The 232,500-nt window shown below is 41.2% G+C and overlaps 1 protein-coding gene across 6 annotated transcripts; it reads left to right on the top strand.

Annotated features, from left to right (window-relative positions):
- Positions 1-61,620: 61,620 nt before the first annotated feature.
- Positions 61,621-183,795, top strand: LOC113572372 (metabotropic glutamate receptor 7). Of its 6 annotated transcripts, none has more exons than XM_027001868.2 (11): positions 61,621-63,003; positions 104,866-105,082; positions 128,517-128,652; positions 129,006-129,160; positions 136,484-136,621; positions 147,331-147,531; positions 154,006-154,145; positions 163,387-164,322; positions 178,041-178,287; positions 179,946-179,967; positions 183,493-183,795. In XM_027001868.2, exons 1-10 carry the CDS (start codon positions 62,494-62,496, stop codon positions 179,948-179,950), a joined length of 2,685 nt encoding a protein of 894 aa, XP_026857669.2. In that variant the 5' UTR covers positions 61,621-62,493; the 3' UTR covers positions 179,951-179,967; positions 183,493-183,795. The 6 variants fall into 6 exon arrangements, with proteins under 6 accessions (XP_026857669.2, XP_026857667.2, XP_026857668.2 ...); XM_027001871.2 differs by lacking the exons at positions 61,621-63,003; positions 104,866-105,082; positions 179,946-179,967 and adding exons at positions 117,363-117,642; positions 118,100-118,206; positions 118,814-118,933; XM_027001869.2 differs by lacking the exons at positions 61,621-63,003; positions 104,866-105,082; positions 179,946-179,967 and adding exons at positions 117,363-117,694; positions 118,100-118,206; positions 118,814-118,933.
- Positions 183,796-232,500: the final 48,705 nt, after the last annotated feature.

The following is a 232,500-nucleotide window of genomic DNA, read 5'->3' as shown; positions in this document are numbered from 1 at the left end:
AGGGGTCAGGTGTGTCTTAAGGTCGACTCGGTTTAGGGTGGACTCAATGTTAACGGACACTAATGTATGAAAGGTGAAACTTTTGGCTATTTTTCATGTTAAAATAGTCGACAACAAAGTTATGCTATTTCAGCATGCCTTGTTCGGAGAATGCACTCCTGATCCCTGTTCCTGACAGAGTGACACAGGTAGTTGTCCTTCACAGCCCTTAAGGTGCTAAAGGGATTGAAATGTTCATCATGCTAACCGCTGTCTTTGGTGTCCTGCTGGCATTTCTTCACTGTAAGCCAGAAAGTGAGGGCTCACATGGTTTTTGGGCCAAACCTGCAAAGAAGTACCGGAATTCCTTAATTAGGGTGTGGTTGGTAGTGAAAAATGTGGAACTTTGTGGGGTCGAAGCAAAAAACACACTACTGCAAGCCTCTGTAACACCAGTGTCTGAACTATTCCTATAAGAGCTCTCAAAACAGCTGGGGTGTTTTTATCTCGGGAGGCACTAGCGACATTTATCACCACGGCAGTTTTTCTCGCCCTCTGGGGTTCTAGAAACAATCATCCAGTTTGTGATTATAATGCTTTATGGTAGTGACAGTTTTAATGTCTTCAACTGTGATCTCTGAAAGCATGATTGACCTCAAACTCATTTTATTCATGAGGGAGAAAGAATGTTGCTAATCTCTATCTAACCTTAGAAAAACTTGTTTTCTTCAACAGATATATAATAAAATTGTTATTGCCAAATTGCTTTTTGATTAGTCTAATTGATGTCTGCTGTATGGTTATGGACCAAAACTGGACTATAAACCTCCTTGTGACTAAATTGTATACTGTCGGTGAATACAAGCCATTAACATGACAAATTCAAATTGCCTCCTATTCAACCCCATCGTTCTCTTTCTCTCTCTTTTTACTGCCACCAGACTACTTCTTCTTGACTAAACCTGCAATTAGCTCTCAAATCACAATACAATTCACCCCCCTTTTCTTACATAGTACCTTTTAAATGGACTCTCATCTAGTTTCTCTTTAGGAATGAAAAACACCTCTCGAAACTCAGGAAATGGGAGTCGCGGTCTCTCCTCGGAAGCTGCCGTTTTAATGAACGCACTCCACCTTCCACTCCTACCACTTTAATTGAATTTTCATTCTGTTAGGACATGAAGAGCACAGAAGGGTCTCTCGGCCATGTGATGAACTAGCAACAGCGATGAGACCTGCGAGTTAATGTGACATATTCTGCTTTAATCTCTTTATGTTTTCATGTTATTGCCGTTGCTGCTTTAGCTGTTTTGGCTGGATGTTTGCTCGTTGTCCTTTCTTTCCGACACCATTTTGTTGACAGGGCAATAGCAGCAACTCTCAGCCACGCTACACCACTGATGTACAGTGGAAACTTAAACCTCGTCTGCACTGCAAAAGGACTAAAGAAAGAAGCAAGTGGTGGAAAAACTGTTTGGATTTAAGGTGGGAGCTGCAACAAGATTTCTTGTTTTGGATCTTTTTTAAGGCATGGGGATGTTAACAAGGCTGAAACCTGAAATGACACACATTTGTAACTAATAATGATTAATAACCCTCATAAAAGCCTAAGATGAAGTCATTAATATAAATATATACACAGAAGAGCCTAAAGACAGCTATAATTCTATTCAGCAATGTCTGTCCAGATTAAACAAGTGTGTATGGGTCCCATTAACTTTATTCAAAATGTAATATATATATTTTTTATCTTTGTGTGTTAAACATGGCATGTGGCTACAATCTCCTTTAGGCTGAAGCAAGCTGTTGCCATAGATACACATATAAAAGGGAGAGGTAAACCTTATCACTGTTCTGGTAGCCTAATCTGTTTTGAGGGTGGACAGTTCAAGCTCATGCACTTCACTGGCAACACCCATCGCATGAGAATGCATCCTTCTGCCGTCCGGACTCAGAGATATGTATCATATGGAGTGAGACAGCGTGGATATAGACAGGCGGAACAGCCAGAACAGTAGCTGAACACGAGCCGGGGATAACGCACGGGCTCAGGGGCGTGCTGTGTGCAAAAACATTCAAACGTGCTAACGTTTTATTTATGGGGAAATGAAAAGTTGTAAGAGGAGCATGGGGTGGACAAATGCTACACTTTTTTTCCATGATAAAGGTGTCTGCATTATTGGTTTTGAGACATATTTTGTAGTTAGTATCATCTAGCCGTAGGGTCTAAATTTGTCCCTCTCCTGTTGAAGTGTTTCTATTTTGAGTGTGTTTGTCTTCCCGTTTTATTTAGCCATTCACACTTTTCTATTCACCCAGGTGCAAAACACGCATTGAACAAAAGCTCCGACCACAAATTGTGTCCCTGAAGTGCCTGACTTCCAAGTGTTCCTCTCCCCCCTGTTGCGCTCTTCCCTGAGTCCCCTCCACCGGAGGGGGCATCGCCGGACCCCAAGGACCCCGTCACTAATGCGAAAATCTGGCGCTGAGTGTGTTTTCTTTTGCTGCGTGCCTCAGCTGAAAACTCTGTGTTTACGTTGCCTCCCACACGGGCCGGGGGTGAGTCACTCCGTGTCTGGGCTGGGAGTCACGAAATCTGTCTCTCTTCTTGTTTCCTTTCTACCTCCTCCTTTCCAAGGTTGATTCTTGAATGGAAGGAGGGTGGGAGTGTGAGTAGGCTGTTGGAACTTAATAAATGATCATAGACATGAAAGCAATGGTCTTAAGCAAGAAAACATTTTCTTTCTCTCTCTTATGTTTATATATATATATATATATATATATATATATATATATATATATATATATATATATATATATATATATATATATATATATATACATACACATACACTGTAATACTGTATATGTATGTAGAAGTAGGTAGAAATACTGCTTGAAAGGCAATATTTAAAATTCACTTGAAACTCTATTTACTACACTAGAGCTCCTCACGTATGGACACATACTGTGGCTTTCAACAGTGTCCATGTCTCATAAGTCTGCCATGTCCTCCAGTTCAGCTCTGTCCTCTTAGGTGCATGTCTGTCATTAAATGATGCGCCCAATGGCAATTGGTCCTGCTTCAAATAGCCAAGAGGCTGGACATTCTGATCATGCCCCCCCGCCCCCAAAATCCCTCCACTGCCCCTCCCCCCCGCTTGTGCGACTCCCCCATCCTCCTGTGTTTGATGGGTTGAGTGCGAAATGTAATGGCAGATTGATAAGCCATGTGCTCTGGCCCTCATCTTTTATTTAGCTGCTAGCTCATGCTAAAGGGAGATGGTGGATTTATGGACTGCTCTAAGGGCCGTAGACCTCCCCTAAAGCTGTCAGCCTGGTTCCGCCTCTTTCACTCTCTCTTGTTCTCTGCAGCTGGGCTGGAGCTGAACACCTATTTTCATAATCTTTCTTTCTTTCTCAGGGTTAAAGGGTGAGACGGGAAGCCTGAGAGTCATTATACGAATTGTGGGTATTTTCAGCAGCTGATGATGCATAGAACAGCTGAGGTCCCTGTCCAGATATAGTCTATTAGACAAGGATGCAGTCTTTTATATCTGGATTAGTGTCAGGAGTCCCCTCGGCAGACAACAGACTTCAGCGGTCCATACTTTTTTTCTCCTGAGTTTCCCTGTGGTGTGGTAAGCACACTGCCCTGTTCTGCCCAGCTCAGCTCAATGGCAGATTTGGAGGAATTCACAAGAAATGAGAAGAAAATGTGAAAAGAGGTGTAAAAATGCAAGATTAGATTATGTCACATAGATAATGGCTTATATTATGACACCATATTAAACTATCATGTACTGATTCTCTATTTTTCTCTTTACTTAATATTGCCTACTTAAAATTGCCTGTTATGTGGTATTATTTTATGAATTGGGCCCTTGATGTATTAAAAAGACATCAATTTATCTTCTTTTAACTTCTTTTTCTTTTTCCTTATCAAGTTCAATACACTATAGTCAAATGTTCCAAAAAAGGGCTGTGTGATCATATTTGTTTACTCCTGCTGTGGAGAGTAATGTCTATGTTTGAGTACACCTGCTGCGGCTAGTTATGTCTGTGTTTGTGTAGTCCTGCTGCGGCTAGTTATGTCTGTGTTTGTGTAGTCCTGCTGAGGCTGATGGCAGGTGCCGAGGGCAAGAGAGCAGAGGTTAAAATACCCCCCCCAAAACCACCTTCATCTCATTCAGTGCTATATACTCAGTCAGTATGAAAGGAAGGATCAGAGCAAATCTACCTACAGTAAGGTGCTAGAAAGGCTTTGATTCTAAAATAGTGAAACACAGATGCCCAAATAAATGTCCAGTTTGTTGATAAACATAGTGGATAAGGTGTGTTAATTCCCCAGTAAAATCATAAATCTTCTCCCGAAATCAAGTGTCCAGCTGATCTTGAGAGTGCAGTCTGACAACGGCAAACACTTGGCTCCTCAGCCAACTGCATTCCTATATTCCTTTTAGACATGGTGGACCATCCTGAAGTCTTGCTGCTGCTAAAACATCTGCCCACAAACAGACAAGCATTTCTCCTCTACATCCACTTCAGCTGCCACACTGTTTCCGCTGGTCTAAACTGGGCACAGAGGATAAAATCAGCATCTAACTGCCATGAAATGCCTTTTTATTCCCACTAGAGACTTCCAAAAATAGCCCCACTGGCAAGAAGATTAGAGTCCTGGAGTATCTGTGGCTTAGCCTGAGAAGAATCCTCTCATAAACCTTCTCGGGGTAATTGCATCTTGGATCCATTGCTTAATTAGCTGTGAGCTACGTGGATGATAATGGCAGGAAGTGGTACACGTGCCTCCACGTGACTCATATAGTATCCAAGGCCAGCTGCTCATGAGTGCTGTGTCCTCCGGCTCTTGTCAAAAACACGTTTAGCATCCAGACAGGGTCACGTTTAGGGCATCAGATGCAGGTAAACACAGTCCTTCTTCCTGTGACAAGCCTTGTTGACAGAATTAAAAAGGTTTGTTTAAACCCGTCACTCCGTGGCTTGCCCTCTGCATTGCAAGGTGGCCATAACTGGATGTATCTGAGCTCTTCTCCCAAGAGAGTGGTCGCTCCCACCCCTGCCACAAATGGGCAGGTGGAAACATGATTCATTCCCATTCAAGCCAAGGTGTGCGGTAAACCCAGAACACCACTTAAGACCAATATCACCAATATCAACAGCACTCCTGTCTCCTTTCTGCCGTTAGGAAGTAACCAAGCTTCCAGTAGGTACTGGTATCTATTTTAGACCAAAATACTGCAACAAGTAACTGAATGAATTATGTTTGTCATATGGTCAAATTCTTGTATAGGTGAGAACTTATTAGAGGTGTTTGTAAGCAAAGAAATTTTTTTAAATAAAAAACTCTATACTCTGCGTTTAAAATTAGAGTTCTAGAGCATTAGTAACCATTAGATTTTTAATGAACTGTCTCTTTAAGTCATAACACTGTTAGTCTGTATTCTCCATCAGATAATAGACTCAGCACCTAAGGTTATGCTACTGCAGACCCCTGGCAGTTACCAACATTTTCTCTGATATTGTTTAAAAAGCAACACAGAAATATCTTCTTTTGATCCTCTTCCTTGCCTTTGATGTCGAAGAGTGGAGTTAGCGTAACTAAGTCAAACGCTATACTGTTAAAGGAGAGTCTTAATAAAGCCTGTCACTGTCTAAATGAGCTTTGATCGTCTATAGAATGGCTCTGTAATTGCTTCTGTCTCATTTCTTCCTTGTTAGTTTTCATTTAAAGGCAAGTGTTTCACGACTGAATTGGGGGCATTTCTCCTCCATTAAATTGTCTTTTCATATCATTGGTAAGCTTGAGAATGTGATGAGATACTATAGTAAACAGGAAATCAAATAATTCTGTATAAATTATCATTTACAGTTGTGGGACTATTTTTTTTTCCTTTACATTATATTATCCCATGGTATTCCAAAAACACATTTCCATTCCAAGTGAGTAAAGTTGTCTTCCCTCTTCAGAAGTCCTTGGTTTATTCACTCAAGATGTTCTCGAATTCTGTTCTCAGAATTTGGAATCACTTTGACTTTGATCAGCAATGTGTACTGATGCAATGTCTATTAATGGTGCATGCAGTACCATTGTGGTACAGATATGTCCTCTATTACACTTAAAACCTTCTGGACAAATTCCCCTTTGGAATCCAGACTGATCTATGATCAGGTCTCCTGCAGAAGCTTAAGATCTCTGTCAGTACTGGAAGACCTTGGCCCATATTTCATAAAATGAAAACCATGAACTGATTTTTGAATGTTGCATACCAATGAATATTTAACATGGGTAGAATCTGGTCCTAGACCAGAGCCCTTACCCTGAGGATGTTACAGAATCTGGTATCACACATATTCCTGCCCCTCGTCTGCGGAATATAGAACACGCCTATATGTTATTTAGCTTAATTATAGATGAACTACATACATATATTCCATATTTTGCAGTTGGTCTTTGTGGAATCTTGCTTTGTCAGGCAGTGCACAGCCTCTCACTCTGTTCCCAGAATTTTTGCTGTGTTTGTTATTCATGGTTTGGGTTAACGTGGCGTCTCATGCAGTTGCATCTAACTCAGCATGCTGTGTCATCATTTTCACCATATTCACAAACCCTATTTTCTCCATACTGAGGAATCATATTTTCTCCATATTTAGGAACAGCACAGGATTTCTGGGAAATATTTTATGAATTCCATTCCTCGATTGGGACCTCCTAAATTCCCTTGGCACACTGAAGAATACAATTGCTAGTACATTATATACATTTTATATGTGTTGGCAGATTCCTTCCTGTCTAACCACCTAAAAACAAGGAAAAACAGAGACTGGGTAAAAATAAGAAACCTTGTTATTAACCATTGGTGAGAAGACTGTATATTTGAAGTAGCTATTTACTGAATAAAGCTGTGTTAACCATTATCACTATCCCTACATGTGTTGTCTATGCCTTCTTCATCACTGACAAGACATTTTCAGACAGTAAACCTTCAGACACATGAAAGCAATCTAAAGAGCTCATATCAGGTTCAGGAGAAAAATCCAAGAGAAATGGCTTTTAAGAGTTCCCAAGGCCTCTGTCTCCAGCCTCATGCCAATGGGATTACTGTCCCTGATGAGGTGTGTGTTTGTGTGCATGTGTATGTATATGTTTGTGTGCACATGTGCACGCACTTATGCGTTCTTGCACTTGATAGTGAAGATGTTCTCAGAAGCTCAATCCAGCAGGCCCAGTCCATGTGTTTTGCACATGGCAGTCAGAAGCAGCTCTTGGCATGGTTACCCCCTGCCCCCCTCCTCAACTCCTGAAAACTCTGAGCATTTTGTGAGAAATGCTGTTCTGATAGTGCTCAGACTTGCATTGAGATTTCCCCAGTGAATAGTTAGGGGCTTGGCAGATGGGTAGACTGGTGAGATGGACACCCGGGTATGCCTCAGAAGGGCAGCACTCGAAGCTCAGAATTTGCATTTTGGTAGGAAAATGATTTATACAGTGTTTCCTTTTAGTGAGGCCTTTTTGGTAAAGAGAAAAACAGATTTCTGATTAACCAATTCAGTGGATGTGCACACTCACACTTGGGTAGCTTTTGCCCTCTGGACCTTTTATACTTCAGAGTTGGTGACATGGCATGACTTCATGTCTGGGGGGGGGGGGGGGGGGATTATCCACAGTGCATTCAAATAAAGAAAACATTAAGAAAAATTGCATCATTAAAGCATTAATCCATCATGTTAGCATTTTGCTGCCTCCAGCAGGAGGTCCAGATTTCACCTATAATTGCTTTTTGTTTGGTCTAGGCATCATCTCCTTTGACAGTAATACTCGTTTCATATAGATGTACAGTCTCTATTAAATGGCACATGGATTTTCTTGGTATTTTGTGACCCTTAGCTATATTTGAGGAATATACAGAATGAACCTCTTAGCTTTTAAAGTGAAATGACACACTCAGCAGAATGACAGTCTCTCCCTGCAAATAAAGTAGCACAGCTAATTTGGTAAAAGTTATTTTTAAATATTTTATAGTACTGCAAAAATTATGTCTAGCATAGGAAACATTTCCCAATACCCATCATTTCTACTCTGCTTCATTTTGTTATTATATTATCTGTAACAAAAACAGTGTTCAGTTGCTTAATTTTTAAAATGATAAATGATGGCCACAATCATTTTATCTTAACAACAAAAATAACATTTATATTATCATATGCCATCATTATAAAACTGGAATATAGACCCCAGAGCCTTTATTCTTCTGACCTAACCAGAAAAACAGAACAAAACTGGCAGCAGACGAATTGTTTTGGAAGCCCTCATTAACATAATTACACATGAATAAATGAGTGTGCTGGACAAACATTGCTGTTTGATGCCAGCTCATCTTAGAGAACATGTGACATGGTAAGATTATGCAAAAAGCCCTTGATATAAGACACAAGCAGCTAAACATGGCTTTTTTATAAACAAGCAGATGAGCTCTAGTCTCTCTGAAGGGTTCTCTTTCATATTAGCTTTCCTCCGGAGTAACATAACTTTGAGATGATTTCTTATTTTGAGCCAATTCATGGAAAGTGAGCCAAGTATAGGGTTTCTTGGTTTTCCACCCATGTATGTAGTTTGACGATTTTCAAAGTCAGCAGCTTCTTGCAGGGACATTCTGCATATGGATGACTGCAAGACCATCAGCTTCTTGTGAGTTACACATATATCTGGAAACAGTGAGCACTGGACACACATATGTCTGTCAAGATTGAACACTGGACACATATACATATGTAAACACCCAACACTGGACACACACATCTATAGAAACCCAGTCTCAAACTCTATTAGTGAAATGTCGCATATTTGAACATTTTTCTGTATACTGAGAAAAACAAAACAAATGTTTGGCCTGTTTGCTTGTTATATATTAGTTAGGGCATCAGGACAGGGATGTGGTTTTTGCAATCTACTAAGGAGAGGGAACTAAATGTAGAGGGCCCATTTCTGGAGTTCTGGAATTAGTCTGCAAACCACTTCTGAAATGACACGTCTCTTTTTATTCTACAGCTCTGCTTGTTTGGGTAGGTGATTCATTAGATAATGGATTCTATTTCAAATGTCTGTGTACGATGTTGGCAAGCAGTTGGCTGACAGCCTTGGTAAGCTGAAGACTTTCTGAACACATCAGGCAGCTTGTAAAAGTTTCATTCCTTTGACTTCTAAAGTGAAGGGTTTACTGATAAAGGTAAAGGAAATTCTGGCAACCATGGCAGGCAAATGAGCGGAATGACTCAATCCCACTCATTAGAATGGCAAATTTTCTTTGTGAGGTCAGGTTGGATAGTGTCTTTTTAAGACTTTGAGCTTTTTTAAGTATGCAGTGGAGAGCTTGTGACTAATAATTAACCAGATATGAATTAGGGGAAGGTGGAGTGTGAGGTAGGGTGGAGTGGAGGAGCAGACTGGCTCATTTATTATACTGCATTTATTCTCCTTTGTTTTCTACAGTAGGTGCTGGAAAGTGGAAACCAGAGCAATCTCAAAGAATCAAGGCGGCTTGGGAGCAACACAACTTCAGCAGTGTCTTATCTACCCCTTGAACTTACCTTGCTAACCAGTGCTGATCAGTATCACCCATTCTAGTTGAAATGATTAAACTTCAAACAGCCCAGTTTTCAACACGTTGTTACTCGCACTAGACAAGAAAGTGTCACATAATTACATCACCCTTACTTGGAATTTAGAGGATTCAGAGCCATGATTGATGACTTCTATTCATTTGAGATTCCTCAGCTATTACTCTTCGTGTCAACCACCCCAGTATGAATCCTCTTGCTATCGATCTGTAATTGCTATGCTGTCATTCAAGTGAAGCAAGCCGTGAAAGGATCTTACTGCGACTCATCTCTGCGTGAGAGTCGAAGCTTCTAATTAGCAGTTTGTTTTCAAAACATTAGACTCCGGCACTTTCTCCAAATACTGCATCAAGCATTTCGAGTACTTAATAAAATTGCAAAGTACTTCATGTTTCTTAAATGTCTCAAGACTGTGAGAGCAATCAGCATGATACCAACAATTTGCTGCAAAATTAAGTTATTCGGTACCCAGTCTATAATAGCTTGGCACTGGTTTCCACTTCTTGTGTTATGCTTAGGGCTGATTTTTGTTCAAATGCATTTATGAAAGTACAACTGAATTATTTATTCATAAGAGATAACGGTTAAACATATAAGAAGCACTGGACATTTACTCAGACTACATTAAAACATTTATGCTTCTTGTAAACAATCGTTTTAATGTTGCAGGTCATTTCTATAGGTTTAACTACGCTATGCATCTGCGGTGTATCAAATGCCACGTGAAATTTAGAAGGCGCTAAAGTGCATTCCTTTCTTTTATCATTCCTTCTTCAGCAGTTTATTTCCCGGCACAGCTAGAAATCGTCCAGACGGATGTGCCAGCTGTTAAATGTGGTTTATTGATGCGTCTCCGAGATGGAAACACCTTGCTCCTGTCTCCCATCAGCCACTTTCCAGTGGGAGAAGCACCTTCACGGCTGCTCCAAAGGGCTGACGGCATGCCATGAGGAACTGTGCCTGAGGGGGGTATTGCTCCTGGACCTGAATGCTCGGAGGGAGCCTGCCTTCTGATCAGAGATCAGTTTCCGCGCCGTCTGCTTGGCTCTTGGCCTCAGCATGCGATAGCATGCCACTGTTACAGGGACAGCACTCCCGTCACCAGGTGGCTGGAGACAGAGCCCTCAGGGACTTTTAAGTTTTTTTTCTCTGAGTTGTTTCTCCCAAACCTTTCTCTGCATAAGATGCATGGGCCCCCATGTCCTGTTGAATGATGTTTTTAGATTTATATGAATATATTTTGTTTTTTTGTTTAGTGAGCCTGGGGAATCGAGGGTGGAAATGTAGAGAGAATGTGTAGGTGTAGACAAAAATGTCTGCAGTACAATTTTATGCTTATGCTTTTATCACACTGATCATTTTAAAATGATCAAAGTGATTGGACATTTTTTGTTAGGCATTCATATTAATATTCATACTTAAGTAAAAACAGCTGAATCTCAGCTGCAAAAAATACAGTTATGCTTAGTTCCATTAAAATAAGGTCTATGTCAAGTTAAATATTTATGAGCAAATAAGAAGACAAAAATCCAAGCAAATTACAGAATATTAACATTTAATTTTTACTGGGTGGACTCTTGCCATTTAGAAAGGTGATTCATGGTTTTAATAAAAGGTTACTTTGATGAGAATGAAATATAATAAGGATTTTCACTTGTATTTTGCAGCTGACATCTGAGAATTGGTATTTGCTGAGCGACTTTCTATCTCTAGGTTATAAATCAAATTAGTGACAGCAGAGACTATGTAGTCAGAAGCAAAGTGGAAATGTCACTACTACTACTACTACCACCACCACCATGAGTGCTATAAATTGTACTGCTAATAAAAAATAAGGCAAAAAATGAAAAGTGTAACTTTTAAAACGCAGATACTGATAGAACTTTAGCAAGAAGTACATAATGAGAGACGTATGCAAGCAGAAGCAAGCAGATCTCCTCAAGGAAATTTCATATTTCAATTCTGTCTCAGACTTTATCATCCATTAGAATACCAACATGTCTCTTCTGTATATGAAGGTTTGTATTTGCCTGTAGTATCAGGGTTTCTAGCGATGTCACTTTCACTGGTTTTCATAAGTGTCACATGTTTCCACAGATTACGCAACACCCATATGACTTGTCAGAAATTTGTTATGGTCAATTATGTTAGTGCCGGCAGGCCTGGTGAATTATAAATGCTGCATACTCTTTTGTAAAAGTAATGTTCATGGAGAGACACATCTTCAGGGTAAAAAACTCCAACAAAACAAACAAACAAACAGACAAACAAACAACAACAAACGCCACTGGCAGGCTGCATGTATTGCCCAGTGTTTCAGCCACAGCAATCTGCATTTAATAATGTTTTTAATCAAACGCATTTGCACTCCTGACAGAGCCCCATTTACTTTGATACTGAGCCTTTATGCTTGGGGGGGGGGGGGGGGGGGAATCTGAGACTTATGGCATCCATATGAGTGTTTATTTCAAAGCAGCTGGCAAGAAGGATGCGAAGAGGATCATAGCAATATGTGGGTGTTAAGGTGGTGACTCTTCTCTTTGTGAATTAATAGGAAGATGTTTTATTTTTTCCCCAGTACGAGGAACTAAGGAATTAATGAAGTGACTTAGGCCACAGTTTCAAAGCATGTGGTCTAGAGCTACTTTGCTGTGGGGTATGACATGCTGTCAGGAGCCGGTTTCACAGACTGGGAGGGAGCATTTTCTCAGACTGGTTATGCTGTCCAAACTGACAGTGTAGCTGCATGTTTTAATTAATGCCTTCACAGGTCCAAGCTACCATTGGCTAACCACATTCACAGGTCTAAATTACCATTGGCTAACCACATTCACAGGTCCAAGCGTCCATTGTCTAGCCACATTCACAGGTCCAAGCTACCATTGGCTATCCACATTCACAGGTCCAAGCTACCATTGGCTAGCCATATTACTGCACCGTGGTACTGAGGAAACTTGGGTTAAAAAAGTAAATAAGATGAAAACATGAAGGAATTTAGCTTTCAGCTTTTCACTTTAGGAAATATAAAACCTTCACACTTGTCTTATCACCTCTGTTGTCTTAGTGAAAGCAGCCCTATGATGTCAAGGAGGAAGAGAATGATGTTAGCAGAGCCCTGCTCATCTCATCATGCTCCCCCACATTTGTGAAGGACACGTCGGCCATGAAAATAAAGCTTGTGTGTTTGTGCATGTGAGCGCGTGTGCGATGTGTGTGCATGTGTGTGAGAGAGCTAGACAGAAAAAGATAGAGAGAGAGACCTGCTCATCGCCAGGCAGGCGCTAATCAATCGTGATGTGTACAGCTTGCCTGGGTTTTCAGTCAAGATGACTGTGGATATTGGATCTGGTCCACATTGCCTGGAAATTGATGGTGGCAGTCAGGTCCATGGCAGACACCCTCTCCCAGGTCACAGGTGCTTTGGAGGTGGAGCGGAGTAGTCTCAGCCCACCCACCTGACGGCTCTTTAGTGGAGTTACATTATCAGAAAGTGTGAGTGTGGTTATTGATGTGCACACCTGTATTGATATTTGTTTTTTTGGAGTGGAATGGGCTGAGCTGTGAGCAGTTTAGGGCACAAACTGATCTGTGAACATGCCACAATGATATGAAATAAAGACTCCTGGGCCCTTGTTCCCAAAAACATCACAGTGTTATTTATCCATCTTGGAACAGTCTTATTATACTCACCTTTTATATACATTTGCATTAGATTGTTAAGTAAGTAAACATTGAACATTTTCAGTCTGCTGTTGAAAAGCATAGAACTGCACTGACACAAACATTATGTTCCACTCATGAAACACAGTAGCAGTTAAGCAGGCTGTTTATTTGCAAGTTCGTCAAGCATGGACCTTGATTTATGAAGAAATATTATATGACCTTATGCTATACATTATCAGCCGTACCACTCTTATGGCGCTGTCTGTTGATGTTATCCAGAGGAGCTCTTCATTTAGGGACATTAAGAAAGAAGTGGCATTCATGTGATTTTGGGATCTTGCACTAAGTAGTGTTTCTTATTCAGCAGCAGCTGTGGTTTGTTTGCGGAATTTAACATCGGCTTGGTTTCTTCCCCTTGCTTTAACATGTAATTGAAAAAGAAAGTAAACACTGCAACTGAATAATTTAAATGTAATTCTATTTGTTTCACTGGAGCATGCAATCAATCTGAGCATCTGTAGACCTACAGGGGACTGTCCAAAAAAAGTGGGACCAAATACAGGATCTTTATGCGCTTCTTATATAATATTATTTTTATGTATGGGTAGTTTTGGATTTAACCAGTGGTTTCCCATGGTAGCGATTTGGAAAAAAAGAAAGAAAGAGCAAATATCCCAGTTAACTTCAGAAGATGAACTAGCATTATTTGGTAGAATCATACTCAGTACAAACTAGTCCATTGCATCTTGTAACCAATGATGATATATGGTCTTCAGGAGAAAGCGATATGTATGTCATGCGTCTGGCTTCCAATATCACAAGTCTGTGACAAGGGGTCACAGTTTTGTGGAACATACAGTTCTGAAAATGCAATAATGCCTTATTTTGCATCAGTTAACAAATGTTAATCACTAAATGTAATGCCACTGCATGTATTTTTGACTGACACATGGCTCACTGCACATCTGCTTCTTTTAGGGCCTTTTGTCCGTACCTTTAGATTAGGTCTAGCCTTCTTGGATTTTTCCACCACAGATAGACATGGGAGCCAAGCTAAAGCACGGAATGACTCTAAAAGGGTCTGAAGCTTGAACCGAAGCTTGCGAGAAAGCCCACATCTGAAACATCTCTGTTCTAGCTACTTCACTACTCACCAATACTCTTTTCATACCCCATGACCTCCTGACCTCTCCCCTGTTGTCCATGACTGTTACACTCATATGCTTGGTTCTGTAGTGAGGTCTGATCCAGCCTTCAGCCATGAAACAGGAGCCACTGAGAACTCCAGTACAAGCTCGAAAATCTTTTTCCCCCTTCTGGAGTTTTGCATTCACTCCTCCAACCACAATCAGTTCAATAAAGGTGTCATCAGCCTTCACATTCTCAGCCTTAATTTTTTGCCCTGCAGTGACATGTTGTTCTTTGCAAGTACCCATACAAAAAATATACATAAGGCTATGCATATATATTATATAACGCAATCACAGGAATATTTTTCCAGAGTAATATATGTCAGCATCCTACCTTACAGCTAGCTGCAAGCTTTGAGTTTTCAATAGTCAGTCGTAGAAACTTCAGGAAAATAATATAATATAATTTCCTTGCAGGTCCTGGGTGCAACACTGCCACAGACATGGCTATCAAGCTGTATGATTCCCAAAGCAGCCCGATCCATCATTTAGGCTTCGGCCCCACGGCATCCTGGGCTTGCTGAGGAATGGCAAAACAGAGTGGCTCTCCCTGCAAAAACAGAGAGAAGATAAGCAGGATTAAGTGGACAATGGTGAGCTGGCCTTTGTGATTTAATTGTGGTTGCTCTTTATCCCTCAAGCATACCTGCTTCCCATGCTTTCAAAGAGTGCCTCCAAGAGAGAAAAACTTATACGTCTCAAACATTGCGCAACACCCCCATCTCAAACATCCTCCTCTTACACATGTGCATGCACATCTACTCACTCAAATGTGTTTTTATAAAGAGCAGACCTCCTCTAGTAATGGGATTCATTGGAGTGGACTGTATAAAAATGTGTCTATCTTGACCTTGGTGCTGCTCAGAATCCTTAATTGAAATGGAACTAATCTTGGGACCTCAGCATTAACATAATACACAGCCTATCTAGTTGCTGAACTTTCTGTTTAGCGTTTATGATGTGAATATAGCCAGTGCTCCAAGACGAAGAAGCATTTTGCATGCAGATTGCCAGGACTAATATTTTACTACAGATGCCTGCAGTGTAAATGTTCTTTGCACAGTACAAGATGTAGAATGAACTGGCCCAAGAACTCTTGTCATATTTATGAAAGATGTTTGTGAATGTTTTGTGTGTGTGTGTGTGTGTTTGTTGTGATAGATGTATGGCAGGTGTGCTGAGAGATTGCATGCTGGCAGTTGCTTGATGAAAAAATCATCACAAAAAATAGGGTTATGGAAAGATAACATATCATGGCCTAGAGGCTCATGGGAAATAAATAGCCTAAGAAGGGGAGCAACATGTGTTTACAGCTTCCAGAAGGTTCCATTTGGAGAATGTGCAACGCAGGTGAAACAAATCAGCAAGTGAATGACCAGAGAACGCTGTCGAAGTGGAAAACATGAGGGGACCACACTCATCTGCCCAGGAGTCCCATACCCAAACATGCCCATGCGTGATGACGCCCTACTCTGCAGTGTGATGGAGACCTTAATAAGGCCTTGCCCACTACCACAAACTCTCAAGCACTAGACAGCCTGCAATGCAATGTTAAAAAAAGGTTTTGTATTGTCATCTGTATAAATCTTATTTTGATTTTTATTTCAGTCCTTATATGAAGTGATGATATGTTAATAAGAAAGCATAATAAGAAAGCGTAGTATCATTGATCACCCTAAGGCTATTTAACTATTATTACATATTCCATATGCTCCTTAAGCTGCACTTTCCTGTGCACAATTTCAAACTCTTACTTCAGTTTGAATAAGTTTATGCAATGTTTTGACTTGTTCATCAATAGCGGTGGAACATATTATTTGCAGAACTGACTTCATAACCATAAATATACTTTGTTTGTTTGTTTTTTTCCTTTTTTTTAAAGAGAATTCATAGCTTCAACCTCGAGTTGATTGATTGGTTTTTTTTTAAATAGGCATCTTTAAAAAAAACAAAAAAACCCTCATTGCTTTGCCCGAGTAGAACGAGTGACTAACCGTGTAATTATCAGGAGAGACAGCTGGGCCTCTGTTATGTCGATTCCCTGTGGCAGACTCATCTTTGATCTTCCCTTTCTGCTCATCAGCTGCCGACTGCTTGAGCTGCCGACCTCTGCAGCTCGAGTAACCCGTCTCTCCTGGGCAGAATGCTAGCAACCCGGTCCATACATCACCCGCCTCAGCACACAAAGTTGCCTCCATACCCCTGCAGAGACATCACACGATTTCCACACCATTAATCCACTATGCGATGCTGGAGTTTGGCATTTAAAAAAAGTCATAAAGTCACATGAATTATTTTGGCAGCACCACTCTATGATCCAAAGCCTTTACTAATGTTGGGCATTATATATGTTACAATGCTGCTGTCAAAAGCTGACAGGGGCAGCTTAGGCCACAGTGGGTAAATCAAGCATTAATTAATCACAATCAGACTCATATCAGGAACCGGGCTCATGGAGATGGCAGAGTCTCTTGGGCGTTAGAAAAGGACAAACGAGAGAGACCGGGAGCTTCTGCTCATTTAGACCACAAGCGCCGGACCTCCAGCTCCAGAGTCCACTGGACGACACTTCAAGCAGAACCGTACAAAGAAAAACTTGGATGAAACCAGGAAACAAAACATCAGCCTGTAGGACGAAAATGAACTGATGCTCTCTTTCTGTGCTGACTCAGTCTACTGTGCGCTGAGTTTGGGAAAGCTGGAGGGGTTTGTCTTTCATTTGGCAGCTGTCTGGGGACACAATCCTGCCTCTGCTGCATCCAAGGAATTAATATATATTTTATTACATGTATTTTTTGTTTGAGTATTTAAAGTAGTCTATCTGAGCACTACAGATGTATTACTGCTCAAGGGCAAGAAAGATAAATATACCCTAAAAACCAAAGACAAAAAATTACATTTTAAATATTCAAAATTTTAAATTCCTCTGCTCTCTACCCAGAAACATTGTAATAAAATAAAGTATTTTCCATATTCTTTACTGGCCTCCATATATAGAACATTAGTGGCTAATGATGAGTCTCAATCAAGTGTGAGAATGAAACCCCTTTTCTTGAACAAGACATGAGTGAGATACTAAAAAAAGAGATTGGGAAAAAAAAGGTCAAGCAAGCCACATTTTCAGAGCAGAGAGTATAAAGGATTACATACTTTGAAATATTGCCTTAAGTGCTTCAGTTCAAGTTTTCACTTAGCTGTCTTCTGTTTAGCTGTGGATGCTTTTGGCTGAAATGATGGCTTTTAAACTCACTGTTAATGCTCAGTGCAATCCTCATTCTCTTTGGATAGACATGTTGGTGTGACAGCCGTATTCAAAAGTTTTAGGGGCGATATTTCACAATGAAATTTGCATTCATGACCGTTAAATACCAAGCCCATTAGTTACATTGAAAGAGAGAGTGGGTGTGATTTCAGTTGGGAGGGGGAGAGGAAAGAGACAAATAGTTCAAATGTGTGTGTCTACGTGAACAATGTGTGCACCAATGTCTCTATTGTTTCTATTCACTGTTCTGCAGAAGTAAAATACATAACACTAAAGTGTCATCCCCAATATCAACCCAGGGAATCTTGTGTGCTCTACCTAATTGGTGTTTATATCGTGTCAAGTGCCGTTGCCAAGGACCCAAGTGTGCACTCTCTGACACGGTATGCTCAATCCAGAAAAAACATCCTGAGTTTCACCGATATTGCAGACTTCAAGCTATGTGCATCTGCAAAACATTCTCCCAAGTATTTGAACAGCATGTTTATGTCCTAACAAAGGGGGTGAACACACTGGATCATGTTTAGATGAACGCAAGACTTAAGCACGTAAGGCCCGCCTCTGACTCCCTGATGACTCCGCAGCTATGCTGATGCCCACATTGCCATCTCTCTGCTGAGAAGGAAAAGTCAGAGCAGGGGGCTGAGTCTTTTCATGGACTCCTTCACCACAAAGCACGGCACTGACATAAAGTTATGTGGATGACAGCTACCGTCATGGGATAGTTGAGAGTAAATGCAGGGAGGAGGTGAGGCATTTGGAGTCCTGGTGCAAGGATAACACTCTCCGAATGTCAGCTAAAAGAGATGATTGCGGACTTCAGAAGGGTGCAAGCAACTCAGACACACCCCTGTACAAACGCACACACCAACAGTACCACCAACAGTACCGCAGTACACAGTTCTAGAGAGTGCCCATCATGAGCAACCTGTCCTGTTCTCTAAACACTTCCTCTCTATTGAGGAAAGCTCGATAGTGTCTTGATTCTCCTACTTCTGAAGAAGGCTGGCATGTGAACATCCATTTTCAACAGCTTCCACAGACACATCTCAGAGGCCTTTTTGACTTCAAGCATCACTGCATGCTACAGGAAACAGCTCCACCTCAAACAGGAAAAGCACTATGTGATGTAGACTGCCTAGTGTGATACTGGGTCAAGTTCTCCAGGCATCAAGGACATTTACATCAAGCAGTGTATAAGGAACACCTGCAGTATCAAATGGACTGTTTACAAGCCTCTTGCATGGATGTGGGTTATGGGCCAAGTCCTTTAGACTTTTGAAGAGTTTCTACCCGCAGGCACTCAGACTGCTGAACAGATCTGCCAAATGGACACACATTTGTACTGAACTACTACCTCAGTCTTGTTCTCACACCTCCTGCACTACCTACTGCACCCAAACACTTTACACTTGAAATTACACTTTGCTCACTTTAATCTGTACACATTGTCTGCTTCTCTGTCAATGTTAAAGCTGTAAAGGTATATTACCAGCTGTCAATGTGCACTGAATAATACATGTACAATAGTAATCCACCCCCTATTACTCACTGCCTACGATTTAGCCTGCTGTCCTGTGCGTTATCTTTCATATATTGTATTGAATTGTTTAGTTTTGTGCACTGTTTATTGAGTGTATTTATTGCATTTATTGTCCAGTTGCAATTTTGTTTTTTGTGGTCTGATGTCAAATGTAATGGCATGTGGTGGAGAAACTATTTTTTGCTCAACAGTCAACACATCAGCGGTGAGAAGGAAAGAAAAAGTTGCAAAGAACATAGTAACCATGTAAGTGAAACATTGTGTCATCTTTCAGAACCATTTTCTTCTCAAGGCAACATTGAACTGTCAAAAGATATGCATGGCTTTCTGTAATGATGGCTTCTCAAGTCGCCCTGAATGTGACTAACTACAGTTTTATGAGAAGCGTGCAATTCGAGGAGGTAAGATAGAAGAAATTGACAACTCCAAGATCTGAAGAATTAAACCCTCAATTACCCAAATTACACATCTACATTACTGTAATAACCCAAATTAATGCAATCTCTGTCATCCTCTTCACACACACAGAAACACTCCATCCTTGCCTTAGTGTCTTTATAGTAACTATCTACTCTAGTGCAGCACAGACAGCAAAAAGCCTTTTGGCTCCGAGTTAATCAGCTAATTACGAATTGGTATTTATCTGTTCCTCTTCAGCCTCACCCATACGGGCCCTTGCTCCCACACCCCAGAAGTGCTGAACTCCGGCCAATCTGTCTGCCGCTCTGCTCATGAGAAGGTGGGAGTTCACTAATGTCTGGAACGACTTTGAGCTCTGGATCTGACAGAGCCCCCATCTGGCATAAGCCAACAGAGATGCCGTTCTGACGACAAATGCACGGTTGATTTTAATGACGGAACGAAGCATCAGCTTTATCATGTAGAGACACGCTGAAAATGAAGGGACTGTCTTGGCTGCTCTTCATCTGCATCTTTATGGAACTCAAGGGAGGGGTGCCTGAGGTCCTCTATCTCATGAGGCTCATTGGATAGGCCAGATGGTCTCACACACACACACACACACACACACACACACACACACACACACACATGGTTGTCTCGGTGTTTGCTGTAAGGCCCTTTGCTGGAGGTCTGGGGTTGCTTAGATATTGGCCTGTGACCATTCACAACTAAAATCTTTTCTAATCCATTGGTTTCTTAGTCCAGTGATTCTTCTCTACAGTACTGGGGTCCAACAGCCCTACAAAGTATCATTTTTTATCTGCTTCTAGTACCCTTGATAGTACTTATTAGTTTATTACTAAGCCTATATGAATTGTATCAGTGTTTTTTACCCCATTTGTTTGCCTGGAACAACAAATGTGTTTTCCAAAGAGAACTGAAGATTTGAAATATGGCCAACTCCAAACTGTCTGACACACTGGGTAAATTAGTCAGAAAATTAACTGAATAAACATACCATCCTCTGAATTTACATAGTTAGGCTACAAAAGACAGACTTGAAGCTATTGCTCTGGATAGGATTTAAATCTAGCTCCCCAGAAAATTCATAAAACCTTTTTTTTTTCTACAGAGCCATAATGTAGTTCCTTTACATTCACATTAATAATGTAATCTGTGGTATGTAAAGCTAAGCTATCAGAAATTCTTCAGGGACTGAGCAATATGAATTGGAGGCAATAGCCAGAGTAAATCTAAAAACTCACTGAGCTATAAATTCAGAAAATGCGTGTGTAATGATGCTTTATAGAAAGATACACTAATTCTAACAAACACACATTTTATACTTTAGATCCAGACTTTCTGTGACACATGATGTAATTACCCTATAATCATGATTCACTTTATCTCTGTAAATGTTTACCACCCACACGGTTGAAAGCCATAATGCAATACATGCCCCTTTGTTATGTATGGTAGATGGCAAAGCACATTGCAAGCACTGTGCAGTTCAAGTGTTTTAACAGTATGTCCACCGTGTATGCAATGAGCCAACATTGAGAGCAACACTAACAGACTGACTGCTACAAAATGTATGGTGGTAACCAGTCCTCATTTGTTTAGGCTGCAGTAAAGCAGACTTGCATTGCTGCTTGGTCATCATTTCCTCCAGGGTCATCATTTCTTATCGGGCTGCACATCAAACAGCTCGAGAGGCATAAGTTTGTGGATCAGAGGAGTCCACGTACTTCTAAGGATAAAGGATGACTGCAAAAATTCAAATGAATTGTGAACAAGAGACACATGTGCATACAAAAGAGTCCTTGTAAGGAGCCTTGCTTTGTTAGAAGCATTCACACTTTGCCCATTGGCAAACAAAGCAAAAGAAAATTGTCAGCAAGAACAGCAGCAGTTACGAGCTTCAGGTGACCAGGAGTCCTATGCATGCAGCTGGGCTGGCTTGCCAGTAAGCCCCTAACTGCCCCTAACTTTTTCCTTTTCATGGTTTTCACAAGATTATCATATCTCCTAACATATGGCCAGTAGTGCTGGACAGCTGGAGAGATGGTCTCCTCTGCTCTCTTTCTGCTGTGATTCATTATAATCCAACTTTACACAATGCATTCGAATGATACACAATTGCAGTCTGTTGGCCTGAGGGAATAAACACTGCTCACTCAGTCATGAGCACAGACATGCACGGTGCTCTAAAGATAACAAAAAAATCTGTAGAGTCTGATTTATCCACACTGGTCATTTTAATGTACTTAGAGTCACGAAAAAGATATTTCCATTACCTATTGCGTTTCCTTTTAACCATTAAAATAACTGACATTTGCTCTGGGGGCCTCTGCTGCTGCTCACTGTGCATAGCAAGCTATTATAAGTTATTCTTGACAGTCATACTGAAAGTTTTTCGGTAGGAATTAGTGCAACTGTGTTAAAAGCAAACAGCCTATTCCTACCTCCTTTAATCATATGTAAAACTGATAAAGCAAGCTTAATGGTTATCTGACCACTGCTATTACATGCTTTCCATCAATGCTTCTTTTTTGTTTACCACTCATTTGAAAAGAACGTGTGCCCACCAGCCACCAAGGTGGTTTAAGACAAAGAGGTTTGTAAGAATTCACAATTAAAGGGAACATTGATAAGAAAGCCCACTTCTTTAAAATGTAATAAATAAATAAATAAACTGGTTTGCTAATCTCTTGCAGGGGACGAAAAAGTTAATTAACGGGTAATTAAGGCAGGCTCTAATTCCTTTCATTTGCTTTGTCAGTTCTTACATCTTGGAGATTTTCCCCTAAAGACTCATTGATCGTAAAACAGTCTTGGCTCCGCTGGCACTGAACTGGTCCAAATGCTATTTTCATGCTGGCATGCTAAGTTTTAGAGGGCAAATTCTAATGAAATGCTAAGTCTGTGGACGGGGGACATAGACCTAGATTTTCTCTCGGCTATCCCACTGAAATGAAGCTTGATCTCTGGACCAGCGTGGTGTCAGGGCAAGGCTTCTGAGGGTGACCTGAGATTTTCTAAGATTACCCATGTGTTCCCATCACATGTTTGCTTTCGGACCTTCCAGTGAAGGTGAAAGAGGGGAGGTGTTGGGCGAGCCCCATGTGCACCTACAACACATGAGCCACTAGAGAAGAAAAACAGTTTGGCAAAAGTGATGTCTGCCTTCAAAGCGAAGAATGGACCAGCCCCTCCCTACATGATGGCAAAGGTCAAACCATGATCTATGCCTGGAGCATGTCAAACTGCAGATATACAGCTCAGCAAGAGAAGCATCAAGACCCTTCTCTGTGCTGGTTTCTAGATGTTAGCATGAACTTCCACTGGCTGTCTGAACAGCAGAGGCCCCCACAATCTTCAAACGCAGACTAAACACTCATCTACAGTATTTGTGCAGTATTTAGATGACCACTAATTCTGCACATATTGAAATATCTTATTGGCTCATAACACTGAATTACTATGTGTCTTCTTCCCAGCTATCAGTGCTTATTGTTGTTGGGTATTATATAATAATAAGATCATTTTGTAATTCTTTCTAGATATCAGCATTGATGTCTATATTTAGCAGTATCTTACTTCAGTGGTATATTAGACTCTAACCTAGTATACTAGCTAGGATGCCTTCTATGAGTAGACAAACAAGCACTTTTATAAGATGCTATGGATAAGAGCATTTGCTAAATGCCTTAAATGTAAATGTTCCATGTTTTTCCACTGTTTATTTTGGATCTATGTTGGGAAGCTTTGAGACTTAAACCTGGTTCCTGCTTCTCTTCATTCTCCAGAATCCTTTGCTACTGCCCACACTTGCAGCCTTGGTGATCGATTAACTGAAAGTTGGCTCAGATGCTGTGCATTTCTAACTTTAGTGTTTGGATCACGTAGCTCATTCTTCAGACTTGTCTTAGTAATCATGTAACAAATTGGAACAATGATGATATAAAGGCCAAAGACTACTTGATTACTTGAAATAAATGGTTAAGTTATGCAGATAAATTTGGGATATCATGTTATGAGACAATAAGTGACAAAGAACTTTATTATCACCTTTAGACTGTACCTACAGGTAGACACCTCCTGGTAGAATTGCAGATGTCTTCAGTCAGGTATAGTAAGGTGGCTAATGATTCAAAAGGAAATAATGATTATTGACCTAACGCTAAGATTTGTTTATCCACATCTGATGTAGTAAGAATCTATGTATATGTGCGAAAATGGTAGTGCTACAGCACTATATCAAATGCTGCTGTTTCTGGAGGACGCATGGTCACAGAGCAGGTTTACACCAGGCTACCTATAGAAAGTCACTCAGATGTGTATATTGCCTTCAATTTTCTCACTTAAATAATCATTTGTTACTATATTTGGACATCGGCCCTGGTGGGGCATCTTCTTTTCATATCAGAATAGCCTCCACCACAGCATCACGAGAGGAAGCATTTCCTTACAAAGAAGAGTGGAGCCAATGCAAGACGTAGCACCGTTATTTGCCACTGCACTAAAGTGTGCGGAAGTCTCACTGAGCCGTACCTCATCTGCACCTTAACAATCATATGTTGTACCGTAGTGTCGCTAGGGTGATTCGGCTCGGAAAACTCATGCCTTGCCCACCCTTTGCCTTAAGAGCCCTTCCACATTTCAGCCATTTTTATTTCTCCTGTCTCCTGGCTAAATATGCATGTCACTGTCCTGTGCTACTTCATCCTCCAGCTAAATCCCCTCTCCATTAAGGCTGTGCCGAGATCCCTTGTCGCGGAGAGCTCGTGTGGGTAGGTAGTAAGGTGTCTCTGGCAGATGCCTCGTTAAATACATATTGCGTTGCTGTACGACTAAGGAGACACTGATGCTGTTTAGAAAGTCATTGCTTTTCATTGAGGCCTGAAATTAAATTCAGGAACAAAAAGGAGGGAAGTCATTGGCGTGGAGAGAAGTACACTGAAAAACTAGAGCACAGAAGCAGTTGAGCTAAGTCTCTGGAGACCGATAGCCCATTGGGCAGTGGAGACTAGGGGTGTTACCTAGGGCACTTTTCTTGCATTCGTTTTAAACAGCCATGTGCTTTTTGTATGTGCAAGTTTACAATTCAATAGGTAACATGTGCTGCTACACACACACACACACACACACACACACACACACACACACACATATATATATATATATATATATATATATATATATATATATATATATATATATATATATGATTTACAGGTATATATAGGCATTATTGCAGTCATTATTACATACTAGCTGCTGGCCCGAGTGCCAATGGGCATGGAGCAGGACGCACAGACTCCCTTGACAGTGACGTTCATTTATTAACATAGAACACATACTATAACAATGGCACTCACACACAGCATTAATGACGGACATGGCTATACATTGAACTGGACACAGGCTACACAACATTTAACAGTGGTTACACAAACGTTTTAACAGACTTCATCAAACAATGAACAACACGATGCACACACTAGTAGAGATTTAAATAAACACACGACGGTAAACCCGTGCGGGTGCATGCAATCACGGAGGGCATGGCTACACATGACGGTGAACTCCCCTGCACACGGCAGGCCATACCACGTGACTCGTGGTGGGCAGGGGGGGGGGGGAGCGTCCCATGACACTAACAATGTAATAATATGGAATTAACACTATTAAACATATGCGTTTGTTTTGCTCAGATTCTTCTATATATTATTTTCTTATTGTTAATGATTGCACTTGTTTATTTCTTACGTTTTTGTTTAAAGGCAGTATTTTTTGTGAGCTTTAATTATGTAGACTGGCACTGAGGGATGTAACTTGACTGGCAACCTCACTTTCTCTCCCGTCTCCATTTCTCAGCCGAGCAGTATATGTGTACTCTTCCAGGACTGCTGAGGTAGAAACACTGTCCAGGGTCTTCCCAGAAATAAGGAGCACGTGCAGATCATCCTGACCTCCTGGATAAATAGCGGGTAATGTTTCCGCTGAATTCGTAGAAGGATGCCATCAGTTCCAAGCTTCAATTATAGCTGCTGTAATACAGAGAGGTTCAGTTTTTAATCTGTCATGGCATTCATGGGACACCACAGCAAATTACAGTGTGAATCTTGCACTTGTTGTCTGGGAATTAAATATGGGCTCAGTTCCACATCCTTAGGTCTCTGGGAAAGCTACTCAGAGCTAAGCTCCGTTTGATCCTTTTAAAAATCCTACTTTGATATTTTTCAAATGTATTTACTATGACTTACTCACCTTCTTACTTTTAATTTAACCGCCTACTTCACAACGATTTTTGTAACATATGGGAAAACCATTCTCCCACAGAGAATGCACACTCCTTTAATGCATGGCCAGAATGCTTATTTCCACTGGACTCCACACCTCATAAATTACATGCACACCCTTGGAAACTCAGAACAAAATGCCTTGTCAGAGATGTGTACATAATTCATTTGTGTCCATGGCAACCTTCTTACAGAAAATAAGCACTCATCGATTTAACAATGCACAGGAAGTGTTTTTATAGACAGGGAAAGAAGCGGAAACTTGGCATACTGTGTTCTGGTATTGTAGGCTGTTCCTCAAACTGATCTTTACTGACAAAAGTGCAGAGAAGTCAGTCAAATTCTTAGGAAATGGTCTCTATTTTTAAAAAAGAATTTCAAAGACTCTAGCAGCATAAGGATACTGTTTAGACTATGCCATCTTGCCCTATTAAATGTCTCTCATTACCATATTTATCTCCTGAATGCTTGCCAATGGTACAACCAAAGTTAATGTCCACCATAGTTAGAAACACCATCATAAAATTAATAATTCATAGGATTTCTCACAAGAGGATGAATTTTGCTGGATTTATTTTTCAGTGAGGCTATAAAAGAAACAAAGAAGTAAACAATCACAAAACACCATTCCTAACCATGACCTTATCCATGCAACATTTTTAAATGAGTTCTTTGTGTGGCTTCTGGAAGCGTCATTGACTGTTTCCTTTCATCCAGTATTAAACCAGTTACTTTAAAAACCCTTGAAACCCTTGAATGTACAAGAAAGCAGTGCTATGATTCCAGTATCAGATGGAGAGTATCAGTGCCTTCCCTTGCACTCTACAACATGGACGTTATGGACAGCTAATCCAAATCCACTTTAGAATAGAGGATGAAGATTTTGTTCAACCACTGCACATACTATTTCTCTCCCACCAAAACAATTCTACAGCCAAGAACACTCATGAAATGATTTGTGTTCAAAAAACACATCCCCTCTCTTCAGGCTGTCCCTAATCCAGCACGCGTGGTAAAAAAGCCCAGCCGTTCGGCCACACCGAGAGAGAGGGAAAACAAAGAACGAGGGGATGGCGCGTAGGATGCCGAAACAGCAGGCCCTTCAGAGAGTCGAGCGGGCGGCCCTGATCTGATGTGAAGCAGGAGGATCCTCTTTCATCAGGGGCCAGTGATGAAGCCCAACAACATTGTCCCTGATTACACACATCAAAGATCCTCCTTGGACAGAAGAGAGAGAGAGACCGCCACAGTGGAATCTAAAAAGATTGTCTGATGCCCCCCCCCCCAAATTTCAGCAAAGAACGCTGTATTTCTACTCTCCCTCTCAATTTGATTCCTCTTATAAACCATCCATCTACTCACCATTGCTGTATTTCTTTTAGTGATGTTTTTACATTTTTATATTTTTATATCTGAGTTTTAATTCATCTTTAACTAAAATATGCATTTCCTTGTACATTATGCAGATAATTTTTTTTTCTTTCACTATTTTTAAAAATTGACAGCAGAACTGTGAGATTTTGGACTGGATATATTTGAAACTGCCGGAATTTCTCTGAAGGGACCACTTTGGCCAACCAGCACAGCCCAAGGCAGAAGTGGGAACCGAAGTCTGAAAGTACCTTTGGATTCCTGTAACTTCCCCAAACAAGCAGACGGAACAGCCAACTTGTAACCGAGTGGGCTGTGACTTTGTTTGCTGATGCCCACTCAGGCGTGAGATGATGTGATCTAACTCACGCATCATTAATTCCCTTCACCTTCTACCTTTAGGCTCACAAATCCCCCCACACTGCTTTACGCCCTATTTGCTTTTCCATCATCTTTGCATTAATGATCTGAGCTTTTGTGCTGACTCCTTCAGCTGTTTCACCAAGGCTTCCTCTAGCTCTTAATTAAGAATGTGCATCTGAGAAAAAATAAAGGTGTATTGTGAAGTACAGAGAGACCCTTGGTAGTGGCAAAAAACCCCCCACAAGGTGGGGAGTCAGGGGAACTGTAATAGAGTCATTGTAATGAGCCCCATTTATGTACCCATGTGTCACAAAACTGGAGCACAGCTGAACAGATTATGTTCATTAAGATGACTGACAATCATAAGACCAAAGCTGTTGGAATGTTACTATAGAAACCCAGGATGAAAAAAGCTGACACAAATAAAAGTTCTGAGCAATGGTATTTAGTTTTTGGAAAAAGACTTTGTAATATAGTTAAAGTAATATAGTACTTGCCCTGTGAACCCTACTGAATAAGTTTTCAGCAGTAAGCAATACAATGGAAATCCATGTTTTTAGTGATAGTAAATCACTTGCGCATGATATTGTGGAAAATAATATATGTCTTTTATGTAATAATAATATATACCTTTTGAACAGCATGATCCTATGTGAATCCCCATCCAGACAAAGAACTGTGAAAACTATTGTCCATCAGACATCATTGCTGAATTATATGGTAAAAAGAAAACTGGTACACAAGCTGCTCTGACAGCATATGTAGAGTTGGACTGTGCTAATACAACTTAATGCGCAACCTTTCTGGTGCCGTAGCATTCTGTACGACTCCCAAAATGAGCACAATTCACTTTAAAATCATCTGCAGAAGCTTTGGCAGGGACACAGTGCAGTCTCAATTGCGCTGCCGGATTGCCGTGGCTGGCACATGTAATTATGTGTTTGCTGCAGGTCTTTGTCATTCTAATGAGCTCGTAAAAGGAAAACCAGCAGGGACGCAAAGCGTCGCCCGTGTCCATATCTCTGTCAGGGCTGCCTGTGAAGAGATATGCTTCCACGTTACAGTTACATGTGCTCGATTCAGAAGCAGAGAAAACCGGCGTTGTATGGAAGGGGGTCTTTTGAGATGTCTGGGCACAGAGCCAGCACGCTGTTAAAGACTCGGGTGACCACTGAGAATATGCTTAAGTCTCAAGTCAGCATAAGAAGGCCCAGAAAAAGAAGTTCTGGCTATTTTTCACACTCTGCAAATTCATGTAATTACTCCCAGAAATGACAGTGGACAATTGTGCTGCATCTGTTGTGGGGAATTGTGCTCTTGTGATATGCTGTGTTAAGCCTCGCCAAGCATTAGATCCTATGCAACCGTTTTGTGCTATGTGGGAATCACTATCCACTCTCAGTGAACCTCCCTGCATATTTGTACTGCTTTTATTGCATGAGGCAATACAGATCAATTTATTTTTGTGTCTTCCACAGGTGAAGCTCATAGTATTGAAATCGTGCTGCATTATTCACTTCAAGCCATTCCTAACTTTTGCCAAGCATCCCCTTATTTTTAGATCTGTATCCACAGCACCCCTCTGAAGTAGTCACGACCGCGTGCCTCTCAAGACAAGGTGAGCGTAACATGCCACGCTGACTGCCTACCATGGCAGTCTGCTCTGGAGGAATTCCTCCCACTGTGGTGTGGGATTCTCGCTTGCGTCAGCCCCAACGCACATTCCACCTCCTCTGTATGTCACCTCCACTGCAGCTCGACTCCCTTGCTGCACGACTCACGCTTCTCCTTCCCTTGCTCCTACGCTTCGGGCAAGCTCTCCTTCACTCTCCTTTAAGTAGGGGGAAGGAGGAGTCAGCTGACTAGCAGCCAATCAGCTTAAAGATCACTGTCACTCATTCCTGAGGGGGCTGCCAACCTGAACCACTATGCCCAAACTGGATTTCTTTTATTTGTCCTTCGTGGGGGATCTTCTCCGCAACCACTTTTCCTTGGGAGTAGGACAATGAGAGGCTGGTCAAAAACATGCACTTGCTCCTGATCAGGACAAAAACACAGCTGTGGGTGTTTTTTGTCTCACAAAGAGCAGGTGATGTTCATGGTGAGAGCAGAGAAGCAGGGTTGGGAGGTGACTAGGGAGAATGATTTCTTTTTGCTTTCTTTTTAAATCCTTTGCATTTCCATCACAGGTGATTCAACCCCTAATTTAGAATTTATCTGGTAGGTGGTAAACACCGGGGCAGAATTGGGCATGAGTCATAGCTATGGGGTCTTCCTCTTTCGTGTGAGGTCTGATAAGGCATACTATCACACAGGAAAAGGTCCTCTTGGCTACAAAGTCCCCTCGACTGCGGTAGCCACTCGTGACTCAGGCAGTCAGAGGAGGTTTCCATCTACAAAGTTGCAGCCAGCCAGGCAGATAAACTGACAGACAGTATAGACGCCAACAGTGATGGCAGTTGATTTGCCCGTTAATTGGAATTTAAGTCTCAGTGTGCATAATTACATTGAACACCTCTGTGATGAGCTATACTATGATGAGTATACATATATGTTTGGGTTATTTATTACAAAGGTTCTAGCTATGATCATTTCTTAAAACTATTAATATTTTTAAGCTTATTCAACACTATGAGAATAATTGTCTGGGGCAACGTTTACAGCATGTAAACACTTACAGTCAAGCTCTGAGACCACTAAATATTGTGTTGGATGTCATTGTCATTGGCAAATCTGACGTGTCAGTAGCACAACAATAGGCCTTTTTTGTTGTTTGCCATGTCCTGAATTACATTTGATGCAGAGCAATTATGGTTGCAAAAAGAGTCTTGTTGTATTTGCAACCACTAGCTTAATCTCCATCCTGCTTTTGATTCATTTAGCTCCTACAGCTCTTCTTCTTCTGTTCAGCCACTTGTCCTATTGCTCAGTGCAGTCTTTTCACTTCAGTCAAAGACTTTCAGCTCACTCCTCAGACTCTTCAAGTCAATGGAAATCTTCGTCTTCATTTTATGATAAAATGTCTTCTTTTGCAAAAGTGTCTTCATTTTGCGCAGGCACACACAATCTCTAATTTTGAGTGGACACATTTTGTAAATGGACGGATTCTCAGATTCACGCTTTTGTGGTTCCTGGGCCCACCATATGCCTTTGCACAACACCCCTCCTTTCAAGCTCTTCACATGGAAGGCCAGATCACACCTCTGCATTCTACCCTGGTCATCATGCTAACTAAACTTACTGTATTAAGAAGCAGTTCCACTGTGTTCATTAAACATTCTTGGAGGTGTTGGGGATCCTTCAGGGAGCACAACAAAACAAAGAATTAGCACTAACGAGACACCCCCACACCCAAACAAAAAGCATCCTATTTGCAGGGCACGCTTGTATATGGTTTGAAAATCGAATCCGATTAAAATGTTTTGCTTAGTTGAACTGCACTTTGTTTTATGCCATGCAGAACCTGGCACAGACTACAGATGAACATAATATTAGGATGTCCTTCAAAAGAAATGCAATCTTGATTTTAGCTGCACACCTGCACAGTAGAATGATCTGCAAAGAATATTTTTTGACAGTATCCTCTTAACGCTACTCATCCCTTTCCTCTCATCCCATTGAATGGCATAACAACCACCAAAAGTTTTTTTCAATTAATTCATTTTTTTATTGTTGTCCACAGCCAAGTAGCTATGTCGAGTAGCTTGATGTATCCAGAATGATAACTACATGACTCTCCCTCTCTGTCTTTTACCGGTACATCGCTCACAATGCCAGAGTAACCCCGAGAGAGAAGTTCTACCTAATAAGATCACCTTTGTGGGGTGAGCTCAAACTCGGGCGCTTGAGCTAGATAAATTACTGGAACCATAATGGCCATTAGAGGTACCATGAAATTGCATGAATTGCCACTATAATTATATGATTACGAAATTATGGTGATTCATAATCAGAATGTTATGTGAAACTGCACAGAAATGATCCCAAAGCAAAGAAACCTGTGAAGGCCTACACTACAGACGAGTCCAAGTAGTGGGCAAAAACAAGAACGCACCTTCGTTAGAAGGTGTTAATCACAGTTTTCTGGGAGAATGATCTCCATGACGGGATGAATATTTTATTTATCATATCTAATTAAATTGGCCATGTTTGAATGTGGCCCACTGAATGATTTAATTATGTGCTGTATTATCTTTGAGAAGAGATATTGTCTTTTTCGGTGCCCCTGTCTGTATTCTCTTTAATTTGTTGGGGGTTAGGTTCTGCAGTCCCATGTGATTATGCATATTTGCCACATTCACATTCAGAATATGAGTTGTTTTCAGCTCTAATCTTCAGCTGCAAAGAAATGAAGACCTGAGATGATCTCACAGCTCTAAAAGCATGACTCATCGCATTATTAGTTCAACAATAAATATTGGAAACACACACACACACACACACAGATTGATTCTGAACTCGCTTTGATATAAAACAGCAAGTGACGTCAAGCCATCAAAACCAGCACGTTGTAGGAAACCGTGTCCAATTTATACACTGCACCAGTTTAATTGGGCTGTCCATGATTTCAGAGCCTTCACAGCACTGCACAGTTTAGTGTTTTTTTTGCCCTGACACACATGATGACTGTCACAGAGGGCCCGATAATTAGCTGATGAACTGACTGAAGCATACAGACAGAGAAGCCTATTACTTTCTCAGTGCTAACGTGTGCTATGAAACGGGAAAAAATGGTCCCAACCTAAGATTTAATCTTACATAACAACATATAATAGGAACGCTGGAGGAAGTCCATTAGGTGCACACTATCCATTCGATGTCATTCTCTGACACATTCCCTCTGCCCACAGTCGTGTCAGCCGTCTAACAGCCAGCAAGGCAGATGATGTCTCGTTACTCCTTCTTCTGCCTGTTCTCTGGAATGTTCAGTGCAAGTATGTGGTGAAGACACCCACCCATGCACACCCCCAACCCACCCATGCACACCCCCAACCCACACACGCACACACACACACACACACACACACACACACACACACACACACACACACACACACACACACACACACACACACACACACACACACATCTTGCTGAGGTGAAGAGCATGCTTTTGTGTTTTTTATGTTCCAGGCCACAGAAGCTCTCATCCGTTGAGACCTCCTGGGCTATGCGCCGTCGCCATGGCAACTGCTGCTCTAACAGGGGCGGAGTTTGCGGGCCCCCCCCCCCACACCAGAGCTGTCCACATCCATGTGCCACAGAAACACTTCAGCTGAGCAAACACTACATATGAGACTCACAAACTCACACACACAGGCACATGTATGCAGTGCTTAAAATAAATCTTCCACGTACCATTGCAAGATTTTGTGTGTGATCACAACTTGAAGATTAGCAAAAAATGATTTCGCAAGTATTGTAAAGAGCGTTTTCTTGAAAAAGAGACAGAGAAGCAGTCCTTTCTGCCATGTATGATTCCTCCTCTCCAAACCACAATAAGCAGCCACAGGTCAATTTCTTCCACACAGCGTTGACAGTATGGCTAAGAGAAAAGCCGTGAGCGTTAACTGGGTGACCTGGAAAACTTTGAGATGAAACAAGATGAAACAAGTAATTCTGACCAATCACAGCCCTTCTGCAAAGATTATGAAGGATGCTTAAATCATCACTCAACGAAATTAACACAGACGAAATTATCAGACTGAAACCTGTGAGAGCTGAAACAGGCTGAAACTTCATTGTATGTGAAATTTTTGCGTATTAAATGATTAGTGTGTGTTTTAAGTGGCATGCTTTTTTATGCGGGTAACGGCAGCAGTTTTCATTGCGTAGAGAAAGGGGCGTAAAGTCTTTTCACAGGCAGAGTTACTGTTTGTCAACCAAGGCTTTCTCTCCATCCATCATCTTCATAAATAGTATTATTACTATCTGTTCACACATCGCTGGACAAAATCTGTCAAAATATTGTTTTGACAGGCTTTCATTTCAACACCATTTCATTTCACTGCCATGCTACCAAGCCTGTGGTTTGGGACAGTTTTCCTTCAAGTCTTTTCCACAATTTCACATCATTTCAGAAATCATTGATACTTAATTCTGATACACATAAATCTGGTCACTATGAAGGCTTTCCAGTCAATGACAATTTCTAAAACTGTTGACAGATTTAGTCAGACAGGTTTAAATAAATAAATAAATAAATTTAATCAATTATAAAAAGACTATGCTGTGAAATATACTGATCCAGAAGGGAATACCCTAAATCAGATGGTGAGATCTCAATGAACTACTTGCTATGTGTCAACAAACTGTTTCAGCTATCAGTCAAGCACTGTTCTGAATGCTCTTTCATTCTTGACTATTCATCACTCTTTCATTCACTTAATCTCCGATTCATTTATCAGTTCATTCACTTCATCACCAATTCATTCATAAGGTTCATTCCAGCTTCATATGTTGTGAAGTCACCAGGTATGGCAAAACAGAAACACACAAGCTATGTCCATTCAACAAATTTTCAAACAAATCAATCAGCAAAAAGATAAAAATGTATAAGATAACTTATATGTTGTAAATAGATTCATTGAGTACATTAAGACCATGGCGGTGTGGGGCTTTCTTCATCTCCTGGTGTCGACAGCGGCTTTCCTGCTTAGTCTCCTGCATCGTGGTCGGAGCCGGCCCATTTGTGTGTCCGCAGATGGATATTCGGACATGGGAAAAAAAATCCATGCTTGCCCCTGACACTGAAAGCTGGGAGGCAGCAGCAATCTAATTATACCAGCACTACGCTCGGCAGTAATCGAATCCACGGCATCATTACCACGATCACCACCTCGCTGTTATTGACCATTACCATCAGTCCGCGTTTAGCAATGCCCTGCTATTGTGCTCGGACTAGTTGCTAATAGCTCCCGGGCTGTTTGGTGTTGGCTGTCACATCATGGATGTAAGCAGAAAGCCTGTTCTGAATCACAAAAGCACAGTCTGACTGTCAAGACCAGATGAAGGCTGGGAGTTATGACGGCCCTAAAACTGCCGCTGGTTTTATCCTAACACTAATGACTGAAAAAACTAACAAACAAACAAACAAATCACTGACAAAAACAAGCACTGACATTGTCAGCCATACATGGCCTATTCTCAACTGTGGAAGGATGGCCAGAGGAGACATCATGCTGGATTATTATAAATCTCTGACGGAGTCTACAAGCTAACAAGCTAAATGATTGTATTCACAACTGGGCATGATGGCCTAATTTACAAAAACAACCAACCAGCCAATGAAATAAACAAATAAACATAATATTTTGAGGAAAAAGTAATCGTCCGTCATCTTTGACTCAATAATCATAGTACAAAATAAGATTCCCAGCCATTGCCTTATGCAAACAGAACTTCAGAAGAAGATGCTTTATGCAGATAAAAGAAAGATTCCATATCTGATGTGGAGGCATTGTGACGAGGGCGACACAGAAGAAACGAGAGGCGAACTTGAACTGATGTGCTCTTTATTTTCCGTGATGATGCAACCAAGTTATCAGTGGGAATACTCCTGAAAGCCGAGTCGTAATATTCCGAAGACTTCCAGTGGTTTCCAGGACCGCTAATGCGCAGCGCTCTTCCTCTGGATCTATGGATATATTTATAGGGAGACATAGTGATGAGAAGCAGGTGTCTCCACTCCGTAAACCGGTGATTTGGATTGGGGTAAACGAACAGTACGGCCCTTGTCTGATGTGGGTGTTTCCCTCTCGGTGTTGGTCCGGCCAACCGTGACAGGTATCAGTGGCAGTAGTGGTAGTATAAACATAATGATCATGTGGCCATGACAACGGTTAAAGACTTTTCTTGTCTAATCAGAACTCCCATCACTTCTCATTGATTGCACGGTCAGCCCAGATAGCCATCAGAGTCGTTTTACTGTTATGCACTTAGGGTGGTCTGCTGTATCTGGTGTGATTCTGATCGATATGATAAGGCTCTGATGGAGAGCCTGATAGCGCAAACAAACTCAGCAGGGGTTGTTATAAAGCAATTGCAGCTATAATTGACTCTAGCACTGTACGGAGAAAATGCATAATACCAAGAATTTAATTTAACATTATTTCAGTTTTAAACAACATAGCTATTTCAGTATGAGCAATGGAGAACAGTGGGTGATTTGGAATTGAGATGCAAGGCATAAAGATAATGTCATTGGCTATTGCCTAACAATCACTCTGCAATAATAACCTGCCATTGTTTGTTTCCTGCAACATTGTGTTCCTTTATTTTTGGCATTGTCCCCTGATGCCTCATAAGTGCTGGATCAGGTCATCAAGACATCAGCACAGGCAGTTGCAAAGGTCCATGTGGGATATCTGTTCTCAGTCATTTACATGATAATCAGGGCCTGAGAGGTAAGGGAGGTCAAGGCTATTTGTTATAGTGTTAGAAATTGGGTTCCTCTTGGGTGATTTACAGTCTGGCCATCTCTCAGCAGAGGTTGCTGGGTAGCAGTGTTTGTCCCTGCGCTTAGTGGTAACAGAGCTTTGCACAGTCCTTGGCATTTTCTGTTGGTGGCGAATAATAAAAAAAAATAAAGATGATATCGACACTCACGAGGGTCAGTGGCAGTGGAGAACTATATAACAAAGGCCTTCAGTCAATGGGGCTGAATTTTTAAACAATCCCATTTTGAGAGATAAAAAGGGAAAGGAGAACCTCACCCTTCAGTTTTAGCTTTCAACCACGTGGTAAACACATATGCCTTTTTTAAAGAAACCAAGAAAAGTTAATTGAGTTCATTTTTGTTCCCCAAGCACTCTTACTTTCTGTTTGAACTATTCATATAGTCAGAGGTCTGAGAAGATAACAAGAAGTCAATTTTTTTATTTTAAAACTGTTGGATTTTGATTTGTGAATGATCGTTGCACATTGGTCATGGTACATTGGTACATTGGTCATGAAAATAATGCATCAGTTTTGTTAAGATGCTGTGAATGTTAAACTGCACTGACAGGGCTGTTGTGATATATCTGTAAGTATGGCTGAATGTATGGGGCACCTCTGCTCAGCCCTTTCCAAAGTATTTAGTGGCAAGTCTATACTTCTATTTGTACTGCATCACCTACAAAAGGTGACCATATTTGGAAATTTTAATTTATTTTTAGGAAAAATATAATTCAAAATCGCTAATATATTTCACTGAAACATTTTTAAATTAGTCATAACAAATTATTATTAAGTAGCTTTCTGCCATGTTGTACTGTAACTCTGGCCAACGTGTCTATGTAAAAATGGGAAAGGATGAAAAAGCAACACATGCGCTCACAGGAAGTTGAACTTGTGCTCTGACATCAGGGGTCAACCCTATAAGCAAGACGACAATTGTTCGATTAATACTATGTGTGTCACCTTTACAGAATGGCACATTAATCCTTGTCTCATGCGATTTGCATCCTGATTGCTCCAGCAGAGAATGGACAGAGCAGGAGATGGAGAGCTGACTTTTGCATACTCTCCTTCTCACTTGTATTTCGCAGTACCTCTGCTCTCAAAGTAAAGGCCATCAAGTGAAGGTTAGAAAGTAAATCACATCCAGGCCTCTGAGAATTTGTCATATGTAACCTTTACATTGACATCAGAAGCCTGAGTCAGGGTGTCTGCTGTGAAGTATTGCTTCTCTTGTAGTTTGTTTGGGCATTTCATTCACACAACTGGTTTGGGACACTTCCTTTGACGTCTGTCTAGTGAGTTGTGTGTGGGCTAGACTCTACTACTGCTTTATTACTGTAAAATTATTTATTGGCTGTTTTTTGTTTTTTTTCTTTGTTTCCTTCATGGGTTGTGTTTATACTTATATCATTCTGTATAAGAAAACAAAAAATAAACTAAAAAAATATTACATTTAATAGAATTTTCCATCCTAAGGAAAACAATTTGGTGTTACTTTTACTATATTCAGATTTTGCTGATATTTCTTAATTAGTCATAAATAACTAATTACACTTCATTTACAAGCCACGAGGCCATCAGCACTGAACTTTGTCATTTCCTTGCAACCTTGGCTGCATCCTTGGCGCCTTAGCAACCTGCCCACATCCAGGAGTGCTTAGCAACCAATGACTCATAATGATGTTTGCTGTTGCGTTGACGTGACAAACTGGCTGAGTGAGTGCTGAGGCACAGTGTTAGCTAATGACATGCTGGAATGCCAGGAGGTAATTTGTAATCAATCTTCTATCACATCAAATCTTGCAGTCCACTCTGAACATCCATGGCACAAAGGCTTTTATGAAGCTCCACTTCTTAAGCCATAGCACTGATAGATCAGTGCAGTTCGCAAAAGGATGCCTTCTGCAGACAAACAACATGTATGCATCCCTACCTATATATATGCTTACCTTACTTGCAGTAATGGATAGGTCAGGTTTAAGGAAGTGATTTCAGATCACTAATAAGTTTCAGATTGTGCTGCAGAATTGTTTTCTGAGATGTACGTTGTGAACCCATGTGGTTCAAAATTTGTGTCAGTTGTTATTGTGAATTCCTTTCTTCTATTTCATATATAGATTTCTTGGGTTGTAAATATTCCATGGTCATTTTGACAGGAGCAGGAAGTAGTCGTCAGAACTTCAAGACACTGAAAAAAGCAGTTTTTCCGTAGGTACTGAAGACAAATGCATCTTCTTATAACTTCTTACAAATTCTACATTTTTTCCAAAATCCACGACTTGGCATTGGCCGAATCTGGGCAGTGATGTGGAAGAGAGACATAAAAGCTCCTCTGCTGAGGTGACAATCCCAGCATTCCTCAGTTAATTGCTGTTTGTTCACCTTGGGCTAACCAGACTGTGCCGTGTCGTCTTTCCACTCACTTTTATTATCTTGCTTTGAGATGCTTGCATCATAAAAATTCCAACAAAGTGCTGGGAAATTCAATTTCAGTCCGTTTGATGTAATAATCAATGTGCATCATAAAAGTCCTCAAACAGATGTTTACCACAGAAGTAGTGTCTGACAGGCAATGCAAGATTCATGCTTCTTGTATAATTACCATAAGACAAGAAATTGTATGTTTGATTTAAAAACCATTAATCATTTTCAGAATGCTACAAAATGTCTGATGGAGTGCGGGTCTCAACAAAACTGGGCTAATGTTGCCAGGCTAGAGGCCAGAAGTGTGCAACAATAGCATTTTATGTTTCTATCTTGTGCTCCTCAGAATCTTCATTTGCCTAATTTCAAGAGATCATGAAGGATGTCTGTGCTTCCGTTTATCCTGGAAGTAATAAGAAGGTACTGAACCTTTAAATTAGGGCCACCACTGTAGATCTGCACCATTTCTTCTTAGAACATACATAGTCATTATTTTTTAGATTCTTGCATTGTTTGTAAATATAAGAGGAGATAAACAGTCTCATTCATATTTTGGAACTATTTTCAAATAGTTGTCACGTTGTCAAGGAGAAAGCAGCCGTGACATCAATTACACGCAGTGTTCTTCCGTTCCTCCACAGTGTCACTCGGTTGCGCAGTGCAGTTGCTTTGATCTTATTTCTAGTATGACTGAGATGTAGCTTCACTACACCTAACTAATAAGCTTACCCTTTTACCAGTGCTTAGAATTCTCGATTGTTTTGGTCATCAAATACCTTATCCCATAAAAAATAAATAAATCTCTAACCAGTCAACCAGTGTTCATATTCTAGGCACATATTTCAGTCAGGAATGGGGTTTCCATTACTATAGAGAAGAGTCCCCAGACTGTAAGCATTCGGCTTATAGCCCATGTTGCCAGGATACAAATTCACACCATTTACTTTAGATTTCAGTGAGACAGTCTGGTGCGTGGGCCTGATATTTTACTTGTGTGCAAACGTAACGAAGCAGCTTAACATTATATGACATTAGAACAGTTTTTTTGTTGTTGTTTTTATGGTTGTCACGGTATTTGTTTCTGTGCCTGTCTTTGGGGATTTTATGAGTCAAATACAGCTGCGTTGAACTGATCAGCATAGATTTTATTTAGATTTTCCCTGATAATGAAAAAAACATACAAATTCACTTTTTCTACCCCTCCATTTCGGCAAGGACTAAATGTTGAGACATCATTTTCAGCAAACAATTTTGGATCTTATCAAAACACCAGATCTGCTCAGAATAAAAGGAAGGCAAAATGCATACCTTTGAATAGTACTGCTTGAATAGACATAAGACCTATGTCAATCCACTTTCCACTTTATGTCCTTTAAATATTGAATGCTACGTCATGTTAAATATTGAACTGCCAGCTCTTGGGGGAGTTGGCCTCCATAAAACAAAAAAATGAAAGAAATAGAGATTGTGGTTCTGAAGCAATATCTGGCCCATGTGGACAGGCGCATTACGGAACGCTGAACGAAGCCTCCGAATCCTCCAAAAAGGCATGTCATTTGGGTCAGCAACGGGAAGCGTTACGCAGGAGATCTTTGGAACTCTCTGCTCCACCATCACTCTTCTCAAAAGCCCCACCTCCCATAAATGCTCCTGAGATGCAGAGCATGGGGACACGTTCTTTCCACATGCTGCATCTTGCTTGTGGCTGTTTCTGGTTCCCTTATCTCGAAGCTAAGGTGGCAAATGTGGGCTGCAGGGAGCACTAGTTTACTGGGCAGAAGACTACAGCAGGGTTTTTTTTTTTTGGGGGGTGGTGGTGGTGGTGGTAATTAAGTTTGTGGATCTCCTCAGGCTGAGGCAGCTGCAGGTGGCATGATTTGCCATTTTATTTCACCCCTTGTTGCAAAAAACCCCATTATGCTCGATTTTATTGGTCTGACTGTTTGTATTATCTGGCTATCGACAGTGATTAGCAATATTACAATTCTTAAACAGTATCTAACAAACTAAAAGTAGCATTGTTAATGCCACATTCGGTGCAAAGCACCGTTTAATGTGGATCAACACCCCACACACCACAACACATACATCACCAGGGTGGACTGTGCATATTAGAGTGCACTTTCCTCTTTGTGTTCTGTTTTTTATTGGGTGCTGACTGAAATATCAGGACACTTCAGTTCCAGCAAACCTACAGAGCCCTCCCTTATGTTCTCAGCTAAATCATTTCATACACCTGGCAGGATATGGTTATGTTCAACTTATACATCTTTTTACACCATCTTCTTATCAAAATAGTTTTGTGTTTGAAGTTGAGGACAATAAAACAAAGCTGTTTGATCCCTCTGGAATATTTGACATTGCTAGTATTACATAGACAGTGTCAATAAAATCTGGCTAACTTCCTAAGCACTACATGCTACAAGCAGAAGGGCTGCGGTGGTGGTAAGAAAATGCAATTATAATTCAGGTTGTTTCAAGAATTAAGACCAGGAACTGGCTCTGTATAACCATATTCATGATAATGGGATAATGGGACAGTGCTTGGGGAATGACTTTTCCATCCATGTTGAGGTAGTGACAAGCCCTGTGTGCTCTAGAAACTTTATCCCTTTAACATCATTAACCTAAGAAATTCACATATCTTTCCTACTAATAACAGTATGACCAAGTATTACATTACTGTACATGATATTACCATACAAGCAAGAGAATAATGACTTTTTTATCCGTTACTGTCAGGACATTGTAGTAGTGTAGAATATAGAGAAGTGTCATGCTTTCTCTGTTGAAATGTTAGGAGAAACAATGAAACAACAGACTGATAGCTTATTACACAACCTTCCATATAAATGACTCAACCTTGGTTGTCTTTACACAGTTTTTCCTCACCATTCACCTCAGCCGTTGCCGCATTGGTCATCTGTTCGCCTGTTCCTTCCCTGGCATCTTATTGGGATATGCTGTAGATAACCTCGGCAGTTTGAAGGATGGCACCTCTCAGACTGCTGCAGGGCTGCTCCTAATGGAACGCTACGTTTTTGTTGTCGCCCTGAGTGGCCGGACAGCCACTGCTCCGGCCCCGCAATCTCCCCGGCCTGAATAAAGGGAGCCGGAGGAAGGCAACAATGCACCTGTGAACAACGGAACTGCAGGAAGGGGCCTCATTCGGGGACTCATTCACGGGGCTCTCAATCATCACGTTCCTGCCCATCCGCCCTGTGTACGGCATGTCCCCTCCGAATTACACTTTAATATCTCCAGCTGGCCTTGAAAGCGCTGTAAACCGCCTGCGGCTGCCTCTCCTTCTCTCCTCTCTCCCTCGTTGGTTGCTAGCAGAGTGAAACTTTAATGGGGACATTTTTCATTCTCATTAGCTGACAAAGGTATTGTCTGATGCAAAGGCATGCATGTAATATCAGTGTCCTTGAAGCCAGTTGTTAGAAATACCTTGCAACCACAGTTGCAATTGCAGGCTGTAGTCCATCTGTTGCTATGGGTAAGCTATCTGCTAGAATAGCCTACCTTGTTTATCACTGGTCAGATTCTGACCACAGGAAACAATGCTAACCAGATATTTTTACTTTTGATGGTAGGCCAATCTCAAGCAGTGACATTGACATAGTGGGATAGCAGTGGGTGTTGTGCTGATATGAATGTATCAGGCACAGTGGGGTTGCGAGAGTTTTTTGGTGTTATTGTCACAGTTGAGAATGATCTGCCACCCAACACCAGCCGTGCGGCTCTGTGGTCAAAAACAGATCACTGATGAAGAGCTGTAGGATGAATAATACAAACATTACCTCTCAGGTTAACAGTTGCATTATATAAAAATCTAATTTTGAAATAGTGGATATGGGTATATTCTTGTATTACCCAGAAATGTTCATACCTCGTACCTTTTAAAGCTTCATTGGTGCAAAGCTTCTGATTTCTTCAGCGGGTCTTGAGGCTACATTTGAAGTTTCCTTATTTACTTAATTATGCGTTGGTTTGGAGACATTCACAGTAAAAAAAAAAAAAAACACAAAAAAACACAAACGTTCTGTAAAAACAAGCACAGGATTGAGTCTTAGAAAGTTCCCTTTAGGAAATAAGTTGCATCTCAGGGTATTAATACAAGATAAAGTGTGAAATCCAACTTTTTTTATTGCTCTGGAGCCCACCTTTTATTATTGGCACTCAACTGTGCACCTGCTTCTCATTTAAATTTGAAAAGTACTGCTGTTTTCAGTGTTCTCATTATGACAGCTTGCTACCAAGCTCTTGGCTACTGCTAAGTACCCCTCTGGCTTCTCACTTCATCTGCGAGTTTTCAAGCCATTGCTTGGTAACAGCTTTTCGCACCCCAGATCGGATTCTTTATACAGTGTATTGACAGAGGCATTAACCATTGATCTGCTTTGTAAGTATGTACAATGTTTATTATAAGTATTTACAGTTGTGATGGCAGAGTACTATAACACACTGACTGTGAGGTGAGGTAGTCAATTTTGAAGTCAGTCAAAGAAGAACCATTTGGGGATGTGAGGGGTGCATTCACATCCAACACATGCTTTTAGTGGCCATTGGCGTTAGCCGTAATGGAAAAGAAGGCCTCTAAATATTCAGTTAATGGTCATTAAATGGCCACTTCAGGACGAGTGGCTTCTTAGAATACGTTATACATGGTAATTTGGTTTAGGAAGCAACTCATAATGCCCTCTTAGAGGCTATTAGGGCCACACAGGCTTCAGAGGGTGACTATTAGAGCCACATAAGTCATTTTGGTTTGACACCTTAATCTACAGTTATTCAACAGGAAAGAAAAACATCTGAATTAGACAGTACCAAATACTGACTGAGGACTGATCAGGAAGGTGCCAAGCCAAGCCAATTCCCTTTGTGCTCACCTCCTCGTGAGAGCTGTGTCCCTGATAGATATGATTCTTCATGGAGAGGATCAGTTAATAGCTCAGGTATCCGAATAGCCTGGTGTATTGATAGCTATTGTTTTCTTGTTGACTACAAGAGCTTTGTCTTTTGACCAGAATAGCTTTTTTTACCTATTTGATTTTACCTATATACCTGTTTGATTGAATTGCTGGAGAGTTCAGGACCCTTTTCCACATTGAACAGCAAGAAAATTAGACAAGTCCTGTGACCTACTGAAGATGTAGGCCCAAGACTGTGAACCAGATTCCCAACAGTTTTGTGACCCAATTGATTGTGGACTGTAAAACTGCTGAAAAGTAATTCCATTATAATTGTTCAATGATAACAGAATGAATAGATGTAAGACTAATTAAACTGAATACAAATTATTAATCTAGGGTTATTCATCTTCATTTCACCAACTATGCTCCAGAAAACTGAAATTCAAATCCTTTTGGTGTCTCAGAGGTGTCACGGTTGGCTGGTCCACCACTGAGAGGGACACGCCCACGTCAGATGGGGGCCATACCGTTTGTCTACCCCATTCTCAATCACCTGATTACCTGACTGGAGACACCTATGCCTCATCATTGTGTCTCCCTATATATTAGTGGTCAAGGATACTACGAAGTTCTCTCGGTGCATTGCAACTCGGTGTTCGTAGCATCCCTGCGGATTGCTTTACCATTTACATAGTTTTTTATGGATAATAAAGAGAACCCTAGCTCAACTTCGCTTCTCAATGGAAGCGAACCAAGCAGCCCTGACTGGGCTCACCTGCTAGCAGTTCAGATGGTGGCTCTGGACCAGCAGAAGCAGGAGATGGAGAAGATTTGCTCGATGGTGCAGGTTCTCGGGCAGTACGTGCACCGCCTGGCCGCAAGTCCAGTGCAATGGGCGACCCCCCCTGTCAGTCCACCGGTGCCTGAAAGGGTAAAAGGACTGATCGCTACCCCTGAGGCATATGGAGGAGACCTGGAAACTTGTGAGGGGTTCATTGTCCAGTGTGAACTCTTCTTTGGGTACCAGCCTCGGTTAATGGATCACACGAAAGTGTCCTTCATGATCTCCAGGCTCACGGGTAAAGCTCGCACTTGGGGTGTGGCGCTAGTCACTAATGCGTCACCCCTGATGAGCGACTACTCCGAGTTCCTTTGGGAACTAAGGGCTGTGCTCAACCACCCCCGTCAGGGGAGGCTCTGCGGTCAAGCCCTGTTGCGCCTGAGGCAGGGTCTCAGACTAGCTGCTGACTATGCCATGGAATGTCAGGCCCTGGCTGCAGGAACAAGATGGAACGAACCTGCGCTGATTGATGCATTCCTTGGAGGGCTAAGGGCAGAGTTGCAGGCAGAGCTGGCCTGCAAGCAGGAAGCTGCCTCGTTGAATGAGGAACTGTTGGTTCAGTACCCTTATCCTCTCCCGCTGGTTCCAGCAGCACTTGAACAGCTGAGGGGGGCTAAATATTTCACCAAATATTTGCACTTAGGTAGTGCATATAACTTGATATGGATCAAGGAGGGGGACAAGTGGAAAACCCCTTTCAGCCTGTCCACTGGCCACTACGAATACATGGTCTTGCTGTATGGCCTGGCCATGGCTCCATCCATCTTTTAGGCCTACATCAATGAAGTTCTGAGGGAGTCCTTGGGAAGATCTGTCATTGCTTACATCGACGACATCCTGATCTATTCCTCCTCCTGGAACCAACATGTACTCAACGTGTGGGCTGTGCTCCAGACCCTATTAAGGAAGTGTGAGTTCCACCACAGGGAGGTAGACCTCCTGGGGTACATCATCCAGAAGGTCATTGTACGCATGCAACCTGGCAAAGTGGAGGCGGTGAGGGCTTGCCCTAGACCGCACACACGCAAGGTGCTACAATGGTTTCTGGGCTTTGCAAACTTCTATAGGAGGTTCATCAGGAACTTTAGTTCCATCACAAAACTCCCCACAGACCAACGCCGGGGACCGGCTAAGCGGGTTAGGTAGACCTTTGAGGTGGAGAGGTCTTTTGAGGGTCTCAAAGTCACTTTCACCACCGCACTGGTACTACAGCAACCTCACTTGGAGAGGCCCTTCATGGTGGAGGTAGATGCTTCAGACACAGGAGTGGGCACCATGTTGACCCCACACATGGGTGAGAGAGGGGTATTTAAACCCATTACCTACTTTTCCCAGAAGCTAAATTCTGTGGAATGGAACTATGGCATAGGGAACCGCAAGTTGTTAGCCATGAAACTGGCCTTTGAGGAGTGGAGGCACTGGCTTGAGGGCGCGCGACACCCCTTTAAGGTATACACCGACCACAAAAACCCAGAGTACTTACACACTACAAAAAGACTGAACTCTTGGCAAGTCCGGTTGTCTATTTTCTTCTCCAGGATCAAGTTCCGCATAACCTACAGGCCTGTGGAGAAAAACACCAGGGCGTACGTGCTGTCCCGGCAACACCACGCAGAAGTCCTACCGACGAGTGCGGAGCGTGTTCTTCCCTCCTCGTGCTTCTTGGCGTTCCTGGAGTGGGACCTTGACCAACAAATAAGGGCTGCAAATCCACATCCACAGTGCCCATCCGACCACCTCTATGTACCGCTGAAACATCGGGGTGCTTTGCTCACATGAGCACATACCTCCGTGGGAACGGGACATCCTGGTACCACACGTACGGCACACTTAATAGGCACGTGCTACTGGTGGCCAGCTATGCACAAGGATGAGGTGAAATATGTCTTCTTGCATGGACTGTGCACGCAGCAAGATCCCACGTGGTCCCCCCATCAGTAAGTTGCTCCCCCTGCCTACTCCTCTGAGACCCTAGTCACACTTCACTGTAGACTTTGTCACTAACCTACCTGCCTCTGAGGGCAATATGGTAGTTTTAACAGTCATTGACAGGTTCTCGAAGATGGTCCGGTTTATCCCTTTGGTGGCCACCGGCGACCTGCTGACCTGCTGTTCGGTCATGTATTCTGTCAGTTTGGTCTGCCGGAGGACATTGTGTCCGACCAAGGCCCTCAGTTCACGTCTCGAGTGTGGAGAGAACTGCTGGGCAAGCTCAACATCATGGTCAGCCTGACGTCCAGCTATCACCCACAATCAAACAGACAAGCAGAGAGGGCTAACCAAGAACTGGGTAAATTCTTCCATCTATATTGTCATCACCATCCCGAGATGTGGAGCACGTGCCTCCCCTGGGTGGAGTACATGCAGAACTCTCTCCGTCACGCGGGTACTGGCCTTACTCCCTTCAAATGCGCTCTAGGGTATCAACCACCGCTCTACCCCTGGAACACCCCCGCTTTGGGCCAGCCAGCAGTTGAAACCTGGTGCAAAGAGAGCGAATGGATTTGGGAGGAGACACATCAGCGACTGCCCAAAGCAATCGCTGCATTCATGAGGAAGGTGGACAGGCGAATGGGGGAGACCCCACAATACACACTGGGACAGAAGGTGTGGGTCTCAACCAGAGATGAGCAAACTGCCTGGAAAATACGAGGGCCCATTTACAGTCAAGGAGAGGATCAATGAGGTAACTTACCGGGTTGGTCGGGCAGGGTATAGTTCCCGGGCCTTCCACATTTCGGCACTGAAGCCTGTGACACAGGGTCCCCTCACCGTCGAGGACAGTCCCTCAACCAACCTGCCTCCACCACTGGAGACGGAAGGGGGGCCCGGCATACAAGGTGAAGGCCCTGCTCGATTCCCGGAGGAGAGCCAAGGGGTTGCAATACCTTGTAGACTGGGAGGGGAATGGCCCTGAGGAACGTAGTTGGGTCCCGGCCTCCCAGGTTTTAGACCCCGGCCTCATTGCCTCCTTCCACAGGCTGCACCTGCAGAGGCCTGCCCCCACCAGCAGGGCAGTCCACGCTCCAGGCTTCTCATGCTCTTTGGTGTCTAAGAGGTGTCACGGTTGGCCGGTCCACCACCGAGAAGGACACGCCCACATCAGACCCCCCGTACTGTTTGTCTGCCCCATTCTCAATCACCTGATTACTGTTTGGAGACACCTACTCCTCATCATTCTGTCTCCCTATTTATGCACCCGCAGGTCCCGAAGAACAACATTGCACATTAGTGGTCAAGGATACTACGGAGTTCCCTCGGTGCACTGTAACTCAGCGTTCGTAGCATCCCTGCAGATTAATTTACTGTTTACATTGTTTTTCATGGATAATAAAGAGCACGTTAGCTCATCTTCAACTCGTGCTTCTTCTGTGCCGCCAGCGTCTCAAGCGGTCAATCAGATTTTAGAGTAAACTTTTCTATTGGCATAACAGTAAGATCAAGCTATCATGGAGTTCCACATTAGGGCATACATAATAATGTGATGGCCTGTGGCGATATATACAAAGATCTCCATGCTATTGTTAAGCACCTTGGTACGCACAGAAAAAAATGTGTCATGTTCACTGTCACCACCTGACCACACAAATGCCTGACTGCTACATTGCATAAAGGAGCACGAGGGAGTGGGAATATGCCATGTTCTTGGGGACAGCACATGGCACTCCGGGACAGCATGTGACACACCTGCCCAGCTTGTGGCATGGCTTAAACCTGAAGCCCTTTTGTAGGTCACACCTAGGCTTAGTGCTCTGAATGGATGCGCCCTTGGGGGAAATACATCAGACCTATCGATATGTTCAGTGATGTGAGAATCCTTCACATCAGCCTATTAAGACCAATCTATATGTGTTAGCACTAACTGAGTGCTGTCACTTTAGCACAGATAAACAGAAGCTAGACGCATCGAATAATACATACTCTGTTAGATAAATCAATGCTTATTCTCCTTAGAGCACCAACCACTGCACCAGCCATTGTGGCAGCTGTACTTTGGTATCTCTTGGGTCCATAGCCATTACATCAGTTTGCTCCCAGAAATTACTTAAAACATTAAATCAGACTCAAGCCATTCCAGTTGAACACAGTGACAATTCAATAGGAACTAATACCACAGAAGTGGGGCTATTTTTTTCCCCTTTACGGTGTTGCATTTCAAGTCCATTCTGTTCCCTAGCCTAAGCAACCATGCAACATGAATCATTTCCTTTCCCATTTACATTTGCTCAGATGAAAATGATTATCTGTTCCGCCCTTTTGTCTGATGTGAGGGGTATTCCATTGACGGGCTTTGACTACCACGAAGGATGAGACTTCATTATGAGAGGGTAGATGTGGAGCCAGTGCTTAGTATGTCAGAAAAGCTATTGCAGTGGCTGGAGTTGGCAAATGTGCTTCCCTGCTAAGAAAGGCAGAGTAGGATGATCGCTGTCAGTGTGGTTCATTAGATTCACAGGGGAATACAGGCAAACCCAGCACCAAGACAATCAGAAGATAAAATAATATTGAATGGCACTAAAACCTGCTTTTTATTTTGTGAATGATTTAATGTATTAAATGAATATGATTGTGCAGTGAGTTTCAAGGTAGCTTAGCAACACTTTAGTTCTTTCTGCAGATTCCTGGCAAATTCCTTATAAAGGGGTGAACAGAATTTTTATACTGGACTTTCCAGCCTATTTGCTCACTTTTCATTGTAAGTATAAAGTTAAAGACAAGCTTTAAAATGGAGAAAAAAGATTCTACGTTCAGTATAAATCTAGAAAACAGTACATTCTGTAAAATAAGCCAGATAAGTCCCAACCTGTGAAAAACTGCATAAAATGCAATGAGTAATGTTGCCTTCTGTTCCATACTAATATTTACATGTGACAGCTGTACATACATTCAATTTTTTTTCTTTCAGTCATTCATTCATCTGCTACATTGTTTAAACCATTACATATTTGTTAGAATAAAACGTTCAGTCACAATTCTATCATAAAACCCTACAATTGGTTTTCTGATTAACAGTAGATATAGACTGTAATGAAAAGTAGCAATTTACACACATTTCAAAAAATGTGCATGAAATTATGCTAGAATATATGTCTCTCTGCTATGTGTAAACAAAATTTGGCCTGAATTTCAAAGGTGTTTCCACAAAAAAAAAACCCAACAACCCAACAACAACAAAAAATCACTGGAGCAAAATAATGTCGGTCCAACTGTCATGTGAGACTCACAGGTTCACAGATAAGAAAAAAATCAGGCACAAACATCCCTGTCATAACACAGTCTGGAAATTTAGTGACATTATGATTTTGAAGCCAAATATGGCCAGTGCAGGTCAAACCATTTGTGGAGCTCTTTGAAGTAAGACCACCATGACCTCTGGCTTAGTGCAGGGAGCATGGCAAGGTTTAAAAGGGGCTGTATGACTGATGGCCAGACAGCTCAGACTAATTCCAAGAGAGTCAGACAGCATGTGTGAGGACTGCATATAGCTGCAGGCCCTACTAGAACACTGGGCCACTCTTGAGGTTTCGATGTTTTGTTTTGTTTTACATCATTTGTATTTGGTGTTTTGGTTTATTAGGCTTTCGTGGTACAATTAGGCATGGTCTGTTTGGCAGGTTGGATTTCAGTGTTAGATCCAAAGTACCAGACACAAGATATCAGATTGCCATGGGACCACCACTGACAAATGGGCAACATGTTAAGGGTATTTGGTCTGTAACGTTGGAGGTTTAAGCAGGATGCGGGGACGAGTCGTGTCGAAAATAAGCATATGTTAATTTTACATATAACATTCACATTCAAACATGCACACTAATGGAGACCACACAAACGCATAAATGACACACTTTTATGCATACATGATAACGACACAATAAGGAGCAAGCGTGAGACACAGGGAGGGCGTGGCCACATTGACGAACACACACACACAGAGACGTTCGGGGGGAGGGGCTGTATCATGACATGGTCTAGACACAGAAAACTATACTATGGCAGCAATGGAGGAGTAGAATTTCTGAGCACAAAGTAAAAGAGGTTGTATGAGGATAATGTGAAAACCCACCAGTGTGGGATGATAAGTATTCTGATTCTTGGAAACTTCAATATATACAAAACTTTGAAAAAATGCTGGAAAATGCCTGCTGGAAAATGCCCATTAAACAGATTGTGTTTTTTGAACAAGAAACCTAAATACCTTAGCTGGTAGAAGCAAGCTCACAGCCCTATGATGCATCATTTTTATCAAGACTTTTACATGACATTCACAGCTCACTTTATAAGAAACACTCATTAGAAACACCTTGTAGATGTGCAACTACAGATTATAATCCCTCTGTTACTGTCATATAAACATTCCAACAGAATCAATTGAGATTTTATTGCTTTACAAATTTTTATGCCGAAGAGAAGAGTATTCAACCTCTTTTGCACAACTCCCACAAAACACTCATCTTATAACTAAGGGGGCAATCATAGCTGGGCTAAAGAATCATTAAAGTTCACTCTTACTCCATAGAGAGAAAGTTGGTAGGCTTGGAAAGGGTGAAGTTGCTTTTGTAATTTTTCGTAAAACCCTCCACCTTACACACTGAAGCTCAAATGCCGCAACATCTGTTAAACTGAGCTGTGAGGTGAATCCTGGGCTCCTGGCATTCTAATCACCTCCATTGTTCGGGAATGGAGGCCTGCAGTATACACTCAAACAGAGCTGCGGCCTTGTCCTATTGAAACCTACCAGTGATGAATACATGCTTTATGGTGATTAGTCCACACGTACTTTGCACAAGGTTCCATTACTTCACCTGCTCCCTAAAGTTTTCGTGTTTAATTTGTTTCTAAACATTATGAAGCGGTGCCTACGAGACTAGCGCAGGATCTTAAAGGAAAAAAAAAGAAAGAATGACAGTGGCAGGAAAGCGAGTCCCTCAGCAAAACAAAAGCTAAGCTTTTTGCACTCTATCAGTGTTCCTCTCAGCAACAATAGCAGAAACAACTGAGGAGAACGCTTTTCCTGTCCCTTTATTTTTTTCCCCCAACACTTCTTTAAAGTCTGGCTTTGTTTTTGTTTCTTTTTTCACCCTTGAATTAATTTTGCTTCTTCACATTGATATAATGCTGAGAGAGATAGGGGGAGATAGACAGAAAGACAGCTTTGTATCTTAATCAATAGAGATAAAGAGCTTAAAATGGAAGCCTTTTATAGGCTGCCCCGTGCACCCCACATGAAACCTTCCTCCAAATCCCTTGGCCATGTTCAGTAAAGCCTTCAGTGCTTTTTAGTTTCAACTGACCAATCAGCACTTCCCTTTGACTGAATACAGTGTGTTGGCATGAAGGGGAGATCCTGTGCCCCCAGTTCACTGCAATGTAGAAACTGCTAGCCCAGAAACAAAATTCTTCAGTTGTCTCCCCTTCTGTAAAAAGGAAGGAAATTGACTGTGAAATGTATTTGTAGTTTACTAGTCACACTGTCAGCTGAGGAAGTAATGACAGCCTGAACAGTAAAGGCGAAGTGCCATACGTCGGATTTATGTAAGGTGAACTCAGCAGTTGGGCTTTAGAGTCAGACACCATTTATGAATTAGACATGTTTCATAGAAAATGTGTTGTCTGCTTTAGATTTGAATTTGTGCATTTTTCCTATATTTGCAAACCAACCAAATTCTATGGTTTACTTGAATATCTTAATTCCTACAACAGTAACTTGCATTTTGATACTCAAAATTTTTTTTTTTAATTCAAAAACAAAATTCACTGGTAAATTTCTCAGTTTGAACTATTCTCATTACCAGTTGAACATTCATGATAGCACAAGATGATATTAATTTTTTTTAAGTGCAAAGAGACCCAAATAGCAAATTTGTTATTGGACAAGTACTTTTCTGTCCTGTAAGCAAAACCCAAACCTTTATACTTCAAAAGAATGATGAATGCATGATTCATGACAAACTGAAGCCAGGAGAAGGCAGCCATTAATTCTTCAGAAGAACAGGAATAAGTGGGGAAGTAAGAATAGTGAATAGGGATGCTGGGTAGTTTTTGCCAGCTGCTATCTCCAAGGCTGCTGTAGCCAGTACACCAACCAATGCTGTAATGAAATACCGTAGTAAATTAGTTAAATGCCCCATTTACACAGGTATTACTGTCTGTGGTGGCTTTAAAATTGAAGATATATAAACACTAGGACACTTCTTGGGATCTGCAGGTGTTTTTACTACTTCCTCTCAGAATAGCAATAGTATATGTACACATGCCTTCCCCCAGTTAGTGTTGGCTTTTATTAATTATGGTAATTACAAAAGGAAAGTAGCCACAGACTATCATGGTATGTGTAAAACTTTAATTTCCTCCAAGAGGCAATTTGTGTTACAGCATAGAGCATATGAACACATTAAAAGCACACCAAATAGAGACAGCAATAATCCAATTAATCTATAACATCCATCATAACTATCATGTTTATTATACTGTATCATGCTTGCGGTGATATTGCCTGAGCTGAATAGGCTGTATTTGAGGTTCAAGATGTTTATCTGCACTAGAGTAAAATATCAGACTTTAATCAGCTAAAATTAATTTTAAAGTCAAAATCCTTTCACCTTGTCTTTAATTATATTGTAACGTTGGCCCGAGTGCCTCAGGGAGCAGGACGCACAGACTCCCTTGACGCTGTGGAACATTTATTGACATGAAGCAGAAATGACAACGGGGGCACTCAGACAAAAGAACAACAATGAACGTGAACATTAACACAGACTACATAAACATCGACGACGACTAACGCTAACATACACCTGAACTAACAATGAGGCACGCGAATGAGGTGAACCCCCCCCCCCCGCCCTGCACGTGGCAGGCCGTACCACGTGACTTGTGGGGGCGGGTAGTGTCCCGTGACGTATGTTCCTTAGATGCAGCTGAACTAACAGTTCTTGAATATTTTCGGGGATGTTTTTTGTCTGTGTGTATGTGTGTGTTTCTCTAACGTAATCTTGTTGAAGCCTGTATCCGGAACATTCTCTTACAGCTTCATCAGCGACACAAGTGGACGAGGTGAAAATGGTTCTTCAGTGTCATTTCCAATCAAAGTGACACAACGGGATGCATTTCGCCGCTCCAGAGACACCTTTGTCAACTGGTTCAATTTGCCGGGTTCTGATTATTCTTTTGTTGCAAGTGTAAGGGAGAAATTGCAGTTCACCCAAATAAGCAACACCTTTAATAGGGATGTAATTAAAGTGCAATGTGATAGGTTGTGCTTGGCTGTCAGCACACATTTGCCTACAAAAAGCTAAAAAGATGTGAACTCAGATTCATTATTCCTCTTGCACAATATCTTATGAATAGCACAGCAGAAAATACACAAATGAAGTAAATCTTTTTTTAATAAACATTTATTTGGATACCATGTCATTTTTTAAACATCTTTATTGCTTTTTGTCTCAGTTATTCCTGCCCTGCCAAGTTCAAAGTTCAAAGATTTTCATAACAATTTTGCACCAAGCTGGTATCTGCTGTGTCTAAGAGGGATGCTTGCCTTGTGCTGATGTTATGATGTAACTCTTATTAATTAAGTCTGCTTAACAGATATTTAATGAGTTCTTTAAAACCTTTTAATTATTTTATATGTTAAGACATACAGCAGAGGCATAAAAAACTGTCATTAAAAGTGCTCATTCAAGTTATCCAGGACTTGGGGTAAGTTGTCCAAGACTGGGGATAAGCTAACAAGGTCCCAGTAAACAACAGAAATCCCCTGTTTTTGTCTACCATTTATTATTCAGTGTATTTAGGGACTAGAGCAAACAATCAATTAGTCTAACTGGAGGCAGTAATTAATTAACTCATATATCACTGTACTAAGGGTGAGGCATCTGTCTTCTGTGTGTGTGTGGGTGGGGTGGGGGGCTCTAAAAGACAGCTCTGAACAGTGTGAACAGATCACCCAGAAATGCTTGCACCTCAGACAGCGTCTGTATGTTTAAGAGTATTTATCCCAGAATTAGCCTCTCCTCAGCTCAAGGAGCTCTGCAGTAGAGAACTTTATATTACATAAATGGAATTCCTCAGATAACCCAGGTTCATACGTGGGACACCAGGGTCACCAGCAGGTGTGCTCTGCTATAGGGGGCAGTATTGTGCTATCATTGACTCTCCTGGGCTCATACACTCAGCAGGCCTCTGCTTTATGGCACTGTAGCTAATTCATGCTCTGGGGTGCCCCTTTCATAATAACAGCTGATATTGCAGTACACTCTGCAATGCCTGTGTATTGTTTTGTGGACTTCCCCTTGTCCCAGAAGCCCTAAGACTACTGTCCTTTCAATCTCTGCACTATGCCTATTTCTTTGTACATATAAATTACAAATGCACCTTGATCTCCCTTGCCCTCATTTTTTTGCCCAATATAAACATGATTAAATTGTGATCTCTGTGGAATAAGGCAATAACATCCAGGCAAATGTCATATTTAGCGAGTGGCTTAGCAAACTGCACACAAAATTCTCTGGAATTCTCTAGTAAGGAGCCACTAGCATAGATCCCACTATGGGGGAGGGCGTGTAAACCTTTGGCACATGAAATCATAATTAGGGTCACTGCCTCTATTGTAGGGGAAAGGCGGAGCCAGCCACCGGCAGAGGCAAATTTACAGGTTGATGGATGGTGTTTGGGTGTGTGTGTGGGTGTGTTGGGTGTCCCTCCTTTTAGAAGTGTATAGCATGGACAGGGTGATCTACAGGGAGATGCAGCCATCCCTTATGTGTGGATGGAAGTCAAGCACTTATTGCAACCCAGGAAGGCTGCATTAAAAGTGCTGGAGGTTTCTCTCTGGGTGAAAAATGTCTCTGGCCCTAACAGTGCTTAGTGCATGTAATGGCATATGACTGTGTGTGTGTATGTGTGTTTCTTTATGTGTGCATTTGTAGATGCAAATAAAGAAGCCCTTTTTTTTCCCGAAGATGCTGAGCAGTATATTTTGTGTTATTATGAATGCGATGTTCCAAAGAACATCACAGACATATTCTGCGGATGTGACTTTTCACGCTGCCAATGAAACGATGAGATCCTGACATGTTTGCAGTCCCAGGTTAGCGATTTAGGATACTCTGTGTTGAAACGAATGGCCTCATTTTATAAAAGTGCAACTGGTAAAGGGCCCATAGAGCTGCACTGTACTCTGTAATGAATGCGAGTGTTCCAGTGAGGACAGTCCTGCACTTCTGTGCTAAATCACCCTCAACAAGTGGCTATAGAGGCATTTTGAAGAACTGCTCATCATTCCCTATTATTATTGGCAGAAATATAGCAATAGTACAAGCCTGTTTGGTTATCTAAATATGAAGGGCATGGATACCATGAAAAAAAAGTCTTTATTTTTACTAATGTGATGTATTTGGTGGCTGTAAGCAGAAACTACACTATCATTAGAAGAAATATTATGGCAGAATTGCATTACTTGGACAACTGGGTAGTCTGTATTGGCCTGAATGTTGTATTTTGCAAAGTTTAATGGCACATACACAGCAAAAACTCTGTTTCATCAATGCATGTCTCTTTTTGTCCTGTGAGGAACCACTTTATTTCTGGCGTGACTAAAGTTGCATCACCGAGCCAGTACTGTAGTTCATTTAGAATCATCGAACTTACATATTGCTTTGTGATAATGGCTGTTGTACAAAGCGCTATATAAATCAACAAATAATTCTGACATTATCGAATTTGTCTTCGGTTTATGCGCAATAATGGAATCCCCTGGGCTAATCCAGTTGGTGGCAACCAACCAGCTTCAGAACCTTACATTTGGGTCACCATAGAAATTGGCTTATTCAGTATCACTAAAGGGTGGGTTTTCGAGCTAACGTCGTATGCCTCAATTTTGTTTGCAGATAAATAAATAAATGCAAGGACGCTTTATCTGGAAAAAAATGGAACAGATTGCAGAACAGCTGGTGCCAATGAGCAGAATCTTAAAAGCATGTAACTGCTTTGTAGCAGGAAAAAAAACAGGCAAATATTCATCTTTTGCTCACCCCCCTCCATTTTACAAATGCAAATAAACACAGTTTAAACAACAATCTGACAAAGCCACTCGCTTCATCCAGCGTGCGTTAGCGTGAACGAGTGTGTAGCCCGTTTTGGAATGCAGCCCTAGGTAAAATAAAAAACCGCCCACGACTTCGCCATCTTATTCCAGCACAGAACCTGCAGGACTCTCCAGTGAAAACACGATTTAGAGCAGTTAAATGCGAGGTGCTTCGCAATAGCGTGCTGCACTACGAGCGGAGGATATTTCGACCTGGCCTTAATTGTGCGAATACGGTGCATGCACTGCGAGAGCGCGCTGGAAATGAGTGAAGGATAAGATATCGGCGGCGGTCACCTCCTCCTCGACGTCACCGTCTAACTTCAGGGGTTGTGCCCCACGAGGAACTGTAGATCGGAAGCGCTTAGTTTAATCAAATTAATAACGCGATCTTGCCGAAACCGCCTACATAAACAACACCCCTGGTCCCTTAGGAGAAGTTCCGGAGTGATGAAAAGGATTTATCATTCAGGAAGGCGAGGTTCAATAATCGCACTATAATTATGTATCATATAAAAAATAAAAAAAAACCGCAAACAGGAACAGACAATAATTGGCACCTGTTCTTTTTTTGCGCCGTAATTGTTGTGGCTGCAGAAATGAAGTGGTTCGTCAAGAATGTTTAATTAGCGTAATTCCCTGAGAAGCTACAGATAAAAGAAGGTGCGTAGGTATAGCTGCAGAAAACCCTGCACTGACAATGAAGGTTAGATATGACCGTATATAAACAATAATTAAGAGATGACGTCTGAAGATAACTGACAAACTCAACCACTATTTTCCTGCTAGTAGGCTATATTTGCTGGACCTTTTTCAGTGATTTGACTACAGGCTTGGGCCATTCTGCATATATAAGACTAAAAATGTCACTCTATGTGACTCTTATTTGTTGAAACAAGAGCACTATAAAGCTTATATACATTTTCAGATGAGTGAGTGTTATGTTCACATAGACATGTATGACATTTATGATAGGGTCTGTGAGTTTCTTTCTATTTTAAGTATTCAACTACAGCAATGTTGTAGCAATTGTAGCTTTCAGAGAATAAGGGAGATGCAAAAATAACTAAATACTAGGAGCAAAAGTCATATTGTGTAAATCCAGCATTAATATTCATTATTCAGGAAAAATATTTGTACTACTATATGTCTCCCTGTTTACGTTTATTATCCCTGGGTTCTTCAATGTCTTCAGCAGGGGCACATACCTTATATTCAGCAAAATGGCCATATTTGTTCACCTCATAAATTATTTATTGTTTTATAGCAATTTGTTTCTGATATTATGGGCAGCGTTCATCTTAAAATGCCCTTCCATGAGACCTGTTTAACCATTATAGCCTCAAGAGCTTTTGAAGTGGAGGATTAAATAATTTACCAAATTGTCCTTGTGCTCTGAAATATTAATCTATACACCAGTTTCTATTAATATACCATAAAGAAAAAGGAAAATAAATGATTACGAATTTATTGGCACCTGTTGCCACTCATGATGACTTTAGAGTTATAGGAAATATAGCAGTAGTAGAAGACTGCAAATTTGCTTTGTAGGACTTTGAACTCACCTAGTGTTGAACTCAACTGTTTAACCTGTTGATCCATCCACATGTGGATTGAGTTAGCTAGATGAAGCCTAATATTTTTGTAGTTCGTTGTACTTCCCATAAGTCATGACAGGAGACCCAACTTCATTAAAACATTGGTAACAGTAACACTTTATGCTAATCCAACATTTGTGACTTTGTAAATAGCATAATAAGCAATTATGAAGCATAAGTAAAAGGGGGTCCAAACCTTACTTGTAGCTAACAACCAATGATAATGAACGTATTGGGCTATGCTGAGATGAAAGATCAATAAGGATAATGTTCACTGTTGCAATCAATAAAATGCAAAGGTTGGAGCTAGAGTAATTTCCCACATATGTGACAAAAGTGAAGACAGATAATCTGTGGTTGCTACAATGATACTTATTTCCAGACAATGTATTTGAGATGTCCTTGGGGGGTGGGGGGGGGGGGGATTGACGAAAGTCTCTGTATGCTTCAAGGGTATGGGAGCCTTGCTTGAATTTATCCACAAATGTAGAACTAGTTTAGAGTGACATTAAAGATTTAGAAGATCAGTCGGCTGTCATTCTATATGCACTTAAAAATCATAGGTCTTCATATCTAATAGTGACATTATGAAGAGTTTTTTAAATTGTATCTTTATCTACGTCAGAATTCCAAAGAATTCATACTTTTGGTATGGTCAGTGATGCCAGTTGGCCTGTGAAGCCAATGCTGTGCAGATTTACCTTCCTACCTGCATCTAACACCTGTTTCAGCCAGTTAGACTGTTAAGAATGCACCGAGTAACAGGATCAAGTGTGTTAGATGAAGATCGGAGCCAAACTCTGTTAGAAGCGAGAAGCTGACCAGTCACCTAGTACTAACCATAACAGAGGGAATGAAGGTAGCTCGTGGAATAAAAACATTAACAATGATGATAATTATAACTCAAACATCTATAGTCTATAATAAGTTCATTCCAGGATCCTAGATTATAACCACTATCTGGAAATGAAATGGAAATTGGCAAACATCACTCATTAGGGTTAGTGTGTGTTCTGACCGAATCTGGGTCTTTGGTCTGGCGATCAGAGCACATGTTTGCCATCTGGAAGACCCAGGTTTCAGGCCAGGTGTGGTCCCTGCCCTGTGCTCTCGCTCTCTCTCTCTCTCTCTCTCTCTCTCTCTCACTATATATATATATATATATATATATATATATATATATATATATATATATATATATATATATATATATATATATATCTTTAGGAAAGCAGATTCTGGAATATGAACATCCTTCTTAGAGCTTTCATGTGGCCCCATTTTGGTGATGATGAGCATGAAAAATCAACGAGGAACAATAATCAATTTAATCTCTGTTTACCATGGCATTAGTCATTCTAATGAGGGGCAGCAAAATGGGGTGACTGAAACTTGTGGTGAAGTATGCCCTCAGAATTATAACAATCCAGATATTATTGGATGTTTGTTGTTTGTATAAATATTTTGTGAAGAGAATAGTAACTGGTTTTGATGGTTTTAGAAGTTTGTCTTCTTGGACTTCTTGAAATGATGACAAGCTCCAGATTGGTTGGGAACGAAATCTATAGCTGTGAACTGCATTTCACTGCAGGAGTACAGCACATAGTTACCACTACGATCACTTCATGTGAATTGAGCATATGTTATTAGGTTGTTAAAACTTTATTACTTGCTGCAACATTTTTGAAGATTTGATAGTCATTAGATGGCAGAGTTGATAACCACATTAAAAAGCTATTTTAAACTCGGAAAAAGAAAAAAAGAAACTCTGAGTGTTTAAACAGGGATTTGTTTCTGAACAAATTCTATCAGATAGAATTTTATCATTTTATCAATTCTATCAAATTCTATCAAAGAATTCTATCAGGTGTTATGAATGTTTATTAGCAAGTGAAATGACTAGCATATAAGTAAATATAATGCTGGTTGCACAAAGGACATATTGGTGTGCTTGGTTTTGTCTCTACAGACATTCCTTTACTGTTACATTCTTGGACAGCACTGTGATTCATAACAATATACTCTTGGCACTGGTTTATCCTTTTGCTGTGAGGGAAAACAGCATACTGACAAAAAGCTTCCAGCGTCATATTTTAGCTCATAAAAGGGAGGAGAGGCTGCCAAAGCTCTGACACCTACCTTGAAATCTGTAGTTAGGAACAATTACTTCTATATAATTTTGAGGTTAACTTCCAGACCTTGGCTAGGAATAACACCTTGGTGGAGGAAAGAACATAAATATTTATAATATTAATTTAAATTAACAAACCAGAAATGTGTCTTCAAGCTTCCAGCAATTTTCAAAGCTAAGTGTTGAATATATAAACATGCTTTTCTGCCACTTGTTGTGTCGTACCATGTTTGCGAAAGGAAGATATAAGGTCAATGTCAAGGTAGTGATATGGACTGTGCTACAAAATTATGTCATCTTTGCTCTTTCTAAGCATATACTTTAGGGTGTCATTTATCTAGGAGGTAACTTTAATCTCCCAGGTCATGGGTTTGATTTCAATTACTGGAAATGTTACATAAACTAAATTGTGTGATAGGCTAGTTATCTGCCTGATATTTAACAACATCTTGATTACACTTCTAAAGTACAGGGGCAGTGTGTAAAAAAGAGTAGAACACAAGTGAACAAAGCATGAATGGTTTTATGTGCACAGGAACTTTACTGCCACATGATGTGTACATGATGGTTTTTGTAACTACATTTTTGTTGCCTTGCCAACCTGTTGAGCTGCCAGACTCAAGATAACCCTTGCTCCTATGGAAGATTTCAATGTTTCACTACGTTATTTTGTCTTTGAATACCATAAACGAATTGTATTATCTTTAATATAATTTCGGCGACCCCGACTTTGATTAAGCGGTTTATGAATTAATGAATATAATCTGTAACCCTTCCTTTATTACTGCCAAAAGTCCACATAAAGCCTATGGTTAATTTTGCTTCAGACAGCAGCGGCAACACAAATAATTTACCTTTGTATTAACGTCTGAAACCTCAAACGCATAATCGGTATATGGAAAAATCATGAATTCAGTGGGCTATTCATTTCCTCTCTCATTTCCTTTTGACATAGCTGCTGTAGCTATTGATAAAACCATCACAGAATCCTCTAAATCAGTGCACAATGCCTATTTTTGTTTTATTTACATTTTGTTTTGTATACATGACAAGTGTATGCGCCAGTGGTAGGTTGGTAGTGAAATACAGACATGGGAACTGGTAAGGATGCCTTTGCATTGCGCTCGAGCTCTGTGCTGCTTCCGAGGTTTAAACAGATAACTGCCTCCTACGCTCACCGGTTCAAGCAGGCGCCGAAAGCATAAAGTCAGCATAGGAGGAGAATACCTACAGGAGAAAATCTAGTTATATGTTGTTTCAGAGAGATATCGAGTTCTTGCAGGTAGAAATTGTTGCCTAACTCAACGACCAGTTAGTCGGTGGAAGGGAGAGAGTATGTGATAGATAGACAGAGAGAGAGAGAGAGAGAGAGAGAGAGAGAGAGAGAGAAACAAGCAACTTAACGCGGGAGTTTTATTTTCAGACATCTGTTTCAATATCCTGTACCGCTGTGTATAAATCTGGTCAAATGCTGACGTAGGCTATAGGACGCAATATCGCTAGGTTTCCTTCTTGGCGCGGAACCAAGATGAGCATTTAGTCATTTGACTAATGCATATTTGATTCTGGGTGGAGTGAGAGGAGGCGTCATTCCTACAATTCGAGCTTCAGGGGAAGACACTTGTATTGTCTTCGGCTCTGTTCGTTCTTCTTTGGATTCTGCGAGACTATGAGCCACAAATAACACTAATACCTTTCTTCTGCGGTATGCAGCACTTGATTCAACCTGCCGCAACGAAGTTATTTCGCGCAAATGAAAGAATGTTTCTGAGCCCTGTTGGCTTATAACTGCGAGAGTTCCTCTGCTCACATTATACTGCTTTTTCAGTTTTCTGTGCATGCTAAAGTTGCATTTTCCTATTTTATCCATTGCGCAGTTGCATCCTAACTCTAACCAGTTTCTGTTTCAACTGACACTATGACATCAGTGTAGCTTGGAGCGGAGAGATGTGCATTCTCTTCAGTGGAATATCGATGCACTTTTTTACCGTTTTTGGAAAAATGTTCCTGATTCGTGGACTAAACGTCGTCTAAAGGTAGTGTGGGTTGTTTATCTTTTTTATTTAGTAGGAGCACGCTGTAAGAAATGGTTATCTGAGCAACAAGCGACGCAGCGCAGTGTGACGCTGGGTGTTCGTGCGCGCGATTCCGAATGAGTAACACATCCTTCAATTTGCGCGGCGTTTGGGGAGTACGCTCCGATATATTGAAACAATCCCTTTCCCCAGAATGGCAAAATGGTCTTTACTCCGATGAATAGTAACTTTGTTTACACGAAAGTCATCTGAGAAGTGCCTTAGACCGTTTTCCAATTCGAAGTCAACGACGGTGGAGGGGAGATCATGGCTAGGCACAGTCTCGTCAAAGAACTAAAACCCTACTTTCCGTGGAAAGTGTTTTGGATAATGAAAGCGCTCGTGGATCTGACGCTATCGCAAGAGATTTACGCGCCCCATTCGATAAGAATTGAAGGGGACTTGACCCTGGGTGGCCTTTTTCCCGTTCATGCTCGTGGCGTCTCTGGGGAACCGTGTGGAGATATCAAACGGGAGAACGGAATCCACAGGCTGGAGGCAATGTTATACGCTTTGGACCAGATCAACAGTGACGACGAGCTTTTGCCCAATATCACCTTAGGCGCGCGGGTATTAGACACATGCTCACGGGACACATATGCGTTGGAGCAGTCTCTCACTTTCGTGCAGGCACTCATACAGAAAGACACGTCGGATGTACGGTGCACCAACGGAGAGCCGCCGGTGTTTGTGAAGCCAGAAAAAGTTGTGGGAGTCATAGGGGCCTCGGCAAGTTCAGTGTCCATTATGGTGGCGAACATACTGCGCCTATTTCAGGTAAGCCTTCACAGCAATGATCTAGCCCAGCGTGCTTTCTGTGTGAATCCAGTTCCGCCTGTGCAGTAAGCATCCATTAAAACACACGACAACACGATGTCTGTATTAAGTTTACTCCTTCACTGCAACTGCAACGTATCCTACATGATAACTAAACATTTATCATGGTCCAAATGATACTCTCTCGCTGCTGAACATTTAGTGCTGCAGAAATAAGATACGGGTGATGTTATTTTAAGGGTGATACGTTGTATTAATTTCTAGTCACGCTTGTAATTTGTTGTGATCAGTCGATCGTGCTTCTTGAGATCATGCAGGAGGCACAATGTGTGGTACTGGAAGTGCTATTCCCTTTCGCTCACTCCTGTATGCCTCCTCACCAAAAGACCTGAAGTTCAGAACACTAGATGCATAGGGTCGCTCTTGCGTATGTGAAGCTCTTCAAACCTATTTATCTACATCGGCCATATTAATGCGCATGAGGTTTCCGACCGCGGAGCATAATTTAATTTATAAGGCAATCTTTATGGGTTCATGACGTTGTCGGTATATATTAAAAGAAAAACAACATCCATAACAGTGAGCGCAAAAGAGACGTAAACATACGATTCAGTGGATTGAACAACGTCTTCATGAAACACGAAAAGCCTTTTCTTAAAGGCATTGCCAATTGTTTTTAGGGAGGCAACTTGAAAACCTGGGGAAAACCAGCAAATGTAAAAGGCAACCTGGAATTTACACTCTGTAACGACTGCTGTCTGTTTAATGTTTTTGTACAGGCAGGGGTAAATCTGATCCCACAGTTACAATGGTAACTCCCCTGTCTAGTTTATGCAATATCTTCAGTGGATTATCCAGATTTATCTATGTTCCCAGATTCGAGAGAAATATAGCTAATTCTATTTCACTGGTCCAGTGAGATGCTGTGATGCCCAGACATTTCTGAACAATGAATAGACCGACTCTGTCTGTCCCTTCTGTCTGTCTGTCTGTCTGTCTGTCTGTCTCTCTCTCTCTCTCTCTCTCTCTCTCTCTCTCTCTCTCTCTCTCTCTCTCTCTCTCTCTCTCTCTCTCTCTCTCTCTCTCTTTCTCTCCACCACCCCCCACTTAACCGGCCGAGATTTTGAAACATCTTAAATCTTTACTAAAATGATAGGGATGTAGTTCAGGGCTAAAATGGTTAGACATCGGATGCTGGTATATGCCTGTGATTATGTTGTTTTCCTCGAACCTCTGCTTTAGTAAGATAGTTTCCCTATTCATGCGCAAGGCTTTTGTAATCCATTCACACCTTAAATAGTGCAATTAGCATCTCATGTCTCTTTAGCAACACACTGCATTAGGATGGTGTTTGGAAGCTTGCATTTCTCCCTTACTTCTGTAACTGTTTGGAGAACAAGCAATCACAGCAAACTTTTTATTGTTCATGGTCGCATGTACTGGCAGTGATGAATGATAAGTTTTTTTGTTTTGTGACTTAACATGAAACAATAAATTAGGCAATAATGTTACAGAATATCGACACTATATGTACTTTGTAATGAGATGTGGTAAGATATTGATTTAGCCTTGAAACCTATTCCTATGGACTTACATCAGTGTCATATAGTTTCAGAAGCATTTGAAAACATGATGCTCAGTCAAATAAACAACCTTTATAAGAAATATACAAAAAAGCGGACCTCAACCAGTTTCTCCAAGCAATTTGAATTCTATAAACCATGTATATACAGCAATCACAGTGCTCATCAATGTTAATTGTTTTTCCTTCTTGTGGCTTAGACAGCAATTACTAAAGATCGGAAACCAGAGCACTACTCTTTGTGTTACTAGCCTTCATTTAGAAATATTACGACTCCATCAATTCAATTTTCATCAAATCATGTCCCGGAGACTTTTCACTGGTTCTAAAACTAGGTTGCCTATGTTTGCGATGATATTTTTTAGGCCAATCCCTTTTGGATGGGCAACTTTTTGTTGGCTTGTGGTTGTGTTCTGGAGGCCTGTGATATGATGGCAGGGAGAGGAAATCATCTGACACAATTTATACAGCATAACCCACATTGGTTTAGACCCTGGAACTTTCTTATATCGCAAACGCATTTTCCACTTATGGAAACAGAGGCCAGAGGGGTATATGTATTAAACTCAGAGTAAGAGGATTGCTGGGTTCATCTGCTATATCCCATTGAATGTGACTGGGTAGATCTATGTTTCATATTTGTGATCAGCATTCTAAATAACCACCCAGTACACATGTGCACTAGTTATTATATAGGGAAGCAGCTTTAATGAGGAATTTATTTTAATTATGGTGGGGGAGAACAGTATAGGATGATTAAGAAAACAGCTATATCGCCTTTTATTCATGTGAAGACATGTGCGAGACCAGTGGCATTATGTGAATTTCCTGCCATGTTCTGTGCAAACAAATGCTATCTTTCCTATTGATCTCATTCAATAAACAGCACAAACACACAAACCCTATCAATATATCACATGACCACAGTGACCAGTTAGACCTACAATAAAACACAGCCCATGTTATCACGATTCTCCCATAGTCGGTCAGTGTCTAATGGTTTCTTGTGTGATTCACATGTTTGCTTGGTCTGCAATGAGATGATGCCTTAGGATCTGGCAAATACAGTGTATGCTATCTATCACTCACTGTCAGGCCACCAAGATGGAACTGACAAGAGCCTTATTAGTTAAACTCTAAAAATACTGCTCTCTGGTGGGCCATGTGTCTTTACATAGATTCTAACCTACAAATTAAAAAAAGTGCTCCATATTGCAGATAATTCAGTCCTTGCCTGAATAGCTGAAAAGACAAGTGTGATGCTATTGTTTGCAGGGTTTCCCTTCTCACCTCCAGTTATTCCAGGTCCTTTTGGTTATTTTATGAATGATGTATGGAAATGGGGAACAGTAAGCCCTACTGCCCTGCTGCGGCATATGTCACTGGTCACTGGTTCCTGAGAACACATTAGGCAGGATTGTCTTCAGGCAGAGCATGTTTTTGCAGTGCACGTAGTCCATAAGTAATTGAACACTTGACAAATCTTATCATATCACAGTTAGCTATTGTGTTATCAGCTGAAATGGCAAACTGTCACTGTCCAAATCCTGAAAGACTGCAGTGTATGTGTGTCTGTTTGGGTGTGTGGTACTGGACCAGATATTTGTGTATTTAAATGGCAGTGGCAGAGGGGACTGCTATGGCATCTGATGGGCTTAGTGAGACACTTCACAGAAGGTCAACCTTCACCATTGCAGTATCATGTTAATATCGCCCAATGGAAAAGACACCTTTCAAAACAGAAACCATTAAAATTCCATTTTTTGGAACATTTAAGAGATCATTCATACTTCCCACACCTGCAGCTTTAGTATATGATACAAAAGAATGGTATATGATTCTGATTTTCTCCATATGAATCAGATTTCTACATATGTCGTATGGAGTATGATTAGAGGATGTTTAGTGTCTGTCTGTGAGTGGTGGTCTCAGACGTTGATCTCTGTTGAGCCATCCCTTCGACAGTCCCCAGGCAACCTGAGAGGGGCCCAGCGAGGGTCTGGGACCAGTTGCACAGCCGTTAGCCTCCAGATGATGGAGAGGCCAGCTCACCTGGAGGCCAGCTCTGCTCTGATAACCCCCTTGTTATCTACCTCTGACAACCTCTGTGCATTCAGTGGTTCCTCATGCCTGCAGCTCTGGACCACTTTCAGAGCTATGAATCCCAACCTCATTTATCAGTGTTGTGCCACATGCATAGGGCTAGCATGCCAATAAACCTGAGTGCCACATTTGCCAAACTGGGAAATCATGTTATGTAATGGCAAACATAACCATTTCCCCCCTTTACCCCTCTTTTTTACCTAGTTCTGAAACATTCCATCTCATATTTAAAAGAAAATTCCATCTGACAATGTAATTTAGTCTGAGGCCAAGATTGACATAGAAAATCTGCCCTAGAAATGACTTTTGTCCATGCTTTTATCAAGGCCCAACTTGATCCATAGAGAGAATGTAGTGTGTAGCTGCATGCCCATGCTATCAGACAACACAAACTGGAGGTGTAGATGAAGTTTCACAATGGCTTACCTCTCAGCAGTGTGGCTTGACTATGCTACCATGGTCAATATTAGATTTCATTGGAAAAATGTTACATAAATGACCAAATCTAAAAGTACAGGTCTTAATACCTTTCATGGCATTTAGGTGACAATTTCTTTTGCCAAAAAGGGCTTGCAATTATAACTGTATAGCAAATTGACAGTGGTGGATTACTAGTCAAGTGCCTTAACCACCACAGAGCTACCACAAAATTAATCTTTTAAAGTTGAGGATATCCTGTCACCTTAATGGATTGACTATCAATGTCTTCCTTTTCTTCAGGCATCACAGCTTGTTCAATTAGCCTGAACATTCTCTTATTAAGTTGTGAACTGTGAACTTCAGTATCCCTAAGGCTTTTCAGACTGTTTTTAATCATGTCCCAAAAGATTATGGTAATGCCATCAAATATTTTTCTTCCATATAACTGTCCACAAGTCTGAACGTCTTATTGTTAGTGTGCACAATTCAAGCCAATTAATTTTGCCAATCTTGTGGCTTGTTTGGATTGCCCTTTGTAACTTCCACCTCAAACTCCAGCATGAGCATAATTTTCTCACTGCTCCCCTTAGCACCACGTGACTGCTACCCTGTGGTGGGGCTTTTGGAAAATCTTCACACGATGACAAAAGCTTCCATCCTCTGGCCTGTAAAATGAGAACACCCCGCTGAGGCCAGCTGCCATGAATCATTAGACGAACGGCGCATTTGAAAAAGCTCCATCGATATGCATACCGGTAATTAATGAAATAATTACACCTCTCCAATCAATACATGCTTCAGCACCTGCCCGGATCTTCCTTTTTGCCCACTGACATTTATCACATTAAGTGCAGCTGATTAATTTGTACTGCTGTTAAAGTCAACGTGGGTTTTGCTGGAATAGGATCCATAGGACTCAAAATTCTGGCCACCATGACAGCCTTGTGTATTGGAGCCCTGTTTGTTATTTAGTGGGAGCACTCTTCACATGGCTGTAGGGTAGATTTTGGATATGCAGAGCAGTGCCTGGATCAACATAGTTCACTCATCATCAGCTGGGAGCAAATGAAATACATACAGAGATATGAGACTGAACTTGAAATATGAAATCACAATATACACATACATAATAAAAATCTGATGAGCTGTCAGATTTGCTTAATGCAATATGAAGCTGCTGCATATGCTAAATAAGACAGATACTTCATGCCACACTGTTTATGCTATTTAGTGTTGATACAGTTACAGATCTGCTCCACTAGTACAGTTTCAGAAGTTCTATTTATATTACTTGGTTAGGCTCCACGGCTTGTGTCACAACAGAAAACAAAATCAAAAAGGGGGTGGGACGGGAAGTAGGGCACATTGTTTACCAGCTCGAGCAATATTTCATTCATCAAGCCAGGTGTGTGAAAACAATAGTCAGGATTATTTAAATGGGCCGTGCGCTAACGAAGGCCCAGAGGCTAAAAAACTCTCTGCTTTCCTTTTCTGTCACTCAAAATAAATGAGAGAAAGTAGCTGGATGCTAGATTCCGGGGATTCTAAACCTACCTCATCATAAACCAGAGTGCAGAGTTCTGGCTTTCTCCCAGTTACAATACCAGGCCAACATTCCCATTTATCTTTCTATTCTAGTACTGTCTTGATGATAAAAGAACTAGGTAGTTCCATGCGTATTGCATCTTAAGCAAACTAAGTACATTTTATTACTGTCTATTTCCACAGCATGGCTGATTTCATTGTGGGTAATTGATCTGCCTTATGATCTGTCCTCAAAACAAAATCCTTTCCAGCCTTATGCCCATTTTCTGCAGATTTTAATCCCAATTTATAGAATTTCAGAGATGAAGGTGCTGCAGCAAGTGCCACTGCAAATTGGATCAGATATACTATATTGTGAATTAGGTGGAAATGTAACCACTTCATGGGTAGCCCAGAGCCACTTTATGGGTAGCCATGGTTTGTCTCCTGCTGTTAGCAAGCGTTGCTGTTAAGATGTTGTTCCTGTGGTCCATGTGGAAGGTCGTGAGGTCCCTCTGGAAGGTCGTGAAGTCCCTATTGAAGGTTGTGAGGTCCCTATGGAAGGTCATGAGGTCCCTGTGGAAGGTTGTGAGGTCCATGCGGAAGGGTATAAGGTCCACATGGAGGGTTGTGAGGTCCCTGAGGAAGGTTGTGAGGTCCATGCGGAAGGCTATAAGGTCCCCGTGGAAGATTGTGAGCTCCCCGAGGAAGGTCATGAGATCTGTGCGGAAGGTTATGGGGTGTCTGTGGAAGGTCTTTTTGAAAGGTCATGAAGTCCTTGTGGAAGATCATGAGGTCCCTGTGAAAGGTTGTGAGATGTCTGTAATGAATAAGCCACTGTGCTTTGAGTGTGTATGTTAACCTCTTTTTCACATATTTTCACATGTGTTTTGTATCTTATGAAAATATGTATGTCTTTTAAAGGAAATGCGATGGCAATCATTTATTCTCTCACTTGCTTACTGTGTTCACTCACTCATATGCCCGTTTGCTTAAATCCCCTTCACTCATGCCCTCACTGACATACTTAGTCTTCATTAGTTTTGTGTGGTTTCATTTGGTTTGCCTGAGTGCAGCTTGACAGCTCTGCATTTGCACAACAGGGCCCCAAAAAGAAATCAAATGCTCAAAAGGAATGAGTTTGAGGTCTGTTCCCATTGATAAAACTATCCATCTTGTAATTATGTCTGTGTGTTTGTGTGGAATATTACACTAATCTCTTAGTACACAAAGGCCCCCTAATTTATGTGCAGTGTAGTGTATTATTGTTACAGAGCATTTCTATGGTGACATAATATTAACAGTTGTCCATAATTTATAAATTAACATTTCAGTAATAATAGCAATAATGAAATCTAGACATTTTAATCCATCATCAGACTGATACACCTTGAAACACTTTATTCTAAAGTATAATCTATGATCAGCAAAAATAATTGATTTTCTCTTTTCTTTCTTTTGTGTTTAGGCAGTAGCTGAGTACATAAATAATAACTGTTCTATGTGTCTGGAAATTCAGCCTGTTAACCTAAGTGGTGTATTTGGCCAAAATGCGGTCTAAATTGTATGTTAGATCAGTTGCATTATAGGGAAGAAAGAAGTTTTGTTAAAACTCCTGACATAAAGCTTGTTAAACTCAGATCCCACCAAGCCCCAATACCTGGATTAAGAATGTGTATACAAATATTTTAAAAAGTTGCTGAACTCTGCCTTTAACTCAGATGTTTCTTAATCTTTTGTAATACATACTGCATAGTATCCATGTCTCGATAATCTGTCCATTTGTGGTGTGCTTGTGCTTGTCCAAACACCCACTGTGAGTAGAGGCTTAATCCAGTGTTCTTACTGCTCATCTCCAGCAACACTTTCAGATGGAGAGATTATCCTTAATTACAATGCAGGATTGTTCCTTTTTTGGCCATAGTTGCAAAATTAGAGGGTGCAGCCATTTCTGATTACATTGCATATTCAAATTGGAGGCTAATTAATTTAGATTTGTGAGGACGGGAAACATGATTATAAACAACAGAGTAGTTCACTCTGACAGGCCGTTATGGGGTACAGTGTCATATGCTGTATCGTAACCTGCTTTGCATGCTTGCAATTCTGAGACCTGATGAGCCCCGGTGGGTTAAGGCAGCTGGGCTAAACTGGCTTTCAGAGTGTTGGCAATCATGATGAACTGAGATTCATCCAAAGAATGAATACTGGCCGCTACTGGCCTAATTGTAATAACAGTGCCATTTGAACAACATGTAAGTACAAAGGCTCACTGCAGGATGGTTGTGAATTAGGCTGAAGGCTGTAATTAGGTACTGCATGCTCACTGATCGCAGCAGGCTGCAGCAGAACTCAATCAGGAGCTGCGCTAAAGAAAGGAGCTGCTTGTGGCGTCTTCCAGATGATAGCGCATCTTAATGCCGCAGCTCTTATCAAGCACATCGGACCTTGGTAGTTGCCACTTGGCAGTCAATCAAAGAGTGTTGTCAGTGGAGGGCATAAATGCTTCACTCTTGCTTAAGGCACAGACTGCATGCAAAGTGAGCAACAGAGTTCAGGATAATACCACGCGTTAGCAAAGGTATGTATGGAAAAGGGAGTGTGCAAACACTAAATAACTGCTTCTCAGATTTTTGTTTATGCATGCATAGCCTCAGTATACATGTATTAAAATCTTAGATCGGAAGCTCAAGATTTATAAGCATTGTAACCAAGACCAAGATTTATAAGCATGGTAAGAAACCATAAGAATTACAGGCATGGACAGTATGCAAGACATTTGTAACCTGTCCTTGAAATGCATGACGCATCCACCTGTACAAGATGCTTTACTGTGTGGTAAAAATCAACTGCATGAAAAGAATTTGTAATGTTACAGTCATTAATTCTGGTTGCTACTGTCATAAGGATGATAAAATTTGCCAATCAGGATTTACATTATAAGATTTTTTCTTGGAATTTTGTCTTGGGATATTGTTGCTTGAACAGGAAAATTAAATCATCTGAAGTAATGTGAAACAATCAACTGGCTGCCACAATCCTTCCTGCTGTAGTTTCTAAAATTTAGTTTCTAAAATTTTACCAGACCAAAAATGTACCACCTTCAGCCCACCACTCATTACACTCCTAAAAATCTTTGACTATGGAAACAACCCAGTAAGATAATGACTATAAAAACGCCTATATGCTACCTGGCTGCCTTGGAAGTTAATGGAAGTTAAAGTATTACCTAAATTGTCCTGACATCTTTGACTCATACTGTTCAGCATGGGGAACAAGAGAGAGGAGCATAATGTATGTACATGTTACATATTTTCATATCAGTTACTTTTAAGTCTGTGCCCTTTTCGTTCCCTTAAAGGAGCAATCAGTCATTTCTACCACCATAAATATGAGATGAAGAATCAGATTGCTTTGCAGTCTTCAAATAAACCAGTTTATGCTCCATAGAGCAGGTCCCCTACATGGATGTGGCCATGTTTAAAATAGATTTACTACTGAATCTCTGATACATATAAGCCATGAGGTGTCAGTATAATATTCATATTCACTTACCTTAAGAAAGCACAATTTTAATACACAAATTTAATGTAAATCTTTTATTTTGGTAGGTACAGCGTTTTGCATCACATCACGCTGGAGCAGTATATAGGTTGATAGGAACATGTCACTCGTATTACCAGGGACAAGCATACCAAGCAAAAAAATCATACCGTTAAAAAGTCCTTTGTATGAACTCTACTAGATAAATTAAGGTTAAATAAGTAAATGGAACTTAATAGAACCAAAGATTCCACATGAATCATATTCTACTAACCCAGGCGAATATTTCCCAGCAGGGAGGTCTAAATCTTGTGCATGGCTGAAAAGGAACACTCTGAATAACTATTTAATTTCTGTTTGTGACCTGAGAACTTCTTTGCGATTGTAGATCATTCTTAGCCAGTGTTTACTTTGAGACCCCCTCCGGAGCAAGCGCTAATTGCCAATTTAAACAGATAAGATGACATTCAGTGCTTTGCAGCTTTCAATTTTAGATAATAAGTAAAAGTACATACTCTGTTTGCAAGGCTTTAACCCTGGCTTCTTTTGGTTTTTGAATATATACCAATCTTGGCAACTATAATGCGCTTTACTCTGTTCAATTGAGTATATTCACAACCTCACTCATCTTTGATAACCAGAAAACATCACTTGAAACAAATCATCCCCACAGCATGAGAGTCTGAAGACATTCATGGGCTCTATCTACTTTTGGACACCTGACTGACAGTAACAGCAAAATATTGGATACCTTTGCTAAAAGAAGAAGAGTGGGTGTATCGACTGGGTGCTCATATTTGTTAAATAATACATTCCTGGGGTGAATGGGTGTACTGTCTGGGTTCTCATGTGTGTTAAATAATACATTCCTGGGGTGAATGGGTGTATGGAGTGGGTGCTCATATGTGTTAAATAATACATTTCTCGGGTGTGGGACTGCTCGCACATGAGCTGTACAGCAGAATGTGACAAGTGACCAGACCTCTAACTTAAAATACATTCACGGTGTGTGTCTGAGTGTATGCTGCAGAGAATTAACATGGAGCAGTGCCTTTCTCTGCAGGAATACCTTTGCCCTACCTTTGATTTGTCCTGCTTTTGATTACAAAGTGGCTCATTGTCTGTAGCCAATGAATCTACTTTTGATTTGTCCATGAATTGCACTCACTGACTTCTGGGGTGTCTGTGTTTTTTTTTTTTTTAGCTAAAGACAATGAGCCACTCTGTAAACATTTGTTTGAAACTAAGAGTTGGCCTTCCAGTAGCTTTCCACGAGTCATATATTATGGCAAGGGCACGCTGGGTAACTGGCCAGGAAGCTTGAGGTCGCCTTCCACTGTGATGCATTCTCTTTAGTCTATCATTGCACCTTTCCCCTCCAGCCTGTCCGCTTACTGTTCATAAGTAATCGAACAGTGACAGTGTTTTTAACTTTATGTTACAGAACATTAGCTCTGAAGTAAAAAAACAAAACAAAACTGTGGTCAAAGAGCAAAGAACTGTGGTCAAGAGTTGTTGTATATTAAGGGTACTTGCATCAATATTAGGTGGATTGTATAAAGATTTATCACAATACCATATTGGGGGACCAGAATTAATTGGGCAGTTGTAGACTCAGTTGTTTCTCAGCTGAGTGATTTTGGATCATTATTGAATTTACAAAAGAGGTAATAAAAGGTGTCCAGAGTTTATTCTAGATGTAGCATGTGGATTTGGAGCATGTCTTTTAAGATGAGGTCAGAAGAGTTGGTTTCTGTAAAGCAGATCAGGCTCAAAAGGCATAGGTCTTAGGTAACCAAATCATTAGGTGTGTCAAAATCGACTGTTTTATACAGCAAGATCTTCCCAGTGAGTTTAGCTATAGCACAGAAGCTGGCAGGTCAAGGAAGACACCTGTAGTGGAAGAATGCCTAGGACAACATTCTCTATGATGCAGTTATAGTGTCAAAAACTGCCAGAGAAGGAAGACTAAGATCATAATATGCAGACCACTGGTATATCTCAAGAATAAGAACCTGCAGGTTACTGTTTACTAAAAAAGTCCATTAAACATCTGTAGATTTCAAGATTTTTGTCTCATAGTCAAAACAAATGAAGGTTAACCTGTACCAGAGTGATGGAATGAGAAAAATATAGAAAGAGAATTGCTCGTGATCCAAACTATACCACCTCATCTGTGAACCATGGAGACAGAGGCAGGTCTGTCTGATAGTGGACCCTCTCACGTGTGCTTCTTGCTGATGGGACTGCCTGCCAACTACCAGAGACCCAAAGAATTCTGAACTGGTTCTGAGCAATTCTGAATTCTGAAGATGTAGCTGAACTGCTCACATGGCTCAAGTGAAGATGGGTGGAAGCCCTTTTCATGAGTCTTTGATGTATGAAGCAAGGGAAGTCAAGTGGAAGACTTGGTGTGACAAGCCAAGTGTGCAGCGTGTGGTGCAGGGCATCCCTAAGTGGTCGAGGTGCATGGTCACTTTGGGTGTGCTACCACTCGCAATCACACCATGCCTTGCCGTGCAAGGACCATATAGGTTGTCATGAATACCTCCTTTATTCTTCTTTTATTTCACTGCATATGTTAGATATACCATATAGTGACATTATGCACTGGGAAAAACAATATATATATATATATATATAGTCTGTCTATCTATCTATCTATCTATCTATCTATCTATCTATCTATCTATCTATCTATCTATCTATCTATCTATCTATCTATCTATCTATCTATCTATCTATCTATCTATCTATCTATCTATCTATCTATCTATCTATCTATCTATCTATCTAGTTGTTTTCTAAATATAAAGCCTGTTACTTTTTGTCCATATGCTTTTTTATATGTGCTAGTTTCACATGGATTATTTTAGCAGCAGTAAACTTCATGGCTGGAACCATAGCAAATTCTGTGCCAGAGGATGAAAGTTAGTAGTGATATAGAATAAAGAACCCATTAATTTTCAGCCATGACTGTGCTCAGATGCTGCAATTAGCTACACAACTTCTGCTGAAAGTGAAGCAAACTCTTCTCTGATTGAGCTGTAGGAGCTTAACCTTACATCCCTATCCCTGTGTTAATAACTGGTTTTCACTGATCAAGTGGGCCTTGTATGTGAAACGACATTCGGCTGCACCTCTACCAACCAGAGTCGCTCGAGGTGATCGAGGGATTTGGCCCGTGTGCAGCTCTTCTCCCAGAGCGCTTCTTACTTCCAAGGGCTCAACAGCTGACCTGGCTGCCACTTTGTGTTAGCCTGCTCCACCTCCGCTGGGACTGGAAGAGTGAACGCTCCGCAGAAGAGACTGCCATTTCAGCTTCGTTTTAGAACAGCACCTCGGATATGCTCGTCGGAAGAACAGCCCCCGTCACGCTTCTTGACCCGGCCCGGCCGGAACTCTTGACCTTGTCTGATTGGCTGGACTTTTAGGGATGATGGTCACAGCCAGTGCTGAGACCTAACTAACATTTACTGGAGCTGCTGTGGACTGTGACCCATCTTTCTTCATCTCACATGAAGAACTATTTGATCCTGGACCATGGCGGATCAGCTGTTTCACAAAAGCCAGGGTCTGAGGGCATTTGTTCCAACAGCTCATTACAGCACCCAATCTAGCTAATTATGTTCACTTCTTTGTTAAAGAGATGAGCACACTGGTGAATTCAGACAGTTAGGTGGAACACCGGTGCCGATGCATATGGAAATTGGAGCCTGTGATGGACCTGTGGTAATTTTTGGACAGCATGTACACTTGATATAATGACTTAAAATGACATTAACAAGATCTTCCAAACTAAAGGCTCAGATATACAGCTCTAAGGAACTAGTAGCTACTCTTATACTGTGATTGGTTTTTATTTTGCATTTTTATTGAGTTATTTGCCTAATTCAGGTTGCTAGCATAAATAATGTTCCATATGCTTATTCCATGTCTTTGAACCTCTGTCTTTGACTCCTGGTCTGACTCGCTGTCTGATTGCCTGCCTCTCGATATCATCTTAAACTCTGGCCTGGTTGTAGTAGCATTACGATAACTTCCATGGAGACAACAAAGCTATGCTGAAAATCACTATGGACAAGAACATCCATAATCCTGTAAATGTGATTTTACACATGCTTTCAGCTGTGTTTTGTAAATGCAGTGTAACTTGTATGAGGACCTGGCCTCATTGCAGCACAGTATCAAAGCCATCTTCGAATGAAAATATTTAAGGACATCACAGTTTTATTGCTAATGCCTGCAGTGTTGCCATAGACTGTTTTTTATTACTGTGTAAGAATGTGTGTTTCCATGGCAATATAGTACTTGGAGAGAGAGAGGAAGAGATTGCCACACACTGTTTTCTGGGTGTGACAAGATGGCACAATTAATCACAGTCATTCAGATTCTTTATTTCCTCAGAAAACCAGAATGAGATGAATTAAATGCCTGAGCAACATAAAACAATTGTTTCTCTTTAGAACTGCAACCCACAGCCCCTTCGTTAAAGATCACTGCATATAATACAGGACCCCATTACTACTGTGATCTCAGAATTGTAATTTGATGAATGATTAATTTAACTGATTTATTACTATTTGTCTTGCACACTCCTTCACGTCCCTTGTTCAAGTCTGTAATCTAGTGTGGGAGCAGATTATACAGGAGAGAAACAAAATGTGTGAAAAAGGAGGTCCAGCAACACTAATGCATCAAAAAAAAGAAAGAAAAATGATTACTGAAATCTAACAACAGTAGCACATTAAGAGCACAGGGCATTATTTTACCTTCTATGTCAGAACAATCTGAAGAGATACATTTTCATGCACCCATTCCATATTGGCCTGTTCAGTGTAACCTCTTCAATTTTCTTTTGTATACTTCATGAACAAAGTGAGAATCCCATATCCCTCTCATATTTGAATGTAATGAAATGGCCAAAGCTGCTGATTTTATCCGGCACTGAAATTTGTAACCTAAATCATTCACTTATAATGCCAGAAATGCTAGGGCTGGAAGATAACACCTTGTTATATAATTTATCGGCATAAAGACAAATGTTATGTAACAATTAATTAAAAACTTAATGTAAAGCCTTAACAGAATTTATCATCAACCTGTTTATGAGCAGATTGCTTTTATCCTTTAAAATAAACTTTGCTTTTATGTTTCATTTTTGTCCTGAAATAATATACAGTATATAATGGCACAATCATTTAGCAATGTCTTCATGCAGATAAAACAACCACCTATTTGTTTGCATTAGGGGAAACACAGTGTTTTTATTGCATTTGCACATCTGCTGTTTAGTCATGAAGAACCGCAAGTCATTATCTCTCCTCCCGCGCTGTCTTTTTACTTCCACAATGTTTATTCAGACAGCATGCTCGTGAAATCCACGTTGTGTCTGTGTGTGCCACATGTAAATGTAAGAAAAAACATGCTGTTCACGGTTCAGTGTTACGCTGGGGGTCATTGAAAGCTATCTTTAAAAAAAAATCCCCCTCTTGTAAAGGGTTGCAGGATTGACAGGTTAGTCTTGGCCACTGCTTGTTTCGGAGAGGTCCTTCACGCTCGATTGGCCAATAGGAAGCATGCATCATGCCTGTCACTTGGCCATTCTGTCTCATGTGGTCTTTTTACAGAATGCATGTTTTCCTTGGCGAGAGCTGTTAACAGTGCTCCTTCTACTACCACTCATTTATATGGATTTCTCTGTGTGTGTGTGTGTGTGTGTGTGTGTGTGTGTGTGTGCGCGCGCGTGCGCATGTGCGTGTGCGTGTGTGTGTGTGTGTGTGTGTGTGTGTGTGTGTGTACTGTAAGAGTCTTTAAGAAGGCTGAATAGCAAAGTCACATTGCTAATAAAGTGTTTAGCCAGCATGAACTGCATCCTTCCTTTCCATCTGTTCCTAGGCTTTTCCCTTATTTGCTGGTGCCTGTCGAGCACCAGAATCAGCACCTTGCTTATATGGATCCTGACTCCGTTTGGGTCAGGGGGTTTTCGGATGCCTTTTCCACTTTGTAAGAAACGTAGGGAAAATCATACGGTCATGCTAAAATCCCTTCTTTAAAAACCTAATCAGTATGCCAGCAATGAGCTCTAAATATATCGAAGAGCTCATTTTCCAGCACCTACAGATGGAGGCAGGGCTTTTAGAAAGTTTTGTTAGAATCTTTTTAGGTGTCTGTTTTTTTGTCACTTATGGGAGACAGGAATGTGGAGAAACCAATTCTTTAATACAATAGTCCGGAACACTGGTGGGTGGATGCTCTTTTCCCAGGGGACTGATTTACTTACCTTTTCTCATTCGTCCATAGGCCTATTTTTTATACATACATATCACAATAGGGTTTCAGGGTGATTTTAGCTCAAGAAATTATACATTTACATAGTTGTCAGTGCTCTGTCTTTAATATATTCAGCAAGTCTAACAACAGCTTTAGCGGTTTTGGTTGTAGATGTAAAATAGTAGGTGGATATTTTTTCATTATATAAGAATATGTTCATGCATGTTTTTGTGTTAATTCCAGTCATATACCATTATTTCCAAAACAGGGATGTATACTCTATATATTCCTTCACATTCCCATTTCTTGCAGGGTCCATTCACAGTATAAGCTTGGAAATATCCCTACGCATGCACACACATCCATTCACTGTTGTGATTCCTCCATTAATGTCTCAGGTCTTCTCCTGTGTTTTTCCTACTGTGATACCAGTGACTGTGGGAACTCCATATTGAGCTGTAATTTGTTGTCAGTGAAAATGGTCTGGTGTGATTCTGCTATGGAAGTAGGTCATTGAGAGAACTGAGGGGTGCTTTTAAAACCAGATAGAGTATGCGACACTGTGTTTGGATGACTTGAGTTTTTAGGTTGTTCAGTCATAAACAGCAGCTTTTGTGAGAATGAGTGCCAGTGGCCCAATGGGAAGGGCATTTGAATTTGTGATGGGTGAAGTATAGATTTCATAGCTTCTCAGGTCATTCATTTTCATTGCCTACATTTTGCTTCTCACCGATTCACAAAAAATATTGTATTGTCTTCACTAGCATGAACAGGAGGACAAGTCAAATAGTGTGACAGAGACAGCAGCCAGTTGTGTTATATGTGACATTGCAGAGATAAGCAAAATGGAATCCACTTTTTTTTGTCTTTCCCATTACTTTAAAATGGCTGCAGTGATACTATGAGACTAGTGCAGTGATTTGGATAAAGCCTGTGTATAGAAATTGGTTAAGAAAGTGAAATATGAGACGTGAGTTTATCTGACTTCAGATCTAAATATAGGTTTGGTTTGTACAATATCAAAAAGTTGAACTTTGTTTATTAATGCACAGTCCAGTTTCTGTCATCCTGTATCTGAAGCTGGCCTCTTATATGTGCATGCAGCTATGTTGCTCTTTAACCAGCATTGGACATGATTAAGCCACAGGGCATAATGAAGACAGCACACCCAGTCCTAGTGCATGCTCCGAGCCCAGCGGTCAGACGGCCCATGGCCCCAGTGCTTCCTACATCGACCTGCCTTAGAACTTTCCATACTGTATAATTAGCCTTTCAGTGCCTACGCTTTATTATTGCGCCATGAATTTTGAGTTTCAATTAAGCTCATCCTCCATTTATTTATTTATTTGTTTATACATGCTGTGAGTCGTAAAGCAATTTATTGTATGTCCATCCCTCCCCCCCTTTCTATTTCAGTGCAAATGTGCCTCACATTAATTTCAGTCCTTCACTTTTGGGAAGGTTGGTGCTCATTCATACCTGTTGTTGCTATGCACAAGCACATTCATGCATACGTGTGCACACACACACACTAGGTTCGTACATTAGGCTAACACATCAGATTCTCAAGTTGTGGATTAGACAGTCACTTAGCATCTTCTGACACCCCAGCCCATGAATATGATATTGGGAGTAACAATGGATAAAATGCCCAGCAACTTCACTGGTTGGCTATGAAAGATGTGTCTTCATTCATGTTCAAAGAGAATGTACTTATATGACAGTACAAAGAACACAGAGTCAGTATGGAATAAGAATAACTAGCGTTTGTTCTGTGAAGGGAAAAAAAGTTGGAGGGATGATCATGCCTCCTCCTCTGCCCAGAATATCATGAATAACAAGTTCTTGCGTGGTGCAGTTTGTACAACTGAATGATTACATTGTGATAGGCACTTTCAGTACATGCTGTTGACTGCACTGTGTTTTACTCTGCCACTATGATCTCTTTTTACACTCTCTTTCCATATGCGAAATACTCACCTTATTTGCAAACCCTGGGATTCCTGTCAAGCTAAGTTATAGATCATTCTGTCTAATTTCACACTGAGATTTTATCTGCCTAGGAGAGATGTTTTCTGAACTCAGAATGTGAGACCCAGTGGGGCTGAGGATGATGGGGTGGGGGTGGGGTAAAATTACATGCAACAAAACAGCGCTGTTAAGGAAATGAACTGATGTTTTATATTTAGGGCAAGAGGGAGCAGCTAGCTCAAACAGTGTTGCTCCTTTCAGGTTTAGCTAACATGTGGTTCTTTATGACACCGCAAAATTCAACCAATCACAATAATGCAAAATGGCCTCTCATGACAGATTTTTAACCACCTTGAGCACAGTGTGTAGAACTAAGGGCTAAATGTTTTCACAGTGCTTTGAGACTTTCTTAGTGGGTGTACCAATTTCAACCTGTACAAATCCTGTAATATCACTTAATGGTATCATTTCTGAATGTATGTAATTTGCATTCCCATTACAAAATACCTATGGGTGACATGAAAGCCTGTCAGAATGAGCTGTCAACACATAAATTTACTCGTCAGTCTTTTCTTTAGACGTATTGCAATGTCTTTGTTGATCCAAACTCACACTGCTGTGCAATAGGGTTTTAATTTGCAGGGAATTGCTGATGAGGGTTTTGGATTTGTAACTTTGCTTGACAGCTGCAGGGTGGGTCATTAGTTGTCAAAGCGCATTGCCAGTTAGAAAACTCTAGAAAGCATGGCCCGGGCTTGTTGGTGTTTCCTCAGAGCTGATTGAGGTGTCACACCTTGTGTTCTGTTGTGAGTGTGTGTCAGATACAATAGGTGATATTACATGTGTCTGGTGTTATTTACAGACTGAATGCAAAGGCAGGATCAGTGTAGCAGAACAAATTTTTTTTTGGATACTTCATTTCAGACAAAAAATATCCTTGATATTTTTTTTCCCTGTAACTAATTTGGGCTTTCTCATGTTGAAGACAGCCCATATCATTATTAATTGCGTGACAGTGTAACCTCCTGTCAACAGCTTACCTACTGCCTTAAAATAACAACTGTGAAGCACAAGAGAGATAATACACTTAAGCATGCTGTTCAGATTGGCTTTATGTCATCCAGAAGACACTTATTTCTGTTGTAAATATGTCAATTGTATGCACACCTGAGAGCCATCTAGTAAGTGCTTACTTCATCAATTATTCAAAGTTTGATCTTCCACTGTATTTACTATAATCAAAAATGCTATTATATGTGAAAAGAACATGTACTTGGTGAACAACATTTGCTGATAAGAAAATAGATTAGTTTTAGTTTTTTTTCTCTCTCTCTCTCTCTCTCTCTCTCTCTCTCTCTCTCTCTCTCTCTCTCTCTCTCGCTCTCTCCTAATTTGTCCATAGTGTGCCTTTGGAGTTCCTATAAACTCTTCCGGTCACAAAAGAAACACCCTTAAGTGCACTAATAAGTGCAACAACTGCATACAAAGGAGCAACTATTTGAGCTGTGGGCGCAGGGTAAATCTGAAAGACTGAAAACCTGCAGCTTCCTGTCGGTTATGTGAAGGACCTGTTCCAGCCTTAGTTTGGACAGAATGAGACAGAATGGAAACAACTGACAGAGAAGTCTTTGGATGGTGTCTAAAAGTGCCGTAAAGCACCGCTGCTACACCCTCCAAACTTTTTAAAAAAGCTTTCATTTCACATCAAATACTAAGCCAGCAGTTTCATTTTGGACTATGAAAAAGTTATTTTAAAGCAGCTGCACTCAGCCATCTTCTTGACGTCCACATGTAAAAACATTGAGGAGTGAGGAGATTCTCTGATGTCCTGGTTCAAAGGTAGAGACAGAGAGGATCCATTATCCAGGGACTTGTGACTTTGGACTATAGAGACGGCTGTAAAGGAGTAATGAACTGGTGATATAATACAGTATAATTATGTGAAGTCATGTTAGCTTATAGAGATTCTGGAAATCTAGTTAGAAATGTGTGTAGTAAGTCGCTATAAAAGCTGGATATAATGCTTCAGAATATTCAAGGTATCTCAGTGAAAAGAGATACATTGCAGCTGTGCTACAAACAGAGGAAAAGGCAGATAAAAGTGCACTGACACACCAAACAAGTACCCACAATGCAATTATCCAGTAATGTAATGATTCTAGGGTATATGGTCATTTGGTTTAGCCAACATTAGCATTCTTGGTGGTTCATGCTGTTTGTAATGAGGTTTGGGACAAAACCAACAATAATGGTCAGTTATCTCATTCCTATTCAACACCCATTATAAACCTTATTCTTTGATCACTGACCCAATGTGAGCTCTTAACTCTTAACTAAATTATAAGCAAAGTGATATAAGCATTATGATGTGGTTACATAGCAATTACACATCCATTACTTCAGAAGCCAATTAACTCTTGCATATGGTGCTAAATTCAAGGTAATGAGTCCATCTGGTGCCATAATGTGGAGATGACCTGTGGTCTCAACAATGTCCCTATATATTTCCCTATATTACCCAAATAGCTTGGACACCACAACGAATAGCATGAGAGTGAACTTCCACAATTTACCAGACACATGCAAAAACATTTAGCCATTGTGAGAGCTGATCTGGACCTTACATGTCAATTAAGGTAATGTGATATTTCACGCTCAATACAGTTAATTCTTTGTTTTTGAGGAAGAGCCTGCAATATAGATTTCAGAAAAAGAACATGTTTTCAGGGTAGTGAAAACCATCTCATTATTTTCAATAGAAGTTACCATAATTTTATCCTTAAGACTGAGATGATAGCTGTTTTATCTAGTGCTGCACCACAAATTGTAGGGCTATGTAAAAAAAAAAAAGCAAAAATATTCCACTTCTCAGTAGTGAAGAGGCCTATTGTATCAGTAGCTGCTTGATCTCACAATTATGTCTAGCTTTAATTAAATTTTTTATTAATGTCTTAATAGTGCATCACCTTGCATAACCCTTCCAAAAACAACTTTGATCCAGTGGTCTGTTGAACATTTTAAAGAGACGTGTTAGGAGACGCTTCAGGTTTTCTGTCCATAAAACCCTAATGTTACAGCTGACATTTCAAATACTGGATCAGCTTTGGGTTCAGCCACACAGTTGTGCTCTTTGGCATATCACCTCAAATGTACTTAAATAAGGAACTCTGCAACCTTGCTATTCCCAATGGAATATACATCTACAAACATCTATACTACAGCCTTCGATTGGATAATTACTCTAGTGATTAATTTGCTATGTGGAAATAAAATGAAGTCAGCTTCAGCTCCTCAGTATACAGAATGACCAGGTTAGCCCCTCAGAACTTTTTATTCCCCGATGGCAAAGGCATATTCCAGGATGACAATGCAAAGCTGAATCAGGTTCAGACTGTAGGAGAGCAGTTCAGTGAGCATGAGGAATCATTTGCACACAAGAATTGGCCACCACAGCGTCCTGACCTTCACCCAGTTGAAAGTCTTTGGAATGTGCTGGAGATGTGCTGGACTTCATGGAGTGGTTTGACATTTCTGTCATCAATACCCAACCAAAAATGTATGCAATTCTGGATGGAAATACATGGTGTGACATTGTGTAAGGTTGTTGAAAAAAATGTCACAGTGAATGCACACCGTAATCAAGGCTACAGGTTGTACAATGAAATATTATAAATGTGTGTTTCCTAAGGATGTCATAGATAAGGCCTTTGCTCATGTTTTACCTATGCAGAGAGTCAACGCACTGACCTATAAACAATTTCTTAAGACAACAAGAATTCCTTTGGTGCTGACTTATCTTTCCTGCAAATAAAACAGTGGCTAATATTTTACTTAAACACTTCAGAATCCTCCAGGACGATGCAGATACCAAACACCTTTTATCCTCCACTAATCTCCCACAGTTGAGACTAAGACCTGCCTCATCAAGAGTAAATAAATGATTGTTCAGATAATAACTGTAGTACTATAGACTGCAACTACTCTAGTTGTGCTACATGTATATTCATTAACAAAAAAGGATCAATTGTCATCACGTACACCTCATGCATTATTGCTGCCTACTGTTTTAAGTGCAAGATTTTACATTGGAGAAGGCTTGTGAAGGCACATATATATATATATATATATATAGTTATGAGCTCATGACAGTCTGTGAGTCTCTGAGGAACACAGGTGTAAAAGACGAGGACATCTGTATAACCTTGAATTCTTGAAAGGAGTTGAGCAGTGGAAAAAGAAGAGAAGAAGAGAGGAGCTGTCGAGGAGCTGTAGTGAAAGAGTGCACCTCCAGCTTCACTGCATTCTGACAGATTCCTTCTTGACAAACCTGCTGCCGCGGATACCTCTCGATCTGCTGAATCATGCACTCCTCCAACAGATTACAACGACATGGAGTTTCAGTTGTCATTTATCAAGCATGAGGTATGGATTGCATCTGGGTCACTCTTGAAAGATCACATGCTGTTGTGGAAAGGAGGAAAAGGGAGAGAAGGAGAGAACTGAGACTTGTGCAAGCAAGGTGCGGCGGGAAAGCTTTGCATCTCTCTCAGCTGCATGAGTTTTTAATTACTGCGGTACCAGCTCTGAAGGTTCTGTCCCCCACATGGTGAACGATGAGTTCTTGTTTTGTCAGAAAGGTACTCTTGTAAGTGTCAAGGACTTCCACTGATGCGAGTTGTGTCATCAGTGAGTGTACTCACTCTATCAAACCAGAAGGTACTGTTGGACTGGGGAAACAGACCAATGATGAAGGGAGCTGTCTTCAAATATGAAAATATGGCTCTGAAGTCACTCTACGCACAGGTTAAAAATAAAGTCAGCTTTGTAAGCCTAATTAAACCAGATTTCTCAAAGTTGTCTTATGTGATAAGCCCAAGCTATGTGTGTGCTGCACAGCAATCCTTTAAATGATTTTGTTAATATATGTAGACATATATTCTAATTTTAAGAACAAAATTAGTGAAATTACGAGCAACTGTGATTAATATTTTTTGGGCTGCATTGTTACCCAGAATTTTCTAACCTTTTCATTAATAGCGTAACCAAAGTCCATTTGAATGTATCGTTGTGTTAATGACTCAGAAACATCATTGACAATTGGCGTTCCCGAGTTATACAATGTTTCATATTGGCAAAAATACCTTATGGGAAGTGGAACCATGAAAACCTATGATAATAAGATAATAGCACACTTCTCCATAAACAAACACATAACCAGGATGGGGAATGCAACGCATAGTTTCAATTTATGTCTGTAGGTTTTGCTTGATACAAACTGTGTATAGGCTGGGATTAACCAAAAGCAAGGGAGTTCAGTGGAGTGCATGGGGAGGTTTTGTTTTTGATGTATGTTGTTGGTTTTGATTTCCGGGTGTGAGGCTTGGTGCTTGGGGGAGGCCATTAAAATAGTGCTTCCGGGTGCCAAGCTTTGGAAGATAAACCTCTTCTTCTGCGAAGCAGTGAAGGAAGAGGAATAAAACAAAAACGTTGTTCACATGGGCGAGACGCCAAGGCAAAGATACGTGTGACTCAGAATGCACACCATTTCTAGTGCAAAGATGACTGTGTGAGGCAAACGTCTCTTAGATTATTTGTGAGTTACTGGACTGTTTTGTTACTTGCACTCAGTGCTACACAGTTACACAAAGACTTGATTCATAGGACAAAAGACAAAACACAAAAATGATCAGTCTCTCTAGAAGTATCATTGTCACTTTTTTCTAATATACTATAGGTGGCTTGAATTAACCAGAAATTAAAGGGGGTGGGAACTAAATTAGATCACCATTTAAATTAGATTGCTATTTATTAAATTGACAGGTGCAGTGTGGTTTTAGACACTACTAGAAGCAGTAATAATTGTCATATCTAATCAGAATTGGTAATTTCATTATTTAAGTCATGATCTAGCAACAATCTATTTTGCCAAAAAACATTAGTAGGTATAGATAAAATATTTTTAGGGCCTTTATTTATTTTGTTTAATTTATTTGTCAGAACTTAACTGAAGAAGTTGTGGTAACACTTCCTATGCAGCCTGTATTTATAATTCATTATAAATGCATTTCAAATGCATCATTTGTAATATATAATGCTTTATAATACCTACATAATTACTCATAAATAGTGATAGATACATTCAGAAAACTTTATAAAGCAAGAGAATATGATAAAGTCAGGTTTTATAAAACTTTAATTATTGAATACACAAAACACCAATTTGTATGTCCTATTTGTGGATCAAGTTGTGATTACCTCACTTCACTTAAAGCCTGTAAATGGCACTTTTCACTACCCAAAAAACATTATGTATCGATATGAAGTGTCCTTCACATTTAAAAGCCATTTAAAAAGGCACTTCACTGGTACTTTTGTAAATAATTGGCAATTTGAGAAACAAAGCTGTATGCTCTCATAAATTATAACATCAGGACCTGTTATAGTGCATTGCAACTTATTATCATGCTCATGAACAAATGAGTATGTCTAATGTTTTTATGAACTCCTCCTTCATGAGGTGTTGTAACTATATAACTACATTATTTATGAGTAGTTATACAGGCTTTTGGCAAGCATTATAAATCATTATATATGCCATATAATGCATTATAAATGCATTTACAATGCATTATAAATTAAGGATTAACATGGTGTTACTGTCACAGACAAACTAATAATTAATAATTAAATATTAACTCAAGGGAGTTCAGCTTTGAGCTTTGTAGCATGCTGTCTGATCAGACAAGGTGACAGAGTGCTTATCTAGTTTACTGTGGTAGAAAGTTATTTCAGATTTGCACATATCTTTACTTCACAGTGTTTTTTGATCTGTAAATGTGATTAATTCAAATGACTTTGTCCACTGTTCCTCCACTCTGTTCTTGCAAAGTTTGTAAAATCCTTTCCTTGCAGTCCAGTCACTGATGACATTCGCAATTCCCCTTACGCAGGCCATCTGTGGTGGACAGCACACGCACGCACAATTTATCTTAAAGGGAAGGCACTTTATTAGCATATAGATGTAATTTATGTTTTGAATACATTCAAAGTGTTTAATATTATCTGCTCTGAAACATACAAGTAACATAAATAATTTAAGGCTAAGTATGCTAATAACTGAACTGTAATATTGTAGTGTTAGTGAGGTAAAATAGTAGGAAAATATGCTCTCTTTTATGCACTTTATTGCTCTTACAGAACTGAGAAGGTAGGCTGGCACACCATACTGCCTGACTCCAAGCAAAATGGAGTGTCTCTCAGATACACAACACCTGGCAACAGTGGACAGCACAGTTCCTGCAAATCCACACATAGTGACCCCTAAACCATTGAACAACACACACACACACACACACACACAGACACACACATATACACACACACACACGCACAGGGACGTTGTTGGAATGCTGTCTATGTAATAATCTACACTGACATGCCAAAGAAACTAGTATCATGTAGGATGCCCTCTAGCCTGGCAAAGTGCAGAAACTCGACATGGTATTGATTCCACAAATGGACGGAAGACATCTGGACGGATATTGAGCCATTACGTCTGGATAATCATCCACAACTCTGTAGTGTTTGTTTGTGCAGGATGTGAATGGACCTCTCCACCACATCCCATAAATGCTTGTCTGGGCCACACCATTCTTCAGAACTATCCGGAATGTTCCTAGATACAATTCTTGGCCCAGATTCCTGCTGGGATATCCCATCATTGTGGGGATACATGAAGTCAATGAAGGGCTACAAATGATCACCAAGCAGTGAAATGTAGCAGGCTCTGGTCAATGATGTGTTTAAGCGGACCAGTGGACGCAACCCAGTTGAGTTAGGTACCAGTTGGGTCCAGTTAGCAACTTCATGAGCCTAGGTGAGGCACTGTGTCCAGTGTCATGATGTTATCAGAGTAACTCTGGTGGGTCTTCTGCTCCCATATGCATTGGAAGCTAAAGAACACCGCAATGACCTTTGGGATATGTGTGTGGGGCCTCCTCCATTGTATGCAGATGTGATTTCTGGCAGAGTTGCTTGTCTGTTCACATGGATAATTCTAGCTAGACACCGCTGGTCACGATCATTAAGCACCCATGGGCGGCTACTGCGCTGTCCACTGTAGGTGTGTAATGGCTTCTGTGACATATTCCCGGTACACACATAACACTGTGGATCAAGGATAACTTTGGAAATAGAATGTCCGATCTGTCTGGCACCCACTATCATGCCTTGTTTGAACTCTTGACAATTCACTTTGCCTTGCCCTGAACAAGCTGGCCATTATTCAGCCTCACTCACAAGATAACATATCACAATTTATACAGGTATGGGTGTTCCCAAGCCATCTCCCGAGGTAACACCACTTCATAATCAAATCCCATACTGCAATCCCATGACTTTTGGCATGTCAGTTTATATAGAAATGACTGTATTGATTAGTGAATGAGTGAAAACAAGTAGAGCATTTCGGACAGCTAATGCCTTTTAGAGCTACATGGATTACTGGGAGTTCACCAAACCTGTATCCATGCCCCTGCTTCCAAGCCACCTTGCATGGTACCTCCCAAAAGGAGTTTGGGGCAATGTCCCTTTCTCTGCCTTGGAACAACACCCTTGTACCTGGAGCAAATGTCTTCTCTTGACACCTGCTATTAATGCACACTGGCTCTGCATTGATTCTGACAGGTGATCTGATGCACATCCTCCATCGTGTTACATAGTCTAGCAACATAGTCCACCTCTGACCTGGTCTCTCTCTCTCTCCCTGAATCAACATGGCTGTGGTGAATCCAGTGGTCTTCTGGGCTGCTGTCTGACCCACCCACAGCATCAAAGGCAGATGCTAGTCCCAGTCTCATTGATGGTTGTCAGTTACAATGGCCAGCTGGATAGTGAGCTTGCAATTGAATGACCAGCCCGTCACTCTGTGATGAAGTGACATCGTTCATGTTTTCTTGACTTCCAGCTACTTGTACATCTCCGTAATGATCTGGGAATCACATACATCACATGCGTCACAGAGGTAAACATGGTGCTAAAGCGTGGCCAAATGTGTCACTGCCAAAGCCATCGCAAAGTCTCGCAAAGTGTCCCACTCTAGTAGGGCTAAGCAAAGCCTCAAGAACACAGGCTCTGAGGAATCAACTGACAAACACACATTCCTGGAGTGGGCATTTCTGCCAATACAGCAGTCTATCGCATTACTCCAGGCTATCCAAAGTCAAGAGGCAGGCCTAAATGGTTGGCCCGTAAGGTGTGGCTTCTGTCCATCATGGCTTCCATCCTTCTTTCTGTCAGTTGAGCATTTGTCGGGACTCCTCATTTTTAGCTTGAGCTTTCTGGAGCTCCTCAACACTGAAAGGTTGGAATGTCTTCTCATCAGTAGTAGTCATAGCAGTGAAGCATTCATTAGCCTACTCCATTCTCTTCTCACACTAATGGCAGCTCTCTTCCAGATGGGGTGTCAGCTCAGTATGGAATAGTACTCATGCATTGCTGCAATCCATGTTGTGACTCTGCCCTCTGACTTTATGAACTGCAAGAGCCAGATCAGCATGGTGTGGTCTGTACACAGCATAGATGGAGTGATAGGGCCTGAAGTGTCGGAACCCTTATACCATGGTTAAAAGTCTTATACCATGGTCAAGTCACACAGTGCGTGCACTATGGTCTGCTGAGTCTTTGGTTGAAGTACACCGTCACACTCCATCCAGGACATGAGACAGTACTGATCCAGTGCCTTTGTTACTGGTGTCAGAATCCACCACAAACTGTCCCCCACATGTGTGAATGCCAATACTAGGGTCTTAGACAGCTGGCTACAGAGATTACAGAATGCATGGTCACTCTTGTCAGTCCAGCAGAACGTTTTTTTAGTGAGGCAACGTATTAAGGTGGCTATGTCAGTGAGCCCTCTGACAAACCGACGCTAAAACAAGCCAAACCCAAGATGGCTGCAACCATCACTGAGTGCTGCCACCATCGTCATCAAGCATGTCCGTTATTGAGCCTTCGAGCGGTGCCATTTTCAGCCAGCTGCTGGCAGGTTTTGTCAGGCTTAGGCATGGCATAATGCTTGGAACCCTCCCCTCCTTTTTGGCCGACAAGTACTGAGATCTGCCATGGGATTACTTACGAATTCTGTGACCAGATCTCACTTCTGACACCAATATTGCATTGATGAGGCAAAAGAAGAGAAAAATATGCTCTCATTTGTTGCTCTTAAGGCAATTATTAAGGCAAAACGATCTTTAAACAAGGCTTGAGAGCAGCCTCACACACCATACTGCCTGTCTTCGGATGGGGGAGGGGCGGCTATCTCTCAGTGACACCACATCCAATAATGGTGGACAGCACACTTCCTTCAAAACCACACACAATTACCTCAAACCATTCAACACAGTACAGTAATCATCAGGAATATTAAATAATATTAAATAATGAGGAATAGCATATTAAACAGTGTGAATGAACTAAATATTGTCTTTCTGAGGCTGCATGAACTGCTGGGAGCTCAGCCAACATGTAGACACGCCCTTGGTTTCCTCTGTCTCACAGCCATGGTTGTGACAGATGCCACAATATGTTATACTACTTTGTTACAGTGAAAATGAATTAGATTACTGTAACTCATTGCTTTGTACCCTGATACCGCCAACACTGCCTTTAAAAAGCATGTGTATAGCAATGTGTTGCTATACAAATCTCTGTGCGCTTCATAGTCTTTTGGAGCACAGTAGATGGGCAGATAGTACCACAAAGAGGAACCCATTATTATTACTATTCTTAAATAAAACTGTAACCTGAATTATTATGCTCCAAGAATGGTGCAGGGAAAGAGATGGCTGCAAGGTTACCTCTTCAAATGTATTTTTGGCCCAGTTGGGTTTAATTGTTTGGCAGGCGAATGGCTGTTTAGTTTATAGCGCTCTTCATTTTCTCCAGTCACACTCTTCTTGTTGGGTTTTTTTTTTTCTTTTGTTTTTTTTGGTTTTTTTTTCACATTGATGGCAACAGTGGGACTGAGTATGCGCTGACATGTTTAATTCCCAACGGGTCTCCTGCTCCACGAAACGGAACCTGGTCATCGCATTTACATTCAGATGAGGTGCCGCTGAGTCACAGCATCAAAACTCCAATATCCAACCTGATGTAAAATTTATCGGTCACCCTCTCAGTAGATCAACTGCATGTGTAGACATGTGGAGTGCTCTCTCTTTATTGTTTGCCAGACATATCAACAGGAGCTAGATGGCTCTCTGCTTCTTGGCTAGTGGGATCTCGTGCATTGTAAAGACACGATCACGGAAGTGTCCATCTGAGCAAGGTTATTCGGAGTGCAGATGTGGCTAGATCATCTCCCAGATGAACGGTTTATGTCAGCACGACAGTCCTAGCAGGTGCAAATAAATGCTTAAATAAATAAATATGCATGACATGTGCATGCAGGGGAAGAACAAAAGCATTATTAAACAATGCCAAGGCAAAAAAGGTACAAGTATATCCCATTTGCTGCATTAAGTTCCAGGCTTGGAAGTTTAATGAGCACAATGCAGATTGTTTAATGAGTGCAACGGAAATGTCACTCATGGGGTCAGAGGCAGTGATCTGGGTTTACTGACAAAGCAATGAGCAGTCTTCACTGGAGGCACTGTTACGGCCAATGATTTCAATACCCAGCATGCTTTGTTTGAATGAATACCACATTAGTCATAGTCGCTCTTGCCCAAGGGTTAAGCGGCCCCGCATTTTGACAAGAGCAGACGACGATACAATGAGTGTCAAAGGCTCACACTCGTTACTGGAAGGGAGAGAATGCATGTACTGGTAGTGCAGCAGAGCTCTGACATATTAAATGGTACTTTGATGCATGAAGTAATATTTGTTCTAGACAAGGTAAACATCATTGCCACAAGGTAACAGTGCTTTATTGCGTAAGAATGCCATAGTTCCTTTTATCATAAACACCACTTTGAAAAGTGACACCTACTGATTATTGTTTTACTAATATTTGTGTTAATAATTATGGTTTTAACATTACAATTTAAACTCAATGATTTTGTGTTAAGCAGTGTTGAGTGTGTGAACAAGCATTCAAAATGATATTAAATACATACCATCTTCATTTATATCCATGTTTTTTCCATTGCTCTTGAAATAGTACATTTTAGGGGTTTTTTGGGGGGTGCCATGGGAAATATCCTCGAAAATGATGCCATTTAAAAGGCAATTTTAGAGACTGGTGCACTCCACAAGGATAAAACAAAGTTGTTGGAGTGGGCTGTGCACGCAGGCAGACTGTATGTAAATGGGAAATTTGGCAGCGGTTCTCCTTTTGAAAGTTCAGAGGCCAAGACATCAGAGCCCCTCTGTTCACAAGCACCAGTTTCACACATTGTATGGAGACAGATTCCAGGAAGAGGTTACCGTGTCACATTGCAGTTTTGTGTAACTACATCACATAAGCATTCATTAAATCCAACAAATACTGTATCGACATTTAATCAGACTGAAAGGAAAAAAAAAAACACTGGGTCAGAGTTTTTCCTAAATTTGTTCTTGAGAAATGTTCTAAGAAAAAGTCTACATCAGATTCATGACAGGTTCTTAAACTGAATTGTTCACATCTTTGGTCTTATAATAACGAATCCTATTGTCCTCATAAATTGTAAGTGCACACCAGTTGTTCCTAATTAAAATAAGTAAACACCATGCCCCATAAAAGGGCACGAGACTGCAGGGCTGTGTGCAGACACAGAAATCTATGGAAACCTGTCTCAGCCACAATAAAAAAAAAAAAAAAGTTTGCTAAATTGCAACAATATGTCATGAATTTCCGACCTTATTTCTGACAGTTCTGACTTTATTACTCAGAATTCTGCCTTTTTTCCTTAATTACTGCACAATGCAGACTGACTGACCTTTTTTAACCTTTTTTAATTATTTCACTAATTATTGCAAGCCTTGGATCTCAAGTAACATAACTGATGTGAAGTGAAATGTTACTGTAGTGTTTATTTATTTTAAAATACTTTCTAAATGAAAAAAATGGAAAGAATTATTAAAATATATATTACAAATTTAAAATAATATAATTTAAATCCTAAAATTACACAACTAGAACTGAACAAAATGCAATGAACTATTTAAATAACTATTTTTCATTAACTATTTTGACTAATTCAATAACTGAATTATCTGGAACAAACATGTCAGCGTTCAAATGTGCGCAAGTGGGCTTGATTGTGCTTGTGTGTGCATAGTATCTATTCTTACCTCAGAACAAATTCCAGATAAGAAAACATTCGTGAATGTCAGACTCTTCATGAAAACTGTGTAAGTGGGATTTAAGAGGAAATTTACTTTTAAGAATGGTTGGTGAGTGAGGCACAGTAGATTTATTGAACTAAACTATAGATTGAGCTAAACTGAATAAATTGAACTAAACTATACATATTTCAGTGAACTAACCATTTGTGTTGTTTAAACCATTTGTGTTGTTGATCTTAGCAAACTGGACACTCAGTTAGCCTAAAGCTTTTTTCTCTCTACGCAGGGCTGTTAGTGCACACATACAACCCTATATGTCACCTACCACAGAGCATATGCAGGCATACTCACACTATATTCAGACCCGATTTCGCTCTTTAGTGAAGATTGAGGTACCTGAGGTCCTGCAGATGAAGGCAGACAAAAACTAGGCAACAGTAGGGACTCCGGCAGGTAGATGCTTCCAGGGATGAAGACATTCCTGGGTTGATCTAAAAGTGAGGCTTCTCATTGACACTGTGTAAGAGCTTTGGCTCGTAGGACCATGAATGCTGTGCTTTATAATTCACTTTGCTCTGCAAGATGGAGTTCGTTTTGCGGCCATACGTAATATAGTTGGGGTAAACACAGTCCTACTTTCTGAAATGGCAAATTTGCTGTTATGAGGCCTGAATAATAATATAAAAATCAAAAGTGAATGCAGAACCTTTGTTGTTCCTCCTATGTGCTATTTATAAGCCAATGTGCCCCCCCCCCACACACACTAAAGCATATGCTATCATGATTTCCTATCTGAGATGCTGTTGTAAAGAGATTTCATCATGGAGAATGTCTTAGCACTTCAAGCTTCATTGTCATTCAGGCAGTGTGAGCAAAGCCAGTGGCTATATGTACAGGCCTGTATTTAGCTTATGAAGTTTTTGTTTAAACTGCCCATTTTAAGCAAGCAGTGGTTGAGACAGAACAAGCCAATCTCCTTCTAAGGAAACATAAACTGAAAGGAGGTGAGAATTTAATTTAATATGCAAGAAAAAAGAAAATAATAATAAATAAATATTAATTACATATAATAATAATAAGAAGAATAATAATATGTTACATATATATTGTGTAATTCACAAAGAACAAAGTGTAATGAGATGGAGGGGCCAAATATTACAGAGAATAATGAGGAAGGCTCAAGTTGAAGCAAGTCACAAAGAGGTATGGTAGAGAACTCCAGAGTTCAGGAACAGGAGTGAAACCCTGCTGCCCTTTGATAAGAGTCTAGTACAAGGGACCACAAAACATCCAGGATCAGAACTATATGGGAAAGAATGTGTAAGAAATAAGGAAGCAGTGAAGCTGATGTAGTACGGGCTAATGTGAGCAGAGCATTTGTGATGTGTGTGGACTCTGGCTGTTGGGTTTGGAATAAACTGAAGGCAGTTAAGCAATTTTGATGGTAGTCCAATAATCAGTGCAAAGTGTTGGATTGAAATGAGGCAATACAAAGAATTCCTTCTAAATTAAATTCTTACTGACTTTCTAAAACAAAAGATTTATTTGGGTACTGAGATACAAACCTAAAAGCACTCGAACAGCCAAAAGCATGAATATTTGATTGAGGAAACTGATAAACTTGGGCAGGGAGAAAAGACAGTGCCAGCCATCGGCTCTGCTAATCAGTAGACCTAATACCCAAAGACATCATAAAGTCACAGTTAATCATATCATTATCTGGTGGTTGTTCACATTGGTCATTGGTCATTAAATAAGAAAGATCATCTTGGGTAATCATATATGATGCCTTCAGTGTGGCAATCATGCCTTCAGTGTGTCTGTGATGTTTTGAATTAAATTGTAGTCATCGTCACTGTCATGAGTGGATTTATGAGCTATGGAAAAAAGTCTATAATGACTATTGAGAAGAAATTCCATTAATGTCAAGCCTGCTTTATCACTTGGAACTTACTGAGGAATGGTTAGTCAGGGGTAATTACAAACAGCACAGCATGGTCATAAAAGTGTGTCTGTCTGTCTCTACTCTGTTTTACTGTTCTTGGGACTAAATGTCCCCATGATGACAGAAACAAAACAGAAATAAATTCCTTTCTGCTCTTGAAGGAAAAAAATTGCAGAAAACTGTAAAGGCCAAAAAATGGTCAGCAATGCCATCGTTAAGGTTCGGTATTAGGATAGTGGTATGTAGTTCCAGGAATTAATAGCTTTGAGATTAATAGCAAAGCACCATAAATATAGTCATGTGTATATGCTTGTGCGTGTGTGTGTGTGTGTATGTGTGTGTGTGTGTGTGTGTGTGTGGGTGTGTGGGCATGATTGCACACGCGCTGTGTATCCTCTGTAAGGTATGTTTGCCTTTCATCGTGTTTCAATGCTTCTACCAAAGGGGAAAACAGCCTTATGGCCAAAGAGGGGAGTGTTAATCTCTGCACGCTGCTTCCCAAAATGCACTGGGCATAATCCATGGAGTGGTTTGGGGAGTCGACTGCTCATGTCCCCGGGCAGTGTGCCCAGAGTCCTCTCTCTTCCATCCTTCCCTCCAAACGGCTCTCTGCCCTGGCTGTGAGACTCCCCAGGGCGGAGCATCCATGAAGTCTCTGCCCCACTTGGCACACTGCCCTCCATGATGCCCTGGAAGGGCCGAATTGGCTTAAGTAGTGCACGCTCACCTCTGCAGTCAGCGAGGGCAGATTGTGGGGGTGGCTGGCATCCTCTCCCCTGGTAGGCCACTTTAGCCCTGGCTGACGCAAGGGGGCTGTTGGCAGTAGCCACCAGTTCCGGCATCATCTGGCTCAAGGTTATCTCAAGTGCGTTTCAGTGCTTTCCTGAGTATGGGTTCGTTTAGATATACTTCCTTATTAGGTGCCTCTCTACTCAGGTTTAGGTGGATTTTCCATCTAGTATAACCATGCAGGATAGCTATGAATATAAAGGATCACTTGAATACATCTTGCATCACTCTACCCAGTATGAACAACACAAGCACAAGCAATACCCTAATATCCTGTGCTGTGTAATTCCAATATGTATTCACAGCACATAAGCAGGATCTGCAACGACCCTAAAGTGATGTTTATGCACTATATTCGTCACTATCAGACAAATGAGAGCACAACCTTATTTACTTTGAGCAGATCTGCAGGCCACACATGGGCTTTAGCATTTACTACAGTACATGGGGAAGGGACCAGCTGTCACTCCCTCTATTGGCAAGGAAACGTTCCGCACACACACAGAGGAGGGGGAGCAGGCCATCAGTGTTTGGCCTCGGTTCTCTTCATACTCTCCTGTTTACTAGCCTCGTTTATTTGACAAGAAATCACCATAGCTCTCGTAATCAAAGCAGTAAAATGAGATGAGGGAATAATTAAACATTTTAGGGGGGGGTTAATTTCATACAAATTGTTCATTGCACTGTTTTATACAGACTCATAATTGCAAGAACAGTTCATTTATTCTATTATGATATGTACAGATTTCAGATATGTCTTCCATAGAATAATTCTGGGTAATACTGGAGGGACTAGAGAGAAAAGAGAACTCGCCAGCCTTGGAAATGAGGCAAATGTAGTCAGATTTATACAAATTGTTGACTGTTTGGGTGGAAAAAAATCCCTATACACTAACTGTGTATGAAATCCTGCCAAAAAGCAGTTGGCCTAATATGGCCACTTAGCAGAGAATCATATTTTACCCAGATTCCTGACCTGCCTGTGTCCTCCTTCAGAGAAGGACAATTGGAGTTTGATTGCGTTTCAGTCCTTTGCCCTGCAAAGTGACGGTCCGAGCTGTGCTGTGCTATGATCCAATTACACCCAGGTCCTCCAGGGTAAAAGGTTTGGCTGTGTTGTGCCACTCTTCCCAGATGGGGCTCAGGTATCACTGCAGAACGTTGGGGTGGCGCAAGGACATTTTTGTCTGCGCTGTGGGATCTAGAAGTGTGCTGAAACCCATTTTCCTGACCTGCCGCGCGCGCGACACCTTCCCAGAAGGCAGCGCTCTGTTCCAGCTCAGCTTTATGGCCTCGTCCGGCTGCCCAGAACTAATCGCTGCAGAACATGCTATTGTGGATATTACGTGACATTTGCTATCGGCTGGAAACATGGCTGCTGGCGCCCTTGGTTTTTACGACCCACCAAGGGCTTTATGTGGCACACCGTAACACAAATGGGCAACGGTGGAATGCTGCAAAAGTCGAGGGTTTCCTTCCGGTCTTGTGTAGCCCACAGTGTGTGAGAAGAGAGGGGATGTACTATTTAATCAACAAAGGGGAAACCGGAAAATGGGAGGGAACAAGACATGTAGCTTCACTACGTGTTGATTTTCCTGCTTCAGCTAGTTACTTATGTGCCTAAAAAGACTGTGAGACTGAAGTTTTGGTATTTATATCGGTGTCTCCGTAAGACATGGTAATTATAATTCAGTTATACAGCTCAACATTTTTGCAACTGTTGTTTGCTGTGGTTGAAAAAAAAACAAAAGAAATATCTCAAGCAAAATGAATAAACTGGCTGCCAAAGAGTTAAAGCTTGTGGGATCAATTAGCCACATGGTAGCTTTGAAATATTTTCAGCATTTTCTACTTTTTTGGTGGGGTGGTGGTGGTGGTGTTGGTGTTGGGGGATACTTCCTTAAGGGGTACTCATGGCAAAGGCGAGAAGAGGTAGGAGATTATGAGGTCACTCAGCTCGACTCCAGCAGTTTTACTGACCTTGGGGTACCAGGTGAAATAGTACTCTCATCTCAGCCCTTAGCACACATGACTGCATTACCTTAACGCTTACATTATGGCGTTGAAGTCATAATGTATGTGTGGTCGTGGTGTGTGTTTTGGGGTGTGGTATGTGGTTGACAGGCTTATTTCAAAGCACACTACTTTGTTCCTTCATGGACAATGAACAAAGACAGCAAATCAAAGACTGCGGAAGCAACATCATTTTCACAACACTGAAGTTTTAGTTTGACAAAATTTAGCACTTCCATGGTACGAAAGAGGGAGTCTGCCTTTGTCATAACCAAATTAGAAACTATTTAATTGTTTTTTTAATGACAGTACATACTGTTACTGGTAATGAGAATATATACTGCACAATGGACTGTTTGACTCCCTGCTGTTAGAGGGTTATGGAGATCACTTCAAGGGTGTCCCAGAACTTCAGTATGTTAAATCCACTGTTTGTCATAATGTCCCAGCAGTAACCCTTTTTAGGCAATAATAACACCCGAAACAACAATACCACCATAAGGAGGAGATTATGGGCGAGCTGAATTGAAAAAGAAATCAGAATTATCTCCCCACAAACTTTCCTCTTCTCCATCTCAGACTTGCTATAGTGCCAGTGAAAATGGTTTATTAACCCTTCTAACACGTACTAACTGACAAATGAACTTTGTTAACAAAATCCTGAAGTTTGGAGAAAGTTGCTGCAATACTGGCAAAGCACAGTCAGCAACAAGTAACATTTTTAATGGAGAAAGTCAGCAGAATGGCTAAGCGGTGTGACAGACTCCTGCAAAATCTGGTTTTGCTGTCAAAATGGATTATCTAGGAGCGTTTGACTTATTTATGAAAGAGAGGCGAAAGAGCTCACTTTGTGTTTCATGCTCCCCATGTTTGGAGACAACGCGATCATTTGAAGTATTAGGCCATTAAGCAGTAGGCTAGTGTTTGAGGCAGGCTGGAAATGTAGGTACACTTTGCTGACCTACTTGCGTGTCTACCACATACTTGATGTCACTGCCATATACCCAGAGGCTCTGTGGAATCCTTATTGCGTGATGTGGGTCTCCTCCTTTGTCTGACTCTTTCTCTTACTGAACAAAATAGTTAATCCTTGGCAATGCCCCCCCCCCCCCCATACCTTGGCAGGGTTTCTGTTAAAACAATGATAGCCCTCATGGAATTGACTCACATGCCCCTTCTTAGCTCTCCTTCTGCATTCCGCTGCCACTGGAAACATGTCGGACAACTGAATTAGACATGTCAGATTAAGGGGGATTAGAGCAATCCAACAACAATGGAATTATGCAGCTGGAGTTTAGGGGCCCTTACGCAGTGTAAGGATTAAAAAGGGAAGTAGAAATAAAGGAAGTATAAAAAGGGAACAGCTTCACATCCGCTGGGTCTGATTTAAAGCTAGCACCTGTTATTTAGCCAAAGTATTTTCATTTTAGCGATTATTGCCACAATATATCTTTCCCCTTCCTCACCTCATCTCTGTGATTTTATTGAGCAAGCGCATGCTGTGGAAAACGGAGGGACGACTTGCGAACACGCAGCCGTTCTTTGTCTGAGGAACAGCAGAGGCAGAGGGGCAGAATGGGCACTTGTAATGAAATCAGTGATTTGCTGCACCTTCTGCGGTCAGAATGATTAAAATCCTCCACTGTAGAAGGCCAGGCAAATGAACTTCACATCAGCAGTGCCCTCCGCATGGTAATTTGATTTCCTGAGCTCGACTCGCAGGCGCCCGCGCGTCATGATTCAGCGAATTAGTGACTGCGCATCCAGCTAGAAGGGTACATTCCTGATGCTGTGGTCAAAACAGACACTCCCCGACTTTTTAACAGGCAAGATCATACACCCTTGGTGCACTCCTCACCTCATGGTTCACGCAAACTCAGCAAACACTCCACACACATCTCAGCCAACAACTAGTGGCCTGCCGACTCCCGTCACCCACCACCCCCAAAGTCACCTCTCCTACCTTGTGGGCTGGCTTCAGGGGAAGGGAGTGGTCTGCGTGGCTCACTCTTTAATTAAGAGGAAGATGGTGAGTGGAAGGACTGCAGAACTAAAAGACGCTGTTGAAGTTGCATTGTGGGCCCGTGCGTGCTCTTGTATCAGAAGCCCCTAGCTTTTGTATGCCTGTTGTCCTTAATTATGGGTTAAGAAGTGCTGAGTCTGTAGAACAGGAATGTGTGCCACTTATTGCACAGGCATGACCTGATAATCCATTATATCAGACATGTCCACTACTTTTTCTTTTTTAAATCATCACATTTTGTTGGTGATGTATTGCTAAGAGGGATGAACATTGTATGTGTATATGCTTGGAGCATGTTGCAGGGTTTTGTCAGCAGTCTTTTATGTGCTATGTTACATACACCATTATCGTGATTTTACAATGGATGAATACATTAACTGTGATTTTACAATCAGTTGTTTTGGCCCAATGCATATACTGCCAGTATAGAAATCTAGAAGAGCATATTTTATGCATACTAATTTGGGGTCAAATTATGGTCATTTACTGAACAGTTAATGCCATCTCATAAAACAGTTCAGTTCTGACCTGTATACAGCTGAATTTCTGGTTCAAACGTACAGGAGTCGTTTATTGATTTTCCCATTCTGAATCTTCTCTTTAATCGCCCATGTTCTGCAAGTTCTTCCCAATAGTGAAAGTTAATCATCCTGAGCCCCACTCTTGTTTTGAGGGAAATGGAGATGGAGAAAATGTACACTGGACATGTCAGTGATCTTGTCCAATGTCCAATACTATCACTGGGACTCCCTGTTCTGGGAGTCTTCATTCTTCTCAGATAGTGCAGTTCATAGCTTACAGTAGTATAGTAGTTTATGTGACAGTGCAAAGCTATTTATGATGATTTGAGCAAGAAACTACATAGACCAAATGAATGAGATATCTGAACCAACTACTTCTCTTAAAAGCCATATATTAAACTTGACATTGATAACCAGCCAGGAATGAATGGACAAAAGCAACCAGTAATGCTTCTGTCTGAGGACTTCTGTCTGAGGACTTCTGTGGTTTGCGTGGTGGAGTGGAACTTTCACCTGACAGACGACCAGCTAGGTGCCCCATTCTTAGCCCCCATTCGCTCAGCGTGGACGATCTTCAAGACATCGAGGACACAGGTAGCATCCGTCCGCTGATGGGTCACCCTGATGGACAAGATAATGGAGTGCGATAATGCAGCCCCCATCCAGAGACTGTCGGACACACAATGTTCATCACGGTCCACCTTGTCATCAGCACAGACACATAAATACGGAGGTGTCGGGTTGCAGGGGGCCGAAGCCATGACACTGGGCCCTGATATTATTTCTGTCACTCCTCCGTGTGTGTGTGTGTGTGTGTGTAAAGGAGAGAAAGGAGACTGAAAGAAGGGGAGAATAAAAGTGATGCGAGGGTGGGCGTGCTTTTTGGAGCTCATGACCCCACCTCAGGGTGCAGTATTTTATCTTTTAGTCTGTAGGCTAGAGGCTTCTTCCTGGAGGCTTCCTGGGCAGGTACGTCCAACTCCAGACTTCAATCATCAAGTCCAATGCAAATAAGAAATATCTCGTTCAGACTTGCAGGGCTGAAAATAAACTGTGCTGTTGCGTCCGTAAGCGGGTTTTAAGATGGGGCTTATCTTAAAATTGTTGTCATGGATGAATGAATGTTGCGATCAACATCACTGATAATATGTGTTAATATATATTTTATTAGAGCACAACGTAAGAGTTTCAGAAAGAGGCAAGCGTGTTTTCAAAAAATGAGGTTAGACTTTTGACTGCAGTTATCGACTTAATGGTTTTCTAAAAGCATAAGAATTTTAGATACTTACAAATGTGTAAGTTTAATTAATACACAACCCTTGAAGTGACTAACAAAATATTTAAAAATTGTCACCATGAGGATCTGGAGCATTTGGAGGCTTGCCCAAAAGTACTCTGCTTTCCTAAACTCTAAAAGTATAAAAGTATCAACTATAAGTATAAATATCCTAAAAATATATTAAATGCCAAAAATGGTCTAAAAGTATGAATTCTGTAGCATATCCCTTCCCTCTCTAGACAAGCCTTTGCGGGCAAGCTGACTACCATCTAAGAGATGGAATTTTTTTTATGTGTGAAATACAACATGTGTTGTAAGGGGGGGATGAGGGTGAGGGGCACAGGATGACAGGCGAGGAATTAGCATAGCGACTGACAGCTCCTTGGCGGGCCTGCAGAAAAAGCTCTGCTCACAGCTCGGTGGAGGTCTTTCATCGCTGCGCTTTAGAGGCACGGCTCTCGGTGTGACGCAGCCATTACTGTTGTTTACTCTCCGAGCACCGGGGCTGCTATGCCGATGTTTGCCCCGTTGAGTAGTACAAGCTATTCCTGCACCCGCCTTCACACCCGAGCGTGGAAAAAGTGCTCGCCCCATCGTTAGATTGTGGCAGAACGGACCTCTAACTGATATTAATGACGGCTTGTAAAAATTAAACTGGCTTGAAGTTCCCTTATGGGAGGAGGCAGGGACAGTGGGGAATGGACAAATAGGAAGCATAAGATTAGGTTTGCATGGTTAAAGATTAAGTAATCCCAGGCCTGTGTCAAAAAAATGGGAGAAAGGAAGTAGGAACATAATTGCTATGGAAGCTTTGGTCATAGGTCAAATAAAACAGCTTTTTTTTTTTTTTTTTTTTTTTACAGTTCACGGAGGGTTTACATTAGCATTCAGGAACTCCCGGAATGCAGGCCTTTCAGACTGGTCTCTCAGATGGTAAGAAAATGGATCACACAGATAGTAAGACAGGTAGCAGCTGTGCATGTCTGCAGTGTGGGAAAACACTATATTTTAAAATGATGTAGAATTCTGTAGCGCTCATTACGGGGCTTGTCTTTCTCTAAAGTCTTTCCCCAGACTAGTAGGCCCTACAGTGTATGACTAGTAAGTGTTGTCAGTAAGTGTTGCTGGATGAATGAAAAAGACAGCAGTTTGCTATATGGCTGAGCTGGCATTCACAATGCTTCTTACAAATCAGATTCTTTCAGTCATGTGACTGATTTTTCTTACAGAACAGTATCAACATAGGGCAAGCAGAGGCACCTCCTGATGATGCTCTTCTACTGAGATTCCTCATGAATGCAGAACAGTGATGTGGTTTATTGCAATGGTTAAAATAAAAGCTGTGCAGAGGCACATGGCTGTACATCAGCATGAAAAGCCTATTTTGCCCTGAAGAGGATCCTGTAAGGAGCATTCTGCTGCAGGCTAGCCACGTTCACATGCTGCTGCCTTAGCACAGCATCTTAGAAGTGGCATAACCATGGAAATTCAAACATCTTGAGTTTACAATACTTTTTTCCCGTGTTTCGTGTCAGTGAAGGAGCTAACCAAGGTGCTGAAACAGGCTCTCCCTGGAATCCAGGATTCTCTCAACATGAGGCATTTTGTATGTGAGCATAGCCTGGGGCTGTGTGAGCACTCCTTAACCTTTGTCATTTGCCCCTCTCATCTCAGAATTATTACATCTGACAGAAAGCATCCTTGTATCATCCCAGTATTGAATATTTAGCTCAACCGAATTATTGAGCACATTAATAAAAATTGCCCCGAGGTCCTTTGGTCCTTTCACACTGACCCGGGTCCGAGATCCGACGCTTTTGCCATCCTCGTAACTTCATTTGAAGGCTTTAGCAGACGGAGTTCGGGCATCTGAGACCTCGTGTTGTGTGCTGACGCCGAGCTGGGCGTGTGCCAAGCTCTGGTCTGGACCTGTCCTGCTCCAGAGCGGGGTGGGCAGAATTCAAGCGCTGTGCTTTGCAAGTGTTTCAGGGGCTGCACTGATCATACCAAGGCCTCCACCGAGGCGAAGCACTTAAAGGCGCCACTCGCACTTTCATTACATAACTCACAGTACAACGAGGGCATTATGCAGCTTGTCTGAAGATGATAAATGTGTCTTCGGCAGCCGTGCATGAAGCAACAGCGATGGCAATGGCAGGCAAATCTATTGCCTCATGTGCTGTTATTATCCAAAACAAAATATGCTGCTACTGCATTCCGAGTGCGATGTGGTCACAGTGAACTCATTTAGTCCAGCCCTCATAATCAGTGCCCGCTGCATAGGTGAGGTGCGGTCCACCATTTCTGTGGAGATGGCTAAATTTACTGCAGCTTATCTGTTTCAACAATGTGTCATATGTTGTCAGAGTTCACTGCATCCAACATGGTTTGCTTTCCAAACAGGTAGTTATGCCTTTTTCTGTTTTCTGAGGGAAGCACAATGGATTCAAAAGCTGGTATGACTCAGTGCATTCTTTCTGTGCCTCAGAAGAGGATTGTTTGCCCTTGAGATTTCCAGAACAATTCATGACTTGCTTTTATACTTCAGTCTATTGACATTACTGTGATAAGGAGCTCTCCGCTGCCCCCTGTCCTCTGCTTCTCCAGATCCCACAGATCAGTTACGCCTCCACGGCTCCGGAGCTGAGTGATGACCGCCGCTATGACTTCTTCTCACGCGTGGTGCCTCCCGACTCCTTCCAGGCGCAGGCCATGGTGGACATTGTGAAGGCCATGGGCTGGAACTACGTCTCCACTGTGGCCTCGGAGGGAAGCTATGGCGAGAAAGGCGTGGAAGCCTTCATGCATATCTCCCGTGAAGCCGGTGAGCTGGACACAAACCATCAACACAAACCACAACACACACCATCCAGGCTTTCCGCTTGACATTCCACCAATAAAGCATCTTTATCCAGTAAAAACATGTTACAATGCTACAGTATTATTAACAATATTATCTGATTGCCCATCACAGCAATGTCATTTATGGGAAATGATTTCCAGTATTTCTGACAATGGACAACTCTGATAATCCTGTGAAGTGCTTGGTACAAGATACACTATTATGAGAGTATATGTGAGAATCAGTCCTACCAGTGATTAGCAGAGATAAAACTCTCATCAGCAGGCTGTAGATGCAGTGCCTACCGTCATTCACGTCATTTACAGGTCATGCCAAACAAATGTGTGCCAGAGCCTAGGAACAAGTGTTCCCTTCTCTCTTATTAGTGGAGAAAGACAGCTGAGATTTAACTTGTACCTTTTAGGGCATAAATTAGATTCATCCTTACATAATGACACATTCAGCATTTGAAGTGGCAATAAGAGACACTGTAGTTAATCTTTCATAATAGTCCCATACTAATTACAGAATAGTTACATGAACGGATTATGACAACTGCTCCATGGGGATGTAATGTTGTAATACTAAATTTATTTTTTTCTCATGGATTCTTAAATAGATGATGCTTCCTCCAGTGATCTAAGAATCCATATCATCAGTGATATTCTTTGTATGTGGCTGGGCAACTGTGAAAGTTTCCCACAGAATAATTTGCGATCCATCCTCAGAGACTTCCTTTTGGCTCAGAGGTTGCAGCCTGTTGGCGCCACATCAAGGAGTTTGTTGGCCAGCTCCTAGACTGAGAAATTCTGCCACATTTTTTTTTGGTTACACCCAGGTGGGTAAGTGGACAGAGAGCAAATGTTGAATGACAAGTGGCTCATTTTTATTTCATGGGCTGTATTTTATTCTGCTCAGTGTTCTGTCATGGTGAAATAATCAAAACCCTGTAACAAAAAATTTGAGTGATGTGCAGCATGTTGGTACAAGCAATAACTGTGGGCCCAGTAAAATAAATGAAATGATCTGACAATTATAATTATATTTGCAGAACCAAAATGAGACATCATAAGTCTAGACAACCCTGTGACTTAGTTGTAAACACAAATGCTCATAATTAGAAAGAATAATGGTAGTTCATGTTGTGGTTATAAGAATAATTGCTGGCCTGTCTTGTTTAGTATAGTTAAATTATACTTTAGTATAATTTTCCCTTTTGCTCTCTGACCTACTGTGGACACTCTCTATCTCAGTGATTATGGCCATAGGGATCATAATATTACTGTGTTATTCTTGAGCATCTAGCTGTCTTGACCTCAGCAGTTGTCTTGGATCGCAGCAGTTACACCAAAAATAGAGTGTAGGCACAGAAGCACACTGGCATCATGTCATAGAGGAGGAAGAAGTGGATGAGAACTGGCAGAAATCATATCATTGGCTGCAATGGCCTGCAGTATCATAGTCCTCGATGATGGGGAATGTTAGGATGAATGCATAGAACTGTTGTTACAGGGTTCAGGAACATTTAATACACATTTGGAAGTTGAAAGGCAACTGCATGATCAGCCTCCACCAATAGCTAGTAAGACAGCACAATAAGGCTAATTGGCTTGCCTGGAACAGCTAGCCAATTAGAACAAAAGCATAATCATTGTTTTCCTGTGTAGCACATTTTGGCATTTGTAAGTGCAAAGGTGTGGTGAATCAGAACTAATTTTCCCATTAATTAGCGACCTTGGTGGCATGAGCTCCACCCACCGCTACAGTTCCAGTTTAGAATGAACAAAATTCATTCTTACAGAGCTTCATCTTAATCAGTATGAATTCCACCTAAGTCCCATTCTCATGCATATAGAGCTACCAAGGTGTTATGCTGTTTGCGGATTGAGGGTCTCACATTCAGTGTGTTGCATAGCTTTTTAAATTAGGCCCACTCACTTCAGTTTATTGAGGGAGGTGGGATGTATTTCTATTGATTACTGTTACAGTAAAGTGCTTAAACTGGACTGGTCTCTAATCCCAACTATATGCTGCAGAGAAGGCCTTTAGGATCTCCTGCGAAGAACCCTTTCAGATCTTTACCTCTGCACGTCTGGAAGCTTGTGTGGCTTTTGTTGTATTTTACCAGACCTTTGGTAAGGGCTGAACCTTCCACTGGAAATTCAGAGTTGGCAGTCAGCTTTTGAGGAGCAGTACAGATCAGACATTGTGTGCTTTCACAGGGGGCTTATATAGTGGGCGTTGTGGGTGGAGGTTGACCTGCAGTTCTCCATCCGCAGCAGTAGGGAAGGACAGCCTGAAGATATTTGCCTCTCCCTCGACAAGATAAGAGGATGGCCTGGCAGGTGGGAAGGAGAAGGGATGAGGGGATAAAAATGTGATCTTGACTCTTGAAATGCTGAAATACCATTGTCCAATGTAGCAGGGCATTTGTAAGAAGGCTCTAGGCTAAAGCAGATTCAGCCTGAATTTCACACTCTACAGTAATGCAGTGTTCTATGGAGAGTTCATTTTTGGATGTGGAAATGAACACATTCCATTATTATTTCACATGGAACGAGAATATATACCATTATACGTGCCCCGTAAGTTTCATGAGATACCATGTTGGTTACCATGGTCATTAGATCACCATGTCCTGTTGGAATGCAACTTACATTAACTTAAAAAATCACATTACAGTCTCATACCCGCTGGTGTGATAAACAAAGTTGAGATGGTGTCGAGATGATTCTCCCATTGTGGCATTCCTAAGTTTTTCCTCCTCTGTCATATTGTCCACACCTACCACTGTTTACAGGTATGTGTCATCTGGCATTAGTCACCTCAAATCTGTTTGCCCCGGGGTTGGCTTCTCCAGTGAATCTGACATTAGCATGTTTACTTATCAAGTCGTTAAGACCTGCTCAGGAATAAAACAGATGTGCCCATTATGAGGCCCATAATTTATTTAATTATCCTGCATGCAAAATGTTAGTCCTCGGCTAGATATTGCTCATGTTGATTTTTATAAGCAACGACACCTTATTGCAGATAAATTCTGTACACGTGAAAAAAAATACTGCCATGTCTTAATGTCTTGATGGCTTGTTAGGTAGCACTAACTGGTCAGGATTTTTTCAGCAATGGTTGGCAAGTAAACGCAAGGATTAGTTCCAGTGGTGTGGCATGCCAGATAGGCATTTTTCTGAGACACAGGCAATCTCCAGTCATTGCATTTTTTAATGTATAAGTAAATGCTAACTCAAGTCAAGGGCACAGGATCAAAAGGGCTTGCACTTTCACTCCGGTGACGCGATGCAGGGGAGTCTGGCATGGCTTTCATTTTGCTTTTCTTTGATGTTGTTTTTAAAAAAAAAGCCTGAATAGAAATGCAGCCCCTCAATGGATGTGGGACGTGAAGATGTTCCCGAAACACTTTGCATCAAAAGGTTATGAAAACACTGCTTCGAGATCCTTTTCAGTGCATCATATGATGACTCACACAAGACTCACACAAGTCTTTATGGCCCATTCTGTTTAAAAACTTTAAGGGATACTTGTAACTCTGAACGACCCACCCAGTAATAGCAATGGTAAGGGCAGCACAGAAGGTGAACTCTTCCTCAGAGCTTTGAGTTCAAATCCCACCATGTTGTTGACAATCAGACTGTCTGCAGTCTCTCTGTGAGTTATGGATGTTGGTGTAGACATCTAATGCCTCTGTTAGGTCGGTGTCTAAATGATGCATGTCAGCTAAGCACTTAGCATTCCCTCCAAGTAAACTGATTCAATTAGCAAAGCTCTGTGACCAGTTGATTACTAAAATACAGTTGAAGCCTTTATCTACGTCAGTGGATGTATGTGCTAGCGCAGTATACCATCTGCCCCCCCAGAGTGTATGCTTATGATGAAGGGTAGGAGAGAGACCTTCATCATCGCTTATGTTTTGATATTGCCTAGTTTAAATAAACCTGTCAAAGTTAATGACTTCCCAAGAGCTAACCATTTCAAGTGCAACCTTCATTAATATTGCAGGGCCTTGTCTTCGTATGTAGCCTCATAAAAATTGCATGCAGGGGCGATTGTGTTGTCATCTTATATGTGTGTGTGTGGTGTTTTTTCCCCCCTTTGGCCTAATAGCTGGAGCATGTTCTGATGCCAAAGCATGCTCAAAAACTGCATGAGCAGGAAAAAGTGACATGCATATTCTATGAGAGTTTTGCAAATATCTTAGCGCTGATAAAATGTGATCAGGCTGTGTAAGGTCATGTAGATTTAGCAGGTGGGATTATCACGTTATTCACTTGCTTTCTCCCATGGGTGCACATGCAGTGTTCTTTCTGATGCCATGTCCCATAAGCCTTTCTGCTTGTTACGCACCGATGTTGGCCTTGCATAAGTTTTATGGTGTGGCCTTGGACCAGGAGCTTATTATGCCCTTATTGATTCTCTCCAGGAGGATCTATTTTTCTGTCTTGGCAGTACAATCGTAAACATATAGTTTGTATTTTGGTATTATTCACAGATTACATATAACACTTTTCAGGAAATTATCTTGTATTCATAAGGCTCTCGTTAATTTTTGGTCTTTCTGGGTATAGTCATTCTCTACCACAGAACATTCTAGGACAGTGGATGCCTAGTATTGATGCTTCTTTACTTCACAGATTATGCCAAAATCATTTTCGTAATTATTTTACTGACTTTTGTTTTGCTTTGGTTTTTTGTTTTGATATCCCAAATGAACAATGTTGTTAATTTGTTATAATTTCTCAGATTAACTAATTTCTTTATTTGTCTTTTATTTGTATAAATCAGGATTAATTGAATGCGATTCAACTGAAAAAACAATTTTCTAGCCACTGCTGTAACAGAAATTAAGATCCCCACTAAATATTTCTACCACTAGCTTCCATAATTGAGTTTCTCAGATCCTTTTTTTGGTGTGTCCTACTAGCTTGGGGTAGTATCTTTTATTCTTTCTTTCATTCTTTTCATTTTAGACCCATTCAGAGAACAAAGGTTTCTAGACCTAGCTTTGACCATTTAGATGCAGCCCTGTCTTCTGAGTCAGTGAACTCCTTTGAAGTTTCCTGAGAATGGTATCAAAATTTCAGCACCCTCAGTGATTGTTTCTAGCAATCTTGAGCTCTGCAGATTCAGGACCCCTGGCCTCCATGCTGCTCTGTCACCCAGTGATGTTTTAATAATCTTTTAGTGTGATTCCATTGCAGAGTTGGGCACAACAGAGGTGCTGAGGTGATGTGAGAGCCGTTTGCCCATTGCGAATTGGGTCATTTATCAATCAGTGTACAAGCCTGACAATACAGTTATAAAATTGTGAAAGAGGCGATCTATCATCATGGCAGACTTTTCATTGTGTTGGGGAAACTGGTCACATCTGGGATCAGTTCACACTGTATGAGAAAAGAAATGATTCACCATCATCTGTTGGATAATTAAGGGAAATGGGTTCATTTGCAGTCATAGGAACTCATATGGAAAGATCTATATGACACATTGATTGCATTGTAAAAATGAACAATGCATCAGTATTGGACAATTTTTCAAAAGACTCACAGTGTCCGAAAATGACACAAGATCATTATAAGCCTCATGAAGCAGCAATTATCTGGTAGGTTTTAAATAAGGTTATTTTGCTTGATAATGACTTTGGTTAGGTTATTTACCACCCAGCCAGGCACAGATGATATAATAGATGATACTCAAAACCCACCCACCCAAAGTGATAAGAGAACAATGTGTTGGGCATTGAACAATAATTTAATATCTTCTAATGTGTTTTTAACTTATTATCACTTCCAGTTGAGACCCCAAAGCTACACATTTAAAACACTGCAGAACAAATCTCAGCTGCTGAGTCCTGATTTAATAGTAGTGGCTGGATGCTGCCAGAAACCTTTTTTGTCCTCAGGTGTTAAATTGAGTCAGCCACTACCTCCCTCCCTTGAGGCTAAGGTCCGTCATAACATACATTTCACACAACTCGCGTAGACATTTGCTGCTTCTGTATCAACCACCTTTTTGTCCGCTCTGAAAAAGAACCTCCTTAAAATTTCCACCTCCGATATAAATAATTAACAATGGTGCTTCATCACTGCAAGTAACAATAACCTGGGTTAGTTTGTCTTCTCCTGAAGACAGATTAAATGTACCACAATTGAGAAAGTTCACTTCCCTATATGAATCAATTCTACAATTAGTGTCACCCTCTCCTCCTCCCTCCATCAACTCTCTGGAAGGTTGTGGGTTTAATTTCACAGCTCTTCGGCTACAGATTATTGGCAAGTCTCCCCAGGGAAAAGCCAGGCTTGGCTATCTGGGCTCTGTAGTCGACCTGAAGTCTCAGATTCCTGAATTCATGAATCCATAGGTATAGCCACAGACAAGACTTGTGAGTCTCAGAGCCCTGTCTCACGTGCAGGATGCATTTTGATGCGTCTCACGTGCAGGACGCATGAAAGCTCACCCACAAACCCCAACCACTACTTGTAGCTGCACAGTGCTGCGCCACTGACAGTTAATTCCCCCAAAGAGGGGGTGTTTTCATATAGATCCAGCCAAACGCCCCTTAAAGGCAGTGAATCAAAGTAAAGCGAGAGCAGACAGTTATTAGCGAGTCACTTATGTAGCCATGACTCGAACACAGGTAACAATTTAGTGCCCTGTGGAGCACGGTGGCTAATGGAAAAAGCTATTATTAAGTTGTCTCCTCATGCAACCACCCCCAACCAAGTTCTTCACAGGCAGCAAGCGCAGCATCGACATATCGGCCGTGGGCAAAGCTTCCCCTGATTCATTATTCATCCCCCTTTATAACCTTCTCCCCTGGTCGTCAGTGCCAGTGTCGCAGACATCGGACATGCAGGGAATTCTGCTCCGCTTTGCCCTATTAAGAGAGCTCAACCGTCGCCATCTGTGAGTTTTCTGCTGGAAAACACGTGGGAGCAAGAAGAGTGCAGGGCTCTCACTTCCTGGAGACACAGCGGCCCTAATCGCAAAAATGGCACCGGATAATGACAGCCTAATGAGACACAAGCTAACCTTTGCCAAAAATGTTATCTGAGCCCCGCCCAGATCAATAGGTGTTTGTAATACGAGTCCCTTCTGCAACTGTAATTGGAATCAGTGATAAATGAACAAGGAGGTCATGATATCACAAAGCATGGGCACACTTAAGTGGGTTCAGAAAAAAGCCACATTGTAGAAATCCAATTGCCGAGATTACATGGATGAGTTGTCCTGCTGCTAAACACAGTCTACAGAGTTTACCAAAATGAATCCTGATTTTATGGACAGTTTAATATTTGATTATTACTTTTAATTTTATGATGCAAAATTTTATTGTACTTCAATAAGCGTCATGGAGAACAATAAATGCTAACCTCTGCTATGTGAGATTTTAGTTTAAAATTTGGGGGTGTATTTTTTTTGTATTTCAGTTTCCTTATCTAACACACATTGCTATGTTCATGAAATATTGTACTGTGCTTACTAGGCAAGGTGTGTTAGATTCAGCAAAATTTGACTGGCCTTGAGAACCCTTGTATACACCCAGGTGGATTCCTCGCAGACAGAATGCAGCAAACCCGGGAACCTGGGACATGAACTGTGACTCTGTGGCTCCGAGTGTCCAACACACCTGAAACTCAAAGCCTGCAGGACAACATTCTTACTGGCAACTTTGCTTGAAATGCGAGAGTTATTTAAGCATTTGACTTATAGTAGCAAGCAGAGCATGCACAGATGTCTCATATATGACAAACATCCACCATTTCACTGCGTGTTGTACTGTGTATGACTATGTATGTGACAAATAAACCAAACTTGAAACTTGAAACTTGAAACTTGAAACATGCTGTACCTATCTGGCATGCCACACCATTGGAACTGATCCTTGCGTTTACTTGCCAACCATTGCAGAAAAGCATGGAATTGCTGTAACCCGAGGTGCTGCAGCAATGTACTGCTGATGCTTTTTCACATCTCACCATGCTCTAATGATGAATCCTACTTTTTGTGCCTTTAAACTAACACAGTGAGTAGGTGCCACTAGTAGAAATTCTATTACTGCGACTGGCACAAACCACACAGCGCACTCCATGTTCAAATAATTGTCATCCCCGCCTGTGTTTAAATAATCCCCACATTTCATGCCAGCAAGCATGAAAGTTGAAATCAAGGCCAGCCTTTGCTTTTGGTTTTCACAACCAAACCCCCTGAATGCTACACCTTACTCAGGTGGTGCAGCCAACTCCCCCCACCCACCACCCACCTTCCTGTACCCCCCCCCCCCCCAAAAGAAATAAAACTACAGCTGTAGAGGTGGGCAGACAAGCTTGATGCCATCCCTCCTCTGACAGCAATGCTTCTCCTGTTGAAATGCCAGCAGATTTATTGATTTTCTCCTTTCCTGCTCCTCAAGTTGGAGGGTTTTCAGGGGTCCAGATAGCTGGGAGTTGGCTGCAGAGAGATGACAGAGATGCACATGGCACCTGTTGCAGCCTTGTGGCTCTGACGTTGCCTGCCAGCAAAAACCCTCAGCTCCTCTCTGGGGGGTCTGTCCTCAATAATTCAGCATGCCTCACATAATCAGATGACAACAGGCCGACGAGCGACGGTCACAGAGCCGTCACGGCAGGCTTTGGCAGCATTCACCGAGGCTCCGCCCCCTGAGCCACCTACTTGCCGGGGATGATTAGGTGTTTGTTTTTGTGGGCCTTTGTGTGCACCCTTCAAATGTGTCCTGAGGGAACAAGGTTCCATTTTGGTTGCTGTTGACAGATGCAGGCAATGCGTGTGTGCGGTGGTAACGTCTGTGGACTTCATTGAAACGAGGCGTGCTTGTCGTGTCTCGCAGATGCAGATTTCATTGCACCACGTTCCCGTGGCCATTTTGTGTTTCCCGAGCTTCGAGTGGCAGTGTATTCGAAACATGACAAAAGGGCCAATTCCATAGCAATTAGCGTTTGTTTTTTGGCTGATTTGTGGCAATGTGACTAATTCATCCTTGCAGCATGTGGAGGTGCTCAGCAATGCCTCATTGGCCAGGAAGTCAGGAAGCGTGCGATGTCAGACCATACACACTGAAAGATGCACATGTTGACGAGCACACTCAGACTGAAGCCTGCTCTGATTTAATAATAGTATTTGCTGCAAATACTGAACATAGCATATTTTGGTAAATCTTCATGGCAACATCACATGCCTTTGGCAAGGGCTAGCATCACACTCAAATCTCCAAACAGTACACACCTCTTCTGTTTTTCTATCATCCCCCTCCTCCCAGTGACAGCCAGCAGCACAGAGATAGTGGTGGAGGACGTGCTTGCATGTGAAATGTTGTTGCTGTGACCCCAGGGAAGTGCCCCAGACTTCAAACTGCAACATACAGGCACATACGCTCTATTCAGAAGGGAGAGACAAAGTTGGAACAGAGGAGCTTCAAGTCAGACTTTGGTACCATGTGCTCAGGTCCAGAGAAGAACTCCTTGCTGTCTGACTGGCTCAAGCAGAATTCTTAAAAGATGTGTGATAAGCCAATAGGATAGCAGCCAGCCATTTTAGTTTTTACCCACCCTTCAAAACATTAATTTTCCTCCACTGTTCCTGCCCCAATTTTTGGCCCGGTGTTTCTTAACTGTCTCTGTCAGATGGTTCCAATTTTAGAGCTAATGCAGTTAGGACATTTTCTATACCATCCAAATGTCATTTTAAAATCTATTCTCAATTTGCCAAATCCAGCTTTTCCAATCAATTCAGCAGTCATTTAAGAGCATAAAATGGCCATCTGCACTGCACTAATTTTTAAAAATCTTTTTTTTTTTTTTTTTTTTTTTAAACTGCAGCCAACACCAGACCCTGATGTCTGGGTTTATTTCTTTACCACTGGTCAAAATAAATAACTGCTATCATTGACCAGTAACACCTCCCTTTTTCTGTTCAATTTCTGACTAAGTGGCTTAGTTTAAAGAACTCTCCTGAGTATTAATGTACCAGTAAAGGAATGGATCAGTTCTCGATGGATTATCACTGAAATATTAAAATAGAGCAGATATTTGTTTTGTTATGTGAAAACCCAACTATATTAGCACTGTATACAAACAAGTTGTTATCATAATTCTTTATAATGTGAATGGTTTGTGTATTGGACATTTGTGCGCAGTGTCTTGGAAATGCAAACATATTTGTGTTTGTACTGAGTCTTGGGGCCATTAGTAATACATTTTCACAAATGGGCAACAGATAAAATGCACTGCAGGCATGTTCATTAAAAGACTATGTAATATAGATGGATCATTTGCTCTAAAGAATCATGTCGCTAACATACATGAAAATTTGATTACCATTGTATTAAATTCTAATGTTAAAAAGCTAAAATGGAAACACTGTATATTCAGTTGGACAACCAATTTAATCTCTTCAGTAGCAGGTAGATCAGTTAAAGGTCAATGTTTATGATGACACAAAAGAAATGACAAATTTCTCTCTCTGTATGAAATTGTTGCAACATACTTTATCTACAGTAGCTTTTAATTAGTACAAGTTGGCGCAAGTTTAACATTGCTGAGAATTATGTGACATGCAGGTGAACTAAGAATGTCTTTTGATGGCTTCAAAACATTTGGTGTTTATCTCTCATTTTTCCATCATAGCTTTAACAGCTCTGGTCTCTTTCATAAGACCTTGCCTATTATCTCAAATAAGAACAGGGTATGATTCTTATAGGGCACCATGAGCCACCGTGACACCATATTGATTAGTGATTCTCCCGCCGCTTGGTGATCCCACCGATGGCCGCCATCTATAGTCTTTAGGCGAGGTTCGTCCCATGGCAAACAGTCTGTTATGTCTCTGCGAGCACAGAACTGGCACTTTGGATTGTTTCTCCTTCCATCCAGGCCATTATGGGGTAATGGATGGCAGGAAAGCCTCCTAGGTTTGTGATGCTCCTGTCAGTAAACTTTCACTTCATCAAGCGTCTCAGGCTCATTACGTGACCCTCTCCCAGACAGCCCCTATAAAAGATGGGAGCCTGTAAAATTGATTAGCCTGTCAGGCGTTCTTAAGGCTAGCTCCATGAAGCTCTAATGGCGCTAATGCCAAGGCTGGGTGGAGAGAGAAGGAGAGAGGCGGTGAGCCACAGTGCCTTCCGGGTGGAAATTTAATACTGTTGGGCAGTAATTGCAAAGTAATGTCAGCAGTAAAGCCCTCTGGAAAGTGCTGCTCCAAACGCTAGAATAGGGTTTCCTCACCCGCTTAATTTACTGCCCCAGATATCAATACCCATACAATATATGCCTTACTTGTTGCGTGGACATGTTGCATGTACGCCAGCATGATTTCACACTTGATTTGAATGCTTTGATTAATGTAATTTGATGTGATACTACTCAGCCTAAAGATATGTGCGCTGAGCAGGTGATGGAGTTTCTGATGAAGGCCCTACGGTAACTCTGATGTTGGGGATCACATTTGAAAAATGTCCAGTAGTTGCACATCTGTGTTTGCGGTAACATGGTACATGGTACAGTGAGAAAAGTAAACTGTTTGTATTCTTTTTTTGGTTCACAGCTAGAGGATGTGCCTTACTGGAGGGGTGAAGCAGCCCAAGATTCTAATGACATCATACTGTGCAAATGCAGAGATGTGAGAATTTATAAGAGCCTGAGGTTCTTAGTTGTGTAAACTGTTTCTGTTCTGTGAAGCCACATTTGAAAGAATTCAAATTCACATTTGAAAAAATTCAAATGTACTTCATGGTCGGGAATGACTTGTAAGTACATACAACTGTACCGGTAGTTCAGGATGCAAAATAAAAAAAAAAAAAATGATGTTCAAATGATGCATTCACAACTCCAAACGCTAAAATGATCTTTTCAAATAATCTATTTCAATGAAAGTTGAATTTCCAATTAATTCTGCATAGCATGTACACATGTCAGCAATGGAGTACATAATAGTAATTTTTTGAGCTTTGCGATATTTTTTATGTATTTCATTGATTTTCTGTATGAAATAATGAAATTTTCTCTGCTGTGTGTGTTGATTTTGACCTTTCGGTTACATTTCTGGGCCCTAGACTGCGTAGGCGACTGAACCTTTGTACTCTGGCAGAGCAAACTATGATTAACCGAATATTAATCGATGGATCTCAAGGGCAGGTCATGCCCCTGGAACACTTTGCTTGAGGTCATACGAGGACATAATAGCAGATAAGCATACTTTGTTCTCTTATATGTTGCCCCTTATGATTTATTTTGTGAAAATCACAGGGGTCTCATGAATGGAGGTTAAAGGGGTGATTTAAAACAGTTTCATTTTACCCTTCTCACCCCTGTAGAGAATGCAAGAGGTGCTACAGATCTCTGTTTTTCCTGGATTCACATTTGAAATGGGGGGATAAAGAAGGCTGAAAGAGGCCAAGAAAAAAAGGAAAAAAGCACTTTACATCACTTCTGTACTCTGGCCATGCTGTTCACTCGACCTACAGAGACAGAGATGCCATCCTGCGCTTCCAAAAATCACTTATAATGGATGTGAGACTTGGCACATTGTCAGAGCAGAACTTTCACCACTCTGAGGATATGGGTCAGGCCAAAGTCATTATTCAGTTGTTACACTTTTTTGTATTATAATAGATTAATTGATTGGTTTTAGATTCTACTGGAGCATTTATGATGATATTTCATAATATCTACAAAATGCCTGTTGTACATTACTGTGATATCAAATGATCTTAATCATGAAGACCTGTAGCAATCATTTCTCTTGTATCATATAAAAAAAAAAAAACACAGTCCCTGCTAGCTGATTGAGTAAAATATTCATGGTTTGTTTCCTCTCAAAAGTAAAGCCAATTTGGCTACTAATGAATCTCCAAAGCAAGTGGCGATATCTTTGTCGGCTATTCCTACATTAATGTTCCTCTAGAGAATGTGCTTTATGGATCGTGGGGGACAGGAAGTAATATTCCACCCATTTACCCATTTCCAGGAATTGACTGCAATTATAAACAGATATGACATACATGGCAATCTCACTGGATGCCATCTGCTACCTGTTTTCCTGTCAACAAATCAACATCGCTTCGTCACCAGCAGGTATTTTAAAACTGTTCACTCTGCACTATAAGGACTGTTTATTGCTTTCAGCCTTGTGGTTTTGGTACTGATGCAATAAACAGCTCGAGCACTCCTTTCCAACCTACTAGCCATTCACAGCGTGCTTAACTATTTAATGTATCAATTTGTGATTTTCAAGGCCCAACCACTGTGTGACTTGCATTTGCGCTGTGCTTTCCAAAATTCTTTGTTCTTCTGCCTTTGTTTTTCTTCCTCTTAGCCATCGCAAATGCTTAGAGTTGCGACGCTGAGTCACCCGGTTCTGCTCGGCAAAAGTGTTTTGGGAGAGTTTTTACGAATCGGCCTGAACGCTTTCGTTGCACCACTTGTAATGAATAGATTTCGTCACCTAATTAGCAGTTTTGTTGCACTAATGTGCACAAGAAGGACCAGAAAGCTGTTGGGAGACAAGAGGAGGCTGTAGACTAGTCATTAGCCAGTCATGCAGGGGTTACTGTGTTCTCCCTCTCCCTGCTATGCATGCTGGTCCTGAGCGCAGGGATGAGAATGGGGAGGCACAAGGACCTGTTTGCGGACCAGACGACTGATGTAGGTAGTCATTTGTGTTCCTACCCCTCTTTTGCAGCGGGTTCCAAAGATCAGCTAGCATTTACAGGCACCCTTTTCCTGGATTCCTGCGGCCCCGGAGTGCTCGAAACTGCTAATCATTCCATCATCACGTGCCCGGGGCGCTCAGTGGAGTGAGGTAATTGCAGAATTAACCTCATTCCGAGGCTCCATGTCTGTGCCATTTGAATCCGTTCTTTTTTCCCCCCTAGAGTGACACAACCGTGGAAGGCAGTTTTTATTCAGTGTAGGAGAGTCAGTCTGAAGTACACCCGACTGATCCTGCTAGAAAAAACAGCAAAGTTTCAGGAAATTGTAATGTAATAAATATGAAATTTCTGGTTATGAAATCAAATGTGACCTTTAATGATCCCAGCAAGAGATCCCAAATGCCCAGTGGTGCCAGCTGCTATTAGCATGATGACTGATGTGTAAAATTATTAATTATCATCAAAATTGGCAAAAGGAATGAAAAATGCATCTTAGGTTTTTTCTATGTAACTTCTAAACAGTTTCATATCCAGACACTGTCTTATAAATAGTGTCATATCCAGACAATGTCATAAACAATGTCATATCCAGGTTTAGTTAAAAAAGCTCCCCATAGACAAAGGTTTCCCTTACTCATTGTAAAATAAAGGATTTAAGACCATTTAAAAACCACATTTCCACAGAATATTCTGCCCAAATTTACATACTGAGATCTGAAAAAAAAAATAAAATAAATAAATAAATAAATAAATATATATATAAAAAATTAGCCAGTGGTTGGCGGTCATCCACTCCTACCATTTCACCCTGATGTTCTGCTGCTAGAGACTAATACTCTCTTCCCTCACTTTTATCCCTCTTGATCCTCAGGACCTGTGACTCAAAGGTTTACGTTCCAAGGTCGGCCTCCCGCTGCCATTAAAACTGACATTAGCTGTGGAAAGAACTGTAATGTGTAACCTGGCAAGGAGATGATGTGCTGCCTAATCCTAAAACAGGATGGTCTTGCAGTGCTCCCGGAGAATGAATGCTGGAGAGTTTGTTCTATTGCATTTTGTAAGGGTTACCATGTCCACTCATAGTCAGAAGGACCTGTGTGATTCATACACATTTAGATATTCTACAGCTTCTGGATCCTGTCTATCTTCTGTGTTTTCTGTGGGTACAAACACAAAGAAATATCATTACAAAGACATTAAAATGCAATTTAGATTAAACATTTCTGCATTTGATGGGTCATGTGACATGATGAAAGCCTGCAGGGTGAAATGCGGAAATAAACCATCTAAAAGTCAACAAAATAATAATAAATAATTTTCACAAGGAACTGCTTCGTCATGGACCATCATCATTTATGACACTTCAAAAAGAAAACATATGGTTAAGTATATGCATAGAGTACTCAATCCCTACTGTATTAAACCCTATCAGGCCCTACCTAGACTCAAAATCTTCTACTTCTAGCTCGGATTATACTGTATTTCTTATTTTACACTCACATTTTTACAAACTTTACAAAACTTTTTAAATTGATGTTATTGTATGTTATTTTCCATCACTTTAACATTATGCGTACCCATTTTATGTATTATTAGAGAAAGGTGCTGCTAATTTTCTTAAAGTCATATCACAGAAACCTTGGGTAACCTTCTTAGTTAGATCAGTGATAGATACAGAAATCATTTCCCCACCTCACTGATTTATTCTTCATAATTCTCCATCAAGTTGAGAAAGCCCCAATTTTTGTTCCTTTAATATCCCAGTATGACCACCAAGCTTTCTGATCCACACAGAGAATTACCCAGACTGCCTTTCTCCTCTCCAGGCTGATCCGCTTGGTGCCTTTGCCTTTTGTCTTTGTTGCCATTCCAGACACCTCCCAAGGAAATGAGGAAGGGTGACACCAGGCTTCTGAAACTATGGGAAGTTCGTTTCAAACTCGCCCATGCAAGGCTTCCCTCAGGACCCACTCGCACTCCTGTGCTCCATTTGCTCTCTGCGTGCCACCTCTCCATGGCCTTTTTTAATATCAGACACTTTCTTCCTTCTGAATGATGCAATTGTGTGCTCAGTGAGGACTGTAGAATCCGGATGGCTCTTGTTTGCAAATGTTTGTGTTAAAAAAGATGGTGGGGCGGTTGAGGGTGTCGAGACGCTGAGATGCCCCAGGGAGGGGGAACTGCGGGAGTGTGTCAATGCCCTTGTTTGACTTCTCGTGCTCCTTTGTCTTCTTGTCTTTCTGAAGACAGTGTCCTGTTCTTTCTTTCAGGACTTGTTTTTTATGTTTCTCAGTATCAAGCTGTAACTTTCTATTGCAATGCACACATTCACTTTTCATTGAAGAATGTCAGGGTTTTTTTTTCTTTCTTATTGTAGTCTTATTTAGGTTAAGCATTAACTTTCTGCACACTGAACATCATGGTCACTAATTATGAACATGCATTTATTAGAAACACCTTCTAAAGACTGTAGGGCAGGGCTGCCCAAGTCTGGACATGGAGATCTTCCACCTTGCAGAGTTTAGTTCCAGCCGTAGTCTAACATGTCTGGCTCTAATATTAAGATGCCACTGGAGGTCCTGATTAACTGGATCAGGTGGGTTAGATTAAGGTAGGAACTAAACTGCAGGGTGGTAGATCTCTAGGTCCAGACTAGGTCACTTCAGCTTTAGGTCATCTGTTGCCCTGCGCAGTTTGTGCTAGCCCATCATCTAACCATACATCAGTGATCAGTCTCTGATCACAGGGACACTGCTGGCTGGATATCTTTTTGAGTGGCAAACCAGCAGTGACCATGAGATGTGTTAAAATTGGCAACACTGCTGTGTCTGATACACTCATACCAATGTCAAACCTCTCAAGATGCAGAGACTAGACATCTAGTGAAGTTGTAAGCAGACTGCCATCTGGGCTGTGTTCACCACACATGCATTCTTACAAGAAAATGTTTCTCAGAAGATAAAGATTTGTCATCTGTGACAAATGACAAGATACACAGCACCTGAAACAATGATTTGCTTTTTTTCCTTTGGCTTTGTTTTTCCATTTTCTCTCATATTTCACAAATGGGAATCCTCAGTAGCAAGATTCTACAAGCTCGACTTGCAAATACGCTGTCACGTGTCGAGGGTGTTGAACGGAAAACCTCCTTTTTGATTACTTTCCTCCACCCTAAAGCATGGCGCTATGAGAAGGCAATTCTGGATAATGACTTTTCCACAGTGACACGCCTGCATCCTCTCCCCTTCTCTGTAATTTTAATAAGCAAGCTCTGAGTTACAGCACTGCCCATTGAGACCATATAAGGGCACTGGAAGTTCAAGCCACAGTATAATCAATTGTTTATGAGTGCCAAAAGTAACAGCCTTGTGTTTTGTCAAGGGAAGGTCTAATACTCACTGTGTGTGTCTGACATTTCAGAGATTAATTGCTAATTGTTTGTGTGCCATAATTCAGACAGATTATGCAGAGGGTGTCATGCAGTTTTTTGACCTATAGGTCTACTGCAGAGGCTTGGGATTTGGGATTGGAGTTTATGTTTTAGGAATGGTAAATTACATGAGCACCTATTTGCCAGCCCATTTCCGACCCATACAGAAAATTACCCAGGCTGGCTTTCTCCTCTCCAGGCTAATCTTCTTGTTATTATTTGATCTAAATCAAATAATAACAATTTCCTTGGTAAATATCAAAAGAAAGATCAATTTGCATTATTACATATGATTCTTATGTAGTCTGCTCATACTGTAATTCAAGGAGTCCCAGAGTTGTGACAATGTTAGCCATGTACATAGGGCTGTTTTAAAAAAATGTTTAGGTCTCTTTCCACCCACAAATGTAGAAAAATTGAGGTACTACAACTTCAAACTGTAATTACAGTTCCATTAATTACACATTTAAGCACATAGTCGTTGGTGGCCTTCTATATAGTAAGTACAGTAAATAGGTCTCTATTAAAGTAAGACTCAAGTGTAATCGGGTTTCTCAAAGCAAGTAACTTTCTGCCCTCAAATATTCAATGGGGATTATTTGTTGCTCAGTGCAGACAACTTTGCCTACAGGCCAGGAATTGACCAAATGCACTTGATGGGATCATCTGCAAAAAAAAAAATGCCAGTAATCTCAATCAGTTATTTTATCATACCCTTTGACTTCACAGAGGATCAAAGCTATGGCCTGCTGTGGTCTACCCGGATGGTGTTGAAGGTGCTGAACTGTCGGGGCTGACAGGAGACCTGCCCGGGCTGTCCGAACGATGTGAGGAGAGGCCTCAGGGTTCTAATTGTAACCTTGGAGCTGTGACTTAGAAATGGCGACCATTCAGATCGCTCAAGCTTGACGAGCACCGTACTGTGTCTCAAGGCCGACCTTGGAGGCTTCGACTGCAGCATGTGTAATTTTCAGATTTAGAGTTACCAGAATGAAGCCATATTTCAGGCCATTGCGCTGCCCAGGAACGAACATAGATTAACCTAAAAATGATTACCTAGATCAATATTTTGTCACGGATAATGCAGATAAATTTCTCCTGCTCACCCTTGGGCGGCTGTCAGCAGGCAGGGTGCCGAGAGAGGTAATAAGCCAGGTTCTTTTTTTGATGCATGTCCAATTCGCACTGTTGTGAGTAACAGCCGTACCGCGACAGGCTCCTTGAGGTGTGGCCCCTTGCAAATCAGTGGCCAGCTTTGTTCTCAGCCCCAGGCATTGGGTAGGAGCATCGCACAATGCCTGTCCACTGTTTCTGTGCCAAGTGGCTTGGCAGAACAAGCTTCAGAACCTCTGTATTGTCGCTATTGATTTACAGTGGATTATGAATATAAAACTTGGCTCTGATTTTCCTTTGAGACCATATTTTAAAAAATATTTTATTGTGCCTCAAATTCTGGCAAAAAGGTGCCTAAAAGGTATATAAATTAACACAAGATTATTATTATTATTATTATTATTATTATTATTATTATTTGTAATAATAATAATAATAATAATACATTGCCAATAAAGATTTGTTTGAGATTTAGGCTAACTTAAAGCACACAGTCTGGACTGACTGAATAAACTGACCATGAGGCCCTGTTTTCCAGATGAATGCCTTGCTTGGATACACTTGACTGCTGAAATGGAATCAGTCCATCCCTGTGGGGAGGAGACAGATTTATCAAATCACTTTCAAAGAGGCGAACAAATACAAACATGATATCTCAGCAACGACTTTTGCAGTGTTCATCTTACCAGAAAAGTGCAGACTGAATCAGAGGGGGATGGGTAAGTGGGATTTGGGTGGTCAGTGAAGCAGTTTTATACTGCTGCCGGAAAATGCCATACGACACATTTCACGAAACCAGATACGATTCAGATCCAGATGTTGTTGTGGAACTCCAGATAACTGAACTAGATGTTACAAACAGTGTCTACAATGAAAATGATTAGGATTGTTAGCCTATGTGGAGCAGTCAGGCTGCAGTGTAAGCTTGTGAATTAATCTTAGACCTGGCCTTGTTTCTCACAAATTATTTTGAATGAATCTCCCTCAATCTCTCAACATTTAGCTGTTCACTGTCTTGGTCAACTGGCTCTTTTTCACAGTTCAAACCTTTCTAAAATGTTGCCATGGATTTGGTTAATACTTAGAATTTTTATTTTTTATTTTTTATTTTTTTATGAAGCTACACAAAGTGCCAGAGACTGAACCACAGTTTCCTCAAAATTTCTGAAAATTGAGACAAAATGCCTCACAGAAGCTTATCTCAGAAGTCTAGATATAAGAGTTGTAAACATCTTCTTCTGCTGTTCTATTAGCATTATGCTTTTTGTGGGGAATGGCTGAACAAACACCATGTAATTTGTACATGCTCGGAAAAGGCAGAGACCACTTTTGTGCCACTAAACACATGTTCTTCTGAGAGGCTAAGTGCATGTGGATGGTGTCTGGCTGTTCTTGCTTCCTGTGTCATTCGAGGGTGGTGAGCTTTCTGTAGAACCGGAGCATAAATTACTCCCACAACGACAGCAAGTGCCTCAAATTTCAGACATTTATTTCAGTCGGCACTACCATCAGTCTCAAAGCCCGGCGACGAAAAGATGACACATCAACCACCTCTGAGGACCTAATTAGAAGAGACCTTCCATCAAAATAATATTCTATTCAGCCACAGCTCCTCAGTAATTATACTAAGACCCGTTTGGCTCTCTCACAGTCTGAAATGCGCTATCAGATCCAAAAGAAGCAAAAAGGCACCGACTGAGGATTTGACAGACAAGACTCATATTACTGGGCTGTAATGTCAGGGTTCTCTGTAAATTCACAATGGAAGGCCTTCATTAGCATGAGAATACAAATAAGGTGATGTCACGATTCAGAATTATAGTGTGTTCCGTTTTAAATGCATTTAATGGATATATCCATTACTTAGCTAAAAAGGAACTGTGATGTCCTTTGAGCTTGTCTGAATCAGATACCATTTATAAAGCCCTCAATCTTGCTCATTTTCACAAGCTGGAAACTTTGTGCCAATTGCAGTCCTTATGAAAGCACGTTGGGGCATGTGATGTCATCTTATAGGTCTGAAGAGATTACACTGGCCAGCATGTCAAAATTTCACAGTCATTACGGGATGGCACAGGCTTGCAGGCACTACTGATAAATCAGCAAATAGCAGACTTTCAAGGCACTTAGGCCCTCTTTCTAATGATGGTAGCTGACTGTTAAGATCACATTTATCAGGGGCATGTGTGAGTAATGCATGTGCTTTGCATATTCGATCCTGGTGACATGATCGATGCCCGAGTCGCATAGTATGCCTCGTCCAGTGTCGTTGTGTCTCACTTTGTATCTGGCAAAACAGTTAAGTGCTTCACTGAATCAGGCTCCTGGCTCAGGTTCTTCCTGCTGACACGGAGCACAGCGGCTAAGCCTGGCTACCCCCAGTTGACCCCACTGAGACAAATGCACAAAGGGGGCAGAGGAAACAAACAGTTTGTCCTTGCCATTAAGCACAGACACAGCTTTAGTGCTTTCGTCCATACAACTTTTATCCTTATGGTTTTTTTTTTCCCCCCACAGCTGTTTAGTTTCTTCGCATTCTTATCAAAACATGAACTATCCTTTTTTCAATTATTCATTTATTTAAAAACTTTCTGTACAGCAAATGATTATGCTGTTTGTTATTTATGCAGTTTCAGTCCGGAATGCGTAGCACGAGGTGTCAGAAGGTGCTGTCTTAAGCTTTTGATGGTCAGTGTAGCTCTTCTTGCTGTTCAGCCTGTTTGCTACACCTACATATTTTATCAAAAAAGTTTAAGAGAGTTTAGATCAAAGGTTTAAGAGGGTTTAGATCAAAAAGGCAGTCTTCAAACAGGGAGGAAATCATTATTCTTATTCTGGGAGTAAAGCTCTCTAGAGGTCGTGGTGGTCATCTTAAAGAGTCAAAGATTGGCAATTAAATCCCAGTCAAGCCAGAGCAATTGATAAGAATAGCCGTAACACTCGGCTGACATCCTGTATTAAGGAGATGAGTAGGGCTAATGTCCCTGTAAAATATAGTAGAGCTGCTTCCAGAGCTTATTTTTAACTTTCTTCAAGCCATTTTTTCCCACCATAGTGGAAACTGACACCATCTTAAACCATAAAAGTGACTCTCAGCATGCAAGGAGCTTCATATTAATTCAGTGCACAGACATGTGTTCCAAATTATGTCTTCGTTCCAAAAGTTAATAATATTAAGATGGTAATACACTGAGTATTGTTTAATTTAATTATATTCCAGGTGGTTTGGGGCCCTATTTCGAATAACTGCCCCATAAAAAGGCATAAAACCCTATGGTTTTACATAATCAAATCAGGAGTATTAGGCACATAATGGATAAACTTTGCAGTGAAGCTGTCCTTACTTGTCAATATGATTTACAGGAATATTCTTTGTAAGTCTTACTCATCTCTAAACATTTAATATTGCAAACAAAGCCTAGAATTCATTTCATTCTGGTTAGCACACATTTTTATGGATAATATCAGTATTTGCATTTTTGACTTACGATTTCATATATTGTTCAGATGTGCTGTTGTGAGTGGGAGGTGCAGAGGGGATTCACCAGCTTGGAGGGATACATTATAATCGCTGTCTGCAGGGCCTGTCTGTGTCAATTAAGTCAAACTTGACACTCGGTGACATGCTTCAGGAAGAATCTAATTGGTCAGTTAACATTAGCTGACAGGTCAATTTAATCATAACACAGTTTTTAGGGTTTGAATTCCTCAGGTTTGTGTCTGTACGCTAAGTAAAAAGAAAAAAGGCCATAAGATGTGTCGTGTCTGTCAGCCATATTTGCTTGCACATGCTCAAATTTATAAAGTCCTCAAATGTGCATTGCTTTATTTGAGAACAAGTAATACAAAGTTGATAAATGCCTACATTAATGTCTGCGATGTTCATATACATTGTCCTGTGTGGACTTGTGGACTCTCAGAGTGGCTTATTGAATTGAATGGCTCTTCCTGGACTCCCTGTCTCCTACACCTTTATCTGTCTTGTACTGCAGTGTCTTCCTGTCTGTCTCTGCTGTGCTGTCTTTCCAGTAATAACTCTGGCCTTCCGAAGAGCAGTTATTAAATCATTATGCTTCCTTGTGCAGAAGTGCCATCGCTCTATCTTTGTTAGCTGGTACCACTCAAACCCCACGTCTTCGGTAATATCTCCTCTATTGTCCAGTGCCCCCCCGCCCCCCATGCAGCATAAAGTTCCTCCATGAAATTTGGGAGCGATGGGAGCAGATGATGGCTTTAGCAGGGACAAGCTCCAGAGCCCTGCCAGACAAGGCAGCTTTCTAAGCAGCCAGCATGTCACAAAGACTAGGGCCAGACTTTCACGAGTTGACTCAATTTATGCATTTCACTTTATCACTGCAATTTATTACAGCTCCTGCTTTTTAAACCCCGTGCTAAAAAAAAGTGGTACTTCTGTGACAGAGGGTTGAATTCTTCCTGTGCCAACTACTGGTGCTTGATGTTGTATGAATTACACAGGTGATTCAGCCACGTCAAGCCAAGGTGCAGCTGTCATTAAATATTACATCATGTCAGAGAGTTCTAAGGCTGAGAATCTGATATAAACTTCCATAGTGGTTTATAACACCTTGTTACAGAGTTTAAAAAGGAATCTTTCTGTCCATCTGTACAATTTTCTAACAGCTTAATGTACATTCACAGCATAACATTTTAGAGGGTCTTAAAATATACAGTTCAATTCATAACCAACCAAATAGATAATTTTTATTTTGACTTTTCTCTTGTGCATTGCATTGAAACAATGAAACAGTAACTATGAAGTTAGGGTAGCTCAGTGGTTAAAATATTCAACAAGTATTAGGAAGGTTGCCAGTTTATGCCCCACGACTGAAAAGTTGCCACTGTTGGGCCCCTGAGCAAGTCCCTTTATCCTCAATTGCTCAAGTTGTATTCAGTCGTAATTAGAAGTTGCTTTGGATAAAAGTGCTAGCTAAATGCTATAAAAAATGTAGGGTTACTGGGTTTATGCATGCTAGTTGTCTAGCTAAAATAGATAAAGATGTATTCTAGTGTAGATGTGTTATTTGCATCTGAAATCTGTCATATCTGACCAAAGGAGCATGACCCAGTATGGATTTATATTAAATGTAACATGTTTTTGCCTTGTCATTCATTGAATCCACAACGTTCTCCAAGTGGCTTCACTGACTTGTGCCTTCCTCTTTTGCTAGGTGGAATATGCATTGCCCAGTCCCTGAAAATCCCGCATGACCGCAAGCAAGCCGACTTTGACAAGATTATTCGGCTGCTCCTTGATACGCGTCAGGCCCGTGCAGTGATTATGTTTGCTTACGATGAAGACATTCGGTAAGCTTTCCTCCCCTCCTTGATTGTAGCTATCTCACAGTGAAATGTAAGGAAACCACAGGCAATTTTGATCACTGACCGAACTCGTTTTGAGAACTCAATATTAAAGTTGTCAGGTCACTGTATGAAACTTGCTCAAACTGAAAGAAGTGTACAGATCAATAAGATCAATAGATGCTCTAAACTGGATGAAGGCACTAACTGAGCTGAATGCTTGTCATGTTTTTATCACTTATATCACTATATGACTTAAAGATGATGATAATCCGCTTCTTGCAATTACAGTTCTCATGTTTTGCACAGATTTGCTCCTTGCTGACACTAATGTTTCCTACATGTGGGAATGCTTACAGGGAGATTCTCAATGCCAGTAAGAGAGCGGATCAAGTGGGGCACTTCCTGTGGATTGGCTCAGACAGCTGGGGGGCAAAAAACAGCCCCATTCATGGCCTCGAAGATGCCGCCATAGGAGCCATCACCATCCTACCAAAAAGGGCCACTATTGCTGGTGAGATTATTGGCCTGTTTGCATGTTCACACAAGTTCCCAGACTGGGATGCGTCAACGCTGCATTACACAATGAAAAATCGAGTTACTGCAAACCTGTTAAACATTGTTCTTTTAACTTAATTATTTAACAGTTATTAACCTGCTACATTGATCCTTTTAGCATATCTTCACAAGTGTCTGTGATAGTCAACCCAGAGGATCTATGGCAATTGCTGTTCCATATGCTCAGCTGCACAATGTTGGGTGCTGTGGATTAAAAAGCAGCTTTTACGATCCAAACAATAACATCAAAGCCATCGTGGCAGAGGGTCATTTATGTGGCACTTTGGTCTGGATAGAACCTGCAGATTTAAGCTTTAAGAAGGACACTGCACACAGAGCAGTTGGACTGAAGAGCTCCCCAGGGCTCTCTCTCCTCTTACACACAAGAGGTTTGTCGAATCAGTAGAGTTAACCACACAGTGCGGACCTAGCGGCTAAGAATAGCAGTATTTCTCTGGTGCATAAGAAACTGTGTCATTTGCGATAGGGATTGAAGAGTGTGGCTGCAGATTTTAGGGGACAGTCTGAACAGAACACCGCTGTGCTTGAAACAGCCAAGCTGATTGGCTTTGCTGTCTGGAGTGCATGCTGCCAGTGCCAAGACTGAGAGCTGGACTTAAACTGGGCATGTCCAGGCCAAAAAAACCCCCAACAAATCCCAGTCTAACCTTGAGTGAATATAAACAGGCCATGGGCACCCCGAAGTGCCAGGTTAATAAATATCCCCTCACTTTGATGTTTGTTGTAATGCCCCTGTGGTAGGGCAGATAATGACAAATTGTTTATGGAAATGAAGCCATGGGGGGTAGGGGGTGGTCTGCATGTGGTCCAACTGAGAAATTGCTCTCTGTAGAGGGAAAGGACACGTGACTGCTTCTCTGTGACAAAAAAAGCCAACTGCCTTCAGACTCACTGTCTCGAAGCCATGTGAAATGTTAATGACATTTTCTACAGAAATTTCCCACATCTCGTGAGCAGCTGGACAACCCGGTTTGCTTATCAAATGAATATCATTCATAAATCCTACCAAACAAAAGAAAATGACCATTTTCACCATCATAGAATTCAAGGTCTATCCCTAAAATTACCACTGACAGTTTTGCTTCCATGCACTGACATCTTGTTTACAGTCAAGCGATACATAGCATGTAGATCTGAAATGTGCTATTATTGTTATCCGGCCAATCCAGAATAACATGCCTGAATCCGTAACTGTGACTCTACAGCAAGTACTCTTTTAGCTGTTGCATGATGCGTTGTGTTTCTTCTTTTCAAAGGCATTCACATCACTGTGACTTTTCTCTACTTCAGGTTCTCTGCTTGTGCTGATTAGAGCAGCGAACAGTTCCCAGTCTAGCTCAGCTTTTGACCATTCACAATGCTAATGGAGTGCTGGAAAAAAGTATAATATTTAACACTGAATATTGCACAGTGAAATAGACATTAAGAGTAAATAAAGGTTTTATTGATTAAATATGTTGCAGGGAGTGGTAGTGGGAGTGGGCGTGGCCTGAAGACTTCATTTTGGAGACACACCATGACAGTTCAGACCAACAAGCCTGATGTGTAAAGCCAAAATATTATCAAAGATCTGTATGCGCTTTTAATAGACCCAGAACCTGATCTCTTAAGATGATTTTTTTTTTTAAATAAGAAACTGTGGTAAAACCTGGTAATTCCCCCCTGAGCTTCTTCTGTGGCATTTGGAGTACAAGACCCAGATTGCATCTCTTGTAACCAATGACAACCACTGACTCTGGCCATGCCCCAGCCACGTCGACTCCCATTCTGGGCCAGAAGGCATGATTTTCCCACTCACGTTGCGAGTTCTTCCTCGTTTTGCGTCACAGCATCTGGAGGGATGGTTACAAAACGTGTCAGTTTCGCTTTGATATCGTGGCAAAGGGAATATGCACGAGCCAGCGTACTGCCGCAAGGCCATGGCTCTTTCATGGCATGGCAGAAGCTCGGTGCCTCCACCTGCCTCCACCTGCTTCTCTGAGACTGCATCTGGACTGCAGTGTCTCTTTAAGCCTCATTCTCCATGACTTTTCATGGGGAGTTCTGTGTCAAATAGCTAAGAAGCACGGCCCACAGTGTGTAGGCAATGCCACACAGTGGCAGCTCGTTAGCCACTCATGCCACAATGTGGCTGGCATCCTGTCAGGAGGAATAGCTCTGGCCACTCAGGCCCACCCACCAAAGTGACAGACGGTGAGTGAAGGGGGGAGGGATGTCCATTACCCAACCGCATTACTTCACCACCTCTGAGAGGATAGGTTGCCATTGCTCTCCTTGCTACTTGACATTTTTAGTTAATTATGTGCTTCTTTTAAGCATGCTTAAGTGGTTCCTTCCACAGCAGAGTTTTATATGGAGCTTTACAAGCTTTGAGGCATATCAGGTCAAAAGCAATGTGCTTTGTTGAAACAAAGGCAAGAATGTGAAGATAGAAATGTCTCCAACTCCAAAACTTTGGTACTCCTGGCACTTGACCATTTGTTGGAGCTGGTAGGGATTTGCCATTGATGGCTTGACCTGTAATTGCTTCAGAGTGAGCTGAATGTGAGTCTTTTGGGCCTTATTATGTCCCAACCTCTTTAGTTCATTTGACATTAGCCAGAGGAGCCACAGCAGGGATCCAGGCCTGTTCACTGACCTCTAGGTTCCTTTGTTTGTGTGCTCGTTGTGTTTGCCTTGGATGACTTGTTGACAGCAGGGGCACTGGAATTCACTTCATGATTTGTACATATGGCCTATGATTTATAGCGACATGCACAAACACAATATACTACAGTACTGAGACGATTTACAAGCAATTGTAATACATTATAGGTCAATGTAATTGTAAATGATTTCAAAGTCACATCATTCGCTGTCAAACACATTGAATTGTTCAGTCCGCTTTTTTTGTCAACAAAAGCAAAGGAGTTTCACTTAAACTATTGTAGTGTTACTCCACACATCAAACACCTTTGCAAAAATCTAAGGAAGGTGCATAATAGATGGAACATTCTTTGACAGACAGAATAATTCATCTCAACTTTTTTTCTTCATGTCAAATTTCTAATGTTTATTCTTTTTCTTTCAATTTTGCATTTAGTTCCATAATTTAGCAAAGAGTGAAACCTTGAGCTATGAGAATGGGGGAAAGACTTTAGCAAGAGCAATAAATTCACTGGTAACATTACCTTGTGAAGCTTTTTACCTTGAAATCCTTCTTCCCCACTTTAGAATGCCATTAATCAGCATGTTTTACAGTCTTTCACACAGCTAAAATGGCCACTTCCAGCCAAAACACTCCCTCTAAAGACTCAGATTGTTTGTTTCCTTCTTCTTTTACCCGCTTATAAAACACAAGGAATACTTGGAAAATAGCACAAGCGTGGACCTCGCTGCTTTGAGTCATTCCACGTCTCCTAATCAGCGCTGCTCTGAAGACTGCTTCCGATCTGAATGTGTGACGTGTCTGTGTATTTGGAGCCGTGGACAAATTAGGAATGTAAATGGAAAAGCACTTCAGCCTACAGAAGGGACGACACAGTGACTGCTTTGCTGGAGACACACTTCGAAGACAGCGGAGACGGAGATGATGGAGGAGGCGGAGATTACGGAGGAGGCGGAGATGACGGAGGAGACGGAGATGACGGAGGAGACGGAGATGACGGAGGAGACAGAGATGCAGATGTGACCGCCACAAATGCCAGGCCACTAGGTTTGCCTTTTTTACCCTCAAGGCTTTGACCAACGTTTAACCAAGTACCAGCGACACACAGCCCTGATGACGCACGGCCCTGTTGCTACTCTATATAATCCGTTGTGTCAGCAGACTTTAAATGAAGTGAAATTGTGACCACCCACTTTTACTTAGGGTTTTTTATGCTTTGTATGTCTGGAACAGGCGTGATTCTCCATTCTGGGTAGTGAACTGGTTAACATTGATGCTGTTTGCATAACCTTATAAAAATGTCATAAATATAATGATGCCTTTGCATGGGACATGTCTGAAGCCACCTGCCTGTCATGAATATATTTATAATAACCGTTTCAAGTAATCTGACATTTTCAGTGAAAAGTAAATGTTCTGTATAGCGATTTTAACTTTTGTCCTGCCTTATAACAATGACCATTACATTACACAACATGGCTTTAGGCATGTGGAAAGTTTTTTTTTACTGCAATAAATTTGGAAGCTGTTAAATCCAGTTTCGAACAACATTGACAGTCCAGGCCATGACAGATGTCTTAAAAGCCATGTCACTGCAGCAATGAGTATACGTGCCAAAGCGTTTCCTGAAGCAAATATATTGAAAATGAGGGAGACATATGTTTTGTGCTTTTAGACATTATGGTTGGCAAGAGATTGTATGGGTCTGCCTGAAAAAGATGTCTTCTTTATTTAAAATTCAATTTTTAATGAGTTTGCTAACAATTTTTGTCATATCTTAGTCTGGTCCAAATGAGGATATTGTAAATGTTATATTGTGCGTTTTGCATGCTATATCTAATATATGTGTTGTGGGCATGCATTATAGATGGATTCTTAGAGCAGAGTGCTTTTATCCACTATGAATCTTTTTTTATGCACTTCACATCTCAAAATCTAGACTATTGAATCATATGTAGCACTGCTTTCCTCAGTGAAGGAGCAATTTACTTCATTCATGAGAGGTGACCCACGATCTCTGACAGTGCAGCCCATCATTAGTGATCAGCCACTTCACTCAAGGGTCATCTGTGTCGGGGGAGAGCAAAAAAAAGCAAGTCTACCAAAACTCCAAGTCATAGAGGCCATTTAAATACATTAAGATGGTAAATTATGAATGGGAAGATCCATTGTAATGGATCTTCTCAAGTGGTGTGGCCACCAACATTTCGTTTACTGTATTTAGTTGGGTTCACATGACTAACCCTACTCTCATATGGCTTCTAGCTAATGTAAAGTGGGGCTGGAGTCCTTATTTTAGGTCCAGCGTTAATATTTATAAGTGAGCGCCATTGTTGAGTGGCAAGGAGAACTCTTGACTCCCATAACAGAGAGGATACACAGTCTGCCAGTTAATTGCTGGACCTCTCAGTCAAGCGGACTGGGTCAACACCTGCAAACGGCCAAGTGGGTGGGAAGAAATGCAACCCTCACAGCACAAGAAGCTTGGACAAACTGTGGTATCCAGTCAGGTCTAGGGATGGGCACTTCAGCTGCCTCTCTAAGTGTGTAACTGATGTGTATGTTAACTATTAATCCTTCGATCACAATAGATGAGGAGATTATGGATGAGGAGTAAAAATCTACAGCCCCCCCACCCCTCAGGCTTCAGTAGTCCGTATTACCACATGTAGACGCTGGGAAAATCACTCACCTGTCTTCGCCTTAAATTGGCACTGATTCCATCAAGCAGTTCTTTCCTTTGAAAAATGAACCTGTATTTGACTTTCCCCAGCATATCATCACTCAGATTTCATGTAAGTACAGGAAGATTTCTATGCGGCATGGTAAAATGGATAAGTGCACTTTCACGGATTCTGAGGGCCAGGCTGACCACTGAGTCTACAGTCTCCACTAATACACTTAGTAAGTGATATTTTGACCACATGCAATAAGATCACATTCAGCTTCCAGAGATGAAACTGTAGACGAGTTTCATCATTCTTGTACTATAGTTTAGTGGTTGAGGAAGATCTGCACTATTCTTGTTCTCCAAACTGTGTTTTTGCATGCACACAATTTTTGGATATTTTGTCTCAGAGCTCAGTTTGCATACCAGGCACTGTCAGAAAAAAAAAAAAAATTAACCCAGCCATTGGCCTAAAGCCCAGTTATTCTTTTGTTTAACAGGTTCTTTGTATATCTCAAACTTTAGCTAGTAGACACCCTGAGCCTGGGAGGTACTGTTATGTTGTTGGTTTTGTCAGGGCCAAAACTGAATATTTTTCAGCAGATTTGAGAACTGCAGGCATATACATTCATCTCTCACTGTCGTTCCTTATCCCTTCCTCTCCCTCTCCCACGAGATGTCCTCATGCAGCAAATTATATAAATAGATGCCTTATTTTTTATATTGTTGAGACAGATTTGACCAAAGCAAAGCACTCATACATCGAAGGAATAGTGTTATTTAACTTGGAAAAGTGATTTTAAGAATAAACATTTCCTAACACACACACACACACACACACGTATGTGTGTGTGTGTATACAATATATAATAAAGTGTATATATGTGTGTGTGTCCAAATATCATGTGTGGGTGAAGTTCATGCGTCTCAAAGCTGGTCCCACAGTTGCTATGGAAGAGATGTTTGACATCCTAAGCATACTGCAGCCCTCAAGTGGCTGGCTAAGGGTGTGCTGTGTAGGAGTTTCAGATATGGCAGGCACTGGCATTCTGAAGTGCATGGAATCCACAGTGAAGGTTCCAGCTCATGCCTTTCTTCCACCCCCTCTCCCACGCGAGTCCTCTACCTGCGGACCCGCTCGGAGCCCTGCCACTGTGGCGGGCTGGTGATAATCCTTATCATCTTATAATTCCCAGCAGTACTTTACCCCAGGTGGCACAACCTCAGGGTTGAAGCTGCTGCCTAAGCAGTACAGGGATCATGCGCATAGTTTGAACCTGAATAGCTGTGTCAGTGCCACGAGTGACGCAAGCCGAGATGCTGCCTTGTAATAATGTTCAGAAATGCGGTAATCTGTTGGAGCTATTAGGCAAGTATGGTTCACGCGAAACCTGGCAAACCTTGCTGATGACTTTATTTGATGATATGTGAATTAACAAGAAACCGTGGATGTTTAACATACAACAGAAAGCAATCCTCAGAATTTTTGAGCAGACAACCAGGACAAAATGAAGAACCAATGATGCCATCCCAGAAACAGCCCACCCACCCTAAACTCACTGGAGTAACTAAGGCTCCACATCTACCCTGAAGTGGCTACTTGGATTAAAATGGCATAATAAAGCATGGCCTGTCTACTAACTGGGTCACCCAGTGGATAATGGATTCTCTTCAAGGTTTCTTCCTTAAGGAAAGTTTAAGGGAGTTTTTTCTTGCCACTGTCGACTTCAGTTTGCTCATCAGGATCTGGACCCATACATTTGTAAAGATGCTTGGTGACAGTGTGTATTGTAAAAAGCACTATATCAATTTGATTTTACATGACTAAATTGTAGCCTTATTTGAATGGGGATCAGCAATCTGTTTAGGCAATGTAATGTTTTCTTAGGCACTGAAGGGCTATTATAAAAGGTAACCATAGGAATCTTGGGGGTGTGTTTCAGGGTTTGATGCTTATTTCACCTCCCGCACTCTGGAGAACAACAGAAGGAACGTGTGGTTCGCTGAGTACTGGGAGGAAAACTTCAACTGTAAGCTTATGAGCTCCTCTAAGAAAGAAGATACCAGCAGAAAGTGTACAGGTAAATATTACACACTGTTTCTGCAGTATTACATACATCATGCCACCTTGCCACTTTTATTTACAGGACTTGGCAGACGTTCTTATCTAGGGCGGCTTGCATAGATAGAGTATGTGTGCTCCCTCAGAAGTGAACCCATGACCTTGGTGTAGCTAGCATCTTACTTTACCTGCTATGAGAATGTGACTCCTGGAATGTAGTCTATGAGCAACTCCTTCTGTCATAAATTTATGCTCTATAAACAAATCTAGCTATCTAGCTCTTGATTTTTTTTTTTTGCTTTTTGCCTTAACAGTTGGCTCACACAAGGCACACTGCTTTCCCCCTGCTAGAAAAGCATATCAGAATAAAAAGCACTTCTACCCTTCAAATAAAGCCTTGGATTGCATAATGAGCTCCTCTCAAACCATCACTACTATTTCAGGCTGAGTGACTTCCACGAAGCCCAGTGAAGTACAAGATTGGACAAAAATCACAGTGGAAATCTCGAGTGAAACTTACGAGTGTTCATAATGGCTTTCTGAGAGACTCAGGTTCCAGAAGAGCCTAACTCACCATAAGTCTTTAGTTCATCAAGACACAATGCTTACATGGGAAGGATAGGGAAGGATGTGGAAGGATCAGGAAAATCATGTTAGATCATCAGAGGTCAATATTACTCTGCTGAATATACATCAGGCATGGATTAGCAAAACCAAGCATGTAAAAAATTGCTTAGGTAATGGCGTAGTTTAGATATTATTTTACAAAAGCACCATGTTTGGTAAATATGTATGTAGCTGCAAAATGACATAGATTGGGTTAGGTTGTTGATTTTTATATTTGTTTAATACTTTTAGTAGATTGATAAAGAGGGAATGATTAAAATATTTTATAATAATAATAATAATAATAAAATATAATATTTTTTATAATGAGCTACAAAGTGACAGTAAAAACAAAACAAAACATCAAAGCTTGATAAAAGCAAAACTATAAAATTGAGTTTTAAATAACTTTTTACAACAATCAAAAGTAGGAGCAGTTTTAATAGTCAGGTCCTGCATTCTATAATCGAGGTGCACTTCAAGAAAAAGCTCTCTCATCCAAATTTGCAAGGAGGCTGTTGTAGAGAAGGCGACTTAACATCCTAAACTTCTTCAATGTTTTCTGCTAGAGACAGAGAACTAACACCCGAAATGATGTAAGATACAGAAGCATATCTTTGCCTTAGCACACCACTACTGAAACCCATACAGTCTGCTGGTCCTCTTCTTAAGTCACGTTATAGAACATCACATTACATTTTGTGTTGCACCCTGTTGACTAGAAGGCGCTCCAGGGGGTCACCGGAAATCATTTTCTCGGTGACGGCTTGCAACAACAACAGCACCTCCTGCTTTGCAGATGTGCCCTGCAGGCAACATCAGTGTGAGGGCCAATTTGCACACATCAAGGGATCAAGCATGTGGCAAGAAGGGAGCATAGGCTGCCATCGCTAGGATAGTGCCACATGCTAACATGCTAAGGGGGGACAGGAGCAGTCTAGCTTTGGTGAAGCTGACAGAGAAGCAGGAGGGAGAGGCCAATTAAAGCAACAGCTCACCTAAAGCTGCTACGAATGCTAACTGGTAATACTGCATACACACATATATGTGAATATATATCAATATATGAATGCAGTAAAGGGCAGTTAGTATTATGCCAGTGAAACTTAGATAACTGGTCCCCTGTTCATTTTTATTCGGTGTTGCATGCTATGCATGTTAGCCTTTTAGGGATGAGGTGTTTGCTTACCTCTAGTCCAGGACAAGGATTTGAAAGGAGAAGAAACGGTTCAAGGGTTGGAAAATACCTTTGTTTTCCCCTTTTATCTAGTTCCAGTTTGTGGGTCATTACTCATTTGGCTTGGATTTCTGGCATCTTCCCCCAGCCTCTGGCTTCTGGCCAGATACCCTTTTGTCTCCTTTTGGTAATTATTTAATTAAGACTAATTATTTAAAAAATGGACAGTCAGAGTTTGTTTACACCATTAATACACTGTACTGTTCTAATATGTATATATATATATATATATATATATATATATATATATATATATATATAAACCTAAAATATATATAAAGAATTTTTCTTTGGTGTTTGTGTAATGTTCACTGCCAAGTTGCCAAGTTCAACACAGATCAGAGCAATTGTTCGCTCCTCTTTGGGGACTGGGAGCCCCGGAGGTCGTTTTCTTGTTTTATGTTGTAAACAGACACACAGCAACCTGTATGATTAGCAGCAAACCAGTTACACACAACAGGCAAAAATAAAGAAATATATATATTCCTTTATTTTTGCCTCTTGTGTGTGTGTGTGTGTGTGTGTGTGTGTGTGTGTGTGTGTGTGTATATATATATATATATATATATATATATATATATATATATATATATATATATATATATATATATATATATATGAGACTCGGGCTATGGCAAATCAAAAATTTTACATGTGAATTAGGAGATTATTTGTCCTTATTTAGCTTCCTTATGGCACAAACTGAGTGACTATAGAAAAGTGACTGTGTTAAGGATTTCATTACTACTATCGAAAGGACTGTACACATTGTGCTATGAAGAATACTTCTAAAAAGACTTTGCATCAGTCTATTTGCGCTTTACTGTGCCAGTGGAGAGGAGGTATAGAAACGTTCTTAGTGCCTACACATTTTTGAAAAAAAGAAAAAACAAAAAAAGAAAAAAACATTTAAATGTGTCTGAAAGAGCATTCAGATAGGATGGTAATACTAAAAAGCAGTAAATCGTTTCTCAACTATTTTTATCCTATTGAGACATTTTTACATAATTGTGTGGGTTGTTTCTGCATAACATTTCTAAATAACATTGAGGAAATAGCAGACGGCCTTCTCCAGCAAGGACATCTGTCAGCAGTGTGTAACTGACATCATACATCTTTATGAGTTAGCATGGGCAAATTAACCATAATTCCTCAGTAACCATGACCATAATTCTTCATGACTTTTTAGAGAGAGAGAGAGAGAGAGACATTACAAGTAGACAACTCAGTTTTTCCCAAGCTTGTTAAGTTATTCTTATTTTGCATGAATTACATGCACGCTATTTCAAACTCTGAACAAAGAGAGTTTTCCTCACATGAAACTGGTACAGAGAGTCTCACAATTAGAGAAAGCACGGAAACCTGCTTCTCCTTATGGTTGTCAAAGGTGTCGAAATCCTCAAAAAAGAAAAGCTAAAGGTCTGCTGTGCATCCTGCAAAATATATGCTACATGCTGTAAATATATTCAGGTCTACTGTGCAGGCATGACACAAATTAACTTGTGAGGCACTATTTTCACCTGTAAATGATATGTCTGCTTTTAATGAAAGCCTTCAGTTCATTCAACACTATAAATACATATCCAAGCCTGGACTGTATTCACATTACAAAGCTTGCATGTAAATGTAGATGTATTCACCACCACCCTTATTTATTAATTAGAAGCATCTTGTTCATGTAAAGTTAGAGACAATAGCCCGTCTTTTCCTGTAAACACCTTGTGTTAGCTAACGTCTCTTCATCAGGGACTGCTGGACTACTAATAGCTGGATATTTGTGGGCACAGAGACATTCTTAGAAATGACATGGACTCTAACAGAGAAGCGGATGCTGCTGTGTTTGATGTCCGTGCGAAGCCGTGCATTACCCATCACCACACTACTCCCTTGTCCCTGTGTCACTTCTGTGTTGAGAATAGCCTGCCATCCAAATTAATATCTGCTCAGCAGTAGTGCTGTTAAGAACCTCGGTGGAGAGTGGCGGTCCAGTTGTGCAGTACAACAGATTTCAAGTGCACACCTAAAAAATGCACATACGAGAAGAAGTGTGTTTATAAAAAGTTTATAACACTGTGACGACGGCAGGGAGAGAGCAAGGCATGAGAGCAGTTGAGGTGAGTCTTTGTTGTCAAAATCGAAATGAATAAAACCAAAATGCCGGCAGTAAGGCTCATAGACCGCCGAAGGCAGGCTGCTTGGAAGCATCGTCTTCCAAGTCGCTGTCGGTGAGCAATGTGCAGCTCTGGAGGAGAGGACCTGTGGGCTTTTTATAGGAAGAGGACAGAATAAGGCACAGGTGCTCATGATTAATAATCTGGTAATTGGGAGTGGGGCAGGTGTGCTTGTGTGTGTGTGTGTGTGTGTGTCAGTGGATGTGCCTCTCCTGCTGGGTGCCCTGTGCATTATGACAAACATCTTATTTGTCAGATATTTCTAATTAAGTTGGCAGTGAGTATATATGTTGAAGAGAATTAAAGCAAAAGGCTTTTATTCAGTCTGTCACACATGATTATCCTAATGGGTTAGATATATCCATTACTGATTGGTTTAGGTTTGAGTTGTGAAATATATGAGACAGCTCCTACTACTACTACTACTACTACTACTACTACTACTGCTACTGCTACTGCTGTTACTAATAATAATAACAATAAGAAGAATAACCAATACTATTAGTGCTAAGGATAATGATGATCATTGATTGGCTACCACTACCACCACTGTCTAAGTATATTAACTCAGTGAGACTACAGTTCGTAAAACAGAGCATCAAATACAGGCTGTGAGTAAGAACCCGACTTACAACAGAATTCCAGATCCTAAGCAGTGCCACCAAGACAATATGCAAAGGATCCTGCTACTTTATATACCATAACACTAGAGGAAGTGTGTATCAGTCATGAGTTTTAGTAAAGAAGTATGTCCGCTGAGATCTATTTTCTCAAGATGTTAACTGCAGTTTTATGGTGATTTTACTCACATTTCCATAACACCATGCTGGTGAGTCATGTGGTTAATGAGTACTTGTCCTGTAAATGAAAGGACAAAGTCATGACAGTGTTAGAGGCAAGCAGGACCACACACCCCTTGTACGGGAGAGCCCAAACACCCAGGGATATTCAAGGAGACTAGCAAGGACTACTGTAGAACACCCAGGGGTATCCAAAGAGACCAGCCAGAGCAGGACACCCTTGAGCAAAGAAAGCAAAATGAGGCATTTTGTTTGGCTGGATGATTGGTACTGCCACTGTTTTTGCGAGCACTGGGTTGTTTGCAGAGAACACGATGGTAGGGATAAACGCCGGGTTTGGAGTTCTCTTGTGTTTCGGCTGTTTTTGCATATGTTGTCAATTCAAATTCTTCCCGTTCAAAAGCTCAGGTACTGTAAGCCGCAAGTCATTTTCAAAATGCCTGAATGCATTAAGATGATCTGGTGTTTGTTTTCAGAGAAATCTTATTGGCATTTCCTATGTAAAAAAAGACCCACAAAGATACACACAGTCATTGAACAATAACAGGCCGCATTGAATCAGCCACCGTTGTGAGCACTTTGTAGGATTCCGTCGTCAGTCTACTAACAACGGAGCAACTGCATGCATTTACCGTACCTGCGCCCTTGCAGAGAAGCGGTGGTTTAGCTCATTTTGCTAAAGCTTCAATATAAGCCTGTAGAGTTTGTTTTTATACAGATGAGTTGGTACTGACAACAGATATTCACTCAGGTGAAGAAGGTGCAGAAGTTGCAGTTTTGGCTGCTTGGATAGAGTTTATAGGCTTAGCAACACTAGCCATTTCCCATACATCCACACAGAGGTCATGCTTGTTATGTCTTCAAGTGAACGTGTATGAGGGACAGTTATTCATTTTTGCCAAGATCCTTTGACGATACCACAGTTAATATTCAATTGAGTTCCTCCACCAATATACAGTTATCCCAGTAAAAGTGTACATGCATTAATCTCTTAAATTCCAGGATAATTTTTAAGGTCTTAAGCCATCTTATTCAGTGACATCTGTGAATTATTCTGTAACTACACTGAAACTAGGGTATGTAGTTTCAAGAATGAGTAGAGGCTGGAACCACCAACTCCTCGGAGTGTTAGAGTTTTAAAAATGTAGAGTAATGTAGTGTTGGTCTGGTTTGTGACATATTTCTGTCGTATTACACGTGTCCTTTCAAACAGGACAGTGGAAATGTCGGAGACATTCTGTATGTGTGGCATCCTCTCCCAGTTCTGGATGACGCCATGGTCTGCATATTTATTTATTTATTTATTTGTTTGTTTGTTTATTTGTTTATTTATTGGTTGGTTTGTGCTTTCCTTGCTCTTTCCTTGCTGTCATCTGTGTAACCCAGCTTGTGGATAGCTTGAGGATTAGCTGATGAGGGAAAACACAAAGCACAAGCACTGTATCGGGGTCCCCAGGACTAGGCAAACGCTGGCCTACATATTGCTGACAATTTGGCAAATGATTTAAAGTCTTCTTGGGTCTGTCATGCAATAAATGCATGCAGACAACTTTTGGCATAAATTGGGTTTTGCTCTGAGAAATGTACTGAAGCAAATCATATCTCCCACAATTTATAAAGCCAGCCAGTACTTCGGCTCACACCACCTAAAGGTTAAAAGTTAGATTTTATAGAAAATGTCAAGTTTCCTGCACAGTGATACATGCTTTTGGACTGTGGATTCTATTATTCTTTGACACTCTGGGAATAAGTGGTCTTCTACTTTTTGTTGATAGAACATCAGTGCTTCCAGGCCAAGCTTTCTCTGCTATGTGAAAACACAGGCAAAGCTAGAACCAGGCTGAGGTTCTTGGGAATAACATCCAAACGATTCAACAAGACACCTTTGAAGTAAAAGATAAATATTCTAATGTGTGAAAATAAAGGATGCAGAATTCTCAGGACAGCAACATTCATAAACACGAATCAGTTTGCTATCTTTTATAGTTTGTTTTAGTGCACACATTTGTTTCCATTGCCTTATATTACACACTGGCTAGGAAGAAACTCTGCTGCTATGGCTCTCCAATAAATCCTATGCTGTGCCCTGATGTATTTAGAACATGCCAAGCACATGAAACAGGTTTTCATTTGTCACAGTTTGCTGAAATGTCAGTACTGACTTCAAATCTACCACAAATTAAAAAGGTCAGAATGATCACTTCAACTGTTAGATTTCTTCATAAAAAAACAGCTGCATTGCATGCTATAACAAATGGTGGCAAAAAGAATTCTGGGTAGAAAGCAAGGTGAACAGTGCTTTCTTCTGTTTTTGGACCTCATTCAGCTACTTGTTAGGCTGATCAGGTTCATCCATTCATCATAATTACATGCTGTGTTTATCTCCATAACAGACTTGAAGATCACTTCCATTTTTGATGACGACTTGTACTGCTTTATCTCATTATTATGAGTGTGACAAGAATCTCTCTTTATATTTGCAAGAAAGAAATATCCCATCATTCTTTTTTCCATGGGAGCATGAACTTTTTCTCTAGAAGCCAAGATCAAAACAGCTGATAACTGAACTGGAAATTCCTTGACCATCACATGATATAATGTGCATCACATAATGTCATGAATGTAATGTCCATCACATAATGTCATGAATGTAACATGTTTCTTACACAAGCAGTTTGACTAGTCATGGCTCCTTCCTCTGTGGGGACGAGCGCCATATCTCCTGGGCTGTTATTTACTTTTTTCCAGTTTCATCACTTAGTTGAACCACAGTCACTAATTAACTTTGAAAGGGCTACTGGGTATTTGGGAGATCAAAAGCGAGCTTGTGCGCTAAGCACTGGCTACTGAACCTGGCACTCGGAGACGTTCTGTTTCAGAACATGGGACGTGAAGGGCACACAGTCAGCAGCACATCCACACCTGGATTAGAACCTTTCTTCTCTGCAAATAAGACACACCTTAGAAGGTAACACTGGTTAAGACTTTAAATTGGACCTGATTAAAGATACCGTAGGCCATGTTAAACAGATAAAAATTCAAAAATGAGAGTGACTGTTTCTGAACACATAGTTACAAGTCTGTCTGAACAGAGTTCTCTTATCTTTAACATTGAATTATTGTACCATACAATTGAATTATTATTGCAAATGTGTTCCACTATCAATTCCTAGTGCACTCTGTTGGAAAACAACACATGGATATTTTCAGCAGAAAATAATGAATTGCAAAGCAAATAGCATATGGCTGACAACATTTCGGTGAAACCCACGCATGTTGGTAGCAAGAACTCTCATTAGTGTGTACACCTGTGAGAATTTTCCAGGAGGAACAAACTGGTTAAACATATTCTTATTAATTGAGAGGCAGGCCCATTCTAAAACAAGTGAGAAGTAGAAAGGCAGAGAAATATGAGACCAGCCAAGGCTCGTTATAATTCACAAGAGCTATCTGCAGTGACCTTGCTCACACAACAACCAATCAACACCAATGACCTCGCTCACACAACAGCCAATCAACAGCAGCGACCTCGCTCACACAACAGCCAATCAACAGTATTCAGCAATTTAAATAATGCTGTTCAGACATTAGTGGACATTCAGAATCTGTGTTGAATGAACAGTAATACACCAATGACCAATAGTTTTTTTTTTCAGTCTCTGTCCTATTTTCACAGGTTTTTATCTTCAGTGTAATTAGAAATGCCAGTAAAGTTTTGACATGGGTAACCATTTCATGAAACATTTGAGGTCCTTCTTGAACCATTTTCACCACCAGTCATACACATATACCTTTCCTCACTGCCTTTCTACACTGACTGTATTTAGTCACAGTTCTAAGGGGTGTTTTGGCCATAGAGATTAAGATCTTGGGCTCAACAGGCAGCTTTTTTGTATATCTCATATCATAAATGTTTTAAACTAAAATACTTACCAATACTCATTAGTTTTTGGGGGATACAGTGTACGGAATGTTTTTGTTTAATCCAGCGCTTGTACACATCACTTTAAACATTATACTGAAGTATTTGACATTTCTTTTAGAGTATGTCCAAGGCAATCACTCATTATATATTAGCAGAAAGCATCTAACTAAATTATGAGCTCTGCAGCATGGTGTCGACACCATCTGACATACTTATGAAATCAAGCGTTGATGCAGTTTCCCAATTTCACTCAAAAGGTCTTATGGCTCTTTCAGGTGAACTGACATTTTCTGGCCTCGTGCCGCCTCCATTGGCCAGTGCTCCAGTAAAAGGACCCTCTTCCTGCTAGCAACTTGTGCCTCACCTAACGAACCATCTTCCCGCCAGCTTGACCCGAGGTTTGTCTCAAAGCGTGTGTCCTCAGTGAGACACGTTACGGCTGTCCGGTTATGGCTATAGCTTGACCATGGGGCATAGTAACCTTCAGTAGCCTGGCAATGCTGGCTTAGGTACAGCCTCTAATTGGAGGGAGGAAACTTCATGAGTCCTCTTCACCTGAAGAGTGCCAGCATGTGAAGATGAAAGGTGGGGTAAAGTTTTGGCAGGGATGTCCTTTGCGCCTGCAAATTAAGGCATCACTATTTTTGGTCTTAGTTAAAATCAATAAAGCAGAATTTTGTCTGGTTAATATATAGGCTGTACGGGTTTGGGTTTACATTTTAGAATACATGAATACGTATAATCACAACATGCCTTGTGGTAAAAAGTTTAGTTGTTCAATTTGGATACAATAACATTCCATACAGATCTTTTCATTTAGCCCCTTAACACACACAGTAGAGCCAACACACAGTAATAAATTTGCCAAAAAGACTGCTTATTTTTATGTGCTTTAAGCTTTAAAACTTCTTTAAACAGATAGTTGTAACTGTATTGAAGATGATAAGACCGTTGTTCCTCTTTGCCATATGACTGTACAGCTAGATGAAAAAAGTTTACCATGGAATTGTACCTCATGTATTTGGTGCTTAAGAGGTCTTTTAGAACATTCTGGAAGAAAATCAGACCCCACTGGTGGCGTTCCCATTCCAGGCCTCCCAGGAGCACGGGACCAGCCTTGGTCGCAAGGAGGCGATTGGCTGGAATCTCTGTGGAAGAGGAAGAAGGCAAGGTCTGCCACTTCTCTCCACATTCACGAGAGGATAGGTCAGTCAGTCTTGAGCCCGGGCGGTCATTAAGCAGTTGAGGTGGTATGTACTAGCCTTCATCCTCCCAGACTGGGTGGACTGTGGAAATATCATTTTAATAGGGTACCAAAAATCAAACCTAAATAATATCACTTTGTGAAGGGCACAGAGACTGTCAGTATCAATGCTGAAAACTCTAGGTGAAAAGAGACGTGTAACTAGGGAAGATTAAAAGTATTTTATTTAAGACTTAATAATCCTCGGTAATTCTGGTAGTTTTTCTTGTACCTGTTAAAGTAAAAAAAACTGCTATGACTTCTCAACACAAGAAGCAGTTTTGAATCTTATCTTATATAGTACTGTATATAAACAAAAGAGTACTGTGCTACGATCAGTTTTTGCAAGTAATATCCTATTGAATACAATTACATGGTAGGATTAGTGGTGATCCCAGGTTGGCACTCAAGAATTGAACGTTTTATTCCTGACCCTTCTTTTAATACTGAGGATTCTGATTTCCTGTGTTTTCCCTATTTAATAAAATCCTCACACTTTCACACCCCCGGTTTCTGTTCTTAAAAGCATCTTCAGACTAAAGGCAGTGATGTTGTTGTCTTTTCATGTATCGCCATATTCCCATCCAAGTGTTTTGGAGAGCATCTCAGCACCCACAGTGTTGAAACCCGCACCACCACAAATCCCAACCCCCCCACCCCGGAAGCAGCTGCAGAGATTGTTTTGTGTGAGCTGTTTACAGTGTCTTGTGGATTCTCTTTCTCCTCACCCGTACCCCCACCCCCAGGCCAGGAGCGCATAGGGACGGATTCCAAGTACGAGCAGGAGGGGAAGGTGCAGTTCGTGATCGACGCTGTGTACGCCATGGCCCACGCTCTGCACAGCATGCAGAAGGATCTGTGCCCCGAGCAGTCCGGTGTCTGCCCTGAGATGGAGGTGGCCGGCGGCAAAAAGCTCCTCAAGTACATCCGCAACGTCAATTTCAACGGTGAGTGGCTGCACGCAATGGCAGTTGCAGGGGGTGAACGAGGGCGCTGAGACTAATCTCCTGGGCCTCGAATATGAGATGTTTTCAGACCAAATTGGTCACTGGAGTATTAGGCTTAATAGCTACACTCCACCAACTTTTGCATGTACTCTGTAATTACTGTAGCTCATCCTCACTTGGCTGCTTGCTGTGGTGTGCGTGGGTCAGTGCCATGTTAGGGTGGGTGGAACCACAACAATGTGTGTCATAAGATGCATTTGCCAGCATTGAATGACATATGCTTTTGAGTGCTAGGCCACATGTCCCTTATGCTCCTCTCAGTCCCCTCTGTCCCTTACGCTCCTCTCAGTCCCCTCTGTCCCTTACGCTCCTCTCAGTCCCCTCTCAGTCCCCTCTCAGTCCCCTCTGTCCCTTACGCTCCTCTCAGTCCCCTCTGTCCCTTACGCTCCTCTCAGTCCCCTCTGTCCCTTACGCTCCTCTCAGTCCCCTCTGTCCCTTACGCTCCTCTCAGTCCCCTCTCAGTCCCCTCTCAGTCCCCTCTGTCCCTTACGCTCCTCTCAGTCCCTTCTGTCCCTTACGCTCCTCTCAGTCCCCTCTGTCCCTTACGCTCCTCTCAGTCCCCTCTGTCCCTTACGCTCCTCTCAGTCCCCTCTATCCCTTAGGCTCCTCTCAGTCCCCTCTGTCCCTTACGCTCCTCTAGTCCCCTCTGTCCCTTACGCTCCTCTCAGTCCCCTCTCAGTCCCCTCTGTCCCTTAGGCTCCTCTTAGTCCCCTCTGTCCCTTACGCTCCTCTCAGTCCCTTCTGTCCCTTACGCTCCTCTCAGTCCCTTCAGTCCCTTACGCTCCTCTCAGTCCCCTCTGTCCCTTATGCTCCTCTCAGTCCCCTCTCAGTCCCCTCTCAGTCCCCTCTGTCCCTTACGCTCCTCTCAGTCCCTTCTGTCCCTTACGCTCCTCTCAGTCCCCTCTGTCCCTTACGCTCCTCTCAGTCCCCTCTATCCCTTAGGCTCCTCTCAGTTCCCTCTGTCCCTTACGCTCCTCTCAGTCCCCTCTGTCCCTTACGCTCCTCTCAGTCCCCTCTATCCCTTAGGCTCCTCTCAGTCCCCTCTGTCCCTTACGCTCCTCTCAGTCCCCTCTGTCCCTTACGCTCCTCTCAGTCCCCTCTCAGTCCCCTCTCAGTCCCCTCTGTCCCTTAGGCTCCTCTCAGTCCCCTCTGTCCATTAGGCTCCTCTCAGTCCCCTCTATACCTTACGCTCTTCTCAGTCCCCTCAGTCCCCTCAGTCCCCTCTGTCCATTAGGCTCCTCTCAGTCCCCTCTATACCTTACGCTCCTCTCAGTCCCCTCTGTCCCTTACGCTCCTCTCTGTCCTCTCTGCGCCTTATTCTCCTCTCAGGCCCTTTTGTTCCTTACGCTTTCACGACAATTGATCTCTGGTAGCTTCTGGTGCCTCGTGCTTAGGAATTTTGAGCTGTAAAATAAATGAACTTAAAATAAACTTAAAAACGCATTCATTCTTTTTTTAAACTTTGTCATTAAATATAAAAAATGGCAGGGGGAATTAACAGTATTTACATTTTTTATCAGACCACTGGAAAAGGAAGCTTAAGGCACTTTTGAAAATGAGATATTAATGTTTCCTAATTAGGTCAGAAGATTATAGTCACTTTATCCAGGGGTGGCAGTAGATCAATGTGTTTGATGTATGTGCACTGAGCAGGAAGTGTTGCTGGAATAAACATTTGAACAGACATATGGAGAGAGACAGAGCCTGGTAGATTAAAAGCTGCAAGCTAAATAATCTTTTCAAATGGAGTTTGTGCAAAATGAACAGTGTTAACATAATAAGAAACACATCTGCTATGTGATATGCTATGTCCATTACTGTGTGACAGCTATTTAAAATTCTAGTGTGAAGAATTACTACAGTACAGACGAAAAATAAGAATCAGTATATATCAAGTTTATATCAAGTACATATCAAGTGCTTGTGACATACTCGGAGTTACTTAAATATTTAAGCTAAAGAATAAATATTCACGCAGTCACCCAATTCTGTTAAGCAAATCTAGCTCAATATAACCTGTCTTGGGGAAGTTACTTTGAAAGTGTAATACATTACATTTTACTTATTGCTTGCAGTTGAAATAATAAGATATGTTACAGTTGTAGAAAAATCTTACTGGCCTATTATTTCATAATGATTCACCAAGAGAACAGAAGCAATGCCTTAGTGGAGATAAAACCAGTAGCAACACTACCAAGCTTGTAGAAGTAATGCACTGTATACATGTTGAAATATGACTTTGTTACTCGTAAAAGTAATCACTTTGCAACATATTAGTTATAACCAAACAGTTCCTTATGTAAATCTTTTATCCTGACAATGACTCTGGTCTTTTAGTCACCATAACTCTGTTTGAAATGTTGATGTGAGATAATCAATCAAAGCAAATGCAATCACGAGAGACAACAAGAAAATTTCCATCATTTCCTACTGTCTGCAGCTTGACACCCCTACTCAACTTTCCTCCATTCTCTTAAAATGCCCCATAACTCTCAAAGGTATTGGTCTTCCGAGCAGCTTCCTGTGCAGTAGTTCTCCTAGTTAGCGTAGTCTTCTATTAGTCGTAGCAACAACTAAATCAGGCATACGTGTCCACCCAGTTGTAAACTTGTCTGCTGATGCTGAGCTTTACCTGGGCGTTGTTTACAAGTAATGGTCAACTTCAGCCTAGAGAGTATCGCAACTGCCAGTGGCACATGTGCATAAACAAGACATGTAAAAGTTTTGGTTAAATCTTTCATATTTTAATCAAATTTATAACAATACAGTGCTAACCTCAATGGCAAAATCATTTATAAATGCAGTGAATGGTCCGAAGGTGCCTTTATACAGTTGAGTCATGATGTGCATTGCGGTATGTTAAACCCCATGGCCGAACCCAAGATTGGACGCAGTTAAAATATGGCCTGCATTATTTCGAGCAAAACTATTTGTTTCTTGGATCATGTGAATGCCAATAATCTGTTACATCAGGCTCATTTGCATATTGCAACCTTGTTTTTATACAGAGCTTTCCCTCCCCCCACAAGTGCTCAGCATATGTGAGAATTTCAAGACTGATGGAAACATGTCATGTGAAGCATGCAACACTCTCATTACAGTAAAGCCAGTAATGGGTGACTACTTATATATCAATAGTTATGTAACACAGCATAATCACATACATGTTCATTGTTTTGATGCATTCACTATTTCTCTTGACTATAGATAACAGTAAAAATATAGAAAGAGTAAGTGTGTGTGTGTGTGTGTGTGTGTGTGTGTGTGTGTGTGTGTGTGTGTGTGTGTGTGTGTAAATATATTACCTATGTTCATCCAGTGAAACAAGCAGACAGTGATAAAAGAGAAGATTAGCAGTGGTGAAGAAAGGTGTATTTGAAGTTTAAGAAATCCTGGCAGCTGAAAGAGGAAACAAAGACAATGTTTAAGGTTAACACCAAATTGTCCCAGTGGTGATTGAAGCTCTCAGGGTTATGACCCCTAAACTGGAGGAGTGGCTCCATCAGATCCCAGGAATGACATCAATCTCTGTCCAGAAGAGTCTAGTCCCAGCGAAAATAGTGTAAAACAGCTTCAACATACAGGCCTCTGGTATACACACACACAGGCACACACACACACACACACACAAACACACACACACACACACACACACACACACACACACACACACACACACACACACAGGGTCTGTGTTCGCACAATAAATAAAGCAAATTAACTTGATTTTATTTAAAGCTGATGATTTAGGTTAAAGCAATAAATGCTAATTGGAAAACACACTCCAAAAAAAAAATTTCAATCTTGCAAATTCTGCAATCCTGTCAAGTCATTATGACACCTGTTTTATCCGTTACACACAGCAAAGGAGTCATTGCTGAAATGCTGCACCAATATTTATATCAGTAGTCCATTTGGTCATAAGTAGTGGCAATGAAAAAACTCAATATGTAGGCATGGAAAGATGGAGAAAAAAAGACATCTGATGCCCTTTTTATCCAGCTTTCAAAGGGTTCTTAAAAACCCCGTAGCCTCCTCAGAGATGTCGCAATGCCTGGGAATCTCAGTGCATACTAATAAACATTAACAGATTTAAAGAGGCCCTGCTCCTAAATACATATTCAGTGTATGGTGCACAGTTTTCATCCAAAAATGTGGTCATACAAACGTACCATGCGCAGAACTGACCCAAGCCGACATCACGAGTTAGAATGGTAGAAGCGATTGAGCTGCATTTTTCAAATCAGCTTAAACCTTTTGAGCTTTTTTTTTGTTGTTTAGTGAACTTGTGAGAAAGAATTATATATCCACTGCCATTTGGAATAGCCAGGGACGGAGAATATGCCTGAAGTACATATCAGACTATACTACATGAAACATGTTTGTTGTGATCCATCCAAACAAGAACAGAGGTGTCTGAAATCTCTGCCATTCCTGACATGCAAACACTTTCTAACACTTGAAGTCACAGTTCGGTTAAGCAGAGGGAAGGAGGGAAATATAATAGCAGGGACAGGAACACAGGCACAAAATAACTCTCAAAATGCATCTTCCCCCCAATTGTCATCACTGAAATATGATGTCATTGCTTTAATGTAATATTTTTATCTATCTATTTATTTATTTATTTATTTTTGTTTTGATTGTGGCTGATTAATACTACATTTTAAAACTGCGTTCCAGAGGAGATACCAAAGCCTTTTGAAAATCAATGGAAAAATATGATTAATTACACTGGCCCAACGATGATTTCCCTTCCTGGAAAAATTATGTTTATTATGTATTTTTGCACACTGAATCCAAATATGTTTTCAGAATATCTCTACCACCCATTGTTGTTTTATTTCACTATACTTGTATGTCATATGTAGTATTTTAAACTCTTATTGATCCCATCAATGTTGGAACCCTACTACTGAACACTGGAGAGCGGTGTTCCTGAGGCCAAATATAAGCAAAACGCATATTCATTGTACATTTTAGAAGTATGTCTGTACACATTTTAAGTTCAATAAGTCTTATTTATAAATAGGTAATATATAATTAACATAAAATGTAATTGTCCTGTCACTTAAAAATTATATCTAAAATTCTAAAAACAGATTTGAATTCTTAATATAAAAAGTACTATAAGGTCCATCTATTTTGGATCTTAGCTGAGAAGCTGTCTCAGAGAGTTCATTTTTATGTAACGCCAACGCCCCAGCTTCGGTGCACTCATGTAGCTCAGCTGCGCCCTCCAGTGGTGTGCAGCAGTTGGCTGAATACTTACACCCTTTGCCTAAAGAAGGGCAATCACCTCCTCACTGCCTCCGCCTCAGCTTACTCACTGACAGTCTCGCTGCCTCCCGACTCGCTGACTGTCTTTAGGAAGGCCCGAGTTACTTGGCGCGTGCCTTAATCCGCTCCCCTTCCCTGCCAGCTGGAACAGCCGCTGTAGCAGGCGACAGGACCAGTCGCAGGGGTAACAAAGCGTGAAAACTCCAGCAGCAGGTTGCCCTGTGTGCCTGTGCAACTCAACACGCTGCAGCAGCTGCGATGTTCTGTACCGCCTCTGAATCACACCCCAGTCAATCGGGCGCCCCACCTCCGTCGAGAAAGGGAAAGTTCACGTTACAGGTTCTCTGTGCCCAGGGACATTGTCCGTGATGGAGGGATGGGCTGTCATGTTTTGGCTTAACACAGAACCAGCATGGTCTTGCAGAGTTCATGTACATAATCTCTGTGAGATGATTTTTGGCACCGGTGCACGCCTGATATTGACTTTAGCACATGTGTTTGTGGACTGATGCTGTAGCTGCGAACTTCACATGCACAGAACGGCAACCCCTTGCCTTTCTCCCTCAGCTGTTCACGAACATGATTAATGACCTGTGGAAATGAGGAAAGTTGGACTTTGTTTCTCGAACGTGGAGGGACTGACCTTGTTCATGTTCCAAAAATGTTTCTTTCGTACCAGGGCCCCCAGGCAACAACACTTCCCAAGCGCGGACAGTCCAGGGTCCCGGATGAGCTGCCAGCCCCGGGGCTGCACTGCCCTGTTTATTTCTAATGACGACTAAAAGAAACCTTTTGGTTCCCAAAGCCAAGTACAGTCAACAGAACCCATGTTTTTGAATCCAGCGATATACAGTATCTGAGTAATAAACAAGGAGAGATTAGAGAGTGCATGGTTTGACTTCTGCTGGGGAAGGTGTTTGCGTTTCTGTCTCTGGGCTTGTGAAGCACAGTCCACGTGAAAACAGAGCGGCTCTTTCAACTTTCCCTTCTCCTGTGCTCCCCACATCTTACTTGATCCTCATGCAGCATGCAATCATGCCATCTCTGCGGAGAGGGAATGTTCTAGAATATTGCCATGCAATGTGCTGATCACTGGAAGCCAAAATGTAATAGGCTGTACTTTTTTTTTTCTAGGGAGTGCTGGAACATCTGTCACGTTCAATCACAATGGAGATGCTCCAGGCCGCTATGACCTGTTCCAGTACCAGATGAACAATAACAGCTCCCCGGGGTACAGAGTAATCGGCCAGTGGACAGAAACACTCCAGCTCAATGTGAGTACACCTGATCAGGAATGGTACTGGGTCATTTTTGCCTCCCAACTTTTGCTAAGAATGGGCTCACATTTGAGCAGTGCTTTTTTTTTGTATCTGGACAACTGATTAAAGAGGAGGTGGGAAAAAAAAACATCAATCAATATCAGTCATGAATAAACAATGACATCTCTAGCTGTTAATGAGGCCAAACACTAAATAATTCACTTTAATTATCTGTGATATACTCCATATGTGGGGATCTTATATTTGTTACATATTATGGTTTCTGCTGCCTGTTCTTTTGGTTCTACCAGACCCAGAAGGTTTTGGGTTCTGCAGACACAGCAACGGACCGCAATTGAGCATGGCAGTCAAAGAATATAATTATGTCCTAATAATTGTGAGGGGCATATTTTTTTTAAAGAAGGCATACAGTGCTTTAATAGGCAGAGTGCCAGCAGATGGTGACCGCATCCTGAACCTCAGGCTTTACAATAACATATATGTAGGGGCTCAGTCCTTTGGAGCTCATCCTATTATACAGCAAGTGCATCAGTTGAATTACTTAGGCAGACATGCCCCCGGTCTACAGGGCCTTGTGTTCTGTACTGATGCCAAGAAACCTCGTCACTCCGTTGACAGGGAGCATGTGTAGGAAGAAACTGATGTTTGCCTGCCCGTTGAATACAAATAGGGTGTAAATCTCCTGTGCAGCATGGGGAATCATAATATACATCACTCTGAATGAAATCATTTTACCGTTATCGGGCTGGGCTATGACATCAAATCGACATCTGATTGCTCCCCAGTCTAGGACCGGGCAAACGGTAGCATGGCGGACACCGATGAGCTCTTAAATAAGCAGAAATCTGCAGTAACACCCTTCTGCACCATCAAAACTGTCCTGGACATACTGAAATTGTGGAAGCACCCTGAAGGACTGCTGATTCATAATGAGTTTTGATCATATCATTGTGTCTCTTAAGCACTAAGAGCTAATCTGCTTCATAATTAAGGTTGAGAGAAACGAGTTATACTGGGAAAAAAAGATTACATGGGATATGCCCTCCCAGCGGTACTTTTCTGTGGTAACAATAGTCTGTTTCATCATCTGATGGACCACTAGGGATTTACTTCTCCCAGATCACCATAAGATCATTGGACTGGATTTATATTAGATTCAGTTTTGAACGTGGAAACATAATACGGGTGTCACTGAACAAACTTTGTGTGTGATATCTTTCAAATGCAGCCAGTGCAACACAATGCTAAATGTGGCTTTACCAAACCATATTAATTAAGATGCAAAGATCCTACATAACAGTCAACATAAATATGCTTTTTTTGGATGCACATGTTTATTGGTTAGTAATAGATCTATGCATGCAAGGCAAGGAATGTGCAAAATTCAGTTGTCTAGATGGCCAACCATAAACACTGTAAACACCTGCACAGTCTAAGGTCCCCTACAGTACAGAACACTCATGCACATGTTATATTGTTGTTTATATGAAGTGTCATTTCTTTACCAAAACTGGAAGAATGTGTAATGTGTATTCCTAATATGTATTGTCAATGAGCTCTGATTGTTATGTTTATTCAGATATGCCAGACTTATATTATATTTTCCATTCAGCCAATCTCAGGATATCTGCTAGCAGTCCCCCAGCTCTTTTTTTTGTTTGTTTGTGAGAAGACAAAGATTAAGTACATTTAATATTATACCCTGGGATGTTATATACCAAGTGTTGATCTGTCTCTAGGCCCGAGTGCCATCAAAAATGGATTCAGCTTGCTTTGTGGGAACCCTTATTCACACACTATGAGAGAATATCGAGTGAGAGAGAGACCAACATCGTTCTGCCAGGGTGTGATTCACATCTACTGGACGCCACTGAGTCACGAACAGAGTTTAGTACAGTCATCGCTAAGGAACGCCCCCAGCTCCCACGACAAATGTCACTTGCGCATCACACCACAACCCCCCCATCCCCAACCTTGCAAGCAACAAATATGTAGCATCAAAAACAACAAAAGGGTTCAGCTAGCAACAAACCTAGACATTGCAGTTTGCAGAGTTTCTGCGTCTGCGGTTTTAAGACAAAGCAGAAGGAGAACCGGAACGCTCGTTCTCTGTTGAGTGACTTCTGCCTTGCTTTCCGAGCCCAGGCTGCCACAGATGGTCACACTACCAGCACCCCTGGTGGTGAGGAAATAATCCCGCCCCCCCGACTGAGATATCGGACATGCACGGCAACAGGCCTACTGGATTGACACCTTTTCCTTACTGGCTTTGGGATAAAAGCTAGAGCCTAAGGTCACTCCTAGGAAAGAAAAAGGAAAAAAAAAAAATGCAGGGAATGACGGGTAGATGTGCCTTTTACGAAATAAGACCTGATTACTCAGAAGCCGCAGTGGATATGCGAGGGAGCTCTCGCCTGCTTTGCACACGCTGCAAACACATTAATAATTAACCAGGTTATGCAATTGTGATTTGCAGAGATTTGCATTTCCTTAAAAAGCCTTGCAATCTAAAATGGCAGGGAGAAGGCGTCGGGGGAATTTTGGTGGGCAGCTTCGCCGCCGTCTATTCAAGCATCCTGGTAAATCTAAACCAGCTACTTCATCTCCACACAGATTCATCCTGAGCAGAGAGTTTTATGATTCAAATTTTTCTATAACTTTTTGAAAAGCAAGCAGAGCTTTTATGAAATCTTCATCGGTACTGTGATGGGGTTATCTAATGGAATGGGGCGTATGTGCACCATCTCATCCGTGAAACAACTGGCCCCCTCAAATGCCATGCTTGCAAGAAGTCAGATGGAGACCCATGGAGACATGTCCTAGGTGCTCTGACCTCATCATCATCATCATCATCATGCATATCAGAGATCATATATTTTTAGCCTATAAAAAAAAACATGGACAAAGGAGACAGTTCCAGATACCATTAAAAAGATGAAAACACAGAAAGGATTCTGACCTCTAGACCTTGCTGAATGATTCCTTCATGATGTGAGGAACCATGACAGCACATGCAGTAATACAAACCAGCAGATCAGGTTCAGATCCCTAAATATTCAGCTGTGGAAACCTGCTATTCTGGATTTTGCTGAATAAATAAGTAAGCCCCCACTGTGCCCAACAGATCTATGATCATGCACTCACAGTCTAGCTTTCTGCTGTGTATGCGTTTTTGTCAAGGAAGTGTTTTTTGTGTGTGTGTGTTCTTCATGGAACTTCTTTAAAATGGTTCTACCAGATATGTATTTTAAAAAGAATCAAGAAATAGTTCTACCAGGTTTTCTTTTAATAGCTCATACATCCTAATGCATGTAGCCAAGTAAGTTTACCTCTGCCCAGAAGCAAGAAAATGAACAAACAGAAGCTCTGTTAAAGAGCCTTAAACAGCAGTAGAAGGATAATGAGATTTTCATTTTTGGATAGTATTGCCTCCTAGATGCCTTTAAAAACCTTGCAGACACAATTGCTGGGGTAGAACCTCTGTCCATAATTTTTGTTTCAAATTTGGGTTCATAGCACCCATGCTATTAAGCACTATTAGTGTATGTAAGATTAACATGCAGGGAGATATTAAAGGCCCCAGTGAACCTAATTTAATTCCAAGACAATTAATGGAAGGTATTTACACAAATTGAACATCAAGCGTGACACAAAACAGTGCATTGTTTGAAAACAAGCCCAGCCATCCATTGCTTATTTTAATTAGCTTATCATTGGATAGTTTCCCTAATTCAAATAGGGGGAAATTATTCACTTCCCTTGAGACTAAGCCAAAATTTGATTGGACTCCAAGACCAAAATCTTTAGGTTGTGGGCTATTTACAGCCATCTGGGGTTGTAGTTCCATTGACTTCACCATTCTTAGGGATTACTGGAGCATTTCAGGGTTCCTTAGGGCAATCTTGAGCTTTTCTTTTTCCTTGTAATTGGTGAGATGGCAGTGAAAGTTGGTATTAATGGTCAGAGATGCATTGATTGTTTCTGGCTGCAGCTGAGACAAGCTGGGTTGCACTCAGACGTCATGTCGTCTGTGTCATGTCAGACGTCTGTGTGCGGCAGCTTCAGGTCTTGCCTTGTAGTCAAATGAAAGAGATAAATGAATGTCTTCCCTTTGTGCCTAAACAGTTAGAAAGATTCAAAATTAAGGTATAAGCCAATCACAACACCTCAAATGTTGTCTTTTCTGAGGTTTTGGTGATTGCTGTTAGTATTTTTGACCATCCCTGATTTGTTTCCATAGTGTCTAATCTTACTCTTTGGTCACTCTGGTCACTTTTGGCAGTGAGGGAACCCTTCAAAGAGCTATTTTCTTTCTACAGAATACTTAATTACTGTGGCAAACAGTCACATGAGAAAGCAGCCAAGCATCCTCAGAGTGTCAGATTGAATTTGTGACAAGAGCTGACATGACTGAGGACTGAATGCTCACTGTTTGACAAACCAAAGACAATTACCATGTTTGACAGTTCCGAACAACCTCATCATTTTGTGAGCCTATAATAATTGCGTTCACGCCTAATGTGTATGTGTGTGGGTGGCTTAATTGGGGGGGAGGGGGGTATAACAAATAAACAATACCATGGCTTCTATTAGCATAAAGTAGCAAACTCACTTGGCGTAGACGAATCCATTTCAGCCTGTCGCACATGTGCCGATAAGGGAGAAGGGACTCTAGCATGACGCCTGTGTGTGCACCTCGGCAACTAATGGCCCGTACCATGTGAGCTGAGGAGGAGGTAAAGAATTAAAGGAGCCACACTCAAGGCCAAGGACATGGATCTTGCCCTGTATCCATGGCAACACCACTGTTAATCTCATTAGGATTTCCATACTGTGATTAATTATGAGCATTAGAATGAGAGTACTGTAGCCCCCAAAGTCCACATAATGAACTGCACCTTAACGGCTGGTAGAAAAATTGCTCTGGGTTGGGAATAGATATCAAGCTAATTGCCGTGGCAACCCCCCATATCCACCCCAAGAAGGGTCAGACAGAAGACTCCACATCTTGGCATCCTCACCCCATGCCAAGACCATGCCTGCCCCCTACCTGTGATGCTCCTTCTGTTTGGCAGGTCACGCCCCAAAACTAACCCAAGTTCCATCAGCTCAGCAGCCAGCGCTCGGGTCTTGGCTGTGTTAAGCCCTCTGACCGCAACACGCATCGCGATGGAAAAACACACGCAGGGGAGAGACAGGGGACAAGCTTCGGGGCAGGGGGCATTAATGCTTGGTTTCCAAGCAACTACAGAGATTGACTAGAAAACTATGACAGTGCAAGAGTTAATAATACTAACAGAAGAGACAGCTTGCTTTTGTCTTGCAGGCCTTTCGGCCCCCGACGTGGAGCCCAATTATTATGCTGTAGAAATAAATTAGGAATAAGAAGTAATGACTTCTCCAAAGCATCAGGAATAGACCTCAGGAAGGCCATACTGCATGGTCTGCGATAAGACAATAAGGTGCCTTTTTTTTTTTTTTTTTTCTTGTTGGATTATGAGAACTTGTTCCACCTGCAATGAACAACGACTAGGAAGTAGTTCATGAGTTACAACAATCCTCCTGGTTGCGATGTACAACCCTCAGATGTCATTCAGATGTAGTGGAATTTCCTAGATCCTCCAGGGCTTCTCCCATCCCTGTGCATTCAGCTAATACTGAGTTCAAATAGAAGTAGAAAAGCCTCTGTGTCTGGACGAGCCCCTGAGAAGGTCACCAGACTTGTTGAATGTGGCATGTCTCTGCGGGGGAGCATTTAATTTGCTAATCATGCAGGTGTGGAAGTCTCCCTTAGCCCGGCTTTTAATGGTATTTAAATTGCCACCTGACCTGTGACGCCCTCACTGACCGCGCTGCTGATTTATTGGTAACCAGGCTTGACGTCAGACACAAGCAAAGGCTGGCCGGCCCTGATAAGGGCAGGCAGGCTGTGGGCATGACGATGGCGGGTGGGCAGAGCCTCCACTGCAAACCCCCACCCCCCGGTGTTGCAAGAAACACTCTAGAATACTCTAGAACTTTAGAGCACAGGCCAGTGTCTACAAGCCTGTTCATATATAAGTGATGCAGTAGATTAAAACTGAAAGCTTCCTGAGGCAGACACTCTCTTTGCAGGAAGTAATGTTGCAAGATGAGGGGAATCCTGACTATTTCTGAGCCAAACGTTTAGTGAGACATCTTGTCATATTCATTTGGATACATTAATTTGGGTGTTCTGTGCTTTTTTTTACCTAACCTATTACTCAGGTCGTCAGAGACACTCTGGCATTGTGAGGTCATAGTGTATGTATATTAAGTATATATATATATATATATATATATATATATATATATATATATATATATATATATATATATATATATATATATATATACACAGTGAATGTAATAAATACTTTATAACATTATCACTCAGAGCCAATATGAATACTAATTATGACCAGCATTAAGTAATATGACAAAATCTTGTGCCTTACACAGTGGGGCTCTTTCTGTGGCTCTTTCATTCGCATTCCACATCATAATCTGTAGGATCTGTCACTTACTGACCAATAACTGACTCCTGCTCTAGTGGTGTGACCAGGACTGGGCAGGTCCAGGACTCCCTTCATTGTAGTTTTCCTCATGACCCCACCCACCATCCATCCTGGTGTAGTCGGCCCAGCCTGGTCCTCCGGCTCTCAGGGGTCACTGTTCTCGTCAATAGGAGATTGCGTCTCAAATGGAATCAGACGATGGAGTCTGATGGTGTCTTATGCTTGACAGAAAACTCCACCTTTGGCGCCACAGTGCGCTTCCTGTAAGTGGTTTGAAATGAGACGTGAGGTTTTTCACAGTCGAGGAAAACATGCCCTTTGATGGAAAAGAAGTGCTTTTGCTTTACCAGTGGTTTGGTAGAAGCGCACAAATAAGGGGTTCGCCGCATGCAAACAGGTCTGATTTTGGGAGTCGTGGTCAAACGCGGCTCTTGACTGTAACATCATCCGAGAGAAGACATATTAATAATTCAAATCCCAAGCTGTGTGCATTCAGTCAGATAAACAGATATGTGCTGTTGGAGGTAAATAATTGATTCTGCTGTGGATTGCCACTGTTGGTGCTGTGAGCTCACGAGAGCATGGTTGTGTTTTCATCTGTGCATGCACACCACTACGCTCCCGCAATATGGCTCAGGCTGTCAGCCGGCGTCCCAGGCTTATGTAACGGAGACCATTTGAAATGCAAAAACGTGGCTTCATGGCTACCTGTGTTGAGGGGGCAGAGGGGGAGGGTGTGGGTTTAATGGTCTGTTACACTGATGTTTGGGCTATGCGCTTCATTTGAAGCACTCTGGAAGTAGTTTTTCTGTGTGTGTGTGTGTGCGCGCGCGCGCGTATCTGTGCGTGTGCGCATAGGTGTGCGCACACGTGTGTTTAATGAGTTTTCTATGGCTATGAAAATGCTCTGAGTGGGAGTGATGTTATGTGTGATAAAAGCAATACAGCAAGAGAAAAGAGAGAGAAAGACAGAGAGATAGATAGAGAGAGAGAGAGAGAGAGAGAGACATGGCAACACAGAGAAACAAAGGATACTTCACACAAAGAGCACCTCCCCACAAAACCAGATCCAGCAGACTCCCGAAAGAAGACGTGTCCTGTGTCCCGTGTTCTTCCTGCTGCTGAGCGAGCACACACGGGTGTCTGTGAGGCTAGATTAAAGGAAGTGTGCCGGGGTTTGGCTTTTGTTCCAATGCCAGAATGTCTGTCCACGTCCGATCAGGCAGCGCGCTGAGCGTGGCAGCCTGTCACACGCAGCTTTTCTTTCTGCTCTCTCCAGGTGTCACTCTTCAGTGCACACCGTTGCCAAGGAGAAGCAGAAGAACTCGCCAGTACCAATAATAAACACTGGTTGACAATAGTGACGGCTAATAGTGTGTGTCTAGGGACTTAATTACTACTGACTGCTCTAAGGTACCGCTGCGTAGACAGGAGACAGGAGAATTTGGTTGTATGATTAATATTGATTCCAATATTGATTGAAATGCTCTTGGATTTTATTCAACGAACATTATCAAGACATTAATGTTTTAGTTTTAATGATTTTTTTTTTTTTACTACTACTATTATTATTATTATTATTATTAGTAGTAGTAGTAGTAGTAGTAGTAGTTGTAGTATTTAATGAATGTATTTAATTTTATTCACATAATTCTTGTTTGTTAAAAAATGTGTATGTGTATTGTGTGAATGCAAAGTATTTTTTTGCTTATTTTATTTTAAAAATGCAAAGTGGGGTCAAACCTCTGTTATTAATCAAAGGAGTGGTTGGTGTCAGTGTTCCGTTCAGTTAATGAATTAAAAGCATCTGGAAATAGTTCACCTTATGTAATGCAGTTTAATTACTTCTCTTAAAAATCACATTTTATTTCTCACACTACCCCTGTGTATGTTTTCATTATAATCAGTACTGCCTCCATGGAGACTGTTGCTTAAAATGACAGGAATCTTTTTTCTAAATTACTTTTGAAATCATAGCTGGTTAAATAATAAGGCTAGAAGAAATATTTAAAGGGAACAAATGTTACACAATCTTGAACTAATGTCTGGAAAAGTCATTCTATTTAATATAAATGTAATGTGCAAGTCTGGTGCTCAGTTTTCCTTACTAGTAACTGTATTTAATCTCATCTTATGTAATTGGCTTATGCTGATTTTTTGTTAATTCATTTACTTTTCATTTACAGCACAAAATAATGCTTTTTAAAATGGTTTAAAATGCAGTATTTTCTCTAAAGAAATAACACTGAATGAAAACCACTAATTCACATTTGTTGCCGCAACTCATGCTGTTGCTCCTTAAAAAGTAGGCACCTGTCACACTCCTGTGAGATTCCCAGTAACAGATGTAACAGATGCGTTTGTGTATTGTTAAAAATGCCACAAATACACGCTGACCAGACGGCACAGGGTGATGAATTCCTCTTGAGCATTTGCATATGAAAAATTTGCAAAGAAAAAACAAATGGCAGAACCCAAAGGCAAGCCAACAGAACAAGTTGCACACATTCTTTTACAGTGTTGTTCTACGTATTCTTCCCAGGAAGTCCTAATGTGAGATCAGAAATGAGCGGTTTTTCTGTTTGTTCTGTTTTTCTGTTCTAAGGCCTAACATGTCGTCATGCTCCAAAGAGTCTATATGTTATAAAGCTCGTGCAGCTTCATGAGAGTGATGCTTGTCCGTTCCTTTCCTCTCGCAGGTGGAAGACATGCAGTGGCCGACTGGTGAGCTCGATGTCCCCGGCTCCGTCTGCAGCCTGCCCTGCAGGACGGGCCAGAGGAAGAAGACGGTAAAGGGCATGCCCTGCTGCTGGCACTGCGAGCCATGCGATGGCTACCAGTACCAGTACGACGAGACCACATGCAAGCTGTGCGCCTACAACATGCGGCCCAACGGCAACCGCACCGGGTGCCAGCCCATCCCCATCGTGAAGCTGGAGTGGCACTCACCCTGGGCTGTCATCCCCGTCTTCCTGGCCATGCTGGGAATCATTGCCACCATCTTTGTCATGGCAACATTCGTGCGCTACAATGATACGCCCATCGTGCGTGCGTCGGGCCGGGAGCTGAGTTACGTCCTCCTCACGGGGATCTTCCTGTGTTACATCATCACCTTTGTGATGATTGCCAAGCCCGACGTGGCTGTGTGCTCCTTCCGACGCATTTTCCTTGGCCTGGGCATGTGCATCAGCTATGCGGCGTTACTGACTAAGACAAACCGCATCTACCGCATCTTCGAGGAGGGGAAGAAGTCAGTGACCCCACCCAGGCTGATCAGCCCCACTTCTCAGTTAGCCATAACATCTAGCCTCATTTCTGTGCAGCTGCTTGGCGTCTTCATATGGTTCGGCGTGGATCCGCCCAACACCATCATCGACTATGATGAACAGAAGACCATCAACCCTGACAAGGCCCGAGGGGTGCTCAAATGCGACATCACAGACCTGCAAATCATTTGCTCGCTTGGATACAGTATTCTGTTGATGGTCACATGCACGGTTTACGCCATCAAGACGCGAGGAGTTCCCGAGAACTTCAATGAGGCCAAGCCCATCGGCTTCACCATGTACACCACGTGCATCGTGTGGCTGGCTTTCATTCCCATATTCTTTGGCACAGCTCAGTCTGCAGAGAAGGTAAAGCATGCATTGTACTGTTCCATGACAGGGAAGCTTTGATGTGTGTAGAACAAGTTTTGATTTTTTAAAATTCGCAGTCAAGTGCAACAACAGGTGGTGTGACAATATAGTCTTTTAAGTCAGTACGTTATCAAGTCAGCGAGATGACAGCTAGTAAAACCTAGCAGCGTGACAGGTGCCAATGCGCCCCATCTCATCTCTTTTGGAGTAATGTCAGCATGGCCGTTCTTTGTGTAGGCTGAAGGGGATGATCCCACAACAGTGAAGTGAGGGGCCTCTTCTTCCTGGTGAAGCACAACCCTCAGAGAAACCACCCGAGTGAATTTAGTTACAGTTTCAAAAAATCTAAATGCCATCATTCGTTTCTTTTTTTGGTCTTTTACATTTATATGAGTGTGACTATTCCTTGTGCCATTATTCCCTCTAAGGAAAGCAACCACGGTTATGTATCACTTTTAGCTCCATTTCAGATCCATTTGCAGGCAGATGTTACTGTAATGGCTCTGCTTTGTAATACCTGTTAGCAGCAGGCAATCCAGATTCTGGCTTTTTTACCTCTAAAGCAATCATCCATTTTTCATCCTTTCAGACAATATGAAAAAATTAGATATAAATTTTAGGAGATAGGCGGAAGTGTGATGTTCTCATTGGGTGGAAGGGCTGACAGGTATTAATGACTCAGTTAAAAGATCAGAAGCAAATGTCCCTCCACATAGCCTTTTTTATTCCATTACCATAAGGACACATGCTCATTATCTGCACGCTTGAAGAATGGGTCTGTTTGTCCTCATCTGAATAGCTGAACCAAAAAGCAATTACTTCAAGAACAGGGTAGCAAAGGAACCAACTGATTCCAGAGCAGATGGCACATTTAATAGCGATGGACTTGGGAAGTTCAATCAAATGGCTGTCGTCAATACAATGAGCAATTTAAAAGCCAGTTCCTCTCTTGCCATACAGGATTTTCTCATATTTCAGATAAACTCCCTAAGAAGTCCTCCATACACTGTACCGGTACACACAAAAAAACAGAATAGGAACCTGACTAGATACATTTAAAAGGCTTTGCCTCCGATGTGCCATTACTTTGAGCCAGTACGGAGTCTGAGGAGCTAAAGATGAAGCGCGGTCCTAGGAAATGAGAGCCAAGCTCGTTAGTGGGGCCAGGGGCTCGACTGTAGCCGAGACAAGCCACGCGTGGCCTCCTGACGTCAGCTGGAGCCCCAGCAGAGTGGAAAAGTAACGCCCCTGCCTGCGCTGCTTGTCACGCCTTACCTGGCAAGCTCGCTCCTGAATACAAATGACACTAAGCTGCTCTCACACTGGTAAGGCAGCAGGGGTTCTAATGAGTGAGAGTGTGTGGATGTGTGTTTGGGGGTGGGACTGTGTGCATGTTTGAAAGGGTGAGTCAGATACACAAAGCACAAGGGGATTTCTGAATTGCCAAAGCCTAGCCATGTCTCACCAGCACAAAAAATAATGACTTCACCTAGCTATGCAAGCACCGAAGGCACATGTCAGGGAAGATAAACAAGGAATTTACCAGGCGGTGGAGAAATTAATTGCACAGTGAATAGCCTGTAGTACCTGGTGCAGCCCAGAAGACAACTCGATTTTTTATTAAAGGCAATTTTAGATGTTTTCATAGTGAATGTCTGACTAGCATCAGTGCAACTGTCATGAGCTGTAATTGCTGGCACTTTTTCCTCTGTTAAAGGTAAGCAGTCAACTGAGAGACATAAAAAACCCTTGTTTTAGTGCCGATGATGGTGGAAATCATAATTTAGAGTAAATTAAGTGTCAAATGCTTTGGCCCTCTTTACGTAATGTGCTGCCATGTCAAGTTTGTCACACTGTTTACTCTCCCTTTCTAGATGATTGGATACCTTTTGCAGCAGCAGGAATAATTAGAACCATGTAGCGAAGGATACAGCAGAGAGCAGAACGATCTGAACAGCAGAGAGAGCAACTACACATCACAGCAGTATAGCAAAGACTTGACTTAACAAGTAAAGTAGATCTAGTGCCCTAGAAAGTTCTCTCTAGAATAATTGTAGTCTCGGGGCCCACTGAGTGTTGTCACAAAAGATCCTTAAATGTTTTTAAAGCAAAATGGACACTGCAGCAATCAGCTCCTAAATTAGGTTGAATGTGATATGACAATGTGACAAAAATATGCTTGTGCACTGCCCTGTCAAATAGGCATCACCTATCCTGCTTGTTTATAATGAAAATACCCTCCATGGGTTACCACCAAACACGGTAAACAGGAAAATGTGTCACTGGATGAACTAAAATGTGAAGAATATTAAACACTCAGGGAAAAAAGCATTCACTTCAGGTCAGATTTAAGGAACCCTTCTTGATACATCAGTGGCTTTGAGCTAAAAAAAAAAAAACAGTGAATAATGGTGATAAAACAATTGTGAAATAATTCCTGATAAAACAATTGTGAAATAATTCCTGATGATGGCAATTTAATTAGAGACTTAAATATGTATTGGTTTGGTCACTGCAAATGTTGGGGGGGGGGGGGGGGGTTTACCTGCAATTTATACTGTGCTTAGTAGCACATGAAAATGCCCATATAAGCATGAATACATTGTAATTAAATGGAAACAGACAGGAGGGCATGGCAGAGTGCCCAGCAGGGCTCGCTGTTCTGCAACAGGGGTCGTCTCTCCCTTCTGTCTGCAGTGGCACTTTGCTAGTGTTCAGTACCGCACTGACTCTGATTCCATCTTAGTGCCACCCTACTGACTCTGACCCTATTCTAGAGCCCAGTATCACTGACACTGACCCTGTGCAAGAGCACTACCTTACTGACTCTGAGGCAAAATTTAGGTGAGCAAAGATGACATTAATGAACATAGCCGAGACCTTGGCTGAAAGGAAAGCAGGGTTTGCAAGGGCAGAATTTATTAGTCTGTCTACACTTAGAGTTGAACCTACAGCAGGAATTGCCTGTTTCCTGTCTACGTAAAATATTGATTTACTGTTTTTTTGTGTGAAAACAGGTATTTTGTCATTTAATAAGTAGTTGCTTAGTAATGTGTGATATGGAAGATTTTTCATCAGTAGATTGGAGCATTCAGAAACATAACGAAATTAAATTTACAATTTAGCATTTGGATACTAGTAGTTTAATACTGTCAGTAATGATACTTATTTATACTCCTGTCAGTGGAAGAAAAAAGACAAAGACAGTTCTCAGGAATTTTTGGAAACATTTAAATTTACAGGATTTTCAAAGAAATTCCAATTTCTTCTGTCGCTATGTAGTTTGAAAAGAGGATAAGACCTATGTCTGAGAATCATATTGCTCTCCTTTTAAAAGCTATAATCAAAAGTTATATACACTTCTCAAGTTCTCTTGGTCAGCGCAAGGGCCTCTTCTGGACAGCATAGAAAGACCTTCATTCATCGAACTTAAACTTTCAATGAATTCACAGAGAATTTCAGTGAAGTTAGTTGCCTGAGGAACAGGTGTCCGGAAGCGTGTTGCTCAGAGAGGGACTAGCGAAAGGGCTGGCCTCGCATCTTTGCTGAGCTTCCCACTGGGCCGAGCATCAGCAGAGGCAGTCGACAATTCCACGCCGCTTCAGAGAAATCCCATGCTGAAACTGAAGGTGTTTCATTAGCACCGTGCTAGCAATGCCAGTGTTAACCTGTCCCCTGCCATAAGCTGTAAGTCATTTCTGATGCTACACAAGTTTGATTCGAACGATTGATCCCATCACATGCATGGCAAATAATATCAAATGAAGCTGCATGCAGTTTGAAGGAATAGGAGTCTCATTTTGACAGATCAAATAATCCTTTTTTTTTCCCTGCCAATTGTTCAGTATGCCAATTTTAGACCAGTTAAGAAACCAGTACTAAACCAGTACTAAAAAGACATCAGTTCTTGGTCCCTGGCCTGTTTACAATAGGCTTATCTTTCTTGATTTGTAACACCACAAAATGTAAGAAGCTCGCCAAGATCAATATGAAACAGGATAAACTGCAAAAAATGTATGGTAAAAAAATGTAAATGGACAGTAAAAAATGAATGGATGTAAAGATGACATCCATTAAGGCATGTGAGTATCTCACTGTGTATGGCCACTGGAAGTGGCAGAGAGCAGTTTTTCTTGATTTACCTACCACCATGTGTCACCTGCGCTGGGCCTGGCGGGAGCCTTGGAGCCTTCTCGATGTGGAACACCTGCCACCCAGTAATATTGCAGTCAAAGGAGAAAAGATGACCCAGTGGTCAGGTCCCATCTGGTATCCCGCCTCCTCTGCCCCCCAGTCAGAGTACAGTATTCATTTATTAGCCCTCCTCCTTCTCATTCTCTCTTCCCATGACACCTTATACCTGGGTACCCCCCCGCCGGCTTTTATTTTTTTTTTTTTTTTTTTTTTTTTTTTACATAAGACTAATAGCCTGGCTATATTTGACCATGCCATTAGTCACGAAGCTGGCTGGCCAGGGATGTGGTTGTACAGACCTAGGCTTTAAATGGTAAATTATCTTATCCCTCAGCAGGGAATTCAGAAGAAGGAGTGTTTATAGATACTCTTTTTGACAGCTGGAAGGGGTTTATATTACCTAACAAGACTAACATACATATGTGCAACATATATCAACACAGCAAATAATAACACACGTAGAGGCCAGATATGTTGTATCATGTTCATCAATATGGTTCCACTGTAGTCTATACTAAAGGATCTGGTGTGGTTTTATTTATATAGATATAAATATACATTCTTGTATTTACTGTACATATTGTAACATTGTTCAGATGCAAAATGAATGTAGCTGAGCTTAACAATTAAGTATCAGGATCACTGAATGTCTGTAAACACCAAGCACCAGGATCCAGGCTCCAGTACCATGGACAGCACTTATGCTAACTTAACTGAGAATACTCAGTGTGCTGACGTTAAGACAGCTCTTATAACAAACCAAAACAACGGTCTGCAAATCTAAGATGGGTTCTCACCATTGCTGAGATTTGTTTTTCTATTCTTGACAGCTTAGAATGAATTGGTTTCGCTGCAGTGCGATGACTCAAGAAAAACCAGGCTCATCTGCATTTCTAAAACAAATATCCTTCTGGAAAAAAAGTAAAGCAGAGAAGCAATATAGGTCACATCACAAAGAGCACAAATGTGTTACCTCTGAGACTTATACCTCTGCGTTAGATTACAGCAACTCGAAGCTTCCCTGACACTATTTGAATATGCAAATGCACATATGCATATTTTTGCATAAGTCCTCCCCTCATGGGTGGTTGAGAATATCTGAACACTGCAGAGGGTGAGAGAGAGAGTTTGGTTACATATTAATATGACATAATACCAGCCCCTGCGTGGCAGTAATAACACCTGCTTGAGAGTGTGTGTAATGGACAGATATGGGAGAGTAATCTGTAGGCTATATCTTTAGGCCCCTTCAGTCAGAATGCAAATGCTATAGACGTAATTCAGACAGAAGAGGCCTGATGTGAGCTTTAAGCAGACATTGACATATGCCATCTGGAGCTCTATTTATATCTTCCTATTGTTTTGTCAAGGCTGAGAGTAAATATCTTTCATAGATCACAGTTCCATGCACCTGGCTGTAAAAGCCTGAGTCCATCGCAAAGCTGAAACTATTCTTGCAATTTAGGGACTCTGGATTTAAACCAATACCTTAAATAATTTCTATTGGCCTCTTAGGCTAGAGGCTTCTTATTTCGTTCTTCATCTTAAACATATTATTCAGTAAGTACTGTGAATTATTCAGTAAACATATTAAAACTAATATGAAAGGTGTTTAGTTACAAAAGTGAGGAATGAAAATATGGACTCACCTGTGGGTCCTAGAAGTTTAGGGGTGTCTTGATTTATGGATTTAAGCATTGACATATGGCCTTCTATGTCTTTAAGCTACTGATATTAAATAACCAAAAACATTCACAACACTGCTGCAAAGCCATTTCAATATATTTGCCCATACCCACATATGCAATTAAGTTGGTTTTGTTCCTACATTACAGTACAGTACATTACACTGCAGTACAGTCAGTACTGTACTCTATTTAGACACCACTGTTAAGCAGCAGCATGTGTGTTCCAAGCTGGCTGCTAACTCTTTGTGTGTCCTGCACACAAAATCAGTTGAGGGACCATGCGGAGGAATCTCCCATATAAAAGCATAAGCGTACTTCAGGGTTAGGGAAAGCCAGCACAGCCAGTGAGCTGAACTATATGCTAATCAGAGGTCTATATCTTTCCAATTCTGCTGAAATAGAGCAACGGCAGCCTCATGCTGTCTAACAGCAGTTCAGAAGCTGCCGATTCAGAAGTTCCTAACTTCCATACTCTCGACAGCAGCGAAGCACTACAGTGAACCTGGCATAAATTCGAATGCTGTCTTTGCCAATGCATCTGTCTGATCACGGTCACCTCCACCGGCAACAGCACAAAACAAAGAAAGGGCTGTAAATGTTTGATATCTGTCAAGGTTCCTGCTGCTGCAAAGATGAGAAAGGCTTTTGAAGCACATTCACTGGAGACGTTTGACATTTGTTTATTGCAGTGTTTTGTGGCCGAGCTAGCCTGTCTGGCCCTACCATTTAATAACTATGTCATTTTTTTTCATGAGTTACTGAACCACATCAAGTCAGTGTCATTAGCGAAGTGCCAGGGACCTTAGAGAATGCTCCCAACAGAAGTCTGACCCAAATTTATCCGCCACACATTTCTCTCATTAGTGCCATCACACACGGATCCGGGTTCAAGCACCTTTTCAAAGCCTTATTGTTCAACATGAATGGCAGAATGTTCTGGAAATCTTCCAGGCACATGCACTGCATACAAAGCAAGGAACAAGCTTAGCATTTTTACCGACGTGCATTCATATTAATACGCAGGCTTGTATTTTAAAATGGCACTGTGATTTCATGTGCACCTTGATCACCTGGCAGAATAGCACACGCTGGTCCTTGTGCCACTCTGATGAGCACATCAAAGCCATGTGCAATGCACAAGAAACACATATATGATGTCGGACTTTCTGGACTTCTCATGGTGCTGCCAGAAACTTCAACCAGAATGGAAAAGCAGTGGGGAAAACCAGGATACCGGGTTGATCTTTCCATCCCCTCTCTTGCAGCTTTTTCTTTTCCACCGTTTTTTCCCTTGAAGTGGCCTACTTTTGAGGCGGCCCCAGCGGAGGTAGTGGGACACGTCCACCCCACTGCGAATGGTAGCAGCAAACCAGGGAGGGCTTCTGACAGCAGGCCTTTAACTCAGACACACCTCTGCAGTTTTTCTCATTAGCTGTTGTGATCACCAGGAGCGATCAGAGAAGCAGAAAGATCACTGAAGGTCTGGTGTTTGTAGGTTAGATGGAGAAGATAGGGGAGTTGTGGACAAGGCTGGGATGATGAAGAGATTTGTCAGAGAGCAGAACAGCCAGTGGCCCAGCTAGCCGAACTGAAGGGATATCATAGACTTTAAAGGTAATCTAAGTACTAGAACTGGTAGTAGATTATGGTTAGCTGTGAACGAAAATGACTGACTCTTGGAGGGTGATCATTACAGCAAAGCAATGGACCATTATTGGAATGTTAGGTACTTTCATGCAACCAGATCCAAGGATGAATGCTTATAAATGATTATATCTGTACAGTGACAGGAAATTTAGTGTCATGCTGCATGTATTGTTTTTCTGGTTTAAAGGCAGTTTAAAGAGAGTACAGAATAACATTTACAGAATGTGGAGATCTTTTCACGGATGTCACAAAAGCCTGATGTATGATGGCTGTTTTCAACTATTTGAATAACTAATCTAGTCTTTAATTGAACATTATCATAAGACAAAATGGATTTATAAAGATATTTGTGAACACTTCCTATTCGTGGAGATTCTTAACAATTATGAACAAATGCCAGGGAAGGTTTAAAGTGACTCTCTGTAGTGGAGAATCGAAAGCACAGCAGATAGAAAGATTTGAGGCTGCATTATTTCCACTATTTCAACAGTACCTAGGTCTAGCTGATGGAGTCCACCACTTTCTCTTTGGAAGTGGCTTGAGCAGTTGTTTTGGTTGGGTTCCAGTGGCTAATTACTTTTCCCCCAGATATGCATTCCAAAAAAAAAAGTGTGGTGAGTACTTGCTTTTTTTCTCTCAATTTTTTCCCTTTCAGAGCGATTTAAACATAATCGCACAATCATACCCCGAGCAGGTGCAGGCAGTTCCCATAAATCTCATTATGTTTCTTTTATGCATTCATTTACATAATCCCAGCCCACATTTAGCTTCTGACTAGTACATCTATGATTATAAATGCACAGCAATTGACCCAAACTAAATTTATGCTTTTTCATGTTATCTGTTCATTTTTTTAAAAATACTTGAAGCACAGTCATCTTCGGTGACATTTTAGAGCTTTGCCATGCTACCTCCAGCCGACTGTGAATGCAAAAGCATGAATTCTAAATGTCTATGATAGACATATGTAATGCATGTAAGGGGCCCAGTTTTGCAGTACTTTCTAAAGCATTTTATTACCACCACTACTTGTTTCAGAGACATATGAAAAGAGTTGGGTGAGAAAAAGGGTAGCATGACTGAGCTCGTTCTTACTTTGGGCCTCTCGAAGACTCTCTGTGAGGAGTTATATCCATTAGATCTGATAGATGCAACATACAATAACGTTGCCCTTGCGCTGACACTTTTGTTGTTATGTGTTGCTTTGACCGAGTTCTACATTACAGTAGAAGAATTTGAGAAGAGTTGTCGATGTAAAATTCATAACCTGAAACACTGGGACCCATTGCATCTCAAAGTAGCACTGCACATAGTAAATATGCAGCTTTGTGCCAAAGTTGACCCATGCTTCAATCCAAGTCACTGTTTTCATTCATTTTAGCTGTAGTCAAGGGTGTACATTTATGTCAGTGAACACATCACATGAGGCTTCAAATTTTGCAGCAGTGCTTACTGCTGGTGCTAGTGATATGGTTCATCTTACTGCTGGAATCGCACACACACTAGATGTATGTGCTTCCACACACACACACACACACACACACACACACACACACACACTCTCTCTCTCGCGCTAGGCATGGGCATGACAGTAGTCATGGTACTCATAAGATTAGTAACGCCTCCTTGTGTGGAATATGTGGCGTAATTCGCTTCATTGTGGGCCACACTACTGCAGTGAGACTCGTCAGCTGTTCGTTAACTGAGGTGTTGCTGTTCTGGGACCTGTGCTTTTGGGGAACCTAACAGCCCAGCATGAAGGTGTCCCTACGACACCATTAAAAGGGTAATGGAAAATATGACTTTTTGACATGGAGACAACCAGCTTTCTGCAGCCAGCAGTTCTGCCTCACAATTACAAACACACCACCTTTCAAATGGCGCAGCGAGGATTTGAAATGATCCAGTGCATGAGGACTTCTGTCATGATCAAAAGCCCAGGGTCATCTCCCTGTGATATTGATGTTATTGCTGTACTGACTTCCTTACATGCCAAGTGAATAAAAATAATTCATGTGCAATAGTCCATCAAAAGGAAGTATATTGTTGCAGTGATGTGTCACAGGCAATTTGCTAAACTATGTATCTCATTCGGATGAGTATCGTCATCTAATGGTATTCACTGAGTACATTTTGTAGTGTAATGCATACTGAAACTTTAATTTCTCCTGGATTCCTATATTAGCATTTTCATGATAACCGTGTAATCCATGCAAGTGAAACACGTCGCTTATAGATGGGTCACGTAAGGCTTACCACCCCTCCCCAAAAAACTTGGGATTCACACCCGAAACTGGCCCAACAGAAACTCCTTCGATCCGCTATGCAACATCTGTACTTCTTGCCTTAGAAATGTAAGTGTAACCATAAAGTGATCAAAGGGTACAGCGTTGTAGACTTATCCTTCAGTTAATTAGCGTTTACACGTCCTTCGTTAGATGAAGGTTTCAATGGAGTGAAGTCTTTTCACTGTAGAGTCACCTCAGAAGGGAAAAACAATGTCTTACGAGAGAGAGAGAGAAAGCTGACATGGTGCCAGACTAGAACCACAAAGGTAAGATGGGGTTTTGGTTTTTTTTGCCATACACATCTCTTTCCTACCTCCTCCACTTAACATGCACTCAGTGACGAAGCTGTCACTTTCATCTACCGCTACTAAAAGCACTGATCCACTGTATGCCAACGCCAGTTCGTCCGGAATTCACTAGCGGATTTCACGCTGAGCACGGGCCGTTCGGCGCATTCAGAGATGTCGCAGAGCCGCACGTGGTGGATCCCGTTTGCTCTCCGTGTGGGGCACTCGTTGAACATTTGAAGAGATGCTCTTGTGTCGATACTAGGTTTCAAAGTCAAAGAGGTTTACTGGCACAGCAACGGTGCTTAAGGATAAACGGAAGGCCTCCACCATGCTGTCCTTAAAAAGTACTGCACAACATTCACTATTCCACCCAAAATGCTTAGCAACAAGGGCAACACACTTCACAGAGACAGTAAATCTTTCTGAAGCATGGTTGTCATTTGCATTGTACCAGTAAAATAGCTATTTTCCAGCTTGATTTGTTTCCATACATGTGTAGACACAGGCCTGCTGATTACTCATTAGTATAGCATAAAGCTGCAGCCTAGTCTTGAATGATTATGGTAAATACTTCAAATCCTCTGATTACACTTGTCCAGTTTTAATTGGACCGTTTTCATTTAAGTGAGCATTTTAGCTGTTAATACGGATGTGTTAAAGATTCCACATTGTGAGTCTGTTACATTTGATCCCACAGTTGTCGAATCACAGCTGAGTGTCAGAAATAGAGACTGTTCCAGGTTTTACTCAGGCGAAAAAGATAAATTCTCAGAACTGGCACTGAACCATGCGGGAGTTGTGTCCTCTCGCGGTGTTTCTTTCCACGCTGCTCCACTCATGACAGTTGTATTTCAAGCACGATTCACATTTATAAACCTCGGAGCTTGTCTGAATAATTAGCGGCACTCCTTCCCCTGCCCACGCCTTGCATGTAAGCGTTTCAAACAAGCCGTAACATATAAAAAGTGTCTGCACCAATTAACGCCAAACTCCAAATGAACGCAAAACTGCAAAAAGAAGGGGAGCAATAAACCCGCTTAATCTGAGCCTGTACACATTTAAACACACACAAGAGTATTTGTTTATGGTAGCCCACTCTAGTCATCGATGACATCATAACCTCTTGAGCATAAATGGATGGCAGATGGTGTCGCTGACTGCAGGATGCGGTGGTGAGAACGGATGGTGTGGGAGTCACTCGCGTCATTCCATCTTTAACGGTATTCCTCTAGATGGACCCTTCTCGGAAGGGGAAGGGGCTCATTACAAAATAAACACATTTAGGGGATTACTTCCATGGTAACTTTATTTTTTATGTGGTGAAATTATAGTGAAAATGAGTTACCAAAGGCTGTTGGAAAGTTATAATAAAAAGTGTTTTTTTTTTTTTTCATAGTACGATTTTAACTCATACACGCTACAAGGGTTAAATATGTACAGTTATACAACAGTAAACAACAGGTTTCTCTTCAGCTCATCTAACAGGGTTCACTCAATTTCAGCTAGCAAACTTTTCTCTATTTGTATTTCTTAGTGTGCCTTTACCTGTAATGTGTCTTTGAGTTTCAAGACACACACCTGCAAATGAAAAATATCTTGATAATCGCGTATGCCTTAAGTCATGGGTGCATATGCACTCTTATATATCCTCATGCAAGAAGTTTGGCTTGTATGAGCAACAGAAAGCCAGCTAACTTTAAGATTAGTTTAATCCAACACTGGCATTATAGCTGGTTCAGCCCATAGGCATTAATAAGGTATTATTTCCTCTGCTGAACAGCAAGCTGCTTGGCTTAATATGGTCCACATTCTTGTTTGTTCGTCACAAATGGGATTTATGATGGCTTGAGCATCTAAACATGGGTTGATAAAGAAAGTTAACGATCATTGTGAGACAGTCACAGGCGGCAGTGAGGTATAGGTGTACCACTGGTCTGTGGGCTGAGAACAGTTCCAGTTAGCATGCATGTCATAGGCTGAGGGAAATGGCTTTACCTCTGCCATCACCGTGTGAGCATGCGCAGGGCATGGCCCTTAGATCTTGGTGAGATTCCACCGGGCACCTTCCCTGGGACTGACCCTGCACCCCTACTATGGCTGCCTGCAAACCTTACCACCAGGCACTGATCTACTACCAATAATGTTGTGCATTAGTAAAATATCTCTTCCTATTGCCATTGAGGGAATAGGGGTTGAGGTTAGCACTACCTAATTAAGCAGTGCTTATGTATCATGGAAAGCCTCTTCAGGAAATCCTTAATACATTGTAAATGACAGTGACAGTAGTTACTGTCTACAATTAAAGAATAAATACTAACTATAACAATAATATATAATTATATATAATTATAATAATAGCCAGTAAAAGAGGACAGAAAATAAAAATAGCTATATTGGCCTTGCGAAATAAATTCACATCATTGCCAGAAAAGTGGGAGAAGCCATATATCAAGTCTGGCGGAATTGTATGTAGATCATCTAAAAAAGGTGAGTAAAGGTTATGCTACCAGATAAAAAGAAAACAAAACAACAGCATCCTTGTAGTGACATCCCAATTCCAGGTTCATAATATCACATCCCTAATGTCTTTAGATAACAGATAAATATATAACACATATAATGATAAATTAAGCTAACACTTGCCATTTTAACCTTTTTAATTGGTGTCCCCCTCCTCTGCATTAGTAGTGGTTGAGCTCTGTGATTATCTGGTCGCCAAGGGCCCTGGTTTTCTACAGGTTTAAAAAAATAAATAAATGCATTGCACTCAAACCTGTGACTGTGTGATGGTGTGACATGAGCGCAATGAATCTCATGGAACAAAGGCTGCCATCTCTGCCATAGGCTGCCCTGGCACTGGACACACCTTTGCCCCTGCCTGTGCATTCTGTATGTTCATCTGTCACATGTAGCAAATGGAAGATTTTATGTGTGGTATATTACGTTTGCACCCTTGTGTAACTGAGGGCCTCACTGAAAGGATTTGCTTAAGCTGACCATGATAATACAATGTGCAAAATGTCTTTGCATGCACTTGGGAGCTCAGTAGGATTTTTAAGAAAAAAACTGATTACTGTGGTTTCCGTAAGTGCTCCAGAGAACCCACTTACGCCTAACCCAGTGAGGCGAAGACATTACCCATCAAGTTTAAGTGAGACACACCATGCTGTCCTCCAAAGCCGCATTATGACATCTCTACTGTTTACGCTGCGGCTCTCGAGAACCTGAAGTTAACTTCTTAGTGTTTCATCTTTTTTTGAGAGATAAAACTTAGTGCTTCCACAAAGTGGACATTTACTTTTAAACATTGTAGCATCCATGCAGTTATACTTTGTGGTGGACAGTAATATCATTTTTCAATATAACATGAACTAGGGGCCTACATAAAACCCTAGGGAGTACCTAGTCAGAAAAGAGGGGAAACAGCTGGGGTTCCAATGATTCTTTGCTGTTGTAATTCATATATAGTTTTCTTTATATAGTAGTGAAAACCAGGCAGGCAGAACTGGGCATGGAACATCACGCATTTACACCATGCCGAAGAAGGCCATTCTGGAGGACCTGCGCTATGGGCTGTAAGCCTTGCCTCTTTCTTCCTCTGTCCGCAGCTGTACATCCAGACCACCACGCTGACGATCTCCATGAACCTGAGCGCGTCGGTGGCGCTGGGGATGCTCTACATGCCCAAGGTGTACGTCATCATCTTCCACCCAGAGCTGAACGTGCAGAAGCGCAAGCGCAGCTTCAAGGCCGTGGTGACTGCCGCCACCATGTCATCGCGCCTCTCACACAAGCCCAGCGACCGGCCCAATGGCGAGGCCAAGACAGAGCTGTGTGAAAACGTGGACCCCAACAGTGAGTAGACCTCCCTTGCTCCACCAAAACAGCCTCCGCAGCCCCAACTTCTCAAGCCACAATCGTCCTCCACAGTAGCCCAAATCTACCTCTGCCACAAATAATGGTTTTGCCTTCAATGGCCATTTAAACACCATCAGAGCATTTTTGCAAGTGCCAGCATTTTTACAAGTTTCTGTCGGGTTTGGGGGTGAGGGGGTGGTGTGTTCACTCCAACCATCTCTGGTGTGAGTCACTTTCTTTTTTTTTTTTTGTGGGGATGCGAGCAGATGACTGACGCTCTAGTGCTGTTTCTGTGAGTGTGCTGATTAAAGCAAAAGGTGCTGTCATGGGAGAGGAAAAGTTGATTTTGGACCCTGCAGAATTTTCTGAATTGTAGGACAAGTGGGTCCTAGAATGTGATCTAGTCTTCTTCCAAGTTATAATAATCACAGAAACCTCTTAAAAAGAGATGATTCTAAAAAGGTTCATAAGCCACTTTTTTTTACATTTCAAAGGAAAAAAAATATTCATTTAATTGGGAAACAATTAAGGGTTTTTTCATTTCCCAGGGCTTCTTCAAAGGTAGTAACCTTATCAGAGGTGAAGATAAGAACAGGAGCGCTGACTCATAAGTATGTGAACTATTCTTGAAGAAGCAAGGTTAAAGTTTTCCCCTCACTCTTCAGAGGAACCTTTTTAACCAGGAAACCAAAGACAATTCCTAGCTGGGGTGGGGAGGGTTTGAAATTTTTTTTTTTCCATTTGTTTATTTTTACTTTTTCATTTTCACTGATCCTACTTCATCAGCCCAAAACCTTATGTTATAACACGTAGTCTTACACAGGAACTCACAAAACTCAGAGTAGACGTTCCCCACTGCATGTATGGGAAGTCACACATCAATATTTATAAAAAGACAAACTATCAGATAATATTGACAGTGTTGGCACTACTTCTGTAATATTTGCCATTGCCAATATAAGTGTTACTGCTTGTGTGCAAGCATGTCATGCGGCAGTCATGTAGCCAGCTAGCAGCGCCAGCTTGTCTCATTGCAGAAAGACAGCTCATGTTCTGCTGCTTTGGCCTTTGGCTTGCTCCAGCATGAGCTCCGCCCACTGAGAGAAGAAACTCACCCACGGGAAATGACCACATACAAAACGCACTGCAAGTTTGCATAGCATGATCATGCTCCCACACTAAAAGGAATACTTCACCCACAAAAATGGCAATTCATGAATTGGTGAAAGTGGTAGCATTACATGAAACAGGCACTAATAAGTGCTGGTTAACATGCAGACAAGATTAGCTGGTTCCCACTAGTCTGCATTCAGTGCTAGAAGGGTTTCCATATGTGGGGGAAGTAGTCCATTATCAGAAGACTATTTGAAATGTCGACAGCTCTGGCAAAAGTCCAGTTTGAGATGAAACCTAGTGAACAGCTGTCATTTTCTTGACAACACCAAATCAAGAAAATGGTTCTTCTTGACTCATTATCTTAGCTCTGCATTTCATTACCTCACATATATCTGAGGTAATAAAGTTCCCTCCACGAGCCTGGCCTGAAATTAAACTGTAATTTCAAATGGCATGGATATTTAGATCAATTAGAAGCTCTTGTTCTGCTTCTCCAAGCCCCTGAGAAACAGCTCACTAAATACTGCCTTTTTCAACAGGCTAATCCTCATAATTTATCAGGTAAGACCAAATTAATCTTCTCTTCTTTCGTTATGACCTTGCTCCATTTTTAAATGCTGGGGGGAAAGGACGTGAAGGAAGTGTTAATAGGTCCTTCCTCAGTCATTCATCAACCCTTCAAAAAGTCTCACCCAAAAGGCCCAAAGACAACGTCAGAGTGTCTCTGAGCAGCAGAGAAGAATAAAAATCAAAATCTTGTTTCAGATTCATTGTAGAGGGCTGGGAATTTGTAATTCTGTTTTTTTTTTGGACTTCTTAAAGAAATTCATCTTTAAGAGAATAATTTAAGGCACCTCCCTACCCCCTTAACTAGACAGGGACACTAGGCTTTAGACTCTGTCATGCACAGACCCAAGAGGGAACAAAGTCACAGAGTGGAGGAGAGAGAGTAACCCCGAAGTCTGCCTTCCCCAGTGGAAAGGGCTCCTTGGGGAATCCTGGCCACAGATAGCTCATGGCAGGCTTTAAGCCCAACGCCCCCGGCTGTGGGCTGCGCAGCTGTTCTCTTACTTGATTAATTCTCTGTGGGGTTGCAATGTGTGTAGGGACCTGCGTGAAGTTGCCACAACATATGTCTCAGATTTGAACCAAACCAATCTCAATCATTTATGCCTATTTCTGCCAGGGAATTTTTGTTGGTGCTGCTTTACATTTTGGAGATATTCAACTTTATGTATAGTGTTATACAAACAGCATGAGGCTACCAGCCAGTGTATGTCTATTTTTTAAAAAGTATTAAGGCTTGTTTACATTTACAAACTTGCCCCAGTTGTTTGTACCAGTTTGTGCCATTAGAATGTTAATTTGTGCAGCTTTTAAACTTATGATAGGTTGTTTTTTTCAGGGACGATTATGTAATCCAGCACCCCCTTTAGTTCAGTTTTCTCTTAAACCAGGCTACATTTGTGTCGGTTCGAGCGGTTTTGTTCCATTTAAATAATCAATCTAGTTATAATAGAAACTGAGATAATAATTAATGTTTAAATGGTCACAAAGGTCACCTAACACACCATTTACCTCTAGTTTCTCCAACTTCATGCTGGTGACATCACCAATGTAAATAAACATTAATATCTCAAATAATAAAGCCACACAAATTACATTTTTATAGCACAAACTGGCACAAATGCAGAACAAATGATTGAGATCGGTTTGATTAACATCTGAGACATATGGGATGCCAACTTCACACAGGTTGTGTAGGGTGGTGCGTTCAAATAATGATGGTAGTAATAAAAGTTATGACACAGTGATCAATCAAGTGTTTCCTTAATTTTGTGAATCAAAATTTTGCAAAATAGTCAGTGGCAAATGAGAATGGTGACGACCGAAAACAGAAGGCTAAGTGAACATGGGAACATGCTGAGGCGCTGGAGGCATGGCTCTGAGTATCTGAGTGTGGCATTGCCTAGCTCCCTGATACACTGCAGCAGAGCCATGAACCATCTGTGCAAGGTGTCCCTCTGCACACACGCAACCCCCTCCCCCACTCCGTTAGCCTTCAACCTCAAAATTAAGCTGATTGATATGCATGTATGCAAATATCTCGAACCCTGAAACGCCTTGACACTCCGGGGAGACAGCCTTGATGATACGGAGCAGAGGCGATGACGCCGTTGCTAGAACACATTGTAATTATTCCAATCATTCTCATCAATCCTAGTGGCACATGTAAATTTGAGGCCATTTGACATGCAAGTTCCATTACAGACAGTGAAAGTGATAGTCCTAACTGTCAGAATCGAGTGTGAGCTTTTCTGGTTTGTAAATAAATGCCCAGTGTTCCTGGCTGTACATAGTGCGGTGAATTTCAGTGTTGTATTGATTGTACTTTGGCCATAAATAATAAATACCCACTGGTCGATAAGTCCCAATAAAAACACATAAAAGCTATCAACCAATAAAAGTGATACGGTCCCGACCCAGTTTATCCCTCTTTTGGTCATCTGTGGGACAAAGCTGATTAGGCTGTCCTGGCCTGCACAGAGAGCTTAGACGTGCAAAGTGGAGGAAGCCGAGCATGCTCTTTAGGACGCCCGTTCTCCTGAGGTGACCGTTCTCTGGTGTAATTGCTCCCTCTTGGCTCACAGTTGGCGGTCGCTTTGTGGCAGCACTGTCCCACTTCCTGTTTCTTCGGTGGGGAATGGACAGGAAGAGATGAGGGGCAATAAGAAATTCATAGCCTGGCTTGCTTTACAGATGTCCCGCTGGAGGTCGAGCCAGGGATAATGGTTCCCCCCTCACAACGATTCATTAGGTGCAGGAATGCAGGATTGCCAGCATGGTGATCCAGGCACCATGGCTGTCCAGCCAAATGAGATCTTAAACAGGGGTCACTCCCTCTTAAACTCCCTCCCTCTCTCTCCCGCTGTCTCATTTTACAATATGCTGGACCCGGCTGCCGTGTGTCTGACACGGTGAAAATGGCTAGATTTAAGTGCTAGTCAAGGTTAAATCGCTATGGGAAATAAAGCAAAAAATGCCTTTTTTTGCAAGTTAGAAGCAACCACATTTTGAAATTCAGTTTATCATGTAATAGTATAGTAATATTAACAAATAAACATGGGCATTCTTTCTCTCTTCTATCCCTCTCTCAATGTCTCTTTTTCTGTCTGTCTTTCGCTGTCTAACTCTGTCCCTCTCTCACTGTCTGTCTCCATTTCTCTCTTTGACACACACATGAAAAGTACGAAAGATTAGGAACATTTGCCTTTCCCCTGTCTGATCACAAATGAAAAATAATTTTTAATATTGTCAATGCCTAATTAAATCCAGCCTTTATCAAGGACAAACCTATCAAACCGCTTTTTGACATTTACTTCAAATATGCGGTGAGTAACTGAAACTTAAAGGTCACTATGATCTTTTTGCTTCTTGACCTTTGATTATTAAGACTTACAAATACTTTGACATGAAAAAGAGAACAAGATGTGTCTCAAAAATAAACATCATAATAGCAGTTTTAAGTCTTTTAGTTATACTGAGGCTCCAAAAACTCACTAAGTTAAATAAAGCTTTTAAGTTTTCTCAACAAACTTTAAAGAACAACAGTAGTAGTTTATTTAATTGAGATCAATGTTTCCCCTTTGTTTAAAACATTTTTTCCCCACACATTTCCATACGGGATTCCACAATTTCATTTAGCTATTCTGAGCTAATCAGGCAATGAAGGGTGTCAGAAGTAATCACACCGTACTGAAAATAATCGTACTGAAAATAATGATCAATAGTTTCCCAAAAGTTGAACTACTTTGTCAAAAGATTGAAGTTTTATTTAAAATGTTCATATCACATTTCATTCTTTGTTCCTATCCTTATATACCTCTTTTATACCTCATGTGTGAACTTGAAACAACTTATACAAATTTCTTCTAAACTTTCTCAGTGAATGAACGATGTGGTATTTTTGTCTGCCAATAAATCACCCATTGATTTTTCCTTTTTCCAATTTTCCTCCAGAAATTCCAGATATTCATTAAAAAGGCCAAACATCAGAAGTCATCTTTCACCCTTGTCCCTCCCCAGGTCCAGCTGCGAAGAAGAAGTACGTGAGCTACAATGACCTTGTGATCTAAACACCTCCGGCAGAGGAGGGGAGCAATCAGGGAGCGCACTTGGTCCTTTGCCCTTCATTTTGAGAAAAGAGAAGTGTGGGGGGGGGGGGTGTGTGAAGGTTTTTTGAGTTCCTCTGGTGTACCGCCCACTCACATCTGAATTTCAGAACAGTGGTGGTGTCTATGACTCTACCCTACCTACACCTGAGGATATCTGAGGACATTAGTCCATATTTTAATATGTCCTTGGCTATAAACTGGGGGGAAAACGGTAAAAGGTGGGTGGGGTGGGTGGGGAGAAAACATTAAGAGAATTAAGATGCTCAAACAAAAAACTACCCACTTAAAAAAAAAAGGTTAATTGGTTTGGAGTTCTTTCTTTTTATTTCCATAAAGGAAGCATAGTAATCGGATGTCCTGGGATGGAAGTCTGGCCCAGATGTCGCTGGAAAATGGTGTCCTGTATGAGGCTGCGCACTGGCCCCCAAAAGACATTCTCACCAGGCGTTTGCTCTGATAATCTTAAAAGAACTTTTTTCAGGGTGTCTCTCTAGGGGGCACGGCACAGCGAAGGCTGGCAGTGCCCACGGGCCACCTCTTGTCTTTATGTGTACTTCTCAACTGCAAGTTTTCCAAACTAAGCACCCCTTCCCCAACCCTCTTGCGAGTTCATGTGATTTTTTAGCATCACTGTTATCTTTGCTGTTGGACTTTCTCCATCTCTGTTGGGAGATTTATTTTTTTTTTGGTTCTTATTTCTCTTCCTTGTTTTTCCTTCCCTCTTGGATGCACATTATATTAAAGCCATATTCTTCTCTTTGAGATGTCCAATCTCTCTCCCGTTGGCTTCCCATTTGATATACTTTTTCTAGTACATAAGTACGTCGTGAGGGTATGTAGACCATCGACTGTGTTTTCAGTGACTTTGAGAGAATTTTTTGGTATGTGTTGCATCTGATATAATATCGAAATTCCACAGGCTGGCTGTGTGCCAGATTTTAAAAGATGTTCACATAGCAGTTGTCAGTGCATGCCTGATATGTTTGATGTTAGTAAACTAAATAGTTCACCACAAGGAAGCCGTTGTTTTGGCCTGTTTTCAGAGAAGTTTGAGATTAATTAAAAAGTTATTTTAAAAGTTTTTTTTTTTTGTCATACACTCAAGGCAGAATATGGCTTTAATTTGTTTGGAATTTCTAAGTTCCCCTGCAATGTATGGAGAATTGTGGAAAAAAATGAAAAGAATATGAATATATATTTAAAAAAAGAAAAAAGATTTAAAATAAAAATAAAAAGCATGTATGTTTTATACTGTTTGTACTAAGTATGTTACCCTTGCAGCTTCTGTGCCAATATTGTGGGAGACATTTCTGTTTGGCCACTCATGCACTATACTGTGGTGTTGTCCAAGAATGTATCAACATGAAATAAAATCATTGGTTATTTTTATTTTTTAATTCCCAAAAAAAGAGGCCAATTTCTGTTTATTTACTTATTTATTTTATTCTCTTCACTCACCTGAATCTGATCATGTACAGCTTAATGTAACTGCTCTGTGTTTTAAATCCAAATCATGGTTTTTGCATGTGACAGTTGCCCAAGTCTCGATTGCATTCAGCAAGTTAGAACATTGACAAATTTAAGAATGTCTGGCAAGTGCAGTAAATGTTATACTGCTCTGTGTGAAGCCCAGGCATACATGTCGGACCAGTGACAAAGTCCCTGTTAAAAACTCACGCTATGACATTGATCTCCTAACCACTCCATAACCCTAACGAATTTTGTGTTGTGAATCAAGTTTAACCACCCACCCCTGATATCATATTAGCTCATCCTTTGGCCAAAGACATACAGTAGATTAAGCTTTAGGGAAATCCAAGATTTAGGTTTGAAAACACTGAATCTATTTAAGCAAGAGATTAGTAATGAGATTAGTAATTAAGTTAGTTTTTATTTAATGATAGAGCAGGAGCTCTTGTTCCCAAACCACTTAGAAATGTTGGCTTCCCTCAAAAGCCATATATTCATCCACTTGGAAAGGAAACAGAAGGACTTAAATTTCCCGATTTCTTCTCTTTTATCACTTATTAGCCAAAGGATTCTGCTTTCACATATAACAGCGTAAAACGCCACATGGTATAGCCTACCATTCTTTGCATTTGTTATTTATGATAATACAGAACAATGCACAATGTGTACATCACCATATATGCGACCCATGTGGTAAGTATTTTATTTTTTCTTTCTTTTTATCGGTTTGCTAGTAACCTTGTTCTTTCTCTCGCAGTGGTCTGCTAGGTCTCATTTTCCAACATTCCGTTGCCATGCCATTCAATCACCTCCCAAAAAAAGAACAACAAAAAAAGAATGACCAAAAAATGTCCTTTTGTGCATGTATCTATGCTTTGTGGGTAGTGCATAAGTCCTGCTAAACGTCTGGGCATCTGGATCCTACAAAAACAAACATCAAAGCTGGCAATGATTGGCAGGGTATTAGTGCCTGTGGCCCTGATCCATGGTGACAGCATGCATGCGCAGCAGGAAGCTCAGTATGTCAGTCTTATGCGGCGTCAGGTAATGCCAAGGACAAGGCATCACAGAGGGTCTTCTCAACCATGTGAATACAAAACCACAATGCTCTGCAAACAACGCCTACTTAACCTCCGTCTTGGCACTGCCTATAACTCACTCCTGTGGTTTCAACATCCTGGGTTGTTTGACCTGATTGAACAAGACAAGCAACTTGAAGGGTGAAGCCCAGGGATCTTAGCTGGTGCACTTTAGAACAGTAATTTTATTGGGTTAACTTTTTTTTTTTCAGAAACATGAATGTTTTCCATTGGTCTTCCAAATATACTAATTTTCAGGTTAATCATGCCTTGTTGGGTTAATTAATTTCCTCTCCTTTCAATCTTTATAACTTCTCATACTCTTAAAGGGCACTGATACAAAATATTTCTAAATATGTGCAAGCATTTGCTGTAAAAAGATCAACACTGCACAAAGCATAACCAATGGCATTAGGCTTAAACACCGATTATTCAAGCAAAACCACAATTCAACCAATATAGTCAACAGTTTCTCAACCTAAAATGCTCAAATACTGTTCAGTGTTCACTGGCAACTAAGAATCAAGCTTTGTTCATGAGGGCTTGTTTAAGAGTAACAGAAGACAAAAGATATAGCAAATAAATACAAATACACTCACAACACAAAACAAAAATATCCCCTCATATTTCAGATCAGACAACATAAAAAAACTCAAAACATGAAAAAACAGCTGACAGCAAATGGCAGTGTCCCTGACTTGATGAGGTCCTTCCCCTCTATCAAAACTAAATAGCAGGTGTCAATACAACCCAATTTGTACTGGGTTTTACAAGAAGGAAGTTATTAAACCAGCTGCCAGGGACTGGACGTGCGTGAGTCGCCCTTCCAACGTACTTGTGAGGAGCACGCAGGATATGGAGAGAAACCTATGAAAGATGCATTGATCTCTTTCTACTGCATGCTAAGTAAGTATTTGACATTTCGTTGCCGATGTCTCTGGCAACAGCCCACTGACTTTTAACTATATCCTTCCTGAAAACTGGGAGCCTGCGTAGGGCGGCAGTGGTGTGGGTGGCATCTCTCCGCCCAACCACTCAACCTTAATCGCAGACATAAAATGTCAAGAGAGCCAGGGAATCTTCGTAAGGGCCTGTTATCAACCAGCGCACATTTATTAGAACATCATCGCAATTTGGTTTTTTTTACATTGTTTTCCACTGTTCTTAATCCTTTCATTTTCTGTACTTGTTTACTGGTAAAAGCAAACCCTTACCCAAGAGACTTCAAAGTAGTAACTACTAACTAGAATTTTATTGTATCCAATATGTCCTTTAAGAACAGAAAATGCTATTGTTTGACACAAACAATAATCATTTCGATGTATGTCTGAAATTCAGTGTGTACACTTAAAACTGGATTTAGTGTGCAATAAACAAAATTGTTTATTGTAAAGTGTGAATTAAAATCCATATGTTTGTTTATTTGCTTGCATGCTTGTTTACTTACGACTTACTTATTCATTGGGTAATTACCAAGACCTATGAGAAAGCCATACACCTTCATAAACCCTGCATAACACTTGACATACATTGAGGAATGATTGTTCTAGCTGCCATGAACACAAACAGTAATAAAACTATGATTGGGTAAAATGAAACCACATTCAAAAATTCCCTTTAAATCAAATGTTGCCATTCATAACACACATATTGATATTAAGCTGGTAACCTTTTATTTTTAATAACATTTATTTGTTTTTAATGTAACATTTACATTCACACTAAACTGATGTACCTAGTTGACTGTAGCTTGTATGCTATTTTGCACTCGCAATGTTAGCCTAGCTAGCATATGAGGAAAATGTGTTAGTCATGAGACGTAAAGAAAGCTTTAAAGAGTGCAACATCTGTGACATTTCTGTCCTTAATTAACATTAAAGTGTAGGCTGAATTACTCCTTTAGTCATAGTCTACCAGAAAAATACCTTAACCTTTTTTACCAATATACTATCACTTTTACAATTTTATACAAGTGTGTTAATTCAATGAAGCCAATTAAAAATGTTCTTCTATAGGATTTTGCTCTCATCACCCCAGTTTACTGAAAGTTCAACATTATTTCCTAGCAACTCATCTGTAAATATCAATGTCTATGTAATCGTATGAACACACATCACTGATGCCAAATAGGAACAAAGCCACGCAAAAAACAAGTTAGAGTAATACATGCAAAGCAGGCAAAATACCTGACAAAGATGGGTAGAAAGGAACAAGGTTTATAATGGAAATAATGTGGAAAACTAGGTACAGGTAATCAGGATGAATGAAGGGGAAGCCTGGGACACTTGTCAGTGGGGAGCGTGGCTTGGAAACTAGAACAAGAAGAACGAAACAGAAACAAAAGACCATGTGGTGAGTACCACCATGTAGGGGGTTAGGGGCCATTACAGTGTTGACATCTGTGTGGCACATGTAGTTAAACAGGCTCTAGTGATCTAGCAGAGCAGTCCTCTGTGCCCATGACTTTTTATGTCATCACATCATACTTGTGTCAAATGTGTCGAGAAACATTGTTTCCCCTGTCAACATCTGAATGCACTGATTTGTGTTAAACCTGTAAGTGGTTACTCTGTTAGAGTACCAGTGGCATTTCTAATGGAACATTTCAGAGAACAGCGACTACAACGATGGTGCAGTACTTAAAGGGAAGCAGCAGCAATCTGAGTGGGTACTGTGAAACGAATGAATGTAATACAGCTCTTCAGAGAAGAATGACAAGGCTATAAGCTCTTGAACTGTAGGTAGGGTGAACAGCAAAAGCATGGTGAATGTACCAAAACAAGCAACTGTGATCTGTCAGACTTGTTCATATGCAACCTGCCAAGAAGCTGCAAAGAAAAAGGCCTAAATGCATCTCTTCCGTCATATTTCTCCCAACACAAGGAAGCCTACCTTTTCTGTGAAGGGACAAACAAATGGAGGGTAAGTAAATATTCCGTGTTTGTGTGTCCAGACATGCACTGGGATAAATGACTGAATAAACACACTGTCCATCACAGGAACACATCTTGCAAAACACGATCATTTAAATGACAGTGTATGAAGATTACATTTTCATTTGATGTGCTTTTACTGTCTTCTACCTCCTGACAACTACAGAAACTTCTGGAAGACTGCAGAGCCATCACAATCAATAAGTAGTGTTCTATGTTGACTGTATGACACACCTCAAGCTCTTAATTAGTGACAAGGAGACTGCAGCTTTAGAGATGAAGGCAAGCTATCGGCGGAAGCGTGGCTTTGTGGCGGGTAATGAGCGACCTCGGAGTTCAAAGCCAGACTTGTAGAACTTGAACGGGTGACTTTCTCTTTGTAGCAGTGTGACATGACTGATGGCATACTCTCGAGTAGTGAGAGTGTAACGATCTTGGTCAGTGCTACATGGAGAATCAGTATCTCCTGGGACACGCCAGACCACTCAAAATAAGTCACGCTATTCAGGGATTAGTGGGAACAGGATGGACTACTTCTGTGGCATGAGAAGAGGGGAAGATGATTAACCTGCACAGACCTGAACCCAGTCTCAATAGGTACTGCTGGTATCCATCACTGACAGAGGAGGATGGGTTCCCCCTTTTGAGTCTTGGTTCCTCTTGTGGTTTCTTCCTCCAAGCATCTTTTACCACCTGTCACCTCTGGCTTGCTCACTGGGGGATTACTTTGCATAATATGGTTCCCGTCTGATTCTTTCAGAGCATTGAAACTGCTCCATCTTTCATCATAGCATTCCAGCATTCCAAATGGACCTAGTTTTTTTTAATAACAGTCCCTTCATTTCAGTTACATTTTAACTTTATTAATTTTACCATTTGTTATTATTTATTATGTTACATGGTAGAAGTTATTCTCCACGTTAGCCTTTTTTTTTCCCCTGGCAGAATGTTTTCATGCTGATTATTTCTTTCCATGTCATCCTTCAACATTCAAGTTAGTAACATAAAATATCTCATGCAATGTGTTACATATTGTGCAGTGTATAGCCAAGTGAAATCTTTGTTGAGTCATGTTCTGACTCCATGGATGGACTTTCTTGTGGATTAAGTTTGAGAACACACCTTGGGCAATTCATCAGTGCAATAAACAGCAGACAGATGGACCACAAATGTACAATCAAAGATTTAATCTCAGCTTTATGTAGCATGTGTGCAGTTTTCATGTGCTGACATGAATACTGGAAAGAGGTGGAAATAGGGAATCTCTTTCCATATTTGACTGCCGGTGGTGAGCTGCATACATTTTGTATTACAAATGTCAACAAACAGGAAGCATGAGGAAAGCATAAATACACAAGCAGAAATGTAGCTATTGTCCACCTTGTGGCTTGAAACTGGAGCATTACTGGAACCATGTGTACATAGACTTTAAGATGAAGGCACATGTCAGCCTTTATTCAAGCTTCTGCCTGTTTTACCAGAGAGCTTGAAGAAGCCACCCTCCTTCGGTAGATCACACTGACAGGTTGTGAGTGATATAACATTAAAGTGACTATTTATATTTGTTTGTGTGTGTGTGTGTGTGTGTGTGTGTGTGTGTGTGTGTGTGTGTGTGTGTGTGTGTGTGTGTGTGTGTGAATGAGTGAGTGAATCTGTGAGTGAGTCTGTGAGTGAGTGAGAGAATCTTAGGCTTCTGTGCTCAAAAATTCCATAAGAAATATAGGTCAGGGAATGTTAAGTATAGGTCAGGGAATGTTAAAAGGCTGGGTCTCAGCTCCCAAGTCTTAAGGACTTGGGAGAGGAAGTTACTGAGACAGTTATGTGTCCTGCCTAGACTTGGTTTCATGCATTTTCTATTTTGCAGGACACTAGCAGTGTCCTCAGTCTGTTTTTTTCAGCCCATTTAAGTTGTTTGTCAGAGCTGCAATTACCAGTGTTATTTTAAGGCCTGCCAACTATTTGCCACTGCCTTTAAATGCAGAAGGAGAGTTTTTAAAAAATAAACAGTAAACAATAACAACAACAACAACAACAACAAAAGTTTGTGTGGCCTAATAAAATATAGCACAATTTGTTCTGGCTATGTTTGATATTCACAGCCAGTGACTTCCTTATTCCAACTTTGCAAAAAGTCAATACATGCATGTGACGTCCATAGCCTGAGCTGTGAATTCAAGAACTGACTGTCAATTCATTTCAAATGCACAAGTGCCCAGTATAATAGAAAAGTTTGATTATTTAGTTTCAAAGCAGAAGCCTGATACAGGACAGCATGTTAAAGCCTTAAAAGGCCTTAGTTAAGCTTATTCTTATCATTATCTTCTCCTGCAGAGACCATAGCCTATACTGTAGATGCTGTAAATCTGATGTAAACGTATGCGTCTGACTAACGCTTGTCTTCCTGCCCCCACAAAGCTCACTGGAAAAGCCACGTTGCACAACTATAATGAAATTTTCAGGCCTGATTCCATAACCTCCAATTGCTGGGAACTGTTGTGTCATTATCCCTGCATTATCGATTAAACGTCAGTGTGGGGCAAGCGAAGCTGAAGGGGGTGCATCACCTTGGCCAGGGTCCCTTCTGCAGCTGTGGAAAAGGCGTCTCACACTGCAATCATTGCAGAGATGTAATCAATGCACCATCATGGCCAACTAATCAGCGAATCACATTAACGCATCCAAAGACCCAAAGCACCAGTGCTCCGGTACAGTGTTTCCTCATTAACCACTGAACATCAACTGTCCGATTTACTGCATCATTCCGGGGTTTTTTTTCAATCTATTTTTTTCCCCTATTGTTCTGGAATCACAAAGCAATTAAGGTGTCACTAGGCAAATTGTGGCACCACATGGCTGGAGTCTCAAGTGGAAGACGAGGCAATGGGGTGTTTCATTGGAGCTGTGAAGAAGGAAGGGACGTGTCGAGCAGTGCTCACCCATAGTACTCAGGGGAACCGATGATAGATGGGGTTTGTTTGGGGGAATTACTTTCATCGTGACAGCTCCAGTTCCCTCCATGAGTTCCTGGCCTGGCCTTATGGAAGTTACTCTCTTTACTGTGCTGCTGGCTCCGTATCCAACCTTTTAGTCACAGGGAGCTCCGTGTTTATGCTGCACGCCTTAAAGACGGCTGGCCACGGACTGCATTTCGATTTGCATTCACTAGATATCATTATTTTGTTGTGGTGGAAGATTAAGCCAGCTTCTGCTGAGGTAGCATGCAGGACCCGCACGAGGTGGCTGAGGCTGTAGTAGGTAGGCTGCTGAATGGCACAACGTAGGATGGACCTTAAACGATCTCGATCGGCCTCGAGACAGGGGTTTACGAAGCCCGTGCTGATGCAGAGCAGCACTGGTGTGCTAGCCAATGTCGAAGGTGGATAAATAAACCAGTTAAATGTATGGTTATGCTCTATTTCTGATAGGCTTTTAAACGTATATCATATACATGTTGAGCAAGATGCTGTTCCTAAAAAAAAAAAACAACCCACACATTTTCACGCCAAAGCTTTGTAGCCATCATGCAAACCACCACTGTAGGGCTAATGAGACTATCTTGTTCACATTTGCACATGGGGCACTGGAACCAGCATTACTGGAACCATGGCACATGAACTCTCTGTAGAGATCTCTGTACTTAACCTTTCTCAGTACCAACATCACAGACTCCAGTTCTCTGTTTCACTCCATCACCCTATCAAGCTCAGTTTGGTAAAGCCTGTTCAAATGGATTGAACACTGAGAGCCTGATTTGGACATGCCAGATAAAACCATAAAATGGAGACAGCGGATGGACTACTGGACCATTTGCTGTAAGAAACAGGATCATTCCGGTCTCACAAAAATCTTGCTAAATCACAAAGGTGAATACATTTCATATGAAAGTCCTATTTGACTCTGAGGGCCAAGGTTGCAAAGCACTTCTGACATTCTGTTTCATCACGAAATGTTAAAAGTACTTTGCAACCTAGATATATGCTGTAATTCAAATTTTACCCATATATTTACTGATAGCCTGTTCTGCTGAAGTGTGGTTACCTGGAAAAATATATAGACCCATTCATTTTCTTCCCTCTCTCATGATATATGACTCTTTAGGATTGTGGTGTCCTCCCAAGTGCATGAATAGCAGTATGCATGTGGTACAAGGTCTCTACAACACACTGAAGTTTTCTCTGTTGCTCAGAAGTCTGTCGGCTCCAATATTCTGGGAAGAGGGAACGAAGAGAGCAGAGAAGAATTTAATCCAGGAGGAAAATTATAGATGTGTGTTTTGATTGCATTGGAAGCAAAGTTTTTTGGCTGGTTGTAACTCTGCCTAAGATGGTCAAGAAGCCTAGATGGGCGTTTATGTATTAGATCTATTTAATGAACATAATCCAAGACCCTAAACGTTAAATTTAACAATAAATGCTTTTGTTTAGAAGTATTTCCTATATGATTGTAATAGACACAATCCGCAACTTCTACAATATTAATCCCTTCCCAGTAGTTCTGCTGGGTCTTCACTTTAGAGAGCTGAGAAGGGCACTTTCTTACTTCTGGATTCTCAGGATTTTTTTCAGCTGACTGCATGTGGGGGGAGTGAAGATGAATTGTTTCCTACATGCTCCTTTAAATCAAATCCAATGGTGCCTCCTGCTCTAATCATGTTTCATGCCATCCCGGCTTGTCTTTGATGCTTGTTCCTAACGAGCTATCATGGTTGATATATAGTATCTGATTAAAACCTCACAATGACCCCCTACAACAAAAAAAGAAAGGCACATACTCTGGCTTCATGTGTAGCATTTGGTCCAGATTTAAAGACAACTAGTTACAATGCTTCAGGGTCAACCTGGCAACCATTGGGTTTTCTTTGTTAAAGCTGAATGGGAAGCATTTAGCTTTGGCTTCAGGCACATCCTGCTACATTTTATTGCTGATATCGAAACGTGTGCTTATCAGTAGAGAGTCTAACAATACAGCAAAACAAATAAAAAGTCCTAGCCATACAACTGGAAAGGGATCCAAACTAGACTAAATTCAGACTTAAGTAATGGGAATACATCAATGAGTCCGTCCCTTCTAAAGACACAAAAGCATGATAAAACTGTGGTCAAACTTTCATTGTAGGGCTAAAGTCTAGCCACAAACTATGTGTTTATCTGTCACCCTCATCGTGCTCTGTCACACCACAGGACATTCTCCTTGACAGAGGCATATCTGGAATAGCCAGTGAGAAAATAAGAGGACACAAGGCCATGAAAGAGGTGCAACAGGAAAAAATGTAGCCCAATGGTCTGTTTATCAGTTGGAAGAGGCACTTAACAAGAAAGTGAGCAAACTACCGCAAACTACCGTGCTGATTTCTACTGAGTGAAGAGGAGTGGCGCAAACTTTATCTCAGTGGCTTTGATTTTGCACAGTTTATGAGGGATCTGCGCTCAGGCTCATCATAAGTGAATGAAATGGGCCAATAACCGATAGATGTTTTGAGCCACCATCTGCTCATAACTTAGTCCAAATGGGAAAACACAGAGGCACCAAAATAGGCCCAAAGTAATGAAAAAGGGAGTTAAAAAGGAGTTAAAAAATACGCTTCATATGTTTTGCGCTTTCATTTTAATATAAAATTCTAGAAAAAACTGCTTTAATTGATTCAGTTTGCAAATATTATGATAGATTATAATTACCCATTATTTTTAAGAACATAGAGAAAGTGCTGAAATAGCATTATTATTATTATTATATTTTCCTTATTATATTTTTTCTTCTTATTCATTGCTTTTCTTTCTGTTCTCTGAAATAGTTATATATAATATATACAGTGTACTTGTTCGCCTTGTCGCGAGATTCCCTATGTCACTGCCACAGTTTGTTGGTGCCTGTCACCAACTGCCACTTGGAGGATGGATGGACTGACCCAAACTGGATGCAAGGTGCTGAGCTCCAGAGAAGACTTGGTGCGGGTGTGGGTTGCATTGCTCTAAAGTTACTTCAGTTACTTTAAAGTAACATGGAGTGCTCCGAATGTACTTATCAGAGTCAGAGTCTCCCTCCATCTCCTTTCTCCTGTTTACTTCCTCATTATGATAATGCAGATAGTCTGTGCTGTCTGCCAGCTATGATTGAAGTTGAAAAGCAAGCCAGCGATCACGTGCACACAGGGTGGGTTGGTTTTGAGGGAGCCTGACTTCTTTCCCACCAATCAGCAGAAATCCAATCACGTGTGTGGGTGGGCTAATTGCACTGTCAGACAGTCTAAAAGGCTTAATGACTCTTCACACACCAAAATACCCCGCTCAAAAATAGCACCTCGAGCAGCTATGCTGCAGCAGTGCTGGTCCTCCCATAATTGGAAGGCACACTTTGACTCCCGACAGCAGAAGTGTGGTGGGCTGTCAGCATTCAGGAGGATGCCGGCCATTATGGGAAGCCAAGAGTCTGGTAGGGCGATAAAGCATGAGGGAGTGTTATCCACTGTCACAGGCACTCTCTATTCCAGCAAGTATGGATTTCCATATCTTGGGTCAGAAAGGGTTTTGGCACTACCAATCAGCTCCTTGGAAACCATGGATAGTCAATGAGCAACGTAATGCAAATGCAGGTAGAGAATCTTTAGCTATGCATAGGCTTATCTTGTATGGATGAAGGAAAATGAGCCTTTGTGCTCTTGTCAGTAGTACAGTTAGCAGCACCTGCCTTATTCATGAAATAAAGTCTTAAGGCATTTCTTAAGTTTTGCTTAGAGCCTTTAAACATTAAACCATCACCAAACTTCTGAAAATAAGACAATCACAAAACTTTTTTATCACTTCTGTGTCATTTTTAGGGAATCCTCCCCCTCCCACACACACATGCACACACACACACACACACACACACACACACACACACACACACACACACACACACACACACACACACACACACACACACACACCTTTTTAAGTACAGAAGGGAAATAGTTGTCCTAACCCCAGGATTTCTCTTCTTGCTATACTCTTATCTCTTCTTTATCCCCTGATGGGGTGTGAGACAGTTTTATGCCAGAGAAGTGTATCTGTCGCATCCCCACTGGAAGGTTCAAGATAAGATTGTAAACTCTTGAGAGTTGCACATAATTGAACATTTATTGTACAATAGGCTGGCAGGGACAACCAAAGCCAAAAAAACAGAGGGAATACATCAGGGATTCAGTGTATCTGTGGATCATCTAAAAGCACCACAGGCTTGCTGTGGGATGCACTCAACGGCCAGCTAGGAATTCTGGGAATCATTATCTATTGAACTTTTCATATTGATATGCCAAGTGGGGAAGGAGGATTACTTTCCATGCTGAGATGTTGCCTCTTGGCTCACAGGCAGGTAAAGGGACTGTGTGTTATGCTTAGAACTGCTGTTGAAGACATTAGACTTTAATGAAATGTAATAGAGCTCAGATGAGTTTGGTTGAACAGGGTCACAATAAAGCACAAACAAGCAAATGTTTGCAAAGGACAATAACAACTACTCCACTTTGTATTTCACTCAAAAATTTTAATTTTAATGCAAAATCCTGTGCCATAAACCTAAACCTTGGGAGACATAGTAATCCCTGTTCTATATACAATGTCATTTTTAGCAAGCTAATATGAAGACACCCATTTGAGATGTTTGCTAGAAGTCACTATGAATATAGCTTTAGGATTGGACGTACTTTACGTATTCACATTTACGTATGCATTCAGTCTCCCTTTCAGTCATTTTATCATTTAAACAATAATAAATTGAGCACACGTTACAATACACGTTCACCTCTTCAAAAACTACTCAGGAAGATGGAAATGATATTTGAACATTCTGAGTCAGATGCTGCAGCAGCTGTGGCTCGTCTCTGTAACCCTGCCCTCTGCATCATCTGCACCTGGTGGCAGCACCCGGCTGGTCGGAAGGGTCCACCTGCAGCTGAAGAGACAACAGCAGTGGGTTCACCCTGTGTGGATGTAGGCATAACAGAGTCTAGCCTTCTGTCTGAGGTTCAAAGAGAGGCAGAGCCCGAGCATGTTGGGTTTCTGGCACACAGATGTCTGCTGTTTCTCTGGAGATAAAGCTTGACCACATATGTAGCACATGACGATACATATCAAACAGACATTTCACATATTCCACTGTGAATGTCTTTGACCCTCTGGGATTCCAATTTCACTGAATAAAATCATACCAATGTGCACATAGGTCTGATTTTTTTACTTGGCAAAAACCAAATGAAGAGTAAAAGAAAATGTTGGTAAGCAATGTTAAAAGACTACAGTAAGCGTTTTTTTCTTCTTTGTTTTTCAGTTCTGCATAGGAAAAGAGGTGCATGCAAAGGCATTTCACATACTGCATTCCATAAACTGAAGATTGGAAAAGGCAAATCACACATGTGCAGTAAATCACTGTTATTTTACACACACACACACACACACACACACGTACGTGTATATATATATATATATATATATATATATATATATATATATATATATATATATATATATATGTAATATGATTATTTTATCTATATACTGTATTTTAAGAATTTTATAAAACAACGAATGGATAGCAATAGGGCTTGATATAGTTCATGGGAGTAAAGTGCTGGTGTGATCATGTTACTGCTCTCTCAGACATGCTGTGCACTGTGAGGAAGGAAGAAGCTCACTGCATTGAAGCAGCTAATGGAATGGAAAGAGGTGGGGCGGGAACCCGGGCTGTTTGCTTCCTTGCTGAGCAAAGGAGAAGGAGGAGGGAAATCGATATGACCCCCCCCCCCACACACACCACCACCACATTAGTGTTGCCCACTTCACTTATCGAGATGATAGCATGGGGAAATGCTAGTGAAACTTTGTCATGCTGCCCAAAAAAAGGGGGTGGGGGGTGTACGGGGGGCTCGGAGTTGACATGTCACAGCCTATGGTTGAGAGCGTACTGCATCAGGCCTGAGCGTGCGGAGATGACACAACAGAGCAATGAGAATGATGATGTCCAATGCTGTGTACACAAGTTGCGGCCCTGATGGCCGCAGCCCTGTATGGGTTAGCACAGGGCAGCATGCTAATGAATGGACAGTCATTTGTTCATGCTGTACACTGTGGAGTTAAAATATAAAAAGACTGTAATGTTAAAGGGCAGAATGTCAACTTTATTTCTAGGGCATTTGCATATATATATAGTGTGAAACATTTAGCAGTAGCAGTGTTATGTACATGGTCGCTCCATTTCAGCAGACTATAAGTCATTGGCCCATTGACTGCATAGTTATTTTGTCATTGATGTAATTCACTAATGTACATGAGCGATAACAGAATAGAGTTTATTCTGTTCCTGTTAGCTTTTAACAAATAACAGTCAATAGTGAAGTCATTAGGCCAAAAATGGGCATGAGTCACTCAGAGGTAATCAAAACATTACGGGTCAGATTTCTGGATATGCCTTAAGCCTAGATTAAGACTAAATTACATTCATAAATCAATGGTCATGGGAACTAGGCCTAGGTTTGTCAATATCTATTTGTTAGGAAGCAAGACCTTAACACTATCTGGGATTTAGGCACAGATATGTCTAAGAGTACCATACATCACCAACCTAACCCCTGAGCAAGTTCCATAAGGTGCAGACCACAGGTGAGCTTCAAGAACATAAAGTACATATTATAGATCTGCATTTAAAAAATGAAAAGTCTAGGATTCTGAGCCAAACTTTCATGGATGATGTTTTGTAGCTAACCCATTCCAGAATGATAGAATAAGGAGAGTGCAGAGATTAAAAAGGAAGTCCTCATGATCTAAAGCCCGCCACCTTATCTGCTAAGGGAACTGGCTCACTTGTCTTTATTGATGATATGACTACAGCAGCAACAGGATGAATTGTCAACTGCACTGAAGAATGTTTATTGCTAAATCCTTCCACATGCCTGGGAAGTGGATGTAATGAGTCTGGACTGGGGAAATGTTAAACTGTGCAGCTGTATTGGCCACTGTGCATGCATTAATGGTGGTCTGGATGACTTCTGTGGGGGCGTGGCCTGTGGTGCTGACATGTTCACATCTGTGCTATAGTATGCATGCAATACTTTAATGGGCTCATGCCAAGAAGCTTTATCTACTCTTGCAATGGAATACGTTAATCTTTAACTTGATGTTTTTGGGGACCCTTAATTTATTATAAGTTAATCAGCTCTTTGTACAATAAAATGTGATTTTAACAATGCCAGTTATTTTAGATTTATAATGTCTACGGTAAATATATTCCATTATATTCTTGGCAAATGAATACAAACAACATAAAATGCTGTCTCTCAATTACAGACTTATCAGATGTGCAGAAGGCACATGGACATTGTGCCGGCGGCGGCTTAGAGAAAGTAAGAGACGGGGTTGCTGGGAAGTGCATTTTATTATCCATAGTTAATACGATAGCTGATGCACGAAATACACATATAAGTTATCCAAGGTAGTCCTCGTCTTGAAGGCAGCGCAGTGACGTTCACCTGCTTATGCTGGGGATTAGTCCGCTAATGTGCAGCGCTGTCTTCAAGCACCTGTGGGTGTTAAATAGACACCTCATTAGTGAGGACAGGTGTGCCCAATTAATACTCCGGGGATTGGGAGCAAGGATGGAAAATGGAGTGATTCCCACTATGAGACAGACATCACATTTTCTATCTTTCTAACATTTTCTTGCATTCTAACTCAACAGTATATTAACTAACTCAACACAGTGTTTGGTATAAGCAAAACCCCAAACTTAATAGGGCATTGATCTAACAGAACTGGAAAGCTTTCTCCAAATAATATAACAAATACATATTCAGTTGTGATTGTGTCTAGGTATGTTCTTTTTGTAGAGGTACAGAAATGTCGCAAAATGGAATGAAATGGAACAAGAGTCACTCTGCAATTGTCCTTCCTGAGAACGCACTTGCTACGTTCTCGACTGAGCCATCTACAATTCCTCTATTATTCTAAGCAAATATCAGAATAGAGACAAACGTAGTGCATGGTGAATCTGGTGAACCACTGCAAGCAGGTGTGGACCAGTGCAATAAGAGCAAAGTCTTCGAGTGTCCCATGATGAATATAACATCTGACTCAGCCACGAGCATTTGAAAGAGACAGGCAGAAAGGGCCACCACACACATTACATATTTGATATTATGACAGCATATAAACTGCATTTGAGGATCCTTGAAAATGAGTTTAGTTAAATCAAGTAGAGGTGAAATTAATTAAACAAATTTTTGTTATTTGCATATGTAAATGGTGCTCATGCGCATTTTGGGTCAAAACAACCTCAGCATGTTTACAGGAACATGAACCACTGAGGCTCTTCACATGTTGCAGCTTATGAGACATCCAAAGAGCAGCGCCAAGAAACATGAAACCCTCATTTCTCTCTAAGGATGCAAATGAGGTCTATTGTATTGAGCACTACAACAGTTTATATGCAGTCTGTAGAATGAAAAAACCATTGGGTTCTATAATTTTTTAATGGAATGCCAGTCAAATGTTTAGACACTCTTATGCTGGCATCAAACTACACAATATTCTTGTCTTTCACGATGGTGACTGTCAGATGAGGCAAACATAGTGGCACAAATACTTTCTGTGACTTGTTTGGAATACTGGTAACACTGCACATTTAACACCAACCAATCATCGTTTGTGTTCTTGCACAAGCTCATAGGTCACTGAGGAGAAAGTAAAGACATTGTCAATCATGGCTATAAAGGAACATATCATAGAAGTTCTCAAACTAGGTAGGAAAATATAAAAAATTCAGGCATGCTAGATTTTTTGTCGCATTGTTGTGGGGCATCCCAGAGGCCACATTGCTATTCTAAGATTGTGACGTACTACAAGGTCCGTTCCTCATTCCTGACACTCATATTGGAGCATGATCCTAACCATTTGTCTGGCTGACAATCCATTTTTATCCATTTTTATCTAAAGGATTATGTTTGTTTTTAAGATGAATATAAACACATTTGGATCAGTATGTATGACTCTTTTAAAAACTTATGATAAATACCCAGTCTGAAAGGTAAAATGTTTCCATTGTGACCAAAATATCTGGTTTAACCCCAAACGTCCAGTTTTGCTTTAGCTGTACATATCCCGTAACCGCGTATCTTTTCATAGAGGCATAGTGTATGGGGATGATTAATGATTATCATAGCAACTACTACCTACATACTGGCAACTTTTTGCTTAACAACTACGACACTGGCTCCTTGCAATACAGTTCTTGCTGACTCCCAGGCCCTATGAAGTGCTTAAATCTTTTAATGAGGAGTAGGCCTGAAAGTGTTGGCCAACCAAACGTCTTGTGTTAAGTGGAACACTGAATGTTCACATAGACCTTTTTATACCATTTTTGGATTCTCACTTACCACCACCATCTTATCCCCAGTTCTCTCATGTTAGAAAACTACAAGAGTCACCACACATCCCAGTAATGAGCAGTTCCATCTAGTTTTGGGTGGGTGAGGCTGTAGAATCTTTGACTATATCAGAGGTCAAATAACTGTAAGCTCAGTTCAGGAAAAGCACCAGTCTAGATCACCACAAGAAGGAATTTTTGTGAGTAACAGTATTCCTGATGGTTCAAGGCAATGAGGTCACATCAATACACTGGTGCAGAAATTAAAAATGAGGCCTTTTGTGTCTTACATTTCAAGGAGTAAGGCTATACTTCAGTGATTTCTTTGTTGTACACCAATAGAAGTTTCCTCTTTCTCACCCCTTGTCCAATATCTAGGCTGAGTAATAAAGATTCCTCCGGTCTGACAGACATGCGTCTGCTGGATCATCCCCATGGACTGGAACTGCTATGACTGTTGAGCATCAGAGCCTCTGATTTGTTGCTCAACTTGGCAGAGCTCACTGTCATTTAACTCCTGTCCAAATCAATCTGCTATCGGTTTTCCCCCAGACACCCTCCCTCCTGTCAGGCTCATTGACATCCACCATATTTTCTCTAAGCTGAAATGCTTTCATTTTTTTCTTTCTATTACCCCAGCCCCAAATGTCCAACAGCCCTGGGATTTATTTGCTAAATCCTAGGGCACATGATCACACTGCGAAACATAAGGCTAGCTATGGGCTGACAAGCAACTGTATGCAAGAGAACGGATTTCAAATTGTCAGTGGTAAACTGTTTTGGATACAAACAGAATGTACACATGGACCTCAGGTGTGATTATCTATAGCAATCCTTAAAGTGCACTAAGAGGGGGAATTAGCTACTCCACCTGATCACCAGAAACATCTAAATGGGACGTAAACAGAAAAAAAACAAAAAAGTCAGTTTGGTATAGCAAAGCTGTGATGATAGCTCTCTTGGTATAAGTTCCACAATGTATTCCAGATGCACTGAAGTGCATCTTGGGTAGTGCTCACGAGACTTCCGCACATCTGTTCAACGAAGTTCTCAGAGGTAACTTAAGGGAAGTCAAGTGCAGTCGCCAACACAGGATGTGACTTTGATGTTCAACATGTAAAGTCAATTACCAATGCTAAACGTATTCATGCACTCTTATGTAACACATATAAAATTCATGTAAATGTATTCAGAACAGTAGAAACTGTACTCTGTCCCTTTTCAACTGTACTACATTTCACAGATTCCTTTGAGTATTAAAAAAAATTCACAATTAGGCCCTTACCTATAGCATGGTATGCTTCATACATAAATAAGGGCTAAGTGAAATCTGCCCTGCTTCTGCATATAACAGTGTGGGAGTGGGAAGCACACTGTATTATCCTGAGTGGGAGCAAATCTCATGAAGAGTGACAGTGACAGAAACCATGAAGTGAAGCACGGCAAAATTCCATAAAGAGACCAGCATTCATGATAACAAGCTTATATTCAAACCTGTTACATAAATGTGCCTTAGATTAATATAAAAAAACGCCTTCAGACATATCTATATACGTGTATACGCCCTTGCAGCAGCCGATGTTCAAGAAAGCTTAGAATTCTAGAATCTTAGCTCTGGCAGTGTGGAGTGATTTTCAGAAGGAGCGATGCACGCAGCGCAAACTAACTTGCACAAATCTGGTGAAAATGAACACTCACTGGAGGCTGTGTTGGGTGACCCACAACTGAACAAAGCACAAAGAAGAGGAAGGAAAAGATTATGATTCGAATGGAATAGTGAAGTGCACTTATTTTCTCTTTCTTTCTTTCCTTGCTCCCTACCTTCCTCAATAAAAGGAATGAGAGTTTCAGAGAGACGCTCGTTCTGGTTTAGTTGTCATGGAAACTGCAGGTTTTTTTTTTTTTCTCTTTCAGAGGAGAGTGTGCCGTAAATGGAAGTGGAGACACAGTAAAGTTTTGCTATTTATGACCTTTATGTATTTATGAATTCAAGCTGTCTCTGGAATGGCTGTGCTTATGGTTTCTGTACATCGATCAGTATTCCGACACATACCCACAAACACATCCCAGAAAAGGAACAAAACATATTTTATCCATATTTACCTTCTGAACCTCTTTGGTTCTCTTAATTAAATTCTTTTGATACATGTCTTTTGATGTATTTCTTTTTTTAATTTTAATGTAGCCTTGCATAATCACTGATGCAGTAAGAAGACATTGTATTTAAACTAGAAAATGTTCCAGTCCAATTCTAAAATCACACAGTGGCATGTAGTGCAAAAAAAGGATTCCCCTTCTGCGCACCCCCCCCCCCCCCCAAAAAAAAAAAAAAAATTTACGTGCACCCTTAAATTATTGTTTGGATTTAAAATATAACTCAGCAGTTCTCAAAATACCACTACAGTTCCAACAAAAGTGCCATGTATGCTGCAGGCTAGTTATTAGCCAGGCATATGGTACCTTTCCTTCCTCTTACAGAAACTACTTCGCTGCCTAAGTTTGCTGAAGTGTTGTGATATTTTTTGCTGAAGGGTAGCATTGAAAAAGGAGTTTCAATTAGGTACACCAAAATGTCTGTCTTGTAGTCACCATTCAAAGTTAGTTGGCTAAGCTAGCATGTACAGTGACATTTTACTAATAATGCCATAGCCTCTTCTTCAGAACACAGAAGAGCCAAGCTGTTATAAACCAGCAACTGTATTGAAAATCATTGATCAGATTTCCTAACATTTTTCTAATATATTTACATTACAGATCCCAAAATGTATCCAGAATTGACACACAGACACATCCTCAGCCCTGTATTCTGCAGCCCGATTCCCTGAAGCCATAATAATAACCAATTTGGATTACTTCCACTCTCAGACAGAAATGCATCCTACAGTAACCAAGAATATGTAACGCACTCCATATGAACTGGTTCATGAGTGAGCATGTATGTGTGTATGTATATGCGACGTGTTGTCGTGTTGTTGTGTTGTCACATCACATGGGCATCACATGGGCAAACCTCAGTGTGCTGGGAAATCACTCGACCAACACACTGTGTAATCTAATCACTAGACCAACTCAGTGGACCAATGTGTGTGATCGGTATCTCAAGCTAGTGAAATGACTCAAAACTAAATGACTCAACAGGCACTTCTGCAGTCACCTGTTCCAGGCCATATGCCCATGACTCAAGACATAAATAGAATTCTCTAGAAATCTCTAGAATGACTCAGTAGCACAAAGCCTTGTGTCAGTGACCTTTGCGCAACCATATGTCAAACAGCCCACCTTCGCCACCATCCTACCCACCCCACACCTTGGCCGCCTCGACACAGTCAGGAGTTCGCATGGGCTGCCTCACCATCCTGGCAAATGGAAACTTACTCCGGGGGCTCATACATCACTGTGGGGCCCTGCCAGCCTAGAGATGCTGTTGACACAACATAAAAAGGCTCCTTGATCCCCAGAAATTGAAATATGCCTTGGCACACTGCAAACAGTCCCAGGCTCAGGACGAACGAATCAGGAGGGGCCGGAGGATCAGGTAAGAGATAATTACTGCATTTAATTAAGGCATCTTTGTTTCAGTCATATTGTTTGAAGCTGATGTTCTGTGTGAGCCGTGTAGGATGCATGCAAAGCGGACTCTTTGAGATCTACAGTAACACGAGTAGAATAACTGCTATGCCATCTCTCTTTGGTCACACACGTGACATGATACATTCATGCCAAATTAGCATGTTCCATACATTTCACTTGAATGTGCAGAAACAAAAAATAATGGAGCAAAGGCACAAATAAAACTTAGCGTTACGGAGCTAGCATTACCAGTGAGCTCTTGGCATAAGCAGAAACTAATGATGCAGGTGTTCAGTTCGTTGTGAAAAGATATTGTCCATTAGCTTTGTGACAGCTTGGTGAACACTTTTGAAAAGTGCGATTATGTACAAAATATATGTACAATTCATGGAAAATGGGGAAAAGGATTGATTTGTTGGCCCATTTCCACACAAATCTAATACATCAAACTTGGGTGATGGATCACACAGGTTGATATTTAGAAATCAGGTTAGGTTATGTCACTAATAACTGCATTAGCCATGAAATTAATACCTTCAGTCACGCATCAGAAATTTCAAATCATGGTGTGTCATCATAAAGAATTCATTAAGGAATCCTTCATCCCCAAAGACCTTGATTGATGCCATCTACAAAACAACAAGATAAACTCTGAACCAGCAGATCAGGCCAACTGACAAACCCTATCTCCAAAACCCTGTGTTTTTCTTGTCAATAAACACACACAACCAGCAACAGACAATGAACAATACTAACAATTATAGAGGTAAAAGAGACATAAGAAAACATGCTCCTCATGAGGTATACAAAGGCCTCAGGAACGATCAACTCGAGTACACACCAGCTAGCACAGATGGAACCAGGTCCTATCAATTTCAAATGGAAATTATGTTGGTAGAATACACATGCCATTTGTATTGCAGACAGTGAGAGCCATCCCAAAAAATAAAAAAACAAGGTTCCAAGCACTACAGTCGAGATTGGAGCGTCTTTCTTAGACGCGCACATCACAGCACCGACAGACTCTCAGCAGCGGGTAGCGAAATTAAAATCTATTCCCTGTATCGATGCCGGTCGACGTGCCTTGCCACGTCGATGCACGCCTGTGTCTGGGAGGATGGGGGGTGGGTGATGGTGGAGAGAGCGTGTAAGAGAAAAAGAGAGAGAGAGAGAGAGAGAGAGAGAGAGAGAGAGAGAGAGAAACCAGACGCATGAGGGATCATCAACATTTATCACCGTCGAGTGAGGCATTCACGAGCTGCCCGTTGGCTGGAGTACGACTGGAATACTAATGCAGAGGTCCAGGGAATTGTGCTATCGGCGAAAGCCATTTCTTTGCGGACTGCGCCACATGGTTCGGCCATCGATTTGACAGCGGTAGGACCGAGCTTGCATAAAGGCCAACAACACCCAACCTATCCAAATCAAATATATCCAGATTCTGTGATTATTTATTGTTATGACAATACACCGCCACTTCAGTAGATAAACTGTACCACAGCCTGACAATACAGTTAAATATCACTGACATTTTCTCCCCACTCTTTCGTGACATTCTGTCTGAACCAGAGGAGGGAACCTTGCATTCAATAAGTGAGACTGAGGTGGAAAACTACAAACAGCACTGCCCTGTTTGACATAGTAATAGGTATCGGGGCCTTTCAGGTCTTTTGGGCCTTTCAGGACACCTGCTAAATAACAGCCTGCTAGGCACTTGCACTGACAGGGTCACTGAATGAGGCTACACTCAGACTCGACCAATTGAACAAGAGTGACACAGCCAGAGTTTCACTGTCCCTCAGAATCTAAATGAGCTCTAATGAACCATTGGAGAGTGTAGACTCTGAAGTGGATTTGGTTATTAATCAGTTATAGATCTGCACTGAAAATGGCAGTGGAAAAAGTCCTTACTATCACATTTAAAATCAACTCACCCACACAAAGGCAGCATACATATTAAAAGTCATTTTAGGATTTATAGTTTAAGAGACAGTCCAAACTAGTAGAATTCATTTAATTTCAAATAAATGGTTCAGACTACTGATTAAGGTCGCCACATAAAGACATACCATAAGCCATGGAAGCCATAGAGGGGCTCATCTCAACACCTTATCAGATATTGTCACTTTAGTTTGAATAGTGCTGCTTGGGCAGACAGGAATGAACATTTGCAACAGTAATGAGTAATGAGGGTAAAAATAGATTTTTCTTTCAGTATGCAATTAGGATAGATGTAAAACTGCCAGAATTGGAACTGCTCGAGCAAAGCTTAGGCCCTATAAATCTGCTTAACTACTTGACTTTATTACTTTTTACTACTGCGAACAGCACTAAGCAAAAGTGTATAGATCTGCCTGTGGCCTCGTAGGTTCATCTGCAGTAGAGAATACAGTTCCACACACAGACACACACCCACAAACACACACACACACACACACACCAAATATGATCTGAGACAACACTCCCCCTGTCACTGGGTTCTCCTTTGAAAATCCATTATGACTAGGTTGCAGACTAGGGGTCATCTGTGCCCTGAAAGCTGTATCTCTGTGTCTGTATGTGGTTCTTTGTGCTCATTTATTGTTTCTTGTGCAGCACTGCCCTTAAGTGCTAGATGGCCCAGCATCACCGGGGAAACAAGATTCTCTTCTAAGTGTATCCTGCAAGCAAGTCTTTTTCAGGCAGGCTAATAAAATTGATAATTCTCTATTGAGTGTGAGCTGGCTGCATTACGAATGAATAAAAGAAGCATCCTGTGTCTCAGGAAACCTTACTTCTCTGAGGGAAAAAGTAAAAGTCTTATATAGAATTATTACTTGCTTTGTACAAATCAGTGACCATTACTGAATGAATGAATGAATGAATGAATAAATGAATGAATGAATAACTGATTAAATACACCTACAAAGATACCTACATACATAAATACATACCTACATGCATAATTACTTACTTATTTATTGCTTACTTACTTAGACAGATGCAGTTGGCTGACCCTACATCTTCCGTAAAATATATCTCAGCTCAACTACTGATCTTTGCTTATTAGACCTGAGATTTCGCACAGAAGTGCAGTTTTTCTTGCTCCGTTTGCTAATTCGACTATTCACAATCTCTGCCAGGCCTTAAAACCTAGGCAATTTCCTGTATCTTTAGAGCCATTGTAAATTTGGAAGCCATTAATTTCCTTAAAGGGATCGAAATCACATTCCAAGCCTATTTCCAGCTAAATAATCCTGGCATACCATGTTTCTTGTTTCCATTTTCGAGGATGTAAGCATTATGTGTGTCAAACAGTGCAGGTGGCATTATGCCTCTCTAAACAGGAGCTGTGTTGTTTCTGGAAGCCAGTGTTTCTCTCGGGCCATGTGGGAACATTGAGGATCGAGGATCACTCCCCCTCTGCTGGCCTGCTTGCACAAGCACAAAAGAAAGCATTTTTGGCCACAAATGAGCTCCCACTATTCCCAGCGGTGTCTCTTCCTGATCCAGTACTGGGAAGAACATCAGGACTGGAGTGTTGTACTGAGACACGGATACATCTCCACAAGCCCTGCTCAGCCAGATCATACCTAGCACTTCCACATGTTAAGTGCATGTGGATGATGGGGGATCTTCCAATGGTGTAGGACCTCAGCCCAGATCCAGCACATACTAAGCAGCCTTTTGAAGTATAGATTTTCAAGGACAGCCCTTTCAAGACAGAAACAAGGTATGCCTATGCCTCCCAGTTTGAACAATCCAAACCGAACCACCAGGAGAAACGAAAAGAAGAGGCTTCACACTCAAAGACAAAAGCAAAAATGTCACATAATGCCAATGACAAGTCCCTCTTCTCCAATTCACCTGAATGTGTCAGACCCACATTAGCAGTATGTGTTGGGCCCAATGCAGTATTTCCATTAAAATCCCAGTTATGCCTTAGAAATGTTAACCTGCAAACTATGCATATGGTTTACCCTCGGGCGGGTGGGGGTGGGGGGGGTGGTTGCAGTTCCGCAGGCCCATCATAGCTTTTGGCCCGGAGTCCAAAGTTTATATGGATGTCTTCAGTGCAAGACTGAGCATGTACCACAGTCCTGTAGAGATGGCCTTTGTCTGTGAAAACGTTTTAGGTGCAAGACTTGTAGAGTCTCATAATGGCAGGAGCAGCTGGAAGAACGTAATTGCATGTCTCAAATTATATTTTGTGCCACTGAGAGGGATTACTGAACATTTCCTTGAAAGCGGTCGCCAGACAGACAAAAAAAGGTCACATAATAAAAACATAATGATAGCCATAGCAATCTTGGTTGTTGGATTACCGGATTAGTTCTATAGGATTACATCTTTATGTGAAAAATAAAAAATGCATTTGGAATTTATAATCCTTAGCCGGGGCTATTGTTGGCCTTTTTATCTAAGTTTGACTTTTTATCTTCTTTTTCCCCCCTCTAATCCTCACTGCCATTAATACTAATGCTGTGGTCAGCCGGTGGCTTCACTTGTCCGACCGACAAAAACACCAGCTCTGTAAGGACTCTGCTGATCTATGATCCAAATGGGATTAAGGAAGACAAAGACTAAATGGCAAGCTCCACTGTGGCCTGTGACACAAGTGGAGCCAAACCCTGATAGTGTGCTTGGGCAAGGCACTGCTTTAGGGATGAAGAGGACATGACTCAAGCCAACACACCTCCATTATGGCCAGCCAAACCAGGCTTGTCTCTTCTTCCATCTGGCTTGGCCGGCCGAGCAAAGGGGAGGGGCAGGGCTGGTGCACATGACGATGAAGAGATTCCTGGCCCACAAATGAATGAACTGTGCCATAGGTCACAACAACCACTAGCAGGTTGAGCCTGTGACCTCCTGCCTGGTGGAGCCCAGACTGATGTGAGGATGTCCACGGGATATATCCGCAAGGCTCCCTGCCTGATGAAAGGTGTTAAGCTGGCCCAAGTTTCCTAGCAGACTGGAGTCATGCACTGGGGCAAGATGCAGAGGTGAGGGTGGTCTGGGGAGCTTCAGAATCCACTCTGCCTCCTACACCAGCAGCAGGCCGGCACATAGGTGGAGAACTAATTTTCTTACTATTCTGTTGCAGGAGAAACTGAGCTGGACTGACATTAGTCCATCTGTGCAAAGTCCTACTGCTGATCACACCTCTGCTGATATTTTAAACTATTCAACCACCGCTGAAACTGCATCACTAAGACATCTGAAAACATAAGATGTTCCAATAATTGATTAATTGATTAATTGATTAATAAGCAACATGCTTATATAATATCACTGACCAGTGAGTGTGGCCTGTCCTTTACCATAGGGACTCACCCTGGATCTGTTAGACTTTAGTATTTGGGCCCTAAGATCCCTGTCCTGTCAACATGCCACTGAACAAGGCAACCAACAAAGTCATATTGTAGTCAGATTTGACCAAGACAATTCAAATATTTAAAATATTTTACTTCATAAAAAGCCAGACAACTCTTCATCCAACCATCTGTCCGGCTGCTTTTTGGGCAGGGGAACCATACAATTCTGCCGTAATTTCTCTCTTTTCTTGCATTATCAATGAAGATGCATTCATTATTAACCATTACCTGTCACAGAACGCTCCCCTTCCCACTGATCACGTGGTACAGTTCACCGTTGACTGTTTAATGTGTCTTATTTGTAACCACATCCCCTTTTTGCTTCACACCTGCGCCCAATTCTAGTTTCATTTATGTGAGTATTTAAACCCGTGTATAAGAGTAGTACGTTGTTGGTCATTAGCTCTAGTTGTGAATGTAGTCGTGTCTATGTTAGATGTTGCTTGTGGTCACCCTGCTTGTTTTACGTGAGTTTCATTGTGTTTCTCGTTCATATCGTGTGTCAATAAATGTTTGTCTACATCAAGGGAGTCTGTGCATCCTGCTCCTTGCCCTGCGGCACTGGGGCTATCACATTACTTTGATAAACATACATTAGAGTTGAGATATTAATATGGTGGTCTAAATTAGTGGAGAAATGACCTGTGTCAATGTGTGACAAATGACCAGTGTCAACATGGTTGAAATTGTTGCATCTTTGTGGCAAAGTACCTGTGTCACAGAACGCTTGCCTCCCGCGAGTCACATGGTTGGGCCAGCCACGTGTAGTGGGAGGATCTGTTTGTGGCCACACCTGCACTTTGTTTGTTTGTATGTACTTAAACCTGTGTCGAAGTGTGCAGAGCGTTGGTCATTGTTGATGTAACGTGTTAATGTTTCCTGGTAATGTTACGTTTTCGTTATTGTAAACTGTGTTCGTGTTTGTTTAATGTCAACCGTTTCATGTTCACATTAACGTTTGTAATGGTTGTGAGTGCCGTTATCGTTCTGTGTTTATATGTCAATAAATGTACCTCCCAATCACTGGAGGCACTCGGGCCACCTCGCGTTACAGAATGACCAACCACCACAGGACACCTACTCCCTGGGCAAAGAACGGACTTCCGCTGGGATCCCAGAATACTGGGGAGAGCACCACGATCGCGATCCGTGTCTTCTCCGGAGGTGAACACCCCGAGGAATTCCTTGGGGGGGGGTCTGAGGCTGTTCAGCCTGGGCCAAGGAGGACCGAGGGGCACCATGACGACCAGAAAGAGGATGGTCGGGTGGAGCCAGTGGGATCTCCTGAGTCTCTTCCCCTCAGCAGACTCACCAGCGAGACTGGAAGGGTCTGCCCAAAGCCTCGGAGGCAAATCGCCTCTGGGATGCTCCTAGAGCGGCGGGAGAGAGGAGGAACGTTAGGGGAGATAGCACATCTGGAACCGGGGCGGACGTGCACCCCCGCATGTCCGTTGAGGCCACGGACACGTCAAGGGGATGGCAGGCGCCACGTCACAGCGCCTTATGTCTTTGTGTGGGCGCTATTGTGTGTTTGTATTTGTGCCTTTTGTTTGTACAGGCCCAACATCTTTTGGAGCGTACTGGACTACCCTGAGAGAGGCACGGAAGCTGCTTTTCTCACTCTTGCCGCAAGGTCTCCCTTGCTGGCAGCAGCTGGCCCGCCGGGCACTGCCACGCTGTGTGTTTGTATTTACATGTACACGGCGCCCGGAGGTTCGTGTTCATTGGACGGACGCATAGGGAGCCACGCCCCTTGTGAGGGGGTTCTGTCATGAAACGCTTGCCTCCCGCGAATCATGTGGTTGGGCCAGCCATGTGTATTAGGAGGATCTGTTTGTGGCCACACCTGCACCTTGTTTGTTTGTTTGTTTGTACTTAAACTGGTGTCGAAGTGTGCAGAGTATTGGTCATTGTGGATGTGACATGTTAATGTTTCATGTTTTCGTTATTGTTAACTGTGTTCGTGTTTGTTTAATGTCAACCGTTTCATGTTCGTATTAACGTTTGTAATGCTTGTGAGTGCTGTTATCATTTCGTGTTTAAGTCAATAAATGTACGTTCCAGTCGCTGGAGTCTGTGCTCCCTGCCCCATGCCCTGCGGCACTCTGGCCACCTTGCGTTACAACCTGCTTGAGCCATAGTAATGAACTGCCTTAAACTGCCATTCAAAAGGCAGGACAGATAAAGCAATCAAGTCTGCTAAATACAAACAAGCGACTTTATTAAAATTTATTAAATCTTTATTAAAGATTTTTGCCATAAGACTAGATGTTCCAACAAATCTTCCTGAACCCAGATATAAATGTGACAATATCACATGGGGATAGCACAGCCATTGGAAAAAAAAGAGTCTTGTCATTAGTGAATATGCTAAACAGGACAAAATTAGCACAATTATCTGGTATCAGTGGCTGCTAAGAGTCTTTTTATACAGAGGGCAAAGATCTTATAGTTCAAGCGACCAACTTTGCTTAAGGGCTTTTTTAAAAGTGTTTTAGTGATGCTGTTTGGGCAAATGCAATCTGGTAAGTGAGTGAAATCAGGTGAGTGACTATACAAGAACCAATCTGCAGTGGCCATCTTGTAGAAAATACATGAATAAAACACTGCATTGATCCTCGGCCCTGATCTCTTCACACTGTTCAAACCTTGGTGTGACTAATTAAATGCATTCATTCAGTGTTTAACAACACTTATCGTGGCCTTTAGACACTCAGTGAATTTCTCTTGTCTTTTGTCTCTCTTGTCTTTTTAAAGTAAAGATTTGTTAACCAACTTATAAATGCAAATTAAAGGTTCCCTTATGAGAATAAACAGAGGACCCTGAGTTCAGCAAATTACAGATGTAATTCGAATTATTTCGTCACCTTCATTGCAGTTGTTTTTAGGACCCTTAATACAGACCTGTTTCCTTTTGAGGATTTGTTTTCATTGCACTTCCTTTGAAAAGTTTTAAAATGTTTTTGATGGAGTAATTTTCTAAATGGATATAAAAAGTCATATTATGTGAGGGTCTCCAAGTCTGAAAAATCACTCAAACCACAAAATTATAATGGGCAGTAATTGCAAATGATTTCCCTGCTTTAGACATTTTGCTCAAGACTGCATCTCAGGTCCTTGCACTAAACTAAACAAGATAACACCCACATAATTGTGTTTATATTTGCTAACTAGGACATTATGCCTTGGTCATCAGGTTAATGCTTCAGAACACTGTTCTGTAATGTAAAAGGCAGTATATTCTTTTGATTTTCCAGTCTTATGTTACTTAACTGTCTCTGTTTTGATATGTTAATATATATGTATATGTTAACAGGATTGGGTCATTTTAAAAGAAATCCTCTATATATTTCAGGAGATGATTCTTTATTGTGTAAAAAAAATCAGTTCCCCCTTTTCAAACTACTGATCTTATTTTTACTGATTATGGCTTTAATTAAAATAAAAATGTGAGTTTATCATCACCTTACAAAAACAGGAGAAAATAAGTTAATTAATTCTATGAAGAAATCAAGAAGATCACGGTTGGGTGGTGAATACAGACAGCTAAAGTAAATTGGATAGTGTCACAGACAACATTTTTAAGCCTTGTGGATAGTCATCTTTTCTCTGGGGAGACTGGGTGTGTAAACAGTGGACAAATGTAATACCTCTCAGACTGCTAACAATGCTGCTAAACATAGACAGCTAAAGAAATATGAGTCATATAAATATTGATCGCTTTGTTTTTACAGCGCACTGATCTCTACTGTGGAGAATACTGTAAATATAGATAAATGGCTCCTATAGAGATTATAGTCAGAAAGCCACAGCAAGGAAGGATTGATCCAAGCCCTCAAGCCCCTACTGTGACGCGGGGAGGCTTAGCAGGATACGAAAAGGAGCTGTAATACACACAATGACGTTTATTTATTGACACAAAAGACAACGTAGCTCTACAGCCATCAAGGGATCAAACACTGACAATACTAACGTTTACACGAAGGACTTATATACGCTCACATTAACAACACAACGAGGAGCCAGTGTGAAACACATGGGGCCGTAGCCACACAGACGAACACACACACACACACACACACACACACACACACACAAAACACACTGGTAGACATTTGGGGGTAGGGGCCGTACCGTGACACCTACCCTGTCACACGTTTCTAAAGGAACTGTTCAGTAGGAACCAGGAGGGTTTCCCAGGTTCTGATTTAAACTCTCATTAGAGAGTTTAAACTCTCACTGTGCAAATGATGGCATTTTGCTTTTTAAGGATCTTCACTGACCAGGAGAGGAGTTCCCATCTGTCCTTCTGTAAAGAAGACCAGGTTGGCATGTTTTAAGCTTACTGTCCTTCCTTCAGAATTGAGAGTAAAGTGGAGGAATCTGAAGGAACGGCAATGTTTTATTTTTTTCTGCAGCTTTATGTTCTTTTCAAGATAATACGGGCTCATAATGCCACTGCATTTTTACAAATGAGTTGCATTAATGTGACGTCACATAGCACAGTGCATTATGACACAGTTTTTTTTTTTGGGGGGGGCTCCCACATTTTTGTTCTCAGACGATGTAATGTCAAAGCTTCTCTTCCTGACATTATCTTCTATACCATGCTGGAGTTCCTGTTCATAACTCCCACATGTATGAACATGCAAATATGCCAAACCGATGGATCAACTGTAGCAGCTGCTCCCGCAAACTGTTCTAACTCTCCTCTTCACAGCTGCCTTGTTTCCCACTTTTCTCTCCTATAACTCCTTTTGTAAGTCGCTTTGGATGAGGGTGTCTGCTAAATACCATAGATGTATGGTAACAACATAGCGAATAATATTTAATAATATATCATGAAACAAACACCTTTAAAATGTTAACTTTTATGTTAGGTGAGGTATGGTGCTGTAAACTCTGATTTATGCGCTGGAAGCATGCAACCATGTGCATGCCAACTAGCTGACATGGTTTGTTTGGTGAAATTCCCCTCACATTCCAGCATCTGTCAATAATATTCATGCACAATCCGTTCTGCAGCTGCCCCCGGATCTGTAATTGCTAAAAAAGCAAAAGTTCTTCCAGCATCCACCAATTCCAGACATAACTGTTTCACATGCTCAGTTGTGAAAGGATGTGATGTATTTTTTGACTTTTAATTAGATAGATTCAGCTTGCTTCTTTCAAAGTCTTAGAGTGTACACTTTACGTCGCAAACTAACTTATAGACCATGACTCAAGCTTTTTTTTTATGGAGGAAGAAAAGGTCAGAGTCAGATATATGCCAGTTCTTTCAAGAAAGATGATTTGTTTGAGCTCTAATTAATTATCTTGTGACTTTAAACTAGCATTGGTTTGCTTAGCTAATGTGAGCAACAGCTGGTGATATTGCTGCTTTGTTCCATGTAAACAGTCAGTGGTTAGCTGACATCTGAAGTAGAGGGAGGCTCCAGGAAAAAAAATATGGTGGCTCAAGCTTGCCAACCTCCCCCATTCTCCCAGAATTCCTAATTTTCAGTTCTACACATAGTCTTCTCTCAAGGTCGAAAATTTTCTTCCAGGTTTTAGTCAAATTTTCACATTTTCTATATCACATGCTGCATGAATTTACCTGTGTAAATACCTTCAAAATGAATACACTCGAATATCGCTCTTTTGCAGATGGGGGAAGCTTCTTTGATCAAATTCAACTATATGTAGCCATGCGCACTGACAACTGTCATCTGACAGCCTTTGAAGCTGAAGTATAACATCTGATTTCCAGAGCCTGCATTAAATGTCAGTAGAATGCAGGAATCAAAGTCTCTGAAACACAAACAGCATTTCTGGAAAGAAGCCCCAGACTTCTGCTTGGATTTGAAAAATAGGTCTGCATCCGAGATTCCAAGACACACAAGACACACATGCTACACACAAAACCTGCTGCAATAAAAGTTAGTTCAGTCCCTGGTCAGCCCTATGCATGGCTCTTCAAATGCCTGACATATGCACCTTTACTCTGCTCTGAGCTGCTAACCTCTGTTAGTGGCCCCTTCATGGCTTCCATCACAAATGTCTTTCTTGTACACGCAGTATTTTTAGGACGACATTTTCTAGTCAGTGTGTGGTGGTTTGATGTAGTATCGACTTTCTGATAAAACAGCCAACAGTGCCCACATTGTTTTGTACTCTTTCCATAATTTAAGCATTTGTTTTAGTTTATTTATAACTGCAATCCTATTTAGGCTGCCAATCATCTTAACAGGCTGAATAACACACCCCTGTCTGTTGGACCTGTCTGTAAAATGTGCCTGTTATTTTAGGACAACTGTAAGGGGGAAATGTCCTTGTTAATGTAATTGGGTTTTTTATTCTTATTTTTAACCTATGTTCATTTAGAGCTTTCACAACACTTATGCAAGTGGCATTTGAATACTTGAATGTATATGCAAACAGCAAACAGCAAATGTTTTAAAATCTTTTTTTGCCTTTAAATATATTCTCTAACAGCTATTAATTTGCCATGATCAATTCTGAGTTTTAGTATTTTGAAATAATTCATGCACTAAAAACAAATTTTTTTTTTTTAATGTAGTGTCTAAAATTCTGTCAAATGAGAGCACTGGTAAAAGATATCCATACTCAAGGCCTGCAGGCCATTGCTCTGCACAGTGTTCTGTTTCTTCTATGTCAGATCACATGCCCAAGCTATTAGCTAATTACCATGCCCTTCATGGGTTTGATCAGGCGCGGGGGAAAAAGGGGAAACCTTGAATTTGTGCAGGGCATTGGGGCCTCAAGACCTGAATTCTCTGGTTTAGATTAACTGTTTCCTGTAGTTTAACAAAGCATTTTTAATTACTTGTTTAATTAGGCCTAAGTCAATGTGTGCGGTCTTATGTTTGCATATGAAATATTTTGCAATGGTTTCAAATTTTCCCAGATCACTCGATTTTATCAGAGAACCTGCTTTCTACTTCTGCTCTCTACTACTGGGCACAGCACTTGAAGGACTGTTTCAGAATTCACATCATGGCTGGGAGTGTTCCCCCTGGCCGCTGTGTTCCAAGCTGCTGGGGTTCAGAAACAGATGGACGTGGTCTGTAGAATCTTGGGCCCATCACACAGCACTGCCCCCCTGGATGAGCGGCTGGGAACTGGACACTTAGCACGAGCAAATTCCAGTGGTGGGTGTACCCTGCTGGGGACGTCTGAACCGACGTTGGCAAGGTCAGCCATACTCATACTTGAACAGTTGTTCATGAGTGTCTGCCATGCTCTATTTAACTTACAAGGTTGCAAGTGTGTCAGCGTGTTTTCTTTTCAGAACCGAAGCAGGTGAAGCATGGAACACAAAGACAGTGAGGTGCCCTTCGGGATTCAAATGATGTTTGAACTCCATGTGACCCCTGTATGTATGGCAACTCTGATGTGAGAGACAGACAGGTTTTATTCTTGATCCTCTAGGTCACAACAGTAATTCTGAGTGGTGGTACGCATGACTGGAAATCTTTGTATCAAAGTGAAGAACCCATAGTGTTACATGATCGCGAACCCCATTTGGAAAACGGTTTCTCATTATGTGTTTGTTACTGACCAAATAAGCCATATTTTGATCCAGTAGCAAGGTAACATGCTTAGGATCCAAACAAAGTGATGCTGCTAGCTCATCCAAGGGCACAATAAACAATCTAAAACCTAATTTTTTTTTCAGGTTTCCAAATGGACAAAAGGGCAACTAAATACCTAAATAATTGTATTCAATTATCAGTTATATTGACTTAAAATTTAGCAAAATCTAACAGCCATCAACCAGAGTGATCACTAGACCAAACTTAATGGGACACATGCCCCAGCAAAATGTCTCCATGCCCTACTACAATCATATGGGTAAAAAGTCAGTTGCATTGTTGAGCAGAACTACATGACAAACATCAGCACCATACAAATTCACGACAGGTTCTTCTACATGTCCAGCAGCTTTCTAAACACTTGAGTGGCTAATGCTTTCAGTCAAAGCCAGTTTCTTTGTGCACTATAAGGAGCTAACAATACAAAATTGTCCTACATAAGTATTTAAACGCAAGTAAGCCACACAGAAGACAAGATAATGATAATAATGATGCATACACCTAAGACTAAAATGTAAACTGCTCGTTTTGCAAGCTTGCGTTTTATAGCGAGCATCATTCACTTGCAGTTTTATGTCTCAAAGGAAATATTTCACGTGTACATGTAATAATATTAAATTGAAATGTTAAAGGTTACACAAACCTTTTCTCATGAGTGCAGTCAGGAAATGAATAGGGAACAGGAGTGAGAAGAACTGAGAAACAGAAGCAGAACAGGAACAAACAGTAAGAGTTAAACAGAAAAGGAAAAGAAGCACCAGAACAAAATCAACACCTTTGCTTTACTGGTCTAATATGTATTTTTGGTAGGTTAAGTGGTTGTAAGTGGCTAGCCTTAAAACATATGTATTAACTTGTCTTCTGTGTGGTTGATCTGCTTTTAAATACTAGTGTAGGTCAATTTCTACTGCTGCAGAAACTGGCAGAAACTGGCTCTGACTGAAACTGCTCAAGCATTTGACAAGATGCCGGATCAATGTTTGTGTGACACAGTTCTCAACAATCTATGTTAAAACAAAGGATTAAGGCTTTTGTGTTGATTTTTTACCCATTTGATTATCGTGGAGCATGGAAACAGTTTCATGGAGCACATGCCCCACTAAATTGAGTCTAGTTATGCCCCTGGTGTGAAAGTTTGGAAAACAGCTTTTCCTGACCGACCACTCATGAAATATAGACTCTAAAACTTTACAATCATTGTGTTAAATGCTTTAATGCAGGCCATGTATGGAAAGACACATAATGTTTTAATTATTAATATGTGCTATTAATCATTAGACCTAACTTCCAAGTAGCCTCCTCTGTTTTTCAAAAACATAACTCTGTATTTTCTGCCTCATGTCTAATTATGTCACTGTGGCATTTGATGTTGTGCATTGCATTCTCTGAGTAGATGACAAAGCACTTTTATAAGTCAGTCAGTCTTCATAAGAGTGTCTGCAAAATGCCATAAATGTAAATAAAATGTAATGCCCCACAACGTATTCTGAGCTTTCTGTAACGCGTTGTAAAGTTCACAAAAAAAAAAAAAGTGTCTTGTATATTCTTGCTTTCTGGTACATCACCTTATTACATTTACAGCGCTTCATAACCCAGAAGGTGAAGCTGCATTAACTTTAGGTTCATGGCATAACTAGCTATTTATGCACCCTGTGTGCAGTAGATGGCCATTGTCCTGTAGTCACCTGTCTGGGCTCACGTTGTGCTGGAAGGTTTCAGCAATTAAAAAGAAAAATAGAAAGAAGACTTTTCTGAACCCAGGTGGAATGAACTTTTCTGCTCTTACCATTTACATATATATGTATTTACTTATAAAATACAAGTTCTTCCTATTACGTCTGCATATTTGCCTTGTTTTTTCTGAGTGAGCACTAGCAGAATGGTATTCTTAGACTCTGGACTAATGTACTAGCATAACAATTACATCTATGGAGACAAGAAAAATAAGTTTCCCTGGACACAAGTGTCTGTTAAATGCTGTAAATTTAAATGTAAATGTAAAAAAAATTACCATTGTGATATGAGGAAACAAAAATATTGCAATAGCAAATTCCAGTTATTGTTACTTGTCCTTGCTTAAGAATTCCCATAAGTCTTGAGACAGCATTTTCACACACACTTGCCATCTTGCAAACAACGCTACAATGTGTGACCACCTCTTTAATCGGGCTGGTTATAAGATATGACCGTGGAAACCTGTGCTAGGTATGCCTTCAACTAGATAATAACCATGTAATAACACAGTGCAATAATGCATTTTATTAACAATATACTAATACCAGGTAATAATGCAATGTAACAACACTGGTGCTTGAACTGAATGTGATCTGATTGAAACTTGGGCACAGAAAGACAGTGTGAGCCGATCAAAACTTGAGCACAGAGAGACAGGTTTGTGTGTGAGGCGATCACGACTTGAGCACAGAGAGACAGGTGTGTGTGAGCCGATCGCAACTTGGACACAAAGTTGCTGAAGGCTCACTTCGATTTCCACTCGACATACCTTCCAAGTAACATTAATGGAGGCATTATTTTACACATTATAAAATATTCATCATAATATAGATATTGACATCACTTTCTCCCTCAAGAGTTTCACAAATTTGGACATAAAGGGGTATTGCATGTAGAATCCATAACCAGATTTATATGTCAGTTGTCATGATAAATTTAGTTATTTTCCACCATAACCTGTCTAGAACCTGCACATTAACATTATATAAAAACTAAAAAGTTTTTGAGTGTTTGAATTTAAAATAGGCCTGCTTTTTGAAATTTAAAATGAAAGCCCTGTTGTGAGTCATGCAGTCCCAACAATGTTGTCAGATTTTCAATGTTCTTCAGATTGTCACTGGAAAATGAAATACTAACTGTCTGAAGTACCCAAAGATTTCAAATAAAATTATCCCTTACCTCTCCCCATATCATGTAAGTGAACGATCAGTCTTTCGCATGGAAGTACTTTCCTATAAGTTAATGAACAATGCTAACAGCTTTTTAGCACTTTAAAAGAATTTCAGGAGAAATTTAGCTTTTAGCTTTCTCCAGCTACTAGTTTAGTTATACAGACAGTGCATTTACGTATGCGCCCAACTTTAACATTTACACATATCACTGAAAAAAGTTGAAATTGCAAAAGTTCATTTTTAATGGTGCAAACTTGTTATGCAACTTCATACTTTTTGCTATCTAATTATGGTCCCATTGTGATGCTAATCCAATGTGGCATATCTCAGTGGAGAACACTTTTATTCACAGCAAAGTGGACACAAGAGAGCAGTACCAGACAATCTCACAGCTCCTTTACAGACCCCCACAGCAAGAATGGGTCGTGTTACGAGTCAGGCCTTTCCCCGCCAGTGAGGTGACAGGCCGTGCGCTACCTGCTCACTCTCGCCCTGCTGAGAAAGAGAATAAGTGACCCAGCGGATGCTTGCTGCCGAGGGCAATCTGTCTTCCTTAAGACCCTTTTTTTCTACAGGCAGCAGATAATGTCGTCTATGCCAAGTTGAGCCCTTAGACCCATTACAGCTCCTGTGCTGTCTTGCTCACCAGTTTTCACTTGTCTAGCCAAAACCAATGGTAAAATTCCTCCTCAGGTAAAACCAGTTTGCACACATATATGCAAGCACATCTCCATTAACAGCTGTCTTCTCAGTAGTACTCCAAAATATGGCTTTGCTGTGAATAGTTCTCTGGTCAGTCTAGGGCTTTTGTATTTTGTATATCAAGGCTACTGCATATGCAAACCTTGATGCTGAAGGTCAATGTTTTGAGGAATTCTCTTTTGTCTTTTGATGCTGAAGATTTTTCTTGAAAGTTATGAAGACAAATATGGACTGCATGAATTCGGCTGAGGTCCTTTTTAAAAAATATCCAGTCTAAAAGAAAACAAACTGCAAGGGACCTGCCCAGATCCCTGCATTCGTGCTGAAGGAATAAAAACTATGTAGTAGCAGTTCTGGGGTGATTAGCAAGACATCCAAGACAGTTAATCATTTCTTTTCACTGAAATAAATGACACTTATGAATTATCTTAGATGATTTCATATTGCTACTTATGAATTACCGGGGATGAGTTCATACTGCCACTCACAAATTAGTTGGGATTAATTCATATAGCCACTCATGAATTCACATGGGATGAATTCATATAACCACTCATAAATTTGTTGGGATGAATTTATATAACCACTCATGAATTCATATTGAATCCCTGGTTGAACACAGACACCAATATGTTCATGAAAGCAGCAATTAGTCCCCATTTAAAAACTGCAATCTTCTAAGTAAATGCAGCTCCATGCTGGAAGCCGAGTATAGTGTAATAGGATGATTTGTGTAGTGTAAAGGAAAACCCCCTACATGTGCATGCATAATATTAAGAACAATGGGGATAGCAGATATTTTGCATAGATGCTAGGTATTATTCAGGACCTAATAAAGTATGCATATCTGAAAAATTATGATAATTGTTCGAAAGGGGGGCATTCTGATCTGGGGCATGCTTGCAATTTATCCTTAATACTTCAATCATTAAAACTTTTCTAAACCATTATTAAAACTTTCCATGATGATATATTTTACAGGAGCACAAACCTGGTAATAGCAAAAGAAAAAAAATCTTTTTTCTAGGATTACAATGCCAAGAGCTGTGTGGTATTGACCATTTTACATTTCCATTCATATTTGACTTTCACTCATGTGTTTGTGTTCATATCTACATTGATTATTATTGAAAGTTCATGCTCTGGCTGTGTGTGTGTGTGAGAGAGAGAGGTCCTCTGTTCCAGCTCTAGCAAAATGAAGGTACATCTTGGTATGGTCTGCCTGACCTTCACTGCACCAGAACAGAGATAACACAAGGATTGATAGCCCCTGAAGAAAGCAGCAACCACCTATTTGTAACTGTGCAGAAATGTAAATAGAGAATTGTATGTCTCTTTTAGTGACCAATCTTTTTTGGTCTTTTTTGTCTCTGATGACTAATGAAGGGTGACAATACCCATGTTAAGACCTTTAAAAATGTATGTCTGAAGCGCCTTCTTTGGAGATGGCTTATGCTGAATGAACGCATACTCCTTGCCCATGAGTACTAAAACTTCACCAAGAGTGTGTATTTCTTGAACAAGGTTAAAATAATATATATTCACTGGAGCTCCAGTCATCATTGAAACACCTTTAGCTTTAACTTTCAAATTTTTCTTTCCTTTTTCAATCTCTAGTACTTCTCCAGATTCTTATATTCTTTCCTCCAGCTGTTGATGTCTCTTCAGATCTATCAGCACTACCAAGGTCATATCTATTAGCAATAAATCTCATTGTTTCACAAATATTTGTTTATTCGTCCAGATCTGTCAACTTATCTTAGCATTGTTCTTTCCCACTACACTGTGTTTACTCCACTCTGTGTTTATTTTGACCTATCCAACCTACGTTCCTCACAGGTGTTCCTCCACAACCATCCCTCCTATTTGCTTGGGCCTCTCAGTGTAAGCTGCTCCTGCCTGCATCTTGACCCTGCTACTAGGTACTGGACTGGAGGTCCTTTGCACAGGCTGCACCTTGGGTCTCGTCAAATATGATATGACCTTGCTTTGATTAATTTAATGCTTAGTACATGTTCTTGTGCCACCATGATTACTGCTTTTCATATCAGCTTCCGCCACTGCTTATCAGTGGCGCAGTCCATAAGGGACTTATCTTAACAATATACTTCATCAATGGAGGGTTGGTGTCATTCATTTAATTGTCTGTTTGTCTGTTTATAAGTTCTCAAAAGGTGTTAATGATTACTACAATTTGGAGCTGGTGGTCTGAGAGAACTTGCTAAGTAAATCTTTTTGTAAATGTCTGAGCATCTCTAGCAGGAATTAAGACAATGGATCTGTACCCTGCCAACAGATAATCTCTGTGTATGATTCTCCAAGCACTAGCAAAGGGACAGTTGTGATCATACTGTCATTCATTTATATCTTCAGCATTTGGCAGACACTCTAATCCAGAGCGACTTGAATATATTTATCAGTATCGCACAGTGTGTCCTCCTTGGCAATCAAACCAACCACCTCAGTATTGTTAATATACTGCCCTATCAGTTCAGTTATCACACATCATTAATCAATTCCAAAGAAGATACAGAGGTTAGCTAAATGCACATTTTGCCATGTTTTTAGCAGAGTAAGGACACCTTGAAGGTTTATTTTAGGGCCTAATGAGGCAAATTAGCTTTAATGGCTTTAACATATCAAAGAATTAGGCATAATATTAATGATTTATGTCTTATCGTCAAAAGGATCATACAGATTTTAGCTTCAGGTGGTCATAATGGCTTTTTAATCTAGGATAATTTCTCTCATAGTGAAGCATTTCAGAATGTCACATGCTGATATCCACCAGGTCCCCTTAAGCAGCATGTGATTTTTAAATGTAGCTTAGCTGAAACAGAAGGGGGCAAAAGATGTCATGGAAACACCAGGCGATATACCGTAATGCAGAATGATCAGAGAAAGGGAGTGCTTGCCGTTCTTTCATCTTTGCAGCAGTTTAAGTCACATTTCTATGCATTCTGAAGACTTCCTGGTGAGAAACCAGACCACTCTTCAAGATGAGCACAGGTGTACGCCAAGCATGAAACCCCATCCGCAACATACTACTTTCCTCTGCCTCTATACAACCATAAATTGTGAGCTCATTATGCCAGATTGTTTTTGGACACGGATCTTAGTCGCTTTTTTCTCAGTGGCATCTCCAGCATAAGCTTGGTGACAATAATAATGACTGAGCATTTGATTGGGCCTGGGTCGACAACATGCGAAATGATTCCTGTCACTATAAGGTCATGGTCTGGTATTTTTAGGACTGTCTTGTTTAAGCGACCATGTACGTGTATCTGTCAGTGATGCAAAACTTCCAACCACTTTTCCCCCGCCTTGCTGGGTAGGCACACCTTGGTTGAAATGGTTCCTGTGACTGGCATTCCAGCAGCCCGGGCATCTATCTATTCCTATCTCACAGTTTGATGGATGAATCACATAGCATCTCGGAGCTGTAATGCCATGAAGAAAGACAGCCAGGCCCAAGGCATTTGGCAGCCAGTCTCAGCCCCTGGCCCATTAAAACAGTGTTGCCTGTCAAAGCAGTACCAGTGGGATATGTGCTTGGGTCTCAGAGGTGATGGTCCATTAGAGTCCTATCTTAATGTCCCCATTACTTTTACTTTGACTCCAACTTCTACTTGACTATATGTCAATCCAACTGATTCAATGTTTATTATTGTTTACATTATATCTTATATTTTTATATTTATTTCCAACTCCTGTGCCAAATTATTATTATTGTTGTTGATGTTATTATTATTATTAAATTCCCCAGGGCTCCTCTATCTTGGATGGGCGTTGGTTTTGTAACAATTCACGAACTGTTATATAATAGGCTTCCCAATTTTAAAGACATTGCTCTTACCTCATCCAATTTATGGGTTTACTATACCAAGAATGAAACAAACAAACAAACAAACAAAAACACTGGCCCCTTCGCTCTGTGAGCAAATTCAAAGAAATAATATCTAAATGAAAGGTCAGGTATTTGTGTGTGCAGTTTACCGTCCCTTGCTCTCAGCCCATTCCGTGAAGTAACACATCTCCTAGCACAGCAAACACGATGGCGCATCTCAGCTGACTCCAGTCCCTTCATACCTGACTTACACCTCCAATCTTTACACGTACTCGGATTCCAGCTGCGTTAGCTTCTTTGTAAATGATACCCGTCTGACATTAGCTTTGACTAATTGATCAACTGGCCGAGTTGGCTAGCCAGCCAACACCCCTCTGTCGAATAATGCAAGATCTCTCAAACGCTGCTCTAGTACTGACTCGCTGTACGAAGTACTAAACACTCTCACCGAAACACTTAAGCAGTATGTATCAAATATCTTGATCTAAGACACTTTGGTTGCTTAACTATTTTACTTTTAGCTTTTGCGAAGACTCTCTCTTCTTCCTCCGTCTTCATCTCTCTCTCTGTGCCACTCAGAACCAACTCAGGATACACCACTCACAGTACTTTAAATTTCACCATACAGTATTTACTGTATTGCTTTACCCATATCCAAATACAACATGCGACCCATTTATATAAATAAATTATATAAAATACTCAGAACTATTAAAGGAACTACTAAATTCAATGATTTATTTATCTATATCTATGTATATTCACCAAGCTACAGTTATTATTATTATTATTATTGTTGTTGTTGTTGTTACTATTATTTGCAGTACTGACAAGAGGCCTACTAACTACAGTTACCACCGATGGAAGTTTCACTGAGACCATCAGCATACACATTCTGCACCTATCTCTGGTCTGTCACTGCATGCTGCTACACTGTCTAACACAGCAAACAGTGGGCTGTCACTTTATCCTATAAAATCTTGTCCCTAAAACCAGAAGCATCTCACTTATGCACAGCATTGAAGAGATTTGCATTTTCTTTGTTTCAACACATCCATTTCATCCACTATCTATCAAGTCCTTTGTGAGCTGAAGTGGATATACACAGAAAATGTGTCCATTTCTATCACATGTCCTGAATTCAGCATTTTTCCTCTAGAGACACTTATGGCAGGATCCTGTTTGTGGACTTCTATGTAAAGATTTACCATATCTATGTCTTGTCTATCTGAAAACGGAAATCCACAGCACCCTGACAAACAGAAAACAGTATGCCTGTCAGACCACCTCACCAAGTCTATGTGTTTTCTTTCCTGTACACCAATGACTACACTCCCAGGAACCCTTCAGACAACATGAAGCTTCCAGATGATAACACTCTTGTGGGCCTAATTATACAAGACACTGTACAGAAGGGAAGGGAGTCACTGCACATCTTGGCACCCTAGAATCTGGAACTCAGCACCTCTGGAGCAGGGATTTTGAAGTGCCAGTGCTGGGCCCTCATCAGGTAATTACTAAGACCTTCAGGAGTTGGATCAGGTGTATGAGAGATGAGAGAAGTGGAAAGTGCAGGGCTCCCTGGGCTGCTGTTGGAAATCCCTGCACTAGAACAATAAATGATATAGGACATTGCTGACATCTCTGGCCCCCTGAAATCAATGACCTGGCTGTCAGACAGTTGAGTCTTCACATTCACTGGGACCACCATTAACACAGTCCCCCGGAACGTAAACACGAACTCCATTGTGACGATCACAGCAGCACACTCCATCCTGGTGCAGTTGTCCAAAGTTATAATTGAAACTGTTCCCACATTCTCCATCACTGTCTAGTCGTCTCCAAGGGCAACCCACTAGTCCATGAAGCAAGTCACTGTCTGGAAACATCCCAGCACTGATGGCTGTGTGAGCCCTGGTTTTAACCGGGGCCTTACTATCACTATCACTGCCATTTCTGTATGGAGGTGATGAGGTGGTAGTAAGGTAGTAGGGCTACTATCAGGGAGAGATAAGGTAAACATATTTGACTACTTAGGAAAGGACATGTTCCAAAACCCTTCATTCAAGAAATCACATTAAGTCCCTAAGAATGTAAAGTACCTGGCCAGTATATTCCCCAAGATGTGATGAAGGACCTCTGAAATGTCTGAAATGTCTGATTTCTCTGGAAACGTTTTGTACTTCACTCCAAGTTTGACTACTGTTACAGGCTGTTTGGTCCAGTAACATATTTTTCACATAATTACCCTTTTGCACACTTCTAACTTGACACATACTTTGGCATATACAAATTTTAAACTATATAAATATTCATTTTAAAATACAGAATCACCATATATATGAAGGAGCCATTAGAAATGTACATGTACATTGTTTGTACTTGCATATAACAAACTTATATGGTATTACAATGTATTTCTATATTTCATATTGTGATTTGAGAGGGAACGCCATCGCCAGGAGTGTGCTGAACTGTGCCCATAGCTATCAGGGAGAAATTAGGTAAACACATTCCAAGATGCAAGAAAGAGTCTGTGAAGCTTACTAATAGATCCAGCTCATATCAAACTCACAGTACATATTTAAGAGCTGTAGGCTTCAATGCTGACAAGGAAAAGCATAGACATCACCTAGGTTAGTCTGACCTGATATGTGAGTCTTATCTGCTGTAGCTACATCATCTAGCCAACCAGCTGGCAGCCAAAGTGGAGAAACGTTGAGCAATAGAGAATTCTAGCAAGCTAATCAGACATAGCAAGAAGGCTGCCCCTCTTCAAAACCTTTTGGGTATTTAAAATGAACATATACTATTATAACCTTTCCTCTCAAGACTGAACTACTCCTTGTTACAGAGAATGGATTCTTTGTAATAAAGTTTTTTCTTTTTTTAAATATTTGTTGTGTTCTTCACATGTCTTAAAAATCAAGCAGTCAGAAATCTCTCCACAACAAATTGATGACCCAACCAGGAGTAGGCGAGAGCCGAGGGTGGAAGGATGGTAGGCTGCAGTAGCAGGACGAGAGAAATCCACAGGTCATAGAAACGGGTGAGCAGAGCCTTTTAAATAAATTTCTGCATTTTATTACAGTGGAGACTAACTCTCCTGTCACTACAGTCTGCTCGTAGACACTATATATTGAAACTCTAAAGCACTGCGACACCCTCCTGGCCTGCAGTCAGGTGAAGCACATGACGCAGATAAGGTGAGAAGTTTTATTGGTTAGTGACCGGTCAGTGAATAGCGCCTGCATCAGGTCTGTTTTATGGCCATTAATGCATTGGCAGTTCAAAAGAGCTAACTTCAGTAAAAGCTTGTGGATTTGCTCAGTTGGTCAAATTTCATTTTGACTGTGCAGGACAATTGTGCTTAGATATATTTAAATATACTTTTGATATGTTTAAATGTAACTAGTACACTGCTTTGCATGTACACTGCCATAATATGCTATCTATTTGCATATTCTCTACTCACAGACCACCGTGATGAATAGCATTGTTCAGTCATATGGCACACACCAGGGAACGAAAGGAATGTAGAATCTGCCTAAGTTCCCTGATATTCATTATAAGGAACCTTGAGTATAGAGTACCTTCATGCTGTTTTATCTCCTCCAAAACTCATGGGATGTTTCACGTTTGCCTTGCAGTGGCCTACATATTAGCACAGAACGAGGCTACAGGCATGGCTAACACATCTGTGCAATATGTGGCATAGCAAACCCTCCCGTTTTCATGCCATGAAAGCACCAATAGCTCTCAGCTATCAGGCGCAGTCCAGCTTCATGCTGGTGTATGTGTTACTATTAACCTTATGACAGCACAAAATGCCACCTCAGAGGGAGTGATAAGGTTGAGAGAAATGAAGAAGGATGTGTGCATAAGGCTAGCCTCCTTAGGATGTTACAAATAACAGGCCAGTTTAGTGATAATTCTAACAAACCCAGAAAATGTCTAAAGACACAAGGCGAGAATATTAATACTGTTTAAGGTGTAAATTTCCTTCAAAATTAAATTGAGTCAATCTAAACTAGAATTTGAAGTAACAAGTATATTGCCTACGAATATGGTCTTAGCTGGGGAGCATGAGATGAAACCTTTCTGGGGATCCTCTGAAGGCATGGAGTTCCTATCTGTAGTGTGCAAGGGGACTTGCTTTATTAAACCGGTATATGGGATTACAGCCACCTGGCACCGACCTCAAGATTTCAGGAGACGGAAATATACCTAGCCAGCAAGGAAGGTCAAGAAACGCCTCAACTTGATTCTGAAGTTGTGTGTTATCCTATTGGTCATACCTCCTCACTGTCACGGAATGCTCCTCCCCCCACGAGTCATGTGGTACGACCAGCCGTGTGCAGGGGGATTCACAATTGTCTAATTCGTAACCACGCCCCCCTGGGATAGCACACACCTGCAAGGGGTTTAGTGTTAAGTGTTTGTCTGTATTTAAACCCCTGTCAGTGTGTGCTCCTTTGTTGGTCATTGTCTATGTAGTAGTAACGTTTGTTTGTGCAGCCACCTTCAATGTTTATATAAGTTAAGTGTGTATTTGTGTTCATCTTTAATGTTATGTGTGAGTGCCACACTTGTCGTGTGTTAATAAACGTCTGTCAAAGTCGAAGGAGTCAGTGCGTCCGGCTCCATGCCCTGTGGCACTAGGGCTGTCACACTCACAAGATGCATGTACAGGGACTCATCCTGCTAACACCATGGAACTTCGAGCAGGCATGGCTTATCTTGTTCTTAAACATTTGAAAAGTTTTGACACGAGGGTTCTGAACTTCATATTTGCATGGTTTTAATGATTAAAACATCACATATTAATGTTTTTAAACTTTTGATTATCCAAAATCCCGTCGCTATCCTTCTGAAACTGCTCTGCTCATAGTCTTACTTTCTCCACCAAGCAAGCATAATGTATCTGCTCAAACACCTGCTCTTGTGAGCACGTTTCTTCAAGGTGCCCCAAGCTTGAACAATCCTGTTGGCTTCATGAATATACAGCTTCTCCCTAAAGACCTGAGCAGTACCCTTTCTAAAGGGCAAGGGTTTGGAGTCAACTGGCGGTTTCGATCCCCTGAGTCGATTGTCAAAGCAAAGCACTGAAGATGGCATTCAGCTTCCAGCAATCTGTTTATCCTTGGTCAGACTGTGCAATAGCATGTGATGCTGAGAATTGAGCATTGTGAATCGTGAAACACCTGCAGTAATGATATATCATGCAGCAATCAAGTCACAACTTTTCACAGAATACAAATAATTTTGCAACTTTGAATAATTAGCATTTGACATTAGTAAGGACCATCAAGGGAGCATACAGAATCAAAGAAAGATTTTTGTTATTAATAGCTTGATTACCGAATCCTCTTCAATATCCAGGTGACAAAGTGTGAGCACTGAACCAGGGCTTTTCCTATTCATAATTCTTAATTAGAATGGTCAGTTATAAAAGCTCTTGCTCAAGAAAAAAGGAAAAAAGACAAATATTATTGAGAAAAACCCAGTGCATAGATAAACAGCTCTAAGTAACACAGGTGACAACAGAACGATATATTTCTGTGAGAGATTCCCATCATTATGATCAAGTCAAATGTGACACAGCACCTGCCAAGTGGATTTCAATGGGAGCACTTTAAATGAAAATATATCACAGGCAAAAACAGCAACAACAAAAAATAAACAAACAAAAAACCTAAAGCAAACAAAGCACTGACATGATAGAGAGGAACTGTAACTTTTTGTGAATGGGCTTGACCACTCTCAGAGACCTCAAATGTATTTTTGTCCCCTCCAAATTGGTTCTGTGCAAATATAAATAGGAGGTCTCGTCATCAAAAGTATTCTCACAGTGCCCCCTGGTGGGCAGTGATCAGAAAGAGTGACAGCACAGCATGCCTAAATACACTGCCTGTCCAAAAAAAAGATCACTCTCTACTATTTCGTTGGACCACCTTTAGCTTTGATTACGGCACACATTCGCTGTGGCATCGTTTCCACAAACTTCTGCAATGTAACAAGAGTTATTTCTGTCCAGAGTTGCATTCATTTTTCTCCAAGGTCTTGTATTGATGATGGGAGATTTGGACCACTGCGCAAAGTCTTCTCCAGCACATCTCAAAGATTCTCAATGGGGTTCAGGTCTGGACTCTGTGGTGGCCAATCCATGTGTGAAAATGATGTCTCATGCTCCCTGAATCACTCTTTCACAGTTTGAGCCCGCTGAATCCTGGCATTATCATCTTGAAATATACTCATGCCATCAGGGAAGAAAAAATCCATTGATGGAATAACCTGGTCATTCGGTATATTCAGGTAGTCATCTGACCTCATTCTTTGGGCACATAACTTTGCTGAACCTAGACCTGACCAACTGCAGCAACCCCAGACCATAGCACTGCCCCCACACACTTGTACGGTAGGCACTAGGCATGATGGGTGCATCACTTCAGCTGCCTCTCTTCTTACCCTGATGTGCCCATCACTCTGGAACAGGGTAAATCTGGACTCATCAGACCACATGACCTTCTTCCATTGCTCCAGAGTTCAATCTTTATGCTCCCTAGCAAATTGAAGCCGTTTTTGCCGGTTAACCTCACTGACAAATGGTTTTCTTAAGGCTACACAGCTGTTTAGTCCCAATTCCTTGAGTTCCCTTCGCATTGTGCATGTGGAAATGCTCTTACTTTCACTATTAAACATATCCCTGAGTTCTACTGTTGTTTTTCTACGATTTGATTTCACCACACGTTTAAGTGATCGCCAATCATGATCATTCAAGATTTTTTTCCGACTACATTCCTTCCTTGAAGATGATGTTTTCCCACTGTCCTTCCACTTTTTAATAATGCATTGGACAGTTCTTAACCCAATTTTAGTAATTTCAGCAATATCCTTGATGCATGCCAATAATTTGACCCTTCTGAAACAGATTAACATCTTTTCCATGGCCACAGGATGTGCCTTTCGACATGGTTGTTTAACAAATGAGAAGCTACTCACTTGCTTTAGTTAGGGTTAAATAACTTGTTGCCAGCTGAAACATAATCACCCATGCAGTAATTATCCAATGA

This window comes from Electrophorus electricus, chromosome 20, assembly GCF_013358815.1.
Source record: "Electrophorus electricus isolate fEleEle1 chromosome 20, fEleEle1.pri, whole genome shotgun sequence".
Classification (NCBI taxonomy): Eukaryota; Metazoa; Chordata; class Actinopteri; order Gymnotiformes; family Gymnotidae; genus Electrophorus; species Electrophorus electricus.
Note: the sequence above shows the minus strand (reverse complement) of the source record. Positions and strands in the feature narration are given on the sequence as shown.

What these genes read in the sequence shown, in the direction of transcription:
- LOC113572372 (XM_027001866.2), top strand. Translation starts at nt 62,494, where the DNA reads ATGGCTAGGCACAGTCTCGTCAAAGAACTAAAACCCTACTTTCCGTGG. An exon ending in AAAAAGGGCCACTATTGCTG is followed by an intron (nt 129,161 to 136,483) that starts GTGAGATTATTG and finishes GGTGTGTTTCAG; the next exon opens with GGTTTGATGCTTATTTCACC. An exon ending in TACCAGCAGAAAGTGTACAG is followed by an intron (nt 136,622 to 147,330) that starts GTAAATATTACA and finishes CCCCACCCCCAG; the next exon opens with GCCAGGAGCGCATAGGGACG.